Raw genomic sequence first — 288,358 nt, forward strand, 5'->3', positions numbered from 1 at the left:
GCTAGATGGAGCAGTTCCTATGTTGCAGCTTCAGAACATGAGTAACACAGGGCATGCACCATCGTTTGGGAATTTAATTAGCTCCCTTTTGACAATTATCAGTACAGACTAATGCAAATTAAGCCGGATCAGGATTGCTGGGCTGTGATCTATTGTAGCATGGAACCTTTTCTTCTCATTTTGAAATGCAAATCCCAGAAATGAGGATTGAGGGGTTTTTTTTGGGGGGGGGGGTTGCAGAGGAAGTTAAATGTTTTATTAGATACTACAACAAACAGCCAAAATGAAAAATTAATATGCTTGTTTCCATTATTGCAAAGGTTTCTTGAACAATTGTTTGTGGGGGAAGGCTATTGTGGATATTGGTTCTATCTGTGTTTGCATCCAACAAATTATTTGCTTTCCTTGTTTTCTCACATTTGCATATCCGCATACACAGAAAACAAATAATAATTATGACTCCTGCTGAAGTGGTTAAACAATCCTTCTTACCATGGAACTCTGGGAGCCATAGTTCTCTAGGGGGGGGGATCATGGTCTCCTAACAGCTCTCAGCAGCCTTAACAAACTACAGTTCCCATGATTCCCTGGGCAAAACCATGGCTATTTAAAGTGATATGATACTACTTTGATGGTCTGGTATGGTTGGGGCCTTAGTCATTCCCCCACCTCCCCAATCTTCCTCTCATAATCCAACGCCCTAAACTGTAGTTTACTTAATTTGGGCATAAATCAGCACCACCTGGAAATGTTCATTCAGGGACCATAAAGTAAGAAATGAACTGAGGGTTGAGCCCAAAATGAAATAACTTTTTACATAGCGGCAACCATTTCAGAAATGTCTATCCAGTGACCATAAATTTAAATATGACCTTGGAGTAAAGCCAAAATCAAAACAAATATGTACTTGCACTTCGGACCCCTAAACCAAGAGACATCCCAGTCCACAATTCATTAGCAAACCAGCCGTGGTGCTTTTAAGAAGATGGCAATCAGCTTCTTCACCCTTGCTGCCTGTCTCCTAGGATGCCACCTCTATGCTGAATGTGCAGGTTAGTTCATTTTAAAGCTAACTGGCCACCTGTGCTTCTTCTGACTTGAAAAGAGAGAGGAGCTCCGACATCGGATAAGGGACAAAACATTTACAAGCAGCATGAAATCTTTAAAATCCTATCTTCTAAAGATACTCCCGCCACAGGAGTATCATGAAGGACCCAATTTTCATTAACAGCTAGATCAGGGCTCATTAATCCAGCCTGCAAACCTTGCAGACCCTGCTGCCTGCTCGGTCAGTCCCTGCGCTAAACTGGCGCTGCGCGGAGGCCTTGCCATGCGGGGACTGATTTCTGCAACGCTTGCGCAGCTTCGGATTAGCTGCAAGAAGCTCCTCCAGCAAATCCAAAGCTGTGGACGCCTCTGGGCGATGCCTTTTCCTTCCCGCTGAGGCGGGCGCGTATGGCCAAGAGCTGAGCGGGAGGAAGTGGCGGCAGCGGACCCAGGCCAGTGGCATGGGCTATGCGCCCCGCGGACCCCTGGCCAAGGCTGAGGATGGCGACAATGCTGCTGGAGACAAGGCAGCGTTGGCAGCTGTGGCATGAGTGGCAGCAGAGGGGGTCCTTTGGGGTTTGGGGGGTGCTTTTGGGAGAGGGTGGGTCTGGCCCCCCGCAAGGTGTGAGGGACAGTGGACCGGCTCCCTCCTGAAAAGGTTTGCTGACCCCTGAGCTAGAGGAATCCTAAACTGGCATAATCTGGCCCTAGAAACACCTGGGATAGTCGCAGCCACACCTAAAGCTGAGCTCTGCTGGTCCCTGCCTATCAGGGCAGAAGGAGGGGGCAGCTTTTCTGTTGCACCACCGCCAGCCCAGCAGAGAGGCTGGTATCTTCTTCTGGCAATTATTATTACTTATTAATTTATTTGCTACTTAATACCTACATCGTGTGCTAGGATCCAGTGGGTTCTTGGCAGGGTGGTAATATGTCCTGCTTTACGGAGGAGCACCCTTTATTTGAACGAGTGCTCTATTTGAAGGAGAGTCACTGGTCCAAACTGGGCCAGCTCTAGGGGAAGGCTGGGTGGCGTGGGGCGCGGCGCCCACCCACCAGCCGCGGCAAGAAACAGAGCGGGGGCGCCGGAGCGATCTCCGCACTACGGCACCAGGGCGCCCGACATGCTTAAGTCGGCCCTGGGTCCAAATTCACTTTAAAGACTAAGAACTCATAAGAAGGGTACCCAGCAACAGTTAGCACTTGTGGGCTTTGCAGGGAGACAGGTCACTTGGCCATGGGCTTGGTGAATTCATGGCAGCTTCTGTGGCAGCAGAACTCCCCACCCCAACCCCTTCCCAATGACCTGATAAGAGTTGAAATAGATTTAAAAATTGTCGAGTAGCACCTTAAGAGACCAACTAAGTTTGTTCTGGGTATAAGCTTTCGTGTGCATGCACACAAACATGCTACTGGACTATTTATTTATTTATTTATTTCGACAGTGTCATACCAACACGGCTACCTACCTGAATGTGATAAGAGTTGGGCAGAGTCAGGCAGAGGAAGTTCGTGCACAATTTTAACCCCCTTCAATAGCACAGAACAGGGATTGAAGTTGTTATCTGTACACATTTCATCAGAGGTAACTCCCGCTCTGCTGCATAGGATTTCTTCCCAGGTCCAAAGAACAGATATTTCTAATCTGATGTGGTCTTTGTCTCTATTAGAGTACGGATTTAAAATAGACCCACTTGGGGGGCGGATATGCAAGGAAGAAGGAAGCAGCTACACGTAAACTTGAAGTCATAGCTAAAATGTAGACTAATAATAATGAAGAACAATGAACTCTGAGAGCCAGTGTAGTCTAGCGTCAGATTAGGACCTGGGAGACCAGGGTTCAAATCCCAATTCTGCCAGGAAGTTCAGTTAGTGACCCTGGGCCTATCACTGCCTCTCAGCCTAACCCACCTCACAGGATTGTTGTTGGGATTAAATGAGGAGGAGGAGGAGAAAAACCATGTACACCACCCTGAGCTCCTTGGAGAAAAGAAGGGACCAGGGGGGGGGCATGCTTACTTGATGGAAGGGAAAGGAGGTTATAGAGAGTTTAGAGATCATGTCATTAAAAAGCCACTATTGAAGATATGGAGGGAAAATAGAGACATCTTAGAATCCAAAATTCCGTGGTGGGTTTCCCCCCCCAGAGATGACTCATTATTTAGCAAAAATACAGAAAGAAAGTGGGCAACCTACCAGGAATTATTAATAAAAGAGAATGGACAATTAAAATTAAAAACATATCAGCAAATGAAAGAGCACTGCACAAGCTGGCTACATTATTGTCAAATACAGAGCCTATTCCAAAAACATAGAAAAATTGGGTTTAAAGAGGGGAAATCTAAATTGCAAGAAATTCTGATAGAAAATAATGAAAAACCATTGGCAAAATTATACAACCATTTGCTAGAATGGGAGATGAAAGATGAAATAGTTAAAACAACCATGATTAAATGGGCTCAAGATATTGGGAGACCCATTTACAGCAACCAATGGGAGAAACTATGGAAAGAGGGATGGAGATTCACGGCCTGTGCAAGAATAAAAGAAAATATGTTAAAATTAATGTATAGATGGCATCTCACTCCAGAGAAAATTGCGAAAATCTATAAAACAAGCTCGAATAAATGCTGGAAGTGCCATGAAAAAATAGGAAACTATTATCATTGTTGGTGGCAGTGCAAGAAAATTAGGGAATTCTGGAATCTGGTATATGAAAAGTTAAAAAAGATGCTAAAAATAACATTTGAAAAAAACCAGAGTTATTTCTATTAAGCATGGTACCAGAGAATATCCCAGAAGACAGGAAAAACATCCTCCTCTACGCATCCGCAGCAGCAAGACTCCTAATTGGACAGCATTGGAAAGGGGAGAAAACCCCGACTATTTTAGAATGGCAGGAGAAGTTAGTAGAATTTATGAATCTCTCAAAAATGACAGCAGCAATCCGAAATACCCCCAGACAAATTTGTAAAAAAGAATGGAAGTATGTTGAGGACTTTTTGAAAAAAGAAGGATTAAATGTAGATTTGGTGATTTGCTTAGACTGAAAGATATACAGGGGAGTTGGAGATTATGTATAAACAATAACTGAAGTAAAGCGAGATAAAAGAAAATATGTAAAGGAAAGCGGTACTCAAACAACAGGAAGCAATTTTTATCTCTCTTTTTTTTCCTCCCTTTTCTTTTTCTCTTTTTTTGCCTCTTTCTTTTCTTTTTCTTAATATTTTTACTATGATATAGGATTGATATATTATTAACAGATATCTAATTAATAATCGATTATCCGGACTATTTGCTGCATAATATTTTTCTGTAAGGTTTTTTTTTTTCCTTTTTTTTCGTTTTCCTTTTTTCTTTTCTCCAATTTCAGCTATGTTTAATTTTGATTATATTTCTATAGTTTGTCTATTTTGTATCAGTTATCTGTTTATGGTTTTATGTAACCTTTTTAAAGAATTGAAATAAAGTTTCTTTAAAAAAAAAGAAGGGACCATGGGGGTTATCAAGTCCAAGCCCTGCAATGCAGGAATATTTTGCCCAACGTGGAGCTCAAACCCACAACCCTGAGATTAAGAGTCTTATGCTTCACTGCCTGAGCTACCCCAGGAGACAATGCCTTTAATCAATAAAATAATTTTGATCTTGGAGTATGAAGCCAAATGAGTAATTTTTTTAAAGGAACATCTGCAGGGAGTTCTCATTAAACCAGCCTTCATAATATCAGCTTGTTGCCCCCCTGATGATTTGGACTGCAACTCCCCTGCTAGCTGGGGCTGATTGGGATTGTAGTTCAAAACATCTGGGCAGGGCAGGAGGTTGAGAAAGGCTTTGATCAAATGGATATTATGTGTGGGATCACCTTAAAATATTTGGTTCCATGAGGTACATAGGAACCTGTCTTCTACAGAATCATACCATTGGTCCATTTAGCACCAGCTCTCCAGGGTTTGAGACACGGGGTTCTCTGTTCTACCTGGAATTACATTGACATCAAAATGTCAACCCGTCTTTCCCCTCTATTTTCCCTTTCTGGATAAAATCTGGTAAATTAAAACAAGATTTGAAAAACCCTTGTTGACAGCAACCCATTTGCATCAGGAAGGTCCCTTGGAACAGAGTAAAAAATAATATGCACATTTGATTTAATGATTAAATGCTTTCTTTTCCATTCCCATTCCATTCATTTAAGGATGTGTCTGTGGCTGCATAATGCAAACTAGAAACGCGATCCAGGCAAAGTTATGCATTTCAGAGTAACCTTGTTTTTTATGAGGAGAGTTGAGCCCCTTTTCGCTGCAGTCGGCAGGACTAAAGAGCATATAACTGGCTCTACAGAGTGTGCTTCAGTTTTTGCAAATAAGCCATGGGTGGCAATCAGAAGTTTAATTATTACCTTAAGTCAGAGCATGGGGTAAAAAAATGGACCCCAAAAGACATGGTCAGTCTGATGTCAGCTTCACAGCTGTCCTTGGATTATTCCAGGTCTGCGTTTATAACCGTGGCATTTGTTGCTCATGAGATGTACAGGTAGCATAATGTAAGATTTACATTTTACACGATGCATTTCATTAGTACAAAACTCACAACTTTATTCTGCACTTGGGTTAATACCTGCAGGATTGACGGGTCCGGGCGACATCATGCATGCACAGTGTGGGGCACGAGGACGTGTTGTGCGGACGCCCCATGGCTTGTATGCTTGGCACAAGCATAGCCCACAGCATGCGGGCACGGACACTGCTGAACTTTAAGGGGCCTGGCATGCCTGCTCATGGAGGATAAAGCAATCAGTTGCCACAAGCCATGAAGACTATGTTCTGCCTCTACGATCAGAGGCAGTAATGCTTTTGAATTTAGTTGCTATTTTCCAAAAGTTGGCCACTGTGAGAACAGAATGCAGGACTAGATGTATCATTGGTCTGATACAGCTGGACTCTTCTTATGTACTTGTAAAGCAGTAGTTCTCAAACTTTTTTCTCTTGCCCACACTGTCAAGATAAAAATTTGCTCATGCCACACTGATTTTTTTTAATTAATAAAAACTACATTGGAAAACAAAATTAAAAAAAACTCCTAGCAGTTCTTGATTAATAACATAGAACACAACTACAGTGGTACCTCGGTTTAAGAACAGTCCTCTTTAAGAATGATTCAGTTTACAAACGCCACAAAACTGGAAGTAGTGTCCCGGTTTATGAACTTTACATCGGTCTAAGAACAAAATCCGAACAGCGGAAGGGCACCGGCTGCGGGAGGCCTCGTTAGGGAAAGCGCGCCTCGGTTTAAGAACGGTTTCGGTTTAAGAACGGACTTCTGGAACGGATTAAGTTCATAAACCGAAGTACCGCTGTACTTTAGAATGTGATCATTGGACATTCCAGGTTCAATTCCTGGCATCACCTGGTAGCATTGGGAATACAGGGCTGGAAGCAGCACCAGTGATGCAATGATTAGGGCAGGGAGGCCCCCTCACACTCATGCAATTCCGAGGGACGGGGTGGTGGTGGTGGATGGCATTGGAAGCAGCCTTCTCAGTGGATTTCTAATTTCTTTTCCTGTTTAAGTTTTTGTTAACAAGAATGAGGCAAATGCTCTATTGCACCGACATAAGAGGCACAATACTGGCTTACTGGAAGAAGTTCTGCAAGGAAACCTTGAGCGTGAGTGTATTGAGGAAGTATGCAATTATGAGGAAGCAAGAGAAGTCTTTGAAGACGACTTGCAAACGGTAATCGTGAGATCTCAAATGCTGGTCATTGAGTACTTTGGCGAATGAGCAGGTGGGTGGGTGGGAATGTTTGTAATGTTCTTTACTAAACGCAACTAGGACCACATCCACAGCAGGCACTTGAAGCACCAGGGCAGCCCTTAACAGTCATGGCTTTCCCCCAAAGCATTAGGGGAACTGTGGTTTGGGAAGGGTGCTGAGAGTTGTTAGGAGGCTCCTGTTCCCCTCCCAGAGCTCCAGTTCCCAGAATTCTCTGGAAGAGGGATTGATTGTTAAACCACTCTGGGACATATTTCAGAACAGAAGGGCAGTGCTGACCTATGGTGTGAACCTGCCAAAATGCTTGTGAAATGCCTGGATGTCAATACTAAAGTAATATGAATGTTCTATAAACCTGTTTGCTGTTTCTCTGCCTGCATTTACCATTGAGGTTAATGTTAATAATTTTTCTTGTAGATCATATTTTGGAATACATACACTTACGGTAAGCAGTATCTTTTGTCTGACTTTGATTACCTTCACCAACCCGACTACCTTCACCCACCAAATGTGTTCACTAACCAGATGGTTTGGACACCAACTTCCATCACTCCCAGCTGGCATGGTGTGGGGCCAATGAGTTTTTTGGTCCACAGTTTCTGGAGCGAACCAGGCTAACACAGGCTGCCGCAGTATTCTGCGTTCATCAAATAGCAGCCCACAGACCACTGAACTGTGCTATCGCATGGAAGAAGCTTGGGTCTTTAGTAATACATTGAATATGCCTAGCATCACACTGGATTTCAACAATGATAGCTACAATCTCCCATGGCTTTGCTTTGAACTATTTTTGACAATAGGCATCATTTAAGCCAACCACAGCTGTCTTTTTTTATGTGACATTAAACCATAGCTATCATTAAACAGGAGTGCACACTTCCACACTTCCAATGTCCTCCTTGCAGTGGGGCTGGAGGAGAAGGGGGGGCATGCTACTCCTGACTCACTGCCCTGTGTTTTCTTTTATCTTTTGCTTCTGCGGTAAAATGCATTGATAGCCATTTGTAGATCACAATATGACTGATGGATATCCTTAGTTACAGTTACAATTGAATCTTGATTTCCAAGGTGGCGAGGGATGCAAGTCAAGACCATGCATGAATGGTGGAACATGTCAATGCCGACCCAATGACTACCTATGTCTGTGCCTAGATGGATATGAAGGAAGGAACTGTGAGATTGGTATGTTAATGGGGAATGGGTGCTCAGTTACCTGGAACCACAAATAAACCACTGAGCCTCTTGGGCTTGCTGATCGGAAGGTTGGCAGTTCGAATCCCCACGACGGGGTGAGCTCCCATTGCTTGGTCCCAGCTCCTGCCAACCTAGCAATCCGAAAGCATGCCAGTGCAAGTAGATAAATAGGTACTGCTCCGGCAGGAAGGTAAAAGGCATTTCCATGCACTCTGATTTTCGTCATGGTGTCCCATTGCGCCAGAAGTGGTTTAGTCCTGCTGGCCGCATGACCCGGTAAACTGTCTGTGGACAAACGCTAGCTCCCTCAGCCTGAAAGCAAGATGAGCATCACAACCCCATAGTCGCCTTTGACTGGACTTAACTGTCCAGGGGTCCTTTACCTTTACCTTTGATAATAATTATAATAGCAATCTAAACAAGTTAAGGTGTTATTTTTTTAAGTAGGGCTGTAACAACACACTAGAAAGTGAGCAGCAATTCTAAAAGGTGGACCTGTCCTGGGTGGTTGTTTCATATTTGAAGTGCCACGAGGAGGAATTGTTCTGCCTGCTCCACAGCTGAGTATTTAGGAACACTGAAATCATCAGGTGCTTCAGTTTCAACAGAATGGTGTGCAAGTTCTTCTACGCTCAATGGAACTTAAAACAACAACAACATAAGCCATTCCAAAGGAAGTTATTGGAGCATTCCAAATCATTTTACCTGTGCAGAAAAGAGTAGATCCATCTGAAAGGCAATACATGGCTATCTGCACTGATCATTTTGCAATGCATCCCTAATTATTATCATTGTATAATTATAAGATTATTGTATAGTCTTAGAATATGGTATAATCTTAGAAGGGGGTGTGGCTCTGAGGTGGTGGGGTGTGACTATCACAAAGGGACCCTGCGCTTCTGAATTTGCCGCGACACTACAGGCTGTGGATCTGTGGCCAATGATGTCATCAGCATAAGACCATTTTTTAGAGCTCAGTGATATGATGATGCAATAAAGTTGAGGAGGAGTGGGGTGTACTTTTGCAGTAAGGGTCTGATCCACTACCTATGACACCTGTATGCTGTGGTTTTAGACCTTACTGATTGGAGGACCCAATCTGAATTCCCACAATCTTGGGTTATCAAAGTCTCTTAAAGCATTGTCCACAAATAAAGTGTTTGCTCTTCTGATGTTATTGGACTCCAACTCCCATCAGCCACACTGGCTGGAGATGATGAGGGCACCACACTGACTAGCCCTACATTACAGGGTTGTTGTGAGGTTAAAATTGAGGAGGAACGATGCATGTTGCCTTGAGCCAACAGAATGAAATGCAAGTTTTAAATGGAGATCATGAGATTACCATGCCAGTGTTAACCAGATCAAAAATTTGGTTGATTTGGGGGCATCCTTGTTGTACCTGTTTCATGCCACAAGTATGTTCTTATATTTTGGCAAGTTTCAAGTAAAATTCAATTTAATTTCAAACCTCCCCCCATCAGACCTTGCATGCTCAGCGAAGAATGGAGGTTGCAAGCAGATATGTGAGAATGGCCCTACAGGGAGGGCAGTCTGTTCCTGTGCTCCTGGGTACAGACTGATGGAAGACCAGAAGAGTTGTGAACCAACAGGTAAAAAATTTGAGCACTGTTTAGTAATGTTTGACCTATGAATCTTCTACCCTTTTAGTGGAATAAAACTCCAAACCTGATGTGGGAACAGGTTCCATTGAAATCCCTCCAGGTGAGGGATTTGTGTGCAGACTATCCAAATCTGGGTGGAATGGGTACTAGCCAATAGCTACCTGCAGTTGTCATACCAGAAGGTTCACTAGTCAGTTGCATCTGGGATGGGATGGGGAGGAGGCTTTAGTTTTTCCTGCCTCTTCATGAAGCGCTAAAGAAGCCTTTTTAAAAAGTGAGAAGTCGGGAGGGGGATGTTTCTTAGATCTCAGGCTGGTGTACTATTTTGCTATTAATTTAGACTTTTGTCTTGTTATGTTTATCAATAAACTTTAGTGTGAATTGCTAGTGGGTTGCCCAGTCTTGGTGGTATGCAGTACAGTATACTGTAATGTGAGACAGCCTGTTGAATCCATGCTTATTTTATATCTTGCAATGTGCTGCAATGGATTTCCTTACTACTGGATTCTTTTCCGGCATTGTTGTGAGCTGCTTTGGTTCATGATAGAACACCTGCCTTGCATTCAAAAGGTGCCAGCTTCAATCTCTGGTATATCCTACTACTGTATGTCTCAGTCAGTGGAGGCAATCCTGAACCCAATGGACAAATGGAGAAAGGCTCTACCACCTGTGATGCAGGCAAAAGTCCTATGTTCATTCCCCATCATGTCCTAGGAGTGCTGGAAATGCCTCCTGTCTTAATTCCTGGAGTGCTGTTGCCGGTCAATATGGACCTGATCCAACGGTCCACTTTAACATAAAGCACATTCTCAAGTTTATGGATTACCCTCCAAAAGCGGACACACGAATGAGCCGGTGATGCTTGCAGCTGCAGCCTCACATCAAGGAAAGGCTAATCCTCAAATTCTAGCAGGTGTGCTTGTGCACCGGAGCCTACTTTCCAGTGCATGAGTGATTTTGTAGTTTCTCCACAGTGCCCTTTCCATGCGGGAGGATTGGAGCTCCAGAGGCAATGAACAACAGAAGCAGCAATGCTACCAATGACCCCAGAGAAGTGTCTGTCAATAAAGCCCAGATTGCTCTTGTGGGACCAACGCCTCCCGGGCCAATAAACACAAACAGCAAGAAGGGGGAAGTTCCGTGGCAGGTAATGCAACAAGAGTTCGATGTTTTGCAAATGTGGTGGCTATAGAAGGCCCACATCAGGCAATCTGCAGGAGAACCGTTCCCTCTAGTTAAAGGGGTGGGAAACATTTTTCAGTCTCAGGGCCACATTCCCTTCTGGGCAATCGTCTGGGAACCACATGCCGAAGGAGGTTGGATTACTGCAATGCATTATACATGGGGCTGCCCCTGAAGACAGTTCGGAAACCAGCTGGTGCAGAATTTAATTGCTCACCAGAACAAGACAGTTTGAGCATATAATGTCAGGCCCAATTCAAAGTACTGGTGCTCACTTATAAAGCCTTAAACAAATCAGGACTGCTATACCTCAAGGACCACCTCTCTTCATATGAACCAGCCCAGACCTAGAGATCATTCTCTGAAGCTCTTCTTCATGTGCCTCTTCCATGAGAGGTCTGGAGGCTGGCAACATGAGAACAGGCCTTTTCTGCAGTAGCTCCCCATCTGTGGAATGCATTCCCCAAGGAGGCTCAGCTAGTGCCTTCATTATACACATTTAGGTGCCTGGCAAAACATTACCCAGGCCTTTGGCCATTAAATAATCTATGGCGTGTTAAAGTTGTGGGGTAAGGGAGACTGTTACTATGATTATTATTTTATTACTATGCTATATATTACTATGCTTTTTATGTTTGTTTTAATTATGCTCCGTAAAATGTGTTCTTAATGTTGAACCCGCCCTGGGACCTTTTGATAAAGGGTGGTAGAGAATTTGAAATCCAAGTTAGTGCCTATATAAGACCAGTTGAATATTCAACTTTCAAATTCCAAAAATGATGGATGCTAAAAAAAGTTGTAACATGACTTTGGAATTCAAAGGTTATTTTGGTCAAATTAATATAATTTAGTTTTGCTTGACAAGTAAAATGTGTGTAAAATTGCATAGAAATCATTAAAATGATTGCCAAATACTTGCAAGTAAATTGTTGCTGTTGTTTAGCATTACCTGACATTTTCAGAAGATCAGATTAAAATTCTTTGGTTTTCTGAAAGCAGTTTATGTGCTTCTTCCTCAAATGTAGACTTGGCCACTCACAAAAATAACAGCAAAACTGAATTCCTCACACCCAAAAACATATTTTTCAGACACCTCACTGAAGAAATTGGAAGAAATTAAGTTTCCCTACCTAAAATGACATACCCTACCATCACAGCCTCTTGCACGAGAGAATTCTACATTTTAACTAAGTTGCTTCACTTTACTGCCAGGTAAATCTGCAAAGGGGGACGCAGGTGGCGCTGTGGGTTAAACTACAGAGCCTAGGGCTTGCCGATCAGAAGGTCAGCGGTTCGAATCCCTGCGACGGAGTGAGCTCCCATTGCTCAGTCCCAGCTCTTGCCAACCTAGCAGTTTGAAAGCACATCAAAGTGCAAGTAGATAAATAGGTACCGCTCCAAGCGGGAAGGTAAACGGCGTTTCCGTGTGCTGCTCTGGTTCACCAGAAATGGCTTAGTCATGCTGGCCACATGACCCAGCTCCCTTGGTCAATAACGTGAGATGAGCTCCGCAACCCCAGAGTCGGTCACGACTGGACCTAAGGATCAGGAGTCCCTTTACCATTACCTTTGTAAATCTGCATAGGATTGCATCCTGAAACATTCACTCAAGCCTTCCTGATTTTTGATTTCTATGCATGTAGGCAAAGGCACTTGAGATATAAGTAAATACACTTAACCTGCTACTGTATTTCTCTCTGGGTTTTTTTTTTAAAAAAAAGTCTTTTGTTTGAGTACTCTTCCATTTATTCTTTGCAAATTTCAGTGTGCTGCTGCACCATCCAGCCTTTGCTGCCCTCTAGGGGCAGCTGCCATTAACACTACCATTGGACTGTAACTGCATATATGCTTTAATGGGTCGATCCTGATCTCATCCTGGTTTTTTTCGCTCACAGGTTTATATGCTCAGCTATGAGAGAAAAGAACTGTGTGGTGGCACAATCATCAATGAGAAGTGGATTGCCACCGCAGCACACTGCATTGACTATGGGCTACACACTGTTGTGGCAGGTAAGTGATAGAGCAACTTTGAGGTGTGGCTGGAACAACCTTTGGCTGCATTTTTGCTTAGAGTCTCAGGGAGGCTTCTCAGAGCAAACCAGGAGGGCTGGAAGAATGAGAAAGCTGGATACAGGTTTCTTGGGGGCCTTACTCTGTTCCTAGACTTTGGGGGTGGGGTAGGGAGAATGCTGTTGAGCATGTACTAAGTGCATGCCCTTTCCTCAGGATCATTATTCATGTCCGTCTATTTATTTTCCTTTAACAACGTTAATGTGTCATTTCATTGTAAGACAACCTCTAAGCAGCCCATAAAAAACTAAGCAAAGTATCTAAATTGTTGATAAGAAACAGATATCTTAAAATATTCAAAAGACAATCAAACTTGAACCCATAGCTTCAAGTTACAAGAAAGGAGATTCTGACTAAACAAAACTTCTGACAGTAAGAGCTTCTGACAGTAAGAGCTGTTCAACAGTGGAACAGTCTCCCTTGGGAGGTTGCGGACTCTCCTTATTTGGAGGGTTTTTAAGCAGAGGTTGGGTGGCCACCTGTCATGGATGCTTTAGCTGAGATTCCTGCATTGCAGGGGGCTGGACTGGATGATCCTCAGGGTCCCTTCCAACTCTACCATTCTATGATCCTGATCAACAGTAGCTGAAAAGAAATAAGTATCTTGATTATAAATATATTGCATCCAGTCCATTAGCCTGAGGCTGATTTACTGAAGAACAGAATTAATATATCCATTCTCTCCAGTTGCTTGAAAACAAAGAACTCACACAACCAAGATGGATGCCCGCAGATTAGCATATACACAGATCTGTAATAGTATCTCTTTCATGTGACTGAGCCAGCAGAGATAAAGCCCCGTGATGCAGCCACTCTAATGATTAACCTGTTAGGCTGCTCTTCAACAGAACTATCCATGCAATGCTTCACAGTTCAACACAGACACATTGTAGAGTTATTTTTTTCCATTTCATTATATATTGTATACTTAACACTGGTGCCTTGAGTTCAGTGCTGGAATCATTGCTTTAATCTGACGCAGCCTGGAGCATGCAGTGTTGAAAACTAAGTGTATGTCCGGAATGCCAAATTTCCCGTTTAAAGAACCTGTGCATATCCAATCGCTCTTTTTTTCATCAGGTGAGCACAAAATGGATGCTTTCGACCACACTGAACAACAACGTCGGGTGGTAAAGGCGATTCGCTACCCTGCATACAACATTACCCACAAGTACCACAATGACATTGCACTTCTTGAGCTGGATTCACCGCTGCAGCTGAACCATTACATCACCCCGATTTGCCTTGCGGGTGAGAAGTTCACAAACAACCTTCTGCAGCATGGATCAGGCACGGTGAGCGGTTGGTGGAGACCAAAGGACCAAGGAAAAAGAGCCAGTGTCCTCCAGGTTCTGAAGGTGCACCGTGTTGACCAGACCACTTGTCAGAGGGATAACGAGTCTACCCTCTTGCCAAACATGTTCTGTGCTGGTGTCTCTGCCACAGCTAAGAAAACGCACCAGGGAGGCAGTGGAGGCCCTTATGCCATAGATGTGGAAGGCACCTGGTTCCTAACAGGCATAGCGAGCAGCTGCGAAGAGTGTGCATTGAAGGGCGATTATGATGTCTTCACTGGAGTTGCAGATTATGTTCAGTGGATAAGAAACACAACAAAGCTTGCATAATTTAGCCAGGGGCTAGATGTCTTCAGTTCCTTAAAATAATCATCTCATGGTGGTGTAAGGTTGGGCGGGGGAATATAATCATCCTAAGGTATTGTTCTGAATTTGTTTTCTAGAATTAAAAACAAAGAAGGAAGCCCAGCAGCACAAATCTGAAAACAGTTTGCATAGGAATTGTTGTCCGGAAGAGTAAGGATAGTTAAAAGGTAGTAGAAGGCCAATATTTAGTATCACAAGCCACACCAGATTCAGCTCACAACCCGTTTTTCAAAAGTACCTCCGCAGGTTGTTATAAAGCAAAGTTCTGTAAACTACTTTGGAAACTTAGCATTTTAATGCTCTTGCCATGCTATCAGCACTTATTACGTGTATAAGAATGAAGTGCCATAAAACCACAAATAAATTACCGCATTAAAAACAGCACCATTTTGAATTCAAAACGTCACAAAACTCGCCACATGGGACAAAACATTCAGTGTGTATATGTGTGTGACTCTTTCAACAGATAGATTTAACACATATTTACAAACATGCTAACAGCATAGTTTACCAGTATATTTCAAAATGAGAGGAATTTTTTTGGGGGGTGTAGTTTGGAGTACCATAGTGTTATGAGTTGATGGGCAGGGGAGTAGGCTGAATGTCAAGACCCTTCTAATTCCTGGATCCAGCAAGTGTTTAAATCTAGAAGTTGGAAGCTAGAAGCAGGCTGGGAATCCAGAGAGACAGAGCCATGGCTGATTTCTGTTAGAATCCAAGGCTGTGGATTCTACCAAACAACCTCCCCCCACTGCCCCATCATAGCTTCAGCTTGTACATATGTATGTGTAAAGAAACCATATATTATAAGGAAACCACAGTCTCTACTGTACCTCATTCCATAGGAAACATGAAGCCTGGGTAAGTGCTTGAAACCCAAGGAAATCTGCAACTGTTCGGTATTGGGGTGTCATGCAACACTGGTGTGAGAAGTGGGTTTTGTGTTTCCTGGAAGGGGACCTGTGACCAAGATGTGCCAGAGGTGAAGTGGAAGAAGGAACAGCAACACTCCTTGAGCAGTTCAGCTCCAGCAACAGATGAAGCAGTGAAGCCAGCAAGACATGGGGCGGCTTGAGCACATGATCCAGCGACAGTTTGCTGAGGTGAAGCAGCTGCAGAGTGTGTGAAAGGCCTCCTTGGAGAGAAGGGTGTGGCTCCATGCAAGTTGAGGGTCCTGCTGAATGAGATGCTACAGGGGGTTGAGAGTGACCCAGGACCCAGCTGCAAGGCACCCAGCTGGAATGGATGGCCGAAGAGATCCAGAGTGTGGGTGGGCAGCTGAAAACAAGGGGGGGAACCCACATTGGGGAAATGTGTGGTGGCTAGAACTGATAAGCTGCTTCTGATTGATTTCTCCACTCCCTGGGAGCCTGTTGTGGAAGAGGGGGTGAGGGAGAAATTGTAGGTGTGTGTGAACATGCAAGAGGAAGAGCCAGTGCCTGAGGAATTGGCAGTGGAGGAAAACATGCAGGAAAATTCAGAGACCTGTGTGCAGGCACCAGGGGAGCAGCCGGTGTCTGCTGAATTGGGTGAGATGAAACCCTTCAATGGGAATGTAAAGCTTTTAAAAGTCTTAAGATTGCAATCCTAGACCTGTCTACTCAGAAGTAAACCCCATGGAGCTTTCTCCCAGGTAAACAGATATAGGATTGCATTCTAAGACAGTACATTCAGGTTTGCAGAACCAGCCAGATTCATCAGTAAAAGTGCATACCATTCAGATCTAGCAAGATGAGATTAAAAGGCTAAAATACTGTTGCACCCCACCCCACTCTCTGAGCAGTGTGAGATTCCAGGGGTTCCAGGCGCTTACCCAGGGTTTGTGTTTCCTTCAGAATGAAGTACAGCAGAGACTGTGGTCATTAAAATATATGATTTATTTACACACATATACAATCTGAGCCTATGATGGGAGGGTTCACAGCAATAAGACTCCAAGATGGTCTTGCTTCTCCCATAGCCACAACCTTGGATTCAAACAGAAAAAGCATGGCTCCGACCCTCTGCCTTCCCAGCCTGCTACTTCCAGCCTTTGTCTTTTTAACTACCACTGAGTTAAGGAAGGAGGGTCCACCCATTTGTTTTCTGGCACCGAACCACTTCCTTTGTTTCCTTAATAGCTCATATTTAGGCCATTACCTTACCAGGAAGCTAGCCTGGCTATTCTAGGAACTAAAATCTTTCCTTAGATTTTTAACAATTGCTGTACCCAGGTATTAGAAGGGTCTTGGCATACAGACTGCTCTTTCCCCACGCAACTCATAACATTATTATTTTGGTGAAAATCAATATAGACATGGCTATCTTTTAAAACTGTTGGAAGCCACATATTTGGCGCCTGATAGGATCCCATCATTCAAGCTATAATGGATTCAAGGTATCATTTTCTTGCTGAGTGGTATAATACTGTTGAACTGATACATTAGAAAAGCATCAGAAGGCATTAGCAATTTAGCATTTGTAGATGCATAATGTACCCTGCAATCAGATGGCAGTTTCGCTTTAGCTCAATAAGTGCCTGCTACAACATCACCACCCAAAATAAACACGCATGTTCTTTTGCAAGCTTTGCAGTAAAACTGTGGTTCAACAGCCAAGACTGATAATTTAAAAGAGTTCCAGCTCTCCTACAGGAACAAAACTCCAGACTTTGGGGACCATTTCAGTAATCTAGGGGTAACCAGCTTGGTGCCCATGAAGCCTCTGAGCCCTGAGCTCCTCACCCCACTCCATTGCCCCCTTGACCATGAGAATCTGAGGGTGCTTGACATTTTCTCCCTTGAGAAATACACAGAGGTGAAGGAGGAAGTTGGTAGTTTCATTTTTAATGTCGCGGTCTAGTCCAGTAACATATTCCATAGAGAAAGATACATAGCCACAGATAACTCTGAGTGGGCAGCTTGCCCTGGTGGAGGTTTGAAGCTGACCAATCCCTTTTAAGCCTCTGGTTCCAGGCGGTCTCTCCAGCACCTTGTGACTCTTAAAGGACCAACCCTCTGGCCTGGTACACTTCCTTCAGTGCTGGGCCGGTAAGGTCTTGACAGGGGTATGTGTGTTCCTTGGGGGAAGGTGCTCATGGGGGTCCACGCTCTGACCCTACAGATGCAGAAGGTCGGTAGAGACTGGTCCATTAGGGCAGATGGGACACAGTACACTGCCCCACCAACCTCAAATCTGCCCTCAGCCAGTGCCCTCCTGATTACCTTCTTGCTTGTATCCAAGTCCAGGGGCTGGGGCTGGTTGCCAGTTTCCTCCTCCTCCTCCTCAACCTTGGTGTTGCCCTTATAGGACTCAGCAGCAAGGAGGATGGGGACAAAACTAGACTACTGTTGGCCTCCCTGCTTACTGCCCTCCCATTGGACATCAGCCATCACTGCAGGAGGCTCTTGGTGGGGGGGGGGCTCATGTTCATCAGCTTCTGCTCCTGCTTTCCACCAGCAGACTCACAGCCCTGCACCTGGTCTGATTCCTTGGGTGGTTCTACACACAGGGGAAAACACATACTATAAATAAGTTATAAATTAAATCGTTATAACAAAAGGGGGGGAAAATCACACGTAAAATTGCCTAGAAAAGTTTTGTGCTCTTCAGCGCCATCTGGTGTTGCATGTTTACAACGCTGGGGTTTCTTTGTTTTTTACTAATGTCGCTGAGTCCCTTGGCTGGAATGTCTGTAGCTCCTGACCCACAAGCCTTAGCAGCTGCTGAATTGGGGCCATGACATTTACAGGTGCTTTTCAAAGCCCATGATTAATTCTACTTTTAGTCAGATCACTTGGAAAAGCAATGAGTGTGCATGCACACCTTCTCTCATTCTGTTTCTCCTGGGAGGAGGCTGAGTAATCCAAATGTACCTATTGGCTTAAGAAGGTTGGCAACTCCTGCACTAATCCCTTCAGTCTTGACATAGCACCTTATTGGTTTATTGATGCCATTGCAGATAAGCTTTGCACACAAAAAAGGAATGAATTATGTAAACTAATTAATTAATTAATTAATGAGGTGGGACCATTCTACCCCAATGCAATCTTAAATAATTAAGATAACCAAAAAGTACAGCCTTACTGCAGACAGGAGTATTGCTGTTTGGTGCAAATGTAGATATTGAACTCTGTCTGTTTTGCAAAAAGTACAAAGTAAACTAAGAAGAACAAAGGCAGCCATGTACATCAATAAGAAAAGTCAGTCAGCAGCTGGTAACACCTCTATTAGGTCCAACCAAAAAGTCACAAAAAACACAACACACTTCTGGATTCTCTGGAGATCTTCCTCAGGGGGAAATGATAATAAACACAACAGTAGAATAATTAGTTAAAGCTATGAGGTGGCTCACAGATTTAGTCTAAAGCCCCATGTGCACTATACATTTAAAGCACCACCAGCCCACTTTAAACAGTCATGGCTTCGCCCAAAGAATACTGGGAACTGTAGCTTGTTAAGGGTGCTAAGTGTTGTTTGTAGGCTCTCCACTACTCCCCTCCCATAAAACAACAATTCCCAGAGCGCTCAATTCCTGTTCCCAGGGCACTCTGAGGTTTACAGCTCTGTAAATAGAGCCCCCCTAACAACTCTCAGCCCCCTTAACAGACTATACAGTGGTGCCTTGCTTAACGAATGCCCTGCTTAATGAAATTTCCGCTTAACGAAAGGATTTTTCGAGCGGAGTTTGCCTTGCTAGACGAATTCGTTTTATGAAAAATTCATCTAGCGAATCGCGCTTTCCCATAGGAATGCATTGAAATTCAATTAATGCGTTCCTATGGGCAAAAAAAAATATCAATGCATTCCTATGGGATTCTCTAGACGAATTTTTTCGTTATAAGAAAAGACCCGTGGAACGAATTAAATTCGTCTAGCGAGGCACCACTGTAGTTCCCAGGGGGAATCATCTCCTTGAGGGGGAAGCATCTCTCTCTTAGAGTGGTATAATACTTCTTTAAATGTATAGCGCAAATAGGCCCCAAGACAGAGATTTCAAGCTTATTCCTTCTGAAGTGCTACATATTTGGATTACTGGGATCAAGAAGGGGGAAATGGCAGTAGTGCTCCATTTATTTGAGAAACACTCAGTTTATAATCCCATTCTTTCCCAAATGAAAACTGCGTAGGCAGGGAATAGAAGTAAGGAGAAGCATGGCCGTCTTCCCCTACCCCTCTCTATCCTTCTGAGTTGTTGATATTTGATGATGCAGCAATGCTGAGGAGGAGATGGGTGTGCTTCTGGATGATGAGTCTAATCAGGGGTGTCAACTTGAATAAAATATTAGGGGGGGGGGGCAATCAAGCACCACTCTGCATAATTGATGGCAAAACGCAGCTCACACACACACACACACACACACACACACACACACACACACACCATTTGAATGGCAATGCCAATCAATTTTCGGGGGGCCCTCAAATATTTTATTGGAGGGACTTCAGCCCCTAAGAGTTGACTCAAATGGGTCTACTCCAGTGTATAGGGTTTATTATAGACTTTATTGACTCACAAGGCAAGATGGTGAAAACTCACTTTGGGTTCTCTGTGAGCTCCACTAACCTGGTACCCTCCAGGTGCTGCAGAATGACAATTCTCCTGACCCCTGTGCTGGCTGGGGTTGGTGGGAACGGTGGGAGACACCAGATCGGCGAAGACTGGTCTAAAGACTGCCATGCTTTTCCTCACTTCTATTCCCTGCCTACACAGGTTTCATTTGGGAAAGAAAGTGTAGAAACCAACCTGCTTTGCATAGGTAAAATTTGCATCCACTGCCCCACCCACTTTGGCCACCAGCTCTGCCCACCATTGGCATGTGGGCCTTGGAAAGTTACCTAGAAGAGAATCTAGTATTTGGCCCGAGAAAAGATTCCCCAGCCCTGCTCTTCCGAGACCCTAGCCCTTAGTCTGTGAGATTTTATGTCATGGCCATGCTGAAACTGGTGTTTCAATATAGGGGAAGCCATTTTAGAAACTTCCGGAGGCACTTCCTTTTAGAAGATGACCTCAAAGCTGAGCCCAAAACAAAACAAATATGTACTTGCCCTTTGGACCCCTTAAACTGGTGGCTCCTAGTCCACAATACATTGTTAGCAAAGCAGATGCGCTGCTTTTAAGAAAATGGCAAACAGCTTCTTCGTGCTGGCCATCTGTCTCCTGGGATGTCATCTCCGTGGTGAATGTGCAGGTGGGTTCATTTTAAAGTGAACGAGTCACCTGAAATGAGACCAGGGTCTGGTAGGCAGATATGCAATCAATAATTTACAAGGAAGGAGAAACATTTTTACGTACAGGATTTTTTTTAATGTAGTTGCCAGTGTTGACCCAACTTTCATTAATTTAAAGAACTGAGGGGTGGGGGGGCTTCATATAGCCTTCAGTTCACAGTATAGTTGAATTAAGAAATGCAATATCTCGGTGAACATTTTGACAGATACGATTTAGTGCCTGCCTACTGTTTTATGAGTAGCTTTGATTTGTTGATGATTTTAATGTGCTTTCAATATTTTTAAAATGATACTTGCACTGTGTATTTTTTGATGTGTATTTATTTAATATATATATATTTATATACCACTATTCATTACAAAAATATCAGAGCTGTTTGAAATTGTACAAAAAGAAGCCTACTACAAAAACCATGTAAAAAAAAAAGTTGACATCAGAAATCAGCAAACTGTTTTAGAAAGAGTTAGTTACAGGTAGGTAGCTGTGTTGGTCTGCTGTAGTTGAAACAAAATAAAAACAAATTAAAAAAATTCCTTCCAGTAGCACCTTAGAGACCAACTAAGTTTGTCATTACCTGTTCAGGGCTTTGCAAATTATTACAAGGAACTTGGAATGTGGCTCGGTAGTAGATGAGCAGCCAATGAAAATGTTTTAACAATGGTGCCTTGTGATATCCATCAGATGCCCTCTTCAGCAATCTGGCCGCTGCGTTCTGCACTAGCTGGAGTTTCTTGCTTCTAGCCATCCTGGGTTCCGGCAGAAGAAAGAAACAATTAATAAAAATAGATTAAACAAGGAAGAAGAAATTGTGACAGTTCCAATTAACTAGAGGCTACAGTGTGGTGTTTAGAGTGTTGGACTAAGACCTGGGAGACCAGGGTTCAAATCTCTGATCAGCTGTGAAGCTTACTGGGTGAACTTGGAGTCAGTCACTCACTCTCAGCCTAACCTACCTCAAAGGGTTGTTGCAGAGAGAAAACAAGGGGGAGAACTATGTGTGCCACCTTGAACTCCTTGGATGATAATAATAATAATAATAATAATAATAATAATAATAATAATAATAATAATAATAATAAACATTGCATAGACAAATAATGATGAATGAAAATGAATATAATTATTTCCACATTTGGCATATAAGCCTGAACAGTTATTTAAAATGCAATGTGGGATATTTGCAGGGAGTTCACCTTAAAAAATGGAAGATTAGGAATATAGTAAAAAAAATGCATAAAATGTACTTTGATGATTCCTTTTCCTGCATTTTAGGATGTGCATCCAGTTGCAAACTTCAGGCACAATTCAGCCAGAGTTATACATGTTTAAGTCTTGCAGCTTTTAATGGATTTTGATGGGCAAGTTAAGCTCCTGCTTGAACTTGTCCCACTGAAATCAATGGTATGAATGGCCACATAACTAGCTGTGTGGCTCATTCCTTAGCTTTGGCAAATAAGTCATAGGTCACAACTGGGAGTTTAATTATTACCTTAGTGAGAGCAGGGAATACAAGGGCTGAGGGAGCCTCATTCAATAAGATTTCAGTATGGCCAACTGCCTTGGATTGTGCCAGTTCTGTTTTTTATAGTTCATACTAGCTGGCCTGGCCACGCGTTGCTGTGGGTTTTTGTGTTAAATGGATCCTTTTCTGTTAAATTCACCTTCAGAGTCCCCTCACCTGCCCTGTCCCAGCCCTGACTCCCCTACTGTAAGTTTCAAAAATAAGACTCCCCCACCCATGCGTGTTCCTGAAAATGCCCCCACCCCCCACTGCTTTGGCTGACTCAGGGTCCTCCCTCCCTCCCATGGCTATGGGGTTTCCCCCTCCCTTTGTTGTGCCTCATCCCTGTGAGCCCCATCTCCTGTTGTTGTGCCTCATTCCTGTGATTCCCCCACCCTGTGAAAGGCCCATACAGTGGTACCTCAGTTTACAACCACAATTGGTTTCGGAAGTCTGTACTTAAACTGAAGCATACTTAACCTGAAGCGAACTTTCCAATTAAAAGTAATGGAAAGTGGATTAATCCATTCCAGACGATGAGAAACACCCCCTAAAATAGCAATTTAACACGGATTTTACTGTCTAATGAGGCCATTGATCCATAAAATGCAATCAATAAAACAGTACAAAATGAAAATGTGATTGTGTGGCGATACCCCGATGCCTCCCCGAGAAATAAAAACACTAGACACATTGCATAAGGTTAATGGGCATAAAAGGCCACAACTTTATTGATTACGGATGTAGAGGGGTATTGGCCTAGGCATTGGATCTAACCGACTATATCTGACTCCAGCCCGCTCTGCTGGCAGTCTGTGAAAGGTTAACCACCGTTGGATGAGTCCTGCGATGCACATCAACTAGGAGCTCATCCTGGGGCCACCGCTAGGGGCGTGCCCTCTGGCCCTCACCTACCACGGCTTCGGACTTGGCAACGCCCCCAGACTCCTTAAGGGAGTACCTTTCCGCATTTTGGGGGAGGTGATGGCCGCAACCTCCCCCCCACACCTGTACCTTCACGAGATAATCCAATGCCTACCGCCAAAACCCAAGTTGTGACGAGTAGCTACGAGGTAGGCGAAAACCACAAGGCCTGAGCCAATTTGCCAAGTGGGAAAAACTCCTACCAGGCCCCAATAGGCGACCAACCGTAGTCCATAGCACTGTCACGAAGAAACCCTGCCTACGTGGGGGAGGTGGGTGGGAGAAACGCAGTTGTTGAATCCAGAAGAAGCAAGCAAGGCAGAGTCCCTGCCGCGCTCTTGTTCAAATAGGCGAGCCGCGCCCCCCAGAGCGACCTAATTGGCTGTGCTAGGGGCGTGCCGCGGCAGGGAGATGACCAATGGGCTGGGGGGGGAATGCTAACCATTCCCCCCCCCCACGTGAAGGCCTCGTGGCGCCCACAACATCTCCTCCCCCCGAGGTGGGGAAGAGACTTTGTGTGGCGATACCCCGATGCCTCCCCGAGAAATAAAAACACTAGACACATTGCATAAGGTTAATGGGCATAGAAGGCCACAACTTTATTGATTACGGATGTAGAGGGGTATTGGCCTAGGCATTGGATCTAACCGACTATATCTGACTCCAGCCCGCTCTGCTGGCAGTCTGTGAAAGGTTAACCACCGTTGGATGAGTCCTGCGATGCACATCAACTAGGAGCTCATCCTGGGGCCACCGCTAGGGGCGTGCCCTCTGGCCCTCACCTACCACGGCTTCGGACTTGGCAACGCCCCCAGACTCCTTAAGGGAGTACCTTTCCGCATTTTGGGGGAGGTGATGGCCGCAACCTCCCCCCCACACCTGTACCTTCACGAGATAATCCAATGCCTACCGCCAATCGAGCCCAAAGGGCTCGCCGCCAATACCCCCACAACCGCAACCAATACCTAATAGCAAAAGGAATGTCAGCAAGCCAAACACCATTTCCCTCGTTTGAGAGGTGTATGCCATCAACACGGTACAGGGACGCCTTGCAAAAGGAATGTCAGCAAGCCAAACACCATTTCCCTCATTTGAGAGGTGAATGCCATCAACACGGTACAGGAACGCCTTGCAGTCATACGACTCCAGCCTGCTGCGCTGGCAGTCTGTGAAGGATTAACCACCGTTTTGTGAGTCCTTCAACTAGGACTCACCCTGGGGCCTCTCAGAATCCTATGGCTGGGCACAAGATAGTTTGTCCATTCAAAGCTGAAACCTTTCTGGTCACTTTGTCCATTTGAAGCTGAAACCTTTCTGGCCACTGCCAGAACCAAGAATTTCCTTCATTTATCAATAGCAGCAGGGGTGTGAAAGTCGTGCAAAATGCGTCTCTTCAGCAGTGAAGACCAAAGATAGTTCAAGATTTGGAAAGGCAGTCCCCAGCTCGACAAAGTCTTTAAAATCTTCAGTGCAAATCAATGCCTTTACAGTAAGCCAAATCATTTCCACCGGGCTGCACCTCCAAGAAAACAGGGGGATTTTGTGAGGCGGCCCTGGCGGCCTTGGCCTACACAGCTGGCAGGAGTCTGACCCAGCACTTCCATCTCCTTGTAAAGCAGGAAACTTTGACCCGTGGAGGTAGCCCCAAATTGGGACCCAGTCTCCAATCAAGGGCGCGCGCCTGGGCATGGTACTGTGATCAACCATCCAGATATTCACCGTATTATCTCCTGAGAACAAAGCAAAAGAATGTAAGTGATTTGCCAAACTCAGTTGCTTAGTCACATTGTGCAGCGGAGGTAACCCTTGTAAGCTTGGACTTCCATTGACCCAAATCTTTTATTCTCTCCAATGAGAGGCCCATGTGTACCACTGCTGTAGCAGACCGAATTCGGAAGGAATGTGCAGTACCACACAGGGACTCTTCCCTCTCCTGTCCATTTTTGATTGACGAATGTGAAGCAATAGTTATGTATCGGATAGAATTAGGTCGGATAACCAAGTGCCCTTGACAGACTGGTCGGGGGCAGGGAGCTCGCACACCCATCCTGATGGATGATGAAGGGGCCAGGCGTGGGTGTCCTTAACTGAAGGAATCGCCTGGTGTCCTTTACCGATTCTTATTCAATTTTTAAGCTAAGAGAGGAATAGCGGCTGTCAGGCTAGTAAAAGACTTAACCACACGTCCAGGTAACATAGTCAGGCAAGGTATTAAAGCACCTGATCTGTGGCGGGAGGGCTGACTGTGCCTGATATCCCCAGATTTGCCCCATAGGCTATAAAATCTGAAAGCCAAAGGCTTTGAACCGAAAGTCAATGAAATCAGCCATAAGAGTGGACAGAGCCAATATGTCGCTTCTCCCACAGCCCATCGAGGCTAGGCATCGCGATGCCGTTAGTAATTCCAGAAATAAATGTGCTGGTAAGTCGAAGAGAAACTTAAGGTGAAGCTGCACAATTGCGCAGAGTGGGAGTGACATCATCTTGGACCGCTTTGCAAGGGTGGGGAAGAGACTTTTTTTTTCTTACCTGGGCTGATGACGATGGAGGCATCGAAGCGTCCGCGACTGGGCTGCAGCCACGGAAGCACTCCCATGGCTTCACGAAGGCATTGGAGCGAAGGCCCAGCCTCCTGGAAGGCTTCGGAGCGTCCGTGACTTCGCTCCAGGCCTTCAAGGAGCCATGGGAGCGCCTCCACAGCTGCGGCCCAGCCTTCAGGCCTTTGCGGAGGCCTCCGTAGGCCTCGGACACCTTGGGTTACTTACTTCCAGGTTACAGTCGTTCGTAAACCAAAAATTCATAAACTGAGGTGTTCGTAAACCGAGGTTCCGCTGTATTTTGTTTGTTTTTGCCTATGGCCTACTGGGCAATGTTGCAGCCTACTCAGTTTTCCCTGTCCCAACACACACACCACACACTGCTTTGGCTGAGTCAGGGTTCTTCCTCCCACCCCCAGGGCTATGTGTCCTCCCTCCTTTTGTTGTGCCTCATCCCTGTGACCACCCACCCCACCCCCCGGTTGTGAAAGGCCCTATTCTGTTTGTTTTTGCCTGTGGCCTACTGAATGGTGCGGCCTACTCAGTTTTTCCTGCTTGGCAATGCTGCGGCCTATTGAAAAAGCTGGGCCTTGTTGCTGCAAAAGGACTGTGCCTCATCCCTGTGATTCAGTTGGTTGCTGTGGAATTTTGTGATGTCATCTGGCAGCGCAGTTTTGGAAGTGGCAGGCTGCAAGCTGCCTTTCTATAGGATGCTGCTGGAGTCTTCAGAGCTTCTGGTGGTGACATCTAATTTGGGCGCCACTTTTTGTGTTTAATCATTATTTTAGGTGTGAAAGGTGTGGTTTTTTGGGAAAAAAATTAATGCCCTCCCTGATGGGCATGGAACATTGTGGCCAAATTTGTTACATTGCAGTTCAGCAGTTACGGAGAAAGGCTGTGACCTCCATGCACGCAATGCCTACATCTTTATATACGTATATAGATCATGCTTATGATCTGTGCAACCACCCCCTCGGTTTCCGAAATAGGGTTGCCATATTTCAAAAAATTGTTGAGCTTTTCTTGACAAAGTTCTTGGGTGGTTTTTTTGTTTGTTTGTTTGTTTGTTTTGCCAAAGAAGTTGTTGTCGGCTTTTTTTGCGAAATCTCAACAACAACAGAAATGACCCTAATAATAATAATAATAATAATAATAATAATAATAATAATAATAATTTATTATTTACACCCCACCCATCCAACAGAAGAATAAAATAATCGATTAAAGATTAAAAGCCTCCCTAAACAGGGCTGCCTTCAGATGTCTTTTAAAAATCTGGTAGCTGTTTTTTTCTTTGACATCTGATGGGAGGGCGTTCCAACCTAAGAAAGCTTGAAAGACCTATATTGGCTCCCAGTACGTTTCCGAGCACAATTCAAAGTGTTGGTGCTGACCTTTAAAGCCCTAAATGGCCTCAGTCCAGTATACCTGAAGGAGCGTCTCCACCTCTATCGCTCTGCCCGGACACTGAGATCCAGTGCCGAGGGCCTTCTGGCAGTTCCCTCGCTGCAAGAAGCCAAGTTCCAGGGAACCAGGCAGAGGGCCTTCTTGGTAGTGGCACCCACCCTGTGGAATGCCCTCCCATCAGATGTCAAAGAGAAAAACAACTACCAGACTTTTAGAGGACGTCTGAAGGCAGCCCTGTTTAGGGAAGCTTTTAATGTTTAATAAATTATGGTATTTTAATACTTCTGTTGGAAGCCGCCCAGACCACACAGCAGCTACCTGATAGATCGGATCTGGCCACTACCTCTCCAGGCTGGATACCAGGGGTCTCCACCTACCCCAGCCAATCGTCCAATCCTGCCTGGGGAAGTGTTGCCAGGGGACAGGCCAGGTAAGGGGGAGGGACTTTCCAGCTCACAGAATAGAATTTGAATCTTACCTGCAAGAAGACAATGCTGTTATACAGCCAATTTGGAGCGGGGGAGGGGGGAGTGAGAGGGTCTGGCGTAGCATTTTTATCTACCGCATTTCAAGAAGGAAAACACTTCCCTCATAGATAAGCAGCGGAGAACCTCAGTCCTGGGTGGGGGCAAATGCAGCCCCCCATGTCTCTCAACTCGGCCCTCAGATTCTTTCCCAGGCTCCACCGCTCACCAGCCTTTAGTGTTTCTGCCTGGCTGGAATGAGTCCTTGAATTGCAATCATGCCTCTTGCCTGCCAGAGTGGATTGAGAGAGGAAAGCAGTTGAATGTGCCCCCCTTTAAAAAAGGAAATCACATACCGTGTTTCTCATAAAATAAGACATACCTACAAAATAAGACGTGGCAGGCTTTTCACGAGTTGATTAAATATAAGACATACCCCCAAAATAAGCCGTAGTGGGGGAGCAGGTCTGGCAAGGAAAGGAAGGCGTTTAAGCGCCTTTGGAAGAGTTGGCAAGAGGCAACAGTGCGCCACTCGCAGTGGCCGTCTCCGCCACCGCCGCTGCCACCGTGCTTTGGTGCTGGGCGCGTGCCCACAGCCACCTCTGCAGCCGCTGGGATCTCCATCGCTGCAGCCACGCTCCTGGGCGCTCTCGGCACTTCCCCGCGACCGCCTCACTGTGTTTTGCGGGGGCTTCCCGACGATCAGCTGAGAGGCGGGCTAATCGCCCCCAGTCGCCCACACAGATCATGGGCTTCACCTGCAGCCGCAGCTGCCTCTCACCAGGCTCTTCGCGCTGCGCTCCCCGAAGCGGCTCCCATGCAGCCGCCTCTTGCCGGGCCCTCCGCTGCCGCTTCTCTCACAGCTGCCTCCACTGCCGCTTCCTGCTCCGCCAACGCGGCCGTGCTCCTTGGATCATGGTGTTTCTTCTGCTCCCCAGCAGCACGCAAATGGGAGGGCCGGAACCCCGCTGAGCTCCGCAGCTCCGCAGTATTATTATTGTGCTTTGTTATAAGGGCAGCCTTGCTGTTTTTATTTTCTGCTCCCCAGCTCTCACCGGGTCCCGCGCAGCGCGCTGCTGCCGGCTCTCACCGGGTCCCGCTGGGTCGGGGCTTGGCGCAGCGCGCTGTTGCTGGCTCCCGCTCGAAAAAATAAGGCATCCCCCAAAAATAAGCCACCGTGGGGGGTTTTTGAGGAAAAATAAATATAAGACGGTGTCTTATTTCATGAGAAACATGGGTATTTTGCTCCACCCACTTTTCCTCTGACTCCACCCACCATTTACATGTGGCCCCTGGAAAGTTGCCTATGAGGGATGCAGCCCCTGAGGCGAAAATATTTCTCCACTCCTGGCATGCATTATTATCTCAAGCCTGGGCTATAGGTGCAGCAGAAGGTGGTGATGGAATAGATGTCACAGGTTTGCATTTTTAACGCTCCCCAGTGTTGCAAACTCTCTGCAACCAGAAGGCCAACACTGAAGCAAAGTCGCTGCACTAGAATCTCCTAGCCTGATGGAGTCGCTTTCTACTTGCAGGGCATTTTTGACACATAGGAGCAGTCTGAACTTTTATCTCCAGCCTGCATTCTGAACTAGGTTGGGCTGGTCTTCTTCCACCTCATTTTACTGCACTCACCCTCCATAATAATAATAATAATAATAATAATAATAATAATAATAATAATAATAATTTATTTGTACCCCACCCATCTGGCTGGGTTTCCCCAGCCACTCTGGATGGCTTCCAACAAAGATTTAAAATACATTAGAAATCCTTACAACACACCTGTAAGCTAGGCTAGCATTGTTGGTGTTGGCATCCATATGTCTTGGGACACCTTCAGGGATAAAGTTGAAACTGTTGAAGAGTTACAGTGCCTGCTGCAGCTATAGACAACAAAATGGGGGAGACATTTTTTATTGCAGTGGGGTGTCTGGTTTCACTGGTGCAGATGAACCATGGTTTTTCTTCTCTCTGTGCCCTCCCAGCAACCATTTCTCCTATGGTCATTGCTGTAGATGCACGACCTGCCTCTCTGTCTCCAGGCACTGTGTCTGCAAGGGATTCCCACACGGTGGAGTTGATGTAGACAGCCTTCAAGTCACGTTTGCAGATACCTTTATAACGCAGAGCTGGTCTGCCAACAGGCCTGGTACCTGAAGACTGCTCCCCATAGAGCTTGTCCCTTGGGGATCCTTCCATCCTCCATTCTGTGTACATGACCAAGCCAGCATAGACGTCGCTGAGACAGGAGTGTGAACATGCTGGAAATACGGACACATATTGCCTGATACTTGTTTCTGCCATGTGATGCCCCAAATCTTCCTGACGCAGCACACATGGAAGACATTGAGGCGTTTCTCCTAGCAGGTGTAAATTGCCCATGACTATAAAGCTGTGTGTTCACCGCACAAGCCTGGTAGACCTTCATCTTGGTATTGGTCCTTAGCATCACATTCTCTCATATCCTTTTGGAGAGGCGAGCCATTGCCATCACTGCCTTGCCAATACACTTGTCTAGCTCAGGGTCCATGGAAAAGTTAGGCAGGTAAGCAAAATTGTCTACCACCTCAAGGGTGCGATCATCAATGCTGATGCCTGGTGTGCTGGCAGTGTCCTGACCCAAGCGGCTGGTCTTCGTCAGGCTGATGGTGAAACCAAACTCGAGGCAGGCTTGGGCAATACAGTTGATGAGTCTCTGGAAAACTTCCTTGGAGTACACTGTCAGGACTGTATCATCTGCAAACAACATCTCAGTGGGGATTTGAACCCAGGTCTTAGTCCAACACTCTACCCATGGCACCACTCTGGCTGTAATAATGTCTTGCCTACATCCATCCAGGTGAATTTGTGGCTGTGGTAAGATTTGAGTGGTGAACTATTTACCAACCAAGCATCCAAATAGCCATGGCTTTCAAAAGGGACTCTGGGTAGTTATTATTCCAGTTAATTCTTTTGCTCATTTCGCTCTCTGACCTGTTGCTTCTTTGCAACTTGAAGTTTTTATAAACCAGGATGAGGCGAGTGCAGTTCTGCCACGCTACAAAAGGTACAATTCTGGGCGGCTGGAAGAAATGATTCAAGGAAATCTTGAGCGCGAGTGCCAGGAAGAAAGATGCAGTTATGAGGAAGCAAGAGAAGTATTTGAAAATGATGAGAAAACGGTGAGTTCCAGTTATTAGAATGAAAGATCTAGAACTTCACCACGGGTGTGCAATTGAAAAAAGAACCTGCTATGCAATCTAGAGCTGTTTGCAAGGAGTCTAGTGAAATTCTCCATCCTACTGACAGGCAGATAATTTTTAATTATTTTTTTTCTGAGTGGGTTGAACTATTTAACTGAATTTCTCCCAACAGGAGGAGAAATTCTCCCATAGTTTGTTGCAAGTTAGAAAGAGCAGCCCCTCCCAAAATGTATGTGTGTGTGTGTGAGAGAGAAAGGTTGCACTAGTGTGATCTCATTGAGTTCAATGGGGCTTTCTAGCAGGTAAGTATGTACAGCAGCCTTAGTGTGCTTTACCAAACCTCTTTAGTAAATCCTAGTGAACTCTTTGATTATGTGGCAAGGTATCCAAATTCTTTACTTAGAAAATTTCGTGACGTACAGACAAAGTAGATGTATGTGAGTCCCCTTATTTTGCACATTCTGCCAGTTTTACTTTTTTGCATAATTATTATTTTGCTGGGATAGGGAGTGAGAAGGACTTGAGCCTTTCCATTGGCTTCTGAAAAGCATATTTAGGTGCCAGTTCAGCTTTTGCACTTATGGTAGGCACAACACCTCAGACTTTAAAGGATGCCTTAGTTTGGCAGCAATAAGGACTAGAATCCTGTTTTTCTTTTGAAGTGAAAATAGAAGCTGACTTCCACAGCAAAAAACGTAAGATGTGGGTTCTCTGTGAATGTACTATCCTCATTATTTCTGACTGTAGATGATTAGAAGGAGTTTGTTATGTACTCAGTCATGGGTTAAAGGCACTGACATCACCCTTGTGCAGTGATGGCGAACCCATGACACGCGTGTCAGCACTGACACGCATAGCCATTTTTGGTGACACGCAGCCATATGCCAAGACCTCACTTCTGGCCGGCGGCGGAATGCCGCAGGCGACACACCTCTGGGGGCCTTGTGGACTTCCGGCGAGGCAAGATGGTGGTGGGCACGGAGCCACAGAGCTCCTGAAAGTGACCAGCGCTGCAGGAGCTGCTGGACGGGCTCCCAAGCCACTGAAACCGCCGCCGCCCGGACACTGGGGGCCACCAGTGCAGCAACTGTGGAGCTGCCAGACCCCACCCCCACCCTGCAAACCTGATGGATGGCCTTGAGGCACTCCGGAGGAGGAAAAAGGAAGCCACGGCCCCGCTGCTGCTGCCGTCGCAGAAAGGAGGGAGAAAAGAAGGGAAACCAAGGCAAAGGGAAACAGGTCCGCTCGCTCTGTTGCCGTCCCCGTTGCCCCCACCTCAAGGGAGAGGAGGGGGCCCTTGGAGGAGGGAGAAGAAACCTGACCCCGACCTCGCTGCTGCCGCCACCACCGCCACCTCGCCACCCTCCCGGGAAGAGAGAAGAGACACCCAAGTAAGATGAAACCCCTTCACTGTCGCCCCACTGCCACGCAAGCATAGCCGAGTGAGGGGAGAGGTGGGCAGAAGAGGGCCACGAGGAGGCACAGGCCCAACCTGAGCCCACCTCCCCAGCGGCAGACCCATTGGAGGAAGGCCTGAGCCCAGAGTCCCACTGGGAAAGACCTCTGGGGTTTGCCTTATTTTTTTCCTTTTTTAATATATATATTTTAAATTTATTTTTTAAAAAAAACTTTAATAATTTTTCCCCTCCCCTTTTTCCTTTTTTTAAAAGGGGAAACAATTATACATTTTTATTATTTAAACTATAAATATCGTGAAATTGTGGCGTTTTTTCTCGGGTGACACACCACCCGAGTTATGCTCGTTATTTTGACACAGCAAGCTCAAAAGGTTGCCCATCACTGCCCTTGTGCATGGGTCTGGATCATTATACAAATGTTATATAGATGGCTTATATATGTTAATTGCTTTCCTGCTTTCATTTTCATTTGAATTCAGCTTTACCATATTTCTTACAGCTGGAATTCTGGAAGGTATACCTTGGTAAGTAGGCTTTTTTTTTTTTTAAGACACTTCAATTGCATTGCATTGCATGGAGGGACGCAGGTGGCGGTGTGGGTTAAACCACAGAGCCTAGGGCTTGTTGATCAGAAGGTTGGCGGTTTGAATCCCTGCAACGGGGTGAGCTCCCATTGCTCGGTCCCAGCTCCTGCCAACCTAGCAGTTCGAAAGCACGTCAAAGTGCAAATAGATAAATAGGTACCTCTCCAAGTGGGAAGGTAAACGGCGCTTCTGTGTGCTGCTCTGGTTCGCCAGAAGTGGCTTTGTCATGCTGGCCACATGACCTGGAAGCTGTACGCCAGCTCCCTCAACCAATAGAGCGAGATGAGGACCGCAACTCCAGAGTGGGTCACGACTGGACCTAATGGTCAGGGGTCCCTTTACCTTTACTGTATTTTATTCTCAAAAAGAAACAGTTGCATTCCAACTGGAATCATGGAAAGAGCCAGAACAGTGGTACCTCGGGTTACAGACGCTTCAGGTTACAGACGCTTCAGGTTACAGACTCCGCTAACCCAGAAATAGTACCTTGAGTTAAGAACTTTGCTTCAGGATGAGAACAGAAATCGCGCAGCAGCGGTGTGGCAGCAGCAGGAGGCCCCATTAGCTAAAGTGGTACCTCAGGTTAAGAACAGTTTCAGGTTAAGAATGGACCTCCAGAACCAATTAAGTTCTTAACCTGAGGTACCACTGTAAATGGAAGATGCTTGACTCCTGAGTTTTAGGGCTCTCTCTCTCTCTCTCTCTCTCTCTGTGTGTGTGTGTGTGTGTGTTTGCTTTTAAAATACTGTTGTGCAGTTGCATGCATAAGGTCTGTCGCTAACATTCTGGAATGCAGAAGTGCTGAAATTCAGACAGAGCAGAACCCAAAAGAAACCAGCATACAGTGGTACTTCGGTTTACAAACACAATTGGTTCCGGAAGTCTGTACTTAACCTGAAGCGTACTTAACCTGAAGCAAACTTTCCCATTGAAAGTAATGGAAAGTGGATTAATCCATTCCAGACGGTCCGTGGAGTACTTAAACTGAAAATACTTAAACTGAGGCATACTTAAACTGAGGTATGACGTCTCTCTCTCCCACCCCCTCCCTTTTTATGGCTTGTTGGTAGAGTCTGTGCCAAAGGTTCCTTGTTCAGTCCATGACATCTGCAGGTGGGTCTGAAACTCTAGAGCAGGCATCCCCAAACTTCGGCCCTCCAGATGTTTTGGACTGCAATTCCCATAATCCCTGACCACTGGTCCTGTTAGCTAGGGATCATGGGAGTTGTAGGCCAAAACATCTGGAGGGCCGCAGTTTGGGGGTGCCTGTTCTAGAAAGCAACTGCAAGGCAGCGTGGGCAGCACTGAGCTAAACAGACCCATGATCAGGCTTTGTAGAAAATAGCTTCCTGGATCCACTGCTGTATTTTGATTGGGATAATAATCCTTGATACTAGATTATTGCAATGCACTTTATGTGGGGTTGTGTTGGGACAGGTGTGGAACCTCCAACTGGCGAAGAATGCAGTGGCAAGACTGCTGATAGGGGCAGGCAGCCTTGCAAAAATATTTGTATTGACTGCCCATATGCTACTAGGCCAGGTTCAAGGCGCTTATGCTGGTCTACAAGCCTTCAACAACTTGGCTCTAGGATACCGAGCCTTCCTCTCCTAGCTTCATCTCTGAAATAATGTAGAGGAGCACTGTTGGTTGCCCTGCATGTTACAGAGGCCTAAATAGCTTCAAAATAGTAGAGACACACTAATGGTCTCTCTTGCTGGCCGCTTTTAGAAGCTACAGGTGAAGGCTGAGTGCAAGGTGGGGACCGAAGGCGGATAAACGTCCCCAGAAGAAGAAGCACAATCCCCCCCACCAGAGATACTACCCCTCCCCTAACACCCCACCCCCACCCTGTCTTTTTTGCTTATGCTCTGAAGCAAGTGATAAAGATGTGTAAATAACAATGTAACTGTTGGATAATGCAAGTTCCTATTACATTTCCTTCTTCCTTTCCAAGACGGAAACCAGTGTGACTCAAACCCCTGTTTGAACGGAGGTCGGTGTGAAGATGATATCAGTAACTACATATGCTGGTGTCTGGGTGGTTATGAAGGAAGGAACTGTGAATTAGGTATGTTAAGAGGGAGTCTGTCTCTGTTGCACAATGCCATAAATCCAGAGGATGTTAAGCAACCGACCATTGCTGAGTATGGTAGTGTGTCAAAGGCCCTATCTGCACTGCACCTTTAAAGCTGTACAGCACCACTTTAAGCAGCCAGGGCTACCCCCAGAGAATTCTGGGAGCTGTAGTTTGTTAAGGGAAACCCCTATTCCCCTTCAAAGCTACAGTTGTCAGAGTGGTTTAACAATCAAATCCTCTTCCCAGAGAGCTGTGAAGGGATGGAGGAGGACTTTGGGACAGACTGTGAGGGGAAGGGTCTTTTGGACAAGGCATAAAGGGAGGGGTTGTGGTTGGCAATGGGGTGGGATGTTTGGTGGGGTTGGCGAGCAACACGAGCAGCAATGGCAGGCCCTAGTAGAAACATAAATGCTGAAGTCATTTTCCTGTGTGAACCATCCTTTAACGCTGATCAGTGATGGGACTTCTTCATTGTCTCCATGTTCTCCACCCTCCACAGCCCTCTTCTGCTCTTAACCCATGATTAAATTTGATTCCCTTTACCCCATTGCAATCAGATGCTACTTGCGCCACAAAGAATGGAGGTTGCAAACAGTTTTGTAAGAATGGCCCAGGAGGGAAAGCATCCTGTTCCTGTGCTTCTGGATATAGGCTTCAAGATGATCAGAGGAGCTGTGAGCCAACAGGTAAGTCTCCTTTTTGTTACAGCTTTATTAAATTTTGAGCTGTATATCTCTCACACACTCTACATATTTAATATTTCAGGCCTCTGTTCCTGTCATGGACACATTTTCCACCAAAATAAAAAAAATGAACATTCCTTCTATTTGATGTATTTAAAATTGGATGGAATGGGTGCTGTCCAATAAGTGCTTGCTACCTTCACACTAGAACATACACTCATCTGTTTCATCATCTCTGGTGGGTTGTGGCTGTTCTATTTTTAAAACCTGTAATGATGAACTAGATTTGTCCCACCAATCTTCCCATTTGACCCACAAGGCCATTTTGGCCAGGCTACACCCACCAACTTTCCTGTGGGATAGGGCAGCGTTAGGCAAGAAAATATTTGCAGGCACTGTGTTGCCCAAGCACAGGACATGCAAAGCCCCTTGTGGAGCGTGGGGAGGTGGACAAAGGGCTGCAAGCCTCTTCCTCCAAAAAACCAGCCTTACACTTGGCCTAGCCTCCAGTTCTGAGTCCCAGTTCCTGGCTTCCAGATCCCTACCATATGGTTCTCCTCCACTGTCCAGCCACTAGAGCACATCTGATTGGGGAAGGCTGCTCAATGGAAAAGGCTGCTCAAAGAAACCTTTGCCCTGAGTCAGCCAAAGTAACTAATCCTTGCCTACCGAGTACAGTGTCAAAACCAGAAAGTTATTACTAAGCAAGAGGCATTTGTCTGCAATGTTGTTGTGGGCCAGAGTCCCCTTTGTCAGAGGCAGGGGTGTTGTCTTCTTATTTTGTTTCCCCCAGTGCCCTTCCCATGCGGAAAAGTCACAGCTCAAGAGGCAGTAAAGAAGCTCACCCGCTCAACGCCAAATACATTTGATGACTGGTTGGTCACCAACACTACTGATGACCTTGAGGAGGAGTCAGGAGATAATGCCACCCAGGTTGTTTCCAAAACGGGAGTCAGAATTCGAGTGGTTGGTGGCATGGACAGCAAGAAAGGGGAGATTCCTTGGCAGGTACTGTAGTTGTCATGGTTGCTTTGTCATCTGGGGGTGCCTAACCTTGCGACTTCTTGTTCACTATCAGGAAATTACGAAATACTTTATCCCTCTAAGGCAGCGGTAGCCAGTGTGGTTCCTTCCAGATGTTGCTGTGCTGCAACTCCCATCATCTAAATGCTTCCTTGGGGCTGATGGGAATTGTAGTCCACCAAGATATGGAAGGCACCATGTTGGCCATGTCTGCTGTAAAGAACACTGGGCTTTAACTAATGTAGGAGGAGGGAAGCAACTTCTACAGCTAACCTTTCTCACTCTGAAACAAACCTGTCACCCACTCAGCACAGCTTAAATCAAGGAAAAGTTACTCATCAAACAGTACAACCCCATCCCTTTTCTCTGTTCCACTCCTTAGTTTAGGGCCACAGTAAGATGGATTAGTCCTTGAGGTGACACAAAGCTCTTTGTTATATTTAAGGTGACATGAGTGTCTGAAATTCAATTACTGTTGACATTTGCAAGGGACACATTTTGTGAATGTTCCCAAGTCACATGGTCAGGTAATGAGTGTCTGAAATTCAATTACTATGGGCAAGGGACTGCCCACCTCTGAACTAGAAGCAGATGTTTCTTGGAGAGACTAGATATTGTATGGACGATGTACAAAATGCTGTTCAAATGTGCACATTCCACAAGTCCTGTTTGAGAGTGTGCGTATTTGCCAGGCAATGTGTACCCTTCTCATGGGCACATTCTCCATGACACATAGTGAATGTGTAAAATAGCTGGTTGATATGCACATCAACCACCCAACTCACATGATCCCTAACATACAGTACATAGATCTATAGATCTATTTTTCCCTTTCATAGGGTGCCAGTGATCACATCCTGGTAACTATCAAGAGAGGCAAGCATCTCTCTGTGTTCGGGGGCACTCACACAATGTAGCTATGGTCAAAATCACTTCTGCATGTAAAATTTCCATAGCCTTTCTGGATTGGACCAATGGTGTTCTGTTTCCCAGGGTGCCCAAACCATAGCACATATGTCCCAGTAATGTAGACAACAGACATGCTTTTTCCCAGACAGTTCTGCAAGCCCCCTGCTCATAGTCCTGTTCTTTGCTATCAGGCAACCTTCACCTTCCCTTTGAAAATGAGTCTCGCCCAAAGTTGAGTGGGTCTCCAGGCTGGTTATATAAATTTCCCGTGGTCTAGTTCAGCCTTCTCTGCATGCAGGTTTATATCCTCAACCAAGAGCAGAAAGGATTCTGCGGAGGCTCAATCATCAACGAAAGATGGATCGTCACTGCAGCCCACTGCCTTGAGTATGTGCCCCACACTGTTGTGGCAGGTAAGTCACAGAGTAATGTTCGTGTGAGTGCTGTGTTCCTCCTTGCCACATTTTTGCCAGAGCAGGGACAGAGAACCTCGGGGGTATTTACAGAAACAAGGAGGTAGGAAGAGAACAATCCAAGCTGAGTCCAGGTTTTTGGTCTGGAAAATACATGTGGGTTATCCTAGCCTTAATTTAGGGCTGCCAAATGTCCAGATTTTCCTGGACTGCGGGGAATTTCTGAAAGGTGGACTTTCAGAGGCAAGTCAAGGGTTTGTCTAAAGAAAGCACAACAACTTTCAACAACTTTTTGAATATGGCAACAGTACTTATTTTGCACCTTTGATAGGTTGAGTAAAATAAAGCACACTCAAGCATCTACAAAGAGTTTTGTCTTTGTTGGGTAATCATGGCCACAGGAGCTTGGGAATTTGCCATACACTGGGAAATGTTTGGGACTGATCACAAGACCCTCTGTGCTTGCATGTGGATCTGTCAGTGAGCTGTGGCAGCCTCAGAGCACCTCAGTTTAGGTCAAAGGACTCTGAGCTTGTAGGTTAGGGCTCACATATATGGGAGGGGGGAAATGAACCCCTCCTGACCTGCCTTCTGGCACTTGCCCCAGGCCACATGCTTCACCTGCCTTGCTTTGCACTCCCAAGTGTTTCTGCATGGCTGGGATGTATCCTTGAACTTGATACCTCTTTCATGTCTGGTTGGAGAATGTGGATGAGTCTGCCAGTGGGTGTAGAAACTAGCCAGTTGCATGAAGGCAAAGTGTGCATTCATTGACCCACCTACTTTGGCCAACACCCTGCCCACCCTGGCATGTGGCTCCTGGAAGGGTGAGCAGAAAGAAAAGGGGTGGGAAAGTTTTCGGAGCCCAGATGCACACCATTCGTTCCAGGTAGTACCTCTAATTTCATATACTTGTGAAGCTGTCCCTCTAGGTTTTGGCAGGTATGCCTGGTGTTCAAGGGAGGGTGCAGTTAATATTTCTGCAGAACTGGGGCTCAATAGTCTCTGAGCTTCATCGAATACTTGACTCACTGATACCAGCCCATGGGGTACATTCCCTGAACTCAACAGATGCTAGGTCTGAACTAGCCTGGGAATCCTTGTTATCATGATTCACAAATGTACACTAAAGCCACATTCACACCACAGATTTAAAGCATGATGATACCTCTTTAAGTCATCATGGCTTCCCCTCCAAAGAATTCTGGGAGCTGTAGTTTGCTAGGGGTGCTAAGAACTGCTAGGAAACTTCTATCACCCTCACAGGGCCTAATGCTTTAACAATCTGCTCAGAGAACAATGGGAATTGTAGCTCTGTACTAACCATAGCTCCAAGGATAATTTGGGGGCAACCATGACTGTTTAAGGTGGTATTGTAGTAGCTTAACCATATGCTGTGAAGATGGGCCTGCTAATGGTCCTGAGAATTCAGTGACTGTCGGTGCCCATTGGGATTGGCAGAGTAGAAGACAAGGAGCCCAACAGCAGGTGGAGACAGAGCCAATGAGAGCCAGAACCAACACATCATAGTTTTGTCCCCATCCTCCTCCTCCTCTCTGCTGAGTTTTACAAGGGCAACACTGAAAATTTGGAGAAGGAAACTGACAGGCAGGGCTCCCACATCCCAGACTTCTTGTGAAGTTTCAGGAGCAAATCAGCAGTAAATCTCACCGTTCAAGTTGGAGTTAATTCTTTATTAGCAAGAACACAATTTGCACAAACTTGTCGGAGTGTCAGGCTTAATGAGCACAGCAGCTCACCCCCATGGATAAGTTGCCAAGACTGAAAGTCCCCACCTCCCTCCAGCTGTTCCTTCCTCTCCAGGGCTTTTCCAAGCAACCGGAGACTGCGCCTGGGTTTCATCCCTCTTCTGGTTCTGGAAGATGGGGAAAGGAGCTTGTCATAGCACACTGCGGAGACACCCATGACTCTTCACCAGCCAGACTCATCTCCCCCTCTTGGCCTCCCTTCTCCCACTCTATTGCTTCAGCTTCTGCCTCTGATTCCGGACGCCTCTCTGCTACAGACTTCCCACCAAACCCTATCACCCCTTCCGCATTTAACACCTCCTCTTCCCAGTTTTCTCCCTCTGACCACTCATCTTTGTCCCACGACCACTCCCTGGGCTCTGGGCCTTCTTTCCTTGGGGGTTCTCCAGCTGGTTCCTCCCACCATTACTCTGTGTCCAACTAGCCCAAGACATCAAACATGAAGGCAAGCAGATGGGGGGAAGGCTGGCTGAGGTGGGGGGCAGTGCCCCTATGTGCCCTAATGGATCAGCCCCCTCTTCCATCATTATCATTATTATTATTATTTTAAAAGGATGCTTTGGCTCTTTATCAGGTGAGCATAACGTCAACATCGAGGACGGCACTGAACAGCGTCGCCGGGTGACCAGAACGGTCCCCCACCCAACCTACAACGCTAGCAACAAGTACCACAATGACATTGCCCTTCTTGAGCTGGACTTGCCGCTGGAGTTCAACCAGTATGCCGTTCCCATTTGCCTTGCGGACAAAGAGTTCACAAACAGCCTGCTCAAGCACAGCATCGGCACTGTGAGTGGCTGGGGGAGGCTGGCATTTCAAGGAAGGCTGGCTAGCATCCTACAGGTTCTCAAAGTGAAATACATTGACCGGCCAACCTGCCTAAGGAGCACCAGGTACCCCATCTTGCCCAACATGTTCTGTGCTGGCTACTCAGATGAAGAGAAGGACACGTGCCAAGGGGACAGCGGGGGCCCTTACACCGCAGACATCGAAGGCACCTGGTTCCTAACGGGGATAACCAGCTGGGGGGAGGAGTGTGCGAAAAAGGGTAAATATGGCGTCTACACCAGAGTTTCAAAGTACATTAAGTGGATAAAAGACATGACGACTTTGAATGCAAAGTAGCCCAGAGTTGTGATAGGGGGAGAAGTTCTGAAAATCCTTTTAGATCTGCATTTCTCCAAATTTTCCAAAGCAGTTATATCTCCAGCCAAAAGTACCTGTGCAGTGGGGTAATACGTGCATGGAAATGGCATATATATATATTCAAGAACATAACATTTTAAAAAATGAGAGCATTTGGTGAAATCAGCATTAAAATGCTGGTGGATTTTCATAAGGACTCCCTACCCCCAAATAGATTGCAAATTGAAGGTGTATGGGAACTTTATTTTAAGACTGGGAATAAATGAGAAACAGGGAGAAATTGAAAGTGATTGCTTTGCCCATCCTTGCCGAAATGTATTCCAAAGAAACATATGATTGGGGGAAGGGGGCAACACATATAACCCCCCTCCCAAGCCCCCTTTTTAAAATAGTTTCACAAAATTAAACACAACTGAGCACACATCTTTTAGATAAGAGTTTACAAAGGAATTGCTACCTAGAGGTAGTGTTGGGCAAGGGGTAGAATATTTGGCTTGTATTACTGAAACTAATGTTAATTATCACGGCTGTAGGAATTTCAAACAAGCCACATCAGCTTTGGCTCCCTACCTGTGGTGTTTAAGAGTAAAACACAAGATTTTAAAGGTATTGTGGGAAATTAGCACAGCGGGTGCATTAGAATGCAATCAGCATTCAGTGCGTTTATTATGAAACTGCAAATAAAATACCATGTAAAAAGCTCCTCTGTTGTTAATTCATGCAGCATAAAACTCCACACAAAATGAAAATGTCTCATATATATATATTTTATTTAACAATGTTTATAATTCTTTTTAAATATAGATTTAACACATTTTACAAGTACATTTACAGTATAATTTCTAGAGAGGGCAGAAACCCTTCTGGTTTAGCTTCGATATACATTTTACAGCTCAAGTGGTAAACCTGGCTACTCTTAAGGTGTCAAAGATTTGTGCAAATTTTTCCAAAGTCCTAAGAGTACAATCCTAAATGTGTCTACTCAGAAATAAGCCCAGCGGATCTTATTTCCAGGTCAGTGGGTGCAGGTTGCAGCTTAAGACTGTACATTCAGGCTTGCAGAACTAGCCAGCTTCATAAATAAAATAGTGCACGATTCAGAACTAGAAAGACACAATTAAAAGGCCAAGGTGTGTTGTGGTTGCCAAGACAAAGTATTTAGGTGTGGAGGTTTGGGTTTTTTGTTCTTTTTTAAGTGATCTCCACAGCACGACTGGCTAATCTACAGTAAAGAGTAAAGAAGAAAGGAACCCATTTTAAATGTAACTAGTAACTAATGTACAGTAACTTTGGATGGTGCTTTATAGAATATCTGTTAAAACGGTCCATTTGAATTCTCACAAAGGGCTTGCATATTCTAGGATCCTGCCATTCATTCTACAGTGTTGTTTTCTTGCAGAGTGGTGAACAAGCAAAAAAATGGTTCTGAACAGAATAACAGAATTATAGAGTGAGAAGGAACCCAAACCACCACCTAGTCCAGTGTTTCCCAAACTTGGGTCTCCAGCTGTTCCCCCCCATTGTCCCTGCCCACTGGTCCTGCTAGCCACGGATGATGGGAGTTGTAGTCCAAAACTAGCTGGGGACACAAGTTTGGAAAATACTGATCTAATCCAACCACCTGCAATGCAGGAATTGAAGCTAAAGAATCCCTGAAAGATGGCTATCTAAGCTCTGTTTTAAAAAACTCCAGTGAAGGAGAGTCCACCACCTAATATATCACACAGTATTTGCATTAGAGGTGATTATGAAATTGACGGTTGGAGGAGAGAAACCATCCCCACCCCGAATACACACATTACCAATGTTTTTTGAACTTATGTCCCCAGCTGTTGTTGGACTACAACACCCATCATTCCTAGCTAGCAGGACCAGTAATCAGGGATGATGGGTGTTGTAATCCAACAATGGCTGGGGACCCAAGTTTGAGAAACACTGCATGATTAGGCTGATGAAATGTGTGCTAATGCACTGTGGCAGTACAAGCTTGGAATCTGTGGTTCAGAAACTCAAGTCTGATTTTTTTTAAAAAAAATTGTGTTTCTCCCCTTCACATTGTGGTGTGTAAGAAAATAATAATAATGACTACTGCAGCTTACCAAGACTGTATCAATTCTTATTTGCAGGCATGCAACCAAACGCCTGTCTTGAGCCATTCTGAGTAGTGAGGTCACAACACCTACCCTGTGTTTATTCTTCCCATATGAAATTTGAATTACATACATTACGTAGAACTACCTGTATGGACACATGAATGCTAAGGGCAGAGATAAAACGAAGAAGCACAACAGGAAATAAATTATGTAAACTTCATTTTAAAAAGAAAGAATGAAAGAGAGGGGACATACTCTCTCTCCTCCATTCCAGCATCACGTCATTCTCAATAACAATGCTGAAGAGTACAGTCTTAGCACAAAGAAGAACATTGCTTTTTTAGTGCAAACAGGGACACTGAACTCAGTTATGGCACGTGTGTTCCCCAAAAAATCACAATGTAAACTTGGACACTTAGTAGGTCACCCAGGAACTCCAGGGAACCCAATAGGAGTTTCGACAATCTTGAGTTGTCAAATATGATCTTGAACTACATCCTACGGATACCCTGGGCTCTGGATCAGACCCTTAGTGCAAAAGGAGACTCCACTCCTTCGCAACAGTATTGCATCATCCAGCCTGAAAGATGGTCATATGTTGTTGAGATGTATCCATGCCTGTTCCAGAGGGGCAACAACCAATGAACTAGAAAGCAGCTTATTGTGACTATCTGGTCTAGACCCAACCGAACATAGGAAAGTGCAGCCAACTGCAGTGACGTGTGGTTGGGAAACACATCTTCAAGAGGAAGCATCAGGCATCTTAATAAAGGCAAAAGGAACCACCCAATTAGTTATTAAATGTAGTTCAGTGGATGCCATGGAGAGGACGGGGAAAGTGAAAACAAAATGGTACCCTATTTTCCATTGGTGGGAGGAAGTGGGAATTAAATATGCCAAAAAACAAAAACAAAAATGACTTCTACTGAAGGTCATGGAGAATGTTGATGGAGCTGTGATGTGCTGCAAATGTGATGGATGACAGAGAGGTGGATCTCCAGCCATGGGTAAGTCCTCCCTCTTGAACAACCACTTCAAATCGCCACTGCAGCATTCAAACATGACATGATATGAGTTCTCCCTTTAAATTCAGGGGGAGCTTAGCTTTCTCGTCTTATACATGGCAGCGTCTATAAAGCAACGAAGAGCAACATTAGCATTAGGAGGAGCGTATTCCAAGATTACATAGGTTCTTACGACCATGCAGCTTATAACTCCTCTGTTCCCCAAAGCACAAGGCAGTGTAGGACAAGCTGGCCAGAGGACTGCCTTCTGTTCCAAAAGCCAGCAAGAACGAACAAATAAGAGAAAACTCAATTCAACAACTTTGCATTCCACAGAGCAGTCACAAATCATTAAGGCTACATAGACACGCAACTTAAAGTGCATAAAGAGTGCAATCCAGTGCATTTAAATAGCTTTGCAATTTGACTGGTTGAGGTTCTGCTACAATTCCTTTCCCCGAACACACCCCCACCCACCCCATCGATAATTGCAAAACATTATCCAGCACGCTTGTGAAAAGTGGAAATAAACCCATAGTTGTCTCCAGCTGCTCAGGACAGACCCAACGCAATTAATGGACCTACGTTCATCATGTCCATTCATTTCAATGGGTCTACACTGAGTAGAACTGGTGTTGGGTGCAATCCCTCCCCTAACTGAATCAAACCACCAAAGACCAGCTAAAAGGCAAGTTCGCTTTGTTAACACAAGGTTTTGGGCCAAGACCCTCCCAATAAACAAAACTCTTATCGGAGATTTAATAAAATGGCAATATATATTATGATGCACCAAACTGGCCTATTAACAGCTGTCAGTTCCCAGAGGGAGTAAACCCAATATTCCTATTGAGATGCCATCAAGCTGGCCATACTTTCTTTCTTAGGTGCCTTGAATTCTGGACATATCTTACAATATATTTGTCAAGGTTACGGCCCTAGACCCTGGTTTACGAATTGCAGCCCATCAGGCGTTAGGTCAACTTTTTTTTCTTTTGGCGATTCTAGGCAAGATTAGGCAATCCGTAGCATTTGTGCATTCTTTGGCATAAAAGATAATAAGGTGGGATTAATTCCGAACCATGACCATTTAAGTGAGAACTAGGACTTCGAGATGCCAGGCCACAAGGTCATGGAAGCATGGAATTAATGCAGCATGCAAAAATTCATTTGAAAGCAGAATAGAGCAGGAAGTTAAGGGGGGGGGGAGATCTCTTATTAAAAGTGCTACTTGTTGGTTGAATATGATATAAAGGATGGAGCATAAAGCATGTGGACATGAGAGACTGCTTTACAGCAGGTAAGGAACCAGCCACATTTTGACCAGCAGGACAAGCCTTTATTTGTTTTTATTATATTCCCACCTTTTCCTCAATGAGCTTAAGGTGCTGTGTGTGCTGCTCCTTCTCCCCATTTTATGCTCACAACCCTGTAAGATAGGCTAGGAGGCCACCCAGTGAGCTTCATAGCTGAGTGGGGATTTAAACCCTGGCCTCCAAGGTCCCAGTGTGATATTCTTACCATGACACACCAGGCTAGCTTACTGTGTCTACTGTGAGCCAACTGAGCCCACTTTACTCTTCCCCGGTTAGTGTTGTATCCAAACGAATTGTTATGGCTTGTTTCACTCCAAACAAAGCATTTAGATCAGTGTTTCCTCAAACCTGGGTCTCCAGTTGTTGTTGGACTACAACACTTTTCATCCCTAGCTAGCAGGACCAGTAGTCAGGGATGATGGGAATCCTGGAGACCTAAGTTTGAAAAACACTGGTTTAGATAAACCAAGGTTTCCTCTTAGCTCACCAATCCTACTTTGCATGTGCGAATGGAATCATGGTTCTTTGGTTCAGGTGTAATGGCAAGCCAGCAATTGTGTCTTGTTTTCCCCACATGCTAGTGGGGAAGAGTGGAGCTGGTAAGATTTGCTTGTGAATGGTAAACTGTGGGTTATGGCTTACTTTGATGTGTAGACACTGCCCATATATCTATATAACTAGCATTGCCTGCTCTGACTGGCTCCCTATGGTCCCAGGCAGAAGTTTTTCATATTGCATATTACCTAATCCTTTAAAGAGGCGATCCCAGGAATTTCACTTGAACGTGGGAAAATCTCAGATAAATAAGTCTTAGGTGGATTGGTTTGGATGCAAGGCTATACCATAGTTTAGCATTACAAGAATAAGCTGCAGTGAACCTTGCAATTCTCTCTCCTCTGTCTGCCCTCAACCCCGGGATAGCAACAAGGTGAAGTTGGGAAACTTTTTCTTCCATTTTAGATTTTAGAAAAAGAGTTGACAATGTCATCTACATGCAGACAAAGAGTGATTAATCCTAATTATGTGTTAGTTGAAACTAGTCAACTTCAAACCATGGTTTATGAAGCTGGCTTGTTCCGACTAACTATAATTAGGATAAACACAGTTTAGGATTTGTGTGAACCACTAAACAGTGGTTAATTTAAAATGGAAGTGAAGACTTTGGGTCTCCTCTTCCTCAGGATCATGCTGGAAGTGAGGGGGAAGTGCTTGTTCTCCTAATGCTAAACAATTGTTTAGGTTTATGTCCTAATGCCACCATTATCTCCTGGCTTTTGTCTGCACTTTATCCTCTCCCAGTGTAAAAAACAATAAATTGACAAATGAACCCTTATTTCAAAAGAGACAGTGTGCCCAGTGACACCAAAAGGCCCTGAATCGTAAGAGGAAAAGAACTGGGGAGTAAACAAAAGGTATCCCATTAGAAACAAGAGGTGAAGGATTTCAGATACGCTTCTCTATTGAATGCAGCTCTCTTTCTAAGACCCACAGGTCTCTGCCTCCACCCATCCTCTGTCACTTGCTATTGCCATTAGCACTGGATCAAATATATTTTTTCTACTCAGAAAGAAAAAAATAACAACCTGCAATTAACTGAGTGCAGAGGAATGGTGTGGCCATCACTGGAGCATGGATGAAAAGTCCAGCCTTTCTATGTAGAGTCAGGTTTTTCACACAGAATCTTAGCTGAACATATTAGCTGTCATTTTGAATGAGCCAGCATGTTTCTAGTCCTCATTATTTGCAGGGGAAAATGTGTGTGTGCAGGTTCCCATGAACTAGGGAACAAGTGTGTCCTGGCAGCCATGTCTATTGTTTGGTGGTTAGTTGTTAAGTGATTACATGTTCGCCTGGATTAGATGTTAAAGTCTCCTGCCTTTAGCACTTATTACCATTATTATTATTATTATTATTATTATTATTATTATTTGGCAGTTCCATATTTGCAAGAAGTAAAATCAAAGTAAGCAAATGAAAAGGAGAGGGGAAAGATTGTATCATACTACTGATAACTTTTTGAAGCAATTCAGATACTTGATTTTTCTCCCCTGCTCAGCGTAATTCAAAAAAACTGTGGCGAAAGCCAGGATTTCCTCTAAGCAAGCAGCCAATGCAAAGCAGCCAGTGCCTCCAAACTCCTGCAGATTCCAGTTCCAAAACAGTCAGAGTGAGATACACTCAGAGTGAGATACCTGCATCTCGGGCATGGCGAACACGACAGTCCCCGAGAATGATTTGCAAACTATTGATGGGCACCCAACCTTCTTTTCTTCGGTTGAGGTTTTTGACCAGCCTTTTAAGATGATAAAAGAAAAGAAAACATATGCATTAAAAAGGTGTACAAGAAAACCAATGTTTGCATATCTATACACAGCACGCAGGACGACTAAACTACGGTAAAACACAGTTTTATGGCACCTTAAAGGCTAACTTGTTAGGCTCGTGAAAGACAAGGCAACCGATGGCTATGAGCCATGATGGTGTTGTGCTACCACCAGTGTTAGAGGAAGCTTGCCTCTGAATACCAGGTACCACAGTGCACAAGTGGGGAGAAGACCAAGGTACTCATGTCCTCCTTGCTGACTTCTTATTTGGGCCACTGGTTGGCCACTGAGGTCAGGAAGCTGGCTTAGATGGGCCTTTGCCCTTGCTCTTCTTATAGTCATAAGACTAGAGCCCAGATCCATAAGGCAAGGGCCATAGCTCAATGGTAGAGCACCTGGAGGGCATGCAAAAGATCCCAGGTTCAATCCTTGGTATCTCCAGGTAGCGCTGGAAATTTGGAGGAGACAACATTGAGCTCTAGGTCCAACTCAGTTTCCTCTGGAGTGGGATATCAGTTGGCAAGTGAATGAATACACAAGGAGGTGGGTGGGGTATGTAAAGCACAGAGTCAACAGCACGTCAGCAGCATGTTACAGCCTGTGGCAACCCAGTTAGAGCCATCAGGTGCCAAGGAGATAAAGAACTACACAACTTTTAGAAGACATCTGAAAGCAGCCCTGTATTGGGAAGTTTTTAATGTTTGACATTTTATAGCTATTTTAATACATGCTGGAAGCCGCCCAGAGTGGCTGGGGGAAATTATTATTATAAGTGAGCATAGTGTTGACAATAACTAGTGAAAGAACAATCACCTTTCAGCACTGCTGAGTAGTTCAACGATGGCAGTGAAACAGGAAGCCGTTACAGTGGTACCTCGGGTTAAGAACTTAATTCTTTCTGGAGGTCCATTCTTAACCTGAAATTGTTCTTAACCTGAGGTACCACTTTAGCTAATGGGGCCTTCCGCTGCCGCTGCGCCGCCACCATGCGATTTCTGTTCTCATCCTGAAGCAAAGTTCTTAACCTGAGGTACTATTTCTGGGTTAGTGGAGTCTGTAACCTGAAGTATCTGTAACCTGAAGCGTCTGTAATCCGAGGTACCACTGTATATTCAAAGCTACTTAAGCTCAAATTATATTGCCATTTTCATCAGTAATGCTAAGTTTAGTTGCTGTAGGTTTGCTTAGCACAGCATTGAGCTAGTTGAATTCCCACAGGCTGTGCTTTTGAATCTTATTCCTATTTAACTCAGGTCTCTCATCTATCTGTCTACCTACTATCTATGTATGATATGATGTGTGTGTGTGTGTGTGTGTGTGTTGTGAGTAAATTCATCCAATGTCTTGCACTTGGAACTGGGTGTGGAGAGTGAAGGTGAATGGGACACAGCTGTGGGCAGCCTGAGGAAGGACCCTCTGCCCTGTGCGGATTTTCGTAATATTTTGTCTAAGTTTTCTGTTGCTGCTTCAATTTCCTGTACACCGCTTAGAGATATTTTAAATATAGGAATTAAACAACTAAATAATCTATCAAAGTATGTATCTCTATAAAGGGCCACAAGACTCCTAGTTGGTTTTGCAGCACAGGCCGACATGGCTACACCTCTGAAAGCAGTAACAACATATTACCAGATTCAAGAGATTACAGCTCCCTCTTCACTTCTCATTGTTTGTTTATTGAAGCTATTTCTATACTGCCTTTCATGTGAGGATCAGAAAGCAGTGTACCAAAGTTCAATGAAATCACACCGAGACAAAACTTCAGAATACAGTGGTACCTCGGTTTAAGTACACGATTGGTTCCAGAAGTCTGTACTTAACCTGAAGCAAACTTAACCTGAAGCGAACTTTCCCATTGAAAGTAAAGGAAAGTGGATTAATCCGTTCCAGACAGGTCCGTGGAGTACTCAACCTGAAGCGTACTTAACCCGAGGTATGACTGTAATTGGTTCCAGAAGTCTGTACTTAACCTAAAGCATACTTAACCTGAAGTGACCTTCCCACTGAAAGTAATGGAAAGTGTATTAATTCGTTCCAGGTGGGTCCACGGAGTACTTAAACTGAAAGTACTCAAACCGAAGCGTACTTAAACCGAGGTATGACTGTAAATACAACAGCAGCCAACATAAAGCCAAAACAAACACACTGGGAAAACAAACACTCTGTCTGCTATTGGGGAGTGAGTTTCAGTGCAGGTATCGCAGAGGAATCCAGTGTGACAGCTGCACTAGCAGAAACTCATTGCACCACAGATTGTGTAATCTATTTTGCAACAAAGTTATCGGAAATGTGCTTGTGTGTTCTCTTGGGCAACAACATTCTACTGGGACAAAACATTTTGCCAGCGGAACAAGCTTACAGCGGAGTGAATTTAACTTAAAGGTAAAGGTAAAGGGACCCCTGACCATTAGGTCCAGTCACGGACGACTCTGGGGTTGCAGCGCTCATCTCGCATTATTGCCGAGGGAGCCAGCGTACAGCTTCCAGGTCATGTGGCCAGCATGACAAAGCCGCTTCTGGCAAACTAGAGCAGCAAATGGAAACACCCTTTACCTTCCCGCTGGAGCGGTACCTATTTATCAATGTCAACACCTGCCTTAATTGTTGCTGAAAAAGATCTGGGGTGCTCACCATTGTCCTTCTCCATCTTCATGCAATAGTTGAATCACATCCCCATTTTTCACTAGCAAGTCTTCTGAATTGCTCATCTTGCAGTCTGCCAGGGCTTTATATTTTCCTGGGAACTGAGACACCAGGAACAAAGATATGGCTTATTTCCAGAGAGCAGTTCCAGCCTCCCAGGATGCCAAACTTCCCCTTACAAAAATATATAAATAAACCCTCTCACATACTCCAAATCTAATTAGAGCCAGGCCACATCTGCACTGTGTGTTTAAAGCACTATGATATCATGATTTCCTGCAAGGAATCCTGGGAACTGTAGTTTATTAAGAGTGCTGAGAGCTCTTAGGAGACCCTTATTTCCTGCACAAAAGTGCAATTTCCCCTGGGAAGAGGGGTTTGTTGTTATTATTCAATAAAGGGGAGAAGCAGCAGTACTGGGCCCAATGTCTCATGCTTCACAGAGTAGCTTCAGAAATGCCGAGTTCCCAGTAACATACCATTCACCTGAAATGAATCTGGTATGTGTGTTCTGCAAACTTGTGTGTCTGTGTCAGGTACAAAATCTGCTATTCAAGTCATTATTAGATAAATTGTTATAATTGGGAGGTTGTTGTTTTTTAAAAAATCAATTACAAATGAATTTAATATAAAGGGGATACAACAATAAAAATATCAACAGTAATCACAACAACAGGTTACAGGTACAGAGCCATCACAAAAAAGGGAAAATATAACAGGAGCAATTCCAGTTGTGATTCATGGATGTTGATATTTTTATTGTTAAATGACACCAAGATGTTTTATAGGAAGTGATTCCTACGTGGAAATAAATCAATAAAGTTCAAATGGTTCAACTAACCAACTGGTTCCCATCTTCTTCTTCCGTGTCAGAACACGTCAAGAAGTAGTTATGGCTGGACCAATCATCAAGTCCTTCGCAGATTTCCAAAGAATGAGACATTCCTGGCCAAGCTGCATGGGGAGAAAGGGATACACGATCACCACTGCTTACAAGGTCACTTGTAGAACATTACTACAAAATCCGGAATGGAGAATCTCCAGCTCCTATCATCCCAAACCACTTGGCTGGGGATGGTGGAAGTTGGAGCCCCCATCAACACTTGAAGGTTGGGTTTTTCCTGTATGCCTCCTAGGGACGGTGGGTGCAACCAGAAATGGGGCATGCATCGGGGGCAGGCACTCGCTTGCTGCCCCCCTCCCCCCCATATGTAGATGTGTGACTAGGGAAAACACACTTCAGCCTAGCTGGAGAATGGACAGGTGTCCCTAAATACATTTGGGGAAGAAAAGATGAGATTTACACAGGCAACACAGAGAAAATTGCACACTTGGGCCAAAGAATGAAGAAGATGCTATCAAGCTGCACATACTCCTGCTTGGCTTGTTCTGCGGTGAGGAAGCCACGCTCTCCAAGGCCACGGGGCTGGTACGCTCAGAATCGTTTTCCTCTGAGCTTATGGAGGCTCTTGGTTGTTTTCTGAAAACACACAGAGTCTGTTTAGAGAAACTGAGGCAACAAGACCGACCAAACTATGAGCAGGTAATCCCAGCAATACCAATGTGGTGTCCATTCCTAAGCATATGCAGTGGGGGTGTAGGTGCTAATCCCCCCTCCCATTCTGTGTCCTGATGCAGTTCCTCCAAGCTCTCCACCGATTTTGCCAGATACAATCAAAAGCAGTGGGTGAGAGTTGTATTTTTAGCACTTTACATGATCAAGCTGCTATGAAATAGGTGCACTTCAGTTTTTAGCCCCTATAAATGATTCATGTGCTTTATAGTACAGTATAGTTTTATTAACTGCTATGTATTCCATGATATACGGTTAAGCTGTTAGGAACTATGCACACTTTAACTTTTTTAGCCTTTGTGAACTTACGTTTTTGTTTTAATATTTTGAAATTGCAAGCTATCATACCTGCCTTGGCAGAAATGCAGTCTATAAATCCAATCAATAATTTATATACACTTGGTTAGCTTTTGTACCCGCAGTGGCTGCTGGTTATATTACTGCTGGCATGCAATTGCACTGGAATGTTTATTGTATCTGTCATTAATTGATACAGTTTAAGGATAGTTTGTTTTATGATTACTTTAAAATGTTACAATGTCCATACTGAATTATTCAGTTGAAACCGAATTACTATATGTTGGAATTCTGTTTTGAAATGGTGTACAGTGGTACCTCTGGATGCGAACGGGATCCATTCTGGAGCCCCGTACGCAACCAGAGCAGTATGCAACCTGAAGCACCGAATCTACACATGCTTGTCACGCGATTTGGCACGTCTGCGCATGCGCGTGACATCATTCTGCGCGAATGGCTGAACCCGGAAGTAACCCGTTCCGGCACTTCCGGGTTTGGCACGTTTGTAACCCGTGATGTACGCAACCTGCAGCGAACGTAACCAGAGGTATGACTGTAGTGTCTGAATGTTAATGTAACGATACACTGATTCACATTTTAGGGGCCACTTGGGGCATATTTATACAGAAAAGTTGCATACAGATTTAAATAATACTGTAAATACATAAAAATGTAAGGAAAGGATTGGACCGGGTGGAGCCCAGCATCCTGATGGGCAGAAATTAGCTATTTTGTCTCAGGCCCTGCTGACTTACCCATCACTCAGAGGAGGGGAGAGTTGGATCTGGTCTGTACATGAAGGAGGTTGTTGCTTCTCAACTGTGAATATAATGCAGATATGGATTAGCTTTTTGTCATGTATCAGGCAAATGTTCACAAAGTTAGGTGATGGAGACCATCAGGTGCCTAGGTCTGGACTCAAAATCCTGAAGCAGATAAATCCTTGGCTTGATGCAGCAGGCAAATGGTTTATGGACCTCCCCTTTTAACTAGCCCTGCATGCTGACCTCATTCTTGGTAAATGTGGGTTTAAATTAAAATTTCTCCAGTGCCACCTATTCATCTCAACCAGGGGTACAATATGTTTTGTGGTCTGAAGGCTGGAGAAAGATCAAGCTTGCAGATTATGGATGGAAAAAATATTCTATGAATAGAAAACAAATTCTATCTCAATCAGACTTTACCTCAGATTTGCAAAGTGGATTCCCAATGAGTGTTTGGAGATTTTTCCAGAGGGGAAAGCTAAACTGCAAATGTTTTGAAAGAGCAGTTCATTCTATTTCTCTTTCTTTTAATTTTCAAAATTGTTCTACAACATAATTCCATCAATGCACCATTTTACAAGTTAAAACAAACCCTATTTAATATTTTGCTTTTCAGGTGCAGGCACTCAGAAGCTGCATCCCAGAATTTGAATTTCTGACCAGAATTAACCTGGGGCAGAACATACCAGGTATCTGAATCCTGGAATAAATGTCAGAATGGAAATGCATGAGTTCTCACAAAACTTTGCTGATGTCGCACAACGCAGGTGAGAGAGTTGTACTGGTACCAGCGGGACAGCAGCAGGGGGAGGCATTTTTCCATTTCTCCTCAAGCGGCAAAACAGGACACACCACCCCTGCTATTCACGACAGGGAAGTCCAGAAGGTCCACCCTCCAAGGTACCTTTGATGAGTTCCTGCTGCTTGAACAAAACCTTTCTTATTTCATTTAGCCATGCCATCTTCAGGTCAACCGTTTGTGCCTGACAGAAGAAGAGAGAACTGCCTTGAAGTCCTTCTGGACAAAGAACAATCACTTCTCTGCTATCAGAAGTTAAGAAACATGCCCCTCCCAAAAACAACCAAAGGGTGGTGTGGAAAAAAGAAAAGGTGTTGACAATCCCATAATTTATTCATCCAATTTGATTGATTGATTGAGTACATTTATATACCACCTTTTCCTCCATGGAGCCCAAGGCAGCATGCATAGTTTTCTCCTCCCATTTCAGTCTCACAACAACCCTTTGAGGTAGGATAGACTGAGAGATGGTCACCCAATGAGCTTCATGCAAAAGACGTGAGGAAGACCAGTTAGATCAGATTCTTTAAAAAAAAGATGAGATAAATTCACTAGATAGGCCAGTGGAGATTATGACAATGCAAATGAAGCCTCCATGGCTGAGGGCAGTATATCATAAGAACAACAGAAGTATTTGGCTACGGGATCAGGCCAAAGGAAGGCCCTTCTAGTCCAGCGTCCTGTTCCCACAGTTGCCAATAGGATGCCTATGGTCTGGTCCTGCAGGACACATATGGGTGCAAACAAGAGTCATGAATATGCTGCAGTAACTCCACCTGGTGGAGCCAATGGTCTGGCTGAAAAAAAAGGAAAATCCTTACAAAAGCAAAACAAACCTGAACAACATAGACCTCTTCCCGACCGCTATACCAGATCTCAAACTTCCGATGGTCTCCTTTCACATTTTCAGTGATCCCAACTGCGCTCATCTAAAAATAATAATAATAATAATAATAATAATAATAATAATAATAATAATAGCAGCACCCATAGTGATTCAGTGATGGTCAGACAATCTAAGTGGGCTGCATTATATTTCTGCATGCCTTGACATGGGGCTCCATTGAATGGGAGAGTGCATCTCTTTTACAGAGAGCCAGCGGTGGTGTAGTAGTTAGAGAGTCAGACTAGGACCTGGGAGACCCAGGTTCAAATGCCCCACACAGCCATGAACCTCACCAGGTGACCTTGGTGGGCCAGCCACCTTCTCCCAGCCTCACAGGGTTGTTGTGAGAGGCTGAAATCAGGCAGAAGAGAGAGCCAAGTACACTACCCTTGAGCTCCTTGAAGAAAAGGTGGGAAATAAAGGTGCAATAAATAAATAAATAGTTAACAGCCTTGTCAGAAACAGAGCCCCTGCCATGGAGGAAGGAGCACTCAAATATTCTGCACCCTCTTGTGGGGCTCCAACATTTCATGTAGACCCAAACTCAGGACAGCAGTAATACCATCTTCTCTGACCCCTGAAGCTCACCAGACTCCTCATCTGATGCCCCTGAAGCCTCTGACTCCATGTCCAGATCATTGCTAGAATTAGGGGTCATGGCATTATTTATTTTTATTTATTTGTTACATTTATAAGCCACCCTTATCTTCCAAGGATCTCAAGATGGTCCTCCCCATTTCATCCTCACAACAGTGAGGTAGTTTAGGTTAGGAGACTGTGACTGGCCCAAGGTCATCCAGTGAGCTTCATGGCTGAGTGGGGATTCAAACCCTGCTCTCCCAAGTACCAGCCCAATACTCTAACCATTACGCCACACTGGCTCTCTCCACCCTCCTTCTGGCCAGCATTATGAACGCCCTTTAAGCAGCTAGTTTACTAGATCTACATGCCCTTAGGGACCCAGGTTGAAGGGGGCTAAGAACCCAGGCAAACTAGTTGCTCATTAGGAATATGAGTAAGCTGTTTATAAATAGATGTTCAGTTTACAGTTCCCATTGTTCACCCTTAATAAAACACTCTATGTTCTCCATGTGCAAAGAACAATACTGCCAGGTGGCCTGAGACATTAAAGCAATGAGGCCACCTGGCTAAACCTTCTGTTCCTTCCTCTCTGTTTTCTCTTCTTGGCATGGCTATCATCAGCTGTGGAAGGCAGCCTCAGGGACACAAGAAGCCATTTGCCAATTAAGTTTTGTTTCTGCAAAATTGGTTTCCAGGCACTGCTGAGAATACAAGCTGTACCACCAGCTTTGGGGGCTAGGGTGCCTTTTTCTCACAGCTGTAGCCACTCTTGCACAGAAATGGACTCCATGCTCTGGTAACTTCCAGACTGGGCTGTTGCCATGTGCTCTACGTGGGCCTGCCCTTTAATGGCAACATGGAATCTTGAATTGGTCCAGAATTTAGCAACCAGATTATCTCACATAAGCATCTGCTATGTTGGATAGTTCATATCTGGTTCTAATTCAAGGTGCTTGCATTAGTGCAGGGGTCAGCAGACTTTTTTTGGAGGGGGCTGGTTCACCGTTCCCCAGACCTAGTGGTGGACCGGACAGCGCCGCTGGTCCTTTCATCTGCAGAGAACAGTGATCGATCAGGTATAGGAGGGGCGAGATGATATTTCAGTTCAATTCATGGCAAGTACACAGTTTAAGTTAAGATCTTCCACCCTCTTTCTGAAAGCCAACATTTGTATTTTTGTTAACAGTTCAGCTGAAATAATCTCGGGAGATAGGAAGCCTTTTACAGAGTTAGACCATTGGTCCATCTAGCTCAGTATATTGTCTACACAGGCTGGCAACAACTCTTCAGCATTTCAGGCTGGAGACTCTCCCAGCCCCACATGGAGATGCCAGTGAATGAAGCTGGGACCTTATGCATGCAAAGCAGGTGCTCCAGCACTGTAATTAGCCTTCCCTTGCATGAAGCAGCTTTTACACTCAAAGGAAATGTAAGTAACACCAGGATTTCCCCCGGAATTACAAATCCATGAAATGTTCGACTTGTGAGAAAAAAGGAAGGACTTTACACAAATGCACACATGCTTGGAGAGTAACAAAAGGCAGTTCACCAGAAAACTGCAAATCTGCAATCAGTGAGAAGAAAATTCTGACAGAACTATCATAGGAGCAGACGGCTGGTTGGGTACCCAAGGCAGAAGCAAGAAGCTGATGAGTATGAAACCAGAATGAGGGTCTTTTAAAAAGAGGCTCAGGGTCTGCTTTTATACTGTCAGTTAATGGAATGGAATTGTTATGAGCTTATTATTATTGATGCAAACCTTCATGCAAACCACTCTGAAAACTGCCTGACATAAAGTGGTACAGAAGAATCTGAAATAAAGGTAGATAAATAAATGAAACCATTTTGGGGAGCGGGGCAATAAACCTAGACTTTATAAATTGTTGTCTGGTTGGGAAAATTTCCTAGATATATTCCACTTCAGATCAGCAGTGTAGCGTCTTTTGGCATTTAATAATAATAATTATTGGAACAGGAAGATTAACAATAACATAACACCATATAATTCTTTCCAATTAATTTAATCTAATTTTGTTCTATGCTACCCACTTATCCAATTTTTGGGTTTTTGCATTTGAAAAGGGAAGAGAAAGGGGGGGAAGGGGGGATAATCTAAAAAAACAACAACCAGAAAACAATGTCGTGCTGTGTGTGTGTGTGTGTGTGTGTGTGTGTGTGTGTGATGCAGTGATGAAACACTTTGCTAAAAACCGACAACAAATGAAATGCCAAACGCGGAATGCTGAGGTTCCCACTTACCTTCAAAAAGTGCTTAAAACTGTACGAGGAGCTTTTGTCGTGGCTGTCACCGTGGTCCTCTCTCTTCTTGCAGAAGACCAGCGCTTTCTCATAGAGGAAGAGGTGCCTTTGCATCGGCTTGAATCTGGCCAGGTCCTTCATTTTCGTGGGACCTTTCCTGTGCCCTGTCCATACACTGAAAGATCCTTGCATCAGCACTTTGCCCAGCTCACCAATGTCTCCCTGGGAAGAACAATTGTATTTTGTTTGCTTGTTTTTAATGCACACAGGGGTTCCTCATCACAAAAGCAAATTACAAAATAAAGCCTTCCGAAGACCCTTTCAAAGAGCTGTCTTGTCCTATTCCTTTGAAAAGGGCTTTATTCTGGCACTGCCAATCAACTGAACCATGCTGTTTCCAACACCCTTTTGTCCAAGGCAAGTCCTTATCTGCCCCGTGCCTGATATCATATACCCCTTATGGTTGTGTTTTGGCCAAAATGGTCTCCTTGCCCATGAAGATGGAGTAACACCCCACCATTGCATCCAAAGAGTTCTTCCCCAGCCTGACGTGGAATTGCCAGGAACTGAACCTGAGACCTTTCACATACAAAGCAAGATGCTCAACTACTGAGCTATGATCCTCCCCTCTGCTCCTAGATTCCAGACTCAGTGGCCTTGCTGGGGAGAGAGTGCTGTTCAGATGGTAACACAGAGATGGCTGCTCCTCTTTAACCATCATCATCATCATCATCATCATCATCATCAATACCCTGCCCATCTGGCTGGGTTTCCCCGGTCACTCTGGGCGGCTTACAGAATATCTAGATGGAAGTGTACCAAGCCAGTCTTCCTGCATTTGGAGCCCCTTCTGCTCATTCTGCTGAGTGGGGCCTTGACATCTGCCCCCCAAAGTCCTGCCCTGACAGCCCCACTGCATCCCATCCCCACGACGGATGCCTTCCCAACCAAAGAAAAGTCTACTTACATCATAGCCAGTTATCGAAATTTGATGCATGGAGTCGTTCACCGACTTCAGCAAATCCAACATGGCAACCAGTGCCTCTTGGAGCTCCTGGACACCTTCACAACTTGTGCTGTATTTCAGCAGCTCCTGAAAAAAAAAATCAAAGTATCCTGGAGTCAGGATTTTCTCTGCACTCCAGGCCACTTCACATAGAAATATGTCAAATGTTGCATTGGCTGCAATAAGAACATCAGAAGAGCCTGCTTGCTGGATCAGACCAGTGGCCCATCTAGTCCAGCATCTCAGGGCCAACCAGGTGCCCTGAGAGCAACAGTGCTCTCCTCCCTTGAAATACTCAACAACTGGTATTCAGAGCCACACACCTCTGACACCGGAGGGCCCACATGTTCACTGTGACTAGTAATCATCGATAGCTGTATCCTCCATGCATCTGCCTAATTTAATTTTAAAGCCATCTAATTTGTCAGCCTTCACGACCTCTTGTGGAAGTGGATCCCAGTGTTTGAAAGTTGAGGATACTCCCCTCACAGAGCTACAGTTCCCAGAGCTACCATTCTGTGAGGGGCTACATTCGTGAAAGATGGAAGTGTTGTAGATCCATTCTTAGGAACAATGACATGAATACCTTCAGGAGCAGCTGGTATTTTGTTAACCGTTGCACAGGTTTGAGTAGATAGGAATCCAACGCAAGCTTATGCTCCAATTTCCTTTGGCATTCCTGCAACGAAATGGAAAGGTAAAGGTAAAATGTGGCACATTGTGTATGTCATCTTTTAAAATAAAAAAAATATTAAATTCAGTACATGATTTTGGACTTGTGTAAATTTTAACAAGAGGCGTTGATGTTTATAAATTAAATGATTGGTAGTAATGTAATCTTAGCACCAAAACAGGCAGAGTAAACGACTAAGACTTGGAATTTGCAACAGCAATGATCATAGCAGCCAGACTAGCCATTGGAAATCAGTTAAGTCCATTGACATATTGAGATGGTATAAAAACATATGCTATGTAGCACTGTTGTTCATATTGTGAAAGAGAAATTAAAGGAAGGGCACAAAAATTATTGAGAAATGGAGTTTGTTAAATATTGGAATGTAAAACTCAAAGACAATGTCAAGCCTTATATATTTTTGCATTCACATGTATAATTTAACACCCAGTTTAAAATATAATAGTTACCAGGGATGCTCAAGAAGTATATGCAGCACTTTTTAATTGACTTTTGGGTTCAGAATACAGTGATATTACAAAATTATATATATATTAATCTTTTTTGGCGATGATTTGATTACTTTTAAGTTTTGCAATTTTAAAATGTTTACAAATATTAACACTAAGTTTTTTGCAGAAGCTAATCAGGATGATTGCTGAACAAACAGGTCATGGGGGGGGGAACACTGCTTCCTCAGCCCCTGGAGAGCTATCACAACATAACAGTAGGCTAAAGAGGCAAAAAAATAGCAAGGAGAGAGAAGAGGGCCTTCTTAAACAAGCAATGCAAAGAAATAGAGGGAAACAACTGAATGGGAAAAACCAGAGATCTGTTCAAGGAAATTGGAGATATGAAAGGAACATTTCGTACAAAGATTACCATAATAAAGGACAAACGTGGAAAGGACCTAACAGAAGCAGAAGACATCAAGAAGAGGTGGCAGGAATACACAGAGGAATTATACCAGAAAGATATGGAGGTCTCGTATACCCCAGGTAGTGTGGTTGCTGACCTTGAGCCAGACATCCTGGGGAGTGAAGTCAAATGGGCCTTAGAAAGCTCTGCTAATAACAAGGCCAGTGGAAGTGATGATATTCCAGCTGAACTATTTAAAATTTTAAAATATGATGCTGTTAAGGTGCTACACTCAATATGCCAGCAAGTTTAGAAAACTCAGCAGTGGCCAGAGGATTGGAGAAGATCAGTCTACATCCCAATCCCAAAGAAAGGCAGTGCCAAAGAATGCTCCAACTTCCACACAATTGCGCTCATTTCACACGCTAGCAAGGTTATGCTTAAAATTCTACAAGGCAGGCTTAAGCAGTATGTGGACCGAGAACTCCCAGAAGTGCAAACTGGATTTCGAAGGGGCAGAGGAACCAGAGACCAAATTGCAAACATGCGCTGGATTATGGAGAAAGCTAGAGAATTCCAGAAAAACGTCTACTTCTGCTTCAGTGACTACGCAAAAGCATTTGACTGTGTTGACCACTGCAAACTATGGCAAGTTCTTAAAGAAATGGGAGTGCCTGATCACCTCATCAGTCTCCTGAGAAATCTCTATGTGGGACAAGAACCTACAGTTAGAACTGGACATGGAATTACTGATTGGTTCAAAATTGGGAAAGGAGTATGACAAGGCTGTATGTTTTCTCCCTGCTTATTTAACTTATATGCAGAATTCATCATGCGAAAGGCTGGACTGGATGAATCCCAAGCCGGAATTAAGATTGCCAGAAAAAATATCAACAACCTCAGATATGCTGATGACACAACCTTGATGGCAGAAAGTGAGGAGGAATTAAAGAACCTTTTAATGAGGGTGAAAGAGGAGAGTGCAAAATATGGTCTGAAGCTCAACATCAAAAAAACTAAGATCATGGCCACTGGTCCCATCACCTCCTGGCAAATAGAAGGGGAAGAAATGGAGGCAGTGAGAGATTTTACTTTCTTGGGTTCCATGATCACTGCAGATGGTGACAGCAGTCATTAAATTAAAAGACGCCTGCTTCTTGGGAGAAAAGCAATGACAAACCTAGACAGCATCTTAAAAAGCAGAGACATCACCTTGCTGACAAAGGTCCATATAGTTAAAGCTATGGTTTTCCCAGTAGTGATGTATGGAAGTGAGAGCTGGACCATAAAGAAGGCTGATCGCCGAAGAATGGATGCTTTTGAATTATGGTGCCGGAGGAGACCCTTCAGAGTCCCATGGACTGCAAGAAGATCAAACCTATCCATTCTGAAGGAAATCAGCCCTGAGTGCTCACTGGAAGGACAGATCGTGAAGCTGAGGCTCCAATACTTTGGCCACCTCGTGAGAAGAGAAGAATCCCTGGAAAAGACCCTGATGCTGGGAAAGATGGAGGGCACAAGGAGAAGGGGGCAACAGAGGACGAGATGGTTGGACAGTGTTCTCGAAGCTACCAACATGAGTTTGACCAAACTGCGGGAGGCAGTGGAAGACAGGCGTGCTCTGGTCCATGCGGTCACGAAGTGTAGGACACGACTGAACAACTAAACAACAACAACAAAGAGGCAAAATCTGGAGCTTGTATAAAGCAGCTGATGAATAGATTTGTTCCTAGCTGCATTTTCAGATGATTTATTAATCCATGTGCCAGGATCTCATTAATAGGCTGCCTGCAATCTTCTATGTCCACCAAATGCGCCTCACAATCAGCATTATGGAGCTATCAAAATGAATGAGCAAAAATTTTAGAATTTGTTGCCCAGTTTGGGATACATATATATTTCAGGTTTGTTGAAGCAAGTCACCTCAATAGGGCTGGGCTGAGATATTATAACAACTGAGGTGGACCCCAAAATGCTGCTCCACTCCCCAGTGGCATAGCGTGGGGGGAGGCACAGGGAAGGTTGTCCTCACAACCGCCCTGCAAGGTAGGTTAGCTTGACAGACAATGACTGGCCCAAGTGACAATGTGAAAATACCTGGAAGAAGAGGCTTTCTGCACACTGCCTCCACAGATATTCAGATCGTGGCTTATTTTGACAGTATTTCTCATACATCTGAAAATCTTCCCGCTGCAGGAGGAAAGAAAGAAGGATAAATATGTAACATCCCCTTGATTCTAAGTACATCCGTTGCAGGGAACTTGTATCAGACAGCCACAGAACCTGTAGCTATCTAATTTAAGTGGAACAGCCATCGCAGGACCACAAAATTGTACAGATGAAAGGGATCCCGAGGGACATGCAGGAACCTGTTCTAGATCATAGAAATAGAGCACAGGCATTGCATGCTAAAGGTCCCAGGTTCAAATCCTAACATCTCTAGGTAGGACTAGCTGAGATCCTTGTTTGGAACTGGGGACAGTGGTGGCCTGTCAGTATGACTGGGGTGGGGCACCTCAGGCCTGGGGAAGACTGCACATTATTATTATTTATTAAAATTCAAATACCGCCCTTCTCCTGAAGATTACAGGGCAGTTTACAACATAAAACCACAAAACAAAACCACAAAATGCATAACATAATGACAACAACAACAACAACAACAACAACAACAACAACAACACACAAATTGAAAAAGCCATAGATTGTTTAATCAGCCAATGGCCTAGTTGAAGAGGAATGTTTTTGCCTGGTGCCTAAAGATATGTAGTAATACTAATAATGATGATAATAATTTATTATTTATATGCTGCCCATCTGACTGGGCTGCCCCAACCACTCTGGTTGGCTTCCAGCAAAATATAAAACCAGAGTAATGAAGGCACCAGGCAAGTCTCCCTGGGGAGAGCATCCCATGAACACTCATCCATCCGCTTTGGCCTCTGAGTCTGACCTTGTCCAATGTGGCCCTTGGAAGATTGCCCAGAAGGGAATGTGGCCCCCACACTGCAAAAAGCACTGCCCCACGCACATACGTATTGCTGCTCCTGTTTAGTGAGTGAATAGGAAGCAGAAAAGTAATGTTGTTGGTTCTAGCAACATAGGAAGTTGCCTTATGCTCCGCCAGGCCATTGGGTCAGTCTAGCTCACTACTGCCTACCTCAACAATAGGAAAGGTTTTCCTGAAGTTAGCTACATTCCCTTTGGGGCAACCAGTTGGAGGCAGGGTGCTGGTGGTGGGAGGAAGTGGGGCCAAAGAGGGGCTAATCTCTCCCCCCCCCATCCTCCTTGTCTACCACTCACCAACCAACAGGGGAGGGACAATTTTTTTCTTACTAGTGGTGTACGTTGAACACATGCAACGGGCTTTCCTTAAACTTCATACTACAAGGCTGGGGAATGTTTTTCAACCATGGGCAGCCTTCTGAAGGCCACAGGCTAATGATATTTGGGGCCATAGGCAAAAGCGGGCAGAGCAGAGAATGTGGGTTTTACAACAGGCTGCTTCTTAGACCAGCCCACCCCTCTCCATCCTCCAACAGGTAAGAGGCATTACCCAGGTTTAAGGACATATTCAGGCCAGACAAAAACAATCAGTGTGTCTAAGTAGGGACATGAATCATGGCTTGGGGAGAGTTCTGAGGGCCAGACAGGGAGGCCTGGAGGACTAAGGTTCCCCACCCCTGATCTAGAACAAGAAGGATCACGAGCACAGCTCCAACAACATGCCTACTGACCCTTTCCAAGAAGCAATAGCCAACTTTCTCTGGGGCTTCCACACAGCTCTCCAGATGGTGGAGGAAAATCCTGCAAGAAAAAGGAAGAGGATGCAGAGGGTAGGAATGAAGAGTGGGTTACATTTGCATCTGGAACTCATTTTTAAAGGCAAGGGGTGGTAGAGGTGGGGAAAGACTGGCAATGCAAAGGTTTGGCAGTGTCTTACTTGTTGTGAAAGTCGTAAATCTCTGGCATGTTTCCAAACAGAACATCTTTGCGATTTTGCAAGGGGGGTGGCAAGAGAAAGGCCATGGTGGGGTTGTCCATCTCAGCTCTGTAGCCCTGCCGACAGCACAACACCAAATGTAGTATTAGGCACACATACAGATTGTCCGACCCCAAAAGGCCACGCTTATTGGCATCATCACCTCTTGGTCCTAATGCTAAAAATCTCTTTGCAGTCGTGCACCATCCCTAGAGGTGTGTTTATTTGGCTTGTGTGTTTACAGAGTGTTATGGCAGTAAAAATATGCCACTGAGTGGCATGTTCAACAGGGGAATGTGAATAAGAATAATAAATGTTAAAACTGGAATGGGGAGTGGGGATAGATCAATCTGACAATTTTGGTTTTGCTCAGTTTCACATCTTTCCCATTATTAAGTACAGTTCCCCACATTTTCACATCAGTTTGCATTCATTATTTTTTTAAAGTAAAAAGTCCTCATGAAAATTTATCAGCATCTAGTGGGCATTTCTTCCATTATACAAATTTATTTCTGCATGTGATACTGTCTAATATGCATATCTCAATGTTCATCATTTTTGTATGCACGACTTTCTCATAACACGTTTTTTGCATATTTAATCCTAATGTATATAATTATATTAATTGTTCGATGAATTTGTTTTCTGCCTTATTTGTATGCTATTGTGTTTTTAATACGATTACCACGATTGTAACATTGTCCTGAAAATATTACTGCTATTGTTATTGTGATCTGCATTGAGATCAACATTGTTGCTGGAATACAAGTATGAAATCCTTTTTTAAAAAAAATCATATATCAACATTCTTTGTACACATTATTTGGTTGGAGAACTGTAATGCCAAATACAGAGAAGTTTGACTTTCTAAGGGCAGATGCATTTTGGTTTGTGTATTGCTTCAGGAAGTGTGAATTAGGCTAAAGCATGCAGGAAACTAAATTTCTCCTCATCCTGCACATCTGTTAGCATCTAGGGGACCTTGCCATGGGAGCATATTCATCCAGTGCTCTACAAGCTACACTGGCTCCCGGTGGAGTATCGGGTCAGGTTTAAGGTGTTGGTTTTGACCTTTAAAGCTTTATGCAGCCTAGGACCCTCGTACTTATGGGACCGTCTCTCCTGGTATGCCCTGCAGAGGACCCTAAGGTCCACAAATAGTAACAGCTTAAGGGTCCCGGGCCCTAAAGAAGCCAGATCCTCCCCCAGGGCCAGGGCCTTTTCAGTGATGGCACCAACCTGGTGGAATGCTCTGTCCCATGAAACTAGGGCCCTGCAGGACTTGATCTCCTTCCGCAGGGCCTGTAAGACAGAGATATTCCGCCTGGACTTCTATTTACCCTGATCCTCCATTCCTTTTTCTATTCCCTTTTCCTATGAGGAAATCCTTCTGGGTCCCCACATTTAAATTCTTCCCTGGTCTCCTTGCTGGCCTTAGCAGGACTAACTTGGCCATTTAGCCCTGGAGATGCTATATTTATGTTGTACTTTATGCTGTTTTTAAGCTTTTTTAAAAGTCATTTTAAATCAATGTTTTATATTGTTGTTAGCCGCCCTGAGCCCGGTTTCTAAACCGGAAAGGTCAGGGTATAAATAAAATGTTGTTGTTATTATTATTGTATTGTATTATATTATTATTATAGTTTACTTGCAGTCAGATAAAGAAGTAAAATATGTATCCCAGATACACCTAAGGGTGAAGCAAGAAGAAACAAAGGCACACTTACCATCAAAATGGTGAACAACTCTTCAACGTAAACCCGCTCAGTTTCTATAAGCTCGTTTATCACATAGCTAAAATGAAGAAGGGGGGGAATCAAGGTTGGGTACATGTAGCAATTCCACAAAGAGCTGGAAAAAACAGTAGCATGTACAATCCAGCTTTCTAAATGTTCAAGAATTTATTGGAGGAAGAAAAAGATAAACATTCTAGCCCTCATGTTACAAAGATGTGCTTGAAAGGGTGAGAATAAAGCCTAGTTATTCCTGACCCCCCTACCCCACTGAAGGGGTGTACATTTTGGTTTGGATGAGGCCTAATCGTCACAGCAAGGCCAAGGTCATTCTTCAAATGCTTTGAGTAAAAGGAACAGAGAACTTTCCCTAGCACAAATCAGGGTTTGTGTGCAAGACTAGCAGAGAAGTTGGTGGATTAAAAAGGGGGTGAAGAATACCTTTTCAATATGTCTAAACTGTCTTCACTTTCTGATATGCAGAACTGCAGCGAATTCCTTTTCTCCTGATAATCGTGCATCACTTCAATCTGGAGGGAAACAAAATGCTTTAGGAAGAGGAAAAAATAAAAAATTAAAAGCTTTGAAGTGGCAACTTGAAGCCTGCTATTTTAAAATGATTCATGTGCTGCCCTAAACATGAACTTGCATTTTGCAATGTACTAGGGGGTACATCCCTGCTAGAGGAACCTTTTGCAGCATGGGGGCCTCATTCCCCAGAGGACAACTTTATGGTGGCCACACAACTGCAGTTGGAGGCAAAAAGAGATAAAAGTGTAGCCAGAGGCAAAAAAGTAAGTGTGTGTGTGTGTGTGTGTGTGTGTGTGAGAGAGAGAGAGAGAGAGAGAGAGAGAGAGAGAGAGAGAGAGAGAGAGAGAGCATCATTACTGATCAAGGATTTATTGCACCTAGGCAAAAGCAGACAAGGAGGCCACAGAGCGTGACCAACAAATAGGAATCAAAGAGGGCTGGGTGGGTAGGGGCTACATTTGGTCCCAGGTCTGGAGTTCCCCATCCCTTGCTTACTATCTAGAATCTGACACAGGAGAGTCAACAGAAGAAGAGAAAGAAAATAGTAGCAGGATGGAAGAATAGGGCCTGGTTTGTGCACAACACTAAACCAAAGCTACATGAATGAGTTTGAGTGAGCTTGCTCATCTCCCTCCCCTCTCTTCCCCTAGCACAGCCTCAAGGAGGAGACTAGAAGTACTGTATCTGTTTCCTAATTTAAACAAACCACTGCATAAAGCAGCCCACTCTAAGCTATTGTTAGCTTAAACTCCAGCCCTTTGAAACAGGAGAAGATCAAACCATGGTTTCTGAACCAAGATTGTTAAATAAACCATAGTTTAAATCAACTTTCGTACCCCAGACTGGATGCAGCAACAAAATGTGGTTAGTTTACACTCGGAGGAAAATGCTTCCAATCTCCAAGCCATACCAAAGGATCAATGAGCTTATCCAGGTTAGTTTATGCAGCACTAATTTAAAGCTTGGTTTGGGCATTTCATCTGAACCGGGCAAGTGAGTAGGCATAAGACTGCACTGATAAAACTTATGTCCCATTTATACACTTTAGCTATGTGGTCTCCCATCCATCTTGTTTTTTTATGCTTGTTCTGGACAAGGAATGCTGCATGAAAAGATGTGGTTTGAGGAACAGTTTGTTAATGGTATGCAAGATTTCCCTTCAAGTCATTCCTTTGACTATGGTATGTAGTCGAAACAGCACCAACCATGCACAACAGAGAGGAATCAATGGCTTAAGGAGGAGGGGACCTAAAAAAGCACGACAAGGATAGATCATGCTGTGTGTCCTTAGAATGCTCAGCATCTATTGCAAGTAGGGAGACTGAAGTTGGTGAGGAACGGAATGGAGTCCCCTAGAAAAAGGTATGGCTGGTTGGATGGCAGGCAGGCAGGAACACGGAACAGGACCATTCCACACTGATTTTGTGGACGTCACACTTGTACTTAAACATTTTTAATCACCTACCTTGCGGGAACTTTGAGATTTCCTTGAAGTCTTCTTCCCAGGCAGTGAGATATCAAATGAAAATTTCAAACTGGAATTAAAATCTACACCTTGAACATAAGAAAAAGAAGAAGGGCAGATTATAGTCTACAAATTGCAGGTTACTTTTGTGCAAAGGAATTACATTGAACCACATTACACCACCTGTTTAAAAGGTAGATTGTTCGGTTAGTTAATGCTAGAAACAAAATATATGTGAGTGTGTTCCTGTGTGCACACATGTTTTAACAGAGAAACAGAAATTTTAAAGGAGAAAAAAGTTATTGGGGGGGGAACTATTAATTATAACAAAAGATTTGAAAATAAATAAATGGTGTTTAGGAAACAAAAGAATTTTTTACTAAGTAATCACACAAAATTTGAAATAAACAAAATATGAGATTAAAAGTTAAAAATTCATAATCTGGCAAGGTACCAGGAAAAGGTTTGAAGCATCCTATTTTGCTTTACTTCCTCTTCAAGTTGCATTTTATTTTTTTATTAAATTTGTATACCACCATTCATGTGCAGATCTGAGGGCATTGGGTTATATCCTACTCAGAGTAGACCCATTGAAGTGGCTACATTTGGACTATTTAAATGTTGCTACTCTTCACTGTTGTTAAGCTGGCCATTATTTGACTTATTTTGTACATAACTCTGAGATCTAATATTTTTATTATTCATTTATATACCTCTTATCACTCCAAAAGCCCCCCCCCCCCAGAATAGTGGCTAATAATATTTTAATAACCAACAGATAATGTGTTATATCCAGCTTTGATGGCATTTCCTGGGTAATTAAATTTCCTACGCAAACCTGCACCATCAAGCCACCATATTGTTGTGGAGATAGCATTTATTCATGCAAAGCTTTATTTATTGAAAGTACTTCTACACCAAAATTCAGCTTAAAAACACCCAGGACATCTACAATATCTATCAACCAATCATTTAGAAACACTCCTAAAAAACCACAATTCACGGGATTCTTTGAGGGAAGCCACAATATCTGTTTAAAGTGGTATAAAACTGCTTTATATAAAACTCATAATGCAGTTGGGCCACACTGAAAGGATTTCTGGATATAATGGAAGAGTGGAAAGGAAAGGCAATGGAGTTCCTTGCTAGGAGAAGATGCAACTGAGGAAGAAAAGGAACAGTATCTAATTTTATTGACATAGATAAGTGTTGAATATCCGTTAGATAGAAGAAGCACCTTTAATGAAGTAATGGGCAAAGGATGTTGGGAGAAAAACAGATGCAGAAGAATGCAAACAGATATGAAGAGAAGCTGCCCCATCTTCAAACTGTGCTTCAAACAGTGACAACATTACTATTTCCACAAGATCTCACTGATGTCGGACAGCATCATCAGAAAGAAAACTCCCAAATAAGGTGGAGTGTTTCAGATGTATTTGCCCTGCTGCCTACAAGCTCTTAAAATGACAGGCAGCACTTTTGTGAGAGATCCCTAAGGCTGTTAACTGGGAGAACCCCAAAATTAGCATATACTGAATACATAAATGGCACAATCCCAGTTTGGGCTGGACAACCAGCGGTTTGCTAAGCACAAATGACAGTTCCCAGGGAGTTCAATAAAATGATCATTTCTGCTGACAGTCTGAGATTACAGAAATCAGAACATCTTGTTCACACGTTACACTGAACACAGGTACAAGCTGTCTACGCATGTATAACTATTTATATAAAAGAGTGTTACATTTGCAGATTTGCACAGCTTAGCTGTATCAAAACACAGGTACGGTACACAGACTGTGGACTCAGCTATACAGCTGCAAATATAACGTTTTAGGTGTGTTTTAAGTGCAGTATACAAATGTGACACTAGATGGCGAAGGGTGAGCTTAGGGCAAATTCAATATATTTTTCAAAACTTTTTTTTAAAAAAGCATTTTCGCAGCGTTTTTTATATGTGTCTAGATTCCCCCTGTGTTATCGCTGAATGTCACATGTGAGTAAGTGCATAAATGTACAGCTCAACTATTTGTGTGCATGGATTGTATACTCATTGAATGTAACATTTGAACAGCCTTGGAGGGCTAGGCAAACACCTGCAAACCAAAACACTTTCCCTGAGAGCTGTCCTGTACTGTAGTTGGAGCACCCAGAGGAATGTAGTCCTCCTTTAGAAGACGTCTAAAATCTTCAAGCAGAAGTTCCTCTCCAGCAATCACACTGCACGCTTATGGTATGTTTCCCATTATGTAAAGAGTGGGCAGAAAGCAGTCACATATAAAAAGTGCAATACAGATGAATAATGCAGATTGCAAAAAGGGATACTCTCCATACTATATTAAGTAGAGGCTTTGAGAAACTTGAATAACAATCAGTTTGTGTTATTTTTTGAAGACACTGCAGGGTATTTAAAGAACACACTCGCAAAACAGCTCTGATCACTAGAGAAGGAATAGACTTGGTGGTGTCCTCCACAGTTAGCTTCACTCTCTGTTCACACATACAAAGAAATCTACGACATTCTCAAGCCCATTCTCATTCCATCTTCCCCACAGTTACTTAATGAACATTTCTGAATGATGAAACTTTAAAAGCAGGTTACCATGTTTGGGGGAAAACAAAGGAGATTTCGACCGGGGTGGGTTTTCTGGCCGTGGGGCTACCAGCTGCACAGGGCGTGCTTGTTTGTCCGCTAGCTTTTTGTAGCAAGCCTGCCTGTTCTCAAACATGCTCCGCACATTCTCAAGCTTCATCTGGACCATTTGTATCCGAGCCTGCAGAGTCCAAAAAGGAAAACCCTGTAAGGAAATCTTGCAGAATTGGCTTGTCACATATCACGGGTGTTTGATCAAGCCCAGCTCCTGTGAAACGGAGGTCAGTTTGAGACACAATATTGGCTCTCCTAGTAGTTCAGGCTCTAATCTGGATTGGAAGCCTCCATAAGAGTCAGGGACCTACTTTGGCCTACTGGTGTAAAGCCTGGGAGGGAATTCCAGTCTAGGCCAACAAGCTTAATTACTCCAGTATTTTCAGTTTGTTGGATTCAAGGCTAGTACACTGTGTAGCGGAGCTCTTGCTATCATGGCCAGCACAAATGTGATTCCTGTAGCACAGGCCTACCTTTAGTTCAGGAGTTAAGATGGACTCAAAGTCAGAGCACAGGGTTTGTGAGTCAGCATATAAATGCAGTGAAGAACCCTCAAGGAACATCTCTATGTCTTGGAGAGCTTTCTGGGCACCTTCTCGAGACTGGCATTTATCCATCTGCTGGTTGGCTAGAAGGTAGGCTCCTTCATCGCAGCACTCCAGGGCCTGGTGAAAAAACATGAGCAGGAACAGGTTGGTGGTCTTACCTAGGGTAATGACCAACTGGCAGTCTGTAGGGAGCAGTGGATTTCCCCTCTCCCACCTGTTATGAACAGGCTTAGAGGACAGGAGGAGATTTAAGGTGGAAGTATTGTCTCCAATGTCCTCTTCCAACCAGCAACCCATGTCCTCTTCCAACTGCCTAACCCTCTTATTCTGCTGCATTGTTGTCATCATGTGCTTTGCATCCAGTGCCAGGAAAATCACAGGTCACCCATATTAAGGAGACCTCCTACACTGTCCTAGACAGAGGAGGTGGCTCTTCTATCATTCTCTGACTCTGGGGGGTGACACCTCCATAGCTTCTCCTGTCCCACAGCCATGCTTTGACATGCAACTGCAGAATCAGCTATGAGCTCTTTAAGGGAGGGGTGGTGGAAGAGAAGGTCCAGTCTGTAAGTTTGAGTACTGCTAGGCCATAAGACCTGCAAAGGCAGCCAGAACTTCCAGGATGCTGGGGGAAAGCACCACCATGGCTCTCCCCAGCGTTTCCCAAGTGCTCTTCTTGGTCTCTGGAGGACAGAAAAGGGAGCCACCTATAACTCAGCTAGCCACATGAGAAGACCCCCTGAGGTTTCTTGCAGAGCTGAGGCTTCTTGGAGAGCAATAAGACCTGCAGCAGCAGTTCGACTTATTTTTTAATTAAATTCCAAAATACGACACCAAAAATTAAAAATAAACCTCTAAGTCTATGTTTCTTCGTTATATTGAATTTATTCTAATTTGCTAATTGTTTATATTTTTTTGTCCACTTTGAATTTATTGGATATGTTTTGCAAATTGACTTCTCTTCCCCACCCCAAAGCTTTTGATGACTGATTGTTTCTTGCAGGCTGCTTTGGGCACAGAGTTCACTGTGGAAAGGCAGCATTTAAATGCCTCTGGTCCACTGCAGAGCAACATCTTCTGCACCTCAGCCTGCAATTTCCCATGAGACCTGTCCAGGGTCCTGATCTGCCTTGCCTTGCCTTGCCCAGACCAGACCAGATCATGACAATTGCTACGACTTCCCCTGCAAGCCCCAAGGCCTGTGGTCCTGATCTCCCCTGTCTCTTGACGTTTAACAGGCAGCCTGTGTGGTTTGAAATCAACTGTGCAGGCAAAGGCATCCCACTTTGAAAGCCCCAGTGAGTAGCCGACTGTCAAGGCTCAACAAAGTGGCATGCATAGATCCTTCCATAGAGTTGTGCAGGATCAGCAGTACCAGCAAAAACAAACAAAACACCCTTTCATTTCAGCCATGTCTTTGCCTATGCCACAGCTGGTATCATTGATGGGCATGGCTGGACCAAATAGGGACACCTAATTAGGCTCCAGGCTGGAGGTTCCCCGCTCCTGGCCTAAAAAATTAGAATCCTGAACCAACAACAAGTCAACTCCACAATCCAGGATGATGCAATAGTATAATTTCATCTTCTTCTACATTATCTGTTCTGAGGAGGAGCAAGGAGCTATGTGGGACACTGAAGCCTCAGAAATGCTGTTCAGCATTCTTTAATTTTGACAAGGTTTCATTTCCACACTTGCAAACTTGTAAATTAAAACTGGGGCTCTGTGGCTAGTAGCCTATCCTGCCCTCCTGCAGGATCACAGCAAGTGCACAGCTCCATCCTTTGTCATGCAGAGTTGGACTCTGAAAGCAATGCTCCATCATTCATTCACTGGGACTGGAGGTCCACCTCTGGACATTACCTGCTGCAGAGAAGTGAGAAGGTCCAAGGTTCTTTGGAGCTGGTTGTGCTTCCTTTTGATCTCCTCCAGCAGGATATCCGAATGGTGCCGGAGCTCATTACACTGCTGGCAGATCAAGTTGAGGGCGTAGTGGTGGTTGGTTGCCAGCTGGTGCCCATGAAGGATCACAACTTGAGCCTTCCCTGTCAACTCCTATGTAACAACCAAATAAAAGAGGGGGTAGGCGTTATACTTCTAGACTGTGTTACAGGTAGGTAGCCGTGTTGGTCTGGATCGAAGTAAAATAAAAAAAATTCCTTCAGTAGCACCTTAAAGACCAACTAAGTTTTTATTTTGGTATGAGCTTTCGTGTGCATGCACACTTCTTCAGATCAGGTATCTGAAGAAGTGTGCATGCACACGAAAGCTCATACCAAAATAAAAACTTAGTTGGTCTTTAAGGTGCTACTGAAGGAATTTTTTTTATTCTAGACTGTGTGAGGCAGAAGGGTCACCATGTGGCCTCTCTATCTAGCCCTCAAAGCTTTTCCCAGGCAACACCTTCTCTCCCCAGACACACACTGTCCCTACTTACAGCCTCTTTGAGTTTTCTTCCCTGGCTGGAATGTGTCCTTGAACTCTGATCATGCCCCTTGCTTGTGAGGATGGAGGAAAAAATGTGTGTTTGAGTGAGTAGAGAAAGCAGCCTACTGCACAAAGGCAACAATTACAGTTGCTGCTCTGCCAACCTTCGTCCCTTGTGTCATCTGCTGAAGAGATTTCAGAGTGCCCCCCCCCACCTCCAGCCATCCTGGCCAGTGAACACCTCCTTATCCCTGCTCTAGGTGGGTTAGGATGGCTGTTCCTCAGTGACACCAACTGGATGGCGCTCTCACCTGTGCCATTTTGTTCAAGTTTTCCATATCCAACACCCTCTGTTTTACTTGAGAGACATTATCTCCAGTATCCGGCAGCTCCCCTTGCTTCTCCATTAAAAATTCAATGGCTTTACTGAGCTAAAAGGAAAAGGAAATTTTGTCAAAAAGGGAAAAAAAACAGGAGGGACACAATATTATTTAAAGCACAGGAGGGGAACTTGTGGCTCTTAGGTTCCCCTCATGTGATCTACACATCCCTCTTTGCTCTGTTTTCACTTGAAAGTGTTGCGTTATGCTTGAGCAAGGAAGACATCTGAAGCTGAACAAGCAGAGAATGGGGGGGGGCAGCAGTGGTCTTCTGCCCACCATTGGTTCTAGCTCCACACATCAAAGGAGCCACCCCCCCCCCCATTACATCTCCTGCAGATCAAAGGTCTTTCGCAGGGGGGAAAGGTCCTCTATACCTTTCAAGCACACAGTACTTAAAAGCTACTGTGGGGGTCGAATGAATATTACAAAATGCCAGCAAGAGTTTCTTAGCCAAGGCTGATGGGATGGGGACCTCATCCTTTTTTTTTATAAATATTTTTTATTAAACATTTTATAACAAACAAAAAATACAAAAAATACCAAAAATACAAAGAACATCATTACAACAAAAAAAACATCAATACAAACAAAAACATAAACATATCATCTTTAATCAACTTTTTAAATCATTGTCTTTTTGGCTTCCCCAACTCCCCACTATCTGATTTTCATTTTGAATATCACTGTAGCAGTTTCTATTTCATCTCTTTTACTTCCTTCATACTATAATCTCCTTAGTTCCTCTTAATCTCATCTTTATATTTGCGTATCAATTTTTCAACCTTATAAACTCCTCTTATCTCCCTATTGCCTTAACTTCTGTATTTCCCTAGATATTCAGATTTTCAACTTTCAAAAGTAATTCCCTATATATATTTTAAACTTTCTCCAGTCTTCCTCCACTCTTTCCCCTGCTTGATCTCGGAGTCTTCCTGTCAGCTCTGCCAGTTCCATAAAGTCCAGCATTTTCATTTGCCATTCCTGTAAAGACGGCAGTTCCTCTTTTTTTCCAATATTTTGCAATTAAAATCCTCGCAGCTGTGGTGGCATACATAAACAAATTGACATCTTTTTTGGGAATTTCTTCCCCTACTATTCCAAGTAAAAAGGCCTCTGGTTTTTTCAGAAACGTATTTTTATATATCTTTTTCATTTCATTATAAATCATTTCCCAGAAGCCTTTTATCTTGGGGCATGTCCACCACATATGATAGAATGAACCAACTTCTTCTTTACATTTATTATCACCTTTGTGATACATTTTCGCTAATTTTACCGGAGTTGGTGTAATTTTACTTTGAGTTGGTGGACAATTTGGATTTGGTAGATGTATGGAGGCTGAGAAATCCATTGGAGAAAGAGTTCACCTTCTTTTCGGACTCACAAAAATCGGGCAGCAGATTGGATTACATATGGATTACAAAGGATCTGTGCCCCAAAGTGTTGAAAACTGAAATATGCCCCAGGACTTATTCAGACCACAACGCAGTATTAATGGAGTTAAAACTATATCTGCAGGGTTCGTTTAGGTGGAGAATGAATGACTCTTTGCTGAGAAATGAGCAAATAAATAATAAGGCCCAGAAGACATTGAAGGATTATTTTGAATTAAATTTAAATAAAGGATCGGACATTCGTGTGGTTTGGGATGCTAGTAAAGCAGTAATGAGAGGATTCCTGATTCAACAGAATGCAATTTGGAAAAAGGCGAGAAATGAAAAAAAGGAAAATATTTTGGATAAGTTGAAGGAGAAAGAAAAAAAGTTGAGAGCAAAACCGGAAAGTCAGGAAATCCAAAAAGAGATAAAAGCTTTGCAAGTACAGTATTCCCAAATAATAAATGAAGAAATTGAATGGAAAATTAGAAGAATGAAACAAAGATCATTTGAATCGGCTAATAAATGTGGGAAACTTTTAGCCTGGCAATTGAAGAAAAGACAAAAAGAGAGTACAATTATAAAGATCATAGAGGAAGGAAGAACCATAGAGAACCCTGCAGAGATAAGGAAATGCTTCACAAAATATTATAAACAACTTTATAAAAGGGAAAAAGAAGATAAAGACAGTATAGAGAAATTTATAAAGGAAAATGGATTACAGAAAATCCCAGTTCAACAAAAGAACCTACTGAATGAGTTGATTACAAGACAAGAGGTTGAAGCAGCAATTCAAGAGCTGAAAAATGATAAGGCCCCAGGACCTGATGGACTGACCTCCAAATACTACAAAACATTAAAAAACTGGTTGATACAACCATTAATGGAGGTAGCAAATGAAATTTTTTTGGGGGGCAGGGCACCAGAGACTTGGAAAGATGCATTTATCTCTCTGATTCCAAAACCAGATGTGGATAGGACTCAGGTTAAGAACTATAGACCAATCTCATTATTGAATGTGGATTATAAAATATATGCTAGTATTTTGGCATCAAGACTGAAAAGGGTGTTGAAAGACTGGATACACAAGGACCAGGCAGGATTTCTGCCAGGGAGACATATGAAAGACAATATAAGGAATACAATAGACATTTTGGAAAGACTGGAAATGAAAATAAACACCAAAGCACTGTTAATTTTTGTGGATGCCGAAAAAGCTTTTGATAATATTTCTTGGACTTTTATGAAACAAAATTTAGATAAAATGGAGGTTGGTCAAAACTTTGCTAATGGCATTAATGGTATTTACTCTGAGCAAAGGGCGAAAATTATTGTAAATAATGTGGTCTCAGAAGAGATAAGAATAGAAAAAGGAACAAGACAAGGGTGCCCACTTTCCCCCCTTCTATTTATTTCGGTTTTAGAGGTCCTGTTGAATATGATAAGGAGTGATGAAGAGGTTAAAGGTATTACAGTAGGTACAAAGCAATATAAGTTAAAAGCCTTTGCAGATGACTTGGTATTAACCCTGCAGAACCCTGAACACAGTGCAGTAAGAGCATTGCAGATAATACAAGAGTTTGGCAAGGTGGCGGGCTTTAAGTTAAATAAAGGGAAAACTAAAGTTTTAGAAAGGAATTTGACAATGCAAGAAAGACAAATGGTAGAGGACTGTACAGGACTGAAATGTGTGAAAAAGGTGAAATACTTGGGAGTTAATATGACTGCAAGAAATTTAAATTTATATAAAGATAACTATGAGAAATTATGGAAGGAAATTAAAAGAGATTTGGAGATATGGTCAAGATTGAAATTGTCCTTAATGGGCCGAATAGCAACTGTTAAAATGAACGTATTGCCAAGAATGTTGTTCTTATTTCAGGCTCTTCCGATTGTGGATAAGTTGAAATGTTTTCAAGAGTGGCAAAAGATACTGTCTAAATTTGTCTGGCAGGGGAAGAAACCCAGAATTAAATACAAACTTTTGACAGATGTAAAAGAAAGGGGAGGATTCTCACTGCCGGACTTAAAGATTTACTTTGAAGCAGCAGCTTTCTGCTAGCTGAAGGAATGGTTTTTGCTAGACAACGATGATGTGTTAGATTTGGAAGGCCATGATAATGCATGTGGGTGGCATGCGTACCTGTGGTATGATAAGGTAAAGGCTCATAAAAGCTTCAAAAATCATATAATTAGGAAATCATTGTTCAATGTATGGATCAGATATAAGGATTTGTTGGAAAAGAAAACTCCTAGGTGGATTTCACCGCTTGAGGCGATGAAACCTAAAAGACCAAATATGGATGAAAATAGATTGAAGTATAAAGATATTTTGGTGGAGGAGGAAAATCAATTTAAGTTAAGGTCATATGAACAATTGAAGGATAAGTTAAGTGACTGGTTTCAGTATGTACAGATAAATGAAGCATTCAAGAGAGATAAAAAAATAGGATTCCAATTAGAAAAGTCGAAATTAGAAACAGAATTAATAGAGGCAAACAGCAAGAATTTGTCCAGAATGTATAATTTATTGTTAGAGTAGCATTTGAAAGATGAGCAAACAAAATCGGTTATGATTGATTGGGCCAAGGATTTGGGCCATAATGTTATGATGTCAGATTGGGAAAAACTGTGGAAGAAGGGTATGAAATTTACGGCATGCACGGCGCTGAAAGAGAATTTAATGAAAATGATGTATAGATGGTATTTGACTCCGGGACCTCATCCTACCTCTTGGAAATGTTGCTCGAATTTCCAAAGCTGCAAATACTGCTCCATCTTCAGCTGATGTTTCTCCCAGAATCCATCAAAAGCAGTTTCCATTTCATGCAACTGTGCAAGCAACCTTTTTTTTTCACAAGAGGGAGTTGATTTAGTTATCCATTTAAATTTTTTTACTATTGTAACCCAAGAAAATTATTAATAAAAACAATAAAAAACCCTCAACTGCATTTCTACCAAGTGGTCCCAAGCCATTTAAAAAAGACGTTTCAACAAAGAACTCAACCCCTTAAAAAGTAAAAAAAAAAAAAAGCAGGCACCTTTTAGATTTCTCACGATATCCCTTATGTGGCATTTAAATGGACTCCAGCCACCCAACGCCTATTTGGACTGCTGAGGACTGGAAACTCCAGAATCCACCAAGGTACTTTGCTAAGCCCCCACTCCCCAAAAATAACCCTTAGGTGATGCCTTGTGTTGTTGCAACCTCCTTTCACCAGGGAAAAAATTGTAGCTTGTCCAAGGTAAAAGAAGGCTGTCCCATTCAGTGGTGGCACAGGTGCAAGACTGGTGAGGATTGCACACAGAGAAGAAGAGGTTGTATCCAAAGTGGTGGCTTACCTGCTTGCCCCCATAACTTTTGCCATTGCTGGGGGAATGCACTGACCCCAGGCACATGGCTGCTTTCTTCCCCAAGAGGAATGGAAGAGCATCTTCCAACCTGCACAGACAACGCTTAGCTAGATGGACTGTATAAAGATAATTTCCTGTTTGTATTTTTTTTTGGGGGGGGAGCTATTGCTTGGTGGTAGGGCATCAGTTCCACATGCAGAAGGTTCTAGGTTCAATTCCCAGCATCTCCAGATAGGGCTTGGAACATAGTACCCAGCCATTGTGACTAGCAGTCACTGATAGCCTTTATCCTTAAGTTCTCCTGTGCATTGTTTTGTAGGAAACCCCAGGAGCAGAGAGTGCTCTTATACTCTGGTCCTTCCTTTGGGTTTCCAACAGGATGATGGACAAGATGGGTCATTGGCATGATCCAACAGGGCTCATCTTATGTTTCTATGCTTTCGATGGGCAAGACAGTGATCCTAGTCAACAGCTTTTAAAATGTGCATGATGCTCAACATGCTCACCGATTGACAGTCTCCCAGTCACCAGATCTCTCCTGTGGTTCCTCTTTGTCAGGTTCATCCATGTCAGGTTCCTCTAAACTACACAGCAGCATGTTTCCTTCTTTGGTCACTGTCGTAATATCTTCCTGCAGTATGCATAATAAGCATTGCTGATTAATATGTCACCAGAACCACCGTGGTGGTGTTCCGTTTCCAACTCAATGAGGTATCAAGGACCACAATACCAAAAGGAGCTCTCTGAACCCAACCCTCAGCTGGAATCAAATCTACAACACATCTGCGATTGCACCTGCTAAGATCAGTCCCTTGCCCCACCTCACCTGTCCCTGGGTATATTTAGCTTGCAGAAGAGGAGACTAAGGGAAGACATGGTCTTCAAATATCTGGTGGGGCTGTCATGCAGAAGATGGAGCAGATTTGACCTCTGTTGTTCTAGAGGGCATAACTAGAACTATTGAGAACTAGAACCACCTAATAAAAACTGAATATGTGTTTTATATTGATCAGCAACAGGACCAGGGGGCTGGAATCTTCCATTGTATTTCCCCATCAATTTTACTGTTCGTGTGGGTGGACCCACAAAAATAATAGATGATGAATAGCCATAATCTGCCTGGAAGTGTTAAGCCGTTTTCCCTAACATAACACATTTTTGTTTGCTGTTTTATACATACATTTATATGCATACTTTACTCTGACGTGCATTTTGGTCTATATTACTTGATTGGGGAACTGCAATGCAAAATCCGGAGAATTGTGGATTTTGAAGGTTGTGTTTTGTCTTGGAAACTGAAAATTAGGTAGTTTCACCTTCCAATGAGAACTGAATCAATTCCCCCCTCCCCTGAGTCCCTGATCAGAGATGCTATCATTGAGGCAAGATACAGAGTCCAGAGTCAGAACTGGCAACACTATTTCCTACTCTGTCATTCTAGGATTTCCTTGCTCGTAGGCAGAGTGTAAGGTCTAAGGGGGCAGAAGTCAATGCAGTGTTTGCTTATGAAACTTTGTATGTACCATGTGCCTTTCTGAAGTTGTAGAAATAAGAAGCAAACAATGACAGGTAGGTCCGAGACACCTAGTTTAAGAAATCGTGATCAATCACTTCAAAATGGCAGGATTAACAAGTTAGATGCCCATCAGTTTGAGCAGGAGTAAATTAATTGTGGTGAAGAATTGCTTTGATGAGTAGACTGGATTTCCTTGTCCCTTCCTCCACCCATCAAACATGGCAGCTTTTAGCTAGCAAATAGTGATCCCAGGACAATCATATACCATAGCACAGGGGCAAAAGCAAGGAAAGGAAAGCAGGACAGTGAAATGTCATTTCTTTCCTGACATCCCAACCTGTTTATTGAATAGTTGCTTTGTGTGAAGATTATATGATGCTCCTGTTGTAATGTTCCATTCCACCTTAAGAGAGAGAGGGGGCCATGTGACTGTTGTGTCAGTTGGTGTCCGTTATTCCTGTCAGAAGTGAAGTCTGTGTGTGCCTCTGATAACTTCTATGAAGAAGTCAGTTCTTTCACTGTTTGTTAAATAAATGTTTTGTTTTAACCGTTCATGCCAGCCTCTGTAGTGCCACTTCAGCTGCTAGCTACTCCAGGGTGGTGAGAGAGCGAACTGTGGGGAAGTCAGTTGCTCTAGTCTCCCTAAAATATCAATTAGAGCTCCCCAAAAAAAACACCTGCTAGGGAACTAGGTTTGCTGCAGAACCCCTTTGAATCTAAATGCAATCTGAATTTGGTCCATGGTCAGGGGAAGTAATGGTTCTGAATACCAGTCGCTGGAAACCACGGGAGGGAAGAGTGCTCTTAGGCTCAGGTCCTGCTTTCTGGTTTCTCTTGGGGGCATCTGCTTGGCACTGCAAGAACAGGATGCTGGATTAGATGGGCCATTGGCCTGATCCAGCAGGCTCTTCCTAGATCCTTATGCTAGTGTGTGATTGAGTCCCACCACACACAAAAAAGGTCTGGAATTGCTTCCTGCCCCGCCCCCCGCACCAGTGCTTTACTTTAATTGTGCAAACCCACATCTCCAGTATGGGATTGAACCCTTCCTGCAAAACAGTTATCAAGTCTGGAGGTGACCAAAGATTTTCACAGGATCAGGTAGTTTCAGATGCAACTTGCCTTCAGCTGATAGTATTTCTCTGTGCGCAGTGCCAGGATGCGTTCAATTGAGTAGGCATCATCTGGGAGCTCTGTTTCTGCCAGCTCCATGCCAAAGGATTGCAACATCTGGGCAATTTCCTTCACTGTTAGTGCAAAGCTTTCTATGGCCTGGGGGAGAAAGTTTTCTGTTAATCAGCTTGGCATGCCGCTTGGTGCTTAGGCTCAATAAAAGCAGCAATGAGGTATTTATTTATATAGTTGCTTATTTTCATTTAGGAATTTCTTCCCCTGATGGATTCAATGGACAACAAAAAAGCATGGGCAATAAAAACATATTCAGGTCCAATACAGAACAAATTCAGGTCCAATACAGGTATAGACTGGGATAAAAACAAATTTGCACTTTAAAGAATGTTTGGAAAACCAAGGTGTTCCGTAGGCGCAAACAGATAATGGAGACTTTCAGACCGGAGGGCTTCCAAATGCCAGGTGCTGCCACACTAAAGGTGTGATTTCCACACAACAAGGCCCTCTCCTGCAAAGTGCAGTGATTGGTTGGGTATATACGTGGTGAGATGATGGACTTTGTACACCAGCATGTCCTGCTAACTGAACACAATGCATTCTCCGGAAATCTTTCATTAGGTGAGCAATTCCACTGACTGCTAGAGGGGAAATTCTAATGTGTTCCTGACCAAGGAACTTTGGACCCCCCACCCCCACCCCAAAAAAGCCAAAGAAATCCTCAGGAAACCACAGGAGAACCCAGAAAAGATTGTCTCTGGTTTGTCTGATCACTCTCCCTCCCTCAGCCAACCAGCGAAAGGCAAACAAGAAAGTAAAAAATGCTCTCTGTTCTGATATCTGAATCTGCAGTGTGTATAGCAAAGTTCAGGTACTGTTCTTGGATATGGGAATTTTCACATAGAGAATGTTCATGGAGAGGGACCTAGATGCACCTACAACTTAGTCCAGCTGTTGTTGGAAGGACTGGAGTTCACCATAGCTCTATGGCAGAGCAATGTACTTTGCAAGCAGAACACTCCAGGTTACATCCCAGGGATCTCCAGTTAAAAGAAGGGATCTACAGTAGTAGGTAATGATGGGAGTCCCTTCTCTTTTCAGGACCCTGAGAAGCTGCTGAGAGCCAGAGTACTAAGAGGGGTAGCCAATATATATAATAGACTCCAGCTCCCACCATCTCTGACTAGTGCCCTTGCTGAGGCTGGTGGGAGCTGGAGTCTTGGATGGTAACTTCATGAACTTCCCATTGCATGGTCCAGAATTACCCAAGCTATGTTATAATTTTGCATATATGCTAAAGCCTCCTGCACCTACTCTCTCCACTTGCCAATGCAGCATACCTCTTTGCCTCCCCCTCCATGACCAAATCCCCTCCCTTGAAAGTTTACCTCTGCTCCCTATTCCTCACAGCTTGCACCAAGCCCGTTGTACTAACACCCACCCCTCTCTCCTCAAGCTCCACCCCCTTTTAAAGGGGGGAGGCATTTCACTCTCTTACTTGCTAAAAACCACTGTGTGAAAGGCCTCCCCACTCTGTTAAACCTTGCTGCAGGCATGCATAGCCATACTCCTGGGCCTACTTGCTGTTCCTCACACCACAGTTGATGAGGCATGTGGAATGCAGAGCTTGGTGACGCCTCACATTTTTATGTATATAAGAAGATATTACACACACATTTACAACAGCATTAATGGGAGGAACGTACTGTTCTGAAGATGACCCATTCGCTATGGCAATACTCTAAGGTGCCCCCAAATTCAGGTGTCAACTGCTTTTCATCAATGTATGTCAACAAGTCACTGACCGAACTCAGCATTACAACCTGGGGGAAGAGAAAAGGGGGATAATAGACTTATAGCTCACACTTCCAGAGGAAGCAGAAGTTTAATATTCACAGGGTTAGATACCTGATTCTGCAGGAGTCATTTCACTGAATATACCAGCACATGTTATCCATTTAATCAGCCTTGCAATTAACCAACCTCAGCCCCCAAACCAAAGATTCCAGAGCCCAGTCACCCAATGAAGCTGAAAGGTTGGAAATTCAGGGCAGACCAAAGGAAATACTTTTTCACACAGTGTGTGGTTCAACTGTGGAGCCTTCCCCAACAACACATGATGGCAACCTAGTCAACCTACTACTCAGATGCCTTTAAACAGGGACTAGAGATGGGTGGATCTGTCCATTTTGGTTTCTCTTCATTTCTCATTTTTCCACTCTTAAGTTCAGCTCTCCGCATTTCCTCAGTAGTTTGCAACTTTTAAAAAGCAAAAGCACGTTGTCAGGGGACCTTCCTACAGGGAACCTCCCCCCATCCTGTTCACCAGCTCTTCGCCCAGTGAGAGCAGCAGCAGTGGGTCAGGTGGGGGGAATGAGGAAGTCAGCGGTATGGAGGAGGCAAGGCTCAGTGATGTTGGAGACCCAAGAGGTGGAGGGGAGCAGGCAGCCCCTTCCGGTGCCCAAATTAAGGTGTGCCACTAAACGTAAGGTCGGGAGGAGGCGTTTTGGGGTGCCCAACCTCTTATGCTGGTCACGTAACAGGAAACGTCCACTCCCGGATTCTGCGAGTGACTAGGAGGTCATGTTTTCTGCTATCTCTGCACTGTAAATACTATGCACAATAAAAGCTTTGAAGACAAGTACGGACTTGGGCGTCCTTACTCGAGAGTAGCCGCAACAACACCATTACACATGTACACATTGGTATGCAATGGCGCCTTATGTACATACCTTTGCAAATCAATTTACCCTAATGTTACACATGTTGTATGTTGCTTTCATGAACACACACATTTTTATGTGCCATTTGCCTTTGTAGATGCATTTTTGTACACAATACTTGGCTGGAAAACTACATTTCCAAATTTGGAGAACTGCAAAGTTCAAAGGGTGGCTATGTTTCAGTTTGCACCCTCCTCCTTCCTCCTGCCCCAAGACGACTCTGGCTCTAGGTAGAATGCATGCATTGCAAGCCAATCAGGCAGGCTGGCAGGCTCACCACACTCTCTTTACCGCTCAATACCTTGGGGCAGGGGAAGCAATCTGCAATATGGGAAAGAACTTACTGTTCAGAGCATTCTCACTTGGAAAAACTCTGAGCTCCGGATGCATCCCAACTTTAAAGCTATAATTCAGGGGTGCAGGAGCCTGCACCCCTCCAGATATTGTTGAACTACAACTCCCATCCTCCCTGATCACTGGACAGGCTTCTAGGGGCTGATGTGAGTTGTGAGCCCCACCCCTTCGCCAGATAAACGCCTGCCAGAGCTTTTAAATATGAATGAATTTAACACTTCACCTCCATTTTTAGCATCATCTTCTAAAGACCATAAAACACTCAAGGTTGGTGTTTTGTACGTGTGTGTGTGTGTGTGATTGTCATTTGCATTCACTGTCATTTTAAACAAATGCATTGCAGCTGAACAACAACAGGGAAGGAAAATTCCCTGCAGGTAAAGCTGCAGAGTACAAAGACAGAGGTGATGCTGTGGCAGCAGGTGTGATACCGGCAGTTTGAGCAGGAAGTCCTCTTGGCTAAACCGAAATCCAATGTCGGTGAAAGTGCGCTGAAAGAATCCGGTGGGGCGCAGGACCATCACTAGGTGCAAGTTGCCGGGAAATGAGGCCTGTGGAGAGGAAACCAGAGAGCCAGTATTACATACAGAGAGTTTTCCGCTATCAAGAGGAAAGTCAGTTTAGAAAATCAGCAATGATGTTAACTTCCTGTTATTCCAGCAATATGGCTGCAAACTTTGATACTGTTGAAGGAGTCCACGGTGGCTCTCCTGCTCCCCATTCCATCCTCACAACAAGCCTGTGAGGTAGGTTAGGCTGAGGTAACTGGCCCAAGGTCACCCAAAGAGCTTCATTAGCTGAGTGGGGATTTGAACCCTGGGTCTCCCAGGTCATAGTCCAGCACTCTAACCATTACACCACACCCTGCCTTTCCAAACAAGGAGGTGTTGCTGGAGGGAGCATGGAAAGTAAGCGAACAACACAAAACCATATTCAAAAATTATTTTTGAAGGGGGTAGAAAGGATGCTCCTTCCAGGGAGGTAGTTCTACATCCCTTCTTGTGAGGGGCCATTGAGCAAGAGCAGTGGCTTAGGAGCAGAGCATCTGCTTTGCATGCAGAATGTCCCAGGTTAAACCCCTGGGCATCTCTAGGTAGGGCTGGGCAGGTCCCCTGCCTGAAACTCTTGATAGCCACTTACAGTCAGCAGAGACAATACTGACCTGAATGCACCAAGGGTCTAAACTCAGTTTAAGGCAGTTTCCTGTGCTCTTTATTCAGGACCATGAGGAATAGAATGTCTCAGTGGGACATCTGCTTTGCATGCCGAAGGTCTCAGGTTAAACCCTGGAACACACCATTGTTGTCAAATGGAGGATGGGCGAGTTCAGAAGGAAGAACTGGGATGTTTTCCACTACTGCTGCCTTCTCCCAGCATCTGCCGCCTCAGGCAGCAGTCTCATTCTGCCTAATGATAGAGCCGGCCCTACTGATCCCAAGTCGTTTAAGTTTTTGGAACAGATAAGAACCAGCAAGTTGAATTATCCCCTGTAAGCTAACCGGCAGTAGCCAGCATAGTTGGTATGAGAGTATTTCCATGTAAGAACGAGACAAGCAGCCATTAAAACTATTCACCACGGGAATTTCCCTTCTCTAGACATTTGCGAGGGATTGAGAAATTTGTAGCAGTGTAAAACACTTCCGCATGTCTTGTTGATGCTAGTTGTTCTCAGGGAAGACTCGAGGAGAAGACACAGGCTGGTGTTTGCAGCAGACTCTACGTGCATCCAATAGCCACCTAGATCCAGTCTTATTCAGTCCAATATGGAATAATCAATAGCTCCTTGAAATAGACACATGCCAAATTTTTGGCACCTCATCCTTGCAGTGTTAACAATGCCCTTCACCATGCATTTTTAAAACCGCTTTCAGGTATGAGGAGAGAAATTTGATATCAAACATGGCCCTCAGCAGTCACAGCAGGAGAGAGGAAGAGAACAAACAGCCTCAAATAGTTGTGGAAATTGGGGAACAGTCCTGCAAAGATTCGTTGCAAGAATATGAATCACATCCTGTAAATTGTTGTATAGGACTTGTTTATCTCACCCTTTCTTTCCAGGAGCCTGTGAGTATCTCTTATGAACTCAAAGGGGCCCATAAACTTGCCGTCTGGAGGTTTGCAATAACCAGGGTAAGTAATGTCACCAATAAATTATCCTGCCATATTGTTAACAAAATTATTACAATAATGGATTCCTGGTGTCTGCGACTTAAAAAAATGCATACAGATTCAACCTGTACAATATTGCATTATACATACTGCATTGGAATATAATATTTCACGCAATGAGACGTGTGGCCCAAATGCAACATGTTCCGAAGAGCTATTTTTAAGATAAGCTTAAAATAATAAATGAATACAAACTGATTGCCAAAACTCTGGCCTGAATGAAGCCAGCAGGAAGACTTCCAGGGACCAAGAACTGGCTCTTGAAACAAGGAAAACTGCTCAGTAGCTTGCGATTGCGTAATCAAACCCAGCAGAAATCAAACCTAGCAAAGACTTTGTGCTCATTGAATGCAATGGCCACTGGTAATGCAGTGTATGTGAGTGTGGGCCACAGGATAGTTTCCTCCAAATTCAATGAGCCCCCAAACTGAATGCCACCGCCACCCAGTTTCCATTGGAACTCATAAGCATATTTACTCAGGGGGGGAAATCCCACTGAGTTCAATGGGACTTACTCCCAGGTAAGCTTTGTAGTGAAGGTTAGTCCATTAGGGCAAACAGGGCACTGCCCCACCAATCTCATTCTTCAGGATGCATACATGGGATCTGCAGCAAAATATTGCAGCATAAAAGAGCTTCTGCTCAAGTTTCCAGGCACCCCACAACTCACAAGAGTATGGCAGCATTCCAGGTCCACTGAGCATGTTCAGTTTGCATCAGGCTTATGGTCACCCCAACCTTTTTGTGAATGAGTGGAGCTATTGATAATGGAACTGGCCCCATAGTCTGAACATAGGAAATAGACGGGATAGTAAATAGTTTGCTATTCTCATGCATGCAAAGATGTTTTGGTGCTTGCTGGACTTTGCAGCTTCTCTTCTCTTTCCTTCGCCAGTATTACCGTAGTTTTCTGTGTATAACATGCCCCCATGTATTAGACTCAAAATTAAGGAAATGGGGGAACAATGCCCAGAGTTGTTAAGCTTTTGGGGGGGATTGACCAGACTTGTTGAGCTTGGGGGGAGGGGGTGTTGCCCAAAGTTGTAGAGCTTTTTGGGGTGGATTGCCGACAATCACTCACTCACCTGACCACCACTGCCAATTGTAAGATTATTATCTTGCAGAGTCTGGAAAACTAAGAATTATCCAAACTCACAAGAGTCCACGCAGTGTGTTTCTGTGTGAGTCCCTGTTCTGGGCATTGAATAATGGGCTCAGGCCCTACCTCAGTGGCCAGAGTGACAGAATGCTAAATCACACTTGATGCAGAGAGGTGGGAAAGTATCACCCACCCACTGTTCCAGGGAGAACAACAGCAGTGACTCATGCAGCAAGCTTTTCTGCAAGTGATTCCTTTTAGACTTAAAGACCTGCAATTTATTTGTTAGCAGTTGGCATGCATCTCTTTCCTGGCTCACCATTTCCAAATGAGCTGCCCTAATGAGACTTGGCCCTCACTGAACTGTCAAAAAGAAATAGTATATCCCTTTCATACAAGTATGTCCTTCTCATCAAATTATATCCTTACTACCTTAAATCTGCTCCTGAACACTGAGAGGGGGGGCAGAATGGTGAGCTCCTTCTTTTTTAAAACCTTTTCTCCTAACCTTACATAAGCAAATCTGTTTCATTCAGATCCCATGCCATCCCCCACAATGGCTCTCCTGGGGACTTTTTTCTTATGCAATCCTGCCTTTTTCTACAGTCTTTGGCTATGAGGAGGGTTTGAGCTCAAGCAAGGCTCATCATTCAGTGTGGCAACGCCTACAACTTTGGAACTCCCTGCCTGTTGAGATCAGGCAGGGGCCATCATTGTACTCTCTTCAGAGCCTCCTAAAATATTCCTGTTTAGGCAAGCCTACCCAGATGCTACGAAAGTACAGGTGATTTTAATCTGTTTTAGTATTTTAATCTGTTTTAGTATTTTAACTTTTATATGTTTTAAGGTAAAGTTGCAATTTTTTCCTTGATTTTACTGTTTTATCTTTTGTAAACCTCTTTGAGGCTTTTTTCCTTTTTACAATATAATTTTTTTAGACCCCCCCCCCAATATAAATTTTATGAAATAAATAAATAAATAAATAAATAAATAAATTTAGCTATCCCTCACCCATCCCTTTCAAATAATATATATGTGAAATCTTCAACCATGATCTAACCACCTCCCAGCTTGGGGGGGAGATCACCAAGGGTGGGGCCTCTGCTCTGGAATCCCCTCCTCCCTCCCCAAAAAGAGGGTCTGGTAAAAAGGAAACGAGGCTGATTCTAACATTGATGAAGACACATTTTATGATGCAGATAAAGTTGGTTGCTTCTAAATCCCTTTTTAAACCAATGGGAGAAAGTTATGCACCACTTGGTCAGCTTTTGTCCTCTTGCATTTTAAACTGGAATAAAAGCACTTTAGTATTAACACAAACCTACTTTTTATTTTTAAAAGGAGTCCCAAACAAAGTGTTGGCTCTTAAACCAATTCTGTTTGCAGCATTCTCAGAGACCAGCCAGCAAAATTATTTTATTGGCAGGCCTCCTGTGGAACTGAACCTACAAACAGCCTTACTGTAAGGGACTATCCAAAAGGTCTACCTGTTCCCCACAGTGGCCAACCAGATGCCTCTGAGAAGCCCACAAGCAGAGCATGGAGGCAACAACCCACCTTTGCTTTTTGTCCCCAGAGCCTGGTACTCAAAGGTATACTGCATCTGAGCATGGGGGCTCTATTTAGCCTGAGATAACCAACATAGGGTCCCCAAGAAGGGACCTTAAAAATGTGAGGATTAGCCAAATCCATGGTTAAAGAAGAGGTCTACCAATGGTATTAACTAATTTACTTAATAAAAAAATTCCTTCAGTAGCACCTTAAAGATCAACTAAGTTTTTATTTTGCATGCACACGAAAGCTCATACCAAAATAAAAACTTAGTTGGTCTTTAAGGTGCTACTGAAGGAATTTTTTTATTTTGTTTCGACTCAGACCAACACGGCTACCTACATGTAACTAGAACGAATTTACTTGTGAGATATGCCCACTTCAACCTGCAGAACTGGCACTATTGAAGGTGTCACGTAATTCTCATTCCACAATTACAAGAACCAATCACTTTGTGTGCAGCACCTAAACGTTGGAACTCCCTGCCTATTGACATAAGCAGGTGCCTTGACTGCACTCCTTGCAGCACCTGCTTAAAACATCAATCTGCCCAGACACGCAAAAACTTACATGCATTTCAATCTCTTTTTAGTTTGCTGTTACCTTTTAAACACTTTTAATTATTTGTTTCCAACTGGGGGTTTCTAACTGATAATTTTAATATTTCTGGTATACTGCTTAGAGGTTTTATTTCAGTCAAGCAGTATATAAATTTAATTACATTAAAAGAAGCTGTGGCAGCTAAATAGAAACTCCTTGTTCAGCAGCAGTCTACCTGATAACAGGGGCACCAACAAGAGAAGCCTATTGCCAAAGGCATCTGTTTGGCAATGTCTGGAGATCAGTATGTTGGACTACAAGCAAGACTAGCTAGCAAGTCCAATGGTCAGGGATGATGGGGATTGTAGTCTGAAAACAGTTGGAGACCCGAGCTTGGGAAGCACTGGACTAGATGCTGAGTCTTTGGTCCAATCTAGCAGGGCTCTTCCTGCATTTTTACAAGATTGGAGAGGACAGGAAGAAATATTGGTGCCTTGCGGTCATTGTAGGGCAAAAGGCAAGGAGCCTAGCAGCAAGTCTGCATTCCCTCATGGATTATTGCAATAGTTTTCCTTCTGCTCCTTTTCCCAATATTCCTTTTATACCACACTATCTGTTGCGTTGTGACTTTTTGATTGATATTCTGCCATGTACCATGCTATATTTCATGCACATCAGTGTGTGTGGTGTGATGGAACAGCAGATATCACCAGATATGTTGCCACCACCCAGCATGCACGTGACTGCTTCTGTCCTCCCCCCATGAAAATGGCAAGGAAGAACTCTGCGCTGGAACACCAGCCCAAACTTCATCACATAGCATGACCTATGAAAACAGTGGGGAAACTGCAGTGCAAAAATTCCCACGATTTTCCAGGTTAATGTGGTTGAAAACAGATGTTTTCCCTGGAAGCAGTTAGCATGGAAAAAACGCACTAAACACTTGCTACATTTTCAGAAGTGGCTGTTATATCACATAGAAAATCTCCTAGAATGCAGTAATTATCAGGTAAGGAAATGTCAGGGAAATGGAACAAAGGGGCTTTCTGAAAACAGCCCAAGTGAAGGCAGAGCTAATGACAGACAGAGATAACTCATTCTAGTTTAGTCTCCATCCTCTTCCCTGCTGAGTTCTGCAAGAGCAACACTGAAGCTAAACAGGTGGAATCTGAATAGTAGTTTTAAGCAGAGGTGTGCCTAGGGACTGGACAAGGGCACAGGCCTGGGGGTGCAAAAATCATGCCTCTCCACTCTGACCTGGAGTGGCTAGGAGCTCGCCCATCCTCCACAGGCCATTCCTCCGCTGCTTTGGGCAGCCTGGTGAGGTACTCAGGCTCCTTGGGTGCCTCAGCAGGTGCAAGGGAGCCTAGGTATGCCTCTGGTTGTAAGTAAGAGACCAGGTAGTTTGGGGCTGGCTCAGGGCAGGTTGAGGTTGGTGGAGCAAGTTCCACTGGGCAGAATAGGGAACTCTATGGCTTCCAATTCAGACTAGAACCGAGCAGGGGTGGAGGCCTTACAGTCCTCCATGGGCAAGTTGAACTACAACTCCCATTAGTCCCGGATAGCACAGGTAGGGGTGGTGGGAGTTGAAACAACATCCAGCAACATCTGGAGGGCCTCAGGTTCCCAACCTCTAGCTTAGAGCACCCCTGCAGGAAAGAGAGAACAGAATCAGCCTGGCACCACATCAACCTTACATAACAGATTGTCCCTGTAGCCTTATGGCAGACTCTGGTTTTCCTTCCTAGAGAGCACTGGGAGTCAGCCAATCCCATTGAGATTGACCAGAAACACAAGCTGTAAACTCTTCCAGGTGGGTAGCCCTCTTGGAGCAAAACTGAACAAGAGTCTTCTGGCTCCTTAAAAGACTTAACAGAATTAATTGTGATATACCGGTAAGCTTTCGTGGGGTCAAGCCCACTTCGTCAGATGCATCTGGAAAAGTCGGCTTGGACTCCACAAAAGCGCATGCCTTAATAAATCCTATGAAGTCTTTTAAGGTGCCAAATTGAAAAGCTGAAGCAGTTGTAAACGGAAATTGATTGATGACTCAAGAAGTTGTGGCTTGTCTCCCCCTTGGACAGGGCTGAGGAAAGGGTGACTCTCCAGACATTGCTGGGATTCTAGCTCCCAATCATCCCTGACCATTGATTGCGCTAGGGCGAAGCTGACGGGAGTTGGAGTCTAACAACATATGGGAAGCCACAGGATTCGCAGCCATGGCTCAAAGTCCTGGCCATTGCAGAAGTTACGGTAACTTTTCCACATGTGCAAAAACCACTCAACATTCTAGAAGGCTGGGTATGGTTGTGTAGCAAGGACATCTCCAAATCCTCCAACATTTCAAATGGGGGTGGGGGCTTGCAAAACCTCGATTCTCATACCAAGTATTCCCCCACTCCACTTGGCACACCACACATCACCCAAGCTGCCCCTATGCTTGCTGAATGTTGATTTAGTCTGCAAGGGTCAGTAGCGGGCCCTTCAAACGCCAGCAGTGTCCTGTGCAGTGGCAAAATTTGGCACCTCCCTCCCGCTTCTTGCTTTCCACTCTACATCAAAGATGTGGCAGCTCCTGCTGTGCCCCCAAGGCTCTTCACCCAGTTTGACTGAACTGGTTGCACTCCCCTAAATCCACCTCTGCAAAAGTCTTGTCTGGCACTGGCTAATCTAAAGCAGGGACATGTCAATAAACCGACCATCATAGTTCTCTCTCTCTCTCTTTCTCTCTTTCTTTCTTTCTTTCTTTCTTTCTTTCTTTCTTTCTTTCTTTCTTTCTTTCTTTCTTTCTCTCTCTCTCTCTCTCTCTCTAAATTGCAAACAAGCCCCCAAACACATATTGTCGAAGTTTTTCACTTATATGACGGAATTGTCTGAATTTGCAGAATAGCTGAGCAACATTTGCTCTACAGTCATGTTTCATTTTTGGAGGTGGAGGGGAAGGGGAAATGAAAGAGTACACTATGCTAGCACTTTGCATCCATGCACAAACACATTTGCATGCATGTGTGGTAGAGCTGGCCAGTAAAAGTTTTAGAAAGCCATAAGAAAATGCATCTGTACAGGCTAACAAAAGAGTTCAAAGGAGTTTCCCCTCCCTCTGCAAAAATGCTAAAAAATTAGAAACAATGGTTTTATTAAGTGCAGGTAAAAGATCAGGGCACCTTACAGAAGGGAAGGTATTCAAGGCTGGCATTCTAGGAGTAGCTAATTTCAAAAAGCATGGCCTATTTCTTTACAGGCCCTGCAGGAGGCTCCACAAAGAATGAAATATTTCTGCCTGATTTCCTCTTTCTGCCTTCAAAGACCAAGGAATATATATATGCATGATGCATATGTATGATGCAATGAAGGGGTTCTGAAGCCCTCCACATTTCTCAGACAGAGAGACACCCAGACTTAGGAGCTCTGTTTAAAACTGGTGCCAACCTTGCTTTGTCAGTGTGGACAGATGTATGGAAAACACAGTAAATACTGCCCAAACACCATCCTTTTCCTCTCCCCCCCCCCTTTCATTTTCCAAGCGTTGTGTTCAGCAGTTTGTCCTAGAATGCTGCACTGCTAGCCAGGCTGGATGCTAGTGCTGCATCAAGGCTGCATTTGAACTTAGAAATCTGCTTTGCAAAAAAAAAAAAAAGGAGAAAGACTGCAGGCAGACAGAATCCTTACCGCATTCCTTCTTCCCCTCATCTTGCCTCCTGGGGGATTTGCCTCAGCCATCTCCCTTGCAACAGAGGAACTGGCTACCTTGCCCAAATGTCAATGCGGCATCAGTGAAATAAGACCCATGGATCTCGTGAGGTGCTTAAAAATCGCCGGGGGTAGCCAGCCGCCTGCACTGCTGCTTCTCTCTATGCCAAGGCATCGCTGCACAGAACACACAGAGCAGCCTCCTCACTCATGTCAGTTGCACGGGTGGCGATGATACATGTTCCCATAATCCATTCATCCCCAAACGCAAAACTGACTGGCAGATAACCTGGTCCTCTCCTCTGGCTAAAGCAGAACAGGCAAGGGTGCCAAAACTATGAATGGCTGTTGGCTGTGCTAGCTGGCGGGGGGGGGGGGGTGCGAGGAGAGACTCAGTGGCCAAGAACAGCTATAGATTTTTAAGGTGGAATGCAGAAGTTTGAAGACGTATATATTGCCATTTATAGCTCACAGCAGCAACACACTCCAGAGCAGTGTTAAGATTCTAGCGAGCATCCTTTCTGGTGGTTTTTTTTCCCTCAAAGCTTTCCTGCAGATGAGAAACAAATTTTGCTTTGTGCAACCAGCACTGCTTTGATAGCTGATAGCTACTGGGCAACTAATACAGAGACAGAGAGGGAGAGGGATAGAGGGACCATTTGGTAACTTTGATATGGTCTCCATTTTTGCTGCTGGCTGCCCCGGATGTGCCCTGGTGAAGAGAGCAGATCACATGCCCCCGAGGTGTTTTAGGCTACTAGCCAGGATGGCTATGCTATCCTTTCCACAAGGGCCAACATTGATGCCTAAATCCCGCATCTCCTGAGCTCTGCAAGTGCAGCTTTCTCCCGATTGAAGTGCAGAGTGTTTGAGGACCAGGACATTCGCAGGGAAACCAAAGTGCTTGTTTACAAAGCTATTGTACTACCAACCTTACCATATGCTTATGAAACATGGACCACTTATAAATGCCATCTCCAACTCCTCGAAAGATTCCATCAATGGTGTCTCCGAAATTTTTTACACATCACTCGGGAAGACAGGCAAACTAGTATCAGTGTACTGGAAGAAGCAAAGATCACCAGTGTTGAAGCAATGATTCTTCAACATCAACTTCGTTGGACTGGTCATGTTGTGTGGATGCCTGATGTTGTCTTCCAAAGCAACTACTCTATTCCGAACTTAAAAATGGAAAGCGTAATGCTGGTGGTCAACAAAAGAGGTTTAAAGACTGTCTCAAGGCAAATCATTAAAAATGTAGTATAAACACTGACAACTGGGAAACTCTGGCCTGCGAGCGCTCCAGTTGGAGAACAGCCTTTACAAAAGGCGTCGTGGGCTTTGAAGAAACTCTGGACGCAAGGGAGAAGCATGCTAAGAGGAAGGCATGCTTGGCAAATCCACACCATGATCAACTCCCGCCCGGAAACCAATGTCCCCACTGTGGAAGGACATGTGAATCCAGAATTGGCCTCCACAGTCACTTACGGAGCCGTTGTTAAAACCGTGTTTATGGAAGACAATCTTACTCAGATACGAGTGATCGCCAAAGAAGAAGAAGCAGCTATCCCTCTACTGCCAGAGTTGCCATGCCTCTGGATCCCAGATTCTGGGAATCACAAGTAGGGGAGGAGTGCTGCTGTGCTCAGATCCTGCTTGCAGGCTTCCTATAATGGATATCCGGGTGGCCACTGTGAGAACAGAATGCTAGACAAGATTCTCCTTTGGCCTGATGCAGCAGAACTCTTTAAAAGTTATGTCAATAACTACAACTTATGTTCTATCAATAGCTACAGTGCGTTAGTTTAAACTATGGAACTTGCTGCCACAAGATGCAGAGAAGGGCAGCAACCAAGACACCTTTAAAAGGGGGGCAGTCAAAATAATGGAGAAAAAGGCCATCAATGGCCACAACGGCTATGTTATACAATCCATTGTCAGTTGCTGCTGTTGTTGGCATCCATCCGTCTTGAGATGGTTGTGGCTGCAGAGATGGGTGACCTCTCCAGGGCACAAGATTGGGAAGTGTGTAAGGAGGTCCTGGGCTGCCCAGACAACAAGACTCCCCTCTCAGCCTTGCTGATGTGGTCCAAAGGAAAGCGGAACAAGACATTTGGCATCAGCTTGGCTGCAGAAGTTGCCAGAAGGAGGTATACAAGGCGCCATCCAACCATCTTAGGTACTGCACTACGAGTTTGCATTGCGTTTGCTCCTGAGCCTTTTCTTCTCCCAAAGATATCCTGCAAGGCAGCGTCATGGACTGGCTGGATGCAGAGGGGTGGTGGGAGGCACCAGCTGGGGAACCCCAAAGGGCAGAAGGCTCAGAGGGATGGCGGTGGGATGGTGATGAGTAGTCAGAAGGAGAAGAGGGAGCAGATTGTGAAGAGGAGGTGTCACAAGCTGAAGATATAACAGGGTTATGAGCAGGAAGAGTCTGTGGCAAAGAGCAGTCCATAATCAGAAGCAGAAGCGGAGGCTGGAGAGGAGCAATGGCCAAGTGGCAGAGATGAGGCAGGCTGGTGAGGAAGCCTGGGTGTCTCCCCGTCCTGTGGCGACCAGCTCTCCTCTCTTCTGGTCTTCCAGAATCCAAAGAGGTGTGAAGAGGGCAGATCAAAGACAGGCAAGACGAAGGAGCCTCAGATTGCTTGGGAAGGAAACAGGGGAGGAGGAGAACTGTGGGAAAGCAGGGACCTTCAGTCCTTGCAACTGCCTCGTTGGGGTAAGAACTACCGGGATGAGTTGCTTTGCTCACTAGGTCTGACCTCCTGGGCTCTTTTGTTTATTTTCATTTTTCATTTCACTTTTAATTTGTAATACCGCCTTTCTATATTACTATGCACAAGGCAGTTTACAAGCTGAAGAAACAACAAAATAGACAGCAAAGATCACATACGTAATAACAATCTGATCCAATACAAGAAAGTCACAATAACTTTAAAATAAGCAACTTATATCAAATAAAGCAATTTTCAATAATCCATTAGAATATAATAGTAAACAGTAAAATTAAATATCCACAAATAATAACCCTTATCAGTTACAATAAAGAATTACTAGACAATAATAAATAAAAATTACAGCAAATCACAATCCATAAAATACCACAAAACATGCAAAACCATGTAAAAGAATCAAACTGAGAAACAAGCTCACACAACTTATAAAATGGTGTGTTTTTTAATTTCACCGAACTCCTCTTATTGGAATAAAGAGTTACCTTCACTTGCTACTGTGTGAGTTATTGCTGACTTGCTCATGACACCCGCCCTGACAGGCAGCGGGTATGGAATTTTCCTTGAGGTTACTTCCAAAGCCTTTCTCAAAAGGTGAGTCTTGTCATCTGGGCAGCCCAGGACCCCCCCCCAAAAAAAACACCGCCCAGTTCTCCTTTTCCAGAACTGGTCCAGGAGAATACCGTGGACAAAGGTCTCAAGTGCTGAAGAGATACCAAGAAACAGGAGCAAGGTCACACTCCCCCTGCCCTATTTTCTGCAAAGGTCACTCAGCAGGACAACCAAGGGAGACTCAGTTTCTTGGCCAGGCCTGAACCTAGAATAGATCTAAATAAACCGTGTCCTCCAAGAATTCCTGCAGCTGCCCCACCATGGCCCTTTCCACCACCTTCCCCCCAAAGGGGTATTGGCAACTAGCTGTTCAAATACAAAGGGTTGAGAGCTGGTTCCTTAAGGAACAGCCACATCACTGCTCCTTTCATTGTTGCAGAGACCATCCCTTCATGCAGCAAAGCATTAACTCCACTCTGGGCCCAAATGGTCAACCACCTTCTGCTAAATCTGATAATACAGGAAGAGAATGGGCTGAGGGGCATCCCTAATCTCTGGCCCAGCCTCAAGTGCTGACCCTCTAATCCCACCCCAAGGTCTTTCCCTGGTTAAGGAAATGGCGTCTGTATGGGCAACAGCCAACCCCCCTGCCTTGACTCCCTAGTCTAGATTGGTGCAGCACTGAAAATCCAGGTGGGCAGAGCTGGGTAAGGTCAGGCCCAGCCAGCTCACTCACCCAGGCCAGATCAGCCCACTCAAATTGCGAATGAGCGTGGTTTTATTATGGACTGATCTGGCATTCAGCACCAGCAGCACCAGGCCAAAGAGCTCAGCGGATATGTCACCTTCTGGTGGAGCTCACTAGGGCTAGAACAAGAACACACACCTAGGCCTTCTCCCCCCAATGGTGTTCAGCCCCCCAACTCCCCTTCCTCTGGAATTGGGGGACCAGTCCTCAGAACTGTCCCCAGGCCATACCCTCTTTAGCATCATCCTCCAATGATTTTGCCTGGCTGGAATGTGTAATTGAACTGTGGTAACACTACTTCTTCACCTGGATGAAGGGTGTCTTGGGGAGTATGTGTGTGTGAGAGAGAGCGTGTGTGTGTATATGTGTGTGCAGAAACCTCTGGCTTCTGCCTAGCTAAAAATCCAGCCTGCTCTCCTGGTAAGAGTCATAGCCATTGCTCCACCCACTTCTGCCTCTAGCCCTGCCCTGCCCATTTCTGGCTCCTCCCACCACTGGTGTTTGTCCCCTGGAAGGTTACCCACAAATGAATTATGGTCCTTGGGCAGATAATGACACTCCCCTTGTGCCCACCCCACCACAGAAGAACTTACTGCTATTCTTTGCAGAGTCATTTTGACTGACGTCCATGTATCCAACCTTCTGTCCAGGATTAGGATAAATTTGGTTTCCAATTCACGTTGGCTGGAACACAATAAAATAAAATAAAGAAGAAGCAGGGAACATAGCTGTGCCAATCACATCCATGTCAAAAGTTCACAACCGGATTTCCTTAGATCCAGGACCTTCCTACATTCTTTTTTTTTTAATGGTTTTCAATACACAAACATCTATTCCTATTGTGAGTTAAAAGCTCACCCCTGAAAAGTCACACTGGCAGGGTGTTCGAGCTGAAGGTTTCTATAGTCACGCACCACCCGGCCCACCAGGAATATGGATGGGCAAATCTGACGAACCAAGTGTCTCATTTTTCCGGTTCTTAAGTTCAGTTCTCCACATATCCAAATCAGGATGCAAAGGTTGTTTTTTAAAAGTCCTCATGAAAAGTCACTGGCATTGCAGTTTGAACCTCCTATAATATACCCATTTTTGTATGCAGTTTTGCACCCGAAACACACATTTTTGCAAATCAGTTTCCCCTAATTTAATGCCAAACTCCCCATAATATATGCATTCTATGTACACATTACTTGACTGGGAGCCAGATACTGTACCTAAAGTAGCACCTTCCCCAGTTCCAACCACCCTGGAACCTACAATTGGCTAGGGAAACCTTTTTGTAGTGCTGCCACTGAGGGCTGCCCCACTGGTGCAGAACCGTGACAGAGCCTTTACAGAAGTGGCTCCCTGGTTGCAGAATGCCTTCACTAGTGAAGTGCACCTGTCTCCATCATTATTAACTTTCAGGAGGAATTTGAAAGCATTCCTGTTCACCTAGGTATTGGGTTGCTGAAAAATCCTGTCCCTTGCAACCCGAAGATCATTGGATGGAACAGTGTTTTTAACTGCTAATATGGTTTAAAATGAAACAGCTTTTAGATGCTTTTAACTGTACAGTGGTACCTCGGGTTAAGAACTTAATTCATTCTGGAGGTCCATTCTTAACCTAAAACTGTTCTTAACCTGAGGTACTACTTTAGCTAATGGGGCCTCCTGCTGCTGCCGTGCCGCCACCACACAATTTCTGTTCTCATCCTGAAGCAAAGTTGTTAACCCGAGGTACTATTTCTGGGTTAGTGGAGTCTGTAACCTAAAGCGTCTGTAACCCGAGGTACCACTATAATTGTTCTAAGATTGCTTTTAATTACATTATAATGCATTTGTCTTTACATCTGTCTGCTGCTCGAGGCTCTTTTGACAGAAAGGGCAGGATATAAGTTTAGTTAAAAAAAAATGTGACAAATAATTACAAAATTCAGCACAGTGTGATTTTTTTTTTTTTAAAAAGGATGGCTGTGCCTTGGTTCACATATTGTTTCAGAAAGTGCAAATTAGGCACATTCACTTTTAAATACAAACTGAAATTAATTTCTTCCCCACCCCTAAACCCAAGAGAAGGGACTGACATGAGCCTCAGTGTGGTGTAATGGTTAGAGTGCTGGATTATGACCTGGGAGACCAGGGTTCAAATCCTCTCTCAGCCATGAGGCTCACTGGGTGACCTTGGGCCACTCACCATCACTTAGCCTAACCTACCTCACAGGGTCGTTCTGGGGATGAAAGTGGAAGAACCATGTATTGAGCTCCTTGGGGGGGGGGAGGTGGCATATAAATGCAATAAATAATATTGCAGCTGACAATATTTAAAGAAGCAGCTAAAATATCAAAACGAAACAAAAAAATCAAAACGAAACAAAACAAACCATGGGCACAAAGGAGAAACTGGTTTACCAGGGACAGGGACCAGAGAACTGAAATTGATAGTAGATGGGCATACCTGGAGCACGTGCTATTTATCTGGAATAAGGAAGATTCTTCTTCCTCTGTTGCACAAGTCTTTGTTCTCCCAGCAAAACCACATAACCGCATGCAAAAACCTAATCGCACATGCCTTAACCTTGCCTGACTCAATTACTAATTCATGTTCTTCAAGACAATAATTTAGGGGAACCCGCTCTGAATCACACTGTTAATGAGAGGTTTGCCCGGCAGAATACACTTGGCAAATAACATTGCCTGGAGATTAAGCTGCAAATTCCAACCCACATTGCAAGATTTTGGTCAATTCATTCCATACTTATTTTGTTTTCTAGGATCAAAGCCACTGAAAGGGTAGGGTGGGGCAGGGCAGGAAAAAGAAAGGGCGGAGAAACAAAGGAGGGCACACACCCTAGCAGTGGCTTACCAGAATCTGATGCTGCAAGACTTACAGCAAGGTGAGATTCAGTACAGTTTGCATTTTAAAGAGAACCTACCAAATTCATACTGTCAGGGGATTGTTGCGGCTACTCTCGAGTAAAGACGCTCCAGTCCGATCTGTCTTTTAAGGTTTTATTGTGCATACTATTTACAGTGCAGAGATAGCAGAAAACATGATCTCCTAGTCACTCGCAGAATCCGGCAATGGCGCCCTTCTGCTTCGGGGCCAGCATAATAGCTTGGGGATCCTGAAACGCCGCCCCGTAAACCTGTGTTTGGGCACACGCCTCAATTCAGGCGCCGGAAGCGGCTGCGCTCCCTCTTCCACCTTTTGGATAGGGCAGTGCAGGGGCTCTGATACGTCGCTGAGCCCTCCTTCCTCCACTAGATGGCTGGGGTGGTGCAAGGGCTCGGATGCCTCACTGAACCCTCCCTCCATTCCGCTCCATTCCTCGTTCCCCTCGCCTGACCCGCTGCTACTGCTGTCGGGGGTCCCCCTGACATCCACCCCCCCTCATGCCCTCCTCCCCACTTGAGGCGGGTTGCGTAAAGGGCGAGGGCAGAAAACCTTCGAAAGGCGTGTCGTCTGAGTCTGTGGGGGTGAACACTTGTTGCCAGTCTGTCGCTTCTGGCGAACTGCTGGGGAAGCCCCTGAAAGAGCTTTCCGCCTCACCCGTGTCTGCAAATACTGCGTCCCACACCATGTTCTGCCGTGGCTCCTTGTCCTCTTCCTCCGTCTCCTCTTCCCCACCCCCGCTTGGCGGAAACCCCTCAAATTCCCCCTCACTGCTCGTGGGCGCAAACACCTCCTCCACTCAGAACCTTGGTGGCTTGGGTCTATGTGGAAACAGAGCGTGGAATTCCTGCACTAGGTACTCTTCCTGCACACAGTCCGCTGGTACCCAAGCATTGCTCAAAGCCGGAACCCCCTCCCACGCTACTAGGTACTCCAAACCTTCTGTTCCCCAATGGGAAACCAGAATCTCCATTGCTTCATTTCCCCTATCTTCCCCCACTTCCAGTGGAGGGGGTGGCTGCTCTGTGCCCCCCTCCCGGAACCTGTGTCCCTCCCTGTAGGGGGAGAGCAGTGACCTGTGAAACACGGGGTGTATCCTCATGGACTCGGGCAACTCCAAACGGAACGCTACCAGATTGACCTGCTGAATGACCTTGAAGGGTCCCAGTCTCCTGGGAACTAGTTTCTTGCATCTCCCCAATGTGGGCAAGAATGCAAATATTAGGACAAAGTGTGCATAAATGGAAAAATAAACCACATAGAAAAATATTATTAAGAGGGAGAGGATAAGCTTAAGAGTAAATCCCTTCCTTTCCAGCCAGTGGTATATAAATTTTATGAAACAGTAGATAAAACGCACACTTTTTGATGCATCCATCAGTACAAAACTATGCAATATCAATCTTTTTTTACATAAAATATGCATTATTATTTTTGTGCACACTTTTGGGCATCTCAAATACACTGCAAAATCTGGAAAAGGATGCAATCCAAGTGGGAGTTGCATTCCAATCAGCTAGTGAGTCTGGGAATCTTAGAGCAGGTTGGTCCATTGTGCAAAGCAGGCCAAAGGAATTCCTTCCCCATCCCTAGTCTCTATAGATTATTCCCGTATCAATCAGCACCCAGCCAGCTGAAAGGAAGTAAAACAACAACAACACCCAGAAAAACAGGCCACTGTGATCCTGTTAGGAAAATTTCTGCTTTGCAAATCTCTCACTAGTTGCTCCCATGGATTTCATGGTGCTGCCACCCTTGCTGTCTAGGGTGTGGAGGACTGCTATCTGCCAGGGCGTTCCCTCTAAGTAATACTGGGAACAGCCCTAAAGGGCCTTAATAAGGTGGAGCAACTCTGCAATGACTCGTTCACCAGTACAGGAAGCTGGGTTGCACTTTCATCTTTGGAAACGGCAACCTTCAGTTCACACATGATATTGGTGGCAACACACCTCTGGATGAAACTCCCCCCAAAAAACCCTCAGGGGTTTTGGACCAGTGGCGAACAGAGCTGCTTGGCCACCCGGGGTGGCAAACCCGAAGGCACCCCCAGGGGATGGGGGTGTCTGTAGTGCACATGTGTCGTGCGTCGGGATGCACAATGCATGCATCATGACGCACGGCGCATGCACGCTATGGAGTGCTGCAGCGCTGTGGCAAACCCCACGAGCAATCCGTGGAGCTACAGCACATGCACGCTACAGAGCAATGCTGACGCCCCCCCCCCCCCCCCGGCCTCCGCTCCAGCCGGAAAAAGGAAAGCGTGTGCCGAGCAGGTTTGCGAGCAAGCTGTGGGCACACACTTTTTACCAGGTGCCGGGGCTCGGCTTGGGCGTCGTGAGGGGCGCCGAGTGTCACCCTCCCCCAGAGTGGAACCCGGGGCGCCCTGCCCCCTACACCCCTTGCTATGCCCCTGTTTTGGACAGGTAGGAAGAGACTGCAATTTTTGTATCTTGCAGGAATTCCAAGAAGTGGCTGGGCTCAGGTGGGTGGGAAGAATTATATATCTGAAGCTGCAGCAAAGAGACGAAGTGGGCAGAGAGTCCAAATCGAGCTCAGGGCTCCCTGTTCCACCGGCAGTTCAACCACTGTAACAAACAGTTTATGGAGGCTTTTTAATGTTTAATAGATCACTGTGTTTTATTTTTCTGTTGGAAGTCGCCCAGAGTGGCAGGGGAAACCCAGCCAGATGGGCGAGGTATAAATAAATTATTATTATTATTATTATTATTATTATTATTATTATTATTATTATTAACAGTATGCTCTGTTTAACTTCCCTTCTGAAACTGGCCAGGATGTGCTGCATTAACATTATTACTTTGTATTATTAGGTGGTGCTTCCCTTTGGGCTTGACCTGGAAGCTGCAGCTAGTGCAGAACTCTGTGAAAATGATTACTGACAGGAATGAGACCCTGTCAGTATGTGGCACCTCTGCTATGCAGCACCTTCACTATGGCCTGTTTGCACCCAGGCCAAGCCCGCTGTGGGGCATTGCTTAGAACAGCGTTTCTCAACCGGTGTTCCGCGGCACACTACTGTGCCGCGAGACGCTGGCTGGTGTGCCGCGACGAGAAGGGCGATTTGCATTGTCACGTCGCTGACCCGCCAGAAAGGAAGCCGGCACGTGACAATGCAAATCGCCCTTCTCGTCGCCGCACGTCGCGGCAAAATTTAGAGTCGGCATCCAGCCGGGGGCCAGAGAGGGCGCCGCCGCCGCCGCCTGGGGAGGAGGAGGCAGGCGGGGAAGGCTGCGCAGGGCTTCCCTTCGCCAGGCCAGAGTGGCGGCGGCTGCCTGGGGCGGCTGGGAGGGAGGCGGCGGCAGCTGCGCGCCCGTGTCTGCCCGCCTGGGGTCTGTGCATGCCGTCTAACGTGTCCCCGCTCGCTCCGCAGGCTCTGCACCTGGTGGGTCCGCCTGGCTACCGCGCAGCAGTTCTTCAGTGGCATGCTTTACGTCTCCCCTCCAAACGAAACTAAATATAGGGCGGCACAGAGTTGGTGTGCCGCGGGATTTTTTTTCATAGAACAAGTGTGCCGTGGCCCAAAAAAGGTTGAGAAACACTGGCTTAGAACATGGGTAGGCAACCTAAGGCCCAGGGGCCAGATGCGGCCAAATCACCTTCTAAATCCGGCCCGTGGACAGTCCGGGAATCAGCGTGTTTTTACATGAGTAGAATTTAAAATGCATCTCTGGCTGATTTGTGGGGCATAGGAATTCATTCATTATTTTTTTCCAAAATATACTCTGGCCCCCCACAAGGTCTGAGGGACAGTGGACCGGCCCCCAGCTGAAAAAGTTTGCTGACCCCTGGCTTAGAGTGTCATACTAGTACCTGCAAGAACAGGGTTCAAATCCCTGCTCATAACAAAAATAAGATAATTAGTCTATAAAGGCCTTAACAGCTTTGGGCCAGTTTATTTCCAAGATCACCTTTCCCCCATATATGCCCCCTTGACTGCTTTGATTTGTGGAACTGGTGCCACATGATACTTGTTCCACCTTCATATGAAATTGATCCTATAGTATGGAAGTACTCACTTTTCAGAACTCCCTGCTTAAAGGATAATTCTGCTAGCTAAGAGTGGGGGCGGGCAAAGATGCTGCTTAGCAACTGGGCAGAGTGGCATGGTGTTTGCTAAGATGCCACATGCTCTGATTGGCTGTGCCTTTCCCCCACCAGCTAATTTTGCTGAATGTCTCCCTGCTATATACAAGGCCTTCAAGTAAAATAGATAAAAAACCTCTCTTCAAATTATGCACATTTTTCTCATTTATTTATCCTCAAATTACACACTGTTTTGCTCATTTTCCTTGGTAAAGGGTTACAAGGATTTTTTTTGTCCCCCCCTTCTGTTATTTACATGACTTTGCCAACACTGTGACCTGTTTCCAGCAGCACCAGATGCTTCTCAAAAATGGATGTTTGTCTCATTAAGGCAAGGTCCCTTCCCCTGTTTGTTGCTCCCAGTGCACAATACTTGCTTCTGAATATAAGGTTCCATTTAACTATTGTAGCAACTGTGAGTTTGTCTAATATCCTTCCTTCGGAGCATCTAGGCATAGTTATCATCACCGTCGACTTGTGGGAGTCCTTTTTGATTGCCATTTTACTAAATTCCACATCAGTTTACAAAACTATATCAGTGCTTGAGTTAATAAATGGCAGACCTAGACCAGGAGTTGCCAGCCTTTTCAAGTCAAGGGGTGCATTAAGTCCCTTGCCCTGGATCAGCCTACCCTCTGAAAAACAGAAAGAGAGAAGGGTTGTGTACATGCACACATGCATACACAGACTTCAATTTCTCAAGGGACCTAGATTCAGATCCAAAAGAATTCATCTGAGCTTTGAAAAGCAACAAGAGCTGAAAGAGGAAGTGGAAAAGAATACCACTCTTCCCCATTTCCTCCTTCAACTCTATGACCCTTTAAAGGGAGAGTAGGGGGAGTTAACCACCCTAGCCACCTTCATCACCAAGGGAGCAATGAGCGGAGGGGCGGAGGGGTATCCAGAGACTTAGCAGGTACCATGGGGTTCTTGAATCAACGGGTGCCATGCATGTTCTTGATCCCTGGGCCGAGGCCCAATATTCATTCTCTGACTTCAGCAATGAACCTGCAGATACCTTCGAACTCAGAGCAGTTAATGCTAGATTCATTTACTGACCACATAGAGGCAAATGACACTTAAACTCTCCAACAAAGAGTGGTGCCATCAAGTTAGCATTTTGGGGGGGCAAATATCCAGGGCACCACTGAGCAGGAGGATCCCTAAGTGTGGTAAAGTGTTAGACTGACTGCAAGTATTACTGTTTATTAATTTATATACCACTTAATGCCGCAATAAGCTTCTAAGCAGCTTACAAGGATTAAAAAACCAATTACACAAACATTCAAATATAAACGTCAACCACTAAGATACAAAAGGGGTGGGTGGGGGAATCTCATTAATTAAAAAAAGAAAGAAATAGAAAACATCTGCAATTAAAATATGTGCTAAAACAATCCCATTGAAACAGGAGACTCAGGTTGTAAGATCGGGTAAGGGAAGAAACACACATTGCCATCTAGAGAGACATAAAGCCATTAAGTCCAAAAGTGAGCCTCCTGCCTGTAAAACAAAGTTCTGAGCACCTCACTACTGCATTAAATATACAACCCAACCTGCTGGGCAGGTATCAAGGTAGACTGATTTGTTTTATTAGTAACTTGATCACAGTTAACGTTTTTCTTTTCCTTCCCCCAGTTCTTCTTACTTCCTGGCAGCAGTCTTGAAGGTTGACACACAGGTGAATTAAACCTACAAGTGTTTAATTATTAGGTTCCAGAACAAACATTTGCAAATGAAACTAGTGAACATGATATATAAGCTGTTATTTGGACCTCCAGGATTGTGGGTGTGCATTGCTGTTTTTAAATCTAGCACACATTTAAGGCAAGGATGCACAGAATCCCTGTTTCATTTTTAAACAGCCGCCTGCCCTTTGCAAAGTTTCTAGACCTCAGGGAACATAGTTTCTGAGGCTGTTTCTAGCATGTAAAGGAATAACCCCCATAGCTTAGTATATCCTCTGTTATTGATGCATTGCTTCTTATTGAAATAGAATCTGCCGCTATGAAGTGCGATCTAATAATAATTTATGATAATAATAATAATAATAATAAACAACACCTGATCAACATATAGCAGACATTTGGTCTTATCTGACTGCCGCTGACTCTCCCAGTTCTCAGGAAGAAAGAGGGGTTTCTCATTACTTTCCACCAGATATTTTTTTCCAACTGGAGGTGCTGGGAATTGTATTTGCAAAACATGTGCTCCTAATACATAGCTATGCCACGCCCCTCACCAGAAAAAAAGCTGCAAGTTTTCTGTCTTGGTTACTGATGCAGCAACAGTGCTGTTTATTATTCTGGTGCTGGCATACTTTGTCATAGTAAGCAACAGGCAACTATCTGCTTTTTTATTATGCTGATTCTCCAGTGTGTCACAGTAGTCTGCATGCCCCCCCCCCGAACATATACCTTTCATCCTTGCAACAATCTCGTGAGGTAGGCTAAGCCAGCCTCTGTCTCTCAGCCTAAGGAAGACATGGTGAAGAAATGTCGTGGCTTTAAGAAATATGGTTTGTTTGTTCACCTATTATTTACACCTTCACTCTGCATGGAGGGAATCCAGATCTTACAGCCTGGCCCTTTCAAGAGGGCTCGTACCACCCACAGCAGCACAGGCAACCTTCCGGCAGCCTGCCCAGGATGGATCTCAGCTCCTCTTCCTCCTCCTCTTCCTCCTCTTCCAGAACAGTTACCCTGGCAACCTTCCAAATCCCCAGTCTCTGTTCACACCTCAGGGCAAGGGGGAAGGCACTCTCTTGTATTGTTGAAAGGTAAAGGGACCCCTGACAGTTAAGTCCAGTCGCAAATGACTCTCAGCGCTCATCTCGCTTTACAAGCCAATGGAGCCGGCATTTGTCCGCTCCGCAGAAAGTTTTTCCGGATCATGTGGCCAGCATGACTAAGCCGTTTCTGGCACAATGGAACATCGACACCAGAGCAGTATCCGGAAACACTGTTAATCCACTATTTATCCACTTACACTTTGATGTCCTTTGGAACTGCTAGGTTGGCAGGAGCTTGGACCGAGCAACGGGAGCTCACCCTGTCGTGTGGATTCGAACTGCCGACCTTCTGATCAGCAAGCCCAAGGCTCAGTGGTTTAGACCACAGCGCCACCCGCATCCCATGGTTAATGTCCCTCAATTGCTCTCTATTGTTCCTTGAGGAACATAGCTCAGCCACAGGAATTCTTCTGCAGCTTGCATTCTCCCTTTGTGTCCCAAATAATCAAAATCCTAGCATTTGTTAACTTATAGGGTTTAGGGGAGTCCCCACCCCCACCCTTAGATCTATAACAATATCAAGCTGATGTAACAGCGCAGCACCCACTAGAGTGAAATATGGGTACCTTGGAATCTGAGTTAAGTAGCTCAAAACTTTTGTCACAACCTCTTCAGGCATTTGGTTGAAATTGGAATTTTCAGGAAATGTTATGATCCAGCTGTTGTCTTTCCCTCTTCCACCTAGTTTGGAGAGAGGGGGGGTTGGGAATAAGTAGACATCCTAAACCAGCTATTAAACCATTCAACACATGTGCCTGCTGGGGGAGGCAGGGTCACGGTCAAAGACCCATTACTATTTCTGCAGCAGGTTCCCTGTCTCCAGCCTCTTAAAGGTGCCCAATCAGCATGGAAGGGGACCTTTTCACCACAAAGAAGAAGTCTTCTCACCCTGGGTGCTACTTGGAGCTCATCTGGAATGAAAGAGATGAGTCAGCCCCTGAGGACTGGCTCCAAGGACCCCTCTGGAGAAAGAACATGGGGAGAACAAGGAGGAGGAGTTATTCTGCATACTCCAAACTAAGTGTTTAGGAACACTAAGAATGCAAGGGGCTTATGTGCAATGGGACTTCAAGGAAAACAGAACTCAAGTCACTCTGAAATAAGACACTGGAGCACTCCAAATCATTTGCACGTGTATGTGCATAGCTCTAGCTGAAGGGCAACAAATGCAGACCCGCACTGGTTGTTGAATTGCATCTCTAATCATTATTACCATATATTGATAAGATATTGAATAATTTTTGAAGGGGGCATGGCTGTGACTATCAAGAAGGGGTCCAACTACACTACTATGTGACCTTGAAACTATCCTAAATGGAACCCTTATTTATTATGCTAACAGCTGTGAACTTACGTTTCGCTTCAGTCTCAAACTGCACTGCCCACCCCTGGTCCCAAAGGAGCCCTTGTTCAGTCTCAAACTGGTCCCAGCAATGTGGGGTGGAGTTTACTTTAATTTTGTCTATTTTTACACTATTATATACACTTAAAACAATGTTTGGGAGACAAAGAAGCGTTTGCCATACTCACCGGAAAGAAATGCAAATTCTTTCTTCAAGTCCTCAGCAATGTCCTTTGCACATGTTGGAAAAGATGACTCTGGCAAACAAAGGAACATGAAATGCATGGCTTAATCATTGCGTAGCTTGAACCTGTCACATCTATATCCCACTTTCTCCAGGCTTCTCCTTCCTGTAGCTCTGCATCTCCATCACCCATCGACTTGAGTGCCTGCTCTTCCCTTTCTATAGCCTCCGTGTGGGAGGGTCATAGCTCAGTGGCAGAGTACCTGCTTTGGATGCAGACGGTCCCAGGCTTAAACCCTAGCATCTCCTGATGGGAAAGGACCCTGTTCATCCTCTCTGTGATATCTCCCCCACTCCAGCTGGCCATTCCAAGAACTCTGCAATTAAGGAAGCTTGTCCCTCCCAATCCATTTTCCTTTTGTGTTGTGTATTGTTTTGGATTGTCAACCTGAACGGAGGAACTATCTCACCTCTGGCATCTGTAAGTCACTCCACTACACAACCTCGAGTTCATTCAACCTGTGAACAGAGCTGACGCAACTCTGCACATTCAACAACCCTGCATTTTGCAGGATCCCAGATTGTTCACGTAACTTATGTACTGTACACATCTAGATGTGTTCACAGCTTGAAAAATAGCTAGATGAGTCAAGGCAGGGCCAGGAGGTACAATTTTTGCCCTCCTTCCTTTCGGAGCATCAGTGTGCCGCAAACAGCTACCTGCAGGCAGGCAGCCCACAACAAATCCTTTCAGAGGGCTAAAACCTTGAGCCTGGGTTTGATGAACAACAAGACCAGGGCAAGAACAGGGTCAGCAAAAGGTTACAGAGTAGGTGATGTTCTTGAGTCACAGACACAGCATGTGCAGTAATTAATGCCCTTTTAAGAAAGGAGGGCTGGTTCAATGCTGCCTGTTATTTATCTTCCCTGCCCCTCACCAGAACGGCCCACACCATTTGCAAACAGCAGGTGTATACTACACACCTGTCTAGCAGCCTTGTTATTACCAACACACTCTTTCGACAGAAAAATAAATTTAAAACTTCATTGAGGCATCCTTGATCAAACCACTGGCACCTCTTAGACTCTTGTTATTGTCCGGGCTAAAGATTGCCATGATGTGCTCCTTACCAGAGCTATGATGAGCGCTGATGACTGCTGGACAGATCACCAACTAATACGCTCCACCATGGCTATCAAGATTATACCTCAACGCAGGCTTCAAGGAAGGAAACCAAGGCGCAAAATGAACACTCAAGCCCTTCAAGATCCCATTAAGCGGGATTGCTTCCAAACGACTCTTAAGGACCATCTGCTTTCAGAATTCCCTGGTAACATCGAGGAACACTGGGCCAAGCTAAAAACATCCATTATTGCAGCCTGTGAACAAACTATTGGATACCAAACCAAGAAACACCAGGACTGGTTTGCTGAGAATGACAGTGAGATTGAATGCATGATTGACAAGAAAAGGAAGGCCTTTCAGATCTGGCAAAGAGATAGAAACTGTGCCACTAAGAAAAAAAACCTATGCCAACGCTAAGGCTGAGGTTCAAAAAAGAACCAGAGAACTAAAAAACACCTGGTGGATAAAAAAAGCTCAAGAGATCCAGCACTTAGCCAATACTCATGATGCACAGAGTTTCTTTAAAGCCACAAAGACCATCTATGGGCCAAAAATTCATGGCATATGTCCCCTACGCTCAGCAGATGGTAACACACTTCTAAAAGATAAAGAAGCTATTGCACTGCGCTGGAAAGAACATTATCAACATCTCCTTAACCACAACTTCCCCGTAGCTGCTGAGGCCCTCTCACAAATTCCGCAAAAACAAGTTAGAGATGAGCTTGCAGTATCTCCAAATCTGGAAGAGTTGTGTACAGCTTTTAACTAAATGAAAAACAACAAAGCCAGTGGACCTGATGGGATACCTGCCGAAATCTTCAAAGTGGGCGGAATTGAACATACACAACAACTTCACAAGCTCATCGAAAAAAATCTGGGAAAGAGAAGAAATCCCAGCAGACTTTAGGGATGCCAAAATTATCAATCCCTTTTAAAAAGGTGACAGAACTGATTGTGGAAACTATCAAAGCATCTCTCTATTAGCTGCAGCCGGCAAAATTCTTGCAAGGATCTTAGCAAACCGTCTGGTAACAATATCCAAGGTGACCCTTCCTGAATCCCAAAATGGTTTTCGGCCTTGTAGGGGGACAGTGGACATGATTTTCACCACTCAACAGCTTCAAGAAAAATGCATGTATATGGTGTTTATTGACCTGACTAAGGCTTTCGACACTGTAAATCGTAATGCCTTCTTTGCCTCAGTCTTCTCCAAAAAAGAAAGCAATGCCCGACCTGAAGAATATGGAGCAGATGATTCAGCAGGGGAAACACAGCCCAGAACAAGTAAGGAGGTAGTACAAGAATACTTGGCTAATTTAGATGTATTCAAGTCTCCAGGGCCAGATGAACTACATCCAAGAATATTAAAAGAACTGGCAGAGGTGATTTCAGACTCACTAGCAGTAATCTTTGAGAATTCCTGGAGAACAGGCGAAGTCCCAGCAGACTGGAGGAGGGCAAATGTTGTCCCTATTTTCAAAAAGGGGGAAAGAGAGGACCCAAACAATTACCGCCCAGTCAGCCTGACGTCAATACCAGGAAAGATTCTAGAGCATATCTGTGAGGGACAGAGGATATCGCGAAGTCCCTCCCCTCCTGAGTTCAAGCCCATCCCCGAGCACAGGGGAAAGCAGAGAGAGTTCCGATTCCAGTGGGGAAGCAGGAAGTCGTGTCCGAGGCTCAGGCAAGGTAGCGGAGCCAGGGTCCCAGGTGGGACAGGAAGGGGCAAATAAGGGGGGGAGCAAGGGCGTAGCCAGGATCAAAACTAGGGGGGGCAAGCCATGGTCGTTCAGGGGCGGGGCCAAGGCACAGAAGGGGAGGGGCCACGAAGTGGGTGGGGCTAAAGGGCCAGCGGGCCTGATGACATCGTGGCGGTGGCAGCAGCGGCCACCTTGTGCTTCTGGGGTTGGTAGCGTTGGCGGCTACCCTGCTTGGCTGGAGAGGACGGGAGGGTCGGGCAGGCGAGAGGGGGTGGCAGGGCGGGCGAGGGCGAGGCAAGACACGGCCGCAGCCACGACGGCTCCGAGGTGTTACTGCATATCAGCATAATATTTCAACCATGGTTCAAGCCCCACCTTAGGGGAAAAATCCTGCATTGCAGGGGGTTGGACTAGATGACCCTTGTGGTCCCTTCCGACTACAATTCTATGATTCTATTGATATATTACCATAGCATATGCATCATTCTGCTTTCTTGAATTGTCCTACTCCTAGGCATAGCATCCAACTCCTAGAGGCCTAGGTGCCCCCCCAATTACTGGTAAATACCGTATTTGAAAGAGTCATCCCCCCATTTTGATGGGCTTTCTATGTGGGGCTTATCTGCCCCCCCCCGTATTTTATTAAGGATGGAAGAGGGAGGGAAGGAAGGAAGAAATAGAGAGAGGGATAACTCATATTTGTGGGTGCCTCTGGGTGACGCTGTGATGCTGGAACTCTGCATGTACAGGAGCCTTGTAAGCAGCTTTCTCTCTGCTTGATTTACAGCAGGCACGTCCAACAGGTAGATTGTGATCTACCAGTGGACATAGCTGCCAAGTTATCCCTTTTTTAAAGGGATTTTCCCTTATGCTGAATAGGCTTCCTCACGAGAAAAGAGAAAACTTGGCAGCTATGCCAGTAGATCACTGGATGTCTGTGGTAGATCACTGGTAGGTCACTGGCACCCCTAAAAAAAGCTCACCCAAAATTTTCCTCCTCCCTCAAAAAAGTTGAACTATGACCTGAAGCCCTAAACAAAAATGGGCCTCCCTCCCTCCTAAAAGAAGCTCAACAAGTTTGACCTAAACCCCAAAAAACAGGGCTTCCCTTCCTTTAAAAAAAACTCAACAGCTTTGACCTGAACCCCCCAAAAGGGGGTAGATCACCCCCAGTTTTAAACTCTGAGTAGATCAGAGTCTCTTGGGAGGTGGCCACCCCTGATTTACAGTATACAGATGCAGGAGGAGGGGCAGACTGGAACACCAATGCTTTTTATAAACATCACTGTGTCTGTCAAAGCTACAGCCCACCCCCTTTCTTATTCACTTCTTTTTAGCCTTGCAGAGCCACCTTAGTCAAATTGAATCCTCTGAGTCTGCACCCTCATTAAATCGCCAATAGAACTCTTAATGCTCCTGAATGCTCATTAACAACTCCTACTTAAGAACAATAGGGTGAAATGGTCAGCTATCGAATCTTGCCTGGGGATATATGCTCCATTGTCTTAACTGCTTAACTACTGGTAGCCACTTTGCTTTATTTATTTGATGTGTTTTTGTTACTGCTGTGTCCCCCCCCCCCAGCAAGCGGAGACTTAGCTGCTCTTGCTAAAGCAAAGCCCTTTCCACTTCAGTTTTTGGAGGGGAAAAGTGCTGGTTATGGTCTGTAAAATACATTAATTTTTTTGCTTCTAGGGGGGGCAGCTGCCCCCTCCTGCCCCCCCTGCCTACGCCCATGGGGGGGAGACCCATCCCCCCAACTCCGGAATTACGCAGAAAGAGGAGAGGAAAGAGGATGGGTCTACCAAAGCTTTTGTGTTGGAGAAAGACACGCCAAAAGCCATTCGGAGGTTCTGAACCTGACTGAACACATCACTCTGTGTAAATAGCAATGACTTCAGCACTGTAAATACGCAGCACCAATAAAAGAATAAAATGCAGAGCTGGGTAGAGTCGTTACTCTGAAGTAGTCCGCTCCGGCCACTGTGACAGCAACCTCCGAATCTTTTTGGGGCTACTTTGGAGTTGCCGGGATGAGTGTGTCAGAGGCGGAGAAATGGCGGCAGATCGCGGAGAAAGCCCAACAGAACCTGCAGCAACTGGCGCTGCAGGCACAGGGGGAATTAAAGGCAGCGAAAGAAGAAACCGAGAAGGTCAAGGAGGACCGGTTACAACTTGTGGAACAGGTGAGAGCGCTTCAGGACAAAGAGCTGCAATTAAGGGCGGTGGCGGTAGAGCTCCAAAACAAGCTGGACGCCAAGAAAAACAAGGCGGGAGGGGCCCCCCAACTCCAAGTGCTGCCAGGAAGGAGAGCGGGGACCCTAGTAAGCAAGTTCAATGGAGACCCGAGGGAATATCATGGCTTTGAGACTGAGATAGTGTATGCTCTTGAGCTGCACCATGATGACTTCCCGGATGATGAGCACAGGGTAGCGTTTATTGTGGAACACCTTACAGGGGCAGCCAGGGAGTGGCTAAGACCATTAATCGCGACAAAAAATCCTTGCATGAAGAATGTCAAACTATTTCTAGAGGCTTTGAAAACTATGTATGCATCCGATAGTCATATGGACCAGACCAAAGAGGAACTGCATAATTTGAGGCAAAAAACAATGACAGTTCGCGAATATTGGGCGAGATTCACCATGCTAGTGCACAGACTGGGGTGGGAACTGCACTCTCCTCCCATGGAAGCGGCGTTCTACCTAGGGTTGAATGAGGAGGTGAAAGATGAGCTCTCAAGAGGTCCAAAGCCCAGTAATATGGATCAGCTGAGCAAAGCGGCTCTAGCGGTGGGGGTGAGACAGGAATCCCGGTGGAACGACAAGCAAGCAACGCGCGCAAAGCGGGCTTGGTTCCCACGGTCGCAGGAGAAGCCACTCCCCCAACAGCCACCTCACGCCATGCCAGGGGCCGGCCAAGACCAGGAACCCATGCAAATTGATAGCGCGCGCGCGCGGGCTTTTCAAACCCCAGCGGCGACAAAACGCAAGGAGGGAAGGGGCGGGAATTGCTTTCTCTGCAACTCCCCCCAGCATCGCGTCAGAGACTGCCCACATCGCAGAGAATGGCAAGGAAAGGCGGGAACGGTTGTGCCCTCCCCCACTGACGCAGCACCACAGCAGGGAAACGGGAAAGCCTGGTTGCAGGAGACAAGGGGCAGCAGCCAGGCGCAGTCAGCAGACAACAGCCCCAGCCCGCCCACCCGCACAGCAAGGAGCAGAGCCAGCCCACCCCTCCCAGAGCAGGAGTGGTTCTAGAAGTGACGCTAATGCTCCCAAATGGCTATCCCCTGACGGTCCTCGCCTTAATTGACAGTGGTGCCTCAGCCAACTTCTTCTCGAGAAACTTTGCAGAAGAGCACCAGATCCAGCTTCTGCAGCTGGACTTTCCCCTGCACGTAGCCACCATTGACGGCAGAGAGTTGCTGGGAGGGGCCATCACTCATCAACCCCCCCCCCCATGAGAATGACGGTGGGAAGGCACTCAGAGACACTGGCTTTCAACGTCACAACCATCTCAGACCCCCCCATCGTATTGGGCATGAGCTGGCTGGCGCGCCACGACCCCTCCATAAGTTGGCACCAGAGATGCATCACGTTTGGGTCGGACTTTTGTCTGGAACATTGCATGCAGCACCATCCAGGGGAGGGGCCTCCAATAGCCACGGTGGCCACCATGCATGTCAAAGGGGGTGAGGCGATACCCAAGCCGTACTGGGACCTGCAGGAGGTCTTCAGCGAAGCGGAGTCCGACCACCTACCCCCACACAGGTCTTTCGACTGCCAGATCAACCTGGTGCCAGGGGCAACGATACCCCCAGCCAAGCTGTACGCCATGTCAGATCAGGAACTGGAGGATTTGTGTGCGTTCATAGACAAGAACCTCAAACGGGGGTTCATCAGAGAAAGCAAGGCAGCAGGGGGCAGCCCGGTCTTCTGGGTGGACAAGAAAGACACGCAACAGCGCCGTCTTGTGGTGGATTTCAGACGGCTCAATTCAGTGACAGAGCCCGTGGCTTTCCCCATGCCCAGAGTGGACGATCTCCTGACAGCGGCACGCAGGGGCAAGATTTTCACCAAGCTAGACCTGAGGGGGGCGTACAACTTGATCAGGATCCGGGAAGGCGATGAGTGGAAAACCACGATGTTCACGCCTCTGGGCTCTTTTGAATATCTGGTGATGCCCTTCGGGTTGCAAGGGGGCTCAGCATGCTTCCAGGCCTTCATGCACCACGTCCTGGGGTCCCTTCTCTTCAAGAACTGCTTGGTCTTCCTGGATGACATCCTTATCTATTCCGATGACCCAATGCAACATGTGAAGGATGTCAGGGAGGTGTTGCAGCGCCTGAAGGAGAACCACCTATATGTGAAGCTGGAGAAGTGCAAGTTTCACACCAGGGAAGTGGACTTCCTGGGCTACAAACTGTCAGACAAGGGGCTGGCGATGGACAAGGACAAGGTGCAAGCCATCCTGGACTGGCACAGCCCCAGGACGCGCAAAGATGCCCAACGCCTCCTAGGCTTCGCCAACTTCTACAGGAAATTCATCAAGAACTTCTCGCGGGTTACGGCTCCCATCACGGACTGCCTGAGAGGCAAGCAGAAGTTCAGGTGGACACCAGAGGCGCAAGCAGCGTTCGAAAGCCTCAAGAGGGTGTTCGCTTCCGACCAGAACCTGTTCCACGTGGTGCAGGATGCGCCCCTACGCATGGAGACAGACGCTTCAGACCGGGCGTTGGGAGCGATACTGTTGCAACTGGACGCCAACAGAGAGTGGAGACCTTGTGCCTTCTTCTCCAGGAAGCTGACACAGCCTGAACGCAACTACACGGTGTTTGATAGAGAACTTCTTGCGATCCACGCTGCTTTCCAGCACTGGCGACACTTCCTGGTGGGCGCCAAGCACCCCATCCAGGTGTGCACAGACCACAAGAACCTGGAGTTCTGGAGAACGGCCAGGGTGCTCAACCAGCGACAGATACGGTGGGCAGAGTTCTTCTCGAACTTCAACTTCTCCATCCACTACATCCCGGGGGAGCAGAATGTCAGGGCGGATGCCCTCTCCCGCAAACCAGAGTACATGGAGCAGGAGTTGCCACCAGCGCCCAGGCACATTTTCCCCCCATCAGCATGGTCCTGCGGAGCAGCAGTGGTGAGCGAGGCAGAACTCACAGCACTGACGGCAGCTGATGAGTTTGCCACCCGCATCTTCAGAGAACTGAGAGGGGGGAGGGAGCAGGCAAAAGACTTTGCAGAACGCAGGGGGCTGCTTTTCTACAAGGGGGCACTGTACCTGCCCACCACCCAGCTTAGACGTAAGGTCCTCAAGCAGATGCACGACAACCCAACGGCGGGTCATTTTGGAAGGGACAAAACCGCTCACCTAGTCATGAGACACTTCTGGTGGCCAGGGGTGCGGGAAGATGTTAGAGACTATGTATGGGGCTGTGACACCTGCCAGCGAGCAAAGGTGGTCAGAGCAGCGCCAGCAGGGTTGCTGGAGCCATTAGCCACACCACACAGGCCGTAGGAAGTGGTGTCCATGGACTTCATCACAGACCTGCCTGCGTCCAGGGGCAAGACAGCAGTGTTGGTGGTGGTGGACCTTATGTCCAAAATGTGCCACTTTATACCGTGTGCCAGAGCGGTATCTGCAGAAGAGACAGCCAAACTGTTTGTTGACCACGTATTCAGACTGCATGGCTTACCTTTAAGGGTTATTTTGGATCGTGGCCGCCAATTTGTTTCCAGATTCTGGAGGCGGCTCATGAACCTCCTGCAGGTGGAGGTCAGCTTATCGACGGCTAGACACCCGCAGACCAACGGACAGGCGGAGAGGGTCAACGCCATTCTGCAGCAGTACCTGAGATGCTACGTCAGCCAGCGACAAACAGACTGGGTGGATCGCCTGCCACTGGCGGAATTTGCCTACAATAATGCAGTGCACGTCTCCACAGGGGTGTCGCCCTTTAAGGCCAACTACGGGCGCGACCTCAGATCTTTCCCGGAATGGGAGGGGGAGGAGGAGGAGGAGGGCCCACTGGCAGAGGATTGGGCGGAGGAACTGGAGACGGTGCACCAGCAGCTCAGAGAACACTTGGAGAGGGCCAAGGAGGCGTACAAGAAGGGGGCAGATCGCCACAGGCGACAAGGGGAGGTCATCAGGGTGGGGGACAAGGTCTGGTTGTCCTCGGAGGGCCTGCCCACCAGAGGGAGGTGCGAAAAACTGGAGCCCAGACGGCTGGGCCCCTTCACGGTCACGCAACAGGTCAACCCGGTAGCCTTCAGATTGGCACTACCAGAGGACATGAGGGTGCATCCAGTGTTTCATAGATCGCTGCTGTCGCCGTACAGGGAAAGTAGCAGGCTCCGAGACAGCGAACAAACCCCCGAGGGAGGGGGGGAGAGGGAAGGCAGGGAGCCACTCAATGAGGCCACGGCCATCCTTGATTCACGGAGAGGGGTGGGGGGCCTGGAGTACCTCATGGCATGGGAGGATGCTCCACCGTCACAGAATGAATGGGTCCCAGCCACTCAGATACAGGAGGAATTCTTGGTGGAAGAATTTCACGCCCTCTTTCCCCACAGACCCAAGCCCTGGCACATGGAAAGGGAGGGGGAGGGGGAGGGGGAGGAAGTACGGGAGAGCAGTTCACCATGGAGATGGGAAGCGGAGTTTGAGGAACCAGAGGAAGAAGTATGGGCGTCGCCGAGATCCACTCAGTCAGAGGAAGAAGCTGACTGGCAGCACATTTTTACCCCCACCAGCTCTGACGCCACGGACTTTTTGGGATTCCAGTCCTCCCAGGCGGAAGGGGGGGGCGCGAAGGACTGGGGGGAGGTGTTCACACCAACGGGCTCGGAAAGTACTGAGTTCTTAGGCTTCCAGTCGTCACCGACACAGGGGGGAGACCTGGGGGGGGGAGAGAAGGGGAGCTTGGGAGGGGGGTGGATGTGAGGGACAGAGGATATCGCGAAGTCCCTCCCCTCCTGAGTTCAAGCCCATCCCCGAGCACAGGGGAAAGCAGAGAGAGTTCCGATTCCAGTGGGGAAGCAGGAAGTCGTGTCCGAGGCTCAGGCAAGGTAGCGGAGCCAGGGTCCCAGGTGGGACAGGAAGGGGCAAATAAGGGGGGGAGACCCATCCCCCCAACTCCGGAATTACGCAGAAAGAGGAGAGGAAAGAGGATGGGTCTACCAAAGCTTTTGTGTTGGAGAAAGATGCGCCAAAAGCCATTCGGAGGTTCTGAACCTGACTGAACACATCGCTCTGTGTAAATAGCAATGACTTCAGCACTGTAAATACGCAGCACCAATAAAAGAATAAAATGCAGAGCTGGGTAGAGTCGTTACTCTGAAGTAGTCCGCTCCGGCCACTGTGACAATATCATTAAGCAAACGGTCTATGAGCATGTAGAAAGGAATGCTGTGATCACTAAAAGTCAGCATGGGTTTCTGAAAAAATAAGTCATGTCTGAATAATCTGATCTCATTTTTTGACAGAATTACAAGCCTGGTAGATGAAGGGAACGCTGTGGATGTAGCCTATCTTGATATCAGCAAGGCCTTTGACAAGGTGCCCCATGATATTCTTATAAAGAAACTGGTAAAATGCGGGCTACACAGTGCTACCATTCAGTGGTAGCTAACTGACTGAACCCAAAGGGTGCTCATCAATGGCTCTTCCTCATCCTGGAGAGTAGTGACTAGTGGGGTGCCACAGGGTTCTGTCTTGGGCCCAGTCTTATTCAACATCTTTATCAATGACTTGGATGATGGGCTTGAGGGCATCCTGAGCAAATTTGCAGATGACACCAAATTGGGAGGGGTGGCTAATACCCCAGAGGACAGGATCACACTACAAAATGGCCTTAACAGATTAGGCAACTGGGCCAAAGCAAACAAGATGAATTTTAACAAGGAGAAATGTAAAGTACTACACTTGGGCAAAAAAAATGTAAGGCAAAAATACAGGATGGGAGACACCTGGCTTGAGAGCAGTACATGTGAAAAGGATCTAGGAGTCTTGGTAGACCACAAACTTGACATGAGTCAACAGTGTGAGGCAGCAGCTAAAAAAGCCAATGCAATTCTGGGCTGCATCAATAGGAGTATAGCATCTAGATCAAGCAAAGTAATGGTACCACTGTATTCCGCTCTGGTCAGACCTCACCTGGAATATTGTGTCCAGTTCTGGGCACCACAGTTCAAGAAGGATACTGACAAGCTGGAACATGTCCAGAGGAGGGCAACCAATATGGTCAAAGGCCTGGAAATAATGTCTCATGAGGAACGGTTTAGGGAGCTGGGTATGTTTAGCCTGGAGAAGAGAAGTAAAGGGGCGATATGATAGCCATGTTCAAATATATCAAAGGATGTCATATAGAGGAGGGAGAAAGGTTGTTTTCTGCTGCTCCAGAGAAGCGGATACGGAGCAATGGATTCAAACTACAAGAAAGAAGATTCCACCTAAACTTTAGGAAGAACTTCCTGACAGTAAGAGCTGTTCGACAGTGGAATTTTCTGCCAAGGAGTGTGGTGAAGTCTCCTTCTTTGGAGGTCTTTAAGCAGAGCCTGGACAGCCAGATGTCAAGAATGCTTTGATTGTGTTTCCTGCTTGGCAGGGGGTTGGACTGGATGGCCCTTGTGGTCTCTTCCAACTCTATGATTCTATGGCTGTCCTTCTGAAAATTGGCTGCCCAAATAAATTTGTAAACATCATTCAGTTCCTCCATGATAATATGACAGCAACAATCACAGATAACAATGGCTCTCAAAGTGAACCATTCACAGTGGGATTATTGCCCCAACTCTATTCATTATTTTCATTGCCATGATCCTACACTTTGTCGACGGGACTGGATCGTTGTTACTCGTGAGTAGCTGCAACAACCCCCTGACACCAATACCCCACAAATCACCCAGAGATGCATTTTAAATAAAAGGACACATTCTACTCATGTAAAAACACGCTGATTCCTGGACCGTTCACAGGCCAGATTGAGAAGGCGATTGGGTCGCATCCGGCCCATGGGCCTTAGGTTGCCTACCACTGCATTAAAGCATCTTCTGTTTTAAAATAGCACAGCCAATCTGAAAACAGTTGGGTGTATCTACCACTAAAGCTCGCTTGCAGTAGTGGCTTTGGGCTGCAAAATAAGATCTGTAATTACCTATATGTCCCAAATTTCCTCTAATCCTCTAATGGCTTTCCAGCCTGAAGGAGGGAGGCTCTTAATTAAAGCAAGTCAAACTGGATTTCCATTATTGGCCGAGATTAGCTACCTCTTTGGTTGGAAAGAATGAAATTGATGCCACTTGTGGGATGGGAGGAAAGAAGCCATGGAAGAACTGGAGGGGTTACAAGACATCTCTATGTAGCAGGGAGGGGGAGAGGCTCCACAAAGTCAGGAAATGGGAAGCTGAAGCTGATGCCTCAACAGAGGGACCCCATTGATCATTAAAATGCATTGTGCAATGTCACAAATTATGTTTTTTCACAACTAGGGATATAGGAGAAATTCAATTCAGTTCTCATTTAAAGACAAGTTCTCATTTAAAGGCAAAGTCTCCATGATTTCCCATGAAAACAATAGGAAAGTACTGTATGCCAGTATACCACCCCAAATTTGTCACTTTACATGGAAATGATCACTAAACGTGCACTATATTCCAATAGTTTTCTGGCTTCTACATCATGTGAAAGCTCAAACATTCACTTTGTGAATGCAGCCTAAATTACAGTGGATTAGAAGCCGCATTTCACTGTTAAGGGGAAAATCCATCTCGCTCCCTTGTTTGCACATATGGATAGTTACACTGCTGTTAACACAGAGTAAAAGGTAAAGGGACACCTGACTATTAGGTCCAGTTGTGACCGACTCTGGGGTTGCGGCGCTCCTCTTGTGCTATTGGGTGAGGGAGCCGGCGTACAGCTTCCAGGTCATGTGGCCAGCATGACAAAGCCGCTTCTGGTGAACCAGACCAGCACACGGAAACACTGTTTACCTTCCCGCTTGGAGAGGTACCTATTTATCTACTTGCACTTTGACGTGCTTTCGAACTGCTAGGTTGACAGGAGCTGGGACCGAGCAACAGGAGCTCACCCCGTCGCGGGGATTCGAACTGCCGACCTTCTGATTGGCAAGCCCTAGGCTCTGTGGTTTAACCCACAGCGCCACCCGCATCTCGTTAACACAGAGTAGTCATCCCATATCTTATCTGCCTTTCCAACGAGTTCTGTCCTCTGTTCATGGGGATGTTTCCATTATGTCATGCCAAGGCACAGTAAATATGAAGCAGAAACGTGAGCACACTCCTGACAATGGAAAAAGCAGAAGCACAAAAAGATGGAAAGGATAAGAGCCAGGGAGTAAAGTGACACCAAGATTCAACTGAGGGTAGCTGAGCCACATCCAGGCACAAGCGCTAAGCAGAGGAGACTGCTCCCTCTTAACAAGGGCATTTTCTAGTTAGAGCAAAGTGATGTAGTAAAGAAACTAAACACGAGCCAGGAAAGTCCTCCTTTCGAATCCTGACAAGAGAGCCCTGAAGTGACGAATCATAAAACTATGGAGTTGGAAGGGACCCTGAGGTCATTTCATCCAACCCCCTGCAATACAGGGATCACAGCAAAAGAACTCCTGAAAGATGGCAATCCAAGATGATATCTCAGTTGCCCAGAGCCTCTTAATTATAAAAGTTGTGGGTTCAAGTCCCAGGTTAGGCAAAATATTGCTGCATTGCAGGGGGTTGGCCTAGATGACCCTCATGGCCCTTTCTAACTCTATAATTCTAGGACTCTAAGATGGTCATTTTCTCCTTTGCAGGATGGTGATGACTGTGGTCATTCATGCAAGATTTGATTGCAGACCAAACGTTCTTTGGAGGAAGAGGACCTCATTTCGGGTTGAAGGTACACAATGTCCCAGAAGGTATTTCTGCAACACAAAGGGCGTGTGTCTGTGTAAAAGTGGCACTAACTCCCCCAGTGCATGAAAATAATAACATTGGGACAAAGGCACAGTAGGTTCCTGCAAGCACAAAAAAGAATCTTGCAAAAGCTTCCAACCTTTGGTGCTTAAATAGCCACTTTGTGAACGGGTGTGGAATTTCTGCAGAGGTAGAATCTCATAATTTAACAGCAGAGCCTAGCCCTACTAAAGCCTAGGGTAAAGAACAGGTGATATACTATGTATGCAGAATGTCCCAGGTTCAATTCCTGGAATTCCCATGAAGTCAAATATGCCCTGGTAAAGATCTGAAGAGATATATAGTATCTACATTAAGCCTATAGATGGAAACTGCCGATGCAAAGAAATATTCTGAAAATTTCCATTGGGAGGCTGAAACTCCCAGTTACCCAAAGGCCTGGACCAGTCACAGTCTTGCAGCCTAACCTACTTCACAGGGTTGTTGTGAGGATAAAATGGAAGTGGGGAGTACTGAAATGGTATTCTTTGAGGAATACCGTAAGTATTATTTATAATGAATAAATATAGGGATGTATTTTGGACCAATGTCCTTCTAAGATGTTTACGCAGAAGTAGGTCCCATTCAGCAAACAGATTTTAAATTGCAATACCACCTGAAAATGTCCTGAAGGCAGCTTCAGTTCCTTGTTGATGGCAGCAGTGGGATTACTGGTGAATAACGAGTCAGTTGCCCCAGTTTAAGTTCCTGTTCCAGTAAAAGGGAGGCATTGATTACAGCTTTCCCCCACCCATTTTATTTTTTTCATCTGTATCCCACAACAGTGGTGTCTTGCAACAGATGAACTCCAATAAAATTTAATTTAAAATGGGAAATAAGTAATTAAAACGCCCCTGCACTTCACAGGAACAGAAATTAACACTGCCTATTTATTAACACTTCCTATTCCCCTGGAACAATGGAATTAAATGGCCTTCCCAATTTACAGTCCAAAGCAAATATTTCTGCCCAACACACACCTGCTGTCACTTTTTATAATTATTGCAGTAAACAATTAGGACGCTGGGACCCACCACACGGCAGTTATTGCTGGTGTGACATTTGTAGGTTTTTTTAAAAAAACATTCTGAATGGCTGTTTCAATCTGCTTCTCTCTCCTTGAGACACTCTCTTCAGCTTACGAAAGCATCCAAAGCCTTTTGGGACGTTGTTGCCCTATATTCTGAAAGTTCTGTAACGGCATCTGAAGCATCTATTTTTAATAGGATGCACAGCTATGAGCTTCGGATATTTTTTTTGCAGTGGGGTGGGGTGGACAGACAAAATAATGTAGAAGGGCAATCTGGAAGATGGGGGATATTTAAAAGGGCAGGACTACAATAAATCACATCATATTTCTATATGGAGCAGTCTAATTCTGGGCAGAGTGTCTCCATACTAGGGTATTAAATCAAATGTGTCTACAATTATTTTTAAAAACACTTTTTAGGATTGAGACAGGCTTCCAAAGCAGCAAAGTGTAACTCGAACACAAAAACAAACAAATGAAAAGAAAAACCTTGCCTTGTTTATTGGGTAGAATGGAGGTGTAGTGATAAATACAACTAAATAAAATATTCAAGAAGCAGCATTTTAAAAGACCAATCATGCAGTCCTACGCAGCTATAAAAACACGATTGGCAGTAATAAAAGAGTAAAGACAGCATTAGCCATTGAAACGCCAAGAAAAGCAAAATTGGCTTCAGCAGACACCTAAAAGGTAGCAATGGTGGTGACAGGCAAACGTCCTGGGGACCCACAAAGGGGGTCCCATCACTCAGAATGCCCCAACTCTGGTTTAGTTTGGAAAGGGAGAAAATCAGAAAATCACAGGATCAATCCTAAATTCAGTCCCCAGCATCTCCATGTAGGGCTGGAAAGCCTGCAGAGCTCCTGCTAACCAGTGTTGGCAATACAAAGGCCCACAGTCTGTGTCAAGATAAGGCAACATACCTGTACAGAGTTCATTAAGAATATCCATAGCTCAGTGGTGAAGAGAATGCTTTCCATTGAAAGTCCCTGGTCAAAACGGCAGCTTCTCCAAAACACTTTACCTGAAATCTTTGATAGATGCTGCCAGTCAGTGTCGACAGTACTGAGCTAGTTTGGCCCATTGTCTGACTCAGCCTAAGGCAGGTTCCTGCATTTACAATAAGCTTAAAAAGTTATAGCAGCATAATAATAATAATAGCAGCCACTGAATCATTTTCCTTTCACTGGGTCCTCTCCACAATGGCCCAACAAACAGATGCCTCCAGGAAGAGCATAAGCAAGGACAGAAAGCAAAAACCCGAGGGCCATATTCCCTTCTGGGCAACCTTTCAAGGGCCACATGCCAGAGGTGGGTGGGGTCAGAGGCAAAAATGGGTGGAGCAATGAATGTGAACCGTAGCTTTAAAGAGCAGGCTACTTTCTGCACATGCTTGTCATGGACTGGTTGGACATAGAAGAGTGGTAGGGAAGACATCTCAGAGCCCAGGGATTAGTGGTGGCACAACGATGAGTGGTCAGAGGGAGAAGACTGGGAGGAGGTGTAAAAAGCTGAAGAGGGAGCAGGGCTTAGTGAGCAGTGAAAATCTGTGGCAGAGAGAAGTCCAGAATCAGAGGCAGAAGCTGAAGCAGGAGAGGAGGGAGGCCAAGAGGAGAGGATGAGTCTGGCTGAAGAAGAGCCACGAGCCACGGGTGTCTCCCCCTCCTGCTGCAACAAGATCTCCTCCCCACTTCTGTTCCGGAACCAGAAGAGGCATGAAAAGGGTGGAGAAGTTAGCTTCATGCAGGTGCAGTCTCAGGTTGCTTAGGGAAACCCCTGGAAAGGAGAGGACTTAGGCAGCTGGGGAGGGGGGAGCTTTCAGTCTCAGCAACTTATCCATGGGATAAAACCTACCAGGGGTGAGCGGCTGTGCTCATTAGGCCTGACACCCTGCCACATCTGTGAAGATCATGTTTTTGCTAATGAAGAGTTAATTCCAACTTGCACAGTGTGGTTTACTGCCCACTTGGCTCCTGACAACACTCAGCACACCTATTTCTGTATTTTTCTTAAAGGCAAGTAAGAAGCCTTCTCATTATGAGAGTTCAAAGACCATTCCACCCAGGCAAAAACACTCAGGGAGGGTTTGAAGCGAGGCGGATGAGGGGTGTGGCCCCAGGAGGCGTCTAAGGGCCAGACAGTGAGACTTGGAGGACTGTACTTGTCCCCTAGGTCTGAGGTTCCCCATTCCTGATAGTGCAAAAAACACAGTAAGAATTTTTATTATTATTACTACTACTATGGCTACATCTAAAATTAGGTCAGTTTTACCATCCTATATAATAAAGTCCCTGTGTCTCTGCGTCCAGTCCCTGTGTCCCTGGGTTTGCGCTACTGCGCATGTGCCCCACGGACACAGGGATTGGACACAGGGATTGGACGCACACACACACACACACGCTCCCCACCAATGAAGAGAACCAGAACCCAGTAAATGAGCCACTGGCAGCTTCTCCTCCCGCCTCCCGCTCGAGAGCGGCTGCTGCGGGACAGCGAGATGCTCGACAAAGCCGCCGGCCTTGCCACCGCCATCTTCCCGTACCCCATTCTCCCACCTGCTCAGCGCTCGGCCTCTTCAGCTGCTCGGTGGTCCGTCAGGGGAGCCAGGGGCCCTCGGCACACATCCCCACCAGTGGAGGCGGCGACTGCGCGGTCCCAGGGCTTCCCCTCCGTTCCCGCCTGGCCGCCCGTTGTGCCCGCCTCTCCACGCCATGGCGTGAGGCGGCGGCGGCAGCCCCAGCTTCTCCTATAGCCGAGCGCGGGGTTGCGATCCGGCCTTGCCGCTTCCGCAGCCGCTGCCGAGACATGTGCTCTAGCACCTGTTATTTTAACAGGCTTCAAGATACTAGTTAGAATAATAATACAATAGTTCAGAATGTTCAAAACACACACACAGATAACATCATTTCTCAACTTTCATGGTTAGGAAACCCCAACTAAATTTACTACTGAATAGCACAGTGAGCCAGGTCAAGCGCTCATGCCTGCTGTTTACTGCATTTCTCTATTGACTAGGGAGGAATAGATGTCTCTTCCTCCACAGCCATCAGGAAGCTGAGGAGGAATAGGGTGATGGTGGGAATCCTCCCAGGGCCAGAGGGATGGAGATTCCCCCTTCCTGCACTAAAGCCTCCTTCTTACAAACAGCAGCTGAAGTGGTAGACCTGTGTCTGGCAGACAGCATCATACCAGACTCAAGAGCTCATACAACTGCATGATAGAAAGCAATGAAGCCTGCTGTGAACTGCTGTTGCATTTCTCCTGCATGCAGGAAAATGTTGTGTGGCGGATGAGCATTTCACGATGCAAGCCAGCACCTGCAGCCCAAAACGGTACAGCCTCTGGAAAACCAGCTGCTGTTTGCTAGAGTAAAAACCCAGTTCTTGTCGATAGCTGCTTGCGTTACATCCTTTCGCAACTGCCCAAGTTTCAGCACATCATCCTTTTTCCCACTGAGAAGGATGTAGCCTGACAAATCACCTGCTCTAGCAGTTTACATGTCTCACTGCCACACCTGCTTCAGGACAAGCCCCAGCATTTCCAACTGCTTGATTCACCTGCTTTTAAGGTCAATGTTGCTGCTTCTGGTTAATTGCTACAGACTCCCAGGGAGGTATGTTGTGATTCCCCAAAGCCACCCATGATCAGAGTACTGTTTTGATGGCTGCAAGCAGATCTCTCTTTAGGGGAAGGGTGGGGAGCCTGTGACCCTCCAGATAAGGGTCCCCAAACTAAGGCCCAGGGGCCGGATGCGGCCCAATCACCTTCTAAATCTGGCCCGCGGACAGTCCGGGAATCAGCATGTTTTTACACAAGTAGAATGTATCCTTTTATTTAAAATGCATCTCTGGGTTATTTGTGGGGCCTGCCTGGTGTTTTTACGTGAGTAGAATGTGCCCTTTTATTTAAAATGCATCTCTGGGTTATTTGTGGGGCATAGGAATTTGTTCATTTTTTTTTTCAAAATATAGTCTGGCCCCCCACAAGGTCTGAGGGACAGTGGACCGGCCCCCTGCTGAAAAAGTTTGCTGACCCCTGCCAGATGTTGGGGGACCCCAACTCTCCCAGTGACCAACACATGAGTCTGTTCACACATTCACATGATGCACTCACATGCGTGTATGAATCAGTTCACAGCCAAGGACTGCAGAGGGAGTTAGCAGCTCAGTCAACAGTGACTGGCAGAGTTTCAGGAAGGGGAGATGCTGAGAATTGAACCTGGGCCCTCTCAACCACCTAGCTTCAGCCCCAGTACTGTAGCTGCTTCAATCCAACTCAAAACATTAGTACACCAAACAACTACACCAGGGATGAGGAATCTTTCCGGCCCAGTGGATCAGTGGGTCCACTTTGGCAGGTGGGTGGGGCCAGCCACCTGAGATCATGGTGACACCATAAGAGAATGGTCCCTCCCACCTGTAAGAGTTAATTCATGGGGTGGGTGATCGGCTTCCCCAGTGTGCTCAGTGCAGGTAATACTGTACATTGGAGAAGCTGCACCAAGCTGCATTAAACCCCGGCCTCCTGTCTATCAACTGATGTGACCCAATGATGTCAGCTGATTGACAAACGGGTGTGGATGGGAGGTTAATGGCCTCATGGGCCAAACAGGACCCCTGATAGGTCAAGAGTGACCTGTGGACCAGCAGCCCACCGCTGCTCTACACTGTCAGTAGCTCTCTAGGGTTTCAGGTAGCGGGGGGGGGGGTCATTCCCAGCCGAACATGTAGATGGCATTGAGGACTGAACCACCAGCAAGGTTGCACACCAATGGTTGCACACACAGTCAAGGCCCAGGGTCCCCCGAACTTCTCACTTGTGCAGGAACACAAACATCCTTATTTCCCAAAGTCATTGATGGTTGCTGGAGATTTTGCAAGTCCCCCGTCCGTCCCCCATTAGACTAGAGCAAATGTTGGAATGACAAGGGAGTTGGGAGCTATCAGCCTCTGGACCAAATCCATTCATCTGCTGCTGAAGGAGTTGGGATGCAAGGCTTCCCTAGACCACCCATCCCTACACACTTCCCAGAATGATCTATCAGCAAAGGTAGTCACTGAATGAGTAGGATACGCTACTTGCTTCAGGATTTTCAAATTCCTAAAATGCTAAGATGTCATGGTGGAAGAAGAACAATGAGGGTCACATTCCCTTTTTGGCAACTTTCAAAGGGCCACTTGCCAGCGCTGGGAGGAACCAGAAAAAAATTGGGAAGGACAACAAATGTAAGTTTTACATTTGTACTCCCTATTAATTATTTATTTATTTTCCTTAGTAGAGTAGGCTAGTTTACACTCACTCACACACACCACCAGCATCTCCCCAGCATGTCCAGGTAGAGCTGGGAGAAAAACCTGTCTGAAATCCTGCTGCCAGTCAGTGTAGGCAATACTGAGCTAGTATTGCCCAATGCTTCTGACTCAGTATGAGGAGTTTATGTTCCTAGGTTCCCGTTTAAGGTCACATTCTAGCTAGAGAAAACTCAAGGAAGGTGCACAGAGCATGGCTATTAAAAAGGGTGGTCCAGGGAGAGTTAGAGAGGGCCAGTTCGAGTGGCTTGAGGGGCCACATTTGGCTGCTAGGCCTAAAGTCCCTCATCCCTTTTTGTCCACGGCACTCTGCATCCATCAGAATGGAAGCTGCTCCTCTCTCCAAGGCTCCAACACCTGTAGATTTTCCTTCTTTGCATAGAAAGAAGCTCCACCAGTGAATACATAGCATTGCCAACTTCTCAATTGCCCTCACCTGCTCTGCATGCACCAGCAAGAGGAAACCACGGTTACCTCCATGGAGCGAAGGGGCCTGAGGCAAAGAAAGGCACCGGTGACCTGCTGATTTTTGCAACTCGACCCTTCTTTAAGGCGCAAGACAGGTCAGTTGGCAACCCTCATGCGTCCATCCCACAAAATGTTAATATTAGCAGATTGAATGCTGTAGCGATGCAGCCCATCTTTGGGAGGGAAGAGGGGGTCCGTGAGAAGCCCCTCTGTAACTCACCCACCCACCTATCCCCGTCCCGGGAAAACTTATTTGCCTTGACGAGGCCGGGGGGGGGGAGGGAGATCGCTGGTAGAAATGGAAGCGGGGCGGGCAGAGGGAGGACACCCGCCCCCGAGCCTCGCTGCATTGCAGTTGCTGTTGCTGCCCGGCCAGAGGCGGCGACTTACCGGCGGCGGCCAAGGACTCGGCCCTGACTGCGGCTCGCAGGAGCCGGTAGTAGAGCTCCATCTCCGCCTCGGAGATCCGAGTCAGCGGCAGGCGGAGCTCCGGCGAAGAGCCGGCCAGGGCCATGCCGGCTCGGTGGCTACTCCCGGCCGGAGGCTGCGCTCTCCATAGCCCGCCTCCGTCGAGTTCTTCCCGGGGCGCTCCCGGCTCCAGCTCCCTCCTTCCCTTCCCGGCGATCGGGAGACAGGAAGAGCGCAGCGCCCCAGCTCGGCGGCCCGTGAAGTCTCTCCAATCCCTTTCCCGGCCTCGACGGCGAGGCTTAAGGACCTTCGCGCCCTGGAGAGGAGGGCGCACGGGCTGGGCGGAGCGCCTGGATGAGTTTCTGCCCGGCAGCTGCTTTGGGCACCTGTGCTTTGGGTCCGCCTCGCTCTGTGCTTCTTTTTCCCGAAGGCTTGTTTTATTTACAGTATTTAAATGCACTGCATCAACCCCCCACCTTTTCCTCCAAGGAGCTGCGTGCATGGTCCTCCTTCCTCATACTGTATAAACTACTGAAGGTAATGGGGCCCTTTATATGTCCAGCTGTCCTTTGTCAACAACAAATTGTCGCTGGTTTTTTTGTGTTGAATATATGGTATATGGTAATCCATGGACCGATAGGCATCTAAAGCCATTTGCACAAAATAGGTATCTTATCAAAGAAATTGTTGAACTGAAATACAATGAAGAAGTATATTAATAGTGAAATAATTATTAAGCTCTAACTTAAAATGATTTTTTAAATTCATAACAACCTTAATAATGCAAACACATTGGCATTTGGCAATAACTAAAGTTCCTTAGGACCCAGGTGGCTCTGTGGGTTAAACCACTGAGCCTAGGGCTTGCTGATCAGAAGGTCAGCGGTTCGAATCCCTGTGGCGGGGTGAGCTCCCGTTGCTCGGTCCCAGCTCCTGCCAACCTAGCAGTTCGAAAGCACATCAAAATGCAAGTAGATAAATAGGAACCGCTATAGCGGGAAGGTAAACGGCGTTTCCGTGTGCTGCTCTGGTTTGCCAGAAGTGGCTTTGTCATGCTGGCCACATGATCTGGAAACTATACGCCGGCTCCCTCGGCCAATAATGCGAGATGAGCGCGCAACCCCAGAGTCGGTCACGACTGGACCTAATGGTCAGGGGTCCCCTTTACCCCCTTTACCTAAAGTTCCTTTAGAAACACAATTTACAAAGACTCATAATCTAGTCTCTAGAAACTTGCTATAACATGAAATAATAGGTGTAAATATATGATAAAGGTAAAGGGGCCCCCGACCATCAGGTCCAGTCGTGTCCGACTCTGGGGTTGCAGCGCTCATCTCGCTCTATAGGCTGAGGGAGCCAGCGTTTGTTTGCAGACAGCTTCCAGGTCATGTGGCCAGCATGACAAAGCTGCTTCTGGAGAACCAGAGCAGTGCACGGAAATGCCGTTTACCTTCCCACCGGAGCGGTCCCTATTTATCTACTTGCACTTTTATGTGCTTTCGAACTGCTAGGTGGGTAGGAGCTGGGACTGAGCAACAGGAGCTCACCCCGATGCCCGGATTCGAACCGCCAACCTTCTGATCAGCAAGCGCCACCTGGGTCCCTTAAAAAATATGATACAAACTACTAATAATTATAAATGGCTTTATTAATATGAAATTAAGTGTTATAACCTGTACAATGCAATTGTAGTTAATACAGTGCATTTTATATAATATCAATAATACCATAGTAGTCTACACTGTCATTGGGATAGCAGACCTTTTTAACAGTGCGGTCCTATGCATGCTTAGTGATAAAAGGAAGTAGAACAGGCAGATGAATCACTGCACTGCTTTTCAATTAGGTATGCACACATGTTGAGTGTGGTGGCAGCAGCTGGGAATATAAACTCTATATAGCAGCTTTGTTCAAAGTTCTATGTAAGCTGTCATTTCACATCAAAGTTTTTGGGGAAAAGGCACTTATATCCTGTGCGGGCTGTATAATTATCCATGGAATACACCATGTGGCTGAGCCAGTTTGAAGCTGGAATAGAAATAGGTACTCCCTCCCCCCTTTAGTATTTTGCAGTTGAGCAGCGGCCCATAGTTTGAGGACCCCTGACTTAAGACAACAAACTTCACCAAGCTCAATCAGAACATACCAAAGTTTATTGATTATTTTCAAAACAAAAAAAGGTTTGTTTTCATAAGGGAAAAAAGGAGCAAGTTGCATTCATAAAAGTTAACATTCACATTCCATTGTCATTATGTAAAGCAACATGAACGTATAAAATTGCAGTTGAAGTGATAAAAATTAAAAATGCAGTCCTGTTGGGTTTTTGCAAGAAGCTGAAAAATGCGTCTTGAAATCTGTATATTGTATATAATTTTACACCCTCCTTCGCCCCCACCCCACCCCCCGTATTTACAAAAACAAATGAACAAATGTATTTTCCAGAAGTTCTGCTGCAGATTTAAGTCAGGCAAGTTTCAAGATATTGACACAAGTCTATTTGGACTGGTGTGGCACAGGTGCAAAGCTGAATTTAATTTTTTGTTTGCTTATTCTGTGTCACTGACCATATGCAAATTTTCAGCAACGATTATATTGCTTTGGGAAGAGGGAGAGAAGCCACCAGCCACACTTAGTTGCTGGACAATACAGAATGAAGTGCAGAGAAGGTTAGTATTGATTAAGGCCCAGTCTAAGCAGAGAGCAGATCACCTGGAAAAACTGCGGCAGAACTATACCGTGTTAGAATGAGTTTCCCATGAAAAGGAGCACATCAGGGAGCTGTTTAGGCCATTTCTCTCTAAAATCCAATTTTCCATGTGAAGCAAGTCTTGACCACCATCCCACTGGAGGACACAATGGACAGGGATTCAATTGGGAGATCCCCCATCTGCTATCTAAAGTGGCACAGTCCATTTTTTTAAGTACCCACTCCCATCTTTTCTGTGTTGCAGGCCAGACCAAACCCATCATTTTACAAATGGGATTTCAAAGAAACCACCTTTCCTCTTTTCTTCCTCCAAGCCTCTGCATAAATCTCAATGAACTGCCAGGTTTACATTACTTTCGGGTAGACTGGGCGCTTCAGTGGAGCTGAAATGAAACTGTCTCTGAGGTGGCTTTGTATTTTCAAAAGCAACAAAATGCAGAAACCATACTTTGTTCACAGCTGAGAGTTTGGTAAACTTACCAAATTAATGTTACTTGGGGGTAGGGAGGGTGGATGGATGGATGGATGATTAGCTTGAGGCTTCTCCTGACTCACTTTGAATAAAACACACACACCCCCAACAAAAAAACCATAATAAAACCACCACACTCCTTGAACTAAAATAAATGGGGAGTGCAGTGTCAATCCTAATCACAACCAGTAGGCAAAAGGCTGCCTGAAGGGAGCCTGCCATCCCCCAGGTGTTCTGGACCACAACTCCCATAATCCCTTCTCACTAGTCATGTGGGCTGGGGCTGATGGGAGCTTTGATCCAATAACATCTGGAGGACTTCAAGGTTCTCCTTCCCTGAGAACATTAGTGCTGAACATTTCAGCACTAGCTCCGGAGAAGTCACAAAAGCACTGACTGAAATATGCATATAAACATCCCTCCCTCCCCACCCTCAAATGGTTTGGCACTCAGGCTGTCATTCAAGCTGCCTTTGGGACCTATCTGGACACTGCAGATGAGACATGGATTAAATTAAGAACTGTTAACCCAAGAGCGGCAAGAGCCACCCCACTAGTTTCTTTCCTGAGAGATGTGGGTCATTGCCAGCCTCCCCACTAACATCTAGCAAGGTTCTCCAATATGTCCTTTGTAGGCACAGCGGAAGTGAGAAGTTCTGATTTTTGTTTTTGTTTTTGTTTTAAGAGGTGGCAATGGGGAAAGAATGAGCAACGGAAGACTGAACCTCGATTAAATGCTGGGGAGTTTTAGAACCAGCCCCAGTCACCACATGCCACATCATCACAGGCTCAGATCTGCTACAGAAACATTTTGACTGGACCATACAAATGCCCTGCTGTTGTGGAATTGCTTGCTGCTGGTGAATATCCTTCACCTTGCATAGAAGCAATGTGTGAACCAAAGCTTACACTCTTTTAACTTGAACCATAAATTCCAAACCAGTTTTCTATGGGGCCTCTTCCACCGTTGCAGGAAGTGCTGAGGTTGTGTGCAACACTCATGGTAAAAGAGGGGGAGGGAAAAACCCGTGGTGCTCTGTGTCCACTGCATGTGCCCAAATGAGCCGCCTCTGACACCACGTGGTGGCAAACACATGCACCCACCAGATACGTGCAGCTGAAGGCATGCTTGGCGTTGCACATGCAAAATAGCGCCAGGTGTCCACGTTGAAAGGATCCTGCAGGGAACGCCTTTAAAATCTATTGTTGGAGTCGGCCATTAAGATGTGCCACACTTTGGAGGAGATTGAAGGTAATAAGTCTCCTGCCTCCCTTCACAGGAAAGAAGGAATAACAGTACAGGCTGTTTTAGGTTTTGCATCCCACTCCCTTTCAAAAAATGGGGGGGAGGGCTGCCAGCCACTCAACAGAATACCGAAGAGGAGGACAAGGTTAGCACAGCAAAGAACCCATGGCTTGCATCCTTCGATGGTGCTTGGGACACTGACTTGACCTTGTGAACAATTCACATATTCCAGGCAATGTGGCAACCTGCATCCAAAAGGCAGGTTCTCAAGCCCATCACAGCAGACGTCAAAGCAGGTCAGAAAACGCAGGTCCCACATTTTCACACAGCCAAAGGACACCAATCTAGAGTTGGGGTGGTTGGGGAATAGGTGCATGTTCACTTTGGCTGTGAGATACCTGTTTGGTGGGAGAAGGGAAAGCCTGAACACATTTTGAAAAGGTGGGAATTAACCTCAGGTTTTGAGATGGACGTAGATGTCTGAGAGAATGGGTGCTTCAGTTGTTTTGTTTTTCGGGTATTCCTGATGGGTCGGATTGGATGGGAGAAAAAAATGGGTGTGTGTTTTCTCTAAATGTCCACATTGTCCCTTTAAAACGGTATGGCACAACTTTCTCATTAGAGGAACTTGGGTGGCAATCGGTGAAATTAGGATTCCACCAACAAACATCATTTATGGCTTAGCAACAGAATGGTTATCTACCAAAAATTCCTAGTGCTATTTTGGGGGAACTGTAACATACCACTTGTGCTATATCATTGGTTGGGGGGGGGGAGAGCAGAGCCATGCACAGCCCCTCCTCTTCCTTGGACAAGGGTGAAGATGGCTGAACAGAGGACAGATCATCCATCATGGTAGGCAAAAGTCTCACACAATTTTTGTCATCAAAACAGCAAGGTTGCTTTCTCAAAACTTGCATTAGGAAGGGGTAGGAACAGATGAAAAGGATGGCACACACACCCTTATGCTGATTTTTTTTTAAAAAAAAATCACAATGCAAACCAAAGGTCTTTTAAAAAAAAAAAAGCCTAACCAAAATATAGAACCATTTGTATTTTTCTTCTTTTTCTTTTTCTAGTGGGCCTGATTGCTTCCAAGCGTTCATTTTTTACTCCGAGAGTGCTGTTTGTTCAGAACTGTGTGCTGGGGTTTAAAATCTTTGCATCTGAATTATCCTGAGATGGCAACGTTCTGCAAAATTAGTCATGGAGCTCCCTGGCTTTCCTTCAGCGGTGTAGCTGTTCCCCCGTGGTTTGTAGGACACCAGCATCGGCAGCTCCAGGGGGTTAGGCTGTAAAAAAAAGGGGGGGGGAGACGGAGGGCAGGGGTTGGGAAGGAAGAGAGAGAAATTCAGATGAAGTTGTTGTTGTCAACATGGACCAGGAAGGGAAAGAAACAGATATAACAGTGTGGCACCATGTCAGAAATCAAGACTTAGAATTTGCGAGGAGGGAAAGAGCTACATGATTTGCAAAGGCGTTGGGGAGGGAAAATGCCAAACCAAATTCATAATTAAGCAGAGAAGTGCTATGATTAAAACTCACCTGTCTGCAAATGCAATAATCCTTGCATTAACAAACAGAATGAAGTCCACTATTTATTATTGTTCTTAATTATCTATGGACACTCTTATATTTGTGTTTAGCTTTTCTTGATTTGTTTTCCATTTGGAAGGAAGGCAGATTCTAGAGTTTTATAATAAATACATTAACAAACAAAAAAACAAACAAACAAACAAACAATGACTTGGTGCATCATGCCCCCATATTACGGTATGCAACAGAGGAAAAACTTGAAAACAGAGATGACTATTATGGGCATGAAATGGACCATTTGCATCTACAGGGCGATATTTTAAATGGAAGTAGGAAGGTGATTGGTTTGGCATTCTTCCCTCTTCATTACATGTGGTAATTAACACACTTTTGAGGATCAAAAACATTTAGGAAGGAGTTGCGTGCAGTGTGTGAAGAATATACAACAGACACAGAATCCAGAGACAGATGGATTCATGTTATTCTATATCAACAGGCAATCAAAGCCAGGTGATGTCAAAATACAGAGATTTGCAAGTCTTATTCGGATAGGAGCAGCATGCAGCTAGCGGTTAAATACCATCAAATCATTTAAACACCTCACAAGTGCAATGCCAGAATACTTGGGGAGGAAATGGAAGCCAGTTGTTCTTTCCTTCCAATTGGAATGTTCACTTCTAGAGTCACCAAGAAACCAGCATGGATTCATTGATGCTTAAAACTAAGCACGGTTCTCCAAAAACCTCTAGGACCCCACTGAAATCCACAGAGGCACTGAAGTCTCTGTGTAGCAATTGCAGGTTTGATTAACTCCAAAAGAAGCTTATGCTAGGGCTGGGGAAATTACTTCTTTGGGGAATGAGCTGGGATTCACCTCTCCTTCTGTGAAACTTGTAATGGCTATGGGGCTCCAAATGGGTTCTGACAATCTGTTCCACCTTAGCTTAGTGGTACAGTATTTGCCTTGTGTGCAGAAGGGCCCGAGTTCAAACCCCATCATCTCCAGGTGGGGCTGGGAGAGAACCCAATCCTGGAGAGCCACTGCCAGGCAGTGTAAACACTACTGATTTAGATGGGCTAATGGCCTGACTCAATATAAGCTAGATACCTGTGTTCCTTGCATGCCCAGAAATATCAGACTGTATCTGTTGCGACACACAAGGCTCTACACACCACTTTGCACACTGGCACATTAAGTGCACTTAATGTAACAGAAAAAGCAATAGAAGTGGTGTCTGCCATAAAGCCTGTGTGAGTGAACCCAACTGGAATAGAAGCCACACATATCCTAATCCCAAGGTCTGAAGCCTTGGGTGAAAAAGGAGCTAACTGTCCTCAAAAAGCAGCCTTCCTATATAACCAGCTGCTGAATAACTATTACCATACCAAGGTTCTTTCTAAAAGGATTAACGTAACTACAATCTTGTGGCTCAGGATGTTGACATAGTCAAGGCAGAATGAACGAAGGCAAAATGAGTTGGGCTTATTCACTTTTTTAAAAAAGAAAAAGAAGGGCAAACAGAAGGACCTTCTGCATAAAGAACAGATCCCACTTCCACTGGCTACAGCTCATCTGCTGATTGCACAAAAAACTGGAAGGGTTTGGATTTGCAGTTGCCTGCTTGCACAATGGCTCTCATGGAAAAGTTGACTAAATGCTAAAAAGGCAGTGAACGGACAGCAAATGGAAAATGATCCTGCAGAAATACGGCATGTCTTTATCGCAGGGGTCGGCAACCTAAGGCCCATGGGCCACAAGCAGCCCAGAGTTGTTGTTTAGCTGGTCCACAAGCTGCCCCCAAACAGAGCCGCCTGCTCAGTGAGTCCCCCGCACGCTGCGCTAAACTGGTGCAGCACAGGGACTCGCTTTTGTGGCACCAGAAATCGCGTCTGCGCAGATGCAGACACTGAAAATTGTGTCTGCGCAGATGCCAGAAATCACGGGCACGTACGATCCGGCCCATGGAGGGATCTCCGCTGAAGTGAACCGTCTCAGGCGAGGTAAACCTTGCCAACCCCTGCTTTATAGCATGCGTATCAGAAACTGACTCTGGCATGCAGTCTCCGGGAATTATGGCAGGGTATATAAGGCTAACCTCTGCACCTTATTCTCATGAGGGATGAGGATTTTTCCCTTCCCTTTTTATTGTATGGGGGCTTCTCATGTTGTTATACTGGAAAAATCAAATGAAAGCATTTACAAAGTAAAATAATAATAACAATTGCATGCAAATTCTGTCCATCCTTTCATCTGTGTAATTCAGTTTTGCCAACAAAGGTTTCAGGGAACTGGGGATGTCTCAGGGTTTTTATGGCCAGGTGTGGGGTTTTTCTGGCAACTACCCTGGCTTTCATGGCTCCAGGAAAGATAGAAGTAGCCACAGGTTGAGGGACCTGTGAAAAAAGGCAAAAAAGAAGTGTGCAGAAGTTGAGAAGAAAACCAGGCTCCTCTGGCTTCTGGGCCTTTTTGCAGGAAAAAAAAAAGATCCATGCATTTCCAAACACCTTCTAAAAACCTCAGTCAAGATGGCCACAAAGCTTTTATTGAACGAAAAGCTTTCAATGCTCTGGCCTGTGCTAGATATTAAGTTAAAAAGAGAAGAGGGAAACACCCCTTCCTCCCGTTTCTGGTTATCCTTCTTTTAATAAAAACATCTCCACTAAAAAAGAAGAAGAAAATCCAAAACTCCCAAATGGCACCCGAAACCCTTACGGCAGGTATTGTATCTGGCGATGTTTGGCAAGGAGAGTTGCCGGCCCCAATGGCTGAGATTACGAGAATCACATTTTAATTGATTTCAGGGATCACTTGGTTAATCCATGCCTTCCCAGGCCCTAATTCTCGAGAACAGGATACCTGTCACAATACATTAGATTCGTCTGAGAAGGTTCTTAAAAGGAGAGGTCTGACTGACGGTCTGGTCGGCACTGAACTGGCTGCAATCCTAGGGCGCACTCTTTTCTGCAAAGGGTGAGGCAAACAGAGTATAAAGCACGTGAAATTGCAGCGGATGATCTGGGCAAAGCGAGGTTAACAAGGCAACGCAACTGAGCTCCGGAAGCTAAAATGGAAACGAAAAAGGTTAAAAGGAAAGGGTGGCCGGGGAGGGGGAGGGGGGGAGACAGCACACAACTCACTGTGAGAAAAGTGGCCAGTTTGTGGAGGGGGAAGGGATCTCCTTCCCAGATATCAACTGAGATGCACACTGTTCATTTTCACAACTCCACCCAATGCAGCAAACAGAGAAAGAAAGTCCAGGAGTCTCTGTGTCCTATCCTTGATGGATAAGAGGGAATGGCAGGGTGCAACACTGGCCCCCATTATCACCCGGAGGTATGAAGCCTCTGGATTGGCCAGGCCTCGTAAAATGTATAGACCACCAGCCACCTATAGAATCATAGAGGTGGAAGGGACCCTGATAGCCATCTAGCTCAACCCCCTGCAATCCAATTTGAAACCATACCGGACCCTGCTTAGCTTTGCTAATGTGTTGGAAGTTTTACTGCTGCAGAGTCTTGCGGCTGCCCATTCCAGCTCAGCAAAAAGGTTCATGTCTATATATTGCACTTTGCTCCTGTCTTAAGTGCATTTTGAAAAGGTGCCGAAGCATCATTAATGCGAGCACTAGCCTAAGCTTAGGGGGAAAGCTGTCCCACCGTACAGGGGCCACCACAGAAAAGGCCCTCCCTCTAGCAACTGCTGGCTATATTCCCATAGGCTTCGGCATGACAAGAAGGCCCAACCAAGTAATTGTGATGGTGGAGACCTCCATCCCCTTTTTTGCCCAGGGGGCTAGGTATTCATCTTCCGCACCCTGTTAGGGTAACTTTGACAGGTGGGACCACCCAACTGTCAAAGGGGTGGGGGAGATGTTGCTCAAGCAGGTTTGAACTCCCTGTGTGTTCAGTCCTGCTCTGTGCAGGGCTTGGCTGAGCCAGCCAGTTCCCAGCAGGCATTCATTAGCTCACCTGAAATGAAACTTCAGCAGACATGCAGGAAATTTTTTCCCCTGCTTTATGAAGCTGCGTCTTTACCAGCCCAACATCTGACACAAGTGTGGTTTAGGGGGAAACTGTCTCATAGGCCAAATGGGGAGGCCTGGTGACCCAAGTCTAGCCCATGAGCTGAAGGTCCCTCCACACCTGATGAACAGCAATGATACCTGAAGTGGTACATAAACTAAGACATTATAGGCCAACACCTGGCCCAGTAGCTTATCTACAATCAGTGTCAATTCCTTTAAGAGTGTTGCAATACATGACTGATAGGCTGCCCCAGTAAGTGGCTTAGCGGCTGCATTTTCAATTATCTTGCAGCTTCCTGACCAGCCTTTAACAAAACTGAGTAGTAGTAGTAATAATAATAATAATAATAGTAATAATAATAATTTTATTATTTATACCCTGCCCATCTGGGTGGCTACCAACAGAACACTAAAAATAGAATAAAACTTCAAACATTAAAAACTTCCTGAAACAGGGCTGCCTTCAGATGTCTTCTAAAAGTCAGATAGTTGTTTATTTCCTTGACATCTGATGGGAGGGCATTCCACAGGGCGGGCACCACTACTGAGAGGGGGCCCCTGCCTGGTTCCCTGTATGGAACTGTGTTATGGAGCTATGGGTGGCATTTTAATAGCTTACATACATTTATTTTTGTTAGGATTTTGAATACTGCGCAATCCAGCCCTGCAATCATCAGATGAAGGGCAGTCTAGGAATTAAGCTAACAGCACTAAAGTAAGTGGGGTGTTAGGGGAGGGGTTGTACCTCTGGTGGGGGAACATGTCAAGCTCCTTCCGGGGTAGTTCATCCCCTCTCTGCTCAATTTTACTCATGGAATTCCATCTGTCCAGATTTTAATTTGCTCTGAACTAATTTTAAGATGTATTTTAACTAACTGATTGCCTGTTTTTATGTTCTTATGTTCTTTGTATACTGTCTTAGTTTCATGTTAGCTGCCCTGAGCCTGGCTGTGGCCAGGGAGGGTGGAGTACAAATAAAATAATAATAATAATAATAATAATAATAATAATAATAATAATAATAATAATAATTTGGGTTCCTAGAAGTTGTCAGCACATGACAGTGTCCACACACTGGGAATGACTTCGACTGGCCAGCAAAACCAGGCGAGGGCAGCTGATGTGAGATAGGGACTAACTCATCAATCTGAGAAGGAAAACTCTTGATCCTAAACCTCTGCTGCCTTGTGGGATATCTTTGGGAGAAGAAAAAGCTAAGGAGTAAGCCCTACACAAATCCAGAGTGAAGACCCTAAGATGGTCGGATGGCACCTTGTACACCTCCTTCTGGCAACTTCTGCAGCCAAGCTGGTGCCAAATATCTTGCTCTGCTTTTTCTCTGGACCACATCAGGGAGGCTGAGAGGGAGGCGGGTCTTGTTGCTTGGGCAGCCCAGGGCCTCCATGCACACTGCTCAGGCTTGCACCTCAGGGAGGTAACTCTGGTGATGCTAGTGCAGCAGAAACAACATGGGAGGCAGCAGTTATGGGTTACTGGCAGACGCTGTGCTTCTGCAGTGGTCTGACTTCACACACACATGCCGGAGGTGCGCTCCACTGTCTCTTGAGACAGACCCATGCCAACAACAAACTACAGTAATGCAAATTGTTCTTTTTTAAAAAAAAAAAAGTGTTTCCCCACCTTCAATCTGAAATGGTACCTTCACATTATCTTCCGCCCCAGAGTTGAAAGGGCCACCTGGAAGCATACTAGGGTGATCCGACTCCACCGAAGAGGGAGGGTGAAGGTAGGGAGAAGGAGAAAACACCGGACAGGCCGGGGTAATGGTCAGGCAGTGGTAATGGTCCTATCTATGGTATTTACTTTAGTTTTTGTATTTCCTCCAAGGAGCTCAAGGGGACACATTTGCCTCTGTTATCTCCACGCTATCCTCAACCCACCAACCCTGCAATGTAAAACCGTAGAATTGTGGAGTTGGAAGGGACCCTGAGGTATCATCTAGTCCAACCCCCTGCAATGCAGGAATATGCAGCTGGCACATACAGGGATCAAACCTGCAAACTTGACATGATCAGCACTATGGTCAGCAACTGCTAGGCTGATAGGTGGTGACTTTATGTGTAAAGTGCCTTGAGTCCCGTCAGGGGAAATAAAATTGATGACGATTATGAAGTTGGTGATACTGATTACCGGCCCAAGGTCATCCAGTGAGCTTCCTGGCTGGGGGGGGGGGATTGAATGCAAGTCTAATACCCTAACCATTACACCACCACTGGCTCTTCCATGGATGGTTCAATCACACAAGCTGGTCAATGCTGGCGGCTGCTATCTCCAAGCAGTCAGTAGCAGAAAAGGCAGTCACGGCAACATACGTAAACAGAAGCCAAATGTGACAGAAACAAAAATACCGTGAAATTCCCTGAAACGAGAGGTGATCGGATAAGATAAAAATATTTAAGGAACTAAGGAATAAATAAATAAGGAATAAGGAAGCACTGGTTTTGCATATTCTAGGCCTACGACGCAGGCAAAAAGGGGTTCAAATTAAGCTATATATAGCTTTCTGAAAAACTCAAAGTCTGGATTGCGAGAGCTCCATGACCTAATGTTTGGCAAAGACTGTTTTCTTATTCTTTATTTTTGAATGATGTTTATTGAAAATACACTGCTTTCAATTTCCTTCTGAGGAAACTGTTAATCACAGTGAAACAAGGTTGTAGCCGGCATCCTGTTAAGGCTCTGATTATTTTCGTTAATTATTTCTTTTCATCAGTCGTTACTATTAGTTTTCTGATATCCTTAGCTCCTTAATTATTTTTATTTTGTCTGATTACCTCTCGTTTCAGGGGATTTCACGGTATATTTGTTTCTGTCACATTTGGCTTCTATCTCCAAGCAGTCAGCTTCAGAGTCTTGTCAGGCACAAAGACAGCTGGGCTATTGGGGAGGTGGGAGAGTGGGGTGCCTTTGGAGAAGGGGAGAGATGGAACGACAAGAGGAAGCAATGCACAGTGAAAAGCAGAAATACAAGGCAAAGGCAAAAAGCAAAGGCAAGACACGCACGCACACACACATTATCAAGGAGGTTATATGTGTAGAGAGAAAGTAAAGCAGCTAAGTGGCTCAAGGGCTTCCAATTATTAGAGAAGAAAGATCACCTTATTCATTCAGAGAAGCTGTGATTGCTGGAAGTTTGAGAGAGCACGAAGATAGTAGACGTTCCCGAGGAAGGAAGGCGCCTCGTTACCTGGTTCAGAAGGGCACAAAAGAAAAAAAGGGAGAGATTTCAAAGAGGCAGGGAGGGAGGGAGGGAGGTGGGTGCAGAAAGGAATGCAGGGACAGGCGGGGGGGAGCAAGAGAGAGAGAGAGAGAGAGAAATTACAAATGAACTTTCCACTCAACATGGGGGAAGGCACTGTTAATAAAAACCAAAGAGCACAGAATATGTTGAGATAGAGAAGCACTGAAGGGTTAGAGACAAGAGAGCAGCAGTTTTTAGACAGGAAGACTTGGGGAACAAAAGCACACCTATTGAAGCTGATTTGTTCTGAAATAGGCCAGAGGGAGGAGGGGAGGCTTTTTTAAAAAACAGCTTATCCAGAGAGGGGGTGGGTGGGGAGGCAGGGGCAGGTAACATTTATCTGTATTGCATTTTTTTAAAAATTGTGCATGTAATCTTTTACACTCAGGAATCAGCCCTGCTGGCTCCAGCAGAATGCCCATCTCGTTTCCAGGCATCTTGTTTCCAAAGGTTACCAGCTGAATAGTTTGAACGGGGTGGGGTGGGGGGCTAATACAATTATTGGTGGCGTGTGTGTGTGTGCGCGCGCACACACACACACACACACACACACACACACACCTGAATATGGGTGCTTCCTTGGGGCTGCATTTAACTCTTGGTGCCATTGGCTAGCTAAAGCATGGTCTGAAGGCACATGACATCATCACCTCATCTGATGGATCTGGGACATGTCAGTGTCAGAGTGGGTGATCACTAGGGAACCACATATCCTCTGCCTTGGTTGGGTTTCATGACAGACAAAAAGGTGGAATGTAAACATGACAAAAATATTATTATTATTCCAAATAAATAAAATAAAATAAAAATAAAGGATCTCTCCTCCTCCAAGATTTTGTCTAACCCTTGAGTTTCAGTGTAAAAAGAAATGCAGGATAGCTAGCAAACTTTGCCGTAAGGTAACCTATTACCATCCAAATGTTGGACTCTAGCTCCCATCAACCACAGCCATGGTGGTCGGTGATGGGAAAGACAGCCTAGCAACACCTAGAACAGTGCTACTCACACTTTGGGCCCCCAGCTGTTGTTGGACTACAACTGCTATCAGCCCTGACTACTGGTTCTGCTAGCTAGAGATGATGGGAGTTGTATTCCAAAAACAACTGGAGAACCAAGTTTGAGAAGTACTGGCCTAGAGAGTGCCACTTTGGCTACCCCTCTCATATGGAAGGTGCTGCCACAAAAAGATGGAACATTCTTTTGTCTACCGTCAAGTCGATTTCATTGGGTGACTCTCTTGTCTCTTTTCTGGGGGCAGGAGAAGGTGTATCAAACTCCACTTGCTCTCAATTCTTCTCCCAATTTTTTACAAAACTCTGTCATGTTCCTAGAACATGGGGAGAGGAAGCTGGTACCCTGAGGTGTTACTGAATTCAACTGCTGTCAGACACAGTCAACATGGCCCTGCCGGTCAAGGATGATGAGAGCTACTATAGCTCACCAACATCTGAAGGGCCACAGATTTCGTATCTCTGCTTTAGTCTTTCAGGAGGTAAAATGCTCTACCACCTCTATTCCCACTCACTTAGGTTGCATTTTCACACACCTTTGGGTTTTTTTAGATTGGCCAACCAAGACTTCCGGTCTACCGTCAGCACTGATCGGCAAGGAATCCTCGAGCTCAGAGGTTCCAGGCGCTGTGAGGGGGGGGGCAGCCGCAACAGCAACACAGCCCCCCAGAAGAACCCCAGATTGAGCTTTCTGGAGGCATGAGAACTCGGCTGCGCCCCAAAGTGACTCCTCTGTTCCCCAGCAAGTTCTTTTAAAAGAGCTCCGGAGCGAGCAGAGTGAGAGTCGCGGGCGCCATTTTCAAGTATATCGCTACCCTCACAGAGCGAAGCTCCATGCCGGCAGCGGAGGAGCAGTGGATTTTTTTTAAAAAAAAGGATTTGAAGACATTGGACACCATGAGTAACGGGAAGAATTTTTTTTTTAAAAAAAAATCAATTGAAAAGAATTGGCCACGGGAGGCAATTTAAACAGGAAGTCGGTCTCCCCCATTGAGAGAATGGTGACGCAGGTAACTTGCCTGCAGCCGGAGAGTTTGACAGGACTTTAATAACTTCCAAGGACGGGACTTAAAACCTTCCCCCTGAGGCAGGGTAAAGGGGATGATTGATTACATTAAAATCCCTGCAAAATTATTTAAGTTGAACTGGGGAAAGCCCCCTGGGAACTGGAGTTGGGTCCCTGGAGGGATCAGCCAGCCGCCATTATGACATCATAATAGGAAGGAATTTGTTTACTTCTTTGAGGCTGAGAACTGTTAACTTTGAAGAGAGAGGAAATATAAGGCCGTGTACAAGAAGTTTGAAACTGCTCTTTTCAGAAATGGACAAGAATTAAAAATGAGAGTTGATAACCAGAGCAGACGTAAACTTTGTTTCTGAGGTTTGGAAATACGAACACCGCCACTTCCTGCACTGTAATCTGTGCAGCTCCCATGGAATTTGAGACAAACAGGATGTCAGTAGACACAACAACATCAGGCTCTTTAGACTTTGTGGACTTTCAAAAAACTGATTTTGGATGTGTGAGATGAATTGCGGCAGAACAATATACAGATACGCAAAAATAAGACAGAACTGTGTGGAAAGTGAAGGTGGATCGATCTCAGTAGAGAACGAAGCGAAGCAAGATGAACAAGCACCAGCCGGGGACATTGTAAATGACTTTACAGAAGAGGAGGAAGATCCATCAGTCCTGGACAATATAACTGAACTTAAAAAAGAGGAGGAAGAAGTATGGAATATTGTTACCCCAGTGGGAGAGGGGGAACAAGACTTATGTTCAATTAAAGGAGTCCGCAAAGAAGAACCAGCATGGAATAATGTCCTCCCAGTGAGAGAGGGAGGGGCAGGATCCTTGCTGGGGCCTGAGCTTAACCCGGGGGGGGGCGAATTGAGATAGGGCTGAAAAGTGGAAACATAGCTGGATGGTATTGTGCTACAGTTAGAAAATTGGGGGGGGGGCAGCAAGGGACAAAGAAGGGAGAGTGGTGGATAGGTGGTGAAAGAGTGCCAATAGGGTGAGGAGCAACAATGGGTTATTTTCTGATTGATTAAGATGGTCCGAAACTGGAACATTTTATGGAGCTGGTTGATACATCTGGGAGATCCAGAGTCCAGGGGAAGCGGGGTAGAATTAGATAAATGTGGTTAAAGGTTATTATGATAGAAGAAATAATATTTGAATGTGTGGAAAATTTTGGGGGTATAAATTGTGAGGCTAAAGGAAGAATTAGAGATGGATGGGAAAATAAATTTAGATTTGGATTAATTAATGAATTATAAGTTGAGGATAGTCGTTGTTTTTCTATGTGTAGATTAGAATTGGTTGTGAAATAATGGGAAAATTGTGTTAGAATGATTTAAGATGATAAAGGGAAATTGCTTAATTTAGATTTAATAAATGTACCCAGTGTGGGGGGAATCGAGGAAGTCCACAATGTCAAGTTAATGTAAGAATTGATATGTTTCTTTCATTCTTTTTTTTTTGACTATATGTTTTATTTTTGCTGTTTTGTTTTTGTGTTGAAATGTTTGAAAATCAATAAATATTATTTTTTTTTGGGGGGGGGAATAGATTGGCCAACCAAAGCAGTTGAATACGTCACACAATATGATACTGTGATACCAATTGTCTCTTTCCCCTGAGAAATCTTTCACAAGAAAACCTTCTCATTTGCCAGACTGCATAAAAATTTGAGGATCCAAGGACAAAATCCTTTTTTTCGTTTTACAGCTTGAATAAATATTATATGTGGCTGTTTTTGTATTGCCAAGAAGAAAAAGTTTAGAAGAATACTTTGAACTGAAAAACCTCCTTTCTCCTTCCATTTTTAAGTGCCTCAGACTCCGTACAGGGTTATATATAGCTGCATATAATTTTAGGAAGTCTTCTTCTGGAAGCACCATCATTGAATTTTGTTCCAATGAACAATCATCTCATTAAGTTCACAGGAAATCTTGGTTTGCAGAAGTTGGCTGTGCACAGCACTGATTTGCTGGAATCTGGAACATTGTGAACACCCCCTTTCTTCCCAGAGCAGTTTTGCAAGTCCTTCCCCTACTCAACTGTGCTCTGTATAAAGAATAAATAAAAGGAACTGACCGTAATAAAAAGAACTAGAACACAGCTTTTAAGAGGGAAGTGAACCGTCTGTCTTTCTTGGACTCCACACCAAGAAAGAACACAAGCACACAACACAGCCAGCTATGCAATTTTTTCATCCCACTTTAATGTTGGGAACCCTAATTTGGTGCCTGGGGGCACCACAGATTCCTCTTGGTGTCTGCCAATACCAGCTATCCCACCCACCCACTCCTCTCTCTCTCTTTTTAAAGAGTATTTTCATTTTGGGGAAAGGAGCTCATATATGTTTATATTCGCTTGCTTTGATATAAGCTAATTGGCTTACTTTGATGTTATCCTTATCTGTGGGCTCCAGGTGCTGGGCTCTGAGCCCAGAAACAGGAACTCTCTGTAAGATTTGGGTGCTTGTCACCCATGTCCTCTTCTGGTCAGGTGAAGTGGTGGAAAGTCCTGGGCAAAGTGACGTATGCTACTTTGTGTATAAAGAAACATATGCATGTTTGCTTGGGAACGGACAAACCATCTCCTTGCTGCGGTGACAGTTCTGTGTCTGTAAAGGCTGGCAGGCTGATTTGCTGTAAATCTACACCTTTTAATAAAGCACTAGAACTGATCTCTCTGGCATTTTTGGCATCTATCCTTGGTACCCCTGCACCCAGCCACTCCCACAACCCCTCCTTTGGGCCGGTGGATTAAGACGGGGGGATGCCTGGCTTTTTGTCTGTGTGTGTTTCAGTGTTTTGCCCTTTTCATGAAGGGGGCAGGTCTGAGCATCACCAGGTTTAGTTTTGTGAACTGGATACGTACATTGTGGTATTGTAGTCGTACCTTAGTTCTCAAACGGAATCTGTTCTGGAAGTTCAAAAACCAAGGCACAACTTCCAATTGGCTGCAGGAACTTCCTGCACCCAATCGGAAGCCGCAGAAGCTGCATCGGACATTCGGCTTCCAAAAAAGTTTGCAAACCGGAACACTCACTTCCGAGTTTACAGCGATTGGGAGCCAAAACGTTCGAATCGCAGGACGTTCGAGAACCAAGGTACGACTGTATTATAACCATGCCTTTGGGAGGAAAGTTTTTAATCTGACCGCCAAAATCACTAAACCATCTATTCTTCCCAATTCAGCCAGGGCTGGTGGAAGTCAGGAACACACAGGTCCCCCCCCCCCCGGCTCTACAGGGTGCAGGGATCATGCTGTGCAACAACTTTGCAGTCCTATTTGGCCATTCACCCTTACAGGGTTTGCAATTGCCTGCTCATCAACCCCACCAAGTGCTCTTGCCTGGTCCTGCCTCCTTCCATGGGCTGGATGGCGTGGTTTGAAGCAGGAAGCAGCAGTGGCGGAGCATGCCACTGGAGAACAGCCAAGAAGGACACAACACCTTGTGCCCGCCACAAAAAACCCTCTGTGCCTGGAGAGCAACTCTATGTGGAAAGGTTGCCCACATGACTTGGAACCCTGATGCAATTTCCCCACCTTCCCTTTTAAACCATTTAGGAAACTGTCTACTGTTTGACCCTAAACGTGCTGTTAATGTAACTCAAAAGAGGGAAATGTTTGCCCTCCCACCACCTGCCAGTTAGAAAACACAGCAGGATTAGTGGATTCAAATGTGTCAAGGGCAATAACAACAACAAAAACATCACACCAAAGTTCTTAACAATCACCCCAAAAACATACAAGTGGGGAGTTGAGCCGAAGGCTGTCCTGTAAAATTGCAGTCTGAACTGGAAACCTTTGCTCAGTTTTAGCCACTGCCCTCTGCTAGCAAAGCTACCTTGCATGTTACTCCTTCGGTTGACAGCTGCCCATCAAAAGCGCCTACAGTCTCCGCAATTTATTTTGGGGTACTTGAATTATAATGCTGTTGTGCCTTTTTTATACTTTAGCAAAGACAAGTCTTTGACATGTTAATTGTGTATAAAGTTTACTGTAAAACCGCATGAAAGTACAATCTAACATAATGCACACGGCAACATTTTTCAACACACTGCACCATATATAAAAAAGAAAACCCAAAAATATTTCTGAAGGCATCACTTAGAACTCACCAAATCCCTGTTAAAACAATGCCAACTCCAGCATTTCTTAAATAGACAAGTAAGAAAAGGGAGACCTGCAATTCACGAAATGGTTTATGAGCTAGAACCATACGAAACAAATATTATATGGGAGTTCTGATGCAGATGTAATACTGCTGGTCTCTCAACTAATAAATCGGCTACCTGTTCCCTGCCCAGCTGCAATCACAGTTTACCATCTGCACTGGCACTTACAAGTGCTTAGCATTATCTAGGATTCCCTCCCGAGCTGGTTGACCAGCATTAATCCAGGTTTAAGGCTAGAAAGGGAGGGAGGGGCAAGTTGTGCTCAAGAGGGGAAGTACGGAGCTTATGAGCTCACAGATCACACACTTCCTCACTCATGGCTAGGAGATCTAGGGAGGTACATTTGCAGCAGGCGGCTGTTGCCAATGCCTCACTGGCACAAAGGATGATTCAGCTGGCAGGCCCAATCTGTCATGGATGGTGGCTGCTGGGGATGAGTGGGTCAATGTTGCAGCTTCTGAGCAGCAGACTCTTAGCAGTGTTTTTGAAAAACCGAGAACTAAGTACTATTCAACTAGCCCAAGTGAGGGACTTAGACGACTGGGGTTTAGTGCTTGTTAAGCATCACAGAGGAAAACCAAGCTCCCTTCCCGCTGGTCCCAACAGGTATGCTATGGGATTTATGGTTCCAGCACAAATGGTTCCTTGCAGTATCAGATTCACACAGGTACGCAATTCAGCCCTCGTCGGACATAAAGGGACATAAAGAAATTGGACATCTCCTCAACTCTTAAAAAACAAAAACAAAACACCACCTTCCACAACTGCTGAAACAGATTCAGGAAGCCCTAAGCAAAGGTCCAGCTGAAAACCTCAAAAGATGGAGTCTGGGTCTGATTTGAAGTTTTGGGGGAAAGTTCTTTCTGGAAACCCCTGCTTGCATTCTCGCTTGTCTTGGTCCAGCCTCTATGAGTTCAGGTCTAGACAGGCTAGATGGATGAAGCTGTTGTCTGCTATGCACTGCCAGCTGCCTTTCCATATCCATTGATATCCTCCTTGCTGATCTCTACAAAGAGCCACTGGCCGACTACGAGGGACTGCTAGATAATCTGGGCAGAGCTCTCCAAATGTTCCGAACAGTCTGCCTGCCAAAGAGATTACTTAGAAGAGGGGGATCCACTCTTCGGGTTGAGAAATGTCGGGCTTCTTCCGTTCGCTCCTTACCTGGTGGCGTTTTCTCTTCATGCTTTTAAAGAGTTGGACAAGGACCTCGGGGAGAAGGGCAAGTAAGATCAGGCAAAATATTGCCAGCCAGGCTGAGACGGAAGTCAGCAGCTGGGCAAAGACATGATACATTCTTTGTTGCTTCAAGAAAGGCCTGGCCGGAACAACAGAAGGAGAGAGAGAGAGAAAGGCACACATTAGATTTATTCTTTTAAAACAAAAACAAAGCACCCCTCAACCAAACAGGCTTGCCTCAGTCTTTTATTTATCCCAAAACATCAAGATTTATGGTATTTAAATCAACTATAATATGAATGTCTAAACTTATTACTAGCAACAGAGCGTAGCAAGGAATGCTCCAGTTCATGCCAGCTGGCCATGCCCTCTCCCAGGCTACTCCATTACATTCTCCCTCTTACCCACCTGGTTTTCCATTCCCCTCCTAAACAGTCACTCAGTATTCCCGATGCCCACTGGGCCTTCATTGAGTCATTGCAACCCACCCACCCCCATCTTGTTCTCTCAAATCTGCCAATAGCTGCTTCATTGAACATGGATCATGTCATTGTGCCCACACTAATCTTTTGCTAGTTTGTTTTCGATGCCTTAAGTTCCAGTGGCTGTTTGTAGGCTCTGGTGCTAATATTTGTGGTTCCAACGAGGACTGTCATTCTACTGTTATTTTTGTGGTTTGGGATTGTAAGTAGACTCTTCCCTTTGGATCTCAGGGCCACTCCCTACACACAGAATTTATTCCCACAGCAGCCTTGTGCTGTAGGCGGACTCATTTGCTAGCAAGGTCGGCTAGCGAATTTCATGGCCAAGTAAGAGTCTGAGCATAGGTCTTCCCACCACCTCGTGCTGAGGAAGGGTCATAGCTCAGTGGTGGGAGAGCACATGTTTTGCATCCAGAAGGTTCCAGCAGGCATTTCCAGGTGGGGTGTAAAAGAAGGCCATCTGGAACGGATTAATCCACTTTCCATTACTTTCAATGGGAAAGTTCGCTTCAGGTTAAGTACGCTTCAGGTAAAGTACAGACTTCCGGAACCAATTGTGTACTTAAACCGAGGTACCACTGTACACTTAAATCTGGGGTGCAATCGGTGCAGATTACACTGGAGCACAATAATATAAGTTGGAAATAAAATGCTTACCAAATGATTCCTCCCCAGAAGAATGAGAAAAACACATAGAAGACCAAAGAACCCCAAATGACAAAGTGGGTAACCCACGTCCAGAACCGAGTGTCTAATGCCAGCTGGAGTATTTGAAAAAGAGAGAGAGAGAAAAGAGAATGAATGGGGAGCTTTAGATACAATATGTTGAAGGGCGTAATTATCATTAATTACCACAGCAGTTGGAGCAATAGGAAGAAAATCACTGTCGGTAGCATCAATACATCAAGCTCAGTATCAGGAACTCCTCTGTACAACTAAATCGAGAGGTGGCTTTAAAAAAAAAATCAAACGAGGACACTAACCTTTAGAGTGACGGTGAACACCAACACAGTAAAAATCATTGTTCCAAAACTCCAGTTCCCAGACATCTGAAAAACAGAGTTGGCTGAGATATTTGCCTTGTCCAGATTTTTGAAAGAGGGCAAGTGAGGAACTAAATAAATGATTACAATGAACTGAATAATTCATCCCCGCCCCACAGGAGCAAGATACTGCAATGATCATTAGAACATTTTCCCCTAACAAAAAAACAAACACCTTGCAGAGCACAACAAAATCATGGCTATCTACCGCAATTTGCTCAATGGTTCTTTTTTTTAAAAAAAGGAAAAAGAGAAAAGAAAATGCAACCATGGTGGTCTCCTGCTTTAAAAAAAAAAACCCAACAACAGCCACAGGTGTGAGGAAGCAAGGTTGGCATTCCTTTCCACAAAGGTTTATGTTGGCTGGTAAGGGGTCCGGTTGAAAGAAACTCTGAATGTTTTGCGGTTGTATGACAGAAGGTACAGTCTCTGCAGAGGATTCTGGGTAATGTTCCACACATGCACTCAGTTGAGGAGAGGGCAAATTAAAACAGCAACAACTGATCAGTGTTTTGCGATCATGGGATGATCTGCATCACCCCTGCCTTCATGGGGTGTGGAATTCAATATGATGCTAAGTGGAGCTCCTCTACCACTCTCCAAAGCAAATTTAGGGGGTGCAGAGGGCGCACTGTTGGGGTCCCATTGCGTGAGCGGACTTTGCTCTGTTCACACAACTTAAGTTGAATGCCGTCCCTAGGATCCAATTCCAGAACCTCTGGTTCAGTGCTAAACAGGAGCTTGGTTCAACACCCACATGGACAAGCCTTTATGTGTGGACTGCTATCCCACCTTTTTCACGCATCTCCTTCTTTCTTATTTTTTGGCTCTACCCGCACCAAAGAAAAAGCAACAGACTGTGTTTCAAAGTCAGAATGATGGCAACAAATGGGACAATTTGCTTACCAAATTCTGTCAAGGTCTGAATGCATATATTAAAACAGAAAGTGACATGTAAAAAGTTTTTTGTTTTGTATTGTTTTTTTAAAAAAATGTTTTGCATTTAATGACAAACAGGCACAAAGTCAAGGTGCAGAAAGCCAGGGAATGTGATTAAATGGACAACAAGAAGCAACTTTGCAGGAAGGAGGAGGAGGAGGAGTTTGGACTTGATATCCTGCCTTTCACTCCTCTTAAGGAGTCTCAAAGCAGCTAACAATCTCCTTTCCCTTCCTCTCCCACAACATACACCCTGTGAGGTGGGTGGGGCTGAGAGACTTCAGAGAAGTGTGACTAGCCCAAGGTCACCCAGCCGCTGCATGTGGAGGAGCAGAGACACAAACCCGATTCCCCAGATTACGAGTCTACCGCTCTTAACCACTACAACAAGGACACAGCAAAGTAGATCTATGTGGATCTCCCTTTTGGAAGCTGCCAACCGCTGCTGCTTCCGAAAAACACTGTACAAAGGAGTTTATGGAACATTGCAACATCTGAAAGAGGCTTTGATTCACTGTTAAGAACAACCTTTGCACAGAGGCCACAAATAAACAGGTTTGGTAGAAAAGATGCATCACTGCAATGGTCAAATACATAATTTACAATTAACATTTACACAAAGTCACCTAAGGGAAAACAAAGACACACAGAAGATTCCCCACAGGTTTTTAAAGTGGTAATTGCAGCTGTTGGTTGGGGGAGATGAACATTCAGATCAAGATATAGCACAAGGGGAGAGGTTTTGTAATCCTCCCCCCCTCCCCCAATGCCATGTCTCCCTATTAACTTGCACAAATAAAAAGCACACACAAAAAATGAGTACAGTACACTGTCCACTCCACTCATAGGGGGAGTTAATTGAGAAAACAACACAAGATGACAGCAGCAATTAGAGATATCCCGATACAGAAAAGTAAAGCAGAATGGAAATATGTTGAAGAGTATTTAAAAAAAGAAAAGATAAATACAAATTTGGTGATATGCTTCGAGTAAAATACATATAGGATGAATAACAAACGGATAATAAATGGAGGAAAGGTCAATTTAGTAGATAATGTGGGGACAGAGATAAAGCAGGATAAGGAAGAACTGACAAAGGGAAGTGATGTTCAAACAATAGGAAATGCTCTTTTTTTCTGTATTATATTTCTATGTTTATGTATGTGTTGTTTCTACCTGGTATGTATATGTACATGTATATGTACACATATCCCATATGCATGGGTGTATATATATATGCTATATTCTCTCTCTCTTTTTTATTTTATTTTTTCTTTCCCCCCTTTTTCTTCTACCTTTCTTCTATCTTACTGATTTATGTTTTATGATTTTGTTCTGTAACTTTGATATATAATTTATGATTTATGATCCATGTTTTATGATCCTGTTTTGTAACTATAAAATACGAAATAAAGGTTATTTAAAAAATAAATAAATAAAGAGAAAACAACACAAGGAGAAAGGTTAAAAAACCCTCCTGTGGACAGCACAGTACTAATCTTCAATCCCACTTCCCAGCTATTCAGTGCTTCCACTACAGCTTGGAAAGTTGTTTGTATGTCTGTATGCATTTGGAAACCTCTTAAGATACTGTCAGCAAATTCCACATACTGGTTCCTGAGACCAAGGAACAGGTTTGGATGCAACTGGATGCCATTTTGGAATCAAGATGGTTGATGGAGCCTTTGAAAACTTCCCCAATTTCAATGGCCAGTTTAAAAACTATACTCATTCATTCCATGCTTGAATGTAAAATAAAAAATAAAAATACCCTGCAAAGCGGTTTACCTCACATACACTTTGGCACAAATGCTTAATGGAATGAGGCTAGCATCCTAAGAGCTGGCTGAATTTCACATTATATCCAATGGGATGTTTGGATTTTTCTCTTTCTGGGTAGATCTGAATGCTCCTTCACAAGCTCTTTTGGAAGGAAGGAAGGAAGGAAGGAAGGAAGGAAGGAAGGAAGGAAGGAAGGAAGGAAGGAAGGAAGGAAGGAAGGAAGGAAGGAAGGAAGGAAGGAAGCTAGGAAGGAAGGAAGGAAGGAAGGAAGGAAGGAAGGAAGGAAGGAAGGAAGGAAGGAAGGAAACATTTCCTGCCACAATCACACAGAGTTTCAAAAGTGGTTTCCCGCATGACAGGGGGATGCTCTTTTAGATATACACATCTGATGAGCAGATGGAATGAGTTGCACCATTCAGCAACTCCAGGCACAGCCTGATTTTTGGTTTAAAAGGATTTGTTCCTCTTACCTTTCCATTGTTCTCTATAGAAGAGTTCATGAAAAAAAAGTAAGTCCCAAAGAAAAACACACAGCCATCAAAAAGGCCCAGGAAGGTCCAGTATAAGAAAGGTTTCAACTGCAACATGGCATTGTCGGAAACGTTCCTGCCAAGGAAAATGTAACAGAAAGAAAAGGCTTTTAAAATGTGTTCACAAAAAGCAAGGGGTGTGTGTGTGTGTGTGTGTGTGCATGTGCACAATTGCCCGATGGTATTCTGCAGGACCTCAAAGCAGGCAGGAGACCAAAAGGCGACCTTGAAGATTACAACAGCAGCACAATCCCTACACAACCATTCAACCTCACTGGGTGATATTCTGGATAGTTACGTTCTTCAAGCCCAATCCAACCTCACAGAGTTGTTGTAAAGATATATTTTATTTTGGGAGGGGGAGAACCTTGAGCTCTTTAGAGGGAACATAGTATAAAAAATACAATAAATAAAATCTATGAAATCCCCTTCCTGCGTTAGAAGTGGAAAAGTAAGCTGCATAAGACTAGCAGGTTATGAAAAGAAACAAGAAGAGTTAGTTTGCAAAGACGGTAACAAGGTGGCTCCACAGGTTCCACTTCTCTCCACAGGTTGGCATTCCGTTTCAGTACTTATTCTCTGCCCAGTCTGGGTCTTGCTCTTCTTTTGTTTGGCCCGACAGAATCATCTTTTAGCCAGCCACATTCTTCAAAAAGAAGTGAGGAGAATGACTGAACTACTCTGGCTGCATTGCTCTGGTGGCTTAATAATAATAATAATGAAAAACACAGATATGATATTTGAAACTGCTTATCATTCCTATGTAGAACGTCCTTATCATGTCCTTATCATTCCTATGTGCAACATAAGACATGGGCTCCCTCTGCTGGGCTTGAAACACACTCTCTTTCCAAAAGGGAGTTCTTGAAAAGACTGAAAAGGGAAATGCAAGGAATGCAGTGTGACAGCAACAGGATTTAGCCCAGGCAGCAGCCGGCCATCAAGGTCAGACTTGTCTTCCCTGACAACTGCTCTCCACAACCTCACCAGAGGAAGGGGAGGTGTCTTTTTACTTCCACATACCAGCACAGAGGTACTTGACTGCCACGGCCTCTTGCTGCACAGCAGATGGCATGCAAATATGGCTATTACAATAGCAAAGATCAGCTAACACAAGTTGTCTTTCATATTTCTTTGTTATACAATAAATAGCAGACAAATTCTTATAGGGATCAAGCCCCCTTCACTCCCCCCCTTTAAATTCTGTTTCTTTCCCAATTCCAGCTGTTCTGCTACACCTACCCTGGCTCATCTTATTATATTTGTTGTCAGGGCCGTCTCTAGGCCCAGGTCCGGTGGCGCGGGGCACCGCTGCGCCCGCAGAGAGGTGCGGCGGAGGCAGCCCAGGCACGCCTCTCAGCTGTTCAGTGGCTTCAGGCCGCTCTCCGAAGGCGCGCGGGCCTGGGGCCACCTCCGCCGCGCGCAGGGGCGTCGCAACAGGGGGCGGGCAGTGCCCCCTGGCCCAGGGCCGGCCCTACGACCAGGCTGGGTGGTGCAGGGCACCAGCCCTCCAGGCAGCAGCCACACTGCATGCTGCGCCTGCCCACCCGCCGCACTGGTAAACGGGGCGGGGGGGGCCGCCGGAGGGATCCGCCGCACCACGGTGCCAGGTGTGCTGAAGACGGCCCTGTTTGTTGTTGTTGTTCTTTTATTTCTACCTCGCTCATCTGACTGAGTTGCCCCCTCACTCTGGGCAACCTCCAACCAAATACAGCAACACAGTAAGACTTCAAGCATTAAAAACTTCCAGGTACATGGCTGCCTTCAGATGTCTTCTAAAAGTTGTGTAGTTCTTGATCTCCTTGACATCTGAAGGGAGGGAGTTCCACAGGGAGGGTGCCACTACCGAGAAGGGTGATATGGGCCTTGGGATATATGAAATTGGTATGGTACGGTATGGTATGGGAGTCCCATTCTGGGCTGCTACAGTCAAGCACGTTCAGGCCCCACTGAATTGGGCATGTGGTTAAGTACCTCCCTCTGAAAGAATCAATGGGGTTTAAAAGTGCTTAGCTTTGACAGGGCCACGATCAGGAATGTTTTACTTCTGGAAACGTGCATGGCGCAGAGAAAGGCGAAGCTACCTTCCCTCTCGTGTTGTTTTGATAACGCAGGGACTATTATAATAGCAGGCTGGGCTAAAGCCCCTCTCCCACCTGCTACGGCAACATCGTTTCACAGGCAAAGCCAAACCAGGCAGAGCTGCGCTAAGATTTAGGAAAGGCAGTGTGCTTCAGGACAGACAGTAATGATGGCAGGGCTAACTATCCCATTGAGAAACTGTAGGGAGCCCACTGTTGCAAGCCCCGCCTGGGATTCTGCTGTTGGACAATCCCGCCTGCCCAAACAGCAGTGATAAACTGCCTAAGTAGCAGAGCTGAAAATGGGAGAGTTGAAAAAGGCAGCAGCCTGCAAAACCACTTTGTATTCAGGGGCACATTTTCAGCTGATGAATATTCAAAGCAAGGCCACCTTATTTTTTTGCAATTAGCTTGTTTTCCTTACTCTGCTCATGCAATTTACGATCGCCAGGCAAGCACAGGAGCTCAATAAGCTTCTATCAAGTTATAAATAGTGGCAGAGGGGAATGCTGAGGCACTTGGCAAAGGGAGAAGTGGTGCAGGGGGTGGCTTGTCCCATTCTGGAGCAGCTCCGCTTCCATGCCTCCAACAACCACCCACACAGCCTTTTGCTACATACACAAATCTTTTGGATACAAACAAGGATGTTTACACCAGCATCAAGCACACAAAACTGGTAACAGCAGCTGGCTTGCTGGACCAGGGCCAGAGGAAGATTTTCATTTGCCGGAGCAGGTTAGCAGAGCACTCCACAGATGCGAGGCTAAGCATCTGTTGCTGGACAGTTCAGGGAGAGATGGCGAGACAGCCACTGACAGGGGCTTTTCCAGGGACCAGCTTCCAGCAGCACCAATTCTCCCCTGGTTTGTATCAGCGGTGAAGACTGAGAAGCAACAGCACGCTGAAGGTAACCAGAAGGCATTAATTGCTGGAACTGGGAATCCTGGTAACGGCCCAATCATCACTGCAGTCAGAACTTTCTGAAAGCACCCTGAGTCAGGGTAGTCAAAAGACCCACAAGCACAGGTCTAAAAAAATTTTTTTGATACTCCAAAGCTTTTGATTTATGGATCTGCTGTGCAACAGACATCACATGCAAGTGAGGGGGGGCAGGTGGGGACCATAGTACTCAGCCAGCATCATCAACTAGCAACCCTCTCCAGCAATAATTGCTATCTCCAGTTCCTTACTCTAAAGCAGCGGTGGAGAACCTTTTGCTGCAGACAGGCCAGATCCTGCATGTCTTGCCTCACTCCCAAAATATTAAAGACAGAAATTCTTGCATGTATGTAAGAAAGAGATCTTTAGCCAGGGAAGTAACAGTACAGGCTGAGCAGCAGCACTCAGGAGTCACAATTCAGAAGTTCAGGAATCAGGAAGATCTGGAAGGAAGCAACTGTCCCAAGCTGCAAAGCTGCAACTTGCTCATTTTGTGAGAATGCCAGAATGGAAAACAAGGGCTCCACTGGGGCTCTCTGTTCTCCCCCAGGAGGTTGTTGGGGAGGAAGCAGCATCCTTGCTTCTCCTTTCTGAAGCAGGTGGAAGTTGAGGCACATTGGGGAGAACATCCCCACCAGCCATGCTCCCCCAAAAATGAGCGCCACCACCCCAGTTTCTTCCTGCTCATGTCAGGATCTGCCCACCTGGCCCCAACCCTGACAGAGCGACAGAGCTCATCACACTGACCCCTGACGGACACTCTGCCCACCTGTCAATCACTGGAGGTGACCATAATATCAGGAAACTAATTCTTCATTTATAGTGCAGCTTGAGCCAAAGCTTCACAGCAAGCAGAGATCCAAGCTGAGCAGAACTAACGTCAAGCCCTGCTTTCTTTAGTGGGAGGGAGGCTAAACTATGGAATTCTCCCCATGGTGGACTCAGCAGCCCAGCTGACTCCAGCAGGGCTTGCTGTCATTGCTGATAAAAGAGTGGGACATAAATGCCATAAACAAAGAAAAGCAAATCAGAACATTGCACCTGGGAGTGGGGTTGACTGCCTAAGGCTACGGGCAAAGGGAAGGGAATGTTGGATCTCTGTCCACAACCCAGCTCAACTTCTGTCACCAGCAGCCTAGGGCAGATAAAACAGGAAAAGCGCTGATGGGTTACTTACAGGTATAGTTTTGGGAAGGCCATCAGCGTGTCAATAGGGACGTGTTGCTCCAGCAGACTGTAGGCCACGATTGGCATAGATGTAAAGCAGATGTTGAACATGGTAAGGTAAGCGGCATCGTAGAGAGGCTTAAAAAGACAAGGAAGGGAGAAGGGGAGTCAGAAGGAGAAAGCAGCACCATTGTTTGCTCCTGCCCTCTCCAAAATACTCATGATGCTGCTGTCCGCTGCAGCAGCCTCCCCTACAGTTAAGGCTTCAAGGCTTCCAGAGGCAACTGAACCTCAGGTTTAGCAAAATGCACTTGATTGCAAACCAGGTGGGAAAAGCTTTTATGCAGTTTTGGGGCACGCTTCCTGATGGCTTTAGGCTGCCAACATGCCATTCTGGACTTCTGGTTTGCAAGAGATCACAGTCATAATGCAATGTTACAGGTTCAAGAAGAGGGGCGAGTCCTACTCAGCCAGAAGGAACATGGGCGGCAGGGGCAAATCCCGCACTTCTTAGAACTGTAAACTCAAGCATAACCTCACTCTGAACTTCTACACCAAACACAAAATTGAACTGTTGTGGGAGGGGGAGAGTAACCACAAGCCAAAGAGGGAGAAAAGAGGAGAGTCAAAGGAAGCAGGCTCATTAGCAGAATTGGTTACGGCAAAACCAGTGCTTGAATGGAACACTTGAGAAACTGGGTAGTTTGTGAGCCTCTGGAGATGAGCCAGCAATTCCACAAACAGGGGTTGGAAGTGGGTTTCGAGTACCACAGAAAACATTTTGAGGTGCAGAGGGCAGGAAACCAAACCGTTAGATAGCAGTTGCAGATGCTTGCCTGCTTGCTATGACGGTGACAGCTGCCAGACAGTTTCACTTTTGATTAATTTAAAAAGCTGCACACCCAGATGGCTTCAACGGCTTTTTTGCACAATGGAACTCCCCACCTGCCCCTGCCCCTTGCAAAGTCCTTTATTTAAAAAACCTCCAGCACAGGAGTCTTCCTGGCGAAGGTCGTTGGCTTGATTGGCAAGTGCCTATGTTTCTGCATTTTGCAAGGGGTGCGTGAAGAAATAAAAGCAGGAGTGGAATAATGGTAGAGGGTGATCCAAAGCTGAGTGGTTTACAGAGCAGAACAAGAGAAGACGCACGAGGGAGCCAGCCGTCTTGCCACTGGACCTTTATCCCAACTCCTGCCCTAGTGTAGGATGGGAGGTCACTCATCCCTTCACAATATTTATCTGTATCTATCTGGAAATCCAACTGGAGTAAAAGGTGCCTCCTGTGCTGTCTTTGCTGCAACTGCAACACCAAAGTGGTCCCCTCCAGGGCGCAAGCCTAGGCAGGGCGTATGGAACAGGTGGGAGGAAAGAGCATTTTTCTCTAGTAAGCACTGAAAGGAACAAAATAGTTTCATATAATTTAATAAAAACAAGCAGTCTGAGAATTCTGGTTGCAGAAAAGGAGGTAGCACCATAATAAAAAATTAGCAGGCCTAGAACTTCAGCCCAAACGGTGAGTCGCGATTCACTTCAGCTCACAAAGTCATCACCGATAGCAACAACGTACCTGTTGTGAAAAGCCACAGAAGAACTGGTACAAAAATTGTGGGAAAATGAAGCAAAGATTCTAAAAATGAAACAGAAAAGCAAAAGCCATGTTACTCAGGAGACCAAAGCACTTTATTAATTTATTTTAATTTATACAGCCGAGAGCACTGGGGACCCACTACAAAACCGTTCTTGCCCTTTTCAGATTTGCTGACAAAGCTCTGCTCCAAATCCTCACTTCAAAAGAGCAGCAACATGTTTTGCCCTCCCTCCCAGGAGGTGAGGGTGGCATATATGCAGGTGATCCCATTTTATCCTTGGAGTGGGCAGCTCGCCCCTAGCATCACAAAGCAAGCTGCTTCTTTTTTTGTGCTACCTGTTTTGTCTTCTATAGATCCTCTAGTCCAACCCCCTGGATCTCAGCAGTCTTTTAAAGGCTACAACTCAATAAAACAAATTTAAAAATCACAATCACAAATGTAAAACAAATTCAGAAGAGCCTTATTTGTTTCAGGTGTGTGTGTGTGTGTGTGTGCTGCATCACATGCTTACTGCCCATTTTCCTATCCACGAATGCTCTACAGAAGAGCCATATCTTTACAGTATTGCTGGAAGACCAAGTGGCCAGCCTCTCTTGGAAGGGAATTCTGTCACAATGGCGCAGTGATTGAGAAGGCCCTAGCCTGTGCACCCACCCATGGCAATACAAACAGAGGTCTTTGTTGCCCAACTGCCAACCCATTAACACACACCTCCTCTCTCGGCATGCATACCAACAACCATGGTAAGACAGGACATAGGAAACAGTCTTCTACCAGGTCAAACTGTTTGCAAGCCTAGCCCAATACTGTCCACGCTGGGTGGCAATAGCTCTCAAGGGTCTTGTAAGGGGGTGGGCTTACAGGGAACAGCCACCCCTCATCAAATCCAGCTCTTCGAATGGCTCGGACAACAGCGGAGGGACAGGAGACAGGAAGGAGGAAGTGAGCGGAGTGGGCCAGGGCTCAGAGCCCTACCTGCAGCCTGTGATACCAGCAGGGAAGGAGGGGCCAGCAGAGAGTTCTAGTGGGGAAACAGCAGAGGGGCGTCCTTTCAAATTCACCCCAGAACTGAGGCGATCAGCGGCTCGCAAACGCAAGGGGAGGAGATTAGGGGTCCCCAAACTACTCTGCTGGGGGAGGAGCCAAAAAGCGCCATTGGGAGAATCTGATAGTACTGAGTAGACATGTTTTCATGAAGCTCTTGCATTGTAAATAACTTTCACAATAAAAGTATTAAAGACGAGATGGTTTGGAGTGTCGTTGCTCAAGGGTAGCCAGCAACAGCCCTGACAGGTCTCAAGCAGAGACTTTTCTCATCACCTGCTATCTCATAGTTTAAACTGGGGAGGTCGGAGATTGAATTGTGGGCTCCCAGTGTGCGAAACACTTGCTCCATCGCTCAGCTATGGGGCTGCAAAGCCAGGAGTGGCTGAAGGACAGAAGAGGCCAGAAAGAACCGACATATCTGTAAGCCAGGATGGGTGCCGTAGGCCACTCATCTAGGATCAGAGCTTTGGAATTTCCACCTCCCCTGAAGCCCACCAGCAGTTCATCTTGGGATTAACCAATGATCGGGAAGTGACTAAATGCACACACACCCCAAGCAGATGAAGCCCATTACCTTGTAGAAGAAATACTGTACAAGGTGTGAGATTCTCACGTAGTACAAATGCCCATGAGCCAACAGCAATTTTTTCAAGTCTTTAAACTTTGGGATGGCATAGTCACTGTTCCGGCATGCTTGGCGGCCCTCTTTACCTTTGATACCTGGAAGCGGAGATGGAAAAATAGGTGGGTGAGGAGTTCCCTGGCCAATACATCCTGAATAAAAACCCCAGCTGCTCTGCCTCCCCCACCACCACCACCATACATACGCCTCTATCATGCTCCCCCCATTCTTAGATTTCTCCACCACTCACCCTGCAAGACAACAATACTCCAAATAGTTGCCCAAAGTTATGCACTTCAAGATATGCCTCACCTATGCCCACATGAGCTTCCAAGATCATGCTGACATCATTGGCCCCATCTCCCACCGCCAGGGTTATTGGGCTGCCCTTCGAACACTTAACCATCCGAACAATCTAAATGGGCAAAAGAGAAGAAATAAAGGCAGACTGAGAAGGAGAAATGAGTAAAGTCTATGAATCTGTCCTGTGCAGCTCACAAGTATTACATTTAGTATAGCTCAAAAGGGGGGCTGGATTTGGACTTGAGACCCAACTGGAAAAGATGCCACACACACAAAAAAAGGTCCTGCTGCTGCAAGTGAGAATTTACTTCCACACCTCCTGTTTGTTATCCAGGTGAGGTAATTTATTACCAATCTTCATCCAACTTATAACCCTTTTACTGTTAATATTTATTACCTGCCCGTCGTTGTCATCACCTTTATCACATTTTGATTTGGTTTATTAGATGCCACTTTTCATTCAAATGAATCCCAAAGCTGCTTGCAACCAATAAATAACAAGAGCAAGATAGAACATCATATCAAGCCCTTCAACAGCAAGTCAGAGATGCATTGCAGCAATCTGAAATTGAGTAGTCAAAGCAGTTTCTAAAAAACTGCAAACAGGTGGGGGTCCTAAAACACAACACTCCTCTCAGTGCCAAAGGCTGGGGTAAAGAGGTATGTAAACATACCCTGTTTCTCCGAAAATAAGACATAGCCATAAAATAAGCCATAGCAGGATTTTTAAGCATTCAAGGAATATAAGCCATAGTGATAGGCAGTATAACCTTGTAGCTTAAACTGTACCATATTTAATAAAAAAATAAGACATCCCCTGAAAATAAGCCAGTGTGTTTTTTCGAGGAAAAATAAATATAAGACGGTGTCTTATTTTTGGAGAAACACGGTAGCAGTTAAAACGCAGTGGTTCTTTTGTTGGTCAAAGGTCCTGCATCACACACACACACACACACACACACACCTGCGCTTTCTGCAAGGGAGCCATCCGACAACATAAGACTGCTGTACACTTCAGGCAGATCTGGAGGAAGATGCTTTTGTAGTGGCTGGAACGTGAATCTTGGGAAGGGTTCAGTATCAGGGCCAGGGTGGCACCGTCAATAACCAATCCATACTCGTGACTTAGTGTCCAGCTTCTAAAACAGACAACAAGCCTTGCAATAATTATATACACCTCTCCTGACATAGATCCTGGAAGAAGATACAGTGTGGGGGGGAGTATTTAATCCCCTGCTAAATTTGCCCATTTGCCCTCTGACGAAGAAATGATCAGTCCATAATTTTAATGGTAGGTTTATTGTAGCTGTGAGAGACAGAATAACAACAGGAAAAACCCCAGAAACCCAGAAGACAAAAGTCAGAGATTGATGTGCATTATATTGAGTGAAATAAGTATTTGATCCCCTATCAACCAGCCAGGTGTCAGGCTACCTGGTATCTTCACTGTATGTAACGAGCTGAGATTAGAAGCACCTGCTGTAAGGGAGAGGTCTTACCTGTAATCCCAGCTCATTACAGTACCTGTAGAAAAGACACCTGTTGACAGAAGCAATCAATCCAGCAGATTCCAAAGTAGCCACCATGACCAAGACCAAAGAGCTCTCCAAGGATGTCAGGGACAAGCTTGTAGACCTGCACAAGGCTGGACTGGGCTACAAGGCTATTGCCAAGCAGCTTGGTGAGAAGGTGACAACAGTTGGTGCAATAATTCGCAAATGGAAGAAACACAAAATAACTGTCAACCTCCCTCGGTCTGGGGCTTCATGCAAGATCTCATCTCGTGGAGTTGCAATGATCAGGAGAACGGTGATGAAGCAGCCCAGAACTACATGGGGGGAACTTGTCAATGATCTCAGGGCAGCTGGGACCATAGTCACCATGAAAACAGTTGGTAACACACTATGCCGTGAAGGATTCAGATCTTGCAGAGCCCGCAAGGTCCCCTTGCTCCAGACAGCACATGTACAGGCCTGTCTGCAGTTTGCCAATGAACATCTGAATGACCTAGAGGAGAACTGGGTGAAATTGTTGTGGTCAGATGAGACCAAAATTGAGCTCTTTGGCATCAACTCAACTCGCCGTGTTTGGAGGAGGAGGAATGCTGCCTACAACCCCAAGAACACCATCCCCACCGTCAAACACGGAGGGGGACATATTATGCTTTGGGGGTGTTTTTCTGCTAAGGGGACAGGACACCTTCACCGCATCAAAGGGACGATGGACGGGACCATGTATCGTCAAATTTTGGGTGAGCACCTCCTTCCCTCAGCCAGGGCATTGAAAATGGGTCGAGGATGGGTATTCCAGCATGACAGTGACCCAAAACACAGGGCCAAGGCAACAAAGGAGTGGCTCAAGAAGAAGCTCATTAAGGTCCTGGAGTGGCCTAGCCAGTCTCCAGACCTTAATCCTATCGAAAATCTGTGGAGGGAGCTGAAGGTTCGAGTAGCTACACATCAGCCTTGAAATCTTACTGACTTGGAGAGGATCTGCAAAGAGGAGTGGGACAAAATACCTCCTGAGATGTGTGCAAACCTGGTGGCCACCTACAAGAAACGTCTGACCTCTGTAATTGCCAACAAGGGTTTTGCCACCAAGTACTAAGTCATCTTTTGCAAAGGGATCAAATACTTATTTCACTCATTATGATGCAAATCAATCTCTGACTGTTGTTATTCTGCAAGTTGTGGGGTGAGGGAAATCAGGAAGGAACCAATACAGGGAAAAGAACATCGTAAGACAAGCCTGATGGATCAGGCCAGTGGAACCAACCAGTCTAGCATCCATTTCTCACAGCAGCCAGCCAGCTAGGCACCTCCCCACCTGTGATTCCCATAAACTGGTATTCAGAGACATATCGCTTCCGACAAAGGAGGGAGAACAGAGGCATGGTGGCCAGCCTTGAGGTACACAGAAGTGAACTTTATTTCAAAGTCTGGGCACTCTTTAAAAGAAACTTAATCCGGAGTCACCAGCAAATAGTGCTAAGGGTTAATTTGGTTGCGTTCCAGAGCACCTCTTGGAAAATACCATATTTTTCGCTCCGTAAGAGACACCTTTTTTCCTCCTAAAGAGTAAGGGGAAATGTCTGTGCATCTTATGTAGCAAATGCACTGGACGGCAGCAGGACCCCCCGGCTGCCGCTGCACTCGCAAGCAGAGGGATGCCTCCGCTGCCAGAGCCATGGCTCCCGTCTGTCGTTTGCTGTAAAGCAAGCAAAGTGAGAGCTGCTTACACGCTCTGCGGCTCTCACTCTGCTTACTTTACAGCGAGGCTGGAGGAGGGAGGCCAGAGGAGGGAGGGACGGGAGCCATGGCTCTCATCCACCCCTCCTCCTGCCTCACTGTAAAGCAAGCTGAGCGAGAGCAACTTACACAGCTCCTGTCCCGGCATCTCCTCCTCCTCTTCTTGCTCCGGTTCCGGCAACACCTCAGAGACGAGGCAAGGCAGCTGCCCGCCACAGACACGCACAAATGTGAGCTCTCCCTCTCCCTTCCTTCCTTCCCTCCCTCTTCCAACTTGAATAAAATATTGGGGGGGGGCAGGTAAGCCCCACCTCACATACCATATCAGCCTTTCTCAACCTGTGGGTCCCCAGATGTTGTTGAACTAAAACTCCCATTGCCCCTAGCTAGCAATATTTTTTTCTCTTGTTTTCCTCCTCTAAAAAAACTAGGTGTGCCTTATGGTCAGGTGCATCTTATGGAGCGAAAAAACACGGTGATCGGCTACAGGATGCTCTTGGCTGAACGAAGTCCAGTCTCTCCTCTTTGGCTGTAAAGTTATCTCAGGGGCGCCTGTCTACAGACCCTTAGAAGCTGCCTGTTTCACACTTACCTCTTTGCACTTGGGGGCACGTCGCTCACCAGCTTCTTGTGATAATCCATGAGCAGCTCGTGCAGCCGGTCCTCCTTCCGGCCTTCCCCTTCCATGACTTTGGCCGTCAGGTGCAGCAACTCCGTGTTGGTCTGGAAGAGCTTGCAGGCATAGCAGGTGGCCTGAGCCGTCTCCAGCTTGTCCCCTGTCAGCACCCAGATCTTCATGCCCGCGGTGTGCATGGCCTCAATGGTTTCAGCAGCAAAGTCCTGGAGCCTACGGGCAGAGACACCTTTCACTTATCAAACGAAGCAGCTGGTGTGCCAAAATGTTCTTTGGCCTCTACAATTTTCTTTTCTTTTTTTAAAGAGAGAACTCTTTTGAACGATTCAGAATTCGTAGCGGGTAAAAAAGGATACAGGAGAGAGATAATGACACCTTCACAACCATTAATTAATTAACTGGAACCCAGTAAAACTGGTGGGGATGAGAAAGAGAAGATAAGGCATTTTCCAGTCAACAATTCCAGTATTACAAAAAAAGAAAAGACAAGTGTATGTTTTCCAGAAGAATTCACTCTTCCTTCTGTTCTAATAGTTCAGGGGCTGATTTCTGATTTTACTTACTTTCTAGGCAGGCAGTAGGAATATGAGAACTGCCTTAGTGTTAGACTGTTGGTCCATGAACAGTACTGTTTACTCTGAACGGCAGAAGTTCTTCAGGGGTCTCAGGCACAGAAATGTCCTCCTCGTCACCTGTTCCCTGATCATATCTAACGGAGATTCCTGGGATTGAACCTGTGACCGTCTGCATGCAAACTACATTCGCTACCCCTTTAGTCCCGTGGCCACCACAAAAATCTGACATAAGGTTATCAGAGCAGCTGGGCCCTGTATGGCTGAGAAGGGAAAAGGCAGAGGAGAGCTGAAAGAGGAGGATAGGTTCCGAAGTTGCTCAGACAGGCAACAGAGATCAAAGCCTACTGGTGCACTGACACCTCCATGCTACAGTGTCCCTCTGGTCGCTAGGTTCCTCACTGGCATTATTTTTCCACCGATGGCATTTGGTGATAATATTCAGCAAAGTGCTCTCTTCTGGCTAGCTGGCATTCTAAACTGGTTGGCAGAAACACAACAAGGCTATGTAGGAGAGCCAGCCACCCCACATTCAGTGAGCGCATGAAAGAAGTGGGGTCGTGCATATTCACTATGCACTTCCATAAAATGTGAAAGGAGGCCGACACACATGGAGGGGGATGTGCATATGCACATCTGGGTTCTCAGTCAAGTGGTGGAGCTGTATGGATGCACTCTTTACCTTGGTGTTTAACAATAAATATGTAGCCTGCCTTGGGATCTTGCGGTGAAAGGCAGGGACAAAAACGTCACCCAATCTCCTTTTCCAAGTTGCGGAGGTCGTATTTCTTTTCCCGTGGACACTTACTTGTCTTCCACAGCAGTGGACCCAATCAAATGCATGTTCCTCTCAATATCGTCAAAAACCTGGGCCATCTTTGCTTCCCGGTCCTGTAGTGCCATCGTGGCTTCCTTAACCCGGGTATCAATTATTTGGTAATCATGGTGAGATAGTTCTTTGTAGGCCACGCAGAGAGTCCGATACCCATCCTAAGAAAACAAGGAAGGAAGGGCATTTTTCTAAATCTTGAGTCTCCCACCCAACGTCCCTCTAGAACAGCAGGCTTCAATTGCTCGCAAGCACCTGCAAAAAAAACACACACCAGACTCAACCTGCTGGGCCGGTGGTCATAGGCAGCCTCTCAAAGCTGCCTTAAAAAGATTGCTGGGTCATGGGTTGACGGCCATGATTCTCAGAGCCTTCCTTGCAGTAAATCCACTGGTGCTAAGTGTAATTGGTAGCAGCAAAGTGACCCTACAGGTGTTCAAAAACCTAAGAGTCTTGTGAGATCAGACCAAGAGATTCACTGAGTCCCAAGACCTTGTCTGAAAGTATGAGGGGGGTGAGGGGGGTAGCCACCTTGCTGAAGCTAAGCAGATGCAGGTCTAGTCAGTGCCTGGGTTCAGGAGACAACCTGGGAATCCCATGCACATCAGCTTGTGCTCCACAATGGAAAAGAAGTTTATTATCCACAGAATAAGCAAGGCCAATAAAGTTTCCCACAGTGGCCAGCCAGATACAAGTTACTTGCCGCTGCTCCCCAGCCAGTGTTCAGAATACTGAAGCTGGAGGCTCCCATTTAACAGCAGAAAATTTAAAAAGTTTAAGGTTGGGGCCACCAATATGAAACCCATTAAAACATGTGATTAGGAATAGGCAATTTGGAGCCCAATCCCACCCCTTGACAAATTAACATCACCCTTTTTATCAGTTGTTTTCTACCACACAAGCCAAGACACAAGGCTTTTGGAGATACCACCCCTTCAAATAGGGTTCATGCCATTAGTACTAATGGATTCACTACCAGAAAATGCAGAAACAGCCAACCAAATGGCTTTGGGAAGCCCACAAGCAGGACCTGAGGACAACTGTGCTCTCTCCTCCTGTGATTCCCAAAAACTGTTATCCAATTGCATACTGCCTCTGTGGAGGGAAAACATAGACAGCCTGGCTAGCAGTTGTTGAAAACCTTTCCGTCCATGAATTTCTCTAACCCTCTCTTAAAAGCCATACAGGTTGGTGGCCATTACTATTATCTTGCAAGTTCTGCACTATTTATCCTGAAGAGTCAGCAGTAAAGGTGACCCTGAAAGGGTGAGCTAGTGGAAAGAGCCACTGCCACCAGCCTTTGGGACTTTAGTCCAAACATGGTCCCTGTTAAAAATCAACAGCCAATCTGGGCAAAGCTTAACGGCATTTGGTTTTCCAAATGCCAAGATTCTGGACTATGCATTCTCTCTATGAACAAATCAAAATAACTCGAAAGGTCAAAGTTGGCAGGCTTACCAATGCATTGCGTTCTACATGTATCCTTGTTTTTTGGACGTCAGCTTCTGGGACCCTGGGGAAAATTGCAGAGTCTGCTCCCTTGCAGAACAGGTATATGCTTCCTAAAAACAGAGTTTGAAAAGGGATGGATGGGTAAAATAATCAGTGATTTGTAGGGCAAGAGATCTAGGTCATAACATAGAATTTGATCTCTGGGAATAATTATGGAAGAAAGATCTTCATGCTACACACTGAAAGAAAACTATATAAAAATAATACACAGAGGGTATTTAACCCTGAGTAGATTAGCAAAGATGTAATAATCTTAATCTGATTCGTGTTGGGAATGTAAAGAAGTAGCCACATTTTTTTCATATGTGGTGGTCATGCAAAACAGTTAAAGACTATTGGGAAATGATATACTGTGAGATGAAAAAATATTTTAAAAAACATTCCCCCCAAAACCAGAAGCATTCATTTTGGGAATGGTTCAGATGGAGGTACCCATGAGTCAGGGGGAAAAATTATTTATGTATGCAACTACAGCAGCTCGGACTTTGTTAGCCCCAAAATGGAGCATGAGAGAGGTCTCTAAGAAGGAGGAATAGCAACTTAAAATGATAGAACATGCAGAGTTAGCAGGCCTAACCAGTAAAATAAGAGAACAAGAAGATCGAGTCTACAAAGGGGAGTGGAATTTTTTGTGGAATATCTGGAAAATAACAGTAAACAAGTGAAAATTTTAGCAGGATTAAGGTAAATTCTACAATATAATGTAGAATGAGGAAATATGATTGGGGAATTAAATGGTTTTAACAGAATATACATTAATTATGAGAAAATTAAAAGACCCATGGAAGAGGAAGTAGGGAAGTCAACGAATGTATTATTTTAATGATGGAAATGTGAATTTGAAAACTTAAATAAAAACTATTTTAAAAATAAGAAGGGATTGATTATTATTTAAAGCAGTGAAGAAGATAAACTAGCAGGCCGCTGCTGGAAAAGCCAAAATAATAAATTTTATGGGGAAGAGAGAAAAGAGCTTCAACTCACCATTGTGCGATTTCACAAGAACACTCATTCGGCGACGGACACAATCAAAATCCAGAACATTCAGCAATTCATACCTTTTGAGGCAAGAAGGACAAAGAGCATTTAGGGTCTTGGGAGGTGGCTGGGAAACTCAAACCACTTATTACCCTCCGACCCTACACAAATGAATCAAATAAGAGCCCTGCGTAAGCTTCAGTTAGCTGCTGCTCTGGAAAGGATAACAAACACTCTATATCTATTATGAAGGTATTTAGGGGTTGCAACTTGTGTAAATGAAAAGGGATGTCTAAGTCAAATCCACCCTCCTAAGGGATGCTTATCTGGCCTCTGGGAAGAAAGGGGCCATGTGTAAAGGCAGGAGGAGGGGCAACTGTTGAGCCATGCAGCCAGCCAACCCTTGTCCTTCAGCTCCTTCAATTGCCTTGGCCCACTTAAGGATGCCTCCCCCACCCTCCCAAAAAAGAGAAAACTGTTTTGACTACATTAATGATGTATTTTAAAAGATGCTAGTACTTCTGGGATTCTAATGTGGAGCCAGCAGCCACATGCAAGGCTGGAGCTGCCCCACCTCTAAGCGATATAAAAAAGAGGAAGGGGGATGCAGCCCACGTACACCTGCTGATCTCTGTACTGCTCTAACAGGTATCGGTCACAGCCCAGATGGCTCAACAGAAGCAGAAATGTGGAAAAAGAGCAATGGGAACCCTGGTGCTAAATTCAAGGAAGGCAGGTGGGTTTTTTTTTAATAAAACAAACAAACATGCCTCGAAATGAGCCAGTCACTTCCATCACCACCGCCCAGTATTAGGGTTTCCCTGACTAGGGCTTCAGCTGCCTTGCGTGATATCGGGAGGCCAAGCCGTGGTCGTGCCTACCTTTCGATTTCCTTTTTTCGGTTCTGTACATTCATGAAGTTATTTTCTTGTCCTAGAAAAGTGAAACCATACCTGTCAATGAACAAAAAGGACAGAATGGCGTTGAAAAAAAAAACCCAACACACACGCACTTCAGATTTAAAAAGAAACAAAAAACTGACAGAAATTAAAATGAAATAAAAGCCACGTGGAGAAAATGCTGTTTGATACTGCAATATAGGCAGGAGTTGTGTGAGCAGTTCCTTGCAAACGTAGGAAACCTGCACAAATAGTGCTGGACACAGAGTTCAACTTCCTGAGAAAGTATCAGGTTTGCTTTTTTGTTGTTGTTGTTGTTGTTGTTAAAAAGTAGGTTTCTAGTTCTCATGGGTGAAAATACATTATCTGCCGAAATCTCAGAGAACTGACTAAGCTTTCCAATGACTGGTGAAAGGGGTGTCATATTCTTTAGCATTCCTTGCCCCTTCGTAGTTCAGTGAGAAGCATCAGAATTAGGCACATTTGCTCAATTTGAATTGCTTCTCATGTTTCAGAAACCCGGCTGAACATTTAGTGTCACAGGTTAGATCAGGCATCCCCAAACTTCGGCCCTCCAGATGTGTTGGACTACAATTCCCATCATCCCTGACCACTGGTCCTCTTAGCTAGGGATCATGTGAGTTGTAGGCCAAAACATCTAGAGGGCCGCAGTTTAGGGATGCCTGGGTTAGATGCTGCAAAACAGTCTTCTGCAGGCAATCCCGCTGCTAATTTTCAGGCGATACTTGAAGACCATTTCATGCCAACAGGCCTATTTATTCATTTTTTTACTATTGTTCTGTGTTGTTTTTATTTTCTGAACTTGTTGCACACTTGTGCACTGGCATTTTATGTGAGGTGGTTGTCTATAAATATTTTTAGAAATAAATAAAATGTACGCAAGATGTAGGACTGAGTTTGTGGGGGTGAAGGACTTCCAATCGCCCATAGATGTGTGTATGAACGTGTTTAAGCAATGGAATACAGGCAGCCTCTGATCCTTATATGTGGTTTGGGGGTGGGGGGAGCATGTTCAGAGATTGCTCTGCACATTTCTTCTGTTTTGCTTGTTTTTAACTTATGGACAATACGCTCTCTTGGCAAGCAGATCGTTTATTTTTTTTGTCCGTTAATGTGTTCCATTTTGCTGATGCCCCTGTTTCAGCTGCTTTGCAAAACAAAACTCGACTGGAGGACTTTTAAAGAATTTATCTCTGCTGTACGGAATGATCTTAATTTTCTTTTCTTTTTTGGCCACAGTTGCAACACAGAGGAAAAAGTTGAAGGACTCTGGTTCAGCCTATGCTGACCTTAGAAGCATCAAACGCAACTTAAAACAAACAAGCAAGCAAGCAAGAGGTAAAGGAACAAGCCCAGTTGTTGGAATGTTCCTCCATTGATGAGACAAGAGTGATTGCTGTTAAAGATCAAGACACCAACCTGTGTTTAGGCCAGGATGGGCAACAGGTGGGCTGCAGCCAGCCCCAAGCCCAATTTTTCACACTGTCCCCCCTTCCTCCCCCCCCACCCTAATTTTGGGAGTTGTCAGTTGACTTCCCAGCTGGCTGGCACCTTTCACAGTGCTTGGCGCCCCAGGAGATTCTGAAAAGGCATTGGTTTCAGAGAAAAGGGTGCCTGCCAGGTTCCTTAAGGTGGAGGGACCCAAAGCTGCACAGCTCCAAAATGCACAGAGGACAGGTGCAATGTCATGGCCAAGGGAGAGTAGTTGTTGGCTATCCCCCAGTAGAAAGATTAAGAAACCCCACACACACATCTGCTTTACAAGCATCTTCTCCAGATGCATACCACTGCTTCTACAATTACGCCCACACCTGTCTGAGTAGGCGGTAAAGACTCACTTCCAAGTGATTCACCTTCCTGACTCAGCTTCTTCATTTTAACGACTTGTTATAAATACTTCCATCCCACCTTTTCACCAAAGGGCCCACAGCAAAGTGGTAAGGCACCTGTTTTGAATGCAGAAAGTCCCAGGCATCTCCAGGGAGAGCCGAGAAATAGGCCATGCCTGAAATCACAGAGCTGCTGCTGCTGCTGCTGCTGCCAGTCAGTGTAAACAACACTGAGCTAGATGGTTAGGGATTATATATCCAATGTTAGTCCCGCACAAAGCAGACCAGTTGGAATTGAAGAGCATGTATACGTTCATTTCAAAGTGTCAATTCAGAGTATGTCTTTGCGGGCTGCAACCCTATGGTCCTATTCGCATCCGTTGGCTTACAATAATTTTAATAAACCATAAAATCCAATTAGAGTTGTCCCAAGCAATTGAAAACAAAACAAAAAATTAAAAGACCTGATGCAGCAGATAAAATACAATTTAAAAAGAAGGGGGGTAAACCACAAAATAATCCTCAAACAAACAGATCAAATGCCTGCAGGCAAAGGACACATCTTGGTCAAAATAATCCTTCCTCTTCTGTTACCCTCCAGATGTTGTTGAATTACATAATCCATGACTACATGACAACAGCTATTGTGGCTGACAGGACTTCAGAGTCCAGCTGCCCTTGCTTTCCAACATTATGGGGGAAATGGAAAAAGGCAGGTGGGAAGTGGGCCAGGGAAACATCTGGGGATACTAGGGAAGTCTGGGGATTCTGAGACGTGCCTCGGACTGGTTTTGACAGAGGGAGTATGCACAATTCCTCTGACAAGACCAGACCAGTGGATACCAAAATGGCAGGAATTCCTCCTGTCAGGTGAGCCTCCCTGCAATTCTGAGCTTCAGTGGGTGCCCAGCCATGGTGGCTCCTAGCATTGCCCATGCATCAAGGGAGTTCCACAGCATGGCCTAAGTCACGGAAACCAACAACTTCAAACACCTTTAAGCCAGATTTCACCAGGCAGTTTCAGCAATATTTTCTTTACCACTCTCAGTATCCAAAGCTGGAGAGTGTCCACCTGTGAGCATAAGGAGCACGAGGAACATTTGTGTACCATTCAATACAATTGAGCAGGAGGATAGATGCATTGGGAAGGGAGTGGCCTTGCCTCCGAAGCCATCCTTACTTTTGAGCTCCTTGCAGCAAAGCAATCTCGTCTGGGGATGCGGCAACATACTCGCTTATGCTGCCTGTCAGCAAACCCTGTGAATCCATTTCGTCTTTCTGCTGGACCTGAACTGTGTGGCAGAGACACAAAGCACGAAGGAACAGCTCTTCGCGGTTCTGGGGAAGGGATGTAACAAAAGGAAACAAGCACGTTAGCAAGCAGGCTTTCTGTTCCAGGGATACAAGGAAGAAACACTGAGACATCATCACAGGACCAACTGCTTCCAGCGCAACAGCAGTCAAATTTTAGTCTTGCTCCACCACCACCACCCTCCCACAACAAGACAGTGTGCAGCCCGCACATACAATACCTCAAAAAGCTTGTCTAAGTACTCTTGCGGCCCTCTTGGTACAGAAAGTTGGGCTGCCCTGCACTGGATGCTTACCTTCTCTGCTTTCCCATGACCCTTCAATCCATCAACCTCTGTAATGGAATCTCCGTACTTGTGGCCGTCGATGCTGCACTCAATAAACTCCATTGTGTTTTCTGTTAAAGTCCCCGTTTTATCAGAAAACACATATTCAACCTAGAAGTAAAAGGGAAATGGTTTCCAGTTAACGAGAAACAAAAACCCTTTGCACTTTCTCCAAAAGGAGACCCACCTCGCTTTTATATTTGTGTTAAGACATAAAATGCTTTAAGAAGTGGCTTGAATGCTAGAATTAAAACATGCCTGTTGCATTCTGATTTGTGCCTCATATTTCCTGCAGCAATGCCCCCTGGTTCTTTACACTGTTTTCATTTTTATCCTGCTTATTCTTCAAAAACAGAGATACACCGGTACCTCCCACCCCCCACTGATTATCTAGTTTCATCTCACACTCCAGGTGTGCATAAAGTTAGTTGATTTCACGTTCCTAGCCAGAATCTAACTTTCTTGGAGGGCCACTTGGAAAATGGAAGAAAAGCAGAGATGGACTACAACTTCCATCAGCACTGATCACTGGCTTTGTTGGCTGAAGCCAAAAACTGTGGGAGCTCTGCAGTCTGGAAGGACACAAGTTTCCCATCCCTGAAGCAAAGGGTGGAGAACCAAGGCTCCATCCCTCAAAGTGGCCTACTGGCAAGTCCACTTCACAGAGAACCCATTCCCTCCCCAGATGGGAGAAGGCAGGCCCTTAAGAGGGAGAATTTGGCTGAGATCTTCTAGCTGCTGAGCCATGCCTTAGACAGCGGCAAGCAGTGAAGCCCAACTGCCCAATAAAGTGAAAAACAAAAAAGTCAAACCAAGTTTATTTTCGCAAGAAAAACAGCTCCGCTGCAAAAGGAGAAGAAGTGATTTTAAAAATTAAAAGCAGCACGACTAGGAGGATCAGCTGACATGCACACAGCATGGGATTGGGAGCCTGACATTTCGCTGCATGGTAACAAGCATGCAAATCCTGCTTAGTGAGGGCTAATTATAGCATCCAGCACTCAGAGGCCCAAAGAATCAATCTTTAGTGCTGATACATATTTAAATACTCTAAAAAGAAATCCTGTGTTGAAAGGAACACGAGAACCTAGAAGTCTCAGGTTCTGTTACGGCCAGATTACGTCTTGGCTGGCTAAACAGCCTTTTAGAGCCACTGCGCTGGCAGGAAATCTACTATCTTCTCCCTGACATGTTTGCTCTGCTTGTTTCACAACCAAGCCATGCTTCCTTTTGTTTTGATAGTTGCAATATGCCTTTCTATAGATGCACTGTTAGGGAGGGCAGAAATAAACAGGATCTAACTGAGAAGAGAATGCAGTTCGTCAGGCTAATGGAATATCAAAGCAAAGGTGACCTTCTACTTGGATTGATGGTCAAATCTTGAGTACTGAGTCGTCAGTATTTTGGAACTTGGAAGCAGTTCTAAATTGATTTGGGCTGCAACCCTAACCACACGAGTAAGCCTCACTGAATTCAGAAAGACTTACTTCCGAACAGGATTGAGTTGTCAGGGTTAAGTAGTCAGTTCTTTTTTGAGCCCAAAACTTTAGTGAAAAAAATAAGAGCTCTGAAGGATTATTATGTTCTGACTACACATGGTGTTGTGGGCAAGGATGGGGGTGGGGAATTGGTGCTTAATTTTTCTGCTGAAAATTTGTTGTTCCACAAGGACATTTGGAAGAACGAATGGATGCCGACTGCAGATTCAGTATTAGTCAAGCTTAGCACATTGTGAGTTTTTAGCCTGGCATTGGCAACTTCTCCAATGCAATCCGAAAACTTCCCGAGCAAATTATTCTTGATTAGCATATAAAAATTAGTCCAATTTTACATTGGGGAAATTTTCCAGTTTGGATTTTTCTGGAAAACCCATGTCACTGCTATACTTCAGGTCAGTTCTCACCAAAATTCAATACAGTGGTAGTTGTATCATTTTAACTTGGACCAACAGATCGTAATACACTAACTGCAGTGGGGAGGAGGGAAAGGTGAGAAAAAGGAAACGAGATGTTTCTGACCTGGCCCAGCTCTTCATTGAGGTCAGAGGTGTTCACTAAGGCTCCTTCGTTGCAGCTCACATCATACATCTCTTTGTCCCATGAAATGAAGAAGGAGCCCAGGAATTTCTGCATCTCAACTGTCACGTACATGGAGACAGGGATGATGAAATTGAAGAGAACCATGAAGGACAGGAAATCGGTGAACATTTTTAAGAGCTAGAGAGAACAGAAAGATTGACTGGACTGTTGTTTTAAAAAGTACACCAGGGCAAATGCTAATGAATACAGCGGTGGTGGCAATCAAAGCTGAAGCAAGCCCAGTTACCTTGAAGGCTTCTTTGTCCTTTTGGGTTTTCTGGTTGTACCAAGGCTCATCGTGAAATGGAACGCTTTGCCAGATGTACTTCAGAGTTGTGCATGTTATAGCCTTGCCCACAAGAATGCATAAATAAACAATCAAGAACATGTTGATCGATCTGGAAAGCCAAAGTGTTAAAAAAGAATCAAAGTGGTGTATAGTATTACGCAAGCAGTGGGAAAACTCTACGCTGATAGGGACCTGCAAGAAACAATTCCAAGACTTATAAGGATACAAAACGGTTTTGCAGCCATCCAGCCTTGTTTCAAGAGAATTGCACCGGCATTAGACCCCCTCACTTGAATTAAACCACATTACACTCATGTATATGTGAGGCTCTCTTTTGAAGTGTGTTTGAGACCTGCAACTGATAGAAGATGCCTTGGCCAGACTGCCACCTTGAGACAGATGGCAGAGAATATTGGGGGGGGGGGGCGTGTACCACACTGGATACCTATTTATTTCTGGTCTTAATCCAAAATGTTGATGTAAACCTTAGCAGGGGTGGGGAACTGGATCCCCCCCCCAACCCCCATGACAAAGCTGACTGGTAGGTCATCAGTTAAGCAACATGATACTTTGAAGCACTTACAATCATAGAATCATAGAACTGCAGATTTTGAAGGGACCCCAAGGATCATCTAAGCCCAATCCCCTGCAATGCAGGATTCTCAGCTGAAGTATTCATGGCGGCCAGGCAGGACCTCAAAGCACTGTGGAGGGACCCTTGCATGGTGCTCTGAAGTCCTGCTGATCAGCTGGTCACCCATGCTGCAGAAGACACTTTTGGTTCAGCCCAGCCTCCTGCCCACACATGATTCAATCGTTTATTTATTTAGTGCATTTATATGCTACCTTTCTGGCAAGGAACCCAAGGCAGTTTACAATTTTAAAGGACTAAAAAGAATTATTTAACATTTGAAGTTCAAACTTCACTGGGGCGAGGAGCCAATCCAGTCCCTGTGTTGTCGTTGTTACATACATATGGTCATACATGATATCAGGTGATTAGCGGATGGCCATGGCTTGGCCAGAACAGAATGGAGTGCAAAACAAGGAGGCCTGGTGGGGCTATGAAACAGTTAAGAGATACAATAGCTCCTAAATTCAGCCACTGAGTCACTCCAGTTAATTTCTATAGAAATTCCAAGGAGGAAACCAAATGTTGGGGCTTTAGAAAGAGGTGCAACCACCTGGGGGCTCCAGATTCAAGGTGGGGGCAGGATGACTGCCGCATCATCAGCAATTCAGTTCGTGAACCAATGAATCCTGGGCTGGCTAAAGCCTTTCCCACCTCCAGAATGCCTTGTTCTAAAACCATCTGCTGGTAGGGATTCCTTCTGCCTTCCCACACATTTGGAAGGCATACAGAGAGGGACATGGCACATCTTTGTCCAGTCCAACCTTACCCTTTCACACACAGCGCATGTCTTATACAGAGCGTGGGGGGTGTAGATTACTCTACCAGCCTTCTTCAATTTTACAAATACCATATTTACTCAAATCTAATGCTCAGCTTTTTTGGCCAAATTACGTTGCGAAAATTAAGGTGCACATTACATTCAGGCAAATACAGAATGTGTCACCGCCACAAAGCTGGGCCTTTCTTCTTCAGTGTGTGTAGTTTTTCTAGGCGCATTTTGCAACAGGGGATTTCATTAGCGTGAGCAGTTTCTGAGCTCTGGACGCAGTACTGCCCCTAAGATTTCAGATTAAAACTGCCACTGTTGGAAGGAAAGGAGGAGCTTTTTCTGCCTCCCCACTTCCAGCTACTCTCTGAAGACTGGAGAAAGGATCCTCATAAGAATATGGGGGGGGGGCAGGGGAAGGACTAGACCATGTGAAAAATGAACATAGTATTTTAGCTGCAGTGCATTCAATTTCAGCATTGCTTTCTTGTTTTAAAAAAAGCGCGCCTAGACATTCAACCTAGGTTTAAGGTGCCATTTAGCTCCTAGCTTTCATCTCTCAGTTTCTAACACAGAGTGTGTCTGAGACAAAGGAAGAAAGTTGAAGTACAGTGGTACCTCGGTTTATGAACACAATTGGTTCCGGAAGTCTGTTCATAAACTGAAGCGAACTTTCCCATTGAAAGTAATGGAAAGTGGATTAATCCATTCCAGACGGGTCCGCGGAGTACTCAACCTGAAGCGTACTTAACCCGAAGCATGGGTGTAATCGGTTCCGGAAGTCTGTTCATAAACTGAAGCGTTCATAAACTGAAGCGAACTTTCCCATTGAAAGTAATGGAAAGTGAATTAATCCGTTCCAGATGGGTCCGCGGTGTTCGTAAACCGAAAATTTGTAAACCGAGGTGTTCGTAAACCGAGGTTCCACTGTACTATATACACAATCCAATTAAACAACAACAGTTGACACAAAAGAGATTTACAATATGTCCAGATAACCTACTTTTCAACTGCAGATCGTTTCTGGGATTTTCCTTGGTAGTTCAAAGCCATTTTGGTTTCCATTCCAGTATAGACTGCGACTCCTACAAAAATCAAAGTGACCGGTAAATGCCCTGCAAACATTCACCTACCTGCTCCTTTCTAGGAAGGACGTTTCACAGTCCACGTAGGCAAGTACATGGGCTCACTCATGTTCCACAGCAACTGGTAGTCAGACATAATCCTCTATAATAAAGTCCAAGTGTCTCTGCGTCCAGTCCCTGTGTCCGTGGGATTGTGCTATTGCGCATGTGCCGCACGGAGAGCCGTTGGGACTTGGAGCGCAGAGACGGAGCGCGTTGGCCAGCACGTAAGGGAGCTCAACCTCTCGGCGTTCGGAGCAGCTCTCGCGAGATAATCCAGAGGACGCGGAAGATAGCCCCGTGCTTGCGAGCAAGCTCTTTCTCCATGCAGGCGCACTCGCGAGGCCGTTTACTTCTCGTGTGGACTTACTTCTAATCGGCAGCGGCCGTTACAAGTGGCGGCGGGCGAGCAATGTCAGCTCTGCGCATGTCCCCGAGGTTGCTAGAGCAACAGGTCTGTTCTAGCACCCGTTAATTTAACGGGCTTCATGACTAGTAAATGTAATAAACAGTTCATACTGCATGGAACAATCATTCTCACTTGGTTGAAAAATGAATTCACAATTGATGAGCTGAAGCTCAGGAAAGAAAAGGAAGTACAACCTTGAGGTTGCCTCCTGATTGTAAAGTTATTTTGGGAGAGGAATTCAAACCAAGAAATTTAGGTTTGCACAGTTCAGGCAGATTAGAGTGCTCTATTGCACTGGCACGACAAATCTGATTAAGAATTTTTCTTTCCTTTTTTAATCACTCTTTGCACTTAGAGAAGCGATGCACTGGAAAATGAAGGAGAAGGAGGAGGGGGAGGGGGAGGAGGAGGAGGAGGAGTTTGGTTTTGATATCCCGCATTATCACTACCCTAAGGAGTCTCAAAGCGGTTATCATTCTCCTTTCCCTTCCTCCCCCACAACAGACATCCTGTGAGGTGGGTGGGGCTGAGAGACTTCAGAGAAGTGTGACTAGCCCAAGGTCACCCAGCAGCTGCATGTGGAGGAGCAGAGACGCGAACCCGGTTCCCCAGATTAAGAGTCTACCGCTCTTAACCACTACACCACTACTACTATCGGTCGAATAAAGTATATTGATTGATTGATACACCATACTGGCTCTCTATGGTGTAAGATCTGAAAATGGAGTAAGATCTGAAAAACCCATTAAATGCACTGAGAAATGGGGTAAGACCCTGCAAGCAAATCAGAATAAAGATCAGACATGATCCAACCGCTGTGCATGCTTTGTGCAAGCAAACCAAGATGAGTGCCCATTTAAAAAGGTTGCCTGAGTGAGCCCTTAAGTCAAAAGTAAATCCCACTAATTTAAAATGTGTGTTACTCGTGAGTAAATATGCATAGGAACCCAGCCCAAAAACTTTTGTTTGGGGCAGGAAATAAACACCACACAAATTTGAGATTTCAGCCTTCTTCCCTACGGGTCCTCCCAGGTATTGAGATAAGCAAGTGGGTCCCTCTTGGTCATTCTACCTCCATCAAAAGTTTGGGCAGGGTGGTGGTAACAGCCCAAGAGATAGTGCCTGGAGTGGCAGCCCCTAAACCTTGGGATTCCCCCCCCCATGTGTCTGGCACCTTCACTAGACAGGATTTTGGTGAATGTTGAAGATGCATCACTTCACCCTGGCCTATGACACCTGAGATGTGCGTTTCCAATGCCCAGCCCATTCCCGTGACTAACAAGTTTTAACCACAGAGCTTAGGGCTTGCCGATCAGAAGGTTGGTGGTTTGAATCCCTGCGTCGGGGTGAGCTCCCGTTGCTCGGTCCCCGCTCCTGCCAACCTAGCAGTTCAAAAGCACGTCAAAGTACAAGTAGATAAATAGGTACCGCTCCGGCGGGAAGGTAAACGGTGTTTCCATGTGCTGCTCTGGTTTGCTTTATCAAAGTGGCTTTGTCATGCTGGCCACATGACCTGGAAGCTGTATGCCGGCTCCCTTGGCCACTAATGTGAGATAAGCGCTGCAACCCCAGAGTCATCTGCGACTGGACCGAACAGTCAGGGGTCCCTTTACCTTAATTTAAATTGTTGTAACGTGCCCTGGGAGAGGTTGGTGAAGGGCAGGTCTTAAATCCAATGCTAATAATAAGCATGGCTAAAATAAACTGGAAAAGAGGGAGATGTCAAACAGTTGCTTACCATAGATCTTAGGGGTGTTTTTTAATGTCGCTCCCTTCAGCAACAGGTTCTCGGGACCCAGTGGCCTAGAATGAAGTCAGACTATTAGGCTACTTACAAACAGAAAGGGGAATGCATTCTGAAAATGGCAGCGGTAAGGGGGAAGCAAGACAACACCACTAAGACAGTTTCATTAATGTGCAGGGAAAGTGAAAAATCAATGCAGGGGATAGAGAGCAGTCAAACATGAAGCTGCTGATGTCAGCAATAGCCTTTAGGGAGGCGACAAGAGGCCAGCTAATTAGTTACAAAACAGAAGCCCCCCCCCCTGACTAACCTGGCTACTGGCTCTTGACCGTCCTGGTAGATGGTAATTCGGCCCACAAACCTGCAATGAGAGACAGGCACAAGAGGTTGCTTATTATGCCCTGCTGGTAATTTGTAGGAGAGCTGCTGCAAATTATCAATGAACAAAAGAGGCGGAGGAGAAAAGCAAAGGTGGATAAGGACCACAGAGCTCTCAGAAACATCTGTTCCACAAAGCAGTGGTGGGGAATCTCATCCCGGGGTGTGTGTGGCCCTCCAAGCCTCCCTATTCGGCCCTTGGTGCATTCCCAAGGCCCCACTGTTCTCCAGGCCACACCCTTCACCTGCCTGCTCATCAGAGCTTTTATTTATTTTTGTTTATTAAAATAGTATACCGCCCTTCCTCCTTAGTTCTCAGGATGGTTCACAACATGGAATTACAATATAAAAATGTAATATGCGTAATAAAATAAAAAGGTTTTGTGCCCCTCCCTAGGTGGAGGAAGGGGGTGTTTGTGCAGTGTGCTTGTGTGTAGAAACTGCTGACCTGTCAGGAAGGTATCTTACTGTAGAAAGTTGAAAGCCACATTCGCCGCTCCACCCACTTTACCTGTGGCCCCACCTATCACTGCCACACAGCTCCCAGAAGCTGGACCATGATGGAATGAGCCCTCAGGCTGAATAAGGTTCCCCCATTCTGTTCCAAACATTTGTACACTATGTGCTATGCAAATCCAGCGAGTTATTCACCAATAAGTCACTCTGGGCAGCTCCCATCATATATAAAAACATAGTAAAACATTAAACCTTAAAAAGCTTCCCTATACAGGGCTGCCTTCGGACATTTCCTAAATGTTACATAATTACTCATCTCCTTAACATCTGATGGGAGGGTGTTCCATGGGGTGGGTGCCACTACCGAGAAGGATAAGGAGATAGATAGATAGATAGATAGATAGATAGATAGATAGATAGATAGATAGATAGATAGATGATAGATAGATAGATAGATAGATAGATAGATAGATAGATAGATATAAAACATGGCAGAGACTAAATCTGTGAGAACCTGTTTTAAGGCATTTATTTTACAAGCAGTTATTTGTCAGTCCCCAACCCACCATCCTCCCTAGCATTTGCTAAACGCACATCTACCAAGCGCCTGCATTTGCTAGATGCTGCAGAAAAAGATTTAAAAGGCAGTGTGCCTTTAACCCATTTATAGACTGTGAGCTCAAAGACATGACACATTTTGGAGGAGGGGAGAGTACAAGGGAAGGAGAATCAATAGCAGGCCAGGGAGAGGGGTCCCTCCCTCCCGCCCTCCCATGCATGAGAAAGGGGAGGGGGGAGTGGCAACTGGGTCAGGCAGGCCAATGGGTGGAAAGGGACTTGTTTGACATTTGCCTAAGGGCAATTAGACCAGGATCAATTTCAGAATATAACGAAGCACAGTCAACTTTCTCATATGGGGAAAGGAGATAAACAACTCTAAATTCGGGAATGAATCGAATTCTCATAAAGAAATAATCTCACATGAGAAGGGTCATATATCAACTGCACTGCATGCAGAAGGTCCCAGGTTCAGTCCCTAGCACCTTCAAGCAGGGCTGGGAAAGATCCTTGTTTGAAACCCTGCAGAGATCATAGAAACATAATCTTAAAGTTGGGAGGGACCCCAAGGATCATCTAGTCCAACCCCCTGCAATGCAGGAATCTTAGCTAAAGCATCCATGGCAGATGGACATCCAGATGCTGTTTTAAGACAATGTTGCCTGTCAATGTACACAACTGTGAGCAAGATGCAATCCTAATCTCTAATCCTGGCTGCCTGATCTCCCAGGAAATGGTGCAGATCCAGGTCGCAGATGGTTAATGCAAATAAGACAGCAAACAGAAAGCTTTGACACGCTTGAAGCTCAACCTACCATGCACCTCAAAGTCCAACTCATGAGCCCAGTCCTGGGACAAGACAGACACAAACTGGCAAGGAAATAAACGTTGTGCTTCAGAACTTACCTGTAGAGGTCTGGCTGAGGCTGTTCACATTCTATTATAGCAGCAAGGCAATTTATGGCTTGGCATGTATGGAGTTTGGCAGTATCCTGCACAGTGTAGTGAGTCTAGAAGGGAGACGGAAATGCAAAATCTGTTAAGCAGCTGTTTACTGTCCCTAGAGTACACAGACCGTTTTGCACAGTGGGCGATTCTAACAAGCTACAGAGCTCATGTGGTGCTTTGATTGCTGGAAATGCTACTAGGAATTGGTTTTAGCTGATCTGTGTTTTAGCCATCTTCAAGGGGCTCATTATTACTATCACTACTGCTGCGTTAGCTGTAATGTTATTGCTTGGTTTTTAAAGGCTTTTTATCCCAGCTCGATCAGTGAGATCATCCAGAGGAGCACTGCTTCCTGTGTTACAGAGGCTTGACTGACACCTACTAGAAATTGGGCATTTAATGTCAGTCCCATGCTGTGGAATGCTCTTCCAACACATACTCAGCAGGCACCCTCACTTCTGACTTTCCTGGAGATAGTTTTACATCAACAGGTCTATGCAGCTGCTTAAAAAATCTTTGATTGGCCAGTCATTTTAATCTTTTTTTATATATTTTACTGTATGTAATTGCTATGCACTGCCATGCTATATTCTATGAACAGGTGGTATATAAATACCTTTTATAAATATAAAATAATGAAGCTATCTGCAAGCTACCCCAAGAGTCCTTTGGGGCATAAAGCAAGACACAAGTGCTTCAGCAACTAACCAACTGAGTAAACCTACTAAATTAAAATGCATGTTGAGCCAATTATTTGCTCCCACAATATAGAAATAAGCTGGGAATATACAGATAGATCCTATGTGAAATAGATGCCTGTCTCCTCCTTGTGGGGTTGCAGTTCCAGTTGAGCAGCTTACTCTTGATAACTCATGCATAGCGTTACACTGCCATTAACTTGCTTTCCACGGTGAACAAAATCTTAATTCAGGGATGGGGAACCTGTGACCTTTTAGCTGCTATTGGACTCCAGTCCCCATCAGTGATTGGCCAGGGAGCAGGGATGATGGGAGCTGGAGTCTAGCAACAGCTACAGGTTTCCCAACCATGTCCTAATGGGTTGATTCCAGAGACCTGTTGAAGAACAGTCTATCAACTTCTCCAGGTTTCATGAAAAGCTGCAGGTGCTTCAACAGTTGTTCTGTCTTCCCTGTTCCCCTGAGTCCTGGCCCAGGATCTCTCAAAGGTAATCAGGTAAGAGAATTAAATGTCAGTGGAGGAGGGAGAGCTATTCTCGGCATCCCTGGCTACGCAGATACTTCTTCATTAACTTAGAAAGCAGACAAAGGATTTAAAATTTGCCATTTTAAGAGGTTCTATTTCTAGATGCTACTCGGGTGTTGTAAATCACTTCTGTCAGCAGGAGACACTGCTGTGATCCATCTTCATAAACAAAACTCACCCAGATGCTTCCCTAGCTCGTTATCTCTAAATTTTCCTCATTTCAAGCTGGATGAGAAACAGCTCTATTGCATCAGCAGTGGGAGATGATGAATGGCATTAAAAGCACACAGACATTTTCACAACTTGGAGGTTAAGCTCATGGGCTTTGCGCTTCCTTGCCAAAGATTTATAGAAAAAGCTCATTAAACATTTTAAGTACATTCCTTCTTAGGCACATCCTGTTGCACCTTGTTCTTGCAAAACAAGATACAGGACATGCTTTGGAGGAAAGTTGAAGGCGGAAAGGGGGGGGATCAGCATGACTTGCTTGCGGTAACAGTGGATGAGAAGAAGACAAGCTGGCTGGATCACACCAGTGTAAGGTTACCAGATTTTTTTTTTCAATGAATCCGAGGACACTTTTCAACTTCAATGGATTTTGTATGGGGACTGATTTGTAAATGCAGTGACTGTCCCCGGGAAACAGGGGTGTCTGGTAACCTTTTACCAGTGGCCACTCCAGTCCAGTATCCTGTTCTCCGAGTGGCCAACCAGATGACAACAGGAAGCCCGCAAGCAGGACATGAGCACTCCTCACTTTTGTGGTTTGCAGCAACTGGTATTCAGAAGAACACGGACTCCGAGCATGGGGGAAGAGCATAGCCATTGAGCCTAGTGGCCACTGGCAGCCCTATCACCCGTGAATTTGTCTGATCCTCTTTTAAAGACATCCAAGGCCAACACTGTCTCCTATGAGAATGCATGCCATAGTTTAACCATGCCAGAAAAACACCAGTGTTCTATTATGTTATAATGTCTCTCTCTCTCTCTCTCTCTCTCTCTCTCTCTCTCTCTCTCTCTCTCTCTCTCTCTCTCACACACACACACACACACACACACACACCAAAGTTCAATGATATTTTATCTGGCAATGTACAGAAAATGGAATGGTCCATACGGGTGGGTGGGTGTGTTCATGCACGAGAGAGAGAGAGAGAGAGAGAGAGAGAGAGAGAGAGAGAGAGAGAGAGAGAATATTTCATAGGATAATGGTGGTCCCGGGCTCTGTTATCTTTCAAAAGGAAATATGAAACAATAAATCATGGGATGGGCGATCTTATTGCTGTTATCAGCCAGACTTCATGTTATGAATCATATTGCATATGAAGTAAGATTGAAATATTGAACAGTGTATAACATACACAGAGGCACTATTGTATTTTTAAAATGGTATTTTGTACAACTATTAAAAATGGGCAGAGAGTAAAATTGATTAGTTGTTCACCTAGAGATAAACCTAAGCCTCCCCTCATTTAACATGAGAAGCACCTGGTGGATCAGGCCCATGGCCCATCTAATCTAGCATCCTGTTCTTGCAATGGCTAACCAGCTGCCTGTGCAAGACCAGGGAGCAGAAGGGGAGGTCAGGAGCCCTCTCCCCTCCCTTGGTTTCCAGCAACTGGTATTCAGAAGCATCGCTGCCTTTCAGACTTTTGATTTAACTGATTTCTGCCTTTTTGCAGGGCAAATGTTTGCTCAGAATGGCACCAACTATTTCCAGTTTTATTTTATTTTTTGTGATATCATAATAGGCTGCAGGCAGTGGGTGTTTGAGGGTGACATGCCAATTGTGTGCCTGGGGCATGCGCACGCACACACACACACACACACGACTTTCCAGAGGTCTCCCTGCTAAGACTGAGAAGTGCAGCTGCTCCCAACACACACCAGTAGCAAAAGGTCTCACTCTGGCCAGCCTGCATAACAGTAACTGGGTGGGCCAAGAGAAGTGCAGTTTACATTCAGAGGAAGGTGCTCAGGGATGACTCCCATTGCAATCATGATCCCCTCAGCCCGTCAAGCAGCAGTTTATAAGGCACACCCCTGCCAGACAGCAAAATTTGCTGGGGGGTGGTGAATTTGGCAGCAGTGGGTGGCTTGTGCATCCGTGGCTGGCTGCATGGAAGAACCATGAATCCAATGGTTTATCCACCTTCGCATTGAATGGAGAAGGCGCTCTATCAGTGGCTATTAGAGAAATCCACATTCAAAGACAAGGCACCGCTGAATCCCCCAAAAAGGGTGCGGCGGCTTCATCTGCCGAGCAGCTTAGCTAGCTGCTTGGGCGCCCAGGGCGGTGCAAATGCCCTGCACCCAGGGGCGAGGCAAGCCACCCACAGGGAGGGCAAGCCAGGGCAGAGCAACGTGGGGCGTCCACAAGCCCCACGTTGCTGTTTTGGGCAGTGTGGAGCCTGCAGGGGCCCAAGCCATCACGTCACTCCCCAAGAGAGATGTGTGGCTCGGGCGCGCTGCAGGCCAGGCCCCATGGTCACCACCCTCAGTGATGACACCCGGGGGTGGGCAGCATCCACCGGACCCCCCCCCTTCCTACATCACTGGATCTGCCCTCACAGAAAACAGGGTGCTGAACACAGAAGGCATGCTCTTATAATCCCATGTAAGCTGTGGACTAGGAGCCTGCCGTTCATGAGAGAAGGACTATGGTGCAGCTCTGAGGGCCACGCATGACCATATGCTCCCCAGCACAAAAATATCCTGTCATATAGAATGAGCAAGTCAGGAAGAGAGCATGGCTGAAAGAGAATGCATTTCGCTTTCCTTTGTGTGACAGTCAAGTCACTCTTCATTTGCAGCCTAGAAGACTGTGCCGTGTCAAAGCTTTGGAAAGCCAAGATTTACCGCTTCAAAGCTTAGTGAAGATAAAAGGGCTGCAGGTCAGATGCGCTGTTTACCCATTCTGTTACCTTGACATTTGATTCTCCATCCAAACTAGCTGTAGTGACATGACAACACCCATCCTTGTGAGTTGATGCGAGGAAGATCAGGTCGCATGGGAAGGTTTCATCTGACGTTACCTCTACTATGTCGCCAACCTTAATGACCAGAACAAATAAATGTCAACGTGCTGCAGAAATGTTTGCTTAGAGGTACTTATTTAGAGCATCAAAAAAACCCCTTTCAGCTGAAAAGGCTTTATTGATACAGATCGACAACAAAGAAGCGAAGAAGAAGGCATCTAAAGCTCTCTGCCGTGCTGGGAGCGGTGGGGGGGGGGGGGAGCTCATGCAGGGTACACACATTCCTGCCTCTGTGCACCATGCCCAGAATGTAGCCTTCACACAAGTTGCAATCGTGCTGTATTACAGAAGAGGGGAAAGCCTTCTGCCAAGTGGAATGGCAGAGGAGGGGTGCAGAGACCAGCTTGCTCACTCGCCTGCACAGAACTCCTTGCTGCCTATGGCTCCCTGTGGTTGAAGGCCCCAGACAATTTCCAATGTGCAGAAACCTTGCTCGTCTTTGCTACAAAACACACAAGTGCTTCAGCCCATTCCCAGCCACCCCAACCAGCCATAGGGGACCAGAGTCCATCAGCAAGCACGAATGCAAGGTTTTAATAACAACTCTCCCCGCACTCACACCCCACCCTCTGCCTTTCGCTGCAGGCTCCCTGGAGCTTCCCAGTGCCCCGAAAGCTTGCTCCCCTCTTTCATACCACACCTTGATTCCTTCGCACTCCTTCTTCACTTGCTTTGCATTCTCGATTACCAGGACGGTGCTTTTGTTTACTTCTTTGTCAGCCCTGTGCCGCAGCCAATCCTCATAGCCCTGGAGGGATAAATTAGGGAGCAGGGGGCGGAAGTCATCACAATCAAGAAACAAGAGAAAGGGAAACAAAGAAAAAAAGAGGTGAGGGAGAGAGCTCTAAATTGGTAATCCTCTTTTTTCATTTACTTTTTTTTGGGGGGAAGGGGGGAGAACGAAAGTACCTGTTTAATAGCTGTAATGGTAATAACAAAGAATAGAGGAAGTCCACTCGTGACGGGGCTGGTTGGTGTGTCCACTATGACCTGCAAAAGAGGGGGAAAGGCAGGTTTTGGGGGGGAGAATTGAAGAAGAGGATATTTGCTGGTGAAAGATTGGTTTGTTTGATGTCCTCAGCTTTTATAAGCAGCAAACATAAACTGACACTGCAACGTGGAAAACACAGGGGGAAAACCAGAGAGTGCATGCCGTTCCTTTTTAATGAATTGCATGTGTTTACGTGCAAAATTTCCTGTACAACAATGCGTTTAGACTTCTGTTTTATAGCATGTGGTGAATCACTGGTAGCAAGTGCCTAGTAAGTTTTGATAATGATGTGGCAAAGTTTTCCATTCATTCGAATGGCAGAGGTGTCTTCCAGATAAGAAGAAAAGCACCCATGTATATTCTTCATTCCCGCTTTATTGCTGTGAAGAGCTTGTGAAGGGATCTCTCTGGGTGTCCAAATAGAATAATGTGACGTCTGAATGCATCCTTTTCCATTATATGTCCCGCCATGTGAATCCAAGTGTGTATTATTATTATTATTAGTAGTAGTAGTAGTAGTAAAGAACTCATTTCTTCGAAGCCAACACTCTTCAATTTTGATTCTCCAGATGTTGTCGGGCTGCAAACAGCATCATACCTGTTCAAACTGGCTGAGAGTGACAGGAATCTTATCCCAGAAACATCTGAAGACCCAAGGCTGATTGAGTGTGTCAAAGCCTTCTGCTACAGATATGCAGTTGATATCAAGTATGTGCTAAGCTTGCACTGTAAATGGAGGTTTGTCACACACATGCACATTTGCTCAAGAGCTCAGCTCACGCTACAAGAAGTCTGTTCACTAGAACAGTTATTCCAGTGGTCCAAGCTACTCCAGCACTAAAAGTACTTGGCACTCGGAATGATAAGAATATAAGGAGAGCCTGCAGGATCAGGTCAGTGGCCCATCTAGTCCAGCATCCTGTTCTCTCAGAGGCCAACCAGGTGCCCTTGGGAAACCTACAAGCAGGACTTGAGTATAAGAGCCCTCTCCCCTCCTGTGGCTTCCAGAAAATGATATTCAGAGACATTTATGCTTCTGACCGTGGAGACACAGCATAGCTACTGTGGCCAAAAGCCGTTGATAGATGCAACGATGTATGAATTATGGGGGTTAGCTATGTTATTACAACAAACAGACACTTAAAAATTTTTTGCAGCACCCTTAAAGACTAAGGCTTAAAGACACACACTTACCTGGGAATAAGCCTCGTTAAAGAAAGTGGGGCATACTTCTCAGTAAACGTGTATGACCGCACCGTAATGGATTTATTATGGCATGTGTTTGAAGCTGTGCAGTTTTCACAAGAAAAAAAGCCTCTTGTAGAACAATGAACAAACACATTGACAGGGGAATTTGACGGGTTCCATGCCTTTAACTGCCAGGTTTTACTAATGCCTGGCACAGGAGCAATGCTTTTGTAATCCGATGCCAAACATTTGACTATAACATGAATTTCTTTCCTATGGTGAAGGCTAACTGGGGTGGGCAAGGGGGAGGTTTGGCAGAAATAGGTAGCCACGAGATTTTTCACGGGGGTGTTCTGCTTTAGAAGATAAGTCAGTTGGATGTTGTTGTTGTTTTTTAATCACAGTGTGATAATCCATACACACCTCTCCATGGCCAAGTTTTCAAGTAACTTTTACTCAGAGTAGACCCACTGATATTGACCATGACGGGTCAACTCTGGGCAAAAATCAGCTGTATGCAATTCACTGAAACATGGGGATATTTCTTCCAAAACTGACTGCACAGCACTGGAACCGAGAGACAAAACTGCATCCATGCCTAGTGGCATTATTTCGATTTGTTTTAAGTTAAATATAGCCTCTGTTCCAACCTGTTCCGAGTTAAAGCCCCACGTGGATTGGGGAGATTCCTGTTGAATTTGTTGCTCCTGGCAAGCTGAACCACACCGCCCAAGGAAGTGGAAGTGGCAGCCGGTTAGCCTGGTGCATAAGCAAGGCTATACATTTCATAACCAGCCCCGATTGCTCAGAACAGGATTCTACAGTTATCTGGAAGGTGGGGCGATGCCATCTTAGCATTGTCATGCAAATTAGCTGGAGCTACTTCCTCAGAGATCATTAATGCCTCTGCCCCTGACACAAGGATGAGATGCAAATTGGCAAAGCACTCTGTCTTCAAAGCAGGCAAGATGCAATCATCAAGCAGGCAGCAGCAGTGGTGAATTCAACACACTCCATTTAGCAAAGCCTGAGGAAGGTTCAGGCTTATGAGGAATGGGCCAAGATGTAAACATCAGTAGATATGCTGCCCAAGAGCAGTGGCTGGTGCCCAATGCTGCAGGTCAGGAGCACTTTCTTTAAAAAAATGCTGAAACACTGAAAACCCATCCAACATCAACGGAACCTGGACCCACTCCCCTACTTTCCTTCCCTGAAACAGTTGGGTCTGCAGAATTTCAGCTTGCTTGTTATTTTATAAGAGTCTCCCGATTCGGCTCTAGCCTCTTTAATCAGAAAGCAGAAGTGAAAAGGACACAGCCCACATCTGTGGTTGCTATTCGCCTACCCACCAAGAAATGCATACTCAGAAATTTACTTCTGCATTTGTGTAGCATCTCACAATGTAACAGGGGAGGTATTTGGGGGCCTCATCACAAGCTGTTGTGTGTGCAGGAGGGAGGGGATGGTGCATCTTTGATCCTTTAAGATAAACAGCTATATAATGTATAGTCTCTATGTTGGAGCAAATGACACCATTGTCGTCGTGTTCTGTAAACACGAACCCACTAACTTATGCCTTGAAAATAAGAGTATTTTAGCAGGGTGGCATTGAAACATTTCAATGACTGGTAGTTAAACACAAACACACACAAACACACACACACCAGCAACATTCTCTCTCACCTTCATTGCTTTTTCTAAAGCAGCCTTACCTGTACAAGGAAAATGATAAGGAAGTAAAAGTTGGCAATTCTTCGGAACTGTTCAAAGAGATTCTTTGGAAGAAAATTCCAGACTGTGTACTGTGGGGCAAAAAAGCAAAAGAGGCAGGTATGAACCAAGACTTCGACCAACAATGGCCTCTTCTGAACAGGGCTGCCCTGAGACATTCCGGCACCTGAAGCTAACCAGAAAAGGGCACGCGCACACACACACACACACACAAATCACCCCCCACCAGGGAAGAAGTGATGGTCAAGGAACTACATCAGGAACAATGGGAGAATAAAGATCTACATTGGGAGCGAGGATGGAAAGAGACCTGCAGTGCCTCCTATTTGCCAAGAGATGGTATTGGAGTGGCTGTGGACGATGTAATCCTCAGAGGCTGGATCTGCTGCCCCTCTGGATTCTGCTGCATGAGGTGGTCACCTCACCTTCCCTCATGGGTGGAGTGGGCCAGCCCTGCCTCTGAAGACCACACCAGAATTGGAATACCTATCATCTGTTCAATATGTCTATCTATCTCTGTCTATCTGTCTGTCTATAAATATAAAATGGGTGGCTTTTAAAGGGGCAAACAATTATAATGGGCACGCATGCACACACATCCACACACCCCTTTGGTGTCATTTCCAACGGAAAGAAATAAGCATCTTGCTCCGTGAAGAGATTGCTTTGCTACCCACTCAGAAACGTTGGGTTTTCCTCCTTTCATTTCTATGAGCCGTGTCCCGTGGGTCTTACGCCAGCATTTGCAAAAGGTTCGGCGCATAACCCCACTCAAAAATTCTAGTGCCAGAAACAAGAGATGTGAAGGTTTAAAGGGGGAGGCATTTTCCCTGTCTCTCCCGCACACACAAGCCAGCTTGAAATAAGGTGAAGTGGAGAGGGCAGCCTTGAGGACCAGTTACTGCCTCTGCATTGCTGAACAAGCACCATGACTTAAATATCAGAAAGTGCTTCCAAACGTAATGGCAAAATGCACCGCGTCTTCAGTCGCTTGGTTTGAAATGAAAGGCTGCCAAACATATTGCTCTGGCAAGGTATGCATTTGACACAACCTCTTGGCTCCTCCTCTGCCTCAACAATACCAAGTCATTGGAAGCTACCTCCACTGGCTTACAGAATACCAACCCTTTCGCGTCTTCTCAAGCTACTGATCAATAAACAGTATAGCCTCCAGAGATGTTGTGGCCTCCCTCACAGTGCGGTGAGAGCCAGGGTGGCACAGCAGTTAAGAGTGTTAGGCCAGGACCTGGGAGACCAGGGTTCAAATCCCCACTCGACCATGAAGCTCCCTGGGTTGACCTAGAGCCAGTCACTGCCTCTCAGCTGTGACTTCCTCACAGGGTGGTTGTGGGAATTAACAGAGGAAGGGGTATGCCACTTTTGAGTTCTGGGGTGTGTGAGGAAGTTGGGATATATATTCAATATGTGAACAAATGGACTAACCCATGCTCTGGCTGGTTTTAAATTGACCATAAGAGGAATTCAAAAAGCTTCCTAGATCAGCCAAATCCAGCTGCAGTAGAAACCTGGCACCAAAGGTAATCATTGCCACAGCTGGTTATTTTGTGTGTTGTTGTTTCTTTGGTTTAATGTGGCCCTTCTGTAGAAGGGGGTTGCTGTTTTCTTTTGTTTTCATTCTTGTTTTTATTCTGTAGTTTGTGTTTTTATCGTGCATTTTTATGTTGTGAACTGCCTTGAGATGTATGGATAAAGGGTGGTATACAGATTTAATCAACAACAACAACTTTCTTGTGCTACTGCAGAGCTTTCCTAACTCTTCCTGTTGGTGACGCACTTTTTAGACATGCATCATTTCACGAGATAGTAATTCAATTTTACTAGCAAACTGGAGGTTAAACTAACCCCTTTCCAGCCTCAGGAGGAGCATGGGGAGCATTCGTGTGACACACCTACACACTGCAGCCAACACACTAATGTGTCATGAAAAGCTCTGCACTACTGTCTGGGGCTAGAACCCAGAACCCAGAACCAATAGCTCCACGATCTGCCAGACCATATAGCGAGACATTAGGGCAGCAGGTTGCAGCATCTCCCTGGAATGACTGTGTCCATCGAGGGTAGCCGCTGACTCTCCTCTTGTTAGCCTGGGGCCTTGGCAAGGACCACCTTTCCTATGCTGGTCTAGCTCCAGGGTCAATCCTCTCATCTGCCTTCTGCACAGCCCAGACTTTCACCACTCAAAGGACAAGCTTCTGAATTGATCCAGCAAACACCAGGAGCTCTGCACTTACAAGAAAGACCCCCCCCCCCCCCGAAAAAAAATATCAGGCTCGTCCACTAAATGGCAAGTCCACTAAATGGCAAGCTGAGCTTGCACTGAGTCATTTCGCGAGACCACATGAAAACTGCAGGTGGGTGCTTTGCAGAGCAGAGAAAGCGGGTATGGGAACCCGACCTTTTCCCAGCACACAAAAGGCACATGAAACATACGACAGTTGATGCACAGAATCTGCTGAATGTCAACCACTAGCGGAGGTTGTCACGATGTTTTACGCAACTCCCCTTTTGCCCGCTGATAGCAGCCACCTGCTTTCCTGGCTTGGAAAAACTGCTGCCTTTTGTTCCGCCTTCCAAGCTACACACAATGAGACCAAGACTTCCCAGTCAATGCAACAGTAAATATATTAAAAGATTCCAGAGGGGCAGCTTGTGCTGTGCCTTGCCTGGTTTGTATTAGCTCTTTAAAAAAAAAATCAAAATCAAAAATTGAAGTTTGGGTGCAATTTATACTTTCATTCTACTTTGCAAATATCACTGCACAGAAGAAACGGAGATTTGTGCACATTAAAAAAATATTTAGGGTTGTCGACCCTAATATTTTTATCCAAGCTCTCCTTGTATAATTCACAATCATTTTGTATTTGCTAATTATCTGGAAATTTCTCCGGCTTCAGCGCTCCAAAATGGTTCTGTATATGACTCCCTGTATTGGCATGCGTGGGTGGCAAGTGCCTGAAGGAACTGTAGCGGAGAAAACGAGGAGGTTGGGTCAGCAAAAATCCCAAAGGGTGACGAAAAAGCAAGAAATAAAAAGCCAAGGGGACAAAATAACAATAACAGTAACAGCAACAACACAACAGTTCAATGAGGACTGACCATGCTCAGTGTCTATTGGGGGGACGGGGACCCAGAGAACTCTGTGTGTGTGTGTGTGTGTGTGTGTGTGTGTGTGTGTGTGTGTGTGTGTAGGAGAGTGAACTGCAATAGCTCAAGGACTCCTTCTCCCCATATGAGCCTACCCAGACCCTGCGACCCATCATCTGAGACCCTTCTTTATGTGCCACCTCCTCCAGGAGAGGTTTGGAGGGTGACAACTCAAGAAAGGCCTTTTCTGTGGTGGCCCCTTGATTGCAGAAGGCTTTCCTCCTGGAGGCTTGGTCTGGCACCTTCATTACATATCTTTAGGCACCAGGCAAAAATGTTCCTCTTCAACCAGGTGTTCAGCTGATTAACTTTCTACGGCTTTTTTAACGTGTTTGTGGGAGTGGGGTTATTGCGGGTTTTGTTGTTGTTCCATTATGTATTTTGAATTCTCATTTTGTATTTTTCTCTTGCAAACCACCCTGGGATCTTTGGATGAAGAGTGGCATACGAATTTAACAAATAACAATAATAACCGGATGGGGTGTCTTGGAAGAAGATACGGTTGGTTACCTGGAACACTGGACAATACCCTCTGCGACATTTTATTGCAGTTCCCACTCGTAAATGTAATAAACCCCTTAGCTGGGCTTCCAGACGGAAGAAGCTACAAAAGATGAACTATGGGTCTTTTTTGTTTCATGCAGTTCTAAAACTGGAACACCTTGCAGGATTGGGAAAGGTTTTATGCATAGGTTTTATTCTTAGCTAAAACAGACAGAGTTGCAAAATAGCAGCAAAATAGGTGCTCCAGACTGATAAAGGGTCTCACAGACTGCCTTTTTGCAAGAGATTTCTTGTTATGCCTGGAGGACCTCCTGGATGAGCTGGATCACTAACAAAGTGTAAGCTTTAAACAAATGACACTCCCCGAACAAAAACAAGCAAAAACCAGGCACAGCTTGCGAGTGATCCTCATAACTCATTATCAAGTCATAAGGTTAATGATGGTCAGAGTGATTCCCAAGTTCAAAACAAGTCTGGGGGAAAAGTAACAGAACACAAAATTGCTTTTGCTGATGGCACACTCTGGAGTAACCTGTTCTGTAACCTGAACATGATCTAAGTACTTGCAGGTTATGAGCTGAGTATCTAAACTATGAAGGACCAGGAGAACCTGCTCCAGTCTTCCATGATGCTCACTGGTGACCTTCGGCCGGCCGCATCCCTTCTGCCTGAAATACTCCGCTGGGTTGTTGTGAAGATAAAAACAGGTCGGGTGGGCCGGTGTAGCAATTAAAGCATGGTTATTATGGTGTTCACATGAATTGTCAAGAGCTCGCATGCCATTCCCACAACAGCATTCATGTGGCAAACGTACCTTGGAAGAGACTATTTGGTTAGAGCAGAACTTCTGCGGAATGTAAGCCTCTGGCGTGGGAAGCGGATGGTGGCCAACAATGACAGTTCGTGTCCCAACACGTTTCTCGTCCCCGAGAAGCTGCAAATAGAAGAGGAAGAGGATTAAGTCACGGGCCCCCAAACGTATTGCTAAGCAGGCTTCCGTGCCTGTGGAATTCTGCACCCTTGGTGCCCTGGGTCAATAGCCTATGGCTCATTAACAACATGGAGCTTCCATGTTCCCAAGGGCTTGTGGCATTCACTGGATGTCAGGGGCACCTCCATGCACACAATTCATTTGTGCATTTGGGGAGCCGTTCCTATTGTTAGTCAGTGAGGAAATCTCTTGGGAAATTCCATGGATGTGCAGAGAACATTTGTCCCACAAAAAGAAATTACCATTCCAAACGTACAGAACAACTCTATTCAGAGCTGGCGGTACACAATTTACATATGCTGCTGTTTTCCTAAAGTTATATCCAAGCTACCTATTTCATTCATTTGAAACATTATATCCTGCCACAAGGCAGATAACAGTATGAAACAAGTAATTACCACAGAATAAAAATAATGAAAAAACCAGATTTGTGTATAGCGATGCGGCAGCAGCAACAACAAAACCGTTAAGAGCAACAGTGGAAGCAAAGCAGCAATTAGTAACTGGGAGAGCTTTGGGGTAAAACTGAAAGCCAGCGTTTTGATGCTATCCATGGGAGCCAAACAAACATTCCTGGGAGCTCCACATTAGACCACTGAATGGTCACTTCCTTCTGAAGGCACCAAGAAATGGAGGAACAACACAGTGCAGGTGTTTCCAACAGGAAAACAAGTTGACTCCAAAGGAGAATCTTCTGCAAATGAGGATTTCCAGCATGCTCCAGGACCAGGGACTTTCTTCCAACCTTATCAGAGGTTTTCCAATGAGACGACCACAAGAAACAAACGTACCCCTTTACGGGCAGCTAATCTCCCACAGCAGAATGCAGCTGCACTAGGTGCATCCCACAGAACTCATGCTCAAGAGAGCAAGGCCCCAAAACACATCCCACCAGGCGCACCAACTCCCAAGGGTGGATGAGTCTTTGGCCCCCTCAATATCGGATGGCAAAGAAGAGGCTAGTGCTAAGCGACTGGCTCCTCCTGAGCGCAAGAGAGGAAGCAGTGACATGCTGGGCTCCATGCTTGGCCTCCTCCTGATATGTGATGTCACCAAGCATATGATGTATTGCGCACATCGCGCACACATGACATCACACAACGCAACACACACCAGGCCCCCTCAAACTTAGGTGCAAGACAGAATCTCTGCCTCCCACAATCTCCTGCAATAGGCATATTTGGGGGCAGGCAAGCTCGTGGTGGGTGAAAGTTCCTTTAAAAAAAGATATTAAGTTAAGAATAAAATAAAATAAATTTTTCTACCTAAAATGGGGAAAAAGAGACAAACCCAGTAAGAACATACCAGATCCAATTCACAGTCCATTCCATCCAATCTACCTTCTCCAACAATGGGAAAACAAAGGAGGATTTAGAAGACCACGCAAGAACTTTTAGAAAAAGTACGTCACGGCAAAAAAAGCACATACAACACAATCAACTGATGTGAGATTGGATAATACTCCAGAGCATTTTATATGCCGAGCTCCGATAGTCACACACCCAACCTTTTTCGTTCCTTCCAGTGTGGAAAAACCTTGCTCACAACCAAGTAGTAAGGAGAGGATTTTCCTCCTATTGCAGGGGAGGACAACAGTTTAAAAATAGCATTAATGCAACTGGAGGTACATATCCATCATTGACCGGACCTTTGTACTGGAAATTCCCAGGAGCATCAAGTGTCGGATCAGAGAGTTTCTGCACAAAGACCTTGACATAAAAAATGATCCAGGACCATGAGGAGCAAATTCACATTCCTGCTTCCTTCCTCCCAAACTCTCTTTCAGGAGTGCACGCAGGGGAAGATGAAAATAAAATGGAAAATCCTTCCAAACCTAACTATTCCCTGGCCTCCACGCAACCATAAGCGTGGCAGTACTGTACATTTACCATTCAAAACATCTTCATGGGGTGCACTGAGCAGCAAAGAAGAACTGCAACCCTGGTCTTCAATTCAATGTGGAAGTCTGTTTGTCGAGGCCATGAACAGAGCTTTGCCAGGAGCTGAATAAATGCCAAATTATATGTTGCATGCAGGTGTGCTTGCTTGGGGTGTGCACAGCCTCTGAATTATATGGTGAATCAGGGCAATACTTTCCCTTCCACCGCTGTATTCCTTAGGGATAGATGATCTTTTTTCATCATTCATGGTCAAAGAAGAGATATCTCTCACAGGGGGGGGAGAGGGGGGAGGGAGGGAGGGAGGGAGGGAACAGGCTGCGATTCCTAAAAATCCAGGGATGTGGGGGTCTGGAAAAACCTGCCCCCAAACATCTACCCTTGGGGTAACAGGCTCCTTGCTGGAGGGAGTGATACTTTACTGCCCATCTTTCCTGAGGATCCCTGCTCTCTCACCACCCCAAGTGGACCTGTGATTGCTGCCCACAACAAAACTGGGGGGAAAGCCTGCCCATGCAGCAGAACCACAGAAGATACTGTATTTTTCCATCTATAAGATGCCCCCATGTATAAGACGCCCCCTATTTTGGGGGACTCCAATTTAAAAAATGGGGGGAGATGTATATGTGTATAAAGGTAAAGGTAAAGGGACCCCTGACCATTAGGTCCAGTCGTGACCCACTCTGGAGTTGCGGTCCTCATCTCGCTCTATTGGTCAAGGGAGCCGGCGTACAGCTTCCAGTTCATGTGGCCAGCATGACAAAGCCGCTTCTGGCGAACCAAAGCAGCACACGGAAATGCTGTTTACCTTCCCACTGGAGCAGTACCTATTTATCTACTTGCACTTTGACGTGCTTTTGAACTGCTAGGTTGGCAGGAGCTGGGACCGAGCAACGGGAGCTCACCCCGTCGCAGGGATTCGAACCACCGACCTTCTGATCAGCAAGCCCTAGGCTCTGTGGTTTAACCCACAGTGCCACCTGCGTCTGTGTATAAGAGGGGGAGAACTGCATCCACTTCTGGCAGAAAGCGGAAAGATTACACGTTTTCCCTTTGCTTTGTTTTTAAAATCAAATTTTAAAAAAGTCCTGTGCACAACACACACAGATGTATCAAGCTTAATCCATTCTGGCTGAGCTGTTAGGTCTATGTATTTCAACAACTTCTGTGTGGAAAAGAGAAGGAGGAGGAGGAGGAAGAAGAAGAAGAAGAAGAAGAAGAAGAAGAAGAAGAAGAAGAAGAAGAAGAAGAAGAAGAAGAAGAAGAAGAAGAAGAAGAAGAAGAAGAAGAAGAAGTTATAGCAGGCTTTTTAAGATTCTCCATTATACTGAATGGGGTGGAAGAATGAGCTCAATTTTTAACAGATCTAGTTTGACCCTGAATGACAAGCCAAATTGGAAGGACACAGAGTGAGGGCTGACCAGGGACTGACCTTTTCCACAAAGTAATCCAACTACAGGTGTTTACAAGGTTGAAAAGAATTTGGGAAGCCAGAGGGTAGGGAGAGATCAGCTTCAGGGGACATGCCCCCACATGTCCCCCAGCCCTTGCCCCAAGAGAGCAGCATCGAATGAAAGAGGATTGAGGCACAATTACAGATTTGTTGACAATTCTACCAAATATGCAATGGCCTGTATGGCTCAAATGCACGTCTATCTTCAGCCAAATATGGGCTGTCTGAACAGGCTATATAGTGCTTATAACTGGGACATGTCACTGTGACTGGCTTAGAGACGGCACAATAACTCGAGTCACTCCACAGCGTCGCAGGGTATGGCTCTTTGGGCACATCCATGATTGTACCACTGAATCATAGAACTGTAGAGCTGAAAGGGTCCCCCATGTTCATCCAGTCCAAACCCCTGCAATGCAGGAGTCTCAACTAAATCAAACATGGCGGGTGGCCATCCAACCTCTGCTTAAGGCTAATGCGAGTTGAAGTTCAAAACATCTGGAGGGCACCAGCTTGGCAGAGGCTGTTTTAATGACTCTCCCATACAGAACCAGACTTACTATGGACAAAGTCATTCCGGTCCAAATCTTGTCTATGGCCTGAACTCATCTGAAATGAGCAAGAGGCCAGTGTTACCAACCTACGGTAGTTTGCAAGGTTATTTTATGCATTACAAGAAATGGCATATGTAAAGTTCACTGAAACACACTGCAGTGCCACTAAGTACAATTACAGTACTTCAAGTCAGAAGCAGCTAATGGGATATTTTTTTGAGAAATCTCATAATTCACCCGGACAACCAATTGATCTGAAGAAAGAGGATTTGGAAGGATTGAAGCGGTGGTCATTCTGTTGATCCAACCGTTCCCCATGCAAATAGTTAAATAGCTTTCCCAACAGGTTTCACAATACATTTCGGTACATTTCAAGGCAAACGAGTTTCCCAGAAAAAACAACAACACCGGTTTCGTTGTTCATACAGTGGTACCTCGGGTTACAGACGCTTCAGGTTACAGACGCTTCAGGTTACAGACTCCGCTAACCCAGAAATAGTACCACAGGTTAAGAACTTTGCTTCAGGATGAGAACAGAAATCGTGTGGTGGTGGCGTGGCGGCAGCAGGAGGCCCCATTAGCTAAAGTGGTGTTTCAGGTTAAGAACAGTTTCAGGTTAAGAATGGACCTCCGGAACGAAATAAGTTCTTAACCTGAGGTACCATTGTACTTTATCGGCAACACCAGCACCGAGGGCCTTCTGGCGGTTCCCTCATTGCGAGAAGTGAGGTTACAGGGAACCAGACAGAAGGCCTTCTCGGTAGTGGCACCCGCCCTGTGGCATGCCCTCCCAGCAGATGTCAAGGCAATAAGCAACTATTTTACTTTTAGAAGACAACTGAAAGCGGCCCTCTTTAGGGAAGTTTTTAATGTTTGATGCTGTACTGTTTTAAATATTCGGTTGGAAGCCACCCAGAGTGGCTTGGGAAACCCAGCCAGATGGGCGGGGTATATATAATAAATTGTTATTATTATAATTATTATTATCCTTTCAATACCATTTGCACCTGCAAGTTTCCAGGTGGGCATACTGCTTTATTTCCTGTCAATGTATGTTCCGTAGCTGAAATTCTGCAACTTTTCATGCCGCACATGTTCCAAGAGTTTTCCTTGCTACTGTTTTTCTGTTACTGTACAGTATAGTGCAAGTGTGCTCCTCCAGACAATTGAGGTAAAATTGGAATATTACAGAACTAATAATGCAGAATGGTGTGTGGACTTGCCCAGTATAAATTCATTACTAAGGCATTTATATTGCCTGAGTTATTCACACAAAAGTTTGTTCCATTTCCCCAATATTTCCCTAGGTGCATTTCTGCATTGTATCTGGGCTTTCACATGACACAAAAGCCACTTCAGGAAAACTAATGGACTATAGCACATATTTAGCTCTAATCTGATTCCAGAAATAATCTATTTGCAGCCCTTTTAACGTGGAAAACCCCAGGAGAAAACTGAAAAATTTGGGGTGGGATGCTGGCATACAGTTCCTTCCTGTTTTCATGAGGAAATCATAGGAGAAAAGGAGCATACATGTGTAGAAAGGTCATTGCTGTGCCACAATACTTGTGAATATGAAATTTAGCACAGCACGCCAGTGTATTTCTCAAAAAGTCAAAATTCCACAGCACACCAGGTACTTAAGTACAAAATTAACATCGTTAGAAAACAGGACAACTGGGGAAACTAGTACAACATTTGCTACATCTGAATGCACCCAAAATCCTCTAGAATACTCTAGCACAAAAATGCCTCCCACTGATCTTTGTGGAAGAGTTGAAGTTTGTGCAACTCCTCTTTAAAGCAACCATGAAGACAACACACACTCTCAGAAAAGTAATGCCTATTATAGTCAATGGTACTTCTTTCCAAGTGAAGAGGCATAATTTTCCACTGCTGAAATGCTCTACTTCGGCTGGGTCACCCCTGATTAGTGACCATGCTGGCTTGACCATGCATCAGTCTGAAAGATCTGGAGAATGCCAGGTCAAAAAGGCTGGAGTAGACACAGGGCCGTCTTACCCATAGGTGCTAGGGGTGCGGTGCACCCGAGTGCCGGGCTCTCAGGGGCACCAGGCTGAGAGTCCAGGGCCCGAGAGTTGAGTCCAGGAAAGAGCCCGTCCGACAGTTGGAGCGCTGCGGCGAGCTCTTCTGCTGTGGGTGGCTCTGAGCTGTGAGTTCGGGGGTGAGTGAGCCAGCGAGACGCTGAGGCGGCCAGCTGGCTCCACCCTCCTGAACGCCTGGGACTGGGCAACCGGGGGGGGGGGTGCGCACACCTGGTGGATCTTTGCACCCCAGCGCTGCATATGCTTAAGACAGCTCTGAGTAGACAATATTTTGCATACATACCTGCCCCCTATGAGCAAGTACCATAACCTGGCATTTGGCAGCTTTCTGCATCCCCTAAATTCTACTGCAAAAACATCTTTCTTAGCCCAGTTCCATCCAACAAGAAAGGCTTAATTGAACGCAACAGTTTGCAATAATGAGAGCAGGAACTGTAATCTTGACCTTCATTCTACACCCGCACAAGAAAAAGCATCAGAGGAACAAGTAAAACGAATAGGAAGGGGAATATTTAAAGATTTGTAAAACACACAGGTCACTCACGCAAAGGCTTCCCTCCACTGAGTTAAAAAGGGTCCAATTCTCATAGAAACCGGCACTCCGCCAAAAAGCTCTCAAGAAGTAAAACAAAAGACTCCAGAGCAGGTGTCTCTGTTTTGTTTTGTTTTCTAAACTAATGAAAGGGAGGAAGATCATATTTACAACAGTAAGCTCTTACCTTGAAAACAACTGATCTGGCTTATGGCGGGAAGTCTTTTTGACCTGATTTTTTTAAGCCACGTGAAACTATTTGACAATAAACTTGCATCACCTAAAAACTCCAGGAGCTAGTATGTGTAGACCCATGGAAAGCTGTAGTTTTCCCTAACCACTAGGCATGTTACCTGGGCTAGCTTCCATTTAGTATTTTTTTTAACCACCTGAAACTCATCCCCAGCTTTGCTAAAAGAACCGCCCGCCCCCCAGCTATGTTTCTACTTACTTGTATTCTTTACCTTGCAAGGAATCTGCCTGTATGGCATCAACCTGGAGACAGATCTGGGTAACTGCTTGATTTTATATTTTCAGAAATTGGGGGGTGTGTGTGTGTGTGTGTCAGCCACTCCTTCCTTACTTGCCCCACCAGTCTTGGGTGCAAACCAAGACTGGGGTAGTACCCAAGAGAGCAAAATCCTGTGTCCCAAAACTTCCACGGTCCAAAAGCACATTCAATAAAGTAAGAAACTGCTGTGGGCACCAAAAAGAAAGAAAGAAAAACCACCACATATCTCACAAAAGAAAACCTGAGAATACTCAGGATTACAACTCATGCCACCCCCCCAAATCCGGCAAAATACTTACATATGTCCTTAAACAAATAAATCACATACCAAAAAGAAAAAGGAAAGGCAGACATCCCAGACATGCTACCAACACAAACAGTTCAATATTAAAAATGTTAAAAACTGGGGCAGAAAGGGCTGTTAGGATTATAACCCAAGTCTTGCTATCTGCAACCAGACAGATGATACTTCAGTATAAAACTGCCTTAAAGGGTCATTGCAAAGCTCACAACTAGATAATCCACAGATAGCAATTTGAAGATTTGAAAGCACAAGTTTTATTATTTAAAGTCTGTAACTCACCTTATGCCTTTGGCCTAGAGGTGGGATCTAAATAACAACTCCCCCCTCACATACCAACACACACACACACACACACAGAGAGAGAGAGAGAGAGAGAGAGAGAGAGAGAGAGAGAGAGAGAGAGAGAGAGAGAGAAACAAAAACCAGGACTTGCATAGGTCCCCCTCTCCCTCCCCTTCAGATGACAACTTCAAGGTCAACACGACTTACCGGTACATGAATATGCTTTGACCACTGGGGCTGCACATGAGAGGCGGCTGGTTTCTGCTCCATGTAGAGGATCTTGAATTTGGGGAACGGGGGCGAGCGGAGGAGAGGATCCTCTCACCGGGATAAAGGGTCCTCAAAATCCCATTTGGCATCGAGAAGTGTTGCTGCAGCAACCGCCCAGCCTGGGGACCAACTGCCATGGAATTCAAGGATTGGTGCTTAGGGCAAGGAAAGAGGGAGGTTGTGCCCCAGTATCTAGTGACCGGGATGGGGTTAGGGAGAGATGGTGTCAATGGACCAGCAGGCAAAAGCCCTACACTGCTCTTTCACATGGAGAAAATATTTTCTGCTGTTAGAAAAAGCAGAGCAATCAGCAGGGAATTTCGCCAAACCACGTCAACCCCAAAGCAGGCTAGAGATAAACATCTGCTGCCATATTTATGCATCAAACTTGTATATTTTTAGGGGTGGGTGGGAGAAATGGCAGGAGTTGTTTGAGAAGTTGGCTGCACAACTTTTGAACTCAGTCATTACTCCCCACCAGGTCATGCAGAAGAAGGGGGTGTATTCTGAAGAAAACCCACAAAACTGGATTACATTTTTATCTTGCTCACCTCATTTTGTCCTCACAACAGCCACAAGTGGTAGATTAGGTTGAAATATGGCGACTGGTCACTGAGTGAGCTCTGCAGTGGAGGCAGAATTTGAACCCAGGTTTCTCAGGAACTACTCCAACCCTCGCGGCAACTACACAACACAGGGACAATTGTGTGCAAGCAACAGGTGGAAGCTTGCTGTTCACCTAGTCCTAGACACATGCAATCTGTGCCCCACCATTTTTAAATCTGTGCTTTCAATTAAAACATACTCAGTGTGTTTTGGTTTTGTTATATCTACATTGCTTTTGTTTTCATGTCTCATTTCTTTGTATTTAAATTGCTTTCATCCCTAATGTAGTCTAAAATGCCCAGAGGAAGCTATTCATTCATTAGCTATATTTCTGTTACTGCCCTTCATCCAATATCCTACAGTATTCACAGGGAGCATTTGCAAGACACATGTACACACTGCAGCAGACACACTAACGTGTTGCAACACACAGGACTCAGCTAAACAGCTCCAAATATAATGTTTTAATTGTGTTTTATGTGCATTATAAAAATGTGACACAAGATGGAACAGCACTCAAGTGAAATGGATAAATAAATGCAATAAAAAAGGCTGTGGAGGAAGTCTGATTTGAGAAGTCTGCCCCCTTTCATCCTTGATGTGCTAAGCAAAGTTATCAAAGGGGAAAGTCAACACCCTCTCTGTGGCCTGTCAGACAATGTTTCTCAAACTTGGGTACTACAACTCCCATCATCCCTGACCACTGGTCCTGCTAGCTAGGGATGATGGGAGTTGTAGTCCAATAGCAGCTGAGGACTCAAGTATGAGAAACAATGGTAGACTATATATATATATATATATATATATATATATATATATATATAAAACTATACTAGCTGGCCCGGCCACGCATTACTATGGGTCATCCCTGTGATTCCCCCCACCCATCCATGACGTATCCCGCCCCTCGTCCCTCCAATCCCATGGCTCATCCCTGTGTTTCGGTAAAAGCACAGATTTAAAAATGGTGGGGCACAGATTGCATGTGTCTAGGTGAACAGCAAGCTCCCACCTGTTGCTTGCACACAAGTGTCCCTCTGTTTTCCCCAGGGAGTGTTGTCCCCTCTCCCCTGTATCTCCATACATTGGCCCCTGTGCACGCATTGTGAACATTTTTATATATTTAGATTAATTTTTTTAAAATAAGAACATGAGAAGCAGAAGTTATTATTGTTTAATTTTATTTGGGGGGTTGTCATTTATTTTGGTGGGTATTGTATGATTTGGGAGACCCACAGCCCTATGGCAGCAGAAGGCAAGTTCCGAAGCGCCTGAGCTGTTCGGTTCCATAAAAAAACCAGGAAGTGGCATGGGGAAGGTAGGAGATTGTAAATCAAGGCGGGGTGGGAATTGGCCACTGCAAATATCCGAGGACTTAAACTGGGGAGAGAAAATGCATGGTTGTTTTTTTAAAAGACGCAGAGGCTTGCAATCCATCATAGTATAAAGCCTAGGTTAAAAGGGGCACAACTGCCCTTATTTAAAATGGCCGCCGGAGCCTCGCATGTGACAAAATGCCCACTAAAGTAAAAAAAAAACCTTGCCGTGCCCCCAAGTGCGCTGCTGTGGGTTATCCCCCCCCCCCGGGCTTAGTGGGGGCCTAGCGGCCTGGCAGGGGCCTACACAAAACAGAGGCTGTGCTGCGACCTGCGATCCGGGCACTCGCCCTCCCCCCCCCCCGGGCCTAGTGTGGGCCTAGCAGCCTGGCAGGGGCCTAGGGGCCTGGTAATGGCCGCCTTGGTGGTTTCAATTGCTTGGTTGCTGATGTCATTATTTGGCGCCGCCCTTCAGAGCTTTTGCTGGTGACAGTGTGCAATCTGCCTTTCTATTGGATGCTGCTGGAATCTTCAGAGCTTTTGCTGGTGATGTCTAATTTGTATGCCACCTTTTTGCGTTTAATCACTATTTAAGGGATGAAAGCTGTGCTTTGGGGCGGGATTATGCCAGATCCCTCACTGATGGGCAAGGTACGCTTTGTCATAATTTGATGCAATTTGGTTCAGCGGTTACGGAGAAAGGCTGTGACCTCTGTGCACGCAATGCCTACATTTATATATAGATATAGATATACAGTGGTGCCTTGACTTACAAATTTAATCCGTTCCGAAGGCACCGTCGTTGGTCAAAAAATTCATTGAGTTGAAAAACGCCATTGGAAACGTGATTTCCCATAGGAATACATTGGAAACAGAAAAAAGTCGAAGCAACCCCATCTAAAAATTCGTAAGTCGAAAAATCCCTATCTAAAACCGCCTCGGTTTCCTTTCGGATGTCGAGACATTCGTAAGTGCACGCCCATTACCCCCATTCGTAAGTCGAAAAATTCGGTTGTCGAGTCATTCATAAGTCGAGGTACCACTGTATAAAAATGTAAAAAGGGCATGTGGGTTTGTGTCCACTTTTCTCTGGAACCGCTTGACTGATTGCGCTCAAATTTTGACACAACGTCCAAAGCGAATGTCCGAAGGTTCCTATAAAGTTTGGTAAGACAGATGTCACACCTGCACCAGGTAAAAACCCCAAAACCCCGTATTCAAGAACGCACAACTCACCCTAAAGTGCATGCTGGGAAATAGAACCCAGACGCTAACAGTTCCTTTTCCAAGTGTGGGGGCCAAGGTATGGAGATACAGTGGGGAGGGGTCAACACTCCCCGGGGACAACAGAGGGAAGGGTATCCTACCATCCTCCACAAAAGTGCATGCTGGGAAATAGAACCCAGAAGCTGCGTCTCCAAGGTCAAAGCAAGATCATGATGTCACCAACCAACATGCTATAACAGCCACGAAGGCCATTCCTCCACAAAGGCCGACCGGGGGAGTCACAGGGATGAGGGGTGGGTGGGTGGAGGAGGGGGCAGGATAGATCATGGGTCAAAACCTTGGCTCCACTTTACAGACTAGGCCGATCTGAGGCCTTGGCTCACATTTACAGACCAGGCCAAGCTGAGGTCTACAGACTAGGCCGACTGGAGATCTCGGCTCGACTTTACAGACTAGCCCGAGTGGAGCCCTGGGTGGGGTGGGGTGGGGAGGAGAGGGTCGGATAGGTCATGGGTTGGGCCAGAGTGGGGGGAGTCACAGGGATGATCCGGGGGTGGGGGGAGGTTCGTGACAGGATGGGGGAGGCACAACAACGAGGGGGGGCAAACACATAGCCCAGGGGGGAGGGGCACATCCTCCCCCTTTCCTGGGAAACGAGGATCCTGAGTCAGCCACAGCAATGTATGGCAGGGCCAGCTAGTACTGAGATAGACAGACAGTCTGACCTGGTATAAGCCAGCTTCCTATGCACTCCGCATAAGCCTGGACACCTGTCCACAACTTCTCTTTGAATTCAGTGCCAAGCTTAAAGCAGGTTCTAGAGTGCGTTAGCAAGGCCAATGCTGTTTTCAAATAAATGAAGCTGTTTTCAAATAAAAGCAAATGTATAAAATTTCAATGGCTTGGCATACACCTTGAATAACTGACTTTCTGTTCCAGGGAACTAAGACATGCAATGACTCATTCGTAAGGCTGGAATTCCTTCCTGAAAAGTTCAATCAGTGCAACTTTGCCCCTATTATTATGTATTCAGGCTGCATTTATTGAATTTTAGCCCGCTACCCAACTGTTAAAGGCCCAAGAGCCATACCAGGGGAAAGAGTGGTGTCTGCAGCTTTGGCCATGGCAGATCTGATAAGACACTCCAATACTGGTCACAGAAATCTATAACTTGATTTTTAGCACAGCAATTTTAAAGGTACACTAGTAAAGGTAAAGGGACCCCTGACCATTAGGTCCAGTCGTGACTGACTCTGGGGTTGTGGTACTCATCTCACATTATTGGCCGAGGGAGGCGGCCTACAGCTTCAAGGTCATGTGGCCAGCATGACAAAGCCGCTTCCGGCAAACCAGAGCAGCACATGGAAACACTGTTTACCTTCCCGCTGTGGCGATACCTATTTATCTACTTGCACTAAACACATAGCAGTAAATCTTCTCAGCTTTGGAAGCCAGTTTTACAGCGTTTGATTTGCCACTTTTAAATGCTTCCCCCCCCCCTTTTAAAGAATGCACACACGCGCACACACACACACAACGAGGCTAACACCCAGGTAAGTGATGTCAGGATTGTGGCCTTATTCAGGATCAGCTCCGATACATCAGTCAGTAAAATATCACTGCAAACCAGTCAACACACTAATCCGACGTGTTTTAGTAAATCTCGTTACCTAAGTGAAACTCTGGCTTCTGCTAACCGACATTCTTTTTTACCTTTCCCCCTTGCTTCCATTAGTCTTTCCAGAAACGTCTGCATTTTAAAAACAACATATTGTTCTCTGCTGCATACTTTCCAGACCAAACGCTGTAATTCTGAAACACCAGTTAATTTGCAAATGCAATGTCTAAGCAGAAACGCCAGTGAATACGTTTGGGCTTACCGCCGTAGACCACACCTTCAACCAAGTTTCTGGGGTGAAGCAGAATTCCATTTCAAGACAACAAAATGAACCAACAGTCTTCCATGCAGAAGTGGTACTCCATAAAATAAATACTTTAAGGAATTAAAATGCCGTGTGGTTTGTTGTTTTTTAAAAAAGCAGGCAGCAAGCAGGCAAAAACAGGCTTTTGCACAAAGCTGCACAAAGATCAAATTACATTGGGCTGGAAACGCATTCTGTTTAAATAAGCACTTTCCAAAAGGGAGGGGAGGGGCTTCTGACCTCAGCAGTTTGACTTCTGTAGCAATCCTAGTTGACCTTAAGGCTGCAAACTCCTGCACACTCAACCAACCACAAAGGAGCAAGCCTGGTAGGTCTCCGTGGGACAAACTCCCAAGTAAACATGCAAATGATCTGGCTCCCTGGGCTGTAATACTTAAAACATTTGCTGCAAGTCTGCTGCAGGAAAAAATAAACCAAGAGACATGCAGTACCTTGCAAGAGGCAGTCTTGGCATCTTGTACACAAACCCCTATCAGAACTATGCAATATGCAAATACAGTAGTTATAAGATCTCAGCATGCCAGAGGCCCCCTTTTAACCACTGACTGTGTGGCTGTCAGAAATACCTGCAGAAGGCTTTGAAGCTGCAGGCAAGTTATTTTAGCATTCTCCAGACCCTTATTATTAGCAGAAACCTGCTACACAGGTTTTGTTCTAAAGGGCTTTTCAGGCTAGATAGAAGGGTCTCTGCCATGGGTGTCTAATTTGTACTGGGTTTTTAATTTTTAAAAAATGCTGTTTTTTATTTTTTTCCTATTTGTATTGTACAGTGGAACCTCGGTTTAGGAACACCTCGGTTTACGAATTTTTGGTTTACAAACGCCACGGACCCATCTGGAACGGATTAATTCACTTTCCATTACTTTCAATGGGAAAGTTCGCTTCAGTTTATGAACGCTTCAGTTTATGAACAGACTTCCGGAACCAATTGTGTTCATGAACCGAGGTACCACTGTACACCGCCTTGAGACGCTTGCATAAAAGGTGATTCATTAATACATAATAATTATATGGTTCTTAAATATTCATTTTTAAAAGCCAGTTATAAAAATGCTGCAATTATTATTATTATTATTATTATTTATTAAATTTCTATATAAAAACAGTGTAAAACCACAAAAACCAAGATCAGTGTACTATGATCAAATCGTCTTGTCCCAGTGAGCAACCTGGCCGCCGAATTCTGCACCAACTGGTTAGGTGATGACATCACCAACTGGCTTTCCCTGACCAGATGGAGACATGGCTGAGCCACCAGCTGAAGCTGATGGAAGGCAGTCCGAGGCCACCTGAATCTCAAGTGATGGATCCAGGAGTACCCCCAGGCAGAGGCATCGCAATGGGGGGAGATGGGGGCGGCCAACCCCGGGTTCCACTCTGGGGGGATGCCACTTGCGCCCCCACCCCTGCGACTCCCAAGCCAAGCCTCCAGCCTCCTGGTAAAAAGTCCTCTCGGCACTGCGCCGAGTGGACTTTTTACCAGGAGGCTGGAAGCTCGGTTTGGGAGTCGAGGGGGTGGGGGCGCCAAGTGGCACACACACACACCGCCACACCGCTTTCTACCTGGAGTTTGTAGCTGGAGGCGCACGGCTTTAGTGGCGCGGGGCGGCGGCGATACCCCGCTATGCAACAATGCATGCATCGTTACATAACACGCATGCGTCGTTACATAGCAACACATGCATCATTACGTAGCACCGCCCCCCGCCCCCCGGGTGCATGGCAATTTGCAGCCCCGGGTGATGCAGCGCCTCGCTACGCCCCTGTCCCCAGGCTGCATAACCGCTCTTTCCGAGCGAGTGTAATCCCATCAAGAGCAGGCGACGTCCCACCCATCCGGTCTAGGGAACCACCCATTCACAGTGCCTCAATCTTATCTGGATTGAGCTTCAGTTTGTTGGCTCTCCCTCACGTCTATTGCTGAGGCAAGACAACGGTCCAGCACTTCCACTGCCTCACCTGCAGGTATAACATTATCTCTCTGGGAAAGCCTAGATAACAGGCAATACAAAGTTTTAGAAGACAAAGGATAGTCATTAACATCCTGTGTTTCCTATGCATCTCTCTTAATTCCTACAGGGCAGGTAATACTGCACTAGTTATTAGCACCATGTTTTCCATAAGCATTAATAAATAAATAAATTGGAAAATGGTGCTAATAACTAGTGCAGTATCCACATGCAAAACCCACACACTTGAAAATACACCTGGCAAGGACTGGGATATTTGCAGGGCGTTTTGAATATACCTTCATTGTGGGTAAATTCTTAAGCAATCTGATACAAGTGCAGTTCAAAGGTTTTTTGCACAATTACCATAAATAAGCAAACTTTCCCTTGTTATATATGTATCCAGAATGCACTGGGAGCATGCCAGTGGGTGTATGTGCATGAATGCAGGTACAGTATGTGCACAAATGCAGGTGAGTTGCCTTTCAGTATTAGTATGCTGTCCTGAGCCAAGCTTGCAAATGGTTGCTAGCCTTGGCTGCCTCCAGCTTTATGAAAGCAGGGGTTCACCACCACTATCCCAACCCATTTATACCAGAAGCAAAAAAGCACTGCAATCCAACACGTGTCTGCTCAAAGTAAAGTCCAACTGAGTTCAGTGGGAGCACACACGCACACACAGAGAGAAAAGTATGGCAGACTGGTTGCTAAAAATGTTTTGTTGGCTAGCAAGCATTGCACACTTGCAAAGACACTCTAATCCCTGTGGTGTTTGTTGTAGCTGCCATTGAATAAATGCTTCCCAGTATTCGGATGCTGGAGCTGCTGAAGATACACAGCTCTCGTTACCAAACTCTGCTTATAAAAGAAGCCAAAAGATAAACCACAATATCCTCTTCCTGTGCTATATTAGCAGCTGTGCATTGTCTGGCCAGCTATAATGACCTTTCAGCCTCACGCACCTGTGAACTGGAGCCTGGGATAAAGACATTGGCAGTAACTTGAGCATAGGTGTGACATGCCTGCAGAATTTAACTCATGGCAGCCTCTTTCCTGGGTCTAGTGAAATGAAGGCAGGGAGGGAAAGTTCTGTGGTCCTCTGGATGTTGCTGGACTCCCAACTCCCATCAGGGGTGAGGGGTGCTGCTTTTATTTTACTTTATTAATTTTTAAAAAATTGTATACACTTGCGTCATTTTAAAAAAAGATTAAGCAGTTTACAGCAGTACAAACAAAACCTTGCAAAAAAAAAGGTTTAAAAGTTAAAAGCAGGTAAAAATAATGACTGTAGGACAGGTTACCTGAGCTAGCAAAGGGCGATGCTAGATCTCCTTGCTATTAAACAGCTTCATCTCATCCCTGCAGCTCAAGTGGCTGATAAATGAACAGGCCCATCTGGATTTTTCTTTTTCTGTTCAGCTGCCAACCCTAAAATAATAACAAATGCTTCTCCAAGGTGATGTTGACCACTCCCGATCTATCGTTTTAGAATTGTCCTTGACACAACTGGTCTGTGTATTCCTTGACTGACCACACTTATCTCTATTTGTACTATCTTCCTTGGAAATCGCCTTGCATTACAGAAATCAATGTTTCCCAAATCTCTGGTACTTGCCCACCCCACCAAATCGAAACATATAATTCATTCTTAACATCAGAAGAGGTCTTGATCAGATGCCTAAGACTCTGGAGAACAAACCAATGGACAACAAGCCTATTGATACCTACTAGTCATGATGGTTGCATAACACTCTCCAGTATCAGAGACAATCTGCCACTAAATCAGAGTTGCTGTGACCGAGTTACTGTGACTTTGCTTGAGGACTTCCTGCAAGCATCTGATAAAGGGCTGGTTATGCCATTATTGTGACCATTAGCAGAGACCATACCCAGAAAACAAAATTGACTGGCCGGCCAAACCAGGTGAGGGGGACCTGGTGGGTCCCTTAGTGAGTTAGGGACTCTCCCTGTATGTGGAAGATGGGCTCCAGAAGATTAAACAGATGGGACTAATAGTGGGTCCAATGGTCAAGAAAGTTTCTGCTCATGATGTGGAGGGAGGTGAGGGGCAGATGGGGCTTGTCAACCTGAGAAGGTAGCCCATCCTAAATCCACTGCCTTGTGGGACATCTTCAAAAGAAGGAAAGGCTAAGGAGTAAACGCTACACAAATCCACAGTGGGATCCCTAAGACAGTTGGATGGTGTCTTGTGTGCCTCCTTTTGACAACTCCTGCAACCAAGTTGATGCCAAATGTCTTCTTTTCTTTGGACCACATCAGTGAGGCCGAGAGGGGGGTCTTGTCCTAGGCAGCCCAGGACCCCCATTCACAGTGCCCAGGCTTGTGCCCCAGGGAAGTCACTTCCGTGCTGCTAATGCAGCAGTTTGGCTTCACCCTGGAGGCAAATTCCACTGTCTCTTGGGACAGACGGATGCCAACGATCTAGCAGAGTTCACTTTCCCCCTTTTAGAGTGTGTTCAGCTCAAAGGAGCCCACTTCCTGTGCTCCTTGAATGAGTGGCTTGCAAATACAAGCCATCCTTCTCTACACCAGAAGAACATGTTAGCAGAGCAACCCTAACAGTATCTACTCAGAAATAAGTCCTACTCAGTTCAATAGTGTTTTCTCCTAGCTAAGGGGAGGTGGGATTGCAGCCAAAGAAACCTAAGAACAGAAAAAGAACCCTGGTGGGCCAGGGCAAGGGGTCCCTTTCAGTCCAGCATCCTGTTCTCGCAGTGGTCAACCAGATGCATTGAGGACTGAATGCAAACAGGCAGTAGAATCAGATCTCAGTCGAGGCTGACTGAGAGCAAGGAAGGTCTAAAAGGTAAGGGTAAAGGACCACTGGACAGTTAAGTCCATCTCACTTTCAGGCCGAGGGAGCCAGCGTTTGTCCACAGACAGCTTTCAGGGTCATGTGGCCAGCATGACTAAACCGCTACTGGCGCACGGAGGACCATGGCGAGTGTCAGAGCGCATGGAAACACCGTTTACCTACCTGCCGCAGCGGTACCTATTTATCTACTTGCACTGGCATTCTTTCGAACTGATAGGCTGGCAGGAGCTGGGGCAGAGCAACAGGAGCTCACCCCGTCGCAGGTATTCCAACCGCCGACTTTCTCCCTCCCGCTTGCAAGAGCTGGCATAGGAGCCACCGTTGGGAGAGGCGCAGTGCAGCGCCTCTCCCAACCACGGCTCCTGTGCCTGCCCCAGCGAGAGGCAGCAGCAGGGCCAGCAGAATATTTTTTTTCTTGTTTTCCTCCTCTAAAAACTAAGTGTGTCTTATGGAGCGAAAAATGCGGTAAATTTGTTTGCGGCTTGGCTACACAAACTAGAGTCCTCCTCATAGAGGAAAGTGGAGACATTCTGGACCTATGCTCTTTTTTAAAAATGTAAATGTGCTGCTGCATTGGAAGAGTTTATAGCCAGGAAACACAGCTATATTTGAAATGCATTGTTAAGACCAAAATACAGGCTGCAATCCAACTCACACTTACCTGGGAGTAAGCCACATTGAAACAACTGGGACTTATTCCCAAGTAAACTTGCATAGCTTGCTCAGATAACGAGTGGTTTCATTCCAATTTAAGGAGAAACTGGAGTAGAGTATGAAATCACTGCTTTTGGAGTTTTTTGCAGTTCAATTCTGTGCACATCAGCTCAGAAGTAACCCCCAGTGAGTTCAACACAACTTAACTGCCAGGTAAGGGTCTACAGGATGCCAAACGTAAATCACACAAAGCCAAAAAATGTAACCGAGGTTCAAAAATTCTGATTTTGATCGTTCACTTTCAATATTTTCAGCTTTGATCAGGAGAAGTTGCTGTTATTTGTTGGGGGACACTGCAGGCCATTGCAGGATGAGACCAAGGGAAGTAGCAGCACATGAGAGTGGAGAGGGCACACAACGCATGAACCAAAACACCTTTGTACTGGCACAAGACAGTCTGGGAAAACTTCCAAGACACAGGTGCCCATGGTCTAACTCAGTAGAAAGCAGCTTCCTATCTCACTTTTCTCCTCCTGCTTGCTGGCTTCACACCCTGAAAAGCAAATGTTTCCCCAGCAGAGAGATAAGGAAAGCACTCCAATTTAATTATACAAAACCCAAGAAAGGCCCCTGGTTTAATGAATGTGGAGACATTTGGTGACTATCATTCTATTTTATTTGACTTCTCTTTTTCAAACTCCAACCTCATGAGCTGACTTGAGGGAGGGTTGACAAAAGAAAAACCTGCTTGAGGCTTGTTAAAGATCCAGTTTAGGGTGGAACTGGAATGTGAGCATTATAAATGTCTTTAAGAAGCATGAACTTAGTAGGTTGCCAAGTACACAAGCTGGTCCTAGTGCTTCTGCTGATTGGGGTTGCCCACTTTCGAAAAGCATGTTTTAAAATAAAAATTGCAATATAATTGTGAGGTCCCACTGGGACAAAGCGAGAATTTACTTCTGAGTAAGCATGCAGAAGATTGCACTGGAAATGCTCTTTCAAGAGCTGTTGCTATTGGCATCCATCTGACTCAAAAGACAATGGAACGTGCCTTAGGGGGTGAAATCAAAGTAAATGACCTCCCTGGGGCTCAAGCCTGGGCAGTGTACATAGAGGCCCTGGGATGTCCAGGTTGCCTCTCGGCTCACTGATGTGGTCCAAAGTAAAACATAGCAATATGTTTGGCGCCAGCTTGGCTGCAGGAGCTGCTGGAAGGAGGCGTACAAGGTGCCATCCAACCAGTTTAGGGACTCCACTTTGGATTTGTGTAGAGTTTACTCCTTGGCTTTTTCCTCTCCCAAAGATAACCTGCAAGGGAGCAGAGAGTTTGGACTGGAGATTCCCTTCTTCTAGATCAGTGTTTCTCAACCTTTTTTGGGCCACGGCACACTTGTTCTATGAAAAAAAATCCCGCGGCACACCAACTCTGTGCCGCCCTATATTTAGTTTAGTTTGCAGGGGAGACGTAAAGCATGCCACTGAAGAACTGCTGCGTGGTAGCCAGGCGGACCCACCAGGCGCAGAGCCTGCGGAGCGAGCGGGGACACTTTAGATGGCACGCACAGACCCCAGGCGGGCAGACACGGGCGCACAGCTGCCGCTGCCTCCCTCCCAGCCGCCCCAGGCAGCCACCGCCGCTCTGGCCCGGCGAAGGGAAGCCCTGCACAGCCTTCCCCGCCTGCCTCCTCCTCCCCAGGCGGCGGCGCCCTCTCTGGCCTCCGGCTGGATGCCGACTCTAAATTTTGCCGCGACGTGCGGCGACGAGAAGGGCGATTTGCATTGTCACGTGCCTGGCGGCCGCCAATATTCGTCACTCACCCGCCGGAAAGGAAGCTGGCCGGGTCACGACGCGGGCGCTCGCCTCGTGTCGTGACCCGGCCGGCTTCCTTTCCGGCGGGTCAGCGATGTGACAATGCAAATCGCCCTTCTCGTCGCGGCACACCAGCCAGCGTCTCGCGGCACAGTAGTGTGCTGCGGAACACCGGTTGATAAACGCTGTTCTAGATGGGCTACCTTCCCAGGTTGATGAGCCCCACCTGCCCTTCATGTGCAGAAACTGCCTTCTTGACCGTTGGACTCGCTATTGGTCTTGTCCAGGGGACCCCAAACTAAGGCCCGGGGGCCGGATGCAGCCCAGTCGCCTTCTAAATCCGGCCCGCGGACGGTCGGGAATCAGCATGTTTTTACATGAGCAGAATGTGTCCTTTTATTTTAAATGCATCTCTGGGTGATTTGTGGGGCATAGGAATTCGTTCATATTTTTTTCAAAATATAGTCTGGCCCCCCACAAGGTCTTAGGGACAGTGGACCGGCCCCCTGCTGAAAAAGTTTGCTGACCCCTGGTCTAGTCCAATAAATCTGCCAGAGCCTGGGCTTTTTCACCAGAACCCAAGCATGCATGTCAAAAACCTTGAACCCAACTGAAAGCAGAAATTTCACTCACAACACAAAAGATGCACCAGACACTGAACTGGAAGCCCAATGGCAGTCTTTCTGCGATACACACATTCCAAATAAGATTCTACTGATTCAGAGGTTTACACAAATAGTTAAGCTGTACCCTTCTATAGTTATCCACTTGTAAAGTTCAGTGCCTTATCTGTAGGCACCACAGCTGATCTAAACAAATCAACAAGGGCACACTCTCACACAACGCTGGTTCCTGTGTAGAGACAGCTTGCAATGTGTTCAGTTGAACATGTGAACCAGCCTGATAGCACAAAGAAAAAGCAAATCCTGATTCATGCATTACTCAGGTGTAGGGTAGAGCATGAGAAAAGCCCAACCTTTTCAGGCTAGAGAGATGTTGGCATTATGGGATGCACTGGTGATGGAACATCTGAAGTGACAGAGACATCAAAGGCTGGTTCAGGGGGGCACATTCTGCTCCTGGTCAGATATATCCTATGAATCCATGACCTCTTCCCCTGAGGATGGGGAGTCAGAGCCATGGGTGGAGACCAAGGTCCTTCCCAAGAGGAAGCCCCTCCTCTGCATCTCAAAAAAAAAGTCTGACGTCATAGAGGACCAGAAGCTTGAAGCTGCTGACAAAAGAGCTTCCACAAGAAGGACAACATGGTAGTAATGATGCAGAAATATATTTTTATGCTGGTGGAAAGAAGATATATATTTTAAGTCAATGGAAGTGTGTTGAAAGATGAAATCCTAACGGCTGGGTTGATGACAGGGGGAAAGAGGAAACATTCTGATCTCTTGTCTCTTGATCTTACTGGTAGGACAGAGGAAGGAAAACTCTTTTCAGCACCTCTCTATCTGGCAAAAATAAGGAAATTAAACACAAAACAAAACCACGTGACATGTTTTCACAAAAGGCCTGTGGAAATAAAGATGGGACAGAAATAGGAGCACTTTTTCCGAGTGGGCATCTCTCTCAAGAGTGCAGAGTACAAAAGCCATTAAGACTTTGGTGCCTCTTTGCAGGTTTCAGTCTGTGTTGCTTCTTTTTTTAGCAAAGCCACCAAGCTACAGGAACTGATGAGCTTGTCGTCAAGCCCTTCCTTTGGGGCCAGAGTAAACTCCAATGAGCCTTTATCGCTTGCTGATGAAATCAGTGCAAAAAATAGCCTTCCAAAACTCCATTGGCTTAACATGTTCAGAAAAACACAGCACCACACTTAAGGCAGAACGTAAACCTTGCTCCCAGGGTCTCACTCAATAAAAGTCAGCTCCATCCCTCTCAGACCAAATACATTGGTGCCTCGACATACGAATTTAATCCATTCTGAAGGCACCTTCATAGGTCGAAAAATTCGTAAGTCGAAAAGTGCCATTGGAAACACAATTTCCCATAGGAATGCATTGGAAACGGAAAAATTCGTAAGTCGAATCAACCCCATCTAAAAATTAGTAAGTCGAAAAAACCCTATCTAAAACCGCCATGGTTTCCGTTTGGATGTCGAGAAATTCAGAAGCGTGCGGCCATTTGCCCCATTCGTAAATTGAAAAATTCAGTTGTCGAGTTGTTCGTAAGTCGAGGTACCACTGTATGTAAACTTCAATTTGATCACCTCACTTTCAAGGAGCCTGATATCTGTGGGTCATCTTCATCCCATTTTGTGCTTTCAACAACCTTGTGAGAAAGGCTGGCTGAGAAAAAAGCAACTCACAAAAGGTCAAGCATGCTTTTGGACCAACGTTTCCTATGAATCATAGAACTGTAGAGCTGAAAGGGTCCCCCATGTTCAACAAGTCCAAACCCCTGCAATGCAGAAGTCTCAACTAAATTAAACATGGCGGATGGCCATCCAACCTCTGCTTAAGGCTAATGTGAGTTGATCAAAACATCTGGAGGGCACCAGCTTGGCAGAGGCTGTTTTAATGACTCTCCCATACAGAACCAGACTTACTATGGACAAAGTCATTCCGGTCCAAATCTTGTCTATGGCCTGAACTCATCTGAAATGAGCAAGAGGCCAGTGTTACCAACCTACGGTAGTTTGCAAGGTTATTTTATGCATTACAAGAAATGGCATATGTAAAGTTCACTGAAACACACTGCAGTGCCACTGAGTACAATTACAGTACTTCAAGTCAGAAGCAGCTAATGGGATAATTTTTTGAGAAATCTCATAATTCACTGGACAACCAATTGTTCTGAATCAAGAGGATTTCTTCAAAGCGGTGGTCATTCTGTTGATCCAACCATTCCCCATGCAAATACAGTACAGTGGTACCTCGGTTTATGAACACAATTGGTTCCGGAAGTCTGTTCATAAACTGAAGCGTTCATAAACTGAAGCAAACTTTCCCATTGAAAGTAATGGAAAGTGCATAAATGTATTATGTATCATGATATAAGAGATAATAATTGAAGGATGATTCATTGTTAGCAAAAAATAAAGGTGAGGGAAAGTTATGGATTATATATTGAAAGGTAAATAGAAATATCAGATTGGAATTATTGGATAAATGGAGAGAAAAGTAGAATTGAAATATGAGATACCATGTATATTGAATACTGTTAATCTAGTTATTATAATGGACCCAATATGGGGAGAATCGGGGAAGTCCTATAACGAAGTTATGAAAAAAGATTTGATTGCTAGATTTTTTATTTTTATTTTTTGCTTGTCTTTCTTTTTCTTTTTTTTCTTTCTTTTTCTTTCTTTGCTTTGTATGTATGGTATTTTGTTTTTGTCTTTTTTTTGTATTTTTGGTATGTTTGGTTGCTTGAGAAAATTCTTAATAAATATACTTTTTAAAAAAAGAAAGTAATGGAAAGTGAATTAATCGAGGTGTTCATAAACCGAGGTTCCACTGTAGTGAAATAGCTTTCCCAACAGGTTTCACAATACATTTAGGTACATTTCAAGGCAAACTACAGTTTCCACTCTCTGACCCAGGGGAAAAAGACCGGTTTCGTTGTTCCCACTTTATAGGCAACACACCCTAATGCAGAACTGCCCATATCTGCTAGCTTAAAATCCTGAAGTTGGGAGAGATAAATAATTTGCCAGGTTCAAGGAGATGCTATCCTTTATAATAAAGTCCCTGTGTCTCTGCGTCCAGTCCCTGTGTCCGCGCTACTGCGCATGTACCCCACGGACACAGGGATTGGATGCAGAGACTAGACGCACACGCACACTCTCCCCCCCCAAACCCCTCTGCCTACCGTTTCCCTACTGGGGCAGTAGCGGCGACCTGAGGTGAAGGTGGAAGATTCTCCTAAAGCAATGCAATGTTCTCTACCTCTCCTCCCTCTATGAGGAGGCAGTGGAAGACAGGAATGCCTGGCGTGCTCCGGTCCATGGGGTCACAAAGAGTCAGCCACGACTAAACGACTAAACAACAACAACAAGGGGTTCAAAGAAACTATATTCAAGAGTAGCCCAAATGGGATTTCTGCTAGCTCTCCAATTATTAGTCTTACTCAGCAGGTAAGCCTAGTGATATATTTCCAGATTTAATTCTTATTGATTTTATGATTTTATATTTTGTAAGCCGCTTTGCAGTTTTTACAATTAAGTGGTGCATGGGGTCTATTATATAAATAAATTAGCTGCAAACCAAAGGGTATTTCCCACATAAATAAGTAAGCATCACTGAGTTTGATGTGTCTCAGTTCTCAGATGTTCAGGATCATACCTATCATAAAATCATAAAACTGTAGAGTTGGAAGGGACCCCGAGAGTCACCTAGACCAGAGCTTTCCAAACAGTGTGTCACAACACATTAGCGTGTCGGCTGCAGTGTGTAGATGTGTTGTGAGAATGCTCCCCATGTTCCTCCTGGGGCTGGAAAGGGGTTAGTTTGACCTCCGTTTTGCTAGTAAAACTAAATTACTATGTTGCGAAATGATACATGTCTAAAAAGTGTGTCACCAACAGGAAAAGTTTGGAAAGCTCTGATCTAGATAGTAATACCGTTATAACTTTCAGTACAATCAAGGGAACTTGTAATTCCCACCCTGAAAATGCCAAGTGTGTCCATGCATCTAGTCCTCACAGATATTCAGGCAACGTCTGAAAAATTAGCTACCATATGCTGCCCACATCATAATCCCTATTCATGTTCTTCCACAAGGATAACCTCCTGCCTATTATGTTCCAAATATTTAATTATCTGTTTAAAAAATGTACAATTTCCTTGGCACACACACACACACACACACACACACACACACACACTTGTTTTTGCGAAAGTATGAATGATCTTTGTGGTTGCGAAAGGATGAATGTGTCCTAAGGTCCAGGCAACTTTGGGGAATGTTTACATTGCTACAACCATATGCCAATCTAAACTGAACATCTCCACTTTCCTGTTTAATTACTTTCAAGATAAGATTCAGTTGCAGCGAACTGGTAAAATGCCACTGATTCTCTTTCCAGTTTTCAGGCTCAAGCTGCATTTGCTACAGTTAAGCATTAACATTTGCTAGCAGCAAATTCCCTTTAACATGCTAGTCTGTGAAGATTTTAAGTGTGAATCCCAGTTGTTCACCCATTCCTTAAAGTACATATTAAACTCTTGAGTAGCACTCAACAAAATGTTACTGAAGACCCTGGGTGCTATGCTAGCTGTGTTCATGCACAAGAAGATAAAAATGGGGTTGTAGAGGAAAAAATGGGGTTATAGAGAAGAAGGATGTAAGGAAAAGCTTGCGGTAATTACTCTACTATGCTGATAAAGGATCAACTCACAAGTCATGCTTTACAACAGCTGGTGTCCCCCACCGCCACCCACATTTCAGGGCATAGATATATAAGAGAGAGATCTATGTGGCCATCTATAAGAAAAAGAAAAGTGTTAATAGGACAACATTTTTGTGGGCTTAGTTTTCAGAATTTCCTCTCCAAAAAGACATACAGTCCAAAAAAGAAAACACTTGAACAAGCTTTAGGACTGAGCATTTCACCAACACAAATACTGTATTTACTCGAGTCTAACATGGCATCAAATCTAATGCGCACCTCAGTTCTCAAAACCTTGAAACCAAAAAATTATTTGCTGGTGCCATCAAATCTAATGTGCACCCTAATGATTGTGACACAATTTGGCCAAAAAGGGTGTGCATTACATTGAGTAAGAACAATAAACAAATTGGTTATTGATCAGTCTTAAAATAATAACAACTTGTTAGAACAACAAAAATTGATGCTTTAGTAATCAACAGGTTTGATACTAATGTCAATCAGAAAAACCAATCAGGTACTACACATTTCAGCTTTATTGCCACCTATTTAGGAACTGATTTGTTGGGATGCGGGTGGCGCTGTGGGTTAAACCACAGAGTCTAGGGCTTGCCGATCAGAAGGTTGGCGGTTTGAATCCCTGTGACGGGGTGAGCTCCCGTTGTTCGGTCCCAGCTCCTGCCCACCTAGCAGTTCGAAAGCACGTCAAAGTGCAAGTAGATAAATAGGTACCACTCCAGCAGGAAGGTAAACATTGTTTCCATGTGCTGCTCTGGTTTTGTCATGCTGGCCACATGACCTGGAAGCTGTACGCCGGCTCCCTCGGCCAATAAAGCGAGATGAGCGCTGCAACCCCAGAGTCGGTCACGAGTGGACCTAATGGTCAGGGGTCCCTTTTGTTGGACCTCTCAGGGAAGATATTCAAAAGGGTCTCAAATGATGGTTCAGATCCCAGTCAATTTAGGGCATTTGGAAGAAAAATAAATCCCTATACAATACTTCCCAGAAAACCCACATTATGGATAGCCAATAATAATAATAATAATAATAGCAAATAGCAAATGCCACCCTTAGATTATTCAGAAGGAAAGGCGCCGGCTTCCTTCATATGGCCCTAAAAGTCTTTCAGGCAAAATCTTTAGCCCAGCTCCTGTATAGCTCTCAAATCGGACCTTCTGACAATCTTAAGACCCTTGAAACAGTACAATCAAAAATTTTAAGATCACTATTCGGTACCCAAAAAAGCACACCTAATGCAGTGTTAAGGCAAAAGGCAGGACTTCCCAGAGTGGAATTAAAAGTCTGGGAGCAAGCAATATCTCTCTGGTTGAAAATCCATTACAATCCAAAGGGAATGTTACCTCATTTCCTGGAAAACCACGGGGCTGTCCGGGCTCCATGCAATCGGAGAGGGCACTTCGGAGCCAGACAGTCAATAGCCCTGGTTAACTCCTCATTCCAGCGGGCCACCAGGGAATCGGCTGAAAGGCCATCAACATGGGATAAAGCATCCCCTACCACTCTCTGGAAACCATTTGGATCCATTAAGTCACGGGGGCGGACCATCCAAATAGGTCCCACCTCCCTACAGAGGGGAAGGGTTGCGGAGAAGTCCAGTTGCACCAGGTAGTGATCCGACCATGGCACTTCTTTAGATTCACTTTTACTTAGTGTCAGATCACCAACATCCATAGAGGTGAACACCAGGTCCAAGGCATGTCCGCGGCTATGAGCTGGGCCAGACTTATTCAGGGACAGCCCCATGGAGGCCATGCTTTTCATGAAGTCCCGAGCGACCCCTTGTAAGGTCGTACTGCATGTTGTGGTAAACTTTTTTTATATATATAAAGTGCTTAAATTGGAAACTTTCATTTTGAAGAGGAGGCAGTTGCAGCTGCACTTTGAAATGTGCTTCCCATCCCCTTTATGGATGGCTCCTGGCAAGAAATGGTGCAGGGCCCGGTCCGGAACAGGAGCATATGCATGTCAGCTTAGACGAGCCTTGTGGCAGCTTCCACTTCATAGGGCAAAAGGGGGGATTAAGCATCCTGTGTTTAAAGAATGGTTAACATCACATGTCTCTCGGCCCTAACTGTACTCAAGCCTAGGACTTTGGATGGACTTGACCTGCACTAGGGGTCAATGGCTCCACAGCCCATGAAACCTGGACTGGCTTGTGCAACTTGTTTAGCAAACACTGCCCCTTCTTTGCAGCAGCGGGACCTCAAATGCTCCAGCTGCAAAAACGGCACACCAGAAAAAACTAACAACCACCACCCAAAAGTGAACCACCGCATTTTAATGGCCCTCCAGGATGGAGACCACAACATACACCTGGCACCAGCATCCGCCAGTCTTTCACATTAGAAAAAGGTGGGAAGTTAATAGCTTGCGCCTCTTTCCAAGCGAGGGAGCGAAATGCATTGTGGATCCAATTTTCACTCTCGCACAGCCCCGGCTGATGCTAAATGGATTCATGCCGACTCTGCGGCAACACAGCCTCCGGCTGGTTGTATTCAATCAGCGCTGATATTCAAGGTTAGCTTCAAAGAGAAGCTAAGGTGGCGGTGGGGCGGCAAAGAGGCAATGTCACTGGGTTTGGGGAGAGAGAGAATCTCATTTGTGCTACCAGGCGCCACCCTAGGCGCTCATTCTTTCCAAGCTATTAGACAACGTAGCCCAGGACGCGCTAAGCGCTTCTTGTCCCAGGAGACAGAAGGGAACTGCTCACATCCAGGCTTCCAGCAGAGCTACATGGCAATCTAATCCTCCCTAATGCGACCAGACTTCTAATATTATGCCAGGATCAGATCCAGGGGTTTGACTAATCTCTGCACATTAAGAAAGTGCTCTCCAAATGAGATCAGCTAGATAGCTCCTCTAGATCAGAAGTGAGATTCTGTTCAACAGCTGTCAAAGACCAAAACGGCATTCATTAAGCACCGAGACAAATGGGATTCACACATTGACTGCATATGGACCAGCTTAAGGCACTGCTGATTTAATTTATAACGTGTATATTCCAGCCCTCAGTTCTTGAAGTTGAGATTCTTTCCAAAATGTAACAATCAATGTAAAAGCTTTTGCAATGCAATCCTGTGAAAGTCTACTAAGAACCAACTCCCACTACGATAAGTCCATTTGAAATCCTGCCAATTTTGGTTTCTCATTTTCCCAAGCTTACATTCGCTCAATTTTTGCAGCAAACAGTGTACTTTTCTAAAAGCACCAGCATGAAAATTCATACGTATGCATTCATGCCCCTGTTTCTCCTATTTTAAGACGTAGCCATAAAATAAGCCATAGCAGGATTTTTAAGCATTCAAGGAATATAAGCCATACCCCGAAAAGAAGACATAGTGATAGGCACAGCAGCAATGCCGGCCGCGGCAGGAGGAGGAGGAAAAAATAAGACATCCCCTGAAAATAAGCCATAGTGTGTGTGTGTTTTTTTGTGGAAAAATAAATATAAGACGGTGTCTTATTTTTGGAGAAACACGGTACGTATGCACCAATGTTATGTGCATTCCCGCATGCAATTTTGCTTAATCTTTGCACTAATACATGTACATATTTATGGACAACTCTTTTGCTTGGAGAACCACATCACAAACTCTGGAATGCTGTGGATTGCAAGGGATTAACCATGCCTCAGTTCATTTGTCAGTTGGGGAAGTGCCAAATTAGACAGGCCGCCATTATAAAGGTAAACCAAACAAATACGGTAGCTCACATCTAAGCCAAGGTGGGGCAAGGCAACAGGATTATAAGAGGCCTGAGAATAAAAAGTCTTTACCTGGCACCAGGCTACGATTTCACCAGTGTTAGAAAGTGAGATATGAAAGCTAGGAGCTAAATGGCACCTTAACCTAGGTTACGGGCGCAACAACAGAATGTCTAGGCAGACGTTTTTTATAACAAGAATACAAAGCTGAAAATGAATGAACTGCAGCAAAAATCTTATATTCATTTTTCACATAGTCTAGTCCTCATCTGAAGACTGCAAAAAACAAAGCTATACTTCCCCTGCCCACCCGCCCCTAATATACTTATGAAGGTCCCTTCTCCAGTCCTCAGAGAGTGCCTGGAAGTGGGGAAGCAGGAAAAGTTCCTCCTTTCATCCCAGCATTGGCAGTTTTAATCTGAAATATTAGGCGCATACTGCTCCCAGAGCTCAGAAACTGCTCGTGCTAATGAAATTCCCTGTTGCGTTTTCACTCGCCACGGTGACTGTTCCCACCTCCCACAACTCCGACCTGTGTGGCAAGCTCAAGCCTTCCTCTCAGCTTTTGGGCTACAGAGGATCCAGGCCACTGCTTTGATCAGAGTGAAGAAGCAAGCAGAACCCCACTGGATCAAGCCAATGGCATACCGAGCCCAGCATCCTGTTATGACAGTGGCCAACTAGATATCAATGAGAAGAAGCCCACAAGCAGGACCCAAGCACAAGAGCAATTCTCACCACTTGCACTCCAAAGCAACTGGGGTTCATCATAAGCACACTGCCTCTGGCTAAGGAAGCAGGGCCCAGCCGTTGTGGATAGCAGCCACTTGCAGTCCCACCCATCTGTCTAACTCTAATCCTTCTGTGAAGCCATCCAGGTGGACGGTGCTTACTGCATCTTGTGGAAGTCAACTCCAAAGTTTAGGGTCAGAGTTCTCCTTCTCCTAGTTGGGTTACTTTCTCAGGAAGATGACGAGCCCCTTCTTGACCACTGCATTCACTATACGTCTCTTCTGAAAAAAGCTGCTCTGAGCCCAGTTTTGGCCAGGGACGGTGGGGTATTATTATTAATAATAACAACAACAACAACAACAACAACAACAACAACAACTCTGCTCAATCTTCCAGAGCCTGTGCTTTTTTTCCCCACTAGCACCCAGCATGTGCATATCTGAAACCTAATTGAAGGCTCAAATTTCACTGGCAACACAACTCTCAGCATCCAAATTTACTGTTAAATTTCCCCTAACTTTTCAGATAGGGAATTTCCACATTAAAAGAAATGAAAACCGAAAGAGAATCCATCGTCCCTTATATTTCCTCACTCCTCCCAATTTACTTCACCCTGCTGTGATTTTTTTTGGTCTTGATTTATTTTACTGCATTTATATGCCACCTGTGCTCCCCACTTCTCATTTAATCCTCACAACAACCTTGTGAGGTATGTTAAGCTAAGAGGCAATCGTTTGCCCAATGTCATTCATTAAGCTTCACTAGGTGCTAGTGCAGCACTCTAACCAGCAGGCCGCACTGTCCCTGCTCTCACTGGGTGGGCAAAGTACCCTGTATTTTTATGCAATGGTTCTGAAAGATTTAGAACGCACTGACACATTCAGGAGGCACTTCAGAATACACAAGATTAGGGAATGTGTCTGAATGCTCCCTGGATACACACACACACACACACTATCCTGCACCAGGAAAGCCAGCACACTGCTAACAGGCTACTTTTCCACTTGCAACAGGAGCTTAAGTAAATAGAATTCTGTAAGTGAGAACACTTAAGTCAGGGGGCTCCTTTCTTGGTCACAGAGCGAAGTGAGTATGGTCCAGGAAGATTTCACCACAAAGTTCATCTGCATCTCCGAAGCACCAGCATAGCAAAGGCATAGGAGGGTCAGGACTCTCTGCATGCTGCAAGGGAGGGGCTCCAGGAATACAATCTGGATCCACCCAGGCCTTTAATGAGTTTCTATAAATACCAAGGTGGTTGCAGGAATTTGCCAAGTCAAACCCATGTGAGCAGAAGGCAGGGGAACAGAGCCCACCCACCCATAGTATTGCAACTGTGTTAGCCTATAAGCAGCCTGCTCTGCAGCTTTCTCGGCACCTGAGGTCCTCCAGATGTTGACACACTCCAGAGCCCATCATTCTCTGACCATCAAGCATGATGGTCAAGACAGAGCAGAGGGGGCAAAAGATTGTGTTTTGGTGCTTCCAGAGCAACTTGCAAAAGGACAAACTTACACATTAACCCTGCAGCGAGGCGTGCAGACTCCAGGTGCAGAAACAGCTGTGCCTGACTCTGGCCTCACAGGCAGGACATTCTGCAGTTCTACCCCTCCCCCCAAAACTCCTCAAGCTGCTACCGGTAGCTATTATGGATTCCAAAGGTTTGAGGAGGGAGAAGAGGAAAAATCATCAGTGCAATCTCAAGTGCCTGGACAAGATCTTTCAAGATCCCTTTTTTTGCAACCCATAATTAAAGAGGGTTTTAGGCATGTTGTAAGCACTTTGCATGTAAAAACTCAGGTAAAAAAAAATCGTGAGAAAATCTGAATCTGTTGCTTTAATTTTTCAGGGTTTCCCCTCCATTTTGTTTCTGAAAATATTGGGGGTGGGAGGCCTTGACATATCTATGCAGACCCAGTGAGCAACCTGGCCGCTGAACTCTGCACTAGCTGAAGTTTCCAAACTGTCTTCGGAGGCAGCCCCACGTATAATGAGTTGCAGTAATCTAGCCCACAGGGGTAAAGGTAAAGGGACCCCTGACCATTAGGTCCAGTCATGAGTGACTCTGGGGTTGCGGCGCTCATCTCGCATTATTGGCCAAGGGAGCCGCCGAACAGCTTCCAGGTCATGTGGCCAGCATGACAAAGCCGCTTCTGGCAAAAAAGAGCAGCACACAGAAACGCCATTTACCTTCCCACCTATTTATCTACTTGCACTTTGAGGTGCTTTCGAACTGCTAGGTTGGCAGGAGCTGGGACCTACAGGTTCCAGCCTACAGGTTACCAGAGCATAAATAATGGAAGTTAGGCTATTCCTGTCCAGACAAGGGCACAGCTGGGCCACCAGCCAAAGTTGATAGAACTGAATCCTCAGGAACCCCACGTTTACGGCTCTCTTAAATCCTGGAGAACTGCTGCCAGTCAGTGCAGACAGTAGTGCAGTAGACTGAACTCGGCATTAGGCAGCTTCCTATGTTCCTCTATATAAGACATATCTAGATATGCTCTCAAACCTTCTGTTGCTTTAAGAAAGGCTCCCACCCCCATCCCCAGTTATTTACTTCTCAGGGCAAAGCAGATCTGGAGTCGGTTTGAGGCCAGTTACGGTTTTCCAGGAAGCTTCCATCTGCTGTGTATTTACGCAACAGAAGGGAGTAGGAAAGAACTAGCAGAGAGTGAGGAATTGAGAACGATCTGAAGAAAAGAAGGCGGGGGTGGGAGGCAAAGAAGTAGGAGAGAGGTTAAGGCATCAACCTCCAAAAAGAAAAATCCCTACTTGCAAAATACACTTTGTTCCATGTGTTGGCTTTTAAGCCATCTGAGCCATTTGAGCACAGAAGCTGCCGGCTCAAGGGCCAAACGTCCTTCTTAAGAACATTCTGAGGACCACGGTGTTGTGTGAAGCAATGGGTGTATTGCTCCCAATTGCTCCCGATTTTTTTCCAGGGGCCAAATTAAGGTCCCGTTGTTTCACCCTCAAAATCCCTAAATGATAATTGGGGTCAGGGGCCAAACACACAGCCCAATCACTCTCACATCAGTTCTCCCTTTGCACAGCTGGAACCAAAATAGGAAGGGGTGTCTTTGCATTACATCTGAACTCAGGACCATGGCTCGTTTCTCCTCAATAAGCCAAGCTCACCAGCCAGCTTGGTGTTGGCTTATGAATCTTGTTTCATTAGGGGGGGGGGGAAACAGACTACAATCCCATCATGCTAAACCAGCCTTCCCCGACTTGGGGGTGTTGATAGACCAGAACTCCCACTGTCCCTGGGCATTGGACTGGATGAGCTCAAGCCCAACATCTGCAAGGTGGGAGGTCACACTAAGCTACCTCGTTTGTGGTTTGTTTACCCAATTACATAAACCTGGAAGAACTGGGCTGAGAGAACTGTACGTTTAGATTGAGGAAGGGCAGTTCCTCAGCAGCAGGGCACCTGCTTCACATGCAAGTTCAATCTCCAGGTATGTCTCAGAATGTCCCACCTGTGGAACCCTGGAGAGCTGCTGCCTGTCAGTGCAGAGAGCGCTGAGCTAGATAGACCAATGGTCTGATTCATTTTAACAGAGCTTCCTATGTTCCTGGTTTATAGCTACACAGCCACTGAGGCCAGGAAGCCACATGTCTTTTGCCATTTAAGCTGTTCAGTGTGTGTGAATGTGGGATGAGGCCCTCTCATCTGTGGCACCCAGGATATGGGTGTCCTTGGCCCAGAGGCCTCAACTGGCCTTCTTCCTTTTGAACATTACAACATCAGGCCAAAACAGTACTTTCTAAAAGGATGCTCTGTGATTAGATTTGGACTTGGCTGCTGGTGCAGTATCGCTGCTGCTCATGATTTGGCAACCTGGAAATCAAACAGCTACTTTTGTCTTGTTGGCATTTAATGGAGGTTCTTGGCTGCCCTGAGGCTCCCAGTCAGGATCCAAGTATCTAAGTGATGGAATGGACTGCAGAATGCAGATAACTATTACATGCTGGAGATGCAGCTTCCTGCTGACCAAATATTGCCATTTATTTGTTTATTGCATTTTCATCCCGCCTTTCGATGCAAGGAGCTCGAGGTAGCATCCCCATGTCATCCTCACAACTACCCTGTGGTTAGGCTGAGAGGCAATGATTGGCCCAAGGTCCCCCAGGGAGCGTCATGGCTGAGTGAAGATTTGAACTCTGGACTTCCAGGTCCAACACTCTAACTGCTACACAACACTGGTTCTCTCTTTGTTTCAAGAGGAGTCCAGAGAGTTTCTTTTACATATATAAAAAGCCATACAAAGTACTGTAAACTGTCAGGTCGTTGTTTTGCAAAATTCACAGAGCACATTATGACATACTATGAACTCCATTCTTTTTTTTCCTGAAAAAGCTCTTCTAAATTATTCTGCAAGCAGGAAACCCATATTTTTCTTTATCATCAGATGCCTCAAAAAAAAACTTTCAGTGGGGAAAAACGGGGAAATGGGGACACTCCATAATGCCTACAATTAAAGACAAGGCAAATGAAGCACAGAAAATATAACAGCTGGCTGAGTGAAACCGTAAAATTGAGGGATTGAAAACAAAATTTGAAAGGAAAGGGTGCAAAAAGTTTACAAGCGTCTTTTTGAAGAAACGAAAACAACCACCAACATTCAAGTTTCTGAACTTTCGGGAATCTACAGATTTTTGTTTTAATATAAATGTCTTTTTTCAAAAAAAGAAAGAAAATAAGAAAAAAATGAAAGAATGAAGCAGCAGCATTCATTGGGACTTGTGTCATGAAGTTTCTTATAGCTAGCTGTAAAGAAAGGATGTTGCAAATTCATAAAGGACTAGCTGGCCCTGCCACGCATTGCTGTGGCATTGTTTGTTAAATGGCAGGTCAGAGTCCCCCTTCAGATTCCCCAGACCGTCAGAGTCCCCCCTGTGTTATGGTTAGATTGGGGGATACCTGTGTCTCCCCACACTCTGTAGCGACCCGTCCAGGGAAGGTCTTAGTTATCCCTGTCACCTATTGACAGACCCCCCCATCCCAATCAGGGAAGGACTTACCTATCAGTGTCCTCCATTTTGACCCCCGAAACCCACCCCAACCTGAGAAGGGTTTACCTATCCCTGACCCCTATTCCCCCCCACACCGATTGAGGGTAATACAGAGGGGGTGGGCTTGTTTGGGGTTAGGGGAAGACGTTGTGCGAGGCAGCGGAATCGGCGGGGGCATGATCCGTGGGGTGGGGGTATGTCTGGAGTGGGCTTGGTCGGGGGGAGGGGTCGCTGGTACGTGATCTCTTGGGCGGGCGTGGGTCCCTGGGAAGCGGCCTGGTCTCGGATGTGTGATCTCTGAGGCAGGCTTGGTTCCCTGAGGAGTGGCTTGGTCTCCAAGTGGTTTGATCTCTGTTGGAGATGTGCTCTCCGGGGAGTGAGGGATTGTGGGAATATGTTTGTCCATTATTCATTGAGTGTCCACTGGAGGGCGCAATTTTTTGGACCACAAATCCAGGTTTATACCTATCTTAGGTGTCAGCTGGTCAGTGTAAGTGCATGATGACCTGCTCACATGTGAGTTTGAAGTCGTGGCCAAATTTCAGGACAATCGGGTAAGTGTTTGTGGGAGAAAAGTGGGGAATAACACACATGCACCTTCACCATTTGTATAGTCAACTGAGAGCACTTACAATACACAACTGAAGCTACATGGTAAGAGGCAGTATACCTCTAAGAATTAAATGCTGGGGTCAAGCAGTAGGGGTTGCAATCACTCTGTATTCCCTGCTAATGAGTTTCCCATAGGCATCCATTATACACACACATACCAAGAACATGGTAGAGCTGTTTGCCTTTACTAATGGACACATTCTCAAGTTATGATAAACTAGGGTTGCTCATGCCCACAGCTCAGTGACTCCCATGTCATTCCTCCCCTGTCAGAAACAGGAAAGCCCGATCTGCAAGTGATTGGGATTAAATCTGGGATCTCCTGCATCCAAAGCATATTCTCCGGGAGCACTGAGCTAAGGCATGAGAACAATACTATACACTTAAGCCACATCCACTGCAGGGAAACCGGGATTACACAAGGATTTGCAATGCACGAGACTTCAGGAGTGTTCTGTCTCTGGTAGCCCAGAGGGCTGCAACAGCAATGCAGCATCCCAGCAGGTGATCAGGAAAACTTGCACCAAAGGACCGCTTCCAAGAAACAATTCCCTGTTTTAAAAGTGGTACAAGGTAAGCTCTAAAATGTCCAGGACACTTCCAATTTGCCCTTGTAACATCACCTTTCTTAGCCAACTCTTTTCTGCCAAAGGAGGGGGGAAAGAAATCATTTCCTCAAATTAGTTGGTAGGCGGCTCTACCCAAATACACATTTGGAAACAGGTTGCAATGAGAGACCTTGATGCAGGTTACCACCACTACCACTCCATACATATCTGAAATGTGTTATTTCGCAAGATGGATCAGAGGCTGAACAGTAAGGGCCCCGCAGGATCAGAAGTGTTTAACAAGTCCAATGTACTGTTTCCAATAGGGGACAGCCTATTAAGGACACAAGCTGCAGACAAACCTAAATGCACCACTGTTAGCAATTATAGTTAAATAAAACCTCCAGATACAGAAGCAATCTATTTGTATGTACCAGGTAAAAGCAAGAGATAGCCAGTGCCCCGCCTCTGAGCAACCTGGGGCACCTCACTGGGAACGGCTGGATGGGTGCAGACAGGTGACTTTAGGCTAAGCATCCCCAAACTTTGGCCCACCATGTTTTGGACTACAATTCCCATATCCCTGACCACTGGTCCTGTTAGCTAGGGATCATAGGAGTTGTAGGCCAAAACATCTGGAGGGCCGCAGTTTGGGGATGCCTGCTTTAGGCTCTTGACTAGACGGAGTCTTTAGATCAGGATTCACCAACCAGATGCCCTCTGTATAACTCCTATCAGCCCCAAGCCACAGAGCCATGGTCTCTGCGGCTGAAGGAAGCTGTAGTCCAAAGCATGGGGGGTGGGCACCAGGTTGGCCAAGGCTGCCCTATCACCACCCCTGCCTATCAGCTCAGACTCAATAGGCCCACCCAGTCCAACACTCCCTATCCCAGGGCAAGGCACCCCAGGGTTTATTGCCTCCAAACATGCAGGTTGCAGATAACCATTCATATTCACAGTCAGCAGAAGACACCTCCTCCTCCTCCTCCAAAAACGTGTCCATTACAATCTGAGAAGCCTGGTCAGTTGTGTGCTGAACGCATCAAGATTCAGGACAAGAAAAGAAAGTTCTTCTTTATGCAGCATATAGCTAAACTAAAGAGCTTTCTCTCGCAGGAGGCAAAGGTGGCCACACACTTGGGACTGTGATTCTGCACTCCGCTCGCTCTCGGGGCTCTTAAAAGAGCTTACCGGGGGGCAGAGGAGTCACTTTTGGGTCCCCAAAAAGCTCAATCTGGGGTTTTTTATTGGGGGTCCACAGCACTCTCGCGGCTCCCCCCTCCCTCACAGTGCCAGGAACCTCGGAGCTCGAGGATTCCTCGCTGTTCAGCACTGGCGGTAGACCGGAAGTGTCAGCAGGGAGTTTTTAATGGAGGGCGGCTTTCAGAAATGCGTTTTTTTTTTTTTTTGCCACATGCTGTTTGATGGGCTTCAGCCTGTTTCTGCTGCTTAAGAACTGAAAACAAGAAGAGCCATTGCTGGGAGATCCGGAGTCCAGGGGAAGGGGGGAGTATTAGATAAATGTGGTTAAAAGTTATTATGATAGAAGAAATAATATTTGAATGTATGGGAAAAATTTGGGGAATAAATTGTGAGGGAAGAATTAGAGATGGATGGGAAAATAAATTTAGATTTGGATTAATTAATGAATTATAGGTTGAGTATAGTTGATTTCTTTGTGAAGATTAGAATTGGTTGTGAGATAATGGAAAAAATGTGTTAGAATGATTTAAGATGGCAAAGGAAAATTGCTTAATTTAGATTTTAAAATGGACCCAGTGTGGGGGGAATCGAGGAAGTCTACAATGTCAAGTTAATGTAAGAATTGATATGTTTCTCTCTCTTTTTCCCCCTTCTTTTTCTTTTTTGTTTATGTCATATTGTCATTTATTTATTTATTGCTCTTTGTTTCTATTTTTGTGAATTTTTGTATTTTGAAATGATTGGAAATCAATAAATAAATAGAATCATGAGCTGCACTGGAGCCTTTTACCCTGGTGATCTAATCTTCTATTTGCAGAGCAATGCATTTCTCTCCCCACCCCCTCAACGCAGGGGTCCAGTCATAGAATCATAGAGTTGGAAGAGACCACAAGGGCCATCCAGTCCAACCCCCTGCCAAGCAGGAAACACCATCAAAGCATTCTTGACATATGTCTGTCAAGCCTCTGCTTAAAGACCTCCAAAGAAGGAGACTCCACCACACTTCTTGGCAGCAAATTCCACTGACGAACAGCTCTTACTGTCAGGAAGTTCTTCCTAATGTTGAGGTGGAATCTTCTTTTGTCAAATTTGTATTCCCCCGTGTAGTGTGAGGATACACAGTCTCATGGAATCCTATAGCATTTTAGAGCTGGGAGAGACCCTGAGGATCATCTAGTCCAACCCCCTGCAATGCAGGAATAGGCAGTCGTCCCATACAGGGATCGAACCTGCAACCTTGGCGTTGTCAGCACCATGTTCTAACCAATTGAGCTGTCTCCTGGGTTGAGCTACTCAGCCAAGGACGCAGGTTCAAATCCATTCTCAGCCACGTAGCCCAGTGGCCTACCTCACAGGGTTGATCTGAGGCTAAAATACAGGTGACACTCGGAAAATTAGAATAGCGTCAAAAAGTGCATTTATTTCAGTAACACAACTTAAAAGGTGAAACCAATATATAGATGCATGACATGCAAAGCAAGATATGTCAAGCCTTTATTTGCTGTAATTGTTTGTCGTTAGGCGGGTCAATTATAAATGGAATGTAATTAATGAAATGTAATAATGATGTTTATTTTTGTATTGTTGTAACTATTTGTCTTATTACTGTGGAATTTCCAAAAGAAAGCATTTGTAAAAATTAAAATTAAAATAATAAGTTGCATTACTGAAATAAATGCACTTTTTGACAATATTCTAATTTTCTGAGTTTCACTTGTAGGAATGTGGAACTCCTCGGAGGGAAGGTGGGATATACAAATACCACAATAAATATATTTTGGCTGCGAAGTGTGGGCCTCAACCTTAGGCAGTGGTCATCACCAGTGCAGTGGTTAGAGTCCTTGGCCAGGGCCTGGGAGACCAGGGTTCAAATCTCCACTCAGCCATGAAGCTTACTGGGTGACCTTGGGCCAGTCACTCACTCTGGGTCTAACCTACCTCACAGGGCTGTTGTGGGGATAATATGGGGAGAAGCACCTTGAGCTCCTTGGAGGGAAGGCGAGGTATAAATGTAAAAACTAACTAAATGAATCCTAGAGCAGGGAATTAGTTCATCCTCCAGCTTGTCCTGAATCTGCTCCCCATTCCTTGGCTGATCCCCAACCCACAAAATCCCCCCACAGGCATCCTTTTCAAAAATAAAAATAAAAGAGGAAGCCTCTAGGGATTCAAAGCCAATCTGCAAATCCTCTGCATGTGCTTCCCCTATTTAGAAAGAACAAAAGGATGAAAAGTGATCAAAGCGGCCAATCAAACGCCATCTTTCCGCCCACCCTTTGTGCAACGGGTACCCTGGGGAGACGGTTCCTTTACCTGTGAGTCTCGGCCAACTTGCTGAGCTTTAAAAATAACACTCGGGAAGCAGCAGTGTGGCGGCGGCGGCGGCAGATTGCGAAAACAACACGGTGGCTAGATTGAAGGTTGGGGGGGGGGGAGTTGATGCTTTAGGCCTTGGGATAGTCGTGAGAACGGATGACTTCGTTTGGGTGCACTTGGGGAACTAGAGGGGAGCAGTAGACAGGTCACCCCCACCCCCATCATACCACAAGCATCTGCAGGCGTGCAAGCATTCGGGCACAGTGGGGAGGGAAAGAACTGAGCATCCATCTCGTACGGACCTCCCCACCCACCCCCAAAATTAGGGTGGCACAGAGGTACTTACGAAGCGATTGATCTGACTGCGAAACATAGCTGGACTGCCGCAGCGCCTTGGAGAGAGGGGGGCAGTGGGGTGATAGTGGGGTAGTCCTGGTTTCTTAGAGCCTACTGGCACACGCACTTAGCCCCTCTGCACGGGTCCCCAAGCCTAGGGGTCAGTGGGGACGCTGCGGCGAGCGGAGAGGCGCCCCCAGCCCCTCCAGCCCCGCGGTCACCGGCGCGCCGCTCTGCCGCTCAGCCGCATCGCTCCTCTTCTTCTTCCAGTCGTGGCACCAACCGCAGCAACAGCCCACAGCGGGGCTCTCCCTCTCTTCCTCCCAGAGAGCAGCCCCGGATATGGGGGAGAGTTCCGAGCTTCGCCAACACACCTCGGCTCCGTCAGGCTGGCCGGAGGCAAGATCTGGGCAGCATGCCGCGCTATGGTGATGATAATAATGATGATGATAATAATAAAAGGTGGCTGCAGGAGAACAATAGCTAAGGCAGGGAGGCCGGCTGCCAGGAAGGGGGAAGCTGCGGCGGGGAACCCAGACTGCTGGATGCAACCTCCTCTTCCCCTCTTCCCCTGCAGCGGAGGCGGAGGCAGCAACAGTCCTCCCCGCCCCTGAGGCCCGAGAGCGGCGGGAGACCGAGAAACCGAGGCGCAGCGCTACGCTCACGACTTCTTCCAAGCGCAGAGCGCTCCTCGCGCGCCCGCCTCTCCCAAGCGCACGTGGCACGCTGCCTCGCCGGTGCCCGCGGAGAGCAAAACCACCAGCCCAGCGGCGCTTCCTGCTTTCCTGCCCCGCTACGGGCTACTTTTTCGTTTCTGCCTGGAGGCTCCACTTCCTCCCACCCCTCCGCCCCGCTCTGTTTTCTCAGCCGCCCCAGGGGCGGAACCTTCGGCTTCTCTCCACCCATTGGGTCCCGAGAGCAGCTTGGGAGGTGTAGTATATTTGCCCGACGTCCGGGATGGTAGGAGAAAGGAGAGCGAGGCTAGCGAGCGCAAGCCTGTTGCTCCTCCTCGGTCCTCGGCCCGCCGCAGTAAGGGGAAGTTGGCTTGGAGATTGGCTAGGCCTCTCGGGCACACCCCAAACAGAACATGGACAGGCGAGTCATCATTGCGCGTAACTCAGCAGCACACTGAGGGCCGTGGGCTCGCTAGCATTTCAGACAGGGGGCATATCCAGCCCTACCTAGAGAATCTTCTGAGCAATAAGCGACCGCTTTTCTCTTGCCGCTGCGGCGCAAATTGGTATGGTTTCGCCTCCGAACTCACCGAATCAAGTTTTAAGAGTTTCTGCACCTTTTTCCGCGAACGGAGTGACTTGATTTTAACGGGCTTAGGCATGCGCATCAAAAGCCCACGTATGTTTCCTTGCAAAAAGGATGGCAGTTTGATCTCTGCCTAATGGCATCATAATAATAAATGATTTTAAAATACACAGTATCCCTTTATTTAATTATTGCACTTATGTTCTACATTTCCACCAATGAACCCAAGACAACATACATACACTGTGTGTTTATAGGTGGCGCTGTGGTTAAACCACTGAGCCTAGGGCTTGCTGATCAGAAGGTCGGCGGTTCGAATCCCTGTGACGGGGTGAGCTCCCGTTGCTTGGTCCCAGCTCCTGCCCACCTAGCAGTTCGAAAGTAGATAAATAGGAACCGCTATAGCGGGAAGGTAAATGGCATTTCCATGTGCTGCTCTGGTTTGCCAGAAGCGGCTTTGTCATGCTGGCCACATGACCTGGAAGCTATACGCCGGCTCCCTCGGCCAATAATGCGAGATGAGCGCGCAGCCCCAGAGTCGGTCACGACTGGACCTAATGGTCAGGGGTCCCTTTACCTTTACCTTTATATACCGCTTAATAAGTTTAATGAATCTCTCATGGTTTGTTTGTTGTTGTTGTTTTGAGGTTTAAGACCACCACAGTGGATGTCTTTAAAAATACACACCATTGCCTTTATTTAACTTGCATACCTATTCTGCCTTTCCACCAAGGAATCTTAATGAAACGAAATTACCTAAGTAGTGAACAACATCAGAGTAATATATAAAACAACATACAATTCAGAACTACACTTTGGGGAGACCATGAATTTCAGAAGTTGCATGGTCCCTCCAACCTGTGCTGCCGCACTGCATTTTAACCACACAATGTCATAGGGGAGGGAGGCGATCAGGGTCAACCATGTCAGAATGAAGGTTTGAACTTGTGTCTCGCCAACCCTACAATGAGACTTTTAACTTTGAATGTATTTAAGGATGGACCTTGCTAAAACTCCCAGATAAGCATGCTTATTGATTGATTTTTATTACGGCCATTGGCCCATCACACAACAATTCCCATACCAACATATATGTACTTAAACCTCCAAATTTAAAACAGCCAAAAACTTACAAAAACAAACAAAAAACAAAAGACCAACAACATACAATACAATAAATTTGCAGCATAAACATCGCCCTCTGCTCATAAACTAATAAAAGACATCAATGATAATATCACCTAATTACATCCTAAAACATAAATCATGGTTTAAAAGGGTTATCCGAGCCGCACAGGAGTCCGTTTTTCTTCTTTAGGGATAGGACGCTGATCAAGAATCTGGCAACCATGAGTGATCTTGAGGGGTCTTCATCATTTAGTAGATATCTCAGTTTGGCTTCATTTGAATCATCGGTGATTCCCTTTAGATACGGAGCAAGAAACTTGCTCCTGGCCGATAAGCATGCTTAATTTGCAGGGATAAAGAACCACCAACTCACCAGATGTTGCACTCCCAATTCCCATCATCCTAGCGACCATGCTGGCTGGGACTCATGGGATGTTGAGTTGAAACAAAATCTGGAGGGGTGCAGGCTCCCCAGCCCTGCAGTAAAGCGTCACCCCGACAGAAACATAGCTCCTGCCATTCCTCACAGCATAAATTCCTGTGGCACGTGTTCCTCTTTTCTGCTCCAGGAACCCAGGAGTAGAGAGTGCTTCCTGGTCCTGCTTGCAGGCTTCCCATTCAGGCATCTGACTGGCCACTGGGAGAATAGGATGTTGGATTGGATGGGCCATTGGTCTGATCCAGCTGTGCTCATGTTCTTAATACCAATTGCTGAGAATAACAAGTAGGGAGAGCACTGTTGCACTCGGTCCTGCTTGTGGGTTTCTCACATCTGATTGGCCACTGTGAGAACAGGATACTGAACTAGATGGGACACTAGTCTGATCAATCAGGCTCCTTTCATGTTCATGTGTTACAGAAAATGGAGAACACTTGCTCTCTTTCCCATAACATTTGAGCTTTAGGTCACCAGCTAGATTGGTGACTGAGAGCGACCACCGAGACCATACAAAGACCTACATTGGCTCCCAGTACGTTTCCGAGCACAATTCAAAGTGTTGGTGCTGACCTTTAAACACCTAAATGGCCTCGGTCCAGTAGACCTGAAGAAGCGTCTCCACCCCCATCGTTCTGCCCGGACACTGAGGTCCAGTGCAGCTCAGCAGCCAAAACACACCCACACCCAAGTTGTGCCAATATCTGTGAAGGCCACACAGGAAACCAAGGGGGCAGGAGGGGGCCATTTTTCAGCCAAGTGGTTGCATTTCCCTCCACACAACACTAGTCAAATGCTCAAATGAACAGAGAAAGGAAAAAGCCTTATCCAGGCAGACTTCTTGGAAGTTTTTCTTTGTAACATAAGAAAGCTGCCTGGATCAGGCCAGTGGCCCAAATTCATCATCTCATTCTCATAGATTCCTGTGCAAAAACTGCAAGCAGAATCTGACCACAACAGCCCCTGTGATTCTCAGGAACTGATATACAGAAATATGCCGCCTTTGAACCTGGAGGTGGTATGTAGCCATCACTTGACACATCACTGAGTTCACCTGGCATCCACCTGGCTTCTTCCCCCAAAGAATCTGGGAGCTATAGTTTGGGTCATTGGGTTTGGTGCTTTTGTAACTGGATTTGTAATGGCTTTTAGTCAAATACAATAAATAAATGATTGATTGATTGATTTTTTTCCTGAGATGCAAACTTTCTCTCTCCGTGTCATTCCTTGAATAGCTTCCTTTGGAAAGATAAGGCTTGTTTAATTGCCCTGTTCATTTGAGTATTTGACAAGTGTTGTATGGAGGGAAATGCAGACCCTGGGCTGAAAAAATACCCCCCGCCCCCGCCTGCACTCCTGTGTTTGAAATTCTAGAATAAGAAACTGCCTCTTTCCCCTCAGCTGCTATGTCTGTTTGTGACATCACAGGAGACCATACATGGAGAGGGCTGGGGAAACTAGGCCTCAAGGGGGGCATTTATTAGTAAATGATGACTGAGGAGCCCCCCTCCTTGTGACACTTGTGGCATGTGGACTCCATGGCAACCTCAGAAACCCTCCTTAGCACCCACCAAGGCCCCCAGACCCTCCCATTTTAAAAATATTTCCCCAATATCTGTTAGTTTTGACAGTGCTGCAAGACCGTTTTGGTTTTATTTTAGCAGTTGAGGGATTCGTATTATTTATTTTGCCCTTTCTGAGAGAAAAATAAACTGGTTCCTTTGACTTAAGGTCTCTGGATCCTTTTAAATAAAGTGATCTTGACAAAATGGGTGAATTAGGAAACCTTTTTATTATACACAAGTGGGGTAACCCAAGATCAGGCACATCTTCATCAGGAAAAACACATCTTATAAAGTCGTTTGTCCTGCCGCAAGTCCCTCCTTCCACACCCACAAGAAGGGGCGTGCGTACCAGTTTACAGAACTTTCTCTTTCACCTCATTAACATTTTACCATTCCACTTCCCATGTTAATAATACAACACAATACAATACAATACAAATACCTTTATTGGCATTTCAAGTTAAGACATTTAAAAATGGCATGAGATGCAAAGTCTTTTTTCTTCCTGTTTCCGACAGATTTGAATGGGGAAATTCTTTCAAATCTTCCATAATAAGAGGTCGTGGGGTGAGGGAGGCCAGGGCCACATCCACACCATTTAAAGAACTATGAAGCCGCTTTGAACACTCATGGCTTCTTGCCCCAAAGAATCTGGTAGCTATAGTTTGAAAAGGGTGCAGAGAGTTGTTAGGAGACCCTTCCTGTTCCCCTCCCTGAGCTACAATTCCCAGAGCTCCCTGCCAAAAGGGAACCCTACCCTACCCCCACCCTTTCCCCTAACCTTACCCCTGATGCTAACCCGAACTCTAACCTTAATGCTAACCCTTAACTAGAGCTACAATTCCCAGAGTTCCCTGGCAAGAAGGGAACCCTACCCTTACCCCTACCCCTACTGATGCTAACACTAACTCTAACCCTAATGCTAACACTTAACCCTTAACTAGAGCCACAATTTCCAGAGTTCCCTGGGTAGAAAGGAACCCTACCCGTACCCCTACCTCTGACACTAACTCTAACCCTTAACCCTTAACCCTTAACCCTTACCCAGAGTTACAATTCCCAGAGTTCCCTGGCAAGAAGGGAACCCTACCCTTACCCCTACCCCTACTGATGCTAACACTAACTCTAACCCTTAACTCTTTCCCAGAGTTCCCTGACGAGAAGGGAACCCTGCCGCTGCCCCAACCCCAACACTATCCCTCCCGTAACTCTAACCTTAACTCTAATCCTAACCCGAATCCTTAACCATTCTAACAACCCTCCGTCCCCTTAACCACCTACAGTTCACAGAATCCCTGAGGGGAAGCCATTCCTGTTCAAAGCGTCTTCATAGCTTTCCAATGGACGGTGCGCCTAATGTGGCCTAATGTTTCCTCCCTCATTTTCTTCTCTCTCCCCACTTCCCCATCGTTTGCAATGCAGCAGATGTCCGCCTGCAGTCTCCCTTCAAGGCTCCTTCTCTCAGGTGTGGCCACGGCCTTGTCCATTGCTCACTGGCAGTATTTCACATTCATTTCTCTGATGTAAATAGGGACGTCCTGCGGTTCTCTTCCTGATTCTGAAGGCTGGACTTGGGGAAAACCTCACCGGCTCCAGACATCCCTGTAAGGCAGAGGCAAACAGGTGAGTGGGATGGCCACCATCCGAAAGGATCCCCCTCAGATTCCTCTGTTTGGCTGCCTGTTAACAAACAAGGGTCCAAACCAGTTTGCATCCATCTCAGCCAGCGTAGCCTCATGGCATCCGCTAGCCTGAATGCAAACTCTTCCGACAACCACCCACCAGCTGCAGCCTTGCCAGGTCCATTGGCAGACATCAATCCGCTTCAGGGCTGAATATCAGTCACCTTCAAGTAGCGATCCCACCAGTAGGTAAACTGTACTTGCCTGCTCCTTGCTCCACAGCACCCCAGCACCTGGCGATTGCCTCCTTCTGCTTGCCAGCTTGCTGCCATGGGGCAGGAGACCACCAGGGCTAAGTGCCACTGAGCTGCTCATATTCTCTCTGGGGAGGGCAACTGCCGAGGCTTGCGCCTTGGCCCACATTTATACCTGCTCAGCTGCTAAATGTTATTGTTACATCACAGTCAACCCACAGACAATGGCAGCAGCTGGGGAGGCATCACAATCACCCCCTCAGCCCTCACAATGGTTGGTGAGTGCAGCTCAGCAGCCAACACACACACCCAAGTTGGGCCGATATCTGTGAAGGCCACACCGGAAACCAAGGGGGCAGGAGGGGGCCATTTTTCAGCCTAGTGGTTGCATTTCCCTCCACATAACACTAGTCAAATGCTCAAATGAACAGAGAAAGGACAAAGCCTTATCTTCGCACAGGAAGCTGTTCAAGGAATGACATGCAGAGAGAAAGTTAGCATCTCAGGGGGGGGAAATCACTTTTTCATCAATCGATCGATTGATCAATCAATCAATCAATCCTTAAAGTCATTACAAAACCAGTTACAAAAGCACCAAACCCAACGACCCAAACTATAGCTCCCAGATTCTTTGGGGGAAGAAGCCGGGTGGATGCCATGTGAACTCAGTGATGTGTCAAGTGATGGCTACATACCACCTCCAGGTTCAAAGGCGGCATATTTCTGTATATCAGTTTCCTGAGAATCACAAGGCTTGTTGTGGTCAGATTCTGCTTGCAGTTTTTGAGAATGAGATGCTGAACGTGGGCCACAGGCCTGATCCAGGCAGCTTTCTTATGTTACAAAGAAAAACTTCCAAGAAGTCTGCCTGGATCAGGCCAGTAGCCCAAATTCATCATCTCATTCTCAAAGTTCCAGCGAAGGTATTATTTGTCATTTATTTCTGTTCTCTCCCCCACCAAAAGCGCAGCAGCTTTGGGGCATTCCCCCCAAAAGCAAAGCAACTTTTGGACCCCCCCAAAAAACCCTCCAAAACTTTGGTCAACAGATATCCTCAAAAAGCTCAACAACTCTGGGCACTTTGTGATAAGGGTTTTTTGGTTTGGTTAAATAATTGGTTTTTGGTTTATTAAATATAGTTATATATTACAATTATACATTTTTGTTATTTAAACTATAAATATCGCAAAATTATGTTTTTTTCTCAAAGTGACAAAGCACCCGAGTTATCCTCAGTTTTTTGGCAAATTTTGACACACCAAGCTCAAAAGGTTGCCCATCACTGGTATAGAAACTTCCAGTGAAGGAAAGCCCACCTCCTCTAAAGGGAGATAAACAAATTCATGAAGGAGATGACGTCTATTATTGGCTACCACAGTAGCCAAATACAGTAGAACCTTCACACTGAGAAACAGTCTATTTCTGGTGGAGGCAACTGTTAAAAGGGGGGCAATTGTCACCATGCCCCACCCGAGGACTTCATTGTAAACTTATGGTTAGCCACTGTTGAGAAGGAGGGCGCTGGACCAGGTAAATATTTTCTCCTATATTCAATTAAATTTGCAGTGAGATTTCATAAATTCTAAAAATGTCACCCTAAGAGAAATAACCAGCAAATAAATCCTCTTGGACCTCTTCTGACCATGCATACTTCAAGTTAGGTTGCTTAAAAAAAAAGATGCAACTTTTCCTCAGTTCAATGGAGGCTGCCTCCACCTAGTGGCCACCAGAGGCAACGGGGCGTTTGTGATCACTCAGTGTGCTCTGATGACAGAATTAGTAAGTAGGGGCTCCACCAGACAACCTGTTTATTGACCTGATTTGCTTGCACAAAGCTTATGAGGAGGTTAGACTATGCATTTATCAAGCCTTTATAGTCTTTATCAAGCATTTGTTCTTATTTATTTATTTATGGGGAGGTTATACAACAACAAGCCATAGTGATTTGTTTCTTGCATATTATACATCTCATTTGTTCATCTCACTTTTTTAATATACATTCCCCTGTCACTTTCCTACCTGCAAAAAACAAAATAAATAAATAGTTTTGTGTTACTAAGGCATCTGAGTGCCTTAATCCACTTTAATTGCACAAACCTAAATTTCAGTGCGCACAACTGCGGCTACTCCAGCAAAAGTAACGACTGTTCTAATTTACTAATTTATCTGTTGCTGATGTTTGTTTGTTTGTTGCCTTTCCTCCAAGGCACGTGCTATTTTATATGTATTGATACGAACTGAGAAAAAAAATATTACTATAATGTATATAGAAATGCAATATATGCTACCCTAGCAAGGAAGACTGTGATCAGATGTCACAGACTTGTTGGACGCAGAGGAATGGTGGGAGAAACCAGCTGGGGAACCCCCAAGGGAAGAAGGCTCAGAGCCCAGGAAGTGGTGGTGGGACAATGATGAGTGGTCAGAGGGAGAAGACTAGGAAGATGAGGTTCTGGAAGCTGAGGAGGTAAGAGGACTTGGTGAGCTGAGAGTCTGTGGCAGAGAGAAGTCCAGGATCAGAAGCAGGAGAGGAGGGGGGCCAAGAGCACTCCAAGGGATACCCTGCTTGTCCCCCCCCAATACTGACCAAGTCTTTTTTGGGGGGTGAATGTGTAGGTGGACAGTGTGTGTGTGTGTGTGTGTGTGTGTGTGTGTGTGTGTGTGTGTGTGTGTCCAATGTTACAACTTTGCACCAAGTCCAGAGAATTGGTGCTTAGGTGTTGGGAGCACTGATATCTTAAGGACAAGGGAGAATTATAGCTACCTAAGCATAGCTAGAAAATCCATAGAGAATATAGAAGTAGCAATTCCAAACAGGAATCTAGGGAGTCCACCACATGAGAAGAACCAAAAGGATTAAAGGTCTTCTCCCCTTCTCCTATTGAAAAGGAGATGAGGAGGTTGGGTTAAGTGGGATGGAGAGAGCAATAGGAAACTCTCATTATACACAACCTGGAGGGGACCCCCCCCCCCCCGGAAAATTCACAGGTGCAAACAAAAGCAGGACTCCAGCACTTTTTTTTTCTTTTTAACACAGTGTACAATTAACCAATGGATGGAATGTTGTGAAGGTCAAAAGTTTAATTGGGTTTTAAACAGGAGTACACAAAATCATCTTATCCTTAAAGGAGAGAGAATGCTAATCACTGTGTGAATTGCAGAACGTAGCTTCTCCAGACATCTGCTAAAATTCCTGAGGATCTATGTTTTGGGTGTTGCTTTTTTAAAACATCAACAACAACCAGAACAACACTGGAGTAAATTTGTATAGTCCCTGGAGTTGCAGAGCAATGTTCAGGTCTTTAATAAGGACTAAAGGGTAATAAGCTTTTTAACAGGAACCATCAAAGTGACCCAAAATTCTACTGAAACTTCTCAAAGCAAAATGAATGGGCAAATTAAGCATCAGATGTTGCCGACAAAGCACTGCATGTATAAATAAGTCAGTTCATTGAGACATTGAATTATTATCATCCCAAACAGATTTCTATCCCATAAAAAGGGCAGCCCAAATGATCAGGGTGTTGGTGCACCTTCCCTATGAGGAGAGGGGAGATGATCAAGCAAGGGTGGCAAACCTGTGGCCTTTCAGATTTGTGAGGGCCTAGGAAGTGGCCCTCCATTCACGATATCAGGTCTAGGGTACATCATATGGGAAAGAAGTGACCCTTCCAAGATCACAGTCCCACAGAGCCATGAGAACATAAGAAGAGCTGTGCTGGATCAGGTCAGTGGTCCATCTAGTCCAGCATCCTGTTCTCACAGTGACCAACCAGATGTCCTGGTAGGAAGCCTCAAATAGGACCCGAAGGCAACCCCACTCTCCCCACTTGTGATTCCCAGCCAGAATCACAAACATAAGACCTCTGAAAGCAGAGGAAGCGCATAGCCATCAGGGTGAGCAGCCATTTCAATTAGTAGCCGATTTTAATTAGTTTTTGTACATTTCAACGGTGTGGTTCACACATCACTTTAAACAAGCGTGGGTTCAGATAAGCCAAACTGTGGTGTAACTCCCAGCAACCATGGCACAAAGACGGGGGCAGTTTAAGTGAAACAATGTGCCCATAATTTTAGGAGTCTGCACACCCAGCATGTTGCATGTTCACCTGCAAACCATAGTTTATACTTAACTACAAGGGCGTACCCACCATGCGGCAAGTTAGGGCAGCTGCCCTACTCTAGAAGCAGGGCTGGTGGGCAGAGGCGGAGCACAGCCCGGCGGAGCGCGAGTTCGCCATTCCCGCCGCACCGCGCCGCACCCTCCCTCCAGCTCCCCGGCGCGCCCTCTGGCAAGGCCAAGCGCGGCGGGGAACCAGGGAGCACGGCGCGGTGGGCGGGAACGCCGAACTCACGCTCCGCTGGGCTGGGCTCCGCCTCCGCCCACCAGCCCTGCTGCTAGGGAGGGGCACAGCCCGGCGGAGCGCGAGTTCGCTGTTCCCGCCCACTTTGTGGCCCCTCCCCTTCCGTGCCTTGGCCCCTCCCCTTGCCCCCCCTAGTTTTGATCCTGGGTACGCCCATGGTTAACTATGCTTTAAATCAGGCATCCCCAAACTGCAGCCCTCCAGATGTTTTGGCCTACAACTCCCATGATCCCTAGCTAACAGGACCAGAGGTCGGGGAAGATGGGAATTGTAGTCCAAAACATCTGGAGGGCCGAAGTCTGGGGATGCCTGCTTTAAATCAAGGATACTCAGCATGGAGCCCTCTAGATGTTGTGGGTTGATGGGAGTTGGCGTCCAGCAACATCTGGCACAGCATTGGTTACCCCTGGTTTAATGTGGCATGCAGATGAATTCATTATTTGAGCTTAAAGAGACATACATTATTTCATTGCATGGAGGAGAATTGAGAAATAAACCATTTGGATTTTCCTTAACAAGTGGACGAAGGAAACATGAAAGTATACTTTTTAAAAACACCACATATACAGGTTTTTAAAGCAAGAAATATTGACAGGTTGCATAAATATATTCCAAGAGAGCTGCAAATGTCTGTAGTGCTCAGTGCTGATTGCAGTAATTTCCAAACACACCTACTTATCGATGAATATATTATTATAGATGTTACCATTTCTCCCGAGTACCAGATCTGTTAGCCTCTCCACCTCTGTGAGATATAAGCACTTCCAAAGTGGTTCCCAAGTGGCCACAGGTTGTGAGTCTTCCATAACCTTCTTGCTGAGATTCACCAAACTTGCTATTAAAGATTTCATACCATTTGGTATGCCGGTTTTGATCCAGTTAAACATGATCAACATATGGCTTAATCCCACCCTTCCCCCCTGTAATTTCTGATACCATGAATATTATTTGTCTCCAGAAATTGTATGCTGCTGGCATTCCTATAAGGGAGATTAATATTAGTGACTTACTATTTTCAGTACCTGAAGTGTTTATCATACAACAAGGCTGCAAATTATGTGGAAGCTATGTTCCAGGGATTGTGCCTAAAGCCAGAATTGCATCTTATAAAAACACATTGGGTGCAATGGTGGGTGGGAGTTTTTCCCTCTGCCTTTCCTCCACACACCCCTTTTAATTTTTAATTTTTATTTTTTTGCCAAGCTCATAAAAGTGAATTTACAAGTTACAGTATTCGTATAATCCTGGCCAGTGTTAATAATATATACTAAGCTTTGAAGATTATAACTTGAATTTGGCCTGGAAGTGGACTGATCCCAATTAAAATTCTAGCAGCCATCTTCTTGAATGGCAGCCCCACATACAATGCATTTCAGTAATCTAAGCTCCCACCCAACAAAAGACATCCATGGTGATGGTCACTAGCTATGGTGATTTTTATTTTAAAAGGGGATTTGAGAAATCTGAGAAAGAGCAGATGAGAGCCTGATGGCTAAATGTTTGGTGACATAATGCATATAAGCTGCCTTAAAGGTAAAGGGACCCCTGACCATTAGGTCCAGTCGTGACCGACTCTGGGGTTGCGCGCTCATCTCGCATTATTGGCCGAGGGAGCCGGCGTATAGCTTCCAGGTCATGTGGCCAGCATGACAAAGCCGCTTCTGGCAAACCAGAGCAGCACATGGAAATGCCATTTACCTTCCCGCTATAGCGGTTCCTATTTATCTACTTTCGAACCCGAGGTTACAAACACCTCGGGTTACAAACACTTTGGGTTAAAGGTAAAGGGACCCCTGACCATTAGGTCCAGTCGTGACCGATTCTGGGGTTGCGCGCTCATCTCGCATTATTGGCTGAGGGAGCCGGCGTACAGCTTCCAGGTCATGTGGCCAGCATGACAAAGCCACTTCTGGCAAACCAGAGCAGCACATGGAAACGCCGTTTACCTTCCCGCTGTAGTGGTTCCTATTTATCTACTTGCATTTTGATGTGCTTTTGAACTGCTAGGTTGGCAGGATAAGCTGCCTTACATTGAGCCAAATCATTGGTCCGTCCACCACAATACTGTCCACATCGATTAGCAATGGATATCCAAGGTTTCAGACAAGGGACATCCCTATCTCTCTACCTGGATATCCTGGGGATTGACCCTTGGACATTCTGAGTGCAAAGCATAAACTATACCACTGCGCTATATGGTCCTTCCTGTAAGCCAGTGGGCCAAACTTGGCCCCCAAGCTGTTTTGGGACTACAACTCCCACCATCCCTAGCTAACAGGACCAGTGGTCAGGGATGGTGGGAACTGTAGTCCCAAAACAGCTGGAGGGCCAAGTTTGGCCACCACTGCTGTAAACAATCAGAGGGGGACTGGGCTGTTGCCTTCAAGCTTTGACTTGTGGGCTTCCTGGAAGCATCTGGTTAGCTTCTGCAAAGCAGGATAGCAGACCAGATGAACCTTTGGGCCAAGCCAGATGGAGCTAGATGGATCCAGCAAGACCTTATGGACTCACCCACGTGACCACATACCCCACCCTAGCACTGGAATAGATTATGCTGTCAGAATGTTGTTAGGAATGCTGGGGGTGTCACGTGGTTCCATGGCAGGTCAGAATAATATGCAGTCAGCATGGGGAAAGACAATGACTAAAGAAACAATGCACAGCTTTTCCCATACATTCCTATTGTTCTCCATCTTTATAGGGCCACACTTGTGCCAAGGTAGGGTACCCATGAGGGATGAATGCATGCCTTACTTACTTACCTACTTTACTTACTTACTTGCTTACTTTATAAGATTTCTCACCCGCCCTTCACCATATGGTCCCAGAGTGGGTTACAACAATACAATAAATACAACTATTTAATAGCAGATAAAAACATTTCAATGACAAGAGGCACCAAAGCTTTCCAAATGGAGCAGTACAGTGTGATTTCAGAAAAAAATTCAGGTGTCTCCAACAAGGCACCTTAAACTGTCAAATGCCAGGGTGAATAGGCGTAACTTCAGTATTTGGCAAAAGCTGTACAGAGGGGAATTCACCAGCTTAGGGACTGCCACAGAGGATCTCCACTTCCAGGACACCACCACCCCAAACTTTTGAGGATGGTGGAACTACCAAGAGGACCCCTGCTTTGTCAGTCTTAACACCCAAGAGGACCTAAAGGCACAGAGATGGTTTTTGAGATATTTTGGGGGCTAACTTGCTTAGGGCTTCGGTCAGGAATGCGGAGTGACCACTGGTGAGCTATTAAAACATATATAACCACTGTATTTTAATAGCCCTGCCAATTCTAAATGGAACCCCAGCCATCACCTCAAAGGAGACCTTTCTTAAGGCACAGTAGCACATGAGAGCCTCTTAGTGGCTCTGCGTCTAACCCTACCAACCTATTCTGTTTTGACCCAAACAGTAAAGTGTTTTGACTTTCCCCATGCCAAAGGAACTTGGGGGTGCATTGAATGGTGTGGGGACACCTAACATGGCTGTTGCTGAAGCTAGAGGGGCATGGATGCAATCGGAAAACTTGCTATTTGGGAGTGGGGTGTGCCTAGGGAACCCCACGTAAAGTTACCACCTTTATTTCATATTATTTTAGACAAGCACCTACCCCTTCCTTTCAGCCTGCAGGAGGGCCAGTTCCAGACTGCAAACATAGACGCCGATAATGGGATTAAGGCAGTACAGTAAATTGATTCAATCATTAAAACAGTGACATGATGAGAGGCGTGCAAAATTGCTGAGTCAGTTTTAAAATGCATTGGCACAGCAGAAAGATAAAAGCGATAAAAAGGGTGGGGGATCTTAAAGACTTCGCCACCCTCCTAAAATGCAGAATGTAGTGTAGTGAAGGTTCTGCAGTCATGTCTTTTCAGAACTGCAACTGGGGGTGGACAAATCAAGTCAATATCTCCCCCCATTAAAGCTTTTCATAATACAAGTAGAAAAAGGAACTAATCTAAATAAAAACAGAAACAGAGAAAGAGAAAACTGCACCCTCTCCCAAAGGTGCGCACAGAAAGTGGTGAACCCTTCCAGCTCCCACCTGGGAGTTTTCCTCCCTTCTCTCAATCTCTCATCCTGGGAGGTCTTCCCTTCCCTGCCTCCAGAGAGCCAGCATGGTGTAGTGGTTAAGAGCGGTGGACTTGTAATCTGGTGAACCAGGTTCGCTTTTGGGGAAAGGCTGGGGACTCAGCTATACAGTTGCAAATAAAACATTTTAAGTGTGTTGTAAAGTGCATTATAAGGGACGCGGGTGGCGCTGTGGGTTAAACCACAGAGCTTAGGGCTTGCCGATCAGAAGGTCGGTGGTTCGAATCCCCGCGACAGGGTGAGCTCCCGTTGCTCGGTCCCAGCTCCTGCCAACCTAGCAGTTCAAAAGCACGTCAAAGTGCAAGTAGATAAATACAGCAGGAAGGTAAATGACATTTCCATGTGCTGCTCTGGTTCGCCAGAAGCGGCTTTGTCCTGCTGGCCACATGAACTGGAAGCTGTACGCTGGCTCCCTCGACCAATAAAGCGAGATGAGCGCTGCAACCCCAGAGTTGGCCACGACTAGACCTAATGGGCAGGCGTCCCTTTACCTTTAAAGTGCATAATACAAATGTGACACTGGGTGGCAATGGTTGCAAATTCAATATATTTTTCAAAACTTTTTTTAAAAGCGTTTTTAACAACGTTTTTTTATATGTGTCTAGATTCCAACTGTGTTTTGGGTCACTTATTGTTATGGGAAGTGTGAATTAGGTAGGTTCGCCTTTATGTGGGAGCTGAATCAAGTTTCTGCCCCATCCCTAGCTGTGACTCACTAGGGCAGGGGCAGGGATCCAGTGGACCTCTGGATCTTGTTGAACTCCAGTTCCCAGCAAACCCAGCAGCCAGCATGATCAGCCAAATGGTCTGACTTGGTAGATGGCAACTTCCTATGTTCAGGTCCCCAGCATCTTCACTTAGGCGGTGTTTATCAAATTGCGTCCTTGGCTGTTGTTAGACTACAACACCCATCATCCCTAGCTAGCTGGACCAGTGATCATGGATGATGGGAGTTGTAGTCTGTCAACAGCTGGGAACCCAAGTTTGAAACCCAGGAAAGCTGGCGCTAGTCAATTTGGACAAAGCTGAGCTTGATAGACCTATGGCAGACATAGGCAAACTCGGCCCGCCAGATGTTTTGGGACTACAATTCCCATCATCCCTAGCTAACAGGACCAGTGGTCAGGGATGATGGGAGTCATAGCCCCAAAACATCTGGAGGGCCGAGTTTGCCTATGCCTGACCTATGGTCTGACTCTGTATACTACATCTTCCTCTGTTCCTAAATGAGTACATCCCAAAAAATCCAACTAAGAAATTTATTTAGCAAAGATACAAAATGGGTTCAGATTCTTCCTAGACGGCAAGGGTGCCTTGGAGAATGGAACAGGGCAGGATACAGGTGATAATTTGAACTAATACAGTACCTCTCCTTTAAACAACCATTTGGAAGAAGACGCCATGGAAAAGCAGAGACTGAAGCAAGACCTGCTGATTGCCGTGATGTGTGTATTCTTGGTGCTCCTGATTTTGCTTATTGTTGGCTGCACTGTTCTTCACTACAAGCTGATGACAGACGACATGTAAGTTTCACCTATCACAACACACACACACACCAACTTGTGCATGCAACAGAGTTGCTGTTTGAAAGGGGACCAAATCTCAGTCCTTTGCATTCAGAAGGACTCAGGTTCGATCCCCAATATCTACAGAGAGGATTGGGGAAAACATCTGTCTGAAACCAAGGAAAGTGAGGCTTTGGGGGAATGGTTGAGGGAGCTGGGTATGTTTAGCCTGGAGAAGATTGAGCAGTAGTCCGATACCCATCTTCAAATATCTGAAGGGTTGCCACATGGAAGATGCGGCAAGCTTGTTTTCAGGAAGACCAATGGAGTTCAAGGGATTCCAACTTAATATTAGGAACTGAGAAGTAAGAGGTGTTTGACAGTACAATGCACTACCTTGGAAGGTGGTGGCCTCTCCTTGCTTGGAGGTTTTTAAGCAGAGGTTGGGTGGCCACGTGTCATGGATGCTTTAGTTGGATGCATTTCAGGGGATTGGACTAGATGGCCCTCAGGGTCCCCTACAGTTCTACGATTATATGATTCTTGGTCAGTGGAATCAATACTGAGCTAGATGGTCATATTATGATTATTTGACACTTTCTGCACTGAAGAGTCTCAAAGTAACTGTGGTCACATACACACCATGCATTTAGAACTGACGGCTTCCACCCAAATAATCATGGGAACTGTAATTTGTTAGGGATGTTGGGAATATTAGCTTTGTGAGGGGTAGAGTATAGCACCCAATGATTCTTTCTGGGAAAGCATTTTTGCTAAAAGTGTTATGAATGGGCCATACATGTATGTTGCAGGTGTTGCCCTTGCATAATGAAAACTGAAATAGCAAATGTCACCAACAGCAATAAAGCTAAGGGATTTGAGATGGTTATATAAACAACATCCTATGAGAAATGTTGGGCTGTAGAAAAGTGGCAGGTCATTTGCTTTGCATGTAGAACAGAGGCACCAACTTCTGTGGAGGATTGAGGGGGCCTGACGCAACATCCTAACATTTCACATGGGGCCCTATGAACATTGAGGGGGCCTGCTTCCCTAAAACAAAGTTCGAGGGCATAGTGCCTCGGCCCCCAGGAGCCGGCAGCCTTGATATAGGTCCCAGGTTTAATCCCTGGCATCTTCAGATAGGGCTGGGAGAGACTCCTGTTTAAACTCCTGGAGAGCCCCTGCCAGTCAGATTAGATGAGACCAGGGCCGTCTTAAGTATATTTGGCGCCCTGGCGCCATGGTGCGACGGGATCCCTCCGGCGCCCCCGCCCTGCCCCGTTTCCCAGCGCGGCGGGCGGGCGCAGCTGTGCATTTGTTTTATGTACATGCATATCAGATTGATTTTAAACAGAACACTTGCTTAAAATAAACAAATCTGCAAAGTAAATAACACTATATATGGAAAATCTATCTTGCTGTGCTTGTACCTCTCTCATCTTCTTTTTCTTCAAGCACCCTGAGGAAGGAGGTGAAGTCTTATACTATCCAGACACACTGCGTCCTGTCTCCTTCCCCAGCAGAGGCATTGGAATCATCTCAACGGATGCCATGCCTACCGCCATGCCTGCCGCCATGCCTACCGCCATGCCAGGCACCATGCCTGCCACCATGCCAGGCACCAACATCCCAGGGAATGTCCCTGCCACCATGCCAACCACCGCCTCTGCCACCATCCCAGCCATCGACCAAGCCACTGACCCGGGCACGACCCCATCCAAGATCCCCACCCCCTGCAGCACCCTTGTCCAAGCCATCAAAAGCGTCACCATCAAAACAGAAGAAGGCAAGTGCCAAGTCAATCAGCCACATTTACAGGAGCCATTCCTCTGAAAGCATTCACTCCGATGAGTCTGGGAGCATTTACTCAGTGGAACATTTCCAGTGCCTCTACGGCTCCTCCAGGAGTGGATCCATGGAATCTCTGGAGGGCAAAGGAGCCCAGGACGAAGGAAGTGGCGGAAGCAACGATTCTGGGAGCATCATGCTGTGCGCCATCCGTGATATGTGATGGCCAAGATGATGCCAGTTCCAAGAATGGTCGGTATCATGCCTTTGCTGAACTACTCGGTGTCTTTCTTTCATGGAGATGCTTGAGCATCTGTGTCACAGCGTGCCAAGTCAGAACACCCCAAAATCAATGGATTGCATCGTCCTCTATTCCAACCCATAACCCACAACCTCAGCCCCCAGCCCTCCCAAGGATCAAAATGAACTGAAGGCGAACTTCCTGTCAGTTTGATTTGTTGTTGTTTTTTAAAAAAAGGTTAACTAATCATAGCAAGAACCTGTCCTACAAATTTCCCCACAAAGTGAACAAAAACAGGGACTGATTGCTGCGACTCAAAATGAAAACAAAACAAAACCCAGACTGATGATCTGGTAAAATAAATGACATTGGAGAGATTTAAAAAAATGAAATGAAATAAAAGAGGGAAGGAAAAATATGTTCGTGTGTGTGTGTGTGTGTGTGTGTGTGTGTGTGTGTGTGTGTGTTACTCATGCCAAGAGCTGTTTGTTTTCTGCTGGTCTAATTTGTTTGAGATTGCACAGAATTTGGATACTCAGGGATGCCAGATTTTGGAAAAAAAGTTTCTGGTAGTCAGTGTTATGAGGGTACAGAAACAGCTTGCAAAATGCTCAGGTATTCAGGAAGTTCAGCATCAGTGCTTGGCTGCACTCTTAACAATAAAATTGATGGTACTAATATTTATTATTTATGCCATGCTGTCAGTGTGCATGGCACTTTGCAAGGTTTTATGTGGAAAGGCACAAGCCCCAAGTGGTTCAGAAAAACTAAAACTGGCCACAGGGCCAGGGCTGGCATCCCAAGAAACTCCGTACACATTCCCCTGCAAGCGCTGGTGGTTAGTGGATTGTCACAGGGCTGCCCTGCTGATTAGCTTCACACAGATGCCTCAAGTGAAAGGCTGGGGACAGCTGGGAGGGATGACAGATCAGGAAAGGAAGGTGAAAACTCTTTGCCTGAAACCACAGAGAGCCATTGTTGGTCACGGTAGACCAGAGATGTGGAATCTGCAGCTCTCCACATATTGTTGGACATCAGCCTCCATCAACTCCAGCTAGCATGACTGATGATCAGGAATCATGCAAGATGTAATCCAACAAAGATCTGGAGGGCCCTTCCCTTCCCTGGGGTCTGACTTCCACTGTTCCTAAATTGGCTAATCAAATCAAGCTGTGCCCCTTGCTAATCAGTTGTCATTATGAGCTGATATCTTATCATGCTCAATGCAAACCCTCCCATGTTGGAATGCCTTGTTTCAGAGGAAGTCATTTCTTCGGAGCTTTATAACTGGTTACTTTAAGGATTCCTCCTCCTAGTCTGATAAGAGACCTCCATAGAATTGGAAGGGACCCCCAAGGGTCATCTAGTCCAACCCCCTGCAATGCCCAACATGGGGCTTGAACCCATGACCCTGAGATTTAAGAGTCTCACTCTCTACCACCTGATCTTTCCAGCTTTAAATAAGAACCAGAATGTGCTTTGGCTACCAGGAATTTGGCAATCACTGAATTAAATGCTTCAATAAACCAGTTAAAAGCAAGACAGCAAATTGTCCCCAAACAGTGGCAGACTTTGGGTTTTAAAATTTCAACGCTCCCCACTGCTCATGTTACATTCTAAAGCGCAGTTGCAGTGTTCCCTATGGTGCCTCTGAGGCTCTTTCTCCAGTGCAACTGAACTGGTTGTGCTCCCCTAAATCCACTTCTGCTGTGGGCATGGTTTCTGCATTGCAGGGGGTTGCACTAGATAACCTGTCTGACTGTGTCCCTAAGTCAGGCTACTGGTCCATCTAGCTCAGATTTAGACCTGGAACCCTTTTGTGCATACAAAGCTGGTGTTCTGCCACTGAGCTACAGCTCCCACCAACAACTCTTGATTATCCCTGACCATTGGTCATGCCAGCTGCAGGGGCTGTTGGGAGGTGGGGTCAGGCACCAACTGAAAGGCCAAAGGTTTCCTAGCCCTGCCTGACATACAGGCATACCACCTTGAAAAAAACAAAAAAAAAACACCAAAAATGATACAGTATAGAAGTATAGAAGATTCCCATGCACATTTTTTCCTCTTGTTTGACCTTTACGGTGCTAGCAATGGAGTCATGTGCTCTACAGGAAGAGTCAAAGCGGGTCGACATTTCAAAGTGGAAAAATGCAGACCTTGAACAGCAGAGGGTGCTGTTTTCACAGTTTGGGGTGGCAGAGAGGAACCTGTTGGAAACTATGTTCTGGAAGTGGATTGAAAACATGGCGAAACTTATTGATGAAGGGCCACTTTTGACACCACATTTGCCCACTTGCGTTTTGAAAACTCATGCAGAGAGATGACCACTGATGTAACTGGGAAGGGCTGTACCTCAGTGGTAGCAAGTCTCTTTTGTACACTGAAGGTCGCAGGCTCACCTCCTCGCATCTCCTGATAGCACCTGGGAATTGGAACCTGGAGAGCTTTTTATCCACACTTGAATTTCCACTTTCCAGGCATGGTCTGTGCTCCAAAGGGAAAACCTGCATTGAAGTTTGCTCCAACTGAGCACTAAAAAGGGGATTTCATGGGGAAAGCTCCAGGGTGAGGGGTGGGGGACAACAACACTTGGACATGGAGTTTTAAAGTGTGGACATGCGTCTAGAAAGAGAGGGCAAAAGATAAGTGTGGATAAGCCCTCAGTGTATGCAATACTACAGTAAGCTAAATAGACCAGACAGATTCAGCAGAAGGGAGCTTCCAATGCAACATCAGGAGATCTGCATTGTGCACATTTAATTCAGCCCACCCTATTAACTTCAGTGAGACTTATTCTCATGTAAGTGGGAATTGCAGGCATAAGCAATGTGGTAGAAAGGTAAGAACACTGTCCTATGGTGTAGATTCAAATGATGGCCAAAGCATTTACAGCTTAGTTGGGACATTAGTGCAATTCTACATTTAATTCTACGCCCAACTGACTTCACAAGGTTGTTGTGAGGATAAGAGACTCCGATGTGCCCCTATTGATTTCTTGGAGGACTTGGACAAGAGATACTCCAGAAGGGCATTATACCCACTGCTTCTTTTTGCAGGTAGCAAAGTATTCTGTCTTCAGCTAAGCCTTCATTGCTCACTCACATCATTTAAAAAGGATTCATAAAGCATTGGAGGGCTTTAAAGACTGACATGCTTTGAGAAAGCTTAGAGGGAGGCAGTTTATAAAGAAAAGATCAGAGAGTTTCTACTTAGGCACTTGACTGGAGGGATTAAAGCCTTCTCATAAAGCAGAGGCAAGGATCCCTTTCTCAGCCCAAAGGCCACCTTCCCTCATAGGGAACTTTCTGGGGGCCACATGCCAGTGGGTGGCCACTTATCCACCCAGGCAAGCAAGAGTTTAAGCGGTGTTTCTCAAACTTGGGTCCCAAGATGCTGTTGGACTACAACTCCCATCATCCCTAGCTAGAAGGACCAGTGGTCAGAAGTGATGGGAGTTGTAGTCCAACAACAGATGGGGAACCAAGTTCGAGAAACACTGGTTCAAGGACACATCCCAGCCAGGTCGCCTTGTTCCAGTCCAATATCAGAACCCACAAGGAAAGAGGAAAGGTTGGATGCACAGACAGCTTTATCCATTCCAATGAGCAATCTAGCTGCTGCATTCTGTGCTAGCTGAAGCTTTGAAGCTGCCTTCTAGGGCAGCCCTATGTATGGCACACTGCAGCATTCTAAGTTATACTGGTTCAATAAGCAGATTAATCAACCCCTAAACAGATTAATCAACCCCTACTGTAGTTCGTTAATCAATAGAAGCTGCTCCTCCTCCTTTTAAATGGTAGGATGGTGAATGAAGGGCACACCAGATTGGCTGTATTGATTCTGGGGCATTGCTATAACAGGGGATGAATAGGGCATGCCTGATGGTGGCCATTTCTTCCAATGATCCAAAGTGCTATGTTTGTTGTGACCAAGGATTTTGGATTTTGTTGTGATTAGCTGTGATTTCTTTTTTCCCCTTTAGACATCAGCAGCCCCACCCAATGCTCCACCCTAAACTGATTTTGAATGTCCTCTCCATTCCATGTCTGTGTTCCTGGTGAGTGTGCAACACCCTGGGAAAGCATTGCTTTAGGGAGAGGCAGCATGAATATTCCAGCTGTGGTAGGGCTGCTTTGCGGAGGCACTCTGCCAAATGCCCTCTGGTGGATTCCCTCCCATTCAATTGCCTCCCCTCACCCCAAAGGCAGGTTTATCTGGCACTAATGGGCAACAAATGCAGATGACACAACCTTGATGGCAGAAAGTGAGGAGGAATTAAAGAACCTTTTAATGAGGGTTAAAGAGGAGAGCGCAAAATATGGTCTGAAGCTCAACATCAAAAAAAAAAAAAAAAAAACCAAGATCATGGCCACTGGTCCCATCACCTCCTGGCAAATAGAAGGAGAAGAAATGGAGGCAGTGAGAGATTTTACTTTCTTGGGCTCCTTGATCACTGCAGATGGTGACAGCAGTCACAAAATTAAAAGACACCTGCTTCTTGGGAGAAAAGCAATGACAAACCTAGACAGCATCTTAAAAAGCAGAGACATCACCTTGCCTACAAAAGTCCGTATAGTTAAACCTATGGTTTTCCCAGTAGTGATGTACGGAAGTGAGAGCTGGAACATAAAGAAGGCTGATCGCCGAAGAATTGATGCTTTTGAATTATGGTGCTGGAGGAGACTCTTGAAAGTCTCATGGACTGCAAGAAGATCAAACCTATCCATTCTGAAGGAAATCAGCCCTGAGTGCTCACTGGAAGGACAGATCGTGAAGCTGAGGCTCCAATAGTTTGGCCAGCTCATGAGAAGAGAAGAATCCTCTTGGGATCATTGGGAAAGACCCTGATGTTGGGAAAGATTGAGGGCACTAGGAGAAGGGGACGACAGAGGACGAGATGGTTGGACAGTGTTCTCGAAGCTACGAACATGAGTTTGACCAAACTGCGGGAGGCAGTGCAAGACAGGAGTGCCTGGCGTGCTATGGTCCATGGGGTCACGAAGAGTCGGACACGACTAAACGACTAAACAACAACAACAAATGGGCAGCAAGCACTCCTTTACAGGGTCCTGAAGTGATGCTACTTTGGAGGCACATGGGAAATTGCAATGGGGGTTCACTGGTATGTGCTGATTAGAAGGCTCAGGACAGATACAGTCATACCTCCGCTTACATATCCCTCTGGATACGTAAACTTCGGGATGCGAACACAGCAAACCCGGAAGCATTTTTCCGGGTTTCGCCATGCTCGCACCTGCGCAGAAGCACTCTATGCACCACACACATGCACAGAAGCGGTCCTCCAGTTGAGAATTCCTCAGGATGTGGCCGGACCTCTGGAACGGATCCTGTTTGGAAGTGAAGGTACCACTGTATTAACAATGGACCTTGCCAGGGCTCTCAGAGTTGCCCATGAATGCAGTGTTCAGATGGCAGGTCCAAGCTAGGATGCTAAATCCATGGTCTTCCATTTTGACCACCCAAATCAGCCCTACGAGCCTCAGGTTGCTTCTAGACCACCTGTTTATGGGGCTGTTGTCCTGATTCATTGCAGGGTGTTGAGTTGACTTTGGCTATTTCTTGAGCATTCATTCTGATTTGTTTGCAGAAAATCCAGATAACATTGCATCAGGCTAATGCTGTCTTGTATTTCCCAGTGCATCTTGACATCACTTTCCTTATCACCAAGCATCTGATTTGGGTGGGGAGGGGAGGGGGTTTATTGCATAAGAGCTCTAAATCTTTTATCTCTTGAGGATGGTGCTAATAAGATGTGATTGAAAGTCCAAACATCCTACACTCTCACACACACCCTGCCCTCAAATGCCGGTCTCATGTGAAACCTGAAACCTGGTGTTTTGATTAGCAAAGCGGAACTCGCTAAGTCCCTTCAGGGGAAGAGGACAGTTCTGCTTTTTCATCCTGCCATCGAGGAGATGTTATCATCACGCTGATGCCCCAGTAAGCATATTCTTACTCAGCTGTTTCTGCTCTTCCTGCCGTGTGTGACTGGGGATGCCCATTAAGCAAAATGTCTCTGGGCTCTTTAAAAGGCTTGTAAATTACTCATCTCCAACATCCCTGTGCAACTCGAGGGGAAAACTCCCTCATTGCTTTTAAAGGGGGAACTGGAGTGCAGCTAGCTGTCAGCTGCTTCCATCCACAGGCTCTGATACACATATACTGTAGAATTGCATGTGTGGAGTGTTTTGTTCTGGACTGGACTTCAGGGCCAAAGCCTGGGCCCCACAGATTCCTGCATTGCTGGGCATTGGACTAGATGACCCTCATGGTTCCTTCCAATGCTACGATTCTATGATTCTAGGACTAGGCCCTCCAGTGGCCCACAGAGAGCAGAAGATGATTGTTGAATAGTGGGAAAGATGGACGAAGGACACAGCTCTGTTAGATTCCCAGCTCCTTATTACAGCAGTTAGAACTGCTCCTTGAGTCTGACTCTCTGCAGCCTAGCTGGCTGCTTTATATAATACTAAGTAACTTGTAACAGTAACAACTTCCAACTAACTAACCAATCAGTGAGTGACAGTTCTCAATCCTTCATCTGCATACTGGTGGCCCTGAGTAAGAACTGCAGCCAATCTTAATACATAACACCCCTCCCCACCTAGATGAGGTGTTAGCCCCCCCATCCTTAATTGTTACAACCATACACCATAAGCAAATACCATATGTAATTCCACTATATACAAGTATAAGCTAGCCACAGGTTTGATTAGAAGTACTGTACAGGTACATTACACGGTTTAATCCTCAGGTAGGCTGGACGTATACGGGTCCGGGTAGATTGCCGAGGTATCACTGGAGGGGCAGCCAGGCTGCCAGAGCCTGATGACACACTCCCCCCTGGAGACGCAGGTGTATGGCTCGACTTGGATGATTCTATGTTGGCTTCTGCGGTGGCAGCTTCGGACTGCGGTTGTACAGTAGGCTCCGGTAAGGACTCAGGTAAAGATGGGCTGTACGCCGGAGTTTCTTCCCCAACCTTGCTTGGTTGAACTTCAGCGGTACTTGGCAGCTGGCCGCCCTCTGTCTGGGCCATCAGAGGCACTGTCCCTGTGTCCGAATCCCCAGCCCGGCGGCGCAGTTGGTCAATGTTCCGGCGCCATATCCTTCCACAGTCCAAAACCACTTGATATGACTTGGGTCCTGTAACCCCAACCACCACAGCCAGCACCCAGGGAACCTCCCCCGCATAGTTCCGGGCAAACACCTTCTCTCCCGGAACGAAGAAACGTGGTGTGTTAGCACAGCCTGGGGAATCTGTGCAGCCGGTCGAGAGACGATCGTAGGCAGTGGCCCATCAACAGTTTGGCCGGGTTCTAGCCTGTTGTTGTACATGTGGTGATGTGTTGTACTAATAGGTATTCGGCTACCCATTTGTGCCAGTCCCCCTGTCCCATACGTGCCAATGCTTCTTTAGCCAAGTAAACCATTCGTTCTGCCTGACTGTTGCTGGCTGGATGAAATGGAGCTGTCAGAGTGAGGCAGATGCCCCAGCCAAGGAGGTAGCGCTCGAATGCGCCCGACATGAATTGGGCTCCATTGTCCGATACGAGTACGTCTGGCAACCCATGTGTGGCAAAAGGCCTCTGCAGCACACGGATAATGGCTTCTGAGGTGGTTGAGGACATTAACACCACCTCCAACCATTTAGAATATGTGTCCACTACCACCATAAAAATGTGGCCGTGGATATGCCACCCTCGAACATGGTGCCTTGGGGGTCTCCCATGAGTTCCCACGATGCACAGGTGGATCAGGCCTTGACTCCTGGCATGCCTGGCACAATTTGACCCAGGCTGCGATGACCTTGTCCATGCCCAACCACCAAACAAAATTGCATGCCAACGCCTTCATGCGCACAATTCCTGGGTGCCCAACATGGAGCGCATGAAGGATGCGCTGATGAAGCTTGGTTGGAATGATGACCCGGTCTCCCCATAGGAGACACCCCCAGTGAGCTGAGAGCTCGTGTTGCTGTTGAGTGAAAGGCTGGAACTCTGGATCAGTTGGCCCTTTTGGCCACCCCCTCCACACCCAGTTGTGAACGAGGCTGATGGTGCGATTCTTGGAAGAGTGGAGAGCGACGTCAGCTGCTGACAGGGGAAGTGCAGGCAGTTCCTCAATCAGGAGTACCTCTGATGAGGGTGCCGGATCCTCAACCAGCGCCGGCAAAGGCCAGCAGGTAAGGGCGTCGGCATGCCCTGATAACTTGCCTGGTCAGTATAGTAGCTGATAATTATAAGCTGCGAGGAAAACGTCCCAGCGTAGCATTCATGGTGATAAAATCAAGGGGGTCAGGCGGTCACCAGCCAGGATACCCAGAAGAGGTTTGTGGTCTGTGACGAGGTTGAAAATCCTGCCATAGAGATATTCATGAAAACGCTTGACTCCTGTCACAAGCGCCAGTGCCTCCTTGTCAAGCTGACTATAGTTCCTTTCTGTTAACAACAAGGTTCTTGAAAAATATGCAATGGTAGCCTCACTGCCATCAGGGAAGACATGGCTGAGAACGGCCCCGACACCGAAAGGTGAAGCGTCCTCCTCTTGCCATCCATTTCCACGCCAGCAGACAGGTGTTCCCAGGAGCCTCTGCCACACAGATAAAGGGACCCCCCCTACATGAGGGGGGTTGGCAGTAGCTAAGCTTTTCAGCTGAGCATGGAGAATTCCCATGTGAGTAATGTGGTCCACCAGCCCTGAGGCAAACTTGGATGGAGATTAAAAAAATTCCTTCAGTAGCACCTTAAAGACCAACTAAGTTTTTATTTTGGTATGAGCTTTCGTGTGCATGCACACTTCTTCAGAAGAACTTGGATGGAGATTGACAGTCTATTTCTGATGCAGTTGCCATAGATAAGATAAGATAAGATATCTTTATTGTCATTGTCCCCAATTTCATTGCTGAATAATGATTACAAGCTTTTTGCAGATATAATGGCAACAAGATTGAAATAGATTTTAAAGGAGATGATTCATAATGACCAAGCAGGATTTCTACCTGGTCGACAGTTAAAGGCAATGTAAGACATATTATAGATGTAATAGAGTATCTGGAGACCAGAATAGATAAACCTACAGTATTAATGTTTATTGATGCAGAAAAAGCTTTTGATAATATATCTTGGCAGTTTATGAAGAAGAACCTGGAATTGATGGATGTGGGGGGATCCTTCCTGAATGGAATAGAAACAATATATTCTGAACAAAGAGCAAAATTGATAATAAATAATGTTTTAACAGATTACTTCGAAATTACGAAAGGAACTAGACAAGGATGTCCGTTATCTCCGTTATTGTTTATCAAGGTCCTGGAAGTATTACTGAACAGAATTAGAGAAATCCAAACAATCAAAGGAATTAAAGTGGGTGCAAAAGAGTTCAAATTGAAGGCCTTTGCAGATGACTTAGTTCTCACTTTGGAAAATCGCAAAGAAAGTGTTGCAGAAGTGATAGAAGAAATAGAAAAATTTGGACAATTAGCGGGATTCAAATTAAATAAACAAAAAACGAAGATGGTGATTAAAAACATGGAAAAAGAAGAATAGGAAGAATTACTGCAGAAACATGGTATTGCAATGGCGAAAAAGGTACAATACCTGGGAATTTGGATGACAGCAAAAAATATAAACCTGTTTAATGACAATTACGAACCAGTATGGAAAGAGATAAAGAAAGATTTAGAAACATGGAACAGAATGAAGTTGTCGTTCCTTGGAATAATAGCTGCAATAAAGATGAATGTATTACCCAAAATGTTATTTTTGTTTCAAACGATTCCTATAATAAAGGGAACAGGACAACTCAAAGAATGGCAAAAAGTTTTAGAGAGATTTGTCTGGCAGGGGAAGAAACCAAGAATAAAATATAAGATTTTGGTGGATAGAAAAGAGAGAGGTGGAATCTCTATGCCGGACCTGAGGTTATATTATGAGGCGTCGTGTCTCTGTTGGCTAAAAGATTGGATAACATTGGGAAATACAGATTTATTAGATTTGGAAGGATACGACAACAGATTTGGTTGGCATTCATATCTTTGGTACGACAAGAAAAGAGTCCATAAAGGTTTTACAAATCATGTGATAAGAAGGTCTTTGTTTGAGGTATGGGAAAGAAACAAATCACTGTTAGAGACTAAGACCCCATGGTGGATTTCACCAGTGGAGGTGTTGACAGTGAAAAAGATAAATATGGAAGGGAGGAGGCCCTGAGTGAGAACTGCAGCCAATCTTAATACATAACACTGATGAGGGTGGAAGCAAAGAAGTGCAATCTCAGTCTCTGAGCCTGAATGGGAATGTCGGTGCTAAGCAGGGCTGATGGCAGCTGCCACAGCATCCTTTATTTCTTAATAGGAGCATAGGAACCAGCCTTATATGGAGTCAGACCATTGGTCCATTTAGTTCAGTACTGTCTGCACTGACTGGCAGCAGCTCTCTGGGCATTTAGCATTCTAGGTTCATCCAGGGAACGAACCTGGGGCCTTCATGCAAAGCAGATGCTCTACGGTACCACAGAGTTACAGCCATTATTATTATTATTAGTATTATTAAAAATGACAAGAGAAATGACAAGCATGTAGAATATAGAAGTAATATAGAAGTAATTGTGTTTAATGTCGGGTTAGCAGAAGCAGACTCCGTTGTTAGTTAGATATTAGTTAGTTTAACCAAGCTGTGGTGTGATTTCAGCGTGGGTTCTTAAAATGGGAAATTTCACGTCAGATAAATTCTTTTAAAATAAATAAACCAGGGTTGAATTTGTCCAAATAAAGGAAAAGTGGAAAGTGGCAGCCTCTAATTTTGGCAGGATCTGAGCAATTCTCGTTTAGCTTTCTTGGGGCAGTTGCATGAATTCTATATGGAGATTGAAGACTAAAACCAAGGCAGGGAACAATTTCATGTAAGCATAGGGTGTAACACTAACACACACACACACACATGTAAAATCCAGCAGTTTATATGTTTTTAAAGCAGTTTATGTATATAGTCCAGCAGTTTATATGCTTTTAACTCAATCCATAAAAAGGACTTTGTTAGCATTCTCTTCCTTTTCTTTTGCTAAAAGTTGCAAAAGCAACCAAACTTTTCTAATTTTTCCCAGTTTTCCCTTTCCCCCCTCCCCACCAAAGACGCTAGGCCAAGAATGCTGCTGGTGTGATCCATCGGATGACTCCCCACCCACAACACCTGGGGTGTTTTTGTTTCATTTCAAACTGGGCCAATCCAAGAAAGTTAAAAATAGAAGGGGACAATTGTTCTGAAATGACTTTACTCCCCTGGTATCCTCTACCATCTGTCTGTTCCCCTCCTCCACACACAAACACACATCCCTCTGTCCCTTCCCACATTGCGAGGCCACACATTGTCCGCAGTTCCCACTTCTCAGCGGCAGGGTTGTAAGGAGGCGGCTTTTGGGTGCTGTAACAAACACCTGCGCCCCTCACAATGGGCTGTGGGTGCATGTGGGGGGAGAGAGATTGATGCTTTGCGGGCGGGGAGGGTGGGTGGACGGAGGGGGCTGTCATTCGAATCCATGTGAACTCCAGCTTTGGAGGGCAAACTTTGATTGACAGCTTTTGTAGGTTGCCATTCTCTTTTCAAAAGGCTTGCTTTAACAGACAGTAAGTTGGGGAGGTTGGAGGCCGTTTCAGGGGTGGGGGGGGGAAGCGTTGAAGGGGAGGAGGAAGGCGATCTTTCTCTACCATAACTCTTAACAGGGCAATTGCAAACATTAAAAGATCCCCCCCCTCTCCTGTTCTCCTCCTCTTTCCCCACTTGTTATGCATTAAGCAATTGCAGTCTTGGTATGCACACCATTAATTAGAAGTGCAGGGCAGATTCCTAAAAAGGGGGAAAGTTTCTTCAAGACAACTACAGGAGACATCCCTTGGACAAAGACCTTTTTGTTTTCTCGCTTCCCCGTTACATTATCAGTGTGCTATCTAAGGTAATTGTCCTTTTAATTGAAATTAAGAGGCAAAAGATGACTAAAACATGCCTTATTCTCTGTTTCATTGACCCCCCCTCCTTCCAAAAAAAAGAGAGAACCTTTAGTTTGAGGATTACCTTTCAACTTCTTTCTTTCTTTCTTTCTTTCTTTCTTTCTTTCTTTCTTTCTTTCTGGTCTTGTTTATATTTGCTCTGTGCTCTCCATGCCCGTGTGCAAGTGTGTTCTGAGGACATCTGTGTAACATCTGATTTTTATGGCAACAGCAGGGCCTTGGCCTGATCTAAGCAAGGATTGCAAGCATTTTTATTTATTTATTTTGTAAAAAAGAGAGGAAAATATGGAGTGGTCAGACAAATACTGGCACCTATCAGCTTGCAGTTCAACTTTGTAATGTTGCTTCCAGAAGAAGGGGGCGCTAATATTGTAAAATGATCATTCAGGTATCGCAAAGAGGTCATTGGCAACAGGTGTTTTTTTTTAAATAAAAAATAAAAAACAACTTGCTGAATTCCACACCGCACACCCCAGTACATCTGGTTTAAAATGGGTGAAAACAGCAGGCATTTTGATGCCAACAGTGCTGTGTGGATGATGCAAAACGTTAGCTTTTGTGAAGAGTGCCTGTATGTGACTCAAAACAGCCCTTGTGCAGGAGAATTACAGTAAGACCCAGATCTAGGAAAATTTGCAGGGCCATCCAAAATTTGTTTAGTCAGAGGTAATTCCTACTGGTTTCATAGGATTCCAGTTGTGCAGTGCTAGCCACATGTTTAGCTTAGAAAACAGGGAGCCACCTGATGCCAAGTCAGAGCATTGATGCATCTACCTCAGTGATGCCTAGACTTTTTGTAGAGGGGGACAACATCATCCACCTCCAGTACTCACATTGCTCCTATGAATCAATTATTCACATAAGAGCCAACCATGAGTGTAGCTAGCAGAACCGAGCTATCTGCGATGTGGCTGGATGGTTAGGTTTTTTTAAAGAAATTACTTGATCTGGGGGGGGTATAGCCCCCCTGCCCCCTTCTGGCCCATGGAGCCAACTCCTAGGGGTAGAGGGGGTCTTTGGGGGCCCCAATAAAATACTTGAGGGGGCCGGGACCCCCAAAATGTGTGGGCATTACCATTCAAGTGGTGTGTTTGCACTGCATCATGTGACTGAATATGCAGGGCAGAGCTTACTTGGGCCCCCTCAATATTTTATTCAGGTTGGCACCCCGGAATATTCACACAGACACACACATATATCCCAAATATTTCACAGTGCCATGTCTATTAATAAATGCAATGCAGCTGCGGGGCAGGAGGGCAGAGAGGGAAGCCTAATGTTACCGTATATTCAGGGTGTATAAGACGACCCCCCAGCTTTTCCAGTTAAAATATAGAGTTTGGGATATACTTGCCGTGTAAGAAATACGACCCGGTGTATAAGATGACCCCCGACTTTTGAGAAGATTTTCCTGGGTTAAAAAGTGGTCTTATACGCAGGAATAGCTGTTAAATTTAGATTTAGAGGATCATTTCCAACTGTAAAAATGATGAAGAAGGGAGCTGAGGAATTGAAAAATACAACAGCTCAGAGTTTCCCTCCATGGCCTCCTTGAAGGCGGACCTCAGCACCCCTTGAAATTACATAACAGAGCCAGTCTTCTTGAAGGCCTAATTAGCTAATTAATCAGGTGCTGAAACCAAATGAATAGAAGTTCTCAGGCAGACAGGCCAAGCTGTAAGAGAAGCACTCAGGCATTCCCAAGACAGAGCAGCCTTTCTTTTCCAGGGGCCCTCAGGCCCATTCAGAATTTTCTCTCTCTCTTGTTGTTGTTGTGGTGTTTACAAAGGCCAACGACAATGTCCCACCGTCAGCTGGGCCAGTGCAAATGTTTGGAAGAGGAGGAAATCAAATAAAGAGATGTCCTGTTTGGACATGTCAGGCAAATGTGTTCCGTCCTTCAGGATGGCAAGCAGTTGGAACTGAGGGAACCTGTTGCCAGCTCAGAGCCCCATGCGGTCCTGCAAAGTTGTGGACGGATGCTTCCTGTGGCACACTCAATTACATGCCCATATCTCGCACATAGACTCACTAGTCCATGAAGGATCTCTTTTCCCTGGCTGTCTTTTTTATATATCTCTGTCCCTTCTCATGCCTGTTTCAGAATTACGGATCCTATATGCATGTAAAGAAGGAGTTTTTGCTTAAATAGAATAAAAGAAGGAATAAACCCCCCACTCTCATCTGCACCATATATTTAAAGCAGATTTGATGCATATTTAAAGCACATGATGCCCCCCAAAGAATAATGGGAATTGTAGTTTACTAGAGTTGCCATATTTCAAACAGTGAAATCTTTTTCTTTCTTTTTTTTAGTTTTGCCCAAAGTTGTTGAGCTATCTTTATGGAAAATAGGCAAAAACAGCACCACTGGACGTATGGAAACCCTACATTTACTCACCACAGTTTACCCACCCAATTACTGCAAAGTTGCCAGGGGTGGTGAAATAATAATAATAATAATAATAATAATAATAATAATAATAATAATAATAATAATTTTTATACCCTGCCAATCTGGCTGGGTTTTCCCAGCCACTCTGGGCAGTTTACAGTATGTGTTTGTGCCCCCCCCCCGCCCACCCAGTAAATTTTTCTTCCACACTCCAAAGCATTCCTGGCTGCTCATACCTCCTGATCTGAAAAGTCTCTCTATGGGCAACCAGGAGCACCACTGAGAAAACTTGCAGAATAAAAAAAATTGTGTGTGTGTGTGTGTGCGCGCACACACACACACACACACCCTCAACCACCACATAATTTAGTGTAAGTTTAACAAAAACCTTGCACACATACAGCCCTCCTATGATAAGTTCACTGAAGTTTTCTCTCCCCTTTGATAATTTTTTAATGCATTTTCTTTGCTCATTAATGGGTGGAGAATGGTTGGGAGAAAACACTGGGGATATTTTTTGGCACATTGCTATGCTGTTTCAACACTAATTTGTGGGTGGGATGAAAATATGAATCCCTGGGACTCATGTATGTGGCATGAATAGCAAAAGAATTGGCGGGGTGCCTGGATTCAAAATACAGGGGTAAACACAATCCAGCAGGTAAGAACCCCCAGTAGCAGAGTTTAAACACAGAAAAGTCAAGCAGTATGGTGTTAGGAACACAGGCTGTTAGACCCTTTCATCTTGGTTAGTAGGTTTGCAAACAGTGCTCCTCTCTTTCTACCTCTCTTGCAATGAACAGACTATTAAGTAAGTTTAAAATACAGTGGTACCTTGGTTTGCATATGTCTTGGTTTGCATACATTTTGGATTACAAACACGTCAAACCCGGAAGTGCGTGTCCCGGTTTGCAACCTTTTTTTGGATTACAACCTATTTTATTTTTTTGGATTATGAACAAAAAAAATTGGAGGCCCCATTGGTGAAAGCGCGCCTTGGGTTACAACCTGTTTTGGTTTACAAACGGACCTCTGGAACGGATTATGGTTGTAAACCAAGGTACCACTGTACTTTACTTACAAAACATTCAGATAGATGCTGCAAGCAGATGTTTATGTTTGCAAATGGTCATTTTTTTTATATTTCTGTAGTATTGTGATTAACAGCAAGAACAGAAAAGGGGATGTACTGAACCCTTATGCTTTCCTAGGGACCTATACTTCAAGCTTGGAAGGATAAATACCCCCTGTACATTTTGCAAGAGACCTGTTACCTCGATGCATTTGCACATACTGGGGAATCACCACATAAACAGGGGTTCTGTTCCCGGATGCCACACATGTTACCAGGATGCATGAAAGTTGGGGGTTTTCCCCCTATTCCACCCTGCCCTGCCCCTATCCGGCCCCATTTCACCCCATTCTGCCCTCACCCCTTTTCGGTGCCAAAAATAGTGTGTGTCAAGGAGAGATTTGCGCGCGCACACACACACACACACACACACACCAATTTTTGTGAATAGCTATTTGCCTTACATTGACTTCTATAAGAACATCAGAAGAGCCTGCTGGATCAGGCCAATGGTCCCTGCAATCCAGCATTCTGTTCTCACAGGGGCCAAACAGATGCCTGTAGGAGTTCTTCAAGTAGGAACTGAGTGCAAGAGCCCTCTCCATTCCCATGGTTTCCAGCAACTGGAATTCAGAAGTGTTACTGCCTCTGACTGAACATAGCCATTATGGCAAGTAGCCCTTGAGAGCCTCGTCCTCCATGAATTAGTCGAATCTTCTTTCAAAGCCATCTAAGTTGATGGCCATCACTGCCTCCTGGGGTGCGAATTCCATGTTGAACTATGCATTGATTGAAGTACTGGTGGTTATTATATTATCAGTGTGAGCTGACAGTGTGTATTGTTAATATGTGTGTGTTTTATGTCTTTTTAAAATATATATATATTGCGAGCGGGGCATTAACTGGAGTTGAGTGGTACACTGGTAAGGGTGGACCCAGATCCATGGGTGTAATAATAATAATAATAATAATAATAATAATAATAATAATAATAATATAGTTATACCCCGCCCATCTGGCTGGGTTTCCCCAGCCACTCTGGGCGGCTTCCAACCGAATATTAAAATCAGTACAGCATCAAACATTAAAAACTTCCCTAAACAGGGCCGTCTTCAATTGCCTTCTAAAAGTAAAATAATTGCTTATTGCCTTGACATCTGCTGGGGGGGGGGGCGTTCCACAGGGCGGGTGCCACTACCGAGAAGGCCCTCTGTCTGGTTCTGGGTGTAGCGGGGGGGCAGGAGAGCCGCTGCCCCTCTAAATAAATCAAAATCAATAAAAATCTGAGATTCTGCCCCCTGTAACAAAGATCCTGGCTACGTGCATGCCCAGATCCACAGCATTTCACTCTGGTTTCCTATTGGAATGTCCTGAAAACCATTTTTAAAAAATAAAATAAAAAATGAAGAAGCAGTAGGACATCAAGGAAATTGTGTTCTGTGCTTTGTGGGGGTCTCCTTGGAGAAATCCTAGCTCGGGTGGTCATGGCCTTGATCAGAGGAGGACAGACTGTGATATCACCTCTCCCCTGGGGCCTTGACTTTCACGGATGGTGTCTCTGAATGGAAGTGTGGAAAGCAGGCCAAGGCTTGCTAATGGTTCACATGGCATGCTTTCAGGACCTGTTTCCCTTAGAGCCCAGCAGGACAGAGCTAATTGGAAGGAAGCATTCAGAGTGCTCTGTCAGCCTACAGGGCCCAAGTATTTAGCAAGCAGCATGAATGAGGATTCGAATTGAAGAAAGTCGTTGGCCCTTAACAATCTTCCCCAGGAGTGGACTTGTCTACTCAACGTTTTGGACAATGCAACTTTGAGTCAGAGTGGAATTACAGGTGGGAGTAATTTACTCCTCAATTTTATGTCATTGCTCCAAGTATTAATCAAGGGGTTTCATTCTGGTTAATCCTGGCAGTGTTCAGCATTTGGACCAGGGCAAGGAAGGCTTAGTTACCTTCCTAAGCAGATGTTCGTTGAATGGGTGCAGTGGTGCCATCAGGGCAGGACTTTTAGGGCCCCACTCGGCAGAATGGGCAGGACCCCAGCCATGTGTACAGAGTGCATGTCTTTGCAGTGATCTGGAGACAGATTCTGTTCAGATCTTTGGTCCCAGCACCCACCCTCCATACATTTACTGAATATGTAGGTTTTATTTAGCTATGATGTCTGACAGGTATCAATGGACCTACCCTCCATAAATGAATGGCTTGGAATAGGAGTAATAATAATAATAATAATAATAATAATAATAATAATAATATCTTTATTACGGTCAGCAAAAAAATAGGAGTGTTTGTATGTAGTGTGGGACCTCAGGCTGAATATGGCCCTCCAGTCCCCAGGCCACACTCCAGATGCAGTTGGATCAAATCACTGGCCAAGGTGACTATCTGCACTTTGTGAGCTTCTGAATGGGCATCTGCCTTACCTGTTGGATGCAGAACACATGGCAGATGGATTCATGGTCTTTACGCTTCTTCTTTTGCTTCTTCTATCTAACCAGTGTGAGGCTGCATTCACAATGCAATTTATTCCATTTCCCTGACACTTCAGCATCTGTCAATTTCCACATTATGTCTGAGCTTTTAAGTGACAGAAAAGCCACTAGAAAAGTTCTAGTGGAAATTTAGACCTTATTTTCGTGTTAATTGTTTTCAGAAAAATATATATATTTGCAGCCTCATTAGACCAGAAAATCATGGTAGTGACAAAATTTGGTGGATGGTATTAAAGTGGCAAAATCTGGGCTGCACCGGCATATAGTTCTTTCCTGCTGTGGGAATAATGGGGGAATGAAGCATGCATTTCTGGAAAGGATGGGGGCCAATGGCGTTTGTTGTTGGCCATACCAAATTCACTGGGGTTGAATGAATTTTTGTGTAACATGCTGGTATATTGGTCAAAAAGGCCACAGTTTCATAATGCAACAGGCACTGCAGAATAGAAAGGAACACCAGAAAACAAGACAGATGCACTAGCATTGTAATCAGGAAAATGAACAATTTCCCCAAAATCTGATTACAGCATAGGCGTACCCACCACGGGGCAGGGGGGTTAGGGTTAGGGTTAGGGTTACGGTTAGGGTTAGCTATGAGAGGAGAGCTGGCGGGACCTCTCCGCTGCGCACAGGAGAGTCCGGTGGTGGAGCAGTAGCGCTGCACAACTTGCAGTCAGCCACCGCGCAGTGCGAGAGGAGGGCAGGGCCGTCTCTAGGCCTGGGTCTGGTGGCGCCAGGGCTCAGCCCTTTGCATGCAAATCCAAGCGGCTGCTGCTGCTTGGCAACAGCCGCAGCGCCATCTGGCTGTGTACCCGCGGGGAGGCAGCCTTGCCTTTCGCTACTCAGGGAGGCGACGCTAAGGGCAGAGCAGTGGGGCCGAAGGTACTGCAGTGATGCTGGGCGCACAGAGCGGTGAGGAGGAGGAGTGACGGGGGCTGGGGAGGGCAAGCAGATCAAGTTCCCGTCGGGCAGCGCTTTGGCTCTGCGTCGGGACTCCCTCGCCGCCTCAGTCCTGGAAGGAGGAGACATGGCGTGGAGGGAGCTTCTTTTTTTCAGGTGGGGCGGCCTCGCCTTGCGCGCACGCCGAAATGAGGTGATCAGCTGCTCTTAGTTTGGGTGGCGTGGGGTAGCTCTTGGCGGGAAAGCACCGCGGGGACTGTGCGCTTGGTTGGGACCTCCGTGGCGCAGGAATAGAGTCCCGCGCTCTCCTCTCATAGCTGTGAAAAATAAGAAAAAAGTTTTGTCGACAGCAGCGGCTCTTAGTTGAGTTGGCCGCTCTTCCCAACTTTGTGGCCCCGCTCCTCCTGTGCCTTGGCCCCGCCCCTTGCCCCCCCAGTTTTGATCCTGGGTACGCCCCTGGATTACAGGTAGGTATCCGTGTTGGTCTGCCATAGTTGAAACAAAATAAAATAAAAATAAAAAATTCCTTCCAGTAGCACCTTAGAGACCAACTAAGTTTGTCATTGGTATGAGCTTTCATGTGCATGCACACTTCTTCAGATACCATCTGAAGAAGTGTGCATGAAAGCTCATACCAATGACAAACTTAGTTGGTCTCTAAGGTGCTACTGGAAGGAATTTTTTTACTTTGTTTATTTTGTTTCCCCAAATCTGAATGCTCCCTTAGCCTCATTCATTGTGTGACTGTGGCCTAAACTCAGCCATGAGTTCTCTGCCAATTTACAATACAGTATACCTTTGAGTCACCTTTAGCAGGGAGCAGGAAAGTGTCTCATTTATTTCTGTATGAAACAAAATGTTTCTCTGAGCAAAGGTTTCATCAGTGAAGTTTATGCAAGCTTTCTAAAACCATGACATGAAGCTCTTTGGATGTCAGATTTCTAGCTGCCAGGTCATTTCAATTTGGAAAGAAGCTCTGCAGCTGTGTTAGACTTTTGCTGCAAAAAACAAGAACAGAGAGACTTTGGGCACTTTAAAAACTGAACACATTTAAGATGACATAAGTTTTTGAGGTGGACTAGACTACTCTTCATCGGATGGATCAGACTTACATCTCTCGTGTCCAGCCCACTTGCTGTAATGGAATTACTCCTGAAAAGAATTTGTCTTTGTCATTAGAAATTCCAAGTTTAAACAGGGTTTGGTGTGTGAAGAGAACCAGATTGGAAGGTAATTGTTACTGTAGTTCATTAATCAGTTAAGAGGGCCAAACAAGGACCAGGAACAGTGGAGGCAGGACAATGAAATCAGGTATGTTCAAGTATAATTCTTTATGGGTTAAAGCTAGAGATCCTTTCAAAAGGCTTAGGTTTTACCTTGGCCATCTTTTCCCCTTTCCTTCTCCTTTCTCCCTACTACCCAATTTGTGATTGTCTGTTTCCCCTAATTGGCTGATTAACCACTTATTACATGCAGACCTGGGGGTATGAAAGTCCTTTTCACCACAAGACTTTTCCTTCCCTTCCAAATTGAACTAATCTGGGAAACAGCAGAAACGGTTTTGAACAGCTTGCAGTTTTCTGTTGGTTGCTCTGGATGAATATGAGTATGGGAACCATATTTGCATTTTTTTAAATGGTTGCATTTTAATACAGCTGTTGTTTTAATGATTTTAACTAGTGGCCCATAGAGTTATATTTATATTTCAAACTTTGGAAAGGATTGGTGCCAGTCAACTAATGGTTGAAATTTCATTTCTTCCTTTAAACATATATAAATCCTTTTATGTGATTTTTAAAAAAAACATCAATTAAAATATATTTTAACATCAGATATTTTAACGTCAATTAAAAAGAAATCACAGCCTCACAACAGTTGCCCCTCAAGAGGAGCTGATCTGAGGCATTCTGAGCATACTTAGGAAGTCCTATTGAACACAGTGTGATTTACTTTTGAGTAAATTTGCACAGGCTTGTGAAAAGGCTGACAATGCAGTACTAGACGTATCTTCTCAGAAGTCCCAGTGATCTCAGTAGGACTTATTCTTAGGTAAGTGGATTGCATCTTGAATTTTTCTTCTAAATAATAGCCAAGAGACAGTCAATAATAATCAAAATCAAGTAGAATGCATTTCAAGAAGAGAAATTGTTTGCAAAAAAGGTACATCTGCAGTAAGATCCACTTGAAGAAGCCAGCTGCAATTAAAATCCAATACATTTTAATCAGCCATTCATGAATTATTTGAGCCTATGAATTGATTACTGCTCAGAGCCCTGTTGGAAGAATAGAGGCGTCTGTTGACAAATGTCAAATTACTCATTTGATTCTATCAAAAATAGTTTCCCAACATTCGATCACACTCAGAAGTGACCAACCCAAAGGGTGGAGGATAGGGTTATGGTTACTGATTACTACCTACATCTAAATTGCCAAGGTCAATAGGATTCTGCCCTTTAACGGAACAGTTCCCAGGGAGGAACATAACAATATATTATACAAATCCATATATAAAAAAAACCATGAAACCAAACTATAAAATAAAACCAGCATAGCCAATGCCCAGGAATGATGGGAGTTGTAGTCCATCAACATCTAGAGGTCATCATGCTGATTATTCCTGACTTAAAATCACTGCTTTGTGCCATTGCCCCATGTAATATGAATATTGGCATAACTTTTACTGAATCATAGAACTTCAGAAGGCTCATCTAGTCCAACCCCCTGCAATGCTGGAATCTCATGTCCAACATGGGACTCAAACCCACAAATCTGAGATTAAGAATCTCATGCCCTACTGATGTATATGGATTACTCACCCTTCACCAGAATTGCAGCATTAAAACAGTTTAAAACAAAATTACAAGAGTGGGTATATGTGTGTGTGTGTGTGTGTGTGTGTGAGAGAGAGAGAGAGAGAGAGAGAGAGAGAGAGAGAGAGAGAGAGAGAGAGAAAGGTGAGAGTGATGAGGTCCATCTTCAACATACAGTGAAGGCCGTGTACACTGTGGGGAGGGAATTGCACAATTTTTGGGCTGCTACAGAGAATGCGCTCTCCTGGTCACCAACTGCCCCAAACTTCTGAGGGCAGTGGGCTGACCAAGAAGGCCCCCTCTACTGATATTGATATTGTAGGGAATGAGGAGTATGGCCAGATCTTAAGACATGGGCTTGCAAATGATGGGGTGCATGTCTTTAGGGGGCATGGGTTCTGGATTGTGCAGTTCAATTAGAAGTTTCCGTCTATGGCCTTCCTTCATAACACTAGAGCTTGTGGGCATCCAGTGAATTTGAATGTTGGATGATTCAGGACAGACAAAAGACAGTCCTTCACACCATTGCACTATAGTTGAATTATGAAACTCGCTCCCCACAAGAGGCAGCAATGGCCACCAGCTTGGATGGATTTAAAAGAGGATTAGACAAATTCATGGAGGGTAAGATTACCAACAGAATGCCTCTGAACAATGGTTGCTGAGAAACATGCGTGGGAGAGATAAGCTGTTGCTATACTGCCATGCTTGTGAGCTCCTCAGAGGCACCTGACTGGCCCTGTGAGGACAGGATGGTGGACTAGATGAGCCATTTGCCTGATCCAGCAGGCTCTTATGTCCTGGGTGTACTATTGATTTCTCCTTTGCAAACACTTGATTCTGTTCTTGGAAGATCTCAAAAGCAAGGAGAACTATCCTAGCTGGTTCTGAATACTTCTTCATACCCTATATAATTGGTTGATAGTGGTGACGGCCACCAGCTTAGCTGACTGCCCAAAGGGGATTAGCCAAATCCATTAAAGAGAATATGGCTGTCAATATCTACCAGTTATAATTGCTATATGTGGCGTCCAGGGTCAGAGGCAGGCTCCTTTTCAATACCAGTCGCTGCAGAACAACAGAAGAAGAATATGGTGTTAATGTCCTGCTTGTGGACTTTCTCAACAGACATCTGGTTGGCTACTGTGGAGAACAGGAGACTGGATTAGATAAGGTTTGGTCTGAAACAGCAGGGCTCTTCTGCTCTTCTTTCATCTCTAGCATCCAAACTTCCTACCTTCATGGGGGCGTACCATGGGAGGGGGCGTAGCTCAATGGTAGAACATTTGCCTCACATGCAGAAGGTCCCATGTTCATTCACAGCATCTCCAGGTAGGGCTGGTAAAGACTTCTGCTCGAGAGCCTGGAAAGCCAATCATGGTTGACAACAATACTGAGCTAGGTAGACCATTGGTTTGACTTTCCATGTTCACATTGACTTGCCTGGACTTTCGTGGTTGAACCAAGTGCATCCTAAGTAGAGATCCAGCACTTGCTATACAAAGTGAGAGCCACTGTGGTGACCAGAGAAAAGGTTTTTAGTCCAAGGATGGGGAACTTGTGGGCTCCCAAATGTTGGATTCCAAATTCCACCAGTCCCAGCCAGGAAGGTCAATAGTCACATGTTTGCACTCATGGTTTAGAACCAAGCTCAAATCCTTTTTCAGCCATTCAGCTTGCTGGGTGACCTAGTAACCAGTCACCAGCAGTGGTCTTCGGTAATCTTTCATAATATGGAGCCCTATGTGGGCCCAAAATTTGGCTCTCCCAAATGCATCTTCTCAATTATGGATCTTCTCAATTTGGCATGCCATTGGCTTGGCACCGTCTGCGAGGAAACCACCCTAAATCCTGCACCATGGTCACCCTCTCTGAGCCTGCCCTAATTTACAGGGTTGTTGGTGTTGAGATAAAATGGAATGGCATATCATGTACATCACCCAGAGCTCCCTGAAAGTAGAATAAAATGACAGTGATATGACAAGCACATGGATGCAAGTGATCCTCATCTAGGGCCTAAACTTCCCTCCTCCTGAATTCAACTATTTTGACAGATTAAAAATGCTGGTTTCTAAAGGTTTAACCCCCCCCCCCCGCAAGCCTTGAAGGATCTTGAGGAATCTGCAGGATTGCAGCTGTGTGTGTCGCAGTGGAAAGGCATGCTAAATTAAATCGATTTGCCTGTGAAAGGACCACGTCCATTATTCATGTCACTGGTCTGTCACATCAAATTGAGGGAGGGAAGAAAACATGGGAAAAAAGGGAAAAGTGTCCAGTATTCCGGCGGGGGAGGTGGGGCGGTTTGGAAATCCCAAGCCGCAAGGGACTGAATTTCAAGTGGGAGAAAGTCACTCTGAAAGCCCAGGGATAACAGGAAGATGGGAAGGGATGGGGGTTTAAGTTGGCAGCTTGCCGAACATTGAAAATCTACAAATAAGAAAGTGGCTTAACTTTAGTCAAAACTTTTTTCCAGCAGGAATCTGAACGGAAAGCTTTGTGCAGCAATAGCTTGACCGAAGAAGAGCCTGCTTCCCTTAGAAACTTCTTGAAAGCATTTAAGACAATGTAAAGTTAATCATTTACAGGTGGTATTCCTGGGTCCTTTTTATTTTATTTTAAAGAGTGTACATTGTACAGATGCAATTTTTAAATATATATTATGACTCAAACAAAATGAAACCAACAACAGTAAAAATAAAATATCGTGACATACAAAATGATTTCGTTCTAATTATTTGTATTTTTGAAAGAGATTTTTAATATGCATACAGCTTTAATTCTATCAATGTTTAATTGCATTTTTTAAAACTATTTTTACTTGTTTTTAAACAAATGCAGATACAAATATAAATACAAGAACCATTAAACAGCTATTTACATCTAATGGTGTTTGTTTTCTCCATTTTTCTAAACATAAATGCACACATTCAATGTTTATGTTTAATTGTACTTTAATGATTTATTTTTCTATATTTTTAAGCAGTTCTTGTTTTATCTGTAAGCTGTCAGAGTCCTGTCAGGGGAAAAGGTGGGATAATAATAATAATAATAATAATAATAATAATAATAATAATAATAATACACTAAATTGGGCTGTAAGCAAATTATAAATACAATTGCCATAACTTTTATTTGTCTCACTGTTTCTGGGATGAATATATCAATGGAAGAATAATAACAATCGCAAATAGCTAATACACAAACAACAGTTTATAGCACCCTCTGATTCACATCTGAACAGCTGAAGGAGCTTAAACATTTCGCTAGCATTTATTTCGTTAGTCAATGAAATAAATAAATAAAATAAATATAATTTGAGGGATTCGCTGCAACCTGTCGGAATCCAGAGCAAACTTGTCCAATGAATGCAACTTCTAAAAGTCTTCCTCTCTCTCCCCCAACCCTTTATCAACAAGTTGCAATCCTATACATACTTAATAGGAGTGATCCCCACTGAATGTATGCACAGAATTTCTCCATGAGGCTTTTTTTAAAAAAAGTTCATTGATGCACATGGCGCTACATGTAAATGTTGCTATTCCACCACCAACACTCTCACACGCACTCACATCACGAAAAGCAAAGGATGATTTGAGGAGTGATTAGCTGCTCCCAGCGCAACACAAGGTCCCTTGTGAGAGTCAAAGATTATTACTGGCTGAATACTCTGCTGAGCCAAAGAAGCTTTGAATTGTTTTCTTTAGAAAGCAACCATGCATTCTTAAGATACAACTCTTGATCTGGCTTGCTGCTCTAGGTATGCATATGCTCTGATTATCCCTGGTTACCAGAGGTGGTCCATGTCTTAGGCTGCTGTCCCTTAAAAAATTATGGTTGCTTATTTTGTCCCTGGATGATACTATTATTATTATTATTAGTAGTAGTAGTAGTAGTAGTATTTAAATGAGAGATTATACATTTTGATTTGTACATTATTTGTACATGTAGATTGTCAAGGGTTTACAGCAAATAAAAAATGCTATCTGAATGATTTCCCCCCTGATATGTAACTTTTTTTGGTTGTTCATAATTTCTCTTTTTAAACATGCCAACTTTATAATTATTCCAGAGTTCTGGGTTTTCTCATTTACCGAACTCTGTCTAAACTGCTTTGTTTGTTTGTTTGTTTGTTTGTTTGTTTGTTTGTTTAACAGTGAATAGGTATATATTTTTTGTGAATTTCTGTCATTGACAGGGAATTGTTCTTTCTCCATTTTTTTTAAAGAGCTATACAGATTCTTGCAGCAGTCAGAGGGCTTGTTAATAGTTCTACGTCAGCCTCTGATGCTGAGCATTTCAGGTAAAATAAAACATTGTTTTAAGCTCTAACCTCTCCCATCATTTTTGCTGCTGTTGCTTTTGCCTCTGGGAAAAAACATCTTAAAAGAAATCCTAGAGTAAGTCACTACGATTGCCATTATTCAGGATTCACCTTCTCCTGCAGACTCCCTTGAAGTGGTACCTCCGGTTAAGAACTTAATTCATTCTGGAGGTCCGTTCTTAACCTGAAATTGTTCTTAACCTGAGGTACCACTTTAGCTAATGGGGCCTCCCGCTGCCGCTGCGCAATTTCTGTTCTCATCCTGAAGCAAAGTTCTTAACCCGAGGTACTATTTCTGGGTTAGTGGAGTATGTAACCTGAAGTGTCTGTAACCTGAAGCATCTGTAACCCGATGTTAGACGCATCTCACCTTTAACACACATGTTTATACATGCAGATGATTGGAGATTATTAATATGCTAGGTAGTACACAACAGGCTGGTGGTGAGCCTTGTTTTGAAAAAACAGATAATCTGCATGTGTCTAACAGAGATACTCACTGAACACTGTCTGTCTTGTGTTGCTTCTCTCGCATAGTTCCCCCCCCCCCCAGGACTGGTAAATGCTTGTGTGAGAGTGAAAGTTTTTGTAGCATGCACTATCTAGTTGCTACTTTTATAGCTACACTGTAAAGAAAATCAGTATTGTTATCTGCCATATTGCAGAGTGGCTTCCCTGAGGCCAAGCAAGTTTATGGAAGAAATGGGATTTGAACCAGTGACTTCCTGATGCTTAGCTCTTTCTCATAGCCACTGTGCTGCTGCCACAGCTGTTGATAAGTAAGAGAGATATAGATCACAGCAGGGTAACATGTGGTCCATGGGCCACGTATATTCCCTGACTTCGTTTTATGCAGCCCAAGGCACCTTCTGAAACCTGCCCCATTCCTCCATCCCATATGAGTACTTTCTTTTCTGTTGCCTCATTATTGTCTTGGTTTTTTAAAAATGTTTCCTCCTCTTTCTGTGTAGTTTTTGGAACAACTGGAGGGGGCAGCAGTTTATTGGATTAAAAGAAGAAGAAGATGCTTTTTATAGCCTTTTCTCTGGTTGTATGGTTTGAGGGAAGGAAGTCTCCCACCCCACCCCCCTGTCTGCTTAAGAACAAATTAGTAGGTTTCTGTCATAGATGTATATTATAGACATATAGACTGAGAGAGGAAGGGCACTGTCAAACTTTTCTGGAAGGAGTTGGCTTGGCGTCATAGTGCAGCCTGGAAGACCCTTTAGTGTTTCATTTCTGCTGCCTTGGAAATTAAAAGCCCCCTTTTAATCAAAAGCTAACAGTGGCTTCTCCACTACCACTGCTTCTTGCATTGTGCTGAACTGGCTTCTGTTCCAAATGCACACTTGTTAGATTCTGAATAGCATTAAGCAGGTTTTAAAGGAGGACTTCTCTGTTTGTTTTTACACTATTGTTCTATGCAAGTGGTTAGGCCAAGATTTGTCTTTCTCAATTAACTGTCTCCAACTCAGCAAGATCTCCCCCCCCCCTTACCTCCCCGTCCTGGGCAAGACATTCCCCCCTGCCACCCTGTGTCCAAAACCAGAATTTTCATGATAAAACATTGGGATGAGAAAATCTGGAGAGAGTTCAAGTTCTCTTCTGTTGAAGATTTAAGCTGTCACTGTTTAGAATGGACAAGCGTGGGTTCAACTGAGTAATTTGGCAACGTGAAGTTCTTGAATTGATCTGAAAATTACAGGCAATATAAATACAGGACATTCTCTCCCCACCCCATCCCAAAGGGATTTAACCTTTGGAGTTGCTGCATGGGAGGAAATAAGGTGAAATAAAAAACTGGGAGCAAATGACCACAGGCATTGTCCTTAGGAGGTAGCAGCTTCCAAATGAGAATAAAGGGATAGCAGTGTAGGTTTGGTGTAGAATAATAGAATAACAGAATTGTAGAGTTGGGTGGGGGACCCTGAGGATCATCTAGTCCAACCCCCACAATGCAAGAATATACAGCTGGCCCTTATGGGGATCAAACCTGCAACCTTGACATTATCAGCACATTCTAACCAACTGAGCCAACTTGGTGAGGTATAGTACAGGAAAACATACAAGTCCTACTAGGGCTCCTCTCCAGACAACAGATTCATTAAGCATTCATTCTGATTTGCTTGCACAAAGCTAATGTGGAGATTGGACTAGCTCTGGTCTTTATTGAATATTCTTTTCTATTGTATAACAGGGAGGTTACACAATAATGAACCATTCATTCTGTGTTCATCCTGATTTGATCTCAGGGTGCCTCCCCAAAAACATGCCACACTTTTCAATGAATTTTCCAGTCACGTCCTTAACTGCAAAAAGTTGTTTCTTTTTTTAAAAGTGGGTTTCTTGGGTGGCAGGGGTTCTTCAACTCCAATAATGCCCTGTGCTTATCTGGGTGGAGGTCAGAGAGGGTTGTGAGAGTATGTGTACAAAGGTAAAATATACACCAGTTGCTCAATCCACTGTGGCCTCACCCACCCCTGGCACATGACCCTTGGAAAGTTACCCAGAAGGTAATGTGGCCCTCAGGCTGAAATTTCTCCCCCATTCCTAGGCTAGCCATCCCTTCACCCATCTCTGCAATGACAGCACAACTGAAGCTGGCCTACACACAGAGAATCCGATGCTTCTAATTGCCCCATGGGGGAAATGTGCAGTGCCCAGCCCAAGGAATTTTTCCTGCTTCCAACTCTACCATTCTATGATGTTATAACAGCTATTAGTTAATTTTTAAAACCCCTATGAGTCACATCACATTTTGTTCCATCCTTTGTTCCAATCACAGCCAGTCATTTTAACATGTACCGTGTTTCTCATATTATAAGACATGTCTTATATTTATTTTTTCCTCAAAAAAACACACTATGGCTTATTTTCAAGGGATGTCTTATTTTTTTCCTCCTCCTCCTGCCGCGGCCGGCATTGCTGCTGCGCCTATCACTGTGTCTTATTTTCGGGGTATGGCTTATATTCCTTGAATGCTTAAAAATCCTGCTATGGCTTATTTTATGGGTATGTCTTAAAATATGAGAAACAGGGTATACTTGGGAAACTTTTCAGCTCAGTCTCTCAAAACAGAAAAAAAGGAAAAAAGGAAAAAAAGAAGTTACAGCTCATTTGAAATCTTCTCACTTCTCATTGAGAGTTGGACTCTGTTCTGCCTGTTGGTTAAAATGAATTGGAAATTTGAGGCTCATCCATCAGATTTGGAAATGATCTTTTAATTGATGCAAATGTTTAACAGTTAATTGAGCATGGCTATTGTGGCCTCCAAAATGTTTGAAAGTGCAGAAACATCCAGATGTGTGGAAAAAGAAGGAAGGGAAGAAAGCCATCCCTGATCCCAAAAAATGTTCTTCAAGAGCTTCAAAGAGAAGATGTGAGGACCATTGTCTGGTTTATGCATCCAGCAGAAATTGAGAAGGATAAAGTTAATGCTGGAGTGTATCATTTCAAGCTGAAGTGGGTTGGGGTGAAGGGTCTTCAAAAGTTCTCTGATGAAAAAGGGAGGGAGATAGTTTCAGCTTAGTATCACCTTGATCTATGTGCAGAGAATTCAAGTTCTAAGGGAGCAATCAAACACTTGGACAGCTTCTTGACTGTCACTATTTTGGGTTGAGATTCAATCATGTACCAGCAAATTTTAGTTGTGCAATTAAAGCTGGATTCGGAGCTCTTTTGCAACAATCCCTCTACCCATAGGTTGGCAACATCCAGCCCATGAGCCGGATGTGGCCCATGAAGGCTGTTTTTCCGGCCCATGGACTGCCCATAAACCAGTCGCACACTCAGCACCCCACCCCCGTGTGCTGTGCTAAACCGGCGCAGAGCGGCTCAGGGACTCGCCGAGCGCCGCCGAAAATGGACAACACTGGAAATTGCGTCTGCGCCGCCGCGGACATGTGCAGAAGCCATTTCCAGCATCCCAGACATGGGCAGCGCAGCGCCGGAAATCACTTCTGCGCAGCCACGGACATGCAGAGAAGCCATTTCTGGCATCCCGAACATGGGCAACATGGTGCCAGAAATCGCTTCTGCACAGCCTCGGACATGCGCAGAAGCAATTTCTGGTGCCGCACTGCCCATGTCCAGGACGCCGGAAATGGCTTCTGCGCATGTCCCGCCTATGTCCGGCCCACGGACAATAGTCCGTTTGAATCCTCCGGCCCACGGCTAGAAAATGTTGCCGACGTCGGCTCTACCCCTACTCCCTCAGATTAGACTTTCTGAGAGAAGGAAAGTGATGGCGAAATGACTTGGAAAGGGTGAGGTAACATTGGCATGATCCCTCCTAAAAGATAAGACATGACACAGTCTTCTATAAAAGTATAAAAAGAGTTTACCCACACACCATCCTGTCCACAATAAGATCCCATACTTTAGCTTAGAAAAAGTAATATACACTTGGATACTATCACATAGGGAGACAGTTCCTTTATGCTCTTTTGGCTGGAAGCGAAGTCAAAAGAGAGAGATGGTTGCCACCCAAGTGCTTTTGCAGAGGAAGTCTGTCCCAGCTCAGGAGAAACAGGAAGTTCCGACTGGCTGGCCCATACATCCCCTCTACAGTGGAACCTCGGTTTGCGACTGCCTCCATTTACGACGAACTCGGAGAGCGACCACCACGGACCTCGGTTTTTGTATTTCAGCAACCTTCCCACCAAGTCCCACCAATCACGTTGATGTTGTTGTTGTTGTTTAGTCATGTCTGACTCTTTGTTACCCCATGGACCAGAGCACGCCAGGCACTCCTGTCTTCCACTGCCTCCCACAGTTTGGTCAAACTCACGTTCGTAGCTTCGAGAACACTGTCCAACCATCTCGTTCTCTGTCGTTCCCTTCTCCTTGTGCCTTCCATCTTTCCCAACATCAGGGTCTTTTCCAGGGAGTCTTCTCTTCTCATGAGGTGGCCAAAGTATTGGAGCCTCAGCTACGGGATCTATCCTTCCAGTGAGCACTGAGTGCTGATTTCCTTCAGAATGGAAAAGTTTGATCTTCTTGCAGTCCATGGGACTCTCAAGAGTCGCCTCCAGTACCATAATTCAAAAGCATCAATTCTTCGGCGATCAGCCTTCTTTATGGTCCAGCTCACTTCCATACATCACTACTGGGAAAACCATAGCTTTAACTATACGGACCTTTGTAGGCAAGGTGATGTCTCTGCTTTTTAAGATGCTGTCTAAGTTTGTCATTGCTTTTCTCCCAAGAAGCAGGTGTCTTTTAATTTCGTGACTGCTGTCACCATCAGCAGTGATCATGGAACCCAAGAAAGTAAAATTTCTCACTGCCTCCATTTCTTCCCCTTCTATTTGCCAGGAGGTGATGGGACCAGTGGCCATGATCTTAGTTTTTTTATGTTGAGCTTCAAATCGTATTTTGCACTCTCCTCTTTCACCCTCATTAAAAGGTACTTTAATTCCTCCTCATTCTTCCATCAAGGTTGTGTCATCAGCATATCTGAGGTTGTTGATTCATTCAGTCCAGCCTTTCGCATGATGAATTCTGCATATAAGTTAAATAAGCAGGGAGACAATATACAGCCTTGTCATACACCTTTCCCAATTTTGAACCAATCAGTTATTCCATGTCCACTTCTAATGGTAGCTTCTTGTCCCACATAAAGATTTCTCAGGAGACAGATGAGGTGATCAGGCACTCCCATTTTTTTAGGAGCTTGCCTTAGTTTGCTGTGGTCAACACAGTCAAATGCTTTTGTGTAGTCAATGAAGCATAAGTAGATGTTTTTCTGGAACTCTCTATCTTTCTCCATAATCCAGCGCATGTTTGCAATTTGGTCTCTGGTTCCTCTGCCCCTTCGAAATTCAGCTTGCACTTCTGGGAGTTCTCGGTCCACATAGAATATGTGAGTAGTATACAGAAACGAAATGTAAAACATAAAGGCTGTCATAAAGCAGCATTGAAGTGGAAAAAGGAATAGAAAAGAATTTAAAACTATACAGATAAGACTTAATCTGAGATGGAGAAAAGAGACATTTTTGACAAAAGATGCCTACCAAAAGATTTTATGGGGAATTTTGCATAGTAAATACTACTACTACTTGTCATAAATTTGTAGTAGTCAGATTCTGGTATAGAATTCTAGTACTACAAGTGGTAAAGATTGCATCTACATTGAGTAGAACAGATTATGTAATCAGGGCTTCCTCGTGGTGTCCTGTATCCATATGGATGTACAAATATTTACCAGCTGCCGTCTTCTTCTTCTTCTTCTTCTTCTTCTTCTTCTTCTTCTTCTTCTTCTTCTTCTTCTTCTTCGATCAGCTTACGCGCAGTTTATCGTCAATATATACAGTGACCTAAGGGATTTCTCTCTCCTTTTCTCCTTTCTTGCACTAATGCTGTGGTATGTTGGTCTCTGTTGGGTCTCCATAGAGGGGGGGGGGGCTTGGAATGCATTAAAGAACAATACTGAGGGCGGGCAGAGAGGAAAGAATGAAGGGCAACCAAGTTTGATAACTGCATTAAAGCACTCCCAACATCTGCTCAGGCCAAAGACAACACTATCACCAAGAATTAACCTTCTGAACCACTTAATCATTAACTACGGCCCAGAGAAAGTTCAGCAACAAGGCTCCCGTTTGTTGGCTGCGGACCCTTGAGAGATGCAGCATGCAGCAAGCAATATTTTATGGGGCACCAGCGTGAGAAGAGGCTGGACAGCTTTAGACATTTTAAACATTGGAATAGATTTCTGTGGGAAACCAAGAGACAATGGGAGCTCCCAAACAGCTGATTGGGACCCACTTAAACCGAGATGAGTGTCCCACAGCACTTGGAAATAGAACAGCAACATCTTTGCTTGACATCTTCGAAGAATTATATGGTTTTCCAGGTTTTCCTAAGGAATAGACAGAGACATGGTGCTTCACCTGGACTTGAAAAGTTGCCAGGATCGGGGAGAAATTTTATTCTGTTCACTTATAAAGGCGAACCTATCAAATTGGACCTTTTCCAAATAATATCCAAACCAAAACGCAGCCACCCCTTGAAATTTGCACCTCTCCTAATTTTGCAATCCAGTTCTCCAGATGACTAATGTGAACCACAATGCCTAAAGTAG

The 288,358-nt window shown here is 45.4% G+C and overlaps 5 protein-coding genes across 12 annotated transcripts; 3 read left to right on the plus strand and 2 right to left on the minus strand.

Moving 5' to 3' along the window:
* The first annotated feature begins 918 nt into the window (after positions 1 to 918).
* On the plus strand, positions 919 to 14,927 carry LOC118090360 (coagulation factor IX-like). The gene is made up of 8 exons (XM_035126015.3): positions 919 to 1,052; positions 6,612 to 6,775; positions 7,232 to 7,259; positions 7,883 to 7,996; positions 9,493 to 9,621; positions 10,608 to 10,780; positions 12,711 to 12,825; positions 13,966 to 14,927. Exons 1-8 carry the CDS (start codon positions 986 to 988, stop codon positions 14,508 to 14,510), a joined length of 1,335 nt encoding a protein of 444 aa, XP_034981906.1. The 5' UTR covers positions 919 to 985; the 3' UTR covers positions 14,511 to 14,927.
* Positions 14,928 to 20,564: 5,637 nt separating this feature from the next.
* Positions 20,565 to 41,501, plus strand: LOC118089875 (coagulation factor IX-like). The gene is made up of 8 exons (XM_035124963.3): positions 20,565 to 20,716; positions 30,591 to 30,754; positions 32,693 to 32,717; positions 34,735 to 34,848; positions 35,415 to 35,543; positions 36,334 to 36,548; positions 37,771 to 37,885; positions 40,229 to 41,501. The coding sequence occupies exons 1-8, from the start codon at positions 20,650 to 20,652 to the stop codon at positions 40,777 to 40,779; spliced, it is 1,380 nt and encodes a 459-aa protein (XP_034980854.1). The 5' UTR covers positions 20,565 to 20,649; the 3' UTR covers positions 40,780 to 41,501.
* Positions 41,502 to 41,543: 42 nt separating this feature from the next.
* On the minus strand, positions 41,544 to 129,993 carry MCF2 (MCF.2 cell line derived transforming sequence). Its single transcript, XM_088664431.1, has 30 exons — positions 129,409 to 129,993; positions 108,420 to 108,488; positions 107,456 to 107,570; positions 97,713 to 97,803; positions 84,470 to 84,589; positions 82,668 to 82,784; positions 80,956 to 81,105; positions 78,824 to 78,948; positions 77,694 to 77,808; positions 73,516 to 73,635; positions 72,641 to 72,832; positions 70,703 to 70,894; positions 70,185 to 70,356; positions 67,586 to 67,674; positions 66,031 to 66,119; positions 65,584 to 65,650; positions 63,818 to 63,933; positions 63,612 to 63,681; positions 61,972 to 62,064; positions 58,930 to 59,022; positions 58,305 to 58,430; positions 57,338 to 57,559; positions 54,447 to 54,539; positions 53,716 to 53,794; positions 52,803 to 52,866; positions 51,551 to 51,657; positions 51,019 to 51,131; positions 50,166 to 50,278; positions 47,403 to 47,503; positions 41,544 to 44,023 (listed from the first exon to the last, which is right to left on the minus strand). Exons 1-30 carry the CDS (start codon positions 129,926 to 129,928, stop codon positions 43,983 to 43,985), a joined length of 3,774 nt encoding a protein of 1,257 aa, XP_088520557.1. The 5' UTR covers positions 129,929 to 129,993; the 3' UTR covers positions 41,544 to 43,982.
* Positions 129,994 to 131,557: 1,564 nt separating this feature from the next.
* On the minus strand, positions 131,558 to 237,874 carry ATP11C (ATPase phospholipid transporting 11C (ATP11C blood group)). 8 transcript variants are annotated; one of them, XM_035126432.3, is made up of 31 exons: positions 237,013 to 237,834; positions 204,765 to 204,957; positions 196,781 to 196,900; positions 192,279 to 192,368; positions 189,297 to 189,377; positions 189,028 to 189,135; positions 188,274 to 188,402; positions 184,084 to 184,187; positions 182,096 to 182,146; positions 181,780 to 181,844; positions 179,512 to 179,593; positions 177,067 to 177,217; positions 176,760 to 176,957; positions 174,712 to 174,852; positions 174,285 to 174,442; positions 171,237 to 171,308; positions 170,362 to 170,435; positions 169,324 to 169,427; positions 167,845 to 168,026; positions 166,423 to 166,677; positions 163,547 to 163,721; positions 162,592 to 162,694; positions 162,232 to 162,377; positions 160,589 to 160,648; positions 159,032 to 159,159; positions 154,775 to 154,910; positions 151,524 to 151,589; positions 151,198 to 151,301; positions 150,044 to 150,197; positions 138,244 to 138,348; positions 134,906 to 135,142 (listed from the first exon to the last, which is right to left on the minus strand). In XM_035126432.3, the coding sequence occupies exons 2-30, from the start codon at positions 204,825 to 204,827 to the stop codon at positions 138,247 to 138,249; spliced, it is 3,402 nt and encodes a 1,133-aa protein (XP_034982323.3). In that variant the 5' UTR covers positions 204,828 to 204,957; positions 237,013 to 237,834; the 3' UTR covers positions 134,906 to 135,142; positions 138,244 to 138,246. The 8 variants fall into 8 exon arrangements, with proteins under 8 accessions (XP_034982319.3, XP_034982322.3, XP_034982321.3 ...); XM_035126433.3 differs by lacking the exon at positions 138,244 to 138,348 and adding an exon at positions 142,531 to 142,619; XM_035126428.3 differs by lacking the exon at positions 138,244 to 138,348 and having other exon boundaries at positions 131,558 to 135,142.
* A 12,373-nt stretch (positions 237,875 to 250,247) lies between these two features.
* On the plus strand, positions 250,248 to 255,242 carry LOC148686540 (uncharacterized). The gene is made up of 3 exons (XM_088665414.1): positions 250,248 to 250,350; positions 253,117 to 253,246; positions 254,687 to 255,242. The coding sequence occupies exons 1-3, from the start codon at positions 250,248 to 250,250 to the stop codon at positions 255,240 to 255,242; spliced, it is 789 nt and encodes a 262-aa protein (XP_088521540.1).
* Positions 255,243 to 288,358: the final 33,116 nt, after the last annotated feature.

Source organism: Zootoca vivipara, chromosome Z2, assembly GCF_965207765.1.
Source record: "Zootoca vivipara chromosome Z2, rZooViv2.hap1.1, whole genome shotgun sequence".
NCBI classification, from domain to species: Eukaryota; Metazoa; Chordata; class Lepidosauria; order Squamata; family Lacertidae; genus Zootoca; species Zootoca vivipara.

Bases quoted from the DNA above. Each gene is read 5' to 3' on its own strand.
- LOC118090360 (XM_035126015.3), top strand. From the start codon at position 986: ATGGCAATCAGCTTCTTCACCCTTGCTGCCTGTCTCCTAGGATGCCAC. The intron at 1,053-6,611 runs GTTAGTTCATTT...TTCCTGTTTAAG, and splicing joins CCTCTATGCTGAATGTGCAG to TTTTTGTTAACAAGAATGAG. The intron at 7,997-9,492 runs GTATGTTAATGG...TCCCCCCATCAG, and splicing joins AGGAAGGAACTGTGAGATTG to ACCTTGCATGCTCAGCGAAG.
- LOC118089875 (XM_035124963.3), top strand. From the start codon at position 20,650: ATGGCAAACAGCTTCTTCGTGCTGGCCATCTGTCTCCTGGGATGTCAT. The intron at 35,544-36,333 runs GTAAGTCTCCTT...TGTTTCCCCCAG, and splicing joins GAGGAGCTGTGAGCCAACAG to TGCCCTTCCCATGCGGAAAA. The intron at 37,886-40,228 runs GTAAGTCACAGA...GCTCTTTATCAG, and splicing joins GCCCCACACTGTTGTGGCAG to GTGAGCATAACGTCAACATC.
- MCF2 (XM_088664431.1), bottom strand. From the start codon at position 129,928: ATGCACGCAGCTCCTTGGAGGAAAAGGTGGGGGGTTGATGCAGTGCAT. The intron at 84,590-97,712 runs GTAAGTTCTTCT...TCCTCTCCACAG, and splicing joins TGACTCTGCAAAGAATAGCA to GCCTCATTTCCCGGCAACTT. The intron at 59,023-61,971 runs GTATTTTCACAT...ATTTCGTTGCAG, and splicing joins CAGAAAGCCTCTTCTTCCAG to GAATGCCAAAGGAAATTGGA.
- ATP11C (XM_035126428.3), bottom strand. From the start codon at position 204,827: ATGGAGCAGAAACCAGCCGCCTCTCATGTGCAGCCCCAGTGGTCAAAG. The intron at 196,901-204,764 runs GTAAGTCGTGTT...TTCTATTTGCAG, and splicing joins CAAAGCATATTCATGTACCG to CTTCTCGGGGACGAGAAACG. The intron at 151,590-154,774 runs GTAAGAGGAACA...TCTGTTTTTCAG, and splicing joins CTATAGAGAACAATGGAAAG to ATGTCTGGGAACTGGAGTTT.
- LOC148686540 (XM_088665414.1), top strand. From the start codon at position 250,248: ATGCAGTCAGCATGGGGAAAGACAATGACTAAAGAAACAATGCACAGC. The intron at 250,351-253,116 runs GTAGGGTACCCA...ACCATTTGGAAG, and splicing joins AGGGCCACACTTGTGCCAAG to AAGACGCCATGGAAAAGCAG. The intron at 253,247-254,686 runs GTAAGTTTCACC...TTTTTCTTCAAG, and splicing joins AAGCTGATGACAGACGACAT to CACCCTGAGGAAGGAGGTGA.